The 240363-nt window shown below is 40.0% G+C and overlaps 11 protein-coding genes and 1 long non-coding RNA gene across 15 annotated transcripts; 3 read left to right on the top strand and 9 right to left on the bottom strand.

The window, feature by feature from the left end:
- Nucleotides 1-4251: 4251 nt before the first annotated feature.
- Nucleotides 4252-7046, bottom strand: LOC117305427. Its single transcript, XM_033790297.1, has 2 exons — nt 6698-7046; nt 4252-6431 (listed from the first exon to the last, which is right to left on the bottom strand). The coding sequence occupies exons 1-2, from the start codon at nt 7044-7046 to the stop codon at nt 4252-4254; spliced, it is 2529 nt and encodes an 842-aa protein (XP_033646188.1).
- Nucleotides 7047-13134: 6088 nt separating this feature from the next.
- On the bottom strand, nt 13135-14142 carry LOC117305425 (D(2) dopamine receptor-like). The gene has a single exon (XM_033790293.1). The coding sequence runs from the start codon at nt 14140-14142 to the stop codon at nt 13135-13137; it is 1008 nt and encodes a 335-aa protein (XP_033646184.1).
- Nucleotides 14143-18237: 4095 nt separating this feature from the next.
- Nucleotides 18238-20802, bottom strand: LOC117305424 (NXPE family member 1-like). The gene is made up of 4 exons (XM_033790292.1): nt 20186-20802; nt 19706-19761; nt 18843-19057; nt 18238-18747 (listed from the first exon to the last, which is right to left on the bottom strand). Exons 1-4 carry the CDS (start codon nt 20800-20802, stop codon nt 18238-18240), a joined length of 1398 nt encoding a protein of 465 aa, XP_033646183.1.
- A 5546-nt stretch (nt 20803-26348) lies between these two features.
- LOC117305365 (glutamine amidotransferase-like class 1 domain-containing protein 1) lies at nt 26349-41014 on the top strand. Its single transcript, XM_033790234.1, has 8 exons — nt 26349-26510; nt 32330-32406; nt 32873-32978; nt 35277-35384; nt 36595-36698; nt 38360-38453; nt 38971-39082; nt 39443-41014. The coding sequence occupies exons 1-8, from the start codon at nt 26459-26461 to the stop codon at nt 39465-39467; spliced, it is 678 nt and encodes a 225-aa protein (XP_033646125.1). The 5' UTR covers nt 26349-26458; the 3' UTR covers nt 39468-41014.
- Nucleotides 41015-48695: 7681 nt separating this feature from the next.
- On the bottom strand, nt 48696-52413 carry LOC117304989 (piggyBac transposable element-derived protein 4-like). Its single transcript, XM_033789660.1, has one exon. It carries the CDS (start codon nt 49676-49678, stop codon nt 49034-49036), a length of 645 nt encoding a protein of 214 aa, XP_033645551.1. The 5' UTR covers nt 49679-52413; the 3' UTR covers nt 48696-49033.
- A 616-nt stretch (nt 52414-53029) lies between these two features.
- LOC117304988 lies at nt 53030-55060 on the bottom strand. The gene is made up of 2 exons (XR_004520639.1): nt 53984-55060; nt 53030-53915 (listed from the first exon to the last, which is right to left on the bottom strand). It is a non-coding gene; the product is annotated as an uncharacterized LOC117304988 (long non-coding RNA).
- A 1317-nt stretch (nt 55061-56377) lies between these two features.
- LOC117305327 (RNA cytidine acetyltransferase-like) lies at nt 56378-91379 on the bottom strand. Its single transcript, XM_033790186.1, has 25 exons — nt 91217-91379; nt 89285-89397; nt 87984-88075; nt 87094-87265; nt 86202-86386; nt 84325-84439; nt 83355-83596; nt 81423-81516; nt 80001-80099; nt 79153-79289; nt 77708-77838; nt 76269-76419; nt 75097-75193; nt 68158-68274; nt 66029-66130; nt 65329-65403; nt 64453-64566; nt 62712-62845; nt 62064-62112; nt 61367-61472; nt 60407-60514; nt 59111-59280; nt 58059-58280; nt 57345-57499; nt 56378-56607 (listed from the first exon to the last, which is right to left on the bottom strand). Exons 2-25 carry the CDS (start codon nt 89390-89392, stop codon nt 56490-56492), a joined length of 3093 nt encoding a protein of 1030 aa, XP_033646077.1. The 5' UTR covers nt 89393-89397; nt 91217-91379; the 3' UTR covers nt 56378-56489.
- Nucleotides 91380-91506: 127 nt separating this feature from the next.
- On the top strand, nt 91507-166586 carry LOC117304991. 4 transcript variants are annotated; one of them, XM_033789661.1, is made up of 37 exons: nt 91507-91541; nt 95527-95658; nt 96325-96426; nt 97851-97923; nt 98871-100003; nt 101566-101773; nt 102498-102600; nt 104815-104941; nt 106343-106498; nt 108634-108766; nt 109868-109988; nt 111055-111172; nt 112649-112795; nt 121077-121214; nt 122290-122591; nt 123503-123723; nt 125671-125971; nt 134428-134514; nt 135215-135359; nt 136831-136953; nt 137656-137742; nt 140638-140822; nt 141327-141354; nt 142103-142251; nt 142688-142819; nt 144276-144400; nt 145791-145895; nt 150342-150484; nt 152915-153017; nt 153176-153274; nt 156285-156386; nt 158342-158661; nt 160383-160514; nt 162061-162108; nt 164270-164379; nt 164890-164978; nt 166428-166586. In XM_033789661.1, exons 1-37 carry the CDS (start codon nt 91523-91525, stop codon nt 166543-166545), a joined length of 5964 nt encoding a protein of 1987 aa, XP_033645552.1. In that variant the 5' UTR covers nt 91507-91522; the 3' UTR covers nt 166546-166586. The 4 variants fall into 4 exon arrangements, with proteins under 4 accessions (XP_033645552.1, XP_033645554.1, XP_033645555.1 ...); XM_033789662.1 differs by lacking the exon at nt 91507-91541 and adding an exon at nt 93921-93961; XM_033789663.1 differs by lacking the exon at nt 160383-160514.
- Nucleotides 166432-167777, bottom strand: LOC117304992 (ankyrin repeat, PH and SEC7 domain containing protein secG-like). Its single transcript, XM_033789666.1, has 2 exons — nt 166586-167777; nt 166432-166486 (listed from the first exon to the last, which is right to left on the bottom strand). The coding sequence occupies exons 1-2, from the start codon at nt 167757-167759 to the stop codon at nt 166467-166469; spliced, it is 1194 nt and encodes a 397-aa protein (XP_033645557.1). The 5' UTR covers nt 167760-167777; the 3' UTR covers nt 166432-166466.
- Nucleotides 167778-173742: 5965 nt separating this feature from the next.
- Nucleotides 173743-181010, bottom strand: LOC117305376 (kelch-like protein 18). Its single transcript, XM_033790247.1, has 4 exons — nt 180878-181010; nt 178610-178876; nt 177764-178051; nt 173743-176093 (listed from the first exon to the last, which is right to left on the bottom strand). Exons 1-4 carry the CDS (start codon nt 180884-180886, stop codon nt 174858-174860), a joined length of 1800 nt encoding a protein of 599 aa, XP_033646138.1. The 5' UTR covers nt 180887-181010; the 3' UTR covers nt 173743-174857.
- Nucleotides 181011-181827: 817 nt separating this feature from the next.
- On the top strand, nt 181828-209345 carry LOC117305242 (adenosine deaminase 2-like). The gene is made up of 10 exons (XM_033790072.1): nt 181828-181933; nt 192900-193027; nt 193822-194059; nt 196360-196585; nt 197225-197438; nt 197897-198027; nt 204630-204829; nt 205722-205879; nt 207780-207982; nt 208437-209345. The coding sequence occupies exons 2-10, from the start codon at nt 192950-192952 to the stop codon at nt 208528-208530; spliced, it is 1542 nt and encodes a 513-aa protein (XP_033645963.1). The 5' UTR covers nt 181828-181933; nt 192900-192949; the 3' UTR covers nt 208531-209345.
- Nucleotides 209346-219129: 9784 nt separating this feature from the next.
- Nucleotides 219130-238769, bottom strand: LOC117305241. Its single transcript, XM_033790070.1, has 13 exons — nt 238500-238769; nt 236272-236378; nt 233957-234143; nt 233371-233513; nt 231961-232101; nt 230529-231534; nt 229595-229684; nt 228492-228609; nt 227332-227427; nt 225947-226104; nt 224714-224774; nt 221246-223959; nt 219130-220081 (listed from the first exon to the last, which is right to left on the bottom strand). The coding sequence occupies exons 1-13, from the start codon at nt 238635-238637 to the stop codon at nt 219968-219970; spliced, it is 5073 nt and encodes a 1690-aa protein (XP_033645961.1). The 5' UTR covers nt 238638-238769; the 3' UTR covers nt 219130-219967.
- Nucleotides 238770-240363: the final 1594 nt, after the last annotated feature.

Genomic DNA, 240363 nt, shown 5'->3' with positions numbered 1-240363 from the left:
GCCCTAGGCCTTCTAAGAAAGATGAGTCAGTTTAAAATGAGCATCAAAGTATTTATGCAAACACAACACAAATACAAGTAGGCCCTAGGCCTTCTAAGAAAGATGAGTCAGTTTAAAATGAGCATCAAAGTATTTATGCAAACACAACACAAATACAAGTAGGCCCTAGGCCTTCTAAGAAAGATGAGTCAGTTTAAAATGAGAAACAAAGTATTTATGCAAACACAAAACAAATACAAGTAGGCCCTAGGCCTTCTAAGAAAGATGAGTCAGTTTAAAATGAGCATCAAAGTATTTACGCAAACACAACACAAATACAAGTAGGCCCTAGGTCTTCTAAGAAAGATGAGTCAGTTTAAAATGAGCAACAAAGTATTTATGCAAACACAACACAAATACAAGTAGGCCCTAGGCCTTCTAAGAAAGATGAGTCAGTTTAAAATGAGCATCAAAGTATTTATGCAAACACAACACAAATACAAGTAGGCCCTAGGCCTTCTAAGAAAGATGAGTCAGTTTAAAATGAGAAACAAAGTATTTATGCAAACACAACACAAATACAAGTAGGCCCTAGGCCTTCTAAGAAAGATGAGTCAGTTTAAAATGAGAAACAAAGTATTTATGCAAACACAACACAAATACAAGTAGGCCCTAGGCCTTCTAAGAAAGATGAGTCAGTTTAAAATGAGAAACAAAGTATTTATGCAAACACAACACAAATACAAGTAGGCCCTAGGTCTTCTAAGAAAGATGAGTCAGTTTAAAATGAGCAACAAAGTATTTATGCAAACACAACACAAATACAAGTAGACCCTAGGCCTTCTAAGAAAGATGAGTCAGTTTAAAATGAGCATCAAAGTATTTATGCAAACACAACACAAATACAAGTAGGCCCTAGGCCTTCTAAGAAAGATGAGTCAGTTTAAAATGAGCATCAAAGTATTTATGCAAACACAACACAAATACAAGTAGGCCCTAGGCCTTCTAAGAAAGATGAGTCAGTTTAAAATGAGAATCAAAGTATTTATGCAAACACAACACAAATACAAGTAGGCCCTAGGCCTTCTAAGAAAGATGAGTCAGTTTAAAATGAGCATCAAAGTATTTATGCAAACACAACACAAATACAAGTAGGCCCTAGGCCTTCTAAGAAAGATGAGTCAGTTTAAAATGAGAAACAAAGTATTTATGCAAACACAACACAAATACAAGTAGACCCTAGGCCTTCTAAGAAAGATGAGTCAGTTTAAAATGAGCATCAAAGTATTTATGCAAACACAACACAAATACAAGTAGGCCCTAGGTCTTCTAAGAAAGATGAGTCAGTTTAAAATGAGCAACAAAGTATTTATGCAAACACAACACAAATACAAGTAGGCCCTAGGTCTTCTAAGAAAGATGAGTCAGTTTAAAATGAGCAACAAAGTATTTATGCAAACACAACACAAATACAAGTAGGCCCTAGGCCTTCTAAGAAAGATGAGTCGTTTTAAAATGAGCATCAAAGTATTTATGCAAACACAACACAAATACAAGTAGGCCCTAGGTCTTCTAAGAAAGATGAGTCAGTTTAAAATGAGCATCAAAGTATTTATGCAAACACAACACAAATACAAGTAGGCCCTAGGTCTTCTAAGAAAGATGAGTCAGTTTAAAATGAGCATCAAAGTATTTATGCAAACACAACACAAATACAAGTAGGCCCTAGGTCTTCTTAGAAAGATGAGTCAGTTTAAAATGAGCAACAAAGTATTTATGCAAACACAACACAAATACAAGTAGGCCCTAGGTCTTCTAAGAAAGATGAGTCAGTTTAAAATGAGCAACAAAGTATTTATGCAAACGCAACACAAATACAAGTAGGCCCTAGGTCTTCTAAGAAAGATGAGTCAGTTTAAAATGAGCATCAAAGTATTTATGATAAATTGCTCCAAATAATTTAAAATAAACTTTGTACGAGAAAACAAAAGTCTATACAAATTAATTATCTGAAGTGCGTGTTATCAGTTCCTAAAATGAACACACTAGACCTATCACTGTTAAAAAACTCGCACTAACTTCTACTGCACTAATTCCTAACTTTGAATCATTACAGATCATCAGTAGGTTCAAAAGATTTCTCTTCAAAGGCCTAGACTGCACCAGGGAGCATTAAGACATATTCCCGGGGCACTTAAAGGGTATATGCACTTTTTGCTAAAAAAAAACACAATGTCCACAGATTTATATTAAACTTACACAGTTTGAAGATTATAATAGTAAAAAACTTCCCTTGAAACTTTACTTACTGCGGTGCTGTAGTTTTTGAGAAATGAGTAAAAGTAATAATTTTCGTCTCAGTTTTAGCATGTAAAAACGTATTAACCAGTTATGCTATGGTTTTGGTATAATATCATAACTGGTAAAGGGGATTTTACATGCTAAAATAGTTTTGGTCTCATATAATAATAATAATAATTTTGGGGGCTAATCATTCTTACTCGCAGCTAAGAGCTGAATTGCGAAGGACGCGGCTACAACGTGTTCGAGAAGCAGGCATGCAAGGGCGCATTTAGCTGCCAGCCACATCAACACATTATGACCACGGAGCACAGCCAAGATCGAAAGTGTTTGATTTTTTCCTGAGGGAGGAAAACCGGATTGTCTGGAAAACCCTCGTGGCACAGCAGAGAACCAACGCACAACTCAACTCACATAATTATGGCCCCGACCGGGAATCGAACCGGGGTCACCTTGGTGAGAGGCGAGTGCTTTACGCACAAGCCAACCGTGCCAACTCATGAGACCAAAATTGTTTTGTGACTTGTTTTACTCATTTCTCAAAAACTACACAACCTTAGTACATATTATTTGAAGGGAAGCTTTCCACTATCATTATCTTCAAACCCTGTAAGTTTAATGTAAATCTGTGGACATTTTGAAAAAGTATCCGAATCCTTTAAGTGGGTTCCGGACCCCACGCCGTAAATGATAAGAATCCCGAAGCCCCCCCCCCCCTATTTCAAGTCAAATTGACGCCCATGCCAGGAACACAAAATAAAAGAACAACTTTTGTGAAGTTATATATATTCGAGAACATTTTAAAACAAAATCTTTTCAAAATTCGTTATTAAAAAAACGATACAATTATTCATAGTGAAAGAGCCCGAAAAGTTGAGCGAATGCACTGAAGTGAATGTCGTCTGCGGCAGAATCATTCAGTCTGGTTCCAACCATGGATGAATATCTAATTTATTCTTCCATGTTCCAACATAGTCGCGCGCGTTTAGCTGTTATGAGAGGCAGAAACAAGATGTTAGTTTCATTTATTAAATTGGCCCATTAACATCGGTAGAAAACAACGCATAAATCGCGTACGAGTGACGAGAGGCGAGGGCAAAGCTACCAAAATGTCGTTTTCAAATTTACATTATGAAGGTAAAGGTATTTTTTTTTTTTTTTTTTATTCACGGAGGAATTTTTTATTTACACTTAAGACCACTCCTCATATTACAAACACGCTGAAAATACGTAATATTAACATCAAAGAAATAAACAAAATACAAAGTTAACCTTGAACCAATAGTTTGAAAGAGTCCCATTATTTTTTTTAAAAAATACTTACCTGTAGAGCGAATACTACAATTGCATTGTTCCCTATGCCGGCAGGCAAATAGCTAAGAGTTTTACACACAATAGCGCCCTCAAGAGTCCCATCCCCAACGCCCTGTGACATGCGCAACACGTCGGCGTCCTCTTTTTCGTCAAGCGATACGCGCCTAAGTACTCAAGAACCACTCGTATAGTGGGGTAGGAGGTAAGTATTCGCTCGTAGACCCACCCACACTACTGTGGGGTGGGGGTCTACTTCACTCTACTTACCTGTAGAGCGAATACTACAATTGCATAGACTCGCACCGAGTAGGCGGTGGGTATACGCAGGCTATCGTATGTCTACAGGGGCGTAGGACACGGGGCGTGCCTAAGAACCCCAAGGAGGGCCCTAGACTGCCCGCCGGTAAGCGGGCGCCAAGGGGCCAGAGACGGGCTACGCAACAGAGGGCCGGACCAGGGTTAACAGGTCGGTCCAAGCGCGTGGAACCGCGAGAACGACGCGCGCGGCCCTGGGGGCCCGCGAATCGTGCGCAAGACCTTAGGGGGGTATCGCCATTATGGGGTAAAAACATAATAGGTACACCTCGTTAAATGTCCAATGCACATAGGTAATATATAAATTATTACATGTATAAGAGAGGAAAGTGGACTCACCAGTTAGTGTTTCTGGGAAGCTTGACTGGCCGTCTTCAGCACTTCTCTCCCGGCTCTGCCGTCTGTCTGGAGGACATCCTTCAGGTAGAGGTCGCTGAAGGTGTTAGGACACTTCCAGCAGGCCGCCTTGGTGATATCTGCTAAGGGAACCCCTTTAAAGAAGGCCCAAGAGGCGGATACCCCGCTAACATCATGCGCCCGAACCGTATTCTCGGTCGCCGGCCAGCCGCCCGGCACGGAGCGGATGGCAGTCACGATCCATCGTGAGATGGTGCACTGTGACGCCGGCCGAAAGGGCGGTGTTGTCGTCACAAACAGCTTTTTATGGTCCGTACGAAGTGACTTCGTACGATTCAAGTACCACTTAAGTGCCCGGACGGGGCACCACAGTTTGTCCTTCGCCTCTGATGAAAAGGACTTGATGTCCGGGACAAAAATGTCCGGGGGCGTGAAGGAACTTGACTGGTTCTTTGTTAAAAAGCCGGTCGTGGGGACCAGGCGGACTCCGCCTGGTTCCCATCGGATATGTCCGGTCTCTACCGACAGGGCGTGCAGCTCACTGCGCCGTCGCGAAGTAGCGACGGCCAGGAGAAACGCCAACTTGACTGAGAGCTGTAGGAGTGTGGAGCAATCCATAGGCTCGTAAGGAGGCCCTGCCAAGGTTGACAGAACGTCAAACAGATCCCAAGACGGGACGAGTTTGCGTTCTGGGGGACGGGTGACAAACATCCCCTTGATCAACTGGCTAAGGGCCCCGTTGTCTGAGACGGTGGAACCGTCTGGGAATCCGGGGTGGATCGCGGCGACGGCTGATCTGTAATTTTTGACCGTATCAGTCGTCAGGCCGCTATCTAGGAGATACACCAGGAAGTCCCCCACCTCCCCTACAGAAGTATTGGTAGGATGGAGGGATTCCCGGCCACACCATTTAAAGAAATGGCGTAGTCGGCTGTTGTATACCTTCCTGGTGGAGGCCCGTCGTGACTGGGCTGCGATTGTTGCAGCCCGTTGCGAAAGGCCTGCTGAGCGGAGGGATCGCGTGACAGCACCCAGCACGTCAGGTGAAGATCCCCCGGAGCCGAATGGGCCATCCCCGAACTGGGCTGGTACAGGAGATCCGCTCGCCCTGGTAGGATCACCGGACGGTGGACCAGTAACCTGATGAGTCGTGGGAACCACGGTTGCCGGGGCCAGAACGGGGCTATGAGAAGGACCCGGCAATCCTCTTGCTCGATCTTGGTCAGAACCCGAGAGACGAGCGAGATGGGTGGGAATGCATAAGCCAGTAGGCCGTCCCACTCTACTGATAGAGCGTCGATCTTCCATGCGTTGGGGTCTGGGCCCCTTGCGCAGTAGATCGGCAACTGGTGGTTCGCATGGGAGGCGAACAGGTCCACGTGTGGTCGGTCGATCAAGTGGAAGAGCGACCGAGCCACCTGTGGGAGAAGGGACCACTCCGTGGGGGCAATCCAGCCCCTTGAGAGAGCGTCGGCTGTGACGTTCTCTACGCCCGGAATGTACACTGCTGATAGTGCTGTTCCCGGCTGTGTGCACCAGTGGATGAGGTCCCAGGCCAGTGCACACAGGCGACCCGACCGGGTGCCCCCCTGGTGATTGATGTAGGCCACGACTGTGGCGTTGTCGCATCTCACCAGAACCGCACGGTCCCTGACGTCCGACTGGAAATGCCGTAGTGCGTTGGAGACTGCCAACATTTCCAGGACATTGATGTGGGCCGATCGGTGTTCGGAACCCCACACGCCTGCGATTTGACGCGGGTGGAGGGTTGCCCCCCAGCCGAGGAGTGACGCGTCGGTCGTGACGGTCACCGACGGCGGGGGCGGACGAAAGGCCCGGCCCTGCGAGATGTTCGCATCGGCTAGCCACCAGCGAAGGTGGGGGACTAGCCAGGGCGTTGTCGGCACCAGGTGGTGGATTTGGTGACGGATGGGCCTGTAAAAGGAGAGCAGGTGAAGTTGGATGGGCCTCATCCTCAACCTGCAGAAGTCCACCAAATCCACCATGCTGGCCATAAGGCCCAACAGTCTGAGCCAGGCCAGCGCTGGGGCCACCACTGCTGGGAGGAAGAGAGAAACGCACTGCCGAAGGTTCAGTAGGCGTTCCTCCGAAGGGCGGGCCAATCCCCTGCGCAGGTCGAGAGACGCACCCAGAAAGGTGGGAACCTGCGAGGGGATAAGGTGGGATTTCTCGGTATTGATTATAAATCCGAGGTCGGAGGTCAGGCGCCAGGTATATTGGAGCGCTGCCTCCGTCTCCTCCCGAGAAGGGCCCACGACCAGCCAGTCGTCCAGATATATAAATATCATGATGCCCCGCCTCCGCAGTGCCGCCCCGATTGTCTTTGCAATGCGGGTGAACACCCGCGGTGCGGTGGAGAGTCCGAATGGGAGCACCACAAATTCGTACAGGGTATCGTTGTATAGGAAACGTAGGAATTTGTGGTGCTCCGGCCTGACTGGGACGTGTAGGTATGCGTCCTTCAGGTCGATACTCGCCGCCCATGCGGGTGGCACTATGGAACTCAGTATAGTCCTGAGCGTCTCCATACGGAAACGCTTCGGACGGATGAACTTGTTGAGGGGTTTTAAGTTCAAAATCGGGCGCCACACGCCAGCCTCCTTCTTGGGAGTCAAGAAGAAGGTTGACATGAAGCCCGTCTGAGTCCCAGAACGGGGGACGATACGCACCGCCCCCTTGAGGAGGAGGGCGTTTATTTCCCCCTCGAGGGAGCGGCGCTTTGCCAAGTCGGACGGCACGGGTGTCGGCCGGCTGAGCATGTCCGACGGGGGGGTCCTCGTAAACTCGAGCGCGTAACCGCGGCCGATTGTTTCGAGGACCCACCGGTCGGAGGTCACTTGCCCCCAGGACCCCAGAAAGTTCCGGAGGCGGCCCCCCACGGGTCCGTCGGTGGGAGGCCGCGCGGAGTTTGTCAAGTCACTTGCGCCACGCCCCGGTATAACGGGGGGCGGGCGCTCGGAAACCACGACCCGACTGGGTGCGTGGTTGGCCAGGTTGAGTCTGTGGGTAACGTGCGCCCGCTGTGTTATCGGCGCGGCCACGAAAACTGCCACGGGTCGACTTTTGTTGGCGGCGGCGGGGGATGACGAATGAAGGTTGTTTCTTCGCCTTGTTACCCACGGCTTTAGGCGGGGCGTTGGGCTTTTTCAGATTGATTTTGTCCGTGGCTTTGAGGCGCTTCGCTTCAGCCTCCATGGACGTCTGAAACTGCCCAGAAAATAAGTCGACGCCGGTGAGTGGTAGATCGTCGAGGCGTTTACGCGCCCCGGCTGATGGTAGGAAAAGTGCATCTAGCACATTGGCGCGGCGTGACGTCGTCGCCAGGGTCGTGATCTTAGTGAACTGGTCGAGGATGGAACAAAGACCGTTGTCCAAACAATGAAGGGCCGCAATCATCATGTCCGCCGGCACCATGTTTTCCTCGTCGCACCCCTGCTCCAGATATTCTGTTAGGAGCAGGAGAAAGGATGTTGTGCGCATACCCATGCGTGCCGAAGAATCCATTTTCCGGGCGACGTCCTCCAATTTGCCGCGGATCTTGTCCGCAAACGGAAGCTTGGAAGATGATGATCCCCTGTCCGCGATCAGCTTGTCGGAGGCTGAGTCTGGCAGAACGGGAGTGGCGAAATATTTCTGAAAATCCGCTGGAGGGAAACGGTAATACGGCTCCGTACGTTTGGAGTACGGGGTCCATTTTTTTGTTCCCATTACCCCATCCATCCTGTCGCTGCACACCCGATCCAAGGGCATCACCGGGAAGGGTTTAGCTGCGCCCGTTGCGGGGCCCGCCCTCTTTTTGAACGATTGGCGTTCGTCGGAGGGGGGTTCCGGCTCACAGGGGAGATTCATAACTCTTATCATATCTCTCTGAACCAAGCGTAGCTCGGTCTCGGAGACTGACAATCGTTGAATGGAGGTGACCAACTCGTCCTCCTCATTGGCCGAGTCGGCCGAGTCGGAGGGACGAGATGTCATCGAAGAACGGGATTCCGAACCGGCATCATCACGGCGCCCATGGTCGGATTCAAAGGCCGCCGACGGGTGCAGGCTGATGCATGGCGGGCCTCCCTGAGGGGGTCCCCATTGGGTGGTAGCCAGCCGCCCCTGAACGTATGGGTTAGCGGGCGGTTGTGGCAAACCCGGGGGGGAATCCGGCGCACGGCTAGCCGTGTGGGGGAGTCCCCGTTGGCCCGGCGCAAGCCACCCATGGCCGTGCTGACTGTGGGGCACCGGTTCGGTGGCCAAGTCAGAGGGGCCTTGTCCACCACCCTCGCGACGACCCGTAATTGAGGCCGCGAGGGTGTGAAAAGCTTCCAAAAATTCCTCCCTCGAGATCGGGTCCCCGCCCTTGTGACGTTTGTCACGGTGGGGGCGACCAGAGGTGGAGCCGCTCGAGCTGGGGCTACGAGGGCGGGCTTTCTTGCCCTTTTTGGAGGGGCGTCCCCGAGCAGACTCCGTTGTAGTGTCGGAGGTCGGCTGCGGGGCGGGAATACCCGAGCAGCGGGTAAACCCTGAAGTAGAGGGCGACCCTTCGGAACGTAGCGTTCCGACGGGGCCCCAAGGGGTCTGTACCCCGTTGCCAATCTCTTTGGCGACCGCCATTGCCCCAAGCCCGATAGCGCAGGCTGCCTGGTCAGGGCGGCGGTATAAAAGGCCATCCCTGGGCACCGCGGTACTTGCGTGTGCACTGTGGGGGGCCGGGTGCACTGAGCCGTGGAGAGGTAATTTCTCCGGCTGTGCATGCCCTGTACCCAGCCCTGGGTGCACCGAGCCGTGGAGGGGTACCCCCTCCGGCTGTGCGTGCCCCGCTGGCTGGCCTGGGATCGATGGGGCGGGCCCCGTAGTGGAGTCCCGCTTACCAACTCGTCCCTTTTTGGGTGTCGCCCCGGTACTGAGCGATTTTTTGGCCTTACCGGGGCGTTTCCCCTTCTGTCGGGCGGATCCCGGCGGAGACGGCGAGACCGTAAGGTCCCCCGTTCGGCCGGTTACAGATCCGTCAGCCCCGGCAGCCGGCTGTGGCTGAGGGGGCTGACTGGGAGATTGCTTTGGCGGCGACGTAATGTCACCGCCGCAATCCCCCGAGGACTCGGGCTGTCTCGGAGGGATGTAGGTCCCACCTTCAACGACAAACCCTGTCCTCCCCGATTTCTTATAACTCATAATTAACTCACTTCAAGAAATTCACACAACTCTACAAGAAATTCTCTTACAGACTATCCTTTATTTTCTATCGGATATCTGTCTAAATTACACTCTTATAAGCTAAAAGGGGCAAAGAATCTACCTCAATACGGACAATTCACGTACTCACGTCCGCTGTCTTTGCCGGCTAAGAGAAAAAGAGGACGCCGACGTGTTGCGCATGTCACAGGGCGTTGGGGATGGGACTCTTGAGGGCGCTATTGTGTGTAAAACTCTTAGCTATTTGCCTGCCGGCATAGGGAACAATGCAATTGTAGTATTCGCTCTACAGGTAAGTAGAGTGAAGTAGACCTTGCGAACCATTTTGCCCAGAATTTCGGCACACAAAAGGAACAAATAAGGGCTTAAGCCGTCACCTTGCCGGCAACCCCGCTCAATTTGAAAAGATTCTGACAAGAAACCATTTCTCAATACAGAGGCTTTTGCACCATTGTACAACACTTGGAACCAATTTTGTATTGAAGGGCCAAAATTAAACAGCTCAAGAATCTGGAGAATAAAGTCATGGGAGACCGAATCAAAGGCTTTCTCAAAATCAACTAAAAGAAACATACCACGATTGTTGTTGTTGTCTGTGTAGTTAAGCAAATCATACATTAAACGAATGTTTTCCCCTATATAGCGACCTTGCAAAAAAACTTTTTGTTGTTCATGTATAATAGAACGAAGGCATGTTTTAATTCTCTCTGCTATACAAGAAGAGGCCAGTTTGTACGTAATATTTAATAGGGAAATGGGTCTCCAGTTCTTCAAGAATTGACGGGGTTTATCCCCTTTTGGTAATAGGGTGAAAATCACACATTGCTGGGTGACTGAAAAACTTCCTGTTTCGTAGCCAAAATTCAGAGACCGCAATAGAAACCATGCCAAATCTCAGAAAAAGAATTTAAAAATTTCAAAGCTAAAACCATCTGACCCCGGAGACTTTCCGTTTTTACTCCTTTTCAGGGCGTTCAAAATTTCTTGATATGACAACGGACCCTCCAAACGATCCCGAGTCAAGTTAGAAAGAACTGCAGAATCATATATGCTAAACAAATGTTGCAAATTAGCCCTGTCGTTTGTATCAGAGGAAGAGTACAGTTTTTTGTAAAAAAAAAGCCTAGCTTCATTAAGGATACTACACGAGCTCGTCAGCACACTATTATTATCTGTAACAACACGACTAATGCTTCTATTTACACAATTACGTTTCTCCATATTAAGGAAATACTTGGAAGGCTTTTTCCCTTGTTCCATCCACCTAGTTTTTGACCGTATTAAAACGCCTTCCATTTTTTTCTTACGAAGGTTAACGAGATCAGCCTGCTTTTATTTTAACATTTCGTTTGATGCAACCTCTCCCTTGGCAACTTTCTCGGATAGAACTGTAATTTCTTTTTCAAGGTTTGATTCAGCCTTACGTGAATTTTTGTTCTTCCAGGCGGCATAGGAAATGGTCTTAGTTCTAATCTCCATCAGTAACATTTCAAGAAAAAGTTGATCATTAATAATAAAATTAACATCCTTAGGATGAATGTCACTCAGATTTGAACGTTGATAGGGCGAGGCGGCATACTGATCGACAATCTCTCTAATGGTGGTTTTAACCTGGTCAACATAAATCGCATCCATAAGAAGAGAATTATTAAATTTCCAATAACCAACACCTCTTTCTACCTGATTAAAATCGAGTTGCAAATCAACCATTGAATGATCAGTGCGATAACCCGGTTTAATATCGAAAGAGGCTAGTTTAGTGTTCAACTCTGAAGAAATTAAAAAGAAATCGAGCCTGGACTGTTTTAATGGAGAGTTTTGCCTCCAAGTGTATTTCTTAGACTCTGGATTTTGAATGCGCCAGGGATCAATGAGATTTAATTGGTAACACAAATCCAACACTCTCTGCCTAGCCAACGGGTTGTTAATGTTGACATAATTAAAACAATCAATTCTGACATCCAATACCAAATTCCAATCTCCGCAGATAATTGTGTGTGGATTATCGTAATCAGTAATAATACCATTCACAGTTTCATAAAAATTACGATCATCTTTGTTAGGACCATATAAATTAATTAAAGTAATATTACAACCATAAATATCCAAGCCGAGCGCCACAAAATTGCCGTTCGGGTCAGTTTTGCATGAAAGAACTTCGTCTCGGTAAAATTATCAAGAACCAGGCTTTGGCGAGTTTATACCACTAGTTAAAAACCTCTCACCACACATTGATTCCCTAGTCACATTAAGGGATATGAATGTCTGTAATAATGACGTCATTAGTTCTGCAGCCGATTTCACAAAACGCTATGATTAATCTTATCTCGAGTTAGGACGAGTGACCATCCTAACTTGGGATGGGTTCAATGCACCCTACTTCTATGGATACGCGAATTTAACTCGTCCTTAGTCCTAAGATTAAACTTAAGTCAGGAAGAGTTAGGTGACATCGACGGCAGGTGAATCAAGAAGTAAAAGAGCTAATGTTGCACTTAGGCTGATGCCACCCGATATCTGGTCAATATTACTCAATTCCTAACTGTTTTACTGTAAACGCGAAAATCGCAAAACCAATTTCCTTCTGTGAGAGAAAATAGTAAAAGTAGAAAACAGAGACTGACGGTGGATGACCACGAGTTATGGAGGATAGTCGCCATTGTTGGCCTTGCCGCCTATAATGAAGTTGAAACTTATTAGCCTCCGCCCTCGGGTGAATACCGTACAAATAATTGGATGCGGAGTCCGTTGTCGCAGAACATTAAATCACGAGTAGCCTTTCCAAGGCTCTTGACGCAAGCACCGGCCCACTCTGAATTCAAAAACTACATAGATACTCTACTGCACGGTACATAACAGTACTGATACCATGGGGTCGAAGCATGGGTTTTATGAGGTTTCAACCTCAAAAACCTCGAAAAACCAAGCTTCAACCCCACGGTATCAAGTACTGTATATGTACCGTGCAGTACAGTATCTATGCGGTTCGTTAATTCAGAGCGTGGAGGTGCTTGCGTTAAGAGCATGTTACAAATCTATTCAAACATTGTGTTGATTTTGTTGAAAACAAAACAACTAATTATGGTATTTTGCCAAAGTCGTGAATTTGGTTAATACATATGTTCATACGATGGAGTGTTTTACCAATTTCGGCCGTCCATGCCAACCAAGGCGGTTTGTTTATCAACAAAGGAAAGGGATGAATGTGTAGGAATGCAAACACTGGACCTGGAAAATAATCAGCAAGAATCATTTATTATGGTTTCCAACAAAATCGCGCACGATGAGTCTGTCATTATTAGAGGAAGAAACAAGATGTAAGATAGTATACAAATATTGACTGCTTCGAGTGTCATAGTAAAACTAGTCACTCTCGGTGATCCCCGGAACAGCCTATCGATAGGCTGCTCCGGGGATCACCGAGAGTGACTAGTTTTACTATGTATGCCTCGTATGACTTTAGTGTCCAGTGCCTTTCAGTAAGTTTTCACACAGAAACCAAACACCATCCAATTTGGCAGAGTCAGACAAATACCCGGTACCTTACAACGTTAACTGTGCGTGAGAATATATCATACATGAACTTGCACATTATTTAAAATATTGTATAACTAAAAAGGTATAATCCATATAAGATAAGGAAAGGTGTCATTAACATGGAATTGCTTAGCAGATCTTGCGTAGCATATCCCGGCAGTCTTTCCTGAATCGTTTGTTTGCAATTCCGTAAATGATTGGATTAAGAAGGTTGTTAGAGTAAAGTAATAAAAGGAGATCATCCAATATTCGCACAACAACGGGGTTGATATTCAGACCACCCTCAATAGCAAAACTAACAACAATCGATATCCAATATGGAAGCCAGGTCAACAGAAAAACTACACTTGTTATGAACAGCATTTTTGTTGTCTTGCGTTGTAGGAGTACAGCGTTGGCCCTCTGTTGGTTTTCTCTTGCCCTCCGTGCATTTGTGCCACTACCGGGGAGTCGACCCCCTGTAGACGTATCACCTCGCTGTGTCAACGTTGTCCGTGTTTTTTCATAGGGGGATGTACCATGAAGAACTGGTGCCCCACTCATCTTCATTCTGACGTGTTTATCACTGCTTGAACTGGGTTGACCAGCCCGATTAGATGAAAACACCGACTCGACAGTTTGGGACACTGTCGAAGTAAGCTTTGTCGACAAATTACTTTCGAGCTCTAAACCATGTTCATCTTGAGCGGTCGACACCGTTCCAACTTTGACGTGTTTCTTTATTGCTCTGTAAACTAAGCTGTAACAAACGGCAATCATCACAAGTACGGTAACGATCAAAAGCACATGAAATGCAAGTACAATCGTGTTTAAAGATGGAATGTTAGAGTCCGGGAAACCCCCAATAAACTGAGGGATATTGATAAACACCGAGAACAGAAGCGATGCCCATATCGCTATCTTACCCCGTATGTGGGTAAAGAAACGCCGATGTGGACGGCAGACGCAATCGTAGCGATCCGCTGCAATCACTCCGGTAACCATAATCGAGGTACCAATGGCTGTGGTTTCAAACGGCTCCAAAAAGTCAAAAATGATTGTGCCATTGTGATCACTACGTGCAAACAACAGAGCTTCTTTGACAATGTTAACAATCATATACAAGCACACCATAAGATCAGCCCATGCCAATGCCATAATCAGAACATGGGTGCTTGTCTTGTGGGACTTGGTCCAATAAACACGGAGTATGAAGCAGTTACCAGGCGTTCCGAATATAAACACAACAATGTATAAAATCAGCCGAAATGGATATCTGACAATTTCAGATGTTTCCACGGCTGGTTGGGAGCTGCTGCTGGAAATTTCCGCAAAAGCTAACATCGAAAAGTTTGCCATTATAGATTAAAAACTCGTTTTCGCTTGCTAGTAGTCTACCGCTGCACACCTCGCAAATCAAGCCAAGATGTACGTATAGTGTCGTCTTAGTTCGCCGTCATCTTTCACTCTGCAAACAACTTCATTATTTAAAGCCATAGGGGCTCGTTACAGTGCGGAAGTCGTACGAATTATGTGCGTTACGTTATCAACTACTTAGCTTTGAAGATTTAACTTTGCCCTCGGAATATGGCCAATGACGTACACCAGACAAAACATGTATCAGTTACTTATATAGCACCATCCTTTAGACATTATGAAAACGTCAATGTGGTATTAAGAATACAGATTTCTGTTGTATGACTTCGGAACTGGTATGGATGGTTTGGCTGTTAACAATGACAAATTGTACTTTTGGATAAATAATCGTACGCACTACTCCGGTGCTTTTGAACATTTACTACCCAAAACAAAAAGTATTTACTTAGTAAGTTTTTGTGATACTCCACAATGATTGCCTTCAGTTATGCTGAATATTTGTTTGCCTTAAAGCCACCTTAAAATAGAAAAAAAATTCAAACAATAGAGTATATGTTTCTGAACAATAAAATAATTTTGTGAGTAATTGTTTTTAACGATTTATATGTTTTTAAAAAAAAGTTGTGTGGGGGTGACTCCGCCTGCCCCTTTTGTGACGTCGATCGAGGCAGACTTTGCCTCGATCGAACATCGAACACACGTACGTGCAAGTACATTCAAGTCCTAGTCGTGAGTTTGTACAAAAAAATGTCTTGCATTTGTCGACCAGGTGTAGGGCCTATTGCTGCTGGATGCAGCAAAACAACTAAAGATGGGGTCAGTTTGTAAGTCTTTTCCAGCGCTGTGCAGCAAACACTTCGAGCCGTCGTGCTTCGAGAATCCGGAATACACTACACATTTTGACATGAAGAGAAAAGTTCTTTTCTAAAACATGATGCCATCCCAACAATTTTTCCAGCTAGTGGGGAAGTCGAAGAAGGTACCTGAAAGACGTAACGAACCTAAAGGAGCATTTGCCTCACGTAAAAAAAAAACAGGTATTGTTTCAACTTTGAGGGCATGTTTTTAGCTTGCGCCAAGCGTCACTATCTTGTGATGGCACTGCATGCGATTCATCGCGCCTCGATTGACGTCACGAACAGCGCCCTCTCGGGTCGGGCTTATTTTCAAATTTGTAAATAACATGGAAACTAATTTTGTTAAACCTTAGTTAATTGTTCATTCATATTCCACTCATCAAACACAGTATTTTAGTGACAAAAGTTTTAATTTGACAAAATACCACTTCCAGGTGACTTTAAGAACGATCGAATATGTGTAGTGTTTTGAGCAGGACTCTTAGAGGAGCATATACAAGTCGGGTTGCTTTGTCTGCTTAAAATATAAAGATTTACTTTTGGAAGAATAATCCTAAGCACAACCCCGGTGTTAGGGACTTATCGGCTTACCGTTACGTAATTTAGTGAAGTGAAATCATAGACAATAATATTGTTAGAAGATTGTTCATCAAAATATCACGTTATAAGCGAAAAATATTTTTAACAAAATTGGTCAAAGGTCAGCGTATACGCCTTTCAATACGCCTTTCAAATCTTGTTTGATTCTTTGTTGCGTTTGAGAATCGTCAAATTTTCGGATAACCGACATTTAGGAAAGTTTGGGAATTTTCGGATCGTAACAGACCGATCAACTCAACAACTTGTGCACCATGGGATAAAACAACTTTTAGCGATGACCCCTGGGGCCGTATTCACGAAACAACTTTTAGCATACCCATTCTACAAAATGATGACCCCTGGGGCCGTATTCACGAAACAACTTTTAGCATACCCATTCTACAAAATGATGACCCCTGGGGCCGTATTCACGAAACAACTTTTAGCATACCCATTCTACAAAATGATGACCCCTGGGGCCGTATTCACGAAACAACTTTTAGCATACCCATTCTACAAAATGATGACCCCTGGGGCCGTATTCACGAAACAACTTTTAGCATACCCATTCTACAAAATGATGACCCCTAGGGCCGTATTCACGAAACAACTTTTAGCATACCCATTCTACAAAATGATGACCCCTGGGGCCGTATTCACGAAACTACTTAACTCCCAAAATAATAAGCACCCCACTTAAATTCCCAACTTGGACGAATCTTAGTTCACCCTACATTATCATTTTCAAGGTCGCTATACTTACGCACGAATCGCGCCTACCTAGTGGCATGGGGGCCGAGCGAAGCGCGACATCTCGCTATTCCATCCTAAACTGCTCACAAAAAGTAAGGAAACTTTTTTCAATCCAGTATATTTGTTATTATTTAATACTCTCTTTGTATATGGTATGTATCATTGCAAAGCTGAACTGTTCCTCTTCAAAATGATACCACAATTGCAATGTTTAGATGTTGCTGGACTTGACCACGTTAATGAGAATGAGACACAAATCAAATGTGCCAAAATTAGCAATTCTGTTTTACCGTTTGGAACAATCAAATTGACACTGTAATTCAAACAAGCAAGACAACTTACAAATCTTAATCCACTTTATTGAGACAAGAAGTTTGGTATAGAGCAAGACAACTTACTGATCTTAATACACTTTATTGATACAAGAAGTTCAGTAACGAAGTTCCGGCTGGTGGGCGGATAACTAATTTGCCTGGTGGGCGGATTACTTATTTGCCTGGGCGGATTGCTAGATTGCCCAGGCAAGTAACTACTTTACGAGACACCTTTGGTTTTTAACCAATCGATTGTTTTGATCCTATAGACGATGTGACCTATGTTTACATTCAAACCGCCCTCTGTTGAAAAAAACACTGTAACGTCATGTTTCGCCGGGCAAAAAGAGTCGTATAGTCAGTCATAGTAAGATTGCATACACTTTCTAGCTGGCTGCCAAAACACAAAGGTTTTGCCCGGCGGTATGCGCGCGAGTCATGTTATGATTTTCGTGTGACGTAAGAGGTCACATCGTCTATAAGAAATGTAGATATGGACAATAAAACTAATCTGTGGACATTTTATTTCAAAAAGTGGACGCATTTTTTTAGATATCGCAAAATCCGGAGCGGGATGTCTACACATGAAGAATAATCCCAAATTGCATTTTATAAACAATCTGAGAAACATTTCTGACTGTAGTGTTGGTCAGAATCCACGTTTTGGGGATAACAATTGGTACCTTTTTTAACAACCGCATTACTTCGAGGTGAAATGATAAAAAAATACTTTATTCTACCGAAAGCTGCTTTATAGCTGTACAACTATAAGCCGAGTATTTTTGTATGACCCATAATTGGTTTCACCAAACGTTTTACACATTCCCCAGGGACACGCTGCCTTTGATTGGGCGATTTGGGCTATTGAACATTATGATTTAAGACTAAATAATGATTTCAGTTTCAAGTCAGAACATGATTGCAATAAGGAGTTATGACCATTTAAGGTTTTCATTGTTTCAGCTCATTCAACGAGCCAGTGACAGAGAGATTGATTTTTGTTTAAACACAAATTATTTCAAAACTTTGAAATTTAAGTTTGATTTTGTTTTTGTTTTTTTCTAAAAACTTCAACATTATTTGAAAACATGGCTGAAAATTACAAAAATGACTGCAAGTATATATAACATCTCACTTGGGCTTGCACATACCCAAAACAACTCAACTCAAAGACTGCAACTGAAGGATTCGGGTACTTTTTCAAAAAGTCCACAGATTTACATTAAACTTACAGGGTGTATAGTTTTTGAGAAATGAGTAAAACAAGTCACAAAATAATTTTCGTCTCGCCAATAAACCACAACAATCACTCTTATAACCCAAAGCGCCCAATCCAAAAATAATGTCACTTCATTATATTAATTATTAATTTGTCATTTTTGATTGCCCACTGTTGCTAAGTTATCGCAAACGTACCCTAGAAACATGTTCAGTTCCTGTACTATAACTGCGTGAGGCATATGCACGGAATTCTTTGCCGGGTGTGCCAGGTTCATGTCCCACAAGGGTAGGTAGAAAGCACCTGTACCCTTAAAACCATCCCTTAATGTATTTCCAATCATTTCTTTTGAAAGAAAATCCGAGAACAACAAATGAGATGAGATATGTGGATAGTGCCGAGGGTGTGGTCCCTTAATCACAATTAAAATATTAGGGCAGCGTTTGCGTAAGCGAAGTACAGCATTCCTTATCAATGCAGTCCGTTCTATGAAACTCTCGCTTGTCCACACTGTGAAGTGTGCCCAGGGGCTGAGCACAATGATGTACGTCTGGCAGTCGAGGGTGGTTAGTTTGTCAAGAACATCAACCTCGTACTTCATGTCCTTGCGACCATAGATGTCGCTCCCAACTCGTTCCGGATGGAAATAGTATAAGCTACGGTAAGGTTAAGGGAACGGTATATCTTTTGCACAGGCTTCAAATGTCCTCGTCCTCGTCCATTTGAACTTAATGCCTTGGGTTTATCTGCTTTCAATACACTGTTAAAATCCTTATACCATTGGCCTATGGTTGAGTCGCCATGTAAAATGACTTTCTTGTCGCGTAGACATTTGTGCAGCATGTCCTTTGGAAAGTCCGGTATTCTGCAGAGCATTGAGTGCCATTTGCCATTCAACCAATAACCCTGGACAGCTGGTATGTCTTGGTCGGGCAGACATCGCGGTAAGTCGTTCAGAGGAGGGAGAAATCCAGCTACATGTACATAGAAGAAAATTGAAAAACAAAGAATAAAATCAGTTTTATGTAAAGAAGCAGGTTTTTCGACAACGTAAACTTTTGTTTCTCTCTGAACGAAATTTGACAAATGTTGCTGTTTCAAAAAGAGAATCAGACAAAACCTTTGGGATATGCTGCGGTACAACAAATTAGTAAATGGAGGACAATGTTTGTCGATATCCCCGCAATAGTTCATTCTTATTTTCTAATGTGCTATCATTTATCAATGGTTGATTTTTGCTTTATTTTCAGGACTACCATAATGAAAGGACTGATTTTGTAGCATGTACTTCGGATTTAACAGCGAATCTCCATGACCATGAAGACCATGTGTGAACATACTATGCGATGCATATGCGATATGCATGCGATGTCAAAGGTGATATGGACATGGGCTCAATTTACGATTGAAGCAATTTAGTTCCCCAAGAAACGCATCGGCGAACACGGGTTGCCAGACTAATCTGCCCATTTGGTTGTGCTGCATCTGGAGACAACATGGCTTCCAGTAACCACGTGACCGTACAAGCCTATAATCGCCTTTTAACTGTTCATCTTTGATACTATGCTGCCTCATGCCGTTATAACTTAATTGCAAACGATCAACAAACCATGTATGCTTACCGTCGATTTGTATTTTCTTGTTCTTCTCTATGCTCACCGGTTGCATAAAATTCGGGCTGTGGGTAAAATCAATCAATCGTTAAATTTATAAGGCATGATCTAACATGATCAAACAGTCGTTGCTCATAGCGCCCGTACAGTAGGCCTTTAAAAAAAAGTAAAAAGAAGACTAGCATATCATAAGATCAGATAGTCGTCTTAAGTTCTTGATTTAGTTTAAGATTTCCCTTCAAAAGACACTTTGAAATGGTCCATTGTACCCATGGAGGAAATGGCTAGGCAGGAAGGGGGAACGCCAGTAACCCAGGTTGTTTAAGTAGTGTTTTCAGAACTAAAATAAAAATGCTTTTAATCAGAGTGCCAAGACATGATAATTCTTACCAGTTCTTTCGGGTTATAACCTTGATTGTTTTGTTTTGATTACCATGTGGAAATTTTCCGTACAAGCTAAACAAAATGATAAACTGTTCAATCACATACCCTTTGAATAGATACTCTACGCCTTTTGTCAACTCGGCCAGCTTTTGGTTGCATTTATCCCAGTCGGTATTGTAAGATGTGAAATCATCACAGGACAAACCTTTCGGTTTCTGGCAAACAAGAATTGTCTTCCCAAGTGCATGGTGTGCTGGATATTGACACAGTCCAGTCCATGGCCCGCCACTCCTCAAAAAGCAAGTTGTCCTTTCTGCTTTCTTGCCTTTATGGTTGAAGTATCCATTCCACTGTACTCTTTCCTTTGCAGGCCAGATCACATTTCTGAAGCAGTCAACAGCCTCACTGGGATGCACAAGAATGAGTTTGAATTCAGCTTGACCAGCCCACGCTGCCAGCAATGTGACTTCATATGTACCGTTATTGTAGTCAGCAACATAACCAGCTGTACTAGCTCGCGGATTATTTGAGTTTAGAGTGGCGTACCAGAAATCCCCGCCTATAACCCGGTCCCTCCCTTCGGAATCTCTCGTCTGAATCCGATACTTGATGATATCTCCGACTTGAATGTGTCCTCTAGGTGGTATCAGTTGGACGTTAGTCTTGGTGTGGCTGGTGATACCCGTGGAGGATGGGCCGGTTGTGTTCTTTCTTTCAATCATACTCACATTAGAAGGCGATTGTTTCAACTGAAACGGGACAGCACGGATGGCAGGAGTTTTAACAAACTCAACTCTGTCTTTCAACAACTAGTAAAGGGACAGGAATGTGGAGTAAGTTGTGGCTAGGCCAATAGTGAAGAGTTTGTAGGAAGAACATGTATAAAAAGTGCAGTATATTTTCTCTTTAGGCTGAAAGTTTTCACAACAATTATGTACATTTCGTTCAGGAGACAACTTCTAATGGCAAGTCACTTTCAAACACTCCTGTAGAGCACAACACACACCACTTTTAAAAATGGCGTGGTGTGGCCCTATTGTGGCCTATACAAGCAAATACTTAGACCTACGCCCACACGTACGAGGTTTTTGCTCACACGTACGAGGTTTTTGCTTTTACGTGCGAGGTTTTGCCCATACGTGGGAGGTTTTACTCACACGTGCGAGGTTATGCTCACACGTACGAGGTTTCTAGTCACACGTGCAAGGTTTTTGCCCACACGTACGAGGTTTTTGCTTATACGCGTACGAGGTTTTACTCACACGTGCAAGGTTTTGCTCACGCGTGCGAGGTTTTGCTCACACGTAGGAGGTTTCTGCTCACACGTGCGAGGTTTTTGCCCACACGTACGAAGTGTTTGCTTATACACGTACGAGGTTTTACGCACACGTGCAAGGTTCTGCTCACACGATACGAGGTTTTGCCCAAACGTACAAGGTTTTTGCTCACACGAGGTTTCCCTCACACGATACGAGGTTTTTGCTCACACGATACAAGGTTTTTGCTCACACGATACAAGATTTTTGCTCACACGTACGAGGTTTTACTCAGACACACGTACGAGGTTTTGCTCACACGTGCGAGGTTTTACTCACACGTGCGAGGTTTTGCTCACATGTGCAAGGTTTTTGCTCACACGTGCAAGGTTTTTGCGCACACGTACGAGGAAACAGATTATAAGTGTTCTTCACCATACAACACTATTGATTATGCGTGATGAAATGTCTCAACAGCACAGAGGATTCGGAGTGAACCATTCGGGGTTCAATTTGTAAACGCGCAAATATTACCATTACTCAAGATCAAGTGTATCAGCCGAAACCATATAACTGTAAGGAATATTTTTTAGAGGAGGAAGATAAAAAAAGAAGACACTAGAAAAGTGTGAATACCGCATAATAGCCGGGCTGGGATTTGTTCAAACAAAACAAAACAAACATATCAACACAACAACACACAAAACCAGCTCTGTTTTGCACACACTCCATGTGCGTTTAAAAAATAATATATGTACCGGTATTCTTCAACGTTTAGTGAAATGAAAAGAAGTGCCGAAAGGGTTGATACAAAATGACACAAAGACTTTACATAGACATTTATTACGCTGTCACCATCTTGGCCATTTTCCCTTTTTCCAATAACAGTCATGAATGCTAACATTCATTGCGCATGGCACCAGACTATTATTTCGTCCAGCCTCAGTTTGGTTACAATGAGTTGGAATGGAGTAAAATCAAGATGAGCACACCGTGATAAAGGTCTATAGCAAGAGAGGATCTCGATTGCTTTGTATGGATATTGATGGAGAGCCTGCATGAACGAGAAGAGTTGAGTGAGGGGACCGCTGCATGGGGCTATAGCTCAGGAGATAGAGGGCCAGCACATTATTTCAGGAGGTCGCAACTAGTCGAAACGTTGAGACCAATTCAGAAATGACTCCGCGGCAGTACAGTTAATTACGATTCTATAAGCTAAAGTAGTAGTACAAGTCTATTTTCTATGCCATCCGCCCTGGTAATATAGTTAAAAGCAGGACAGTTCTTTTCAGAACTGAGAAGTCTCCCGAACCCCCGATTATCTACTTCGCGGTAGTAGAATTAAGCAAGATAGTTCTCTAAGAACAAACTCTACCTGGCAAGTAGATACACACATGGCGTTACCCCAAACCAAATATACATGTACATTGATACCTCACCATAAGCAATGCCTCAAAAACCCTATATGGATATATTTTTGTTAGCTGTGAACTCATTGAAAATGTAGTAATAAGGGACACTGAAAATATATGAACGGATTTTCAACATCTCACATCAGGTAAAAAATAAATAAAATTTTAGTTAGCTTTGTGTTCGCATTGTAAAGAAGCTTCTACCCGACGTCAGTGCCGTGCACTGACTGACGTCCTACCAGGGGTAAGGTGAAGACGAGGTGGGCGTGAAACAGGTTGAAAGTTGTGCTTAGAAAACAAGTGCAAGTAAAAGCAACGCTAGTTGGAACTAAAATGTATAATGGGTGTACATGTGTGACCTAAAGACGGTCTCCACGGTCTCTGATGAATACACGGAAACTGACTTACCATTGTGATCACCGTTAAGGTAACACATAAACCAAACAACACTGCTAAAACAGTATGTCGAGATGGATATTTTGCTGCCATCCTGCTACAGTTCGTGATGTGTTCAATGGTTCATCTATATACAGACGGTACTTAAATCTCCTTGTACAATAAGAATGTCATTTTGACTGCGTTTTCACAAAACATGTCCTTCTCGTGGTAACAAAAAAATTGTCATTCTGAAGACCGTATAGAAGACTCCTCTCTGCGTTTGACGTCACATGCTTGGTTGTTCATACAAAAAGACTGGAGACAATATTATGGGTGCGTTCATTCATGGAGCAATGGTTCATTTAGCTTCTCTGGGACTGTCCCGCGGTGCTCACTCGGGTGAGCCCCTGACAAGAGCTAAACGAACGACCACTCACCGCTCTCGTGTTGACGTGTTTACTTGGGGGCCAGCCCCCAAGTGACCCACTCCACAAGCAGGGCACTGGGGGCTGACCTGGGTGAGCCCCTGGAATGACGTCAAAAGCTATCCGAACACACCGGGGCAGACCGGGTATGACCCGTGGAAGCTAAACGAACGCACCCAATATTGTGTAATGCGCGATTGCACCACGGTCATAAGGTTGCTTAAAAGCAACAAATAAGTCAGGCGTGACCGGTGCGTGCACCAAGCACCATGCAAGCCCTGGGCGCGCACCCTGGGCCACGCCAGTCGTATTCCAGAAACCATCCTGTGTGATTGTGTGTCTCCTTAGAGCTCCCCAAACCCCCGGGCTTCCAGAGCGGTGCGACTCACCTATCCGGTAAATATCCGAATGTTGCTACATGTATAAGATATATAGCGCCATTCACAACATTGGCGACGAGAATAAATTGTTGCGTGCAAAAGAAAGAAAATCTTCTAGAAATTTACTAAAATTAATAAACTCCTTGTCCAAATTTGACGAGGAAAAATTCTTGTTTTGCTTTGTGAAGGGCATGGCATACCTTCAATTCAGCTCCTATTAGTTCCAAAGCTTAGAAGTCCTAAGCTTTGGAACTAACTGCGCAGTGTCAACTTCGGTCAAGCGGGTGTGATGAACCCTTTACGGCATGGGTCCGGGCCCCCTGAAAGGCCCGCCGAGAAAACTAATTTTGCATTCTAATGCATTGTAATTATAGATGCTCTGTGATGTAGTCTTAGGCCAATAGGATGCATAGCGAATGAAACAACATACAGCCGTTAAAATGTGTAAGCAAACTTGTTTGGTTAGCAGCATCTTTAGGTGCGGATCTATGACACAAGTTTGAGGGTGAAAATCTGTCTAAAGCCGTGTTCGCACTGGACATAGTATTTTGAGTATAAACTAAGCCAATCCGCTGGGTAACATTCCGCTGGGTTAACTTTCCCACCGTCCGCACTTGGATTTATTTGACTCGGCTAAACTTACCGAGACCGTGGTAACCGAGATGGCCCCTTCATAACATTGAATAGCTCGATAATCACGAAATCTTATTCTTCCATAACAAAACGTGTCAGCTTCTTCGGGTCTCGTACGGATGGGAGATTTAACCGAGTCGTCGCGTCCGCATTGGACTTTCTGGCTCGGTTTAAAAACTGACCTGGTCATCAATCTTCCTGGGCACCTTTGGCTCGGTATTTCTTCCTCCATGGTTAAACTACCCATTCGGGTAAGGTAACTTACCTGGGAGGAAAACTTCCTGGGCTGTTCGCATTGAACTTAAAATGGGTAAGTTACCCATTGGCTCGGTTAGTTTACCAAAATTAAGTCCATTGCGAACAGGGCTAAAGTCTAGAGTGAGGACGCGAGTGTGAAACCTACGGCATAAGACACAGGAGTTAACGAAAGCGCGGGAACGTTTGTGTCCACCACCCTTTAAAATTGGGGTGGGGACACATCCCTTCCACTCTTTCAATTGGGGGAGGTGCAAATCAATTTACGATGGAGCATTCGTGTGAAAAGCCTTACGTCGTGTGGGGTCCGGGCCCGCTGAAGGGCCCGAGCAAAAGTTTGCATTTTAGGTGCTCTGTGGTGCAGTTTTTGGCAAATTTTGGGGGGGCATTTGGGACACCCTCAAACAATGTGTCATATCCCTTGCCCCCAAGATTAGTGTCCATTTGCGGGACACAGGGTTTGGTCTTACACACAGTGCAATTCTTGGGCGTACGCTATAATGGAAAGACAAAAAAAAAAAAAAAAACCTTATCTCAACTTACTTTGTCTTAATTATTAACCACTCTACAACAAATTGGTTTCTGTTGTCACCAAGAACTATCAACTGGAATAACACAAATAATTCAATTACTTTTTCAGAAAATTGCAAAATTAAAATACAGTTCTTCTACCGAAGTGTGAGGAAGAAACACACGGTATTTAAAAACAATTCAAGAGTCCAAGGTTTAAGAAAAGGTAATTCCTAGACAGGAATCTTTAAAAAATTGCGGCCGGGGACCAACCCCGTGTTCCAAGCGTGTACATCCGGGGAGAGAAGATTGCGGGGGAACAAGTACCGTGTTCCAAGCGTGTACATCCGGGGAGAAGATTGCGGGGGAGGGGGGGGGGGGACCAAGTACCGTGTTCCAAGCGTGTACATCCGGGGAGAAGATTGCGGGGGGGGGGGGACCAAGTACCGTGTTCCAAGCGTGTACATCCGGAGAGAAGATTGCGGGGGGGGGGGACCAAGTACCGTGTTCCAAGTGTGTGCATCCGGGGAGAAGATTGCGGGGGACAAGTTGATGAACAAAAACTACAACTAATTGTTGTGTTGTTAAGTATTTTTTTGTGATAGATTTGTTGTAAACTATATTTTCAGGAACTTTTATTGTTGTCATGTTCTTTTTTGTCTGGTAAGATCGGATCATTTTCGCTGTTTGCAATTATCCGCAGTAGGTAATAAATTGGTCTCTGTAGTGTTATTTTTTCTGTGTGGTTTCTTTGTATGTACTGCTTGCCTGAAAATAAATAAATAAATGAATAAGATAAGACAGTTTTTTTTCGTCAATGAACCAAGGCATAGAGCAATGGAAATTTAAGTTTTCTGATGCCAACAGTTATACAACCTTATGCAGCAGACGACGCAACGAGGCTTTCTGTGTACACACGCCGCTGCGCAATAACCTTTGACCTACACACGACACATGACATGCACCCGGCCCGAAACAGCAATCGAACAAACACAGCCAGCAGCTAGCTAAGACGAGGATGCTCAAACGCATGCTGTTGGCCACCAGGGTGTGATACGACATATCATATTCACAGGTAAATAAGTGGTATTAAAGACAACACACACGTGTGCTCAGCAGTAGAAGAGGAATGGCGTCATCAGCTAAAGCGAGTTGTCTTCTTGTAATCAGCGCAAAGGAAGGTTTGTTGTATTTATTCTCAAAAAGGACGTAGTCGTAGGCCTGCATGTTCCGCCCCAACTTGATAATCGTCCCAGGCCAGTGGGGGTGTCCCAAACGGGTACCGGTCACTTCCATGACTTCGGCACCTTGCGAACTCGGCACCTGCAAACTCGGCACTTGTACAAATACAAACTCGGCACCCAGTTGAAAAAGTTCGATTTTCACACTGCGTACCGTGCGCGTAGGCCTCATTTTTATGTATTAAGTTCAGTCCCACCATGAATATACATAGTCCCATAAAAAGTTTGATCATGTTATATAGTTATTACATAGAGTAAGGACAGACTCTATGGTTATTAGTAATAACATATATCCTCCGCTTACCAGTTTTCACGCTATTATGCCTTTTTCTTTGAATTGGGAAAAAAAGAATGATGCCATATATATCAACCAATGCCCTAATGGAAAAACGTCACGAAAAGTGTGAATTTTTAACCAGAAAAAAAACTGGGAGTTCACGGAAAACGGTCGGGCGTTGTCGGCGAGTTGTTGGCTTTTAGTAGGACCCCCCTAATTACCTTCTTTTGTTAGTATGAAGTATGCAAACATAGATTAAAACTTGATGGACATTGAAATGTTCACACTACACACCGATCTTCGCTGACTTCAACTGGCCCCATTTGTTTTGAGTTTTTCCTGTTTTCACGGCAAACAAGAAAGCATGGTTTCCCGGTGAAGCCATACATGGAAGAAACATCTACAGTGACTACAACCAAGTGGTCTTTGAGACTCTGTGTATGACTTTATAGCCAGCAGTTATCTTCGTTTTATTCAAAATATTGTTTAATGAAATTTTAAAATTACCATGGTAATTTGCAAAAAATTACAAAATAAATAATTTAATAAAAGTGTGAATAATCATTGGCTTTCAAATCTGATTTTTATTTAATTTTTGACCCCTTTTTTTTCTCTTGAAATTTATAATAAAGTGATAAACAAACAGTGATAATTGATTCAACAAGCTGATCGTTTAAATTTTTTATATTAATAATAATATTGATCTGCGGGTTAAGAAAAAAATCTCCAAAAATATTAGAAAATGATATATGGCACATGGCTTCTCTGTATTTTTTTTCCAGAATGCTCAGCAAAATATTCAGTCACATGATTTGATCATCATGAATTGTGTATTGAAATAGTGTTTGATGAAACTTTTTCGGTGGGCAAATATTTTTATATGGCCCCAACATTATGACATATTTTTGTACCTTGTAGAAATGCCTAAAATACCAACCTTTTTGCATATTTACAAGTGCAAATATCCAGTGGAGCCTTACGTGTTTCTAAGTTTTGGTCAAGGGAGAGGAGACTCTTTGCTTGGCAAATAAAACCACAAATTTTGTATCTAGGGACTGTTAACATAGAGGTAAAAGATTTGCCGCGATTTTAGGGACACCTCGAAAACAGGACCTCCTACGATAATTATAAGGCTACAAATATTATTGGAATATATGTTGGGTGCTATAGGTCAATCTGCGCGATCAACCGATCGCGCTGCGCTATCGACCGATCATGCTGCGCTATTGAACTATCTATTGGTCGCGCAACAATCGGTGGATCGCGCAACAATCGGTCGATTGCGCAACAATCCGTCGATCGAGCAACATTCGGCAAAGAACATGCGCGATCAACCGATCGTAGGGGATTGGCTCTGCGCGATCGGCCGAATGTGCAGGAATGGTTTTGCGCGATCGGCCGATTGTGCAGGAATGGTTTTGCGCGATCGGCCAATTGTGCAGGAATGGTTTTGCGCGATCGGCCGATGTTCAGGGGCCGAATTCACAAAGGTGTAAGATTGATCTTAACTGCAAATCAATCGTAGTTGCTAACTAAAACTAAAGTGACGTCACAATATAAATCACTATGGTGATACTGAAAATTTGTCTTGCAATGAATTTTATTGCTTTGAGAAATCGCCCACAGGAATGGTTTACCTTCACGATCGGTCGAACGCGCGAAGAATCCGATGTCTTGTGGAACTGTGTTGTGGGCCTTAAAGGCAGTGGACACTATTGGTAATTACTCAAAATAATTATTAGCAGAAACCTTTCTTGAGCACGAGTAATGGGGAGAGGTTGGTAGTACAAAACATTGTGAGAAACGGCTCCCTCTGAAGTGACGTAGTTTTCGAGAAAGAAGTAATTTTCCACGAATTTGATTTCGAGACCTCAGATTTAGAACTTGAGGTCTCGAAATCAACCATCTAAACGCACACAACTTCGTGTGACAAGGGTGTTTTTTTTTTTCATTATTATCTCGCAACTTCGATGACCACTTCAGCTCAAATTTTCACAGGTTAGTTATTTTATGCATATGTTGAGATACACCAACTGTGAAGGCTAGTCTTTGACATTTACCAATAGTGTCCACTGCCTTTAATCTCGATTGCCTCCCTAACTCTGCATTGGTGCCAGAACTTGACTGGAGCGATGAGCTGGGCTTGTTTCCATTTGATAAGATGATCTTGTTCGTGTGAGTGTTTGATGATTACTTATTTGTTTAGGTGTCCCAGTCTGCTGTGTGCTTGATGTTCCTTGATTCTGGTAGATATGTTGCGGCCGGTCTCCCCGATGTAGACTTTACCGCAATCGCAGGGAATGCAGTAAATGCCGGGCTTGCCTTGGGTGTCTTGTTTGTCCTTGTGTAGCTTTGACTTATTTTTGGAAATAATTTGTTGGTTGTGAACGGTCGATAGTGTAGCAGGGGACACCAAGAATATTTGAACAGAAATTCAACTTCTCAAAGCAGGTGAAACATAACTTAAAAATTGTTGTCGAATTCTTGTTCGCTGTAAAGAAGCTTTGTACCCAGGTTGTCAAGGTGCAGTGGCGCTGACTGACGCCTACCAGGGCTATTAAGCGCCCTTAATAACGCACGTATGGCACTCAGCAAAAGAACAATTGCAGGGTTCTCCACTTGACTATAGGACTTGTACTAAAGTGTATTAATTCAAAAATGTTTCCTTGACCAGAAGTCTTTTTACACCCAAAAAAGTAGAAAAACTATTATATTCGTTTTAGTAGGGAGAAACTCTGGAATAGATGCCTCTAGACCATTCAACCCCATGGTCTGAACATTCAAGCAAGAAGGAAACAACTAATAAACCTTTTAGTTTGACATCTCCTTTTTCCCCACAGCTTTTTAGCCTGAGCCTCATTCACTAATTAGTTACTTTTTTCCCCCACCTCCCCACCCTTGGTATCGTCATTTGTGTTTCCATCTTCTTATGGTAAGCCATTCCCTTCACTTCAACCCCCCCCCCCCTTGTCTCCCTATTCATTGTTTAACCCTCCTTGCTTTTTTCTGTATGCTTTCTAATCCCATTCATGTATTTCCACTTCACTGCTTATGTTTCACTTAGTTACCTGTTCATGTTTGTTGTGTTGTCATTTAGCCTGAGAGAAAGACTCTGCTAGGGTCAATGGTCAGGCCATTAAAAACTATTTTTTGCATTTATACCCTTGGGCCGTTTGGTTGGTAAGTTGTTTGCAACAGCTAATTCTATTTTCTCAACAACTATTCTACAGTTTATATTCGGATGGGCATAAAAAAGGATGACCCCCAGTCACAGCGTGCAACCATTTTTTAATGCAGTGGTAACATTATTATTCCTCTTCTCAAAGTTTTGTTGTCATCTTCAAACATTAGGACGGAGTATGCATTGTTAAAAGCAGACGAACATTCAAATGAGACACAATTCTTCACTGTTCCCTCAAACCTGCGGGTGTTTATCACACAGCGCTAAAAATCATCCAACGCTGAGAACGATCAAGGTGATGTATATCACTTCTCATGTTACCTGACCCCTGAGCCGTATAGCACACTGTCTTTGTCGGTGTTGGTTCTCGACCAATAAAACTTCACAATTTGTTAGGCCGAACAAAAGAATAGTTGTGTTTCCTATTACCGGTACACTGTGGCAGGAGAATAGGGTAGGTAGGTAGGCAATAACTTTTGTTTTTGCTTAAAGTTTTTATGGCTCTGAAAATTAGGGTAGGCTAATGTTCTGATATTTTTTTTATTTTGCGCACGCAATTGAAAAACTGACCGTGTCAAATTTGTTATGTAAATATCAATAGTCCCTACATGCAGTACTGTCTATTCACTGATTTGTGAATACATGTATCTGACTTAATTAACACCAGTTGAAATTGGATGGTTTGAGTACAAATACAAACACAAGAACATGTAACCATTCTTTCAAGAACAAATAACAACATGTTTTTATTGCAGTTTTTATGTAAAAGTAAATGAATAAATATAAATATGTGAGGTTTGTGGAGACGCCATGCTAGATCCTTGCAGCAATGCGAAGACTCCCCCTGTCCCCAGCTGTGCCGCCATGATGCTGCAGCGAAAAACACTATTTATTTTTACATGCGGTGCCGTGACACACACAGTACACGGCATGCACAAACACACGCCGCACGTACACACATAGTACATGTTTGGTTTAGATGTACATGTTTATGTATATGTACATACTCATGTACAGCACATGCATGCAACGAAAGGAGTTGAGAAGTCTCGATCGATTGCGTCTCGGTGGGGCACCATGCTTGTGTTGACCCTTGTCAAACATTTTCAAAAACACTTTCCTCATTTATATTAATGTATTCTTAAGTCATAAAAACAAAATTGCAAAAAATAACTTTTCAGAAATTGCAATGCTTGACCCCCAACTTTATCTGCAAATAAACGGAGTGACAAATTTCTGAAAACACCCCTGCACTCCTTTTTCGACGAGCCCAAGTACGTCACAGAACCGCGCTAAAAAAGTAATCACGCAAGTTCAAAATTCCAATGCGCAATGTTGGAAATGTGCACATTCTCGCAGGTAAAATGTTTTAATTTGCGTAGGCACGTCTTCAATTTGCGCAAGTGTTGCAAGCACATTTCTAGAATATATAAACACAACAACTGAATTTGTCGAGAAGGTCCTGGTGCGTGTGGTGTGTGTGTGTGGACGGACGAAATCATAACGATCCGAAGGACGGGAGGACACGCGGCGTGCCGGTGGGTACGTACGATTGAAGTGACCAAGGTACGAAATGACAAAGGTTCGAAGTGTCTGACAATCTTGTTTGGATGAATAAAAAATATAGGAAAAAACATAGAAACGTACCAGGACGATGTGCACAAAAATGAGGTTTAGGGTCGGCACCATAATATTTTATTTTTATACGTTTTTTTTAAATAAAAAGATACAGGGTCGGCGTGATTTTCTAGGGACGGTCGGGTAACCGGAAACACAAAAATTATTTTGTTCAGCCTTACTGAAATATAACATACAATTGTTGCACGCTGTGACGGGGTCCATGGGGTTTGGTACACCTGAGGGGGAAATGGAACCCGAGTCGAAGCCGAGGGTGCCATTTTACCTCGAGGGTGTACAAAACCCATTGGACCCCAGTCACAGCGTGCAACAATTGTTTTGTTATAACTTTGTATAATTGTTATTCCTTTTCATGAAGTTCTGTTGTCATCTTCTTTCAAACGTTTTTACGACGGACTATTTGCCCTCTTCATTGTTTAATAAGCAGACAAACAAGAAACAATTCCCTCGAACCCGCGGTTGTTTGGTACACAGCGCTGGAAATCGACCAACCCTGGGAACGATCAAGGTGATGTACACCGGTGTACATCACTTTTCAGGTTACCCGGCCCGTTGAGCCATGTAACCTTTTGTTTTTGTTTCAGTCACATGATTTGTTCTCGACCAACCAAACTTCACAACTTGTACAGAGGTATAACAATGTTTGTTGTTTGTATGTTGCAGGAGTTCCAGCACAGTCTTTCATACATGCTTTCACGTTATGTCATTCAGCATTCAGTGTGCAGTTGGCATCACCAGATGTAAGTCATTGCATTGTTATCTTCTCTGAGCAGCACTGCCTTAAAGGCAGTGGACATAAATTGGTGTATTTACTCAAAAAAGTTGTCAGCATAAAAACTTTCTTGGTGCAAGGAATGGAGCGCTGTTGATAGTATGAAACATTAATGTGAGAAACCACTCCCTCTGAAGTAAAGTAGTTTTTGAGAAAGAAGTAATTTTCCATAAATTTGATTTCAAAGATGGCAGACTTTGTTGTGGCGTGTCATGGCCTAGCGATTAAGAACACTGGACTCAAGCATTTCTCTAAAACTAAAGCACCTCAGTAAGTAATATTTAAGGGAATTTTAAGGGAATCTTTCTACTATTATTATCTTCAAACTGTGTAAGTTTAATGTAAATCTGTGGACATTGTGTTTTGTGTTGGAAAACAAATTCATAGACCCTTTAACCAGAGATTTGTGTTTAAATGTTTGTCATATTTTGCAGAGAAAGCCAATTGACTTCATTGAACAAGATGAGAGCAGCAAACGATGGTTAAATGAATTTAAGAGTAAGCCGTTCTCAACACCTGTCAAGTTGGATACAATTGATGGTAAGTAAAACAGTGTAAACCTGCAGGCCTTTAGAATACCATGTTCACCAAATTATGAATACATAGTGTACACTGTATGTAATAATGGTGTGGATTATTCATAGTGAACTGAAATTAGTTTAGGATATAATTTCACGTTTTAATATAAGTCGGTTATAATTCACCTAAGAATAAATTTTCAATTTATGTTTAAAGGTAAAATATACCCTTTGGTTTTTGTTTGTATCCTATAAGTGTACTAGAACATGTATAATACAATCAAACTAGAATGTGAAAATTTCATTGCAAAGAAGTGGTCATGTTTTCAAGATTCCGCAGAAAATCTTGAGCCAATCAGGGCTCGAATTTCACGCTGGACCACAGGCCCGAGGCCAGTGATTTTAGCTTCGGTCCAGTAAACTTTATGCCGGACAAGTCCGGCGGTCTTGTGTTTTTTTTGTATACATACTAATATAGTTACTATTACAAATAATTATATGAAATATATTATCTTTCATTAAAAAATGTATTTCAATCTCATTTAGAATAAAAGTTTTTGTTTTACTTGTCGTCAAATCAGTGTTCTGAGCACGCCTGCGGAACGTCAATCCGTCCTTTTTTCACGTGCATCTGGCTGCATACAAGTTTTCCATTCAGTTTACTTAGCCCACACCTTGTACATCTAGTCTCAAACCATTTATATTTATGCACCCGGGGAGTGAGCGAGTGGAGACGAGGGAGTGATGTGTTGGTACCCGGCGCGGCGGCACACCTTAGTACAGCGATGTTTGTTTACCACTGATTATGTGTAAAGTCTGATACCTTACAAAGGAGTGTTGAATTTGCATTAAGAAGGTCTAGTTGCAATACCACACATCCCTGTGTTGCATGGATTAAAAGTAAGGTCTTGTTGCCAAACGTCTTGCTAAGTATGGCTACCAACGCTGATGAGCTTCTGACTACTGCTGTCAAATTTTTGGTCAATCTTTTTATGACGATCTTTTTATGAATGCTGCACGTTGCAGTGTTTTGTTGGTGATTTGCCTGTCAAATTGGAATTTTTTTGTTGATGCGGCGAGAATGACGTGAAGTAGGTATATGGAACTTTATTGATTGGGTTTCACAGCAAAAAAAAAGCCTCCTAAGGGATGAAAAAGGCCTGCTGTTCTATCGTGTTAACTTTTTTTTTTTCCTAATAAAATGTTGGTCTTGTAAAAAATCTTCCGGTCCAGTAAAAATTCTGAGCAACAAGCCCTGCGGTCTTGTGGATTTTTTCCCCAAATTCGAGCCCTGCCAATATGTTAGCAGGAAGAGAATTCCCATATATAGACTACACAATCTACGCATCTCAGATTCAAATTTTGGGGCATAAAAATGTGATTCTGTTAGCATCCACACTACCTCAAAGTATATTGTTTCTCAAAATGCCTTATACTATTAATAGCTTGTGTAGGCTTCTAATCTATACATGTTTTTACTGTCCTACATGTACATGGGTTTACATTATGTGTGCACTAATCACTAACGTCCATCGATATATCGAAAATACTCAAATACTCAATATTCTTTTACATCGATAATGCTGATTTGTAATTTTTTAATCAGGCATGCAACTCTTTCTTCGGAAAAAAACCACAAAAAATAATTTTCTCTTTGAACGTGTATGACTGGTTCTTCCCACATCCCCTTAGACAAAGATATATCGTATCAGAAAACACTGAGGCTTTACAAGACCTCTTCTCTGTCTTTAAAACAAAAGGTGTAATTAATGAAAACTGGTTCTTGACTGACTTTGACCTGAATGATATTGTCTGGGTACAGCAACTCGTTACTCAGCTCTACTACTCATTGACTGTCCTGGTGCTCTGTATGATCTAGCTCATAATCAGGATCTGATTGATATTGTTTATTTTATTGTTATAGCAACTCTTACTCAGCTCTACTACTCATTGACTGTCCTGGTGCTCTGTATGAATCAGGATCTGATTGATATTGTTTATTTTATTGTTATAGCAACTCGTAACTCGGCTCTTCTACTCATTGACTGTCCTGGTGCTCTGTATGATCTAGCTCATAATCAGGATCTGATTGATATTGTTTATTTTATTGTTATAGCAACTCGTTACTCAGCTCTTCTACTCATTGATTGTCCTGGTGCTCTGTATGATCTATCTCATAATCAGGATCTGATTGATATTGTTTATTTTATTGTTATAGCAACTCGTTACTCAGCTCTACTACTCATCGACTGTCCTGGTGCTCTGTATGATCTATCTCATAATCAGGATCTGATTGATATTGTTTATTTTATTGTTATAGCAACTCGTTACTCAGCTCTTCTACTCATTGACTGTCCTGGTGCTCTGTATGATCTATCTCATAATCAGGATCTGGCTCAGATACTGCAGCATTTCAAATCACAAACAAGTAAGTTCAGACAACCGCAAAGCAAACAACTATAATGTAACAGATCTAGTAGTAAGACATCTGCTCTAGCACTGCAGAGGTGTTTGGTTTGAATCCCACCTGATGTTTTGAGTCCTGTGGATTGTATGTGTCTTGGGTATGTATAGAACCCCTTTGGCAGAAGGCTAGGAGCATGTTAAGGCCTAATTTCATAGAGATGTTTACATACTAAGGTAGCTACATGTAAGTACCGCAACACTATGCTTACTAAGCTTGGGCGATATCGATTTATTTTATTCCCGATATATCGCCGACAATATATCGCGATATTCGATATAATCGCGATTAGTTAAATTTGACATCATCAGTCTTCAGTTGTATAAGAGACAGTCACAGCATAAGAGATGTGTTCTAATGACCTATTCTTCTGGTTTTACTCCAAACCTATGGGGTGCATGATGTCTCAGCTAGAAAATACATCCCGATATTGCGATATTTAATCGATATCGCGATATATCTCGATATATCGATATTTCAATAAAAACCAAATCGATCCGATATCGAAATCGTTTCCAAGTTAGTATCGCGATATTCGATAATATCGTGATTTCGCCCAAGCTTAATGCTTACCTGATGAAAGTGACCAGCCAAAATACCATGTGAGTGTACAAGTTGTGCCTGGTGTCCTGCTAAGCAGGGAATTGTTAAGCTAACATTTTTTGGCCTTACTCGCTGTGAATGAAGATTTTTGTTTGTAATTTTATTTACCTTTAGAAGTTTCAGCTTCTATAGTCGTGAAGAGTGACGTTCTCCGGAGAGTCACTTAAATACCAGTACTGGTAAAATGGTTGTTGGCTAAAATAATGAGTGATCATTGATAGTACACCTTCCCTTTAAGTTGTGAGGTACAGTAGGCCAATCAATTTCCATTGCCCAGCGGTCCAGGGAGGGGGGAGGGGGGAGGGGTGGTTATTCCAGCCCTATTGGCACCTGCCTCTGTATACATATTAACATCTGCATGGGAGACTTTTGAATGCTAGGTGGCAGCAGACTTACATGTACCAGGTAAATTTCCATTGTTTAGGTGGTTCTGAGCGTGCGCACTTAACCAATAACCATGGATTTTACCTGGTAAGTCTGCTGCCACCAAGCATCCTAAAAGCCTTCTATTCAAACCCTATTGGTATCTGCATGATTGGGTGACACTTTTGTCTGATTTGTGTTCCTGCAGAGCCTGTGTGTGCAATTGGTATGGGTGTGGCTGCCTTATGTTGTGACAAAGATGTGAAGACTCCTGGAGCTAAGTGGGCGTATAGTGGCTATAGTTTGACTGCGGTAAGTTCAATGGGAGACTCTTGAACGCTAGCTGGCGGCAGACTTATCAGGGCCCAATTTCATAGAGCTGCTAAGCACACAAATTTGCTTAGCATGACATTTTTTGCCTTGATAAAAACAGGATTACCAACCAAATTTCCACGTGAATTTCAGGATAAGCAAACAACAGCTGAATACATGTACAATAACAAGCAATATGCAACAATAGGAAATTTGGTTGGTAATCGTGCTTTTATCAAGAAAGACATTTAATGCTAAGCAAATTTTTGTGCGAAGCAGCTCTGGTCTGCTTACATATTTATGAGCTGGCACACAATTCCTGGAAATAATGGATTTACAATGTACCTTATATAAGTCTGTGAGATATCTGTGAGATAGCATCCTGAAGCCCCATTGCCTTCTCAAAGATATACTACAAATAGCAATGCAAGCTCTACTGCAGGTGTTATACACACAAAGTTGCAGAATATCCAAACAAAGTGCTCAGCTTGTTCAATAGACCATGTAGGCCATTTGCCAGTCTGCAGATACATTCATTTGTCAAGTGACTACCATACAAATATAACATGGTTTGTTTGAGGGTGACTAGTCGATATTAGCTCCCCAAGGTATTTGAAGTTGCCAAACTATTCCCCGAGACAAAGCCGAGGGAACTAGTTCGTCAACTTCCAATACCGAGGGGAGCTCATATCAACTACACCCGACTAAACCATGTTATATTTGTTTTACCATACTTCATACATATTCAGTTGTTTGGAGCAAGGGAAAATGACGACTGTGAAATAAAATGCACCATGATACGTTTGTTTATGTGTTGTATATTGATAAAGAGATGTTTGTGCGCGTGTAGAAAACAGTACCACTATCGTAAAGCGCATGACGAGTAGAATAGCGCACGGGCTGACTGATCGCACAATGGTAAATGCGCTATTCTACTTGTCATGCGTATTTATCATGTGCGTGAATACTCACGTGCGCCCTTGGTAAATTGCAAAGATAGCACCAGGCATGTGATAATGAATGGACCACTACCAGTAAGAAGTCGACTCTCGGTCATGAATATGTATGAGTAAAGTAATAGGATTCATCCTGCAGTCATTTAGTACACAACATTTAAAGGACACTGGACACTATTGGTAATTGTCAATTGACCAGTCTTTTCATCTTGGTGTATCTCAATATATGCATAAAATAAAAAACCTGTGAAAATTTGAGCTCAAATGGTCGTTGAAGTTGCGAGAAAATAACGAAAGAAAAAACACCCTTGTGTGCTTGCAGATGCTTGATTTCGAGACTTCAAAATCTAATTCTGAGGTCTCGAAATCAAATTCGTGGAAAATTACTCCTTTTTTGAAAACTACGTTACTTCAGAAGGAGCTGTTTCTCACAATGTTTTACACTATCAACAGTCTCCAATACTCGTTACTGAGTAAGGTTTTATGCTAATTGTTATTTTGAGTAATTTACCAATAGTGTCCAGTGCCTTTAAAGTGTTTTCCAGAGAAGTCATGTTATAGTGCAGAGTAACTGCAGTATAAATTAACTATCTATTTTCAGACAAAGTTGCTGTTTTATGTGAGCAATAACAATCATGCTGACACTTGCTACAAGTGAATGACATTTTATGTTTTGTATTACGATTTGTTTTCTTTTGTTATTAGCCTTCAGTGTATGAGCTTGCTCGATCACCTACCTTCTCTAATTTACCAATAATATTGGAGGACTATATCAAGGACAATGGCGCTACATACAGTGGTAAGTCTCAACTGAGTGCACCCCACTAAATAGGGGGAAAAAAATTATAGTAATAATATTGAAGTCTTATATAGCGCACGTATCTACCAAACATGGCGCTTAGTATATACATTTACACAGAGAGAGGGGTTATTGAAAATTATGCAATTCTGAGGCCCAATTATGTAGCACCTTATAAGGGTTTACAATGTCCTACGGCGCATTTAGCAGCCAAAGCCAGGAACACCGGGGCGAACCCCTTCTCTTTTCGATAAGTGCTGATGGTTTTTTAACGTGCATTACACAACAGATGGGACCAATAACGGCTTTACGTCCCATCCGAAGGACGAAGCAATGGTTACATGTAAGTGTCTTGCTTAAGGACACAAGTGTCACGGCTGGGGATTCACGGCTGGGGATTCGAACCCACACTGCTAATCAGAAACGCCAGAGTTTGAAATGGTGCATTTGCTCGGCCACGACACTGCCACACTGGCCGAGTTATTTAATATTTGTGTTTGACCTTTGTCTTATACAGCTAGTGTAGTGGATGCAGTGCATGTTGTAGTGGATCGACATTTGATAACAGGCCAGAATGAGATGTCAACATTAACAGCTGTGCAGAATCTGATCCTACTGTGTAATGCCAAGTAAGGCTGTGTATTCATTCTTTAATCCAATGGGTTCAGTGTAACCAAAATGCGAAAAGAATGGCTAATAAAGTCAAGCCTTGCTCTTTAGCTTTTTGTTAAAGACACTGGACACCTTTGGTAACTGTCAAAGACCAGTCTTCTCACTTGAACATGTATCTCAACATGTATCTCGTCAATGCATTGTCATTTTGACGCGCTGTCAATGGCAGAAGTTTTTCAAAACCTTGAGGTTGGGGCCAGATTTTTGAATTGTTAATTACGGTAATTATATTTGATGCTCTTAACAACTGGACCATGACACCACACAGTACCATAATACAGTAGACTGATGCTTGTTTGTTTCTCTTTGTTACACAGACAGGGTAAGGCAGGAGTGAAGTAGACATTAATGAGATGACAACTCATCACATGTTCAACTCATCCAACCAATCAGAGAACACTCTCCTTCAACAAAGGTCAAAGGTCAGGTAAACTCCTTAAAAAAATCATCTCTTGACAGCTATCTTGAGGCCTATGGGTTACTGTGCAAGGCAAGTTGGATAGTTCATTGGTTTCATGACCAGAAAGATATAATAATAGTCACTTGCAAAAAAAACACGAAAAAGCTTTTTCATGCTAGGAAGAGAGAGTTTGAGAGTTAATCAATAAATACTTTTTACATTGTTACATATTGTACATATGAGAAAAATATTGTATACTGCTTGTGCAAGGAATCTATAAAATGGCCTAATCCATCAGAGTATTTTGCCAACTCAATTACCAAAATCTCTGCGTTTCAGTCCATGAATATCAAAATGAAGTATCAAAGATAGACCAATATGGAAAACTGTAAGGTAATCTGTATACAATCCCGGCCAAAATGCTTGGGCCACCCATTCCTAAGGTTACATAAAGCCGTTCCCTTTTCACTTCCCACTGACAATAATCATTTCCCCTGTCCCCTCGCTCTTGTTGACTGGGGCGCAGAAGACTGTGCAATCAGAACATTGAAAGGGGGCAGGGGAGCCAAGGAGATATGGCTGGGATTGTAGACTAAAAGCTTCCCCTTTGACCAAGTTGAGTGAGACTGAAACTTGGGCAAATGCCTGGGATGGATTTTAGGTCACCTAGGTTCTTGGTAAACAATGCTATCAAACTGAAATTGTGTTTTGGGTTTTTTTTTTTTTTTTTCAATGATGAGCTGATACAGCTTTTCAGCGGTTCCTGAGCACAGGATTACCTTTTAAAAAAATTGCTTTCAGCCACTTTAGTTTAAAAAGTAAATAACAGTAAGAATGTATTTTTTTATTAAGCTAAGACTAGATCTTGAGACAAAACAGGTCACTGTTCACATCTGGCCAACATACATGTAAAGGAAACATCAAGTTATGAAACATGTTACATAGTGGTTGGGGAAGAGAGAAAGTAGGTAATGTTTTACCTAATTCCTGAAGTTGGTCATTACCTTACATAGGACTACAGTTCATTCGCCGTTGTTTTTGAGATGAGTGCATTATTGCAATTATTTAAAGGCACAGGGTTGGGACAGATATCACTAGAGATCCCAAATTGGGTGTTGAAAGATAAAGCTGTGAGTTGGTAGAATGGTAAATTTTGCTTTCATTTTAAGCTAGTGCAGATTGCAGAGAGTTTGGGTATTTGTAAGAAACCTTCATCCACTTTGTGTCAATCTGTGCAACATTGCATTACTTCTTAGAGTGTAGTGGCATAGAGTGCTCAGTTATGGCCTGAAATCCTACTCTAACAGAGTCAGGATCAGAGGCGCAGTTTGATGGATCAATGAATTCAGTAGCCGTTATTGGATGGATCATCCCTTCAGCTTGGAAAGCTGCAAGCCTATTATGCGAGAGAGAATGCTGGGATGATAAAAATAATAACTTAATTTATAATTGTAGGCAGCGCTGTTCAAAGACGCATGACAATATATGTACAAAAGGAGTAAACCATTAACAATTACATTACACATTAGAACAATACAGGGAGAGGATTATTACCAACATCTATGAAGTAGCAATTAAAATGCCATTGCAATGTTAAACAATTCTGAAAACAACCAAGAAAATCAGAAAAAGAGACAATCAAAAGTAAAAGCTCTAAAGTGAGGCAAGGCACTGGCATTTGACTGTAATTTGCTTGTCACAAATGTATTGAGAGGCATACAAATTAGTTTCCCTTACCAAGATGTCAATGAGTTTATCAGTAACTGAGACAGTCAATAGGGTCTGCATTAGGACTCACTTGAATATTCATACTTGGCTGGCCTGTAGTTCTTTGAATAGTGGTGGCACTCTTGACTCCATGTTCTTTTGGATGGAGCATCAGGGGTATTGTGCAAAACAGGTTGTCAAAGTACCCTTTGTGTCTCTTGCTTTGTAAGTCAGCAGACAGTCGAGCAACTACATCTGGGACGACACTGAGAATGACTGGAGGCTGGTCTCCCCCTGCCCCCTGGTTGAAGTCAAACCGGTATTAAAACTTAGCCATGTATTTTAAACTTGACATGATTTGGTTAATACAAATAATGAACTGTAAAAACCTAATACCTGTGTGGTCATGCAATGATTTCAAGAATACCCGCTGTAAAAATCTTTTTGATTTTCCTGCCAGTGGTCGCAGAATTTCATGTAGGGTGCCATCGATTGCCGTACTGCGCGGGGAAATGTAACAATTGCCCCCTCATTGCAAACCATTCTTTACTGCTTGGCCAGGAATTAAATGATTTACAAATAGTACCAAAGTAAAGTTATGAACGAATAAATATCTTGCGTCACAGCTGCTCTGTCCATGATAAAAAGGGCAGAAAGGATACTTACGTTGGGTATTGGTGAAGCCATATCAGAGCCATCAAAACTCTGTTGATGGGTTGGTTTGCGTGTCTTCTGCCTCTTCCCTGGTTGGTAATTAAGGGTTCCAAATCTCTGGAAATAGCCAGCAAAGACTGAGGGGTTTCTCCAGTCAGTTGATATAGTCTTGCTGGGCCTCTCACTAGATCACTGAACAGATCTCTTGGATTAGGTTGATCACCTCCAACCCATCAGGGAACAGAAGAGTGTGAACACTACACCTGTACATTACAGATCTCTTGGATTAGGTTGATCACCTCCAACCCATCAGGGAACAGAAGATTGTGAACACTACACCTGTACATTGTAAACTAATAATGTTGGTGTCAAGAGGAGCCACGATACACCATCTTGATTGAAGTCGCATTCTTTTGTTAGTGAGCACGTTGCTGCCTTGTGTTTTGGAGTAATAATTGTCGGCTACCTGCCTGCTTTACAGGTAGCAGACATTACCAGATATTCCTGTAGGCCTCCATGAATATGTATAGCGTTTAACAAAGAGCGTCTTAAATAATAACAAAACAAAATTGTGACATACTAAGAAGAAAACAAAATTGCAGATTTTTTCATACACTAGTCAATTCTTATGATGCAATATGAACACAATAAATTAAACCACCTTCAAATACTTAATTATGGTCTTCCCATGCTGTGCTATGTCACTTCTGCATCTTGACTGCTTGTGGGAAGTTTGTGAACATCAAACACAGTCATAGCGTCCAAAATCTCTGTTTGTGGGAAACGCTCTTTGATGTTCTCCACCAGTGTTTTGATAAATGAATCGTGAACCTGGAAATTAAGCCATACAACATTTCGATTAAATTCAATTCATTAACATTTATTTCCACATGAATAATCACTTTAGAGAAACAAAACAATTGTTACAAGAAAACTCCACGAAGTGGAGCTATTACACAAGAAGCTGAAGCTTATAAATGCCTTAAACACACAAAACAAATATATTTAACAAAACAGTATTGAACAAGGAAGACAAAATAGAAAGGACAACACAAAGCAATGACACAGAAACAAACAAAAGAAACATTCAGAAAAAAATGTGAATCAGATTTTCAGAGATATTGTTAGAGATGTAAGAAAGGGTCCATGTCTATACATTGGTATCACATCACTTATCGCGTATCACGTATCGCATCACTTATCGCGTATCACGTATCGCATCACTTATCGCGTATCACGTATCGCATCACTTATCGTGTATCACGTATCGCATCACTTATCGCGTATCACGTATCGCATCACTTATCGTGTATCACGTATCGCATCACTTATCGCGTATCACGTATCGCATCACTTATCGCGTATCACGTATCGCATCACTTATCGTGTATCACGTATCGCATCACTTATCGCGTATCACGTATCGCATCACTTATCGTGTATCACGTATCGCATCACTTATCGTGTATCATGTATCGCATCACTTATCGCGTATCACGTATCGCATCACTTATCGTGTATCACGTATCGCATCACTTATCGTGTATCACGTATCGCATCACTTATCGCGTATCACGTATCGCATCACTTATCGCATATCACGTATCGCATCACTTATCGCATATCACGTATCGCATCACTTATCGCATATCACGTATCGCATCACGTATCGCATCACTTATCGTGTATCACGTATCGCATCACTTATCGTGTATCACGTATCGCATCACTTATCGCGTATCACGTATCGCATCACTTATCGCATATCACGTATCGCATCACTTATCGTGTATCACGTATCGCATCACTTATCGCGTATCACGTATCGCATCACTTATCGCGTATCACGTATCGCATCACTTATCGCGTATCACATATCACTTATCGCGTATCACGTAAAGCGTATCACTTATCGCGTATCACGTATCGCGTATCACTTTTCGCGTATCACGTATCGCATCACTTATCACGTATCGCATCACTTATCGCGTGTCACGTTATCATCACTTATCGCGTATCACGTATCGCATCACTTATCGCGTATCACGTATCGCATCACTTATCGCGTATCACGTATCGCATCACTTATCGCATATCACGTATCGCATCACTTATCGCGTATCACGTATTGCATCACTTATCGCGTATCACGTATCGCATCACTTATCGCGTGATCAATGTTCAAATTTGAACACCCCACCCCGAAAAGAAAATTTCAAAAAATAACAATAGAATAGGGAAAATCAAAATAATAAGTAGATGTATGTATTTAGTATGCAATCAATTAATACTATAATCATTCTTTAAACAAATGGCCCAAAAGTTTGGATGTGACAAACCAGAAATGTGCCCACATGTTTGAACATCAAGTTACTTCTACACCTTCTCTAACAGCACACCATTCCCAATGTCCACCTGGATAACAGAAGCATTGTGACAATGTGAGCATTGGACTTCTTGCCTGTCAGGTTGCGTCTGATCACTTCCTCTTTCCTGAAGAGTGCAACAAAAACGTTTCTAGCCAATTTTGTTGCAGTGTTGCTGGCTTTGAACTCACATTCAATTCATGCTTGTATCGCAAGTGTATGTCCACACGCTTGAATGATTTGCTGTAGCAAGTACCGCAAGTGTATGTCCACACGCTTGAATGAGTTGCCGTAGCAAGTACCGCAAATGTATGTCCACACGCTTGAATGAGTTGCCGTAGCAAGTACCGCAAGTGTATGTCCACACGCATGAATGAGTTGCCGTAGCAAGTACCGCAAGTGTATGTCCACACGCTTGAATGATTTGCCGTAGCAAGTACCGCAAGTGTATGTCCACACGCTTGAATGATTTGCCGTAGCAAGTACCGCAAGTGTATGTCCACACGCATGAATGATTTGCCGTAGCAAGTACCGCAAGTGTATGTCCACACGCATGAATGAGTTGCCGTAGCAAGTACCGCAAGTGTATGTCCACACGCTTGAATGATTTGCCGTAGCAAGTACCGCAAGTGTATGTCCACACGCTTGAATGATTTGCCGTAGCAAGTACCGCAAGTGTATGTCCACACGCATGAATGATTTGCCGTAGCAAGTACCGCAAGTGTATGTCAACACGCATGAATGAGTTGCCGTAGCAAGTACCGAAAGTGTATGTCCACACGCATGAATGAGTTGCCGTAGCAAGTACCGCAAGTGTATGTCCACACGCATGAATGAGTTGCCGTAGCAAGTACCGCAAGTGTATGTCCACACGCATGAATGAGTTGCCGTAGCAAGTACCGCAAGTGTATGTCCACACGCATGAATGAGTTGCCGTAGCAAGTACCGCAAATGTATGTCCACACGCTTGAATGAGTTGCCGTAGCAAGTACCGCAAGTGTATGTCCACACGCATGAATGAGTTGCCGTAGCAAGTACCGCAAGTGTATGTCCACACGCTTGAATGATTTGCCGTAGCAAGTACCGCAAGTGTATGTCCACACGCTTGAATGATTTGCCGTAGCAAGTACCGCAAGTGTATGTCCACACGCTTGAATGATTTGCCGTAGCAAGTACCGCAAGTGTATGTCCACACGCATGAATGATTTGCCGTAGCAAGTACCGCAAGTGTATGTCCACACGTATGAATGAGTTGCCGTAGCAAGTACCGCAAGTGTATGTCCACACGCATGAATGAGTTGCCGTAGCAAGTACCGCAAGTGTATGTCCACACGCATGAATGAGTTGCCGTAGCAAGTACCGCAAGTGTATGTCCACACGCATGAATGAGTTGCCGTAGCAAGTACCGCAAGTGTATGTCCACACGCATGAATGAGTTGCCGTAGCAAGTACCGCAAGTGTATGTCCACACGCATGAATGAGTTGCCGTAGCAAGTACCGCAAGTGTATGTCCACACGCTTGAATGAGTTGCCGTAGCAAGTACCGCAAGTGTATGTCCACACGCTTGAATGAGTTGCCGTAGCAAGTACCGCAAGCTGATATCGGTTACCCGTCCTCTTATCAACATTTTCTTGTGGTTGACAACATACAAATGCTTGATGTCTTTACCTACAGACCTACTGTACAAGTAAGACAGGGTTCTCCTGCAGGTGCTAAAGCAGTGGCTGCCACTCGGGTATTGACTGTAGCCCCAACACAAGAAGATAAAAACTCCATCAACTGCCTGGTTAATGGAGGCGAGAGAGCAGTTGCTCAAGTTATGCGCAGTTACAAATGTAGCTGGCCGCCGTCTGAGTTGCTTTGTTATCTCATCTTTTGCTCTGAGCTTACTTCTAAGCTTTAGGTTGATAACAATCTGTTCGTCTAGAGTTTCCTGGAGAGCATCATTCCTTTCTTCCTATGTGAGGTTCCCATGTGTCACGCAACTTGTCTTTGCCATCTAAATCTAATAATGTGTTTATTTGGTACCCATAAACTGCCGACAATGGCATGTCAGTTCTGCTTATTTCCGTTGATGTTGAAGGACCTGGAGCTTCTTTGATAGGAAACTGTTCCCTTAACAACTCATCCTTCATCATTTCCTGAGCGTCCCTGTCAGCAATCTTCTTTTGTGCAGTCTTCGTTCTCTGCTTCATGGCTTTTGGAGCCTTTGATGTTGTGGTATTCTGAAAGGATAATCCAAAATTATGAAGTCATAAATTTGGCATGCACAACATCTATGATTAACTTTTGTCCGAGTCTCCAAAGAGGCACATGTTGTCAGAGTTTTGTTCTGTGCAAAGGTATAGCACAAAGTGGTAAAAAAAATAATTTTCTGTATGCAATGTTTGTGTTTATTACTTTATTTCCCCATGAATGGTTACATTGGTCCTCTTTAAATCAGACAGGAGATTGTGTTGTGTTTTGTTTAGTTCATCTTCGTTTTCAGTGTTTATTCTATAAACTGTCTTCAAAGGTTCTCCCTTCTGAGAGCTGATATCGGTTACTCCTCCTCTTATCCTCAGTTTGTTGTGGTCGACAACAAACAAACGCTTGATGTTTTTACCTACAAGTAAGACAGAACTCTCCAGGAGCTTCTGCAGAAACAGTCAAGAACTTGGAGCAGGAAGGTTCTTCTTCTCAGCTTTGATTTTCTTCATGAGTTTCCTCTGTTGCGCATCAATACTTGCAGATCTATCATCTTCCGTAATATGCCGACCACTGCTGTCAGATGGTAGCGATGAAATAACATTGTTTGGTTTAGTTGGTGTTTTGGTAGCACCCATTTCTTTGTTTGTGTGATACATGTTAAAGTATGCATGATTATCTGCAGGAACATAAACATGGAGAAGAGCTCACTGCATGTTTTCTACTTTGGCAGTAGACTATCACCCTCTCGGTGTTAACACCCTTTTCAGAGATTTTCACACACAACCAACCTAACACATCTTTAGATTGTGTACTTTTGGTTTTTACAGTACTGCTGGCTGTGGCAGTCATCGCAATCGATGGTGTATCCATTTGAAGGTGACTCCGTAGTTGTCCTATGTTTCCATATAACTTTCAGAATGCTGCTGTTGTCCCTGCAGATTACCCCCTGTCAAATACCAATTAGAAAACCTGCAAGTTACTGATACATTCACTGACAGTAAATGGGGGTTAGTTAAAGACGGCCTCCCTTACTGATACATTGACCATCAGTAAACGGTTATATATCAAGTGCTTCATAATGTAGGTAGTGGGGAGAGCGGGGTAAGTTGAGCAAAGTTTGGGTAAACTTAACATGATAGTAAATACATGTATATTGTAGTGAATATATCTGTCTTATAGACAGTTCGAGGGTCATGAACCTTGAGCCTTGATCTGGTACGTATATGACGGGATGTCAATCTCCATACCGAGGTTAATCCATTCAGAAAACTCATCTGCTGCCAAATCTGGTTGTTGACAACATACAAATGCTTGATGTCTTTACCTACTGTACAAGTAAGACAGGGTTCTCCTGCAGGTGCTAAAGCAGTGGCTGCCACTCGGGTATTGACTGTAGCCCCTGGGGCCGATTTCACGAAACTTTACGCAACTGCGTAAGTCCACTTGCGCAACGTTTATGGCGTAAGTTGCCTAGTGTTGGCTGCAGTCTGCAAACAGGTTGGGTTACTTTTGCAAACCTTGACACCAAACCTGCAACTGCTGTATCTTCTTCATCTTGCATTGTCTTCGTTCTGCATTTTCATTGTAGTATAGAGCTGCAAGTAAATTCCATAAATAAAAAATCATAATAAATAAAAATAACAAACTATTGCTGAAAAAGAACTGGCCTAATTTTGTAACCTTCACCACAACAAAGTCCCCCTGAATGATGTCCGATTTATCTGATTCATCATTGATTCCTATATCAGATTCTGAACTGGAGGAAGAGCTGGCTGGGTCAACAGGCTCTTTTTCTTGTCTTTTTTTGAATAGCGCCCTCTAGAGGATGATGTCAATCTCTGCAAAACATAGTCGTCTGCAGGCTGACGTGAGTGCTATGTCCATCGACGAAGAGAATAACAGGGAGATGAATTAATCTTGACTTTATTGTTGGAAGGAACTGATTTGCGACCCATTCATAACACACTTTTGAATCTATCCAACCATTTGAACTTCTTCCAAAGAAGGCGCCCTCAGGTGCTCCTGCCACTGGGTTTTAGTTAAACCTAACCCCTGGAAAAATCATCATTGGTGGTAGATAAAAGCCTGCTGCGTTGGCACATGCCATGAGTTTTGTACCACTTTCTGGTTTTGTGCAACACGTTATAATTTTTATTTTATTTTTATATTTTATTATTGGTTTATTAAAAATTCAAACATCGCAACCCGAGGGCTGAATTGAGTTTAAAAGATACACAACAAGAAAAAACAATATAAAAACATTAAAATAGGAAGTGTTTACAGCAAAATTGTTTTAAAAGATTATGTACAATAATTATTGACAAAAAACTACAACTTGGATTCCAGCTCCACAAAAAACAAGAAGTTAAAAATTCGACTGTTGAGAAGGGTGGTTAGGGAAGGAACTGGGCTGTTTTTGTACCGGTTCGTTCTACACCTGATTGGGCAAAGTTTGTTAGTATTTCTAAGATTATTGTTTCTGTTGGGTGCGAGCAAATGTCTATAGTTGTTAGAACTTAAAAGTGATTTACCAAATTTAGAAAACAGTTGGACAAGTTGGTCCGATAAATTGACACCGCCCATCGGTTGGTTATAATCTTTTACACCTGGAGCTACAATGTATTGGAACATTGACTCTCTCAAATGACCCAGTGGCTTGATTTTTGGCCTTTCTTTGGACAGTGTCATTGCCACATGCAGAGTGAATCATGGACAGCATGGTAACCTCCCTCGTGTCCTTCCACTTCACAAAGAGTAGCTCCCTGTCCCTTATCCATTGAATGGTACCACGTGTTGCATTTCTCGGGATACCATTCTCCTTGGTCTTTGGGAAGCCCCTGCAGTTTTCCCGCACTGTCCCACATGCTAGGGTGAGCCCATTATCTGTGACACGCTCACTCTTGCCAGCATGTATAAAAAAGTCACACGTGTAACCAGTTTTGGAATCACAAATGACAAAGAGTTTGTATCCCCATTTTGTGGGTTTGTCCTTTATATACTGTTTGATGCCGATGCGGGCTTTGGAAGCAACTATAGGCTCATCAATGGAAATGTTGATGTTAGGGGCATAAAAAGCTTTGCATGCTAGACAATGTTCGTTGTAGAGTGGTTTAGTTTTGAAAAGCCGGTCACAGTTGGGGCTATTGATGGTCTTTAGTCGCTGGTTGGCTTCATCTTCATCGGGATCGCTTAGACGGAGGTTCCAAAGTATTGGCATAAACCTGTACCGGGACATGATGCGTTTTGGCAAAAGGCTGCCCAAAAAATCCCTCTTCCGACCAGTATTCTTGCAATGTCATGAATGTGGGAAACCGTCACCAAGCCCATGAAAATGATAACTGCAATGAAGCGGTACAGCTCTTGCACAGTAGTTTCCTTCCAGTTGTATTTTTTACCGGCGTCCTTCATTTTCTGTTTAAGGAGTTCATTCTCAGTCCTTAGGTTTTGCAGTTCAGCTTTTATCTGAACCAGTTCACTTTGATCAGCCTCATTGCTTTGGAGTCTTTCTGTCGCTTTTTTGTGTAGTCTTTCAAGTACTCATTACGAGAAATTACTCACCCAAGTTATGTGAGCAGATAACCCTGAGGCAACAACACCAACTTCTAATGGCCGACTGCATCTTGAACATAATGATCGTGCCTCCAGTACCAAATCGCGCAACCTTGTTTCTGTGATGACATAGAGGGCTGTGGTCTCCGATCCTGCTGGATCCATGGTAAGACGATGGAGTCCTGAATGTGAGAATTTTACGTAGTGTGTGTCCTCACTCTCTGAAGTTTCTTCCTCATCCGAGTGGCCTTGACCATGGACTTCCTCGCCTTGAGATACAACATCAAGTCCATCACAGCTTTTTCTACAAGTAAAAAAAAAAAATAAATGGAAGACTGAATTAGCACAATTTGAACAGGGAAGATGTTTCTTTTTTATAATTTCAGAGAAGTTAGAGTTAAATAAATACAGCATACATAATAAATAAGATAAAATACAGCACAATAATTGGAATCAAGAAAGTCACATATTGTCCTTAATCGAATCCTAAAAGAACGTACAGCGACATCAAAGCAGCTCAACTCCTCATTAACAAGAACACAATTTAAAGTACACTTTTAAAAAACATACTGATATGTGAACATTTTATCCAAACTGCTCCTCTCAATCTCATTATATTTACAAGAACAAAAATAATTCCTGACCCTTTTCAACAAGATATAACTGGCTCCCACATATCATCATCTTCTAGGGTGATGTCACTGTCAAGCTCCTCGGGGTAAACAAACTGACCTGATATCTTGTAGTTGACACTAATACTGTCATGTGGGGAAAATCTTATACATAATATAAAAAATTGCTCAAGCTCAGCACAGTTCCAATTTGTAGCTGGCCGCCGTCTGAGTTGCTTTATTATCTCATCTTTCGCTCTGAGTTTACTTCTTAGCTCTGACTCCTAGCCAAGAAGACTGATATAGGGGTCGTCACCGCACATCCATCTCCAAATTCTTCTAGCAGCTCGATGCCACGATCGAAGCTCCTAAGAGTCGTCCAGGAAACGTTCGTAGTCCTCGGCACAAAACCCAATCTCACAGGCCAGATGCTGCCATCTGTTGCTGCAGTCGCAGCAAAGTGCCTTCTGGTTTCTTCGCACAGACTAGGTGCAGAACACGCAGGGATACTCCATGATGTCTTGAATCTTGAATCTTGAAACGGGAAACACAGTTGATACAACTGATTGGTTGTGCTGTCTTGTTAGACTTTTATACAGGTAGCAAGCTTATAGTGGACTGACAAAGAAATCAAACATACTAAAAGCCGGCGACGTTTTTATTTTTACTTTATTATTAATACTGTTATTAGATATTCAACAATATATTTTTTTCTCCTTAATAAACTCCACTCAAAACTTTTTTTTTTTAAGAAACTCAAATAAAAGTGTGAGCTGAGTAAATTATAAAAGTATTGACAATACGAGGGGTTGACTACATGTACTTGTCACATAGGGTTGAAAATTAAGCACACCAAAATTTGTACATCAGTAAGTTTGAAAGATTCTAAGATAAATTGTGTAGAACTCACCGGCTGTGTTGTGAATACATACACTCTGGTCCTTGACGGATTCCCATGCTGGTCTATGATATTCTGTAGTTTGAAGTTATCTTTCTGTATGATCTGTTGAAAGATTCCAATTCCGTCTATCTTAAAGTCTCAAGAAGGCTTCACTGTCCACATAGGCCCAAAGTCGTGTAACCCTTGGCCTATAACGGCCTGAACTGGTTCTTCTAGCGCCTCCTTAGCTAATAAACTAGGTTATGGTTCAATAAACTAAATAATAATAAGAAGAAGAATTGTAATGCGCACCTACACGTATCCACCCTGCTGGGTGTTCAAAACTACAATGGCAAATATTACCGCGCTGCTGCATTCTTGCAGCCAACGCCCAGTCATGTGACCTGAGTGCGCTGTTAGCATTATGTCCCTCCACCGAACAAACTGAATTCAACTTGACTCGATTACTGATACTGATTTTCTGTATTATTACTGGTTAGAAACTTTTGGGCGACCACACAAACGCAAATGTAGTTGTTCACACTATGCCAAGATGGGTAATGCAAGCAAAACTAAATAACAAAAATACTAGTGTTACAGAAGCGCGATAAGGCCTGGCTTTGAAGGGGGGGGGCACCTTCCATACACAATCTTGTCTTAAAAGCACTTTGTTGTAGAAGACCATGAAACTTCAAGAGATGTGCAAATTTACTAGGATTCTGAAAATCATGTTCATGTATATTTATGTGGATATATTGACCTGGTTTGTCTCAATGTAGTCAATGTAGTTATTTCACTTCCAGCTTTGTTGGTATACATGTATTAATTAATTTGATATCACACCCAAGCAGATTCTTGCCATTTGATTGGAGGGTTGTCTGTCACGTGATAGCAAGTAAAAGTACCATTGCACGCTGAGTCACTCACCGTGCTTTTTCGTTCCATCCGAAAAGTACCATTGCACGCTGCCAGCGTGCAATGGTACTTTTCGGATGGAACGAAAAAGCTGAGTAAAAACATCACTGCATACGCGTAACGGTAATAATGGCCTCCTGTAATAATGTATTGGGCCTAACAAGTGTAACTAATTCTATTTTTTGTGCATAAAAAAGTTTGTACGCTACGAGCTTGTAATGGTGCTTTGGGAATACATAAAAATAGATCATACATGTTCATGGCCTTACCACTGAAAGAGTTAAGCAGAAAACAAAGAACTACCAGAAACAAAAATGAAGAGGGGATGCCAACAGTGCAAAAGTTGTCCAATGTTTAGGCGATGGGACTGAAAATAAAAGGACCCACACGAGACTAGGACTTGAGTCAATTCTGTGTCACTGTGCGGTCCACAACATACAGGACATGATTGGAGCACTCAGCGCGAGTGTCTGTCCTGTGTGCTTCTGTCCCGAAATCGAAAGCACCCTATTGACTAATATGGGGACCGCCAACATACTACATGTAACATAGGGCCAGATAGCTCTGTTGGTAGAGCGCAGCTACTCTAATCTGGAGGCCGTTTGTTCAAGTCCCACTCCAGTAATTTTTTTATTGTTTAAACCAAAACATGTTTAATATTTGTACAGTTATTTAATTAACAAGTTTTTTCCCCTAAAAAAGTAATGTAAAATATCGTGGGGGTTTTCCATGTAAAAGTGTATTCCATTAACTTGGATTGTTTATAATGATTTAAAGAATAAATAAACAACTACAAGAACGAATTGTGTATCCTCAGTTTCTTTATTAAGATTGGAATTGAGTCCATAAATCCATGGATTATTTAAGTTATTCCCTGGAGGGTAGTTGATGTGAAGGACAACAATTGAATGGCATCAAATAAACTTGAAGGAACGTTACAGAATTGGGAAGAAATAAAAATTGATAGCAAAACCAATTCTGTAATGTTCCTTTAAACTTCAAATGTTCAGCTTCTTGCTTGTATTCATCAGAATGTTTTAACTGGCCCATGTAGATACCAGTACTGGAATTATGCCCCTGGCCTTGGTGCCCCTCTACGCTAAAAGTTTCCCATAGACTGAACAAATTTGAAATGGAAGTGCCCTTTGCAAAATGAAAATGAAAACCATTGCTACTTTAAAACCATTGATTGCGAAGATGTTGCCCTCTGCCAAAATTTGCCCTTATGCGTATCCTGATGGGCATGATTGGCACCCAAGGGTTCTGGGTGAAATCTTGAGTCCAAGTAACACCAGCAACCATCATGGCGCACTAATTTGAAGCATACACCTAGGCATGAGTCCAAGTAACACCAGCAACCCTCATGGTGCACTAATTTGAAGCATACACCTAGACATGAGTCCAAGTAACATCAGCAACCATCATGGCGCACTGATTTGAAGCATATAACTATACACCTAGGCATGAGTCCAAGTAACACCAGCAACCCTCATGGCGCACTGATTTGAAGCATACACCTAGACATGAGTCCAAGCAACACCAGCAACCCTCATGGCGCACTGATTTGAAGCATACAACTATACACCTAGACATGAGTCCAAGCAACACCAGCAACCCTCATGGCGCACTGATTTGAAGCATACAACTATACACCTAGACATGAGTCCAAGTAACACCAGCAACCATCATGGCGCACTGATTTGAAGCATACAACTATACACCTAGACATGAGTCCAAGCAACACCAGCAACCCTCATGGCGCACTGATTTGAAGCATACACCTAGACATGAGTCCAAGCAACACCAGCAACCCTCATGGCGCACTGATTTGAAGCATACAACTATACACCTAGACATGAGTCCAAGCAACACCAGCAACCCTCATGGCGCACTGATTTGAAGCATACAACTATACACCTAGACATGAGTCCAAGTAACACCAGCAACCATCATGGCGCACTGATTTGAAGCATACAACTATACACCTAGGCATTAGTCCCTTTTCGATACCTCGGCTTTGGATTCCGCTTCAGGCCGTCTGAAGCCCTGAGCACAGATACACAAAGCATGCTCAAAATGTCAAAACGGTCGCGGGGCCAATCTAGCCTGAACCAATCTGGAGCCATGGTTTCGAAAAGGGCCATAGTTACATGTAAACTAAAGCATGGTGTCCATCTTGGCGGCTTCAATAAATCATTAATCAATCAATCAATCAATCAATCAATCAATCTACGAAGCGCCAAAATCAAATTTTCTCCGAGGCACAGACATGGCAAGTGAATAGTTAGTAAGCCTGCTGGAACAGGTGAGCATAAAGGAGCGTCTAGAATGGTGGTGTACATGTAAGTGCTTAATATATTGTTAAACTGTACTCGATTTCCTAAGATACATGCGGTACATCTTTAAAAAAGCACTTGTGAATATCAATTATCGGCCAAATGCCTGCACACAGCCATTATATTTGGCCATGTTTGGAAACATACTATTATACAGTATAGAAAGGTTTGCGGTAACACCATGTAATGACTAGATCTAATTAGTTGGGGAGGTTCTGAAAAGAACCGTTGGTTTCAACTCGACGTTTCGATCAGTATGCTCTGATCGTCTTCTGCGCTGATCGAAACGCCGAGTTTAAACCAACGGTTCTTTTCAGAATCTCCCCAACTCATTAGATCTAGTCATCACATGGTGTTACCGCAAACCTTTCTATATCGTATTTCCACAATGCAAAGTTTCAAATCCTACTTATACAGTAGATACTACATGTATGTCACTTGTATCAACCAATATAAAAGGCATTGCTCATCTACCATTTGCCAAAAATCACGTGATATAATAACTTGGCATGTGCACACAGCTGAGCATAAAGTACAATAAAGCTTGGCGTCCCTGGGTTTTATATCTATGGCTAAGACAAACAAGGTAACCAGCCAAAATTATGTTTGTCCAACATTCCTTTAACTGGTTCTCTGTCAATACTGTTCAAGTAAATTATCAAGCATCATTTTCTGCTAAGAAGTTCCTCTCCAAACATTCTATGATGAGCCAACAAGGTCTGAATAGCGTCAGGAAAAAATGACATAAAAATTGAGGGAGTTTCTTGCGCCAGTAACCTCAGGACTAGGGCATTACGGGAGTCAAACTGAATCTACACCAGTGAGTCGGGAAACAAGATTATGATAAATCATAATTTATGAGTTATGATTATTTCCATGAAACAAATAAAAAGGGCTGTTTATAGATGTAAGTTAACTTAAAGACTAGAGCCATATCACACGAGGTAATTTTTACATGCAATTTGAAGCAAATAAAATAATACTAATAATAACCACAAGTAGTTCTTATATAGCGCATTCCACCATAACAACCTCAATACATTTTACATTTACTAGTTGCAAAAGATTTGTCAGTCATGTGAGCCATTTTCCTCGCAAGAAATTTATGCAAGCTAAAACAATTGGCTTTTTGCTTTGAGGGATATTCTGGAACCAGATGCTTGTAATTTGCCTTTATGTGACATGGCCTAACACCACATTCTCTTTTCATAAACAAGCTTTTCTAAATAAGACTTGAATATTTGCATGATAAAAAAAACCAATAACAAAATTTCGTTTGCAGTAGTCACCTTCTAGTGTCACGGTAAATTTCTTTTGTTAAAGACACTGGACACTATTGGTACATGTAATTGTTAAAAAAACAGTCTTCTCACTTGCTGTATCTCAACATATGCATAAAATAACAAACCTGTGAAAATTTGAGACCAATTAATCATCCAAGTTGAGAGATAATAATGGAAAAAAAAACACCCTAATCACACGAAAAAGATGTGTGCTTCAAATGCTTGATTTCAGGACCTCAAAATCTAATACTGAGGTCTCAAAATCAAATTTGTGGAGAATTACTTCTTTCTCGAAAACTACGTCACTTCAAAGGGAGCCGTCGTTCACAATGTTTTCTACTATCAACCTCTCCCCATTACTCATTACCAAGTAAGGTTTTATGCTAAAAATTATTTTGAGTTTCACCTATAGTGTCCACTGCCTTTAAGCTTTTATAATTAGAACGCAATCTTGATCATACATGTACTCAAATTATTCTTTGGCAGACTTTGCAAGTTTCATTTTCTTCTTTTTCTTGTTCCCTTTTGGTGAATCTGTTTCTTGTAATTCCATCTTGGGCTTCCTCTTCATGGAGACGTCTTTTTCCGCACTGAAAAAAAAAGAATGACATTCAAGTCAAATAAAAAGTTACACAGTGGTGAAAATGACATATAGTTTCTGAGTCTTTGCGGTGAGATGAAAATCTTTAATGGAGTTTTCCCTTTACTGATCATAACTGCAAAAGGGGATGGTCAAGACATTGTCAATCGTAAAGAGACCGCCAGGAAAAGTTTCTCGCAAGAGAACTGTAAATCCCTATGCCAAATATCAACATGTTTGTTGTCTTTACTTCACAAAGTCAGGGTTTCTTTTTAACAACAATATTCTAAAAATAAAAATTTGGTGTTTCAAAATTTAAACCCGTGGGTCAAACTGGTTTTAAAGGAACATGTTGCCTTGGATCAGTCGATTTGGTCTTTGAAAAACGTTTGTAACCGTTTGTTATAAAATGCATATGGTTAGAAAGATGTTTTAAAAGTAGAATACAATTATCCACACACATTTGCCTCGAAATTGCGTGGTTTTAACACGGTTGGCCATTTATGGGAGTCAAAATTTTACTCCCATAAATGGCCGGCCGTGTTTGTCGACGAGGTAAAAGGAAAACCACGCAATTTTGAGTGATACTTGTGTGGATCATTATATTCTACTTTTAAAAGAAATTTCTAATCATATAACAAACGGTTACAATACTTTTCAAAGACCAACTCGTCTGATCCAAGGCACTGTGTTCTTTTAACCAACCATGTCTGAGGGTAAAATCACACACTAAATGAACAAGCTTACCTTTGTATGCTAACCATACTCTTTTTCTTGCCGGATTTCAATGCCTGATTCCATTCAGCTTCTTGTCCTTTGATTGAATATTGACTTAAATCCATCAGTTTCAGTCGCTCTAATTCCTTCTTCTGCTTGCTCTGTATTTCACTCGCTGCCTCTTCCTGAAATCAAACAAATTGTATGATAACTGATAGCATTTATCATTTTATAATTTGTTGGTAGCCAGTATTTTCAGAGACCATGGTGGTACAAACAGCTTGTACCATAGCGGCTGCAAACAGTTGCAAGGTTTGACCAACTTCCATTCACACATTTTTATTAATAATATTAATAAAGGGTTGGAGGCACTGGACACGTTTAGTATTGTCAAAGACCAGTATTCTCACTTGGTGTATCCAAACATATGCATAAAATAACAAACCTGTGCAAATTTGGGCTCAATTGGTCATCTAATTTGCAAGAGAATAACGAAAGAAAAAAACACCCTCGTTGCGTTACTTTGTGTGCTTTCAGATGCATAATAAAAGGCTTCAGCGGAAGTCTTTTATTATTTGAGTGAGAAATTTCCTCTTTCTAAAAAACTATGTTACTTCCGAGGGAGCCGTTTCTCACAATGTTCTATGTATACTATCAACAGCTCTCCATTGTTTGTTATACCAAGTAACTTTTTTACTAACAATTATTTTGAGTATTGACCAATAGTGTTTAAGAGAAACATACCAGATCCTGTTTCATTGTTTGCCTGGTTGGTTCCATGATAACCTCCTTCTCAGGTACAACCATCTGGCTCTCCACCTGTCTCTCTTGTATCTCAGTGAATTCTTGAACCACTTTCCGGATGATTCGATTAAACAGAGCAAGAATCTGGGTAGCCGGTAAGTCTAAATCCTTCACCAGGGAATCTACTGATTTATGCTGCAGACCTAGACCAACAAGGATCGCCTTAAAATAAAAGGAAACAAACAATTGTGTCACTATAATATTGTACTTATATTGTTCAGTTAAAAGACACTGGACATTATTGGTAATTGTCAAAGACCAATCTTCCTCACTTGGTGTATCTCAACATATGAATAAAATAACAAACCTGTGAAAATTTGAGCTCAGTCCGTCATCAAAGATAATACTGAAAGAAAAGACACCCTTGTCTCATGGAGTTGTGTGCTTTCAGATGCTTGATTTCGAATTCTAAATCCGAGGTCTTGATATGAAATTCGATGAAAATTACTTCTTTCTCAAAAACTACGTCACTTTCAGAAAGAGCCCTTTCTCACAATGTTTTATACTATCGAGCTCTCCCCATTACTCGTTTCCAAGTAAGGTTTTATGCTAATAATTATTTTGAGTAATTACCAATAGTATCTACTGCCTTTAAAGAGAAGGTATAAGTTTGGCTATCACTATTCAAATAATGCCAGTAAACAGCAGCCTACAGCAGCTTTCGATAGCATAAAGCTTTTTGAGAGACACTTCACTTCAAAATAATGTGGTTATGCTAAAAGCAGTGGTATTGACAAGTTTACAGCTTGTTCACTTGTGGAAATGTTGGTAACTGTGAACAGAATTGCCCTAACAATGGCTACATACAGTTTTATGCCAGAAGTTGTTTACAAATCATTGTACATTTTTTTAAAGTCAAAATAACATCACAAGAAATAACTTGGTGAAAGGTTGAAACTGCGTCTCTTTGCAGTCCAATAATTAGGACAATAGACTGACATTGGACTGAGTAACCCTAGAGGTACATATGAAGGAAATAATGTTGAACTTACTAACTGCACAGCAGATAGATGTGACTGTAAGCGATTCAATGTATGTAACCTAGCAACAGCAGGTACTAGATCCATAATGAGATGATAGTCAGCCATGTTACGTGAATAGAGCTCCAGACGCTGTAGATCATACTTAGTACAGTATAACTCTAACTCACTAACTTGCAGCGCTGCCAACAAGTCACAGACAAAATACAGGATTAACAATCATCAAAGAATTATTACTTCCAAACAGGCTGACTTGTTATGTTCAAGTCATTAAAGGCAGTGCACACTATTGGTAATTGTCAAAGACTAGCCTTCGTAGTTGGTGTACAATGTATCTCAACATATGCATAAAATAACAAACCTGTGAAAATTTGAGCTCAATCGGTCACTGAACTTGCGAGATAATAATTAAAGGAAAAAACACCCTTGTCGCACGAAATTGTGTGCGTTTAGATGGTTGATTTCGAGACCTCAAGTTCTAAATCCGAGGTCTCAAAATCAAATTCGTTGAAAATTACTTCTTTCTCAAAAACTATGGCACTTCAGTTCTACACCATCAACCTCTCCCCATTACTCATATTCAAGAAAGGTTTTATGCTAATAAATATTTTGAGTAATTACCAATAGTGTACACTGCCTTTAACAATCCTCCATAGAATTATTTCCACATAAAATACTGAAAAATAGCTTTTAAAAATAAAAATAGTTTGCTTCTTACAGCTCACATATCCAACACTCAGTGACACTCAAGGCATGTATTAGGGACTTCTTTTTTATTATGAAACCTACTCCTTTTACATTGAACAATGTAATGGTTTACAATCCTGCCAATCAAACCAGGAACACTGGAGCCAACCCCTTTTCTTATTAAGTGTACTGGGTACTTTTACGTGCGTTAAACAACACACTGGACCAACAGCTTTCTGTCCCATCCCAAGGATGAAGCATCATGGCTAAGTGTCTTGCGAAAGGACACAAGTGACTTGATTGGGACTTGAACCCACACTCTTCTGATCAGAAACACCAGAGTCTGAATCCGGTGCTCTAAACCTCTGGGCCATGACACGCCACAAGACCAGCCAAATAATTTAAAGACCAGGCGAATCATTATTTAGGGAATAACAGTTTTGGGAGCCTGTGTGGTAAAGACCAGCTTGGTGGCTGTTAACAACGGCCAGCCACCAATCAAGGCCATTCCACACAGTGAAGACCGGCTCCCCACACTGTTATTGCTATTAATAAAAACCTTTTAACGAAAAGAAAAAAAAAAGGAATTTCTTTTCAAAATATTGTAGTTGTTATTCTTACGCTGTGTTTGTGGCTTGTATTCCTTGTGGTGAAGTATACTCAAAGCCATGGAGGGTTTGAAGCTGTGGAACTGGTACGAACAAAGTGATACAAAACGTCTTCTAAAATCTGAAATAAGAACAAACACAACTTAATTACCTCTGAGTGTTTTCAAACTGTGTACATATATGTATTGTGGATTAAGGATACAGTGACAATAACTGGATACAACACAGTTCAACCCCCTCATTTTGAAAACACACAAAAAATGAGTCCACTAAAATCTAGTCTCACTGACTCATAAAATCAAGGACATTAGCGGCTTTGAGCACCATGTACAAAAAGCATGGCATTAGCATGATGATTTTAGATGCCTATTTTCCTATTAGATATAGTTTATTTTTGCTTGGGCCTCTCTTGTAAAAAATTAAAAACAAAATGAAATATTTGTTTATATTAAGGAGGGGCTGGGTCAGAGGTGAGGGTGTGGTTAATATGGTCAGAGGTTAGGGTGGGGTTAACAAGGTCAGAGGTTAGGGTGGGGTTAACAAGGTCAGAGGTTAGGGTGGGGTTAATAAGGTCAGAGGTTTGGATGGAGTCAATAAGGTCACAGGTTAGGGTGGGATTAATAAGGTAAGAGGTTAGGGTGGGATTAATTAGGTCAGAGTGGGGTTAATAAGGTCAGAGGTTAAGGTAGGGTTAACAAGGTCAGAGGTTAGGGTGGGGTTAATAAGGTCGGAGTGGGGGTAATAGGGTCGGGGGTTAGGATGTGGTTAATATGGTCAGAGGTTAGGGTTGGATTAATTAGGTCAGTGCGTTAATAAGGTCAGAGGTTAGGGTGGGGTTAATAAGGTCAGAGTGGGGTTAATAAGGTCAGAGGTTAAGGTAGGGTTAACAAGGTCAGAGGTTAGGGTGGGGTTAATAAGGTCAGAGTGGGAGTAATAGGGTCAGAGGTTAGGACGGGGTTAATAAGGTACTTACCTTTCCAGAAAGCCATGAGCCATGAATCAGTACCAGATTGCTGCTGAGTCATTTCTTCATTGATTACTTTCATCATAATGCAGGAATGTTCACCAGTCAGGTCATTCTACAACAGACAATATCATACAGTGGGGATATCAATGCAAAACACACTCACATTAACCTTATTACTACATGTACATGTAAGTAAACATTTACAAACAATTGTCAAGGTACAATCAGTCATGAGTTTCACCACACATAGACATGATAGATAATGAGCTACATGAACCACTGATAAAGCTAACTACCAAAAGATGTAGTGATTAACAATGAGTGACAGCTTGTATGGACAATAAATTAACATGACCAGTATGTGTAGAGTAAAGAAAAGTAAAGCACAGAGCCTCAGAGCTGTGTGTTAAAAGCAGCCCCCATGCTCACTGAGGGGTATGTTAATACAGAAAGATGAGTTGTCAGCAAAGATATGGCTATCTACATGTACATGTACAATGTACATGCATGATACAGTATTGGTCTTTGGAAACAAAACATGAATATTGTAATTCTTGAGCGGAAGGGCTACACTATGTATGCTTTAATAGAAATGACTGGCTATTTATTCACTTTTTTTTTCTATTGACAAAACGATTTTGAAAGTACGTGAGGGGAAAATGAAAATATAACGTTTCAAATAGTGGTTCATTAAAGTATTTACCGGAGTCTGTCTGAGGTAGACAGGGACAAATCCACCTTTCTTCCAGAATCTAAAAAAAAAAACACAAGATGAATTCATTTGTAGCATAGAAACATATAGAAAAAGTATACCAACAAAGTTGTGGACCACTCATATACATTCAAGAGCAAAGCACAAATGATCATGCAAAATGAGTAATCTTTCGACCCAGGTAGTTTTGCACTCATATTAAAAGAGCATAATATATGCTTTAATACTGTTAACATTGATACAGTACCACCTTTGGTTCAAAAGTTGTGAAAGTAGAACTATCAAGAAGTGTATGTCATAAGCCGTGTTCCCATTTGACTTTTTCTTCCGTTGCCACGTGGAAAGTTACTGTGACAGGCTTTGATGTAATTCTATCATGCGTTCCCACCAGTACTAATTTTCCACGATGTTTGCATAGCAGTTCAGCGTGGTCGCTGTAAGTTTACAGCCAGAGCTAGCCTATGGACTTTTTAGCGACCCCTGATAAGTAACTGTTAGTTTTACTGCCGTTTAAAACCTTTTTATCGCACGGCCAAAACTCTGCCGGTTTTAAATGGCAGTTTAAGAACTCGTCGCTACCCGTTTATTCCCTTATTAATGATGCTTACATTTCCTGTACCATCCTGTAATTGTTATTACCTGAGTAGATCTGAAGTCAAACCGAAGGACACACCAAGGTAATCCAGTTTCTCTGCTTGTCTTTCACTCAGCTTAGACAGTAACGGAGGTAGATTCTTCTTTGGTGCAATCACTTCTTCTATTAAATCCATCTCCTAAAAGTATCGGACAAGAATTCCAGTCTTAAACACTTATCATCAATAACTACTATAACTAGACATAGAGAATTTGTGAACAAACTCAAAGGTGTTCGGTTTCTGGGAGTAAAAGCCTGGATTAAAAAACAAATATTACAACTTACTTTGTTCTCCAGATTTGTAATAAATGATTCAAATTGCAAAAACTGTCAAAACAACATGATTATGTCATCTAGTAAAAGTGTATTTTTGGTGACGTCACCGGTAATATTTTTGTTGAAACAGGCCTTTGCCTTTGCAAAGGATGTATATTTCAACCTAAAAGGTTTAAACAGGTCAAAAGGTCAACCAAAGTTCACCAACATCCATTTCTGTAAAGTACGTAAAGCCCTTTCATATGATGTATAGATTGTCAAAATAGCTTATGTAGTTTAGGAAATATGAACTTAGGAAATATTGACGACTGTAGAAGACACTGTATACATGTATGTTTTAACCGCCTTGAACGAAGACTATTCTTCATGAAGCTTTTTCGCGCTCTATGGATGATCACTGGAGCGTGACTCTGCTGCACCGCTAATACACTACACATTGTGTGTATTCTATGCACATACCACTGGGGATTTATGTTGTTCTTTAGACGTGAATTTTGAAATTTTCAACCTCTCTTTTGAGCCGGAAGACAAAATCAAAATGGAGTCATGTCTGTGAGGCATTTACGCAGTTTTCAATGAGGATTCCGATGATGTTTCGATTGTAAGAATCCCTCATGTAGATCAAAAGTTATGATTTTTTGAATATTCATAACTCAATAATTGATGACGTCATCGTGACGTAACTCAAACGATTTCTTCTCCTAATAAATCGCTAACTATGTGTTAAGTTTCAAGTTCATACGAGTTTTGAAACAGTGTTTTTGTTAGGGGACAAGGGACGTAGAGAAGAAAAAGAAGTATCAATAAAAATAAAAAAACAAACAAAAATAAGAGGTGTTCCGGGCTGTTGGCCCGAACATGGGTGATGAGTGTTACAAAGTGCTTGTTGTTCCAAAACCAGAAATGCTTCATTTGCATTATGGGATACATTAATGTTCGCTACACGTTAAGAGCACCGGACTCAAGCTCTGGTGTTTCTGATTAGCTGAGTGTGGGTTCGAGTCCTGGTTTTGACAATTGTGTACTTAAAAGCAAGACACCTAACCATGATGCTTCATCCTTCGGATGGGACGTAAAGCCGTTGGTCCCATGTGTTGTGTACCACGTAAAAGAACCAGGTGCACTTATCGAAAAGAGAAAGGGTTCGCCCCAGTATTCCTGGTCTGATCAGCTGCAAATTGCGCCACAGCACCTTGTAAACCATTACATGGTGCCATGTAAAAGGAGTACATGTACATGTAGGTTGCAAAAGTAGTTCCACATACCTTGCAGGAAAATACTGTATGTTAAAGAGCCTTGAGCGTCACTGAGTAAGGGATATGCGCGTTATAAGAAGCCACTATTATTATTTAACACCTGTAAACTAGACAAATCTTTCCTTGATAAAAAATACTTTCAACCACAAGAATCATACTTTCTATAACTGTTACAAAGTTCAAAGCTCACAAAACTGTCAATGAAACCCCATACCTCATTCTCCACAGTATTAAGTGATCTTGCTGATGTAGACTGTTCACCCAAATTAGGAAACTGACCTTGGTAGTAACGCTGAAGGAGAGTCATGGATCTAGACCCATATCCCATCTACAGACACAGAAGCATATATAATCAACAAAAAGTTAATACATACAAATATTTTGAAATCAAGGTTTGCAGCATTTGGCAACAAAAAAAAACAGACACATACATGTAGCACTTAAAACACATTAGGGGGACATTTTAACATGTACATCAATCAGTTGCAGTTTTTCCAATGGATGTAATATATTTTCAGGACCTGTATCCACCAAAAAAGTTTTCAAACAAGTAAATGGACTTAATGCAAGCTAAACCTAAAATTATTTGGGCTTTTATAAGAAACCTAACAATTTCAACAAAACACATGATACATTCACACTTCAAAAAGTCAAACTTAACAAGTGAATGATGCAGAAGAGAGACAGCTACACCCAATCACACTTTATGTTACATTTCTACGGGTAGCGTACTTCTGCCATTACATGCTTCATTCAATTTGTTGGCAGGACAAGACCTAAATTAACTGAATTTAATAATTTGTATTGCTTCTTAGCCTTAAATGTTGATGTGTTTCTTTAGGATTCACAGAAACCCTAAAATAATGGATGGAAAATAAAGGTACTTTCTATGGCTACTTTTAAGTGTACATTTTGGGGGTAATGAAACAATGCAAACTATTCCCATTGACATGTAAGCTGCAACTCCATTCCCACAAATTGTGTCCATAGAAAAAACTGATATTTGGATGCCAAAGTTGTCCCCTTGCGTTTGTTGTCATTATTAATATTGTAAGAGAATACACATTATACATGTATGATAAATACTTACCCCTTGATAGTCAGGGTGTGTGGCTATTCTTACAACACGTGCCCCAGATAAACTAGGAAAATCACTGTCTTGAAACTACAAATAAAAAACAAATCTAATATAAAGATTCAAGTAAGACATTGAGATAGTAATATAGTAACTCTGGTCTTTGCTGTTTTTTAAATATATTTGTTTATCGAACATTGCCCAACTCACAAGGCTGGATGGTAACTTCAATGTGAGGATACAACTTAAACATGATGTTAAAATGTGTCTACAACATCTGCATACAGTAAATAACGACACCTCAGAGTAAACAACAAATCCTCAGTGAGTTTATTCGCTCTGATTGTCAAGTACCTCGGAGTCGCAGAGTTTACGCGCTTTGATTGGTCAAAGACTGGTCACATGGTGTGAACAAAGACCAGCTCTGTCGACTAGCAAATGAATGTCCCCAAAACAAGCATATAGGGCCAATGATTTTCCGCAGTCGGGGGAAAGAGACAGAGTTCGCATAACTCGCCCTTTGAACATGTTGAAACGGAAAAAGGGATTTCAGTTTTAGAAAAAAAATGAAAAAAAAATGGAGAATTTGTTTAAATTTTTGTCATGTTCTTCAAGCCAAACCTATTTAAACTGCATTCTTTATTAAGCTTCTTCTTGTTAAACTAAAAAAGCATCAGAAATCCGACCATAAAAAGATTGATAAGAGTAATGATACCTGTTGAGAGATAGTCCATGGGATGAGATCACCTGAAGCTCTCTTGCCTCTTGATAAACTACTCATAATACTCTGTTTAGATATCTGTCCCTCCAGACACACCTAGATAACAACCAATCAACAATACAGGCATGAGAATGGGTCATGATAAAAAACAGGAACATTTTGCAGTTATTGCAAATGTTAACATCCCAAAACTTGTGTGCGCATGCAACACTTGTGTGCGCACGCAACACAAGTGCGCAGCACAAAGTCCTTTACGGCCGGGGTCCAAAACCTGCCTAAGGGCCCTGGAAGCTCTGGGTACTTTAGGAGCTCTGTGGTGGTCTTTGATGCATCAATATCATTCAAGGATCTTAGGGAAAACAATTTACACCTTCATTAAAGGCACTGGACACTGTTGGTAATTACTCAAAATGATTTATAGCATAAAAACACCCTTGATACGATCAATGAAGAGCTGTTGATAGTATAAGTTATTGTGTCAAACAGCTCCCTCTGAAGAAACATAGGTTTTTAGAAAGAAGTAATTTCTCACTAAAATATTTGAATCAAATTCGAGACCTCAGCTGAGCTCTTGAATTAAAACATCTAAAAGCGAACCACTTGTGCAACAAGGTTTTTTTCCCCATTATTCTCTCGCAACATTCGACGACCAACTAAATTCAAATTTTCACAGATTTGTTATGTACATGTATGCATGTTGAGATACACCAAGTGAGAAAACACTGGTCTTTCGCAATTACCAATAGTGTCCAGTGCCTTTAACCAATACATAAAAACATGCAAAAGGTATCATTGTTGTCTTGGCATATGTAAGTATAAAGCATGTACACGTAAGACTAGCACCTACATGTATAAAGCATGTAAGACTAGCACCTACATGTATAAAGCATGTAAGACTAGCACCTACATGTATAAAGCATGTAAGACTAGCACCTACATGTATAAAGCATGTAAGACTAGCACCTACATGTATAAAGCATGTAAGACTAGCACCTACATGTATAAAGCATGTAAGACTAGCACCTACATGTATAAAGCATGTAAGACTAGCACCTACATGTATAAAGCATGTAAGACTAGCACCTACATGTATAAAGCATGTAAGACTAGCACCTACATGTATAAAGCATGTAAGACTAGCACCTACATGTATAAAGCATGTAAGACTAGCACCTACATGTATAAAGCATGTAAGACTAGCACCTACATGTATAAAGCATGTAAGACTAGCACCTACATGTATAAAGCATGTAAGACTAGCACCTACATGTATAAAGCATGTAAGACTAGCACCTACATGTATAAAGCATGTAAGACTAGCACCTACATGTATAAAGCATGTAAGACTAGCACCTACATGTATAAAGCATTTAAGACTAGCACCTACATGTATAAAGCATGTAAGACTAGCACCTACATGTATAAAGCATGTAAGACTAGCACCTACATGTATAAAGCATGTAAGACTAGCACCTACATGTATAAAGCATGTAAGACTAGCACCTACATGTATAAAGCATTTAAGACTAGCACCTACATGTATAAAGCATGTAAGACTAGCACCTACATGTATAAAGCATGTAAGACTAGCACCTACATGTATAAAGCATGTAAGACTAGCACCTACATGTATACACACATTTTGGGGACCTTGAATCATGTGCATTAATACCCCAGTCACAATTAATAGCTTGCGATGGGGTTGCAAGTAGTTATCAATGGATTTCTAGGCATTTCAGTAGGGCCCCAGGGGACTTCTTGCGGCTGCCGGGTCATCTTTGGGAATCGGGCGAGCTTCAAGTTACTGTTAATTTGAACTTAAAACCTAGGCCAAATTTCATAGAGCTGCTAAGCACACAAAATTTCTTCCTTGATAAAAACAAAGATTACGAAGCAAGTTTCCATTTGTTGCATATTACTTGTTACTGGTATTCAGCTGTTGTTTGCTTATTCTGAAAATCACGTGGAAATTTGGCTGGTGATCTTGTTTTTTATCACGGAAGAAATACCATGCTAAGCAAATTTTTGTGCTTAGCAGCTCTATGAAATTGGGCCATGGTGTGGCAGTTTGCATAAATGACAAAGTAAAATGTTATTTGTATTTATGTTTAAGAGTGACCTACCTGTAGTACACACAGTATTTCTGGCAGAGTATTCTGTGACTGATCAACAGGTCCCAATAGACAGAAGATATGATGAGCAGGAGCATCTGATAATAACTGCAGATCATTGGGAGTGTTCTACAAACACAAACAAACAGTCATTATCTTCAATTATTAATATAATTATTATTATTATTATTATTATTAAGTATCACTGATGGTAACCCCATTAGTGTCAAAACACTGTTCTCCCTGGAGGCCCTGTAGAAAAAGCAATACACAGAACAATTGAGAAACAAACATGGAAGAACAAATCCCATAAAAGCAACAACAGCACTCTACACCACCAGGAAAAAACGCAGAGAAAACAAAATTGAACCCAAGTCTCGACACTCATGGGGTGACAGGTCTTTTTCTTCAGCCGCGCCACGCATCTGGAACTCTCTACCACTTAATCTTCGATCTTGTCTTCGTACCGAAAAATTCAAGTCTCTTCTCAAAACTGATCTTATGTCACAGGTTTTCAATGACTAATTTTGTTGTGTCTGTTTTTCTTTGTGTTGTGTTTTGTTTTTGTTTTGTTTTTGGTTTCACTGCGCCTTGAACACCCAGCAGGGTTGATATGTGCGCATTACAAGTCTCATTATTATTATTATTATTATTTCATTTTATCACAGCATGCAAAAGAAAGATCTCATTTTCCTTTGTGCCGGTAACTCCTCGAGCCGGGCTACGTCCCGTAGCCTTAGATCTCAAGGGTCTTTCTCAGGATCCTCGCTGTTCCCAAAAGCGCTGCCTTCTGTAACAGATCTCTACCCTCACATTTGTCCCTATTTCATCTAGATGTTTCCCCAGTGCTTTGGGAATGGTGCCAAGTGCTCCAACCACCACGGGGACTACTTTTACCTTTACCTGCCAAATCTTACGAAGTTCCCTGGCCAGGTCCTGGTACTTCTCGATCTTTTCCATCTCCTTCGAAGCTACCCTTATATCACCTGGCACAGCTATGTCAATGAGATAACACATCTTCTTCGTCTTATCTAATAGCACAACATCCGGACGCCTATGTTGTATAACATGATCGGTCTGAATGTTAAAGTCCCATAGGATCTTGACCTGGTCGTTCTCTACAACTTTCTCCGGAACATGGTCGTACCATTTCGCAAGCACTTTGACACCATACTTCTTACACAGATCCCAGTGAATCACCTTGGCCAGCTTGTCATGTCTTCCTTTGTACTCCGTCTGGGCCATCTTACTGCATTCGCTAACAATATGAAATACAGTCTCCTCTGCTTTATTGCACATTCTACACATAGGAGAGACGTTTGCTGTCTCTATCCTTGCCTTCATTACATTTGTCCTTAGAGACTGGTCTTGCGCCGCAGTAATCAAGCCCTCTGTTTCCTTCTTTAGTTCTCCACTCTTTAACCAATTCCATGACTTGCTGCTGGCCACTTCCTCAGTACACCTCAAGAACCGGCCATGAAGTGGTTTGTTCCTCCAATCTTGATGTCTTTCCTCCTTCCTTTCCCTCTTGTACTCTTTCGGCCCAACTTCGTCTGCCCTCGTGTACCTTTGTGCAACTTTCAACAAGCTCTCCTCGGTCCTCCTGACATGACAATGCAAGCTTCTGCGCTCGATGTTAACACTGTCCGCCACGCTAAGCAACCCCCTTCCACCCTCTGACCTCGGAAGATAGAGTCTACTAACATTTGACCGCGGGTGTAGCATGCCATGCATGGTCATTAGTTTTCTTGTCCTCCTGTCAGTGACATCTAGATCTTCCTTAGTCCACTCGACAATACCCGCACTGTACCTCATCAAAGACACGGCCCATGTGTTAATCGCCTTAATCATGTTCCCCCCATTTAGTTTAGACTTCAAACATTTCTTTACACGCCTGATGTATTCTGCCTTCAGCCTTACCTTTGATTCCTTGTGAAGGACATGGTCCGATTCAAGTACACCAAGATACCGATAACTCTCCTCCTCACCCAAAGCCCTCAACTGTGCACCATCTGGCAGAGCAATGCCATCGGAATGTACCATCTTCCCCCTCTTCATGGTCATTGAAGCACATTTCTCCAGACCGAACTGCATCCCAATGTCATCACTGAAAATCCTGACGGTCTGCACCAAAGAGTCGATCTCGGCCTCATTCTTCGCAAACAACTTCAAATCGTCCACAAAAAGCAGATGGTTGATCTTACATCCGTCCTTCTTCATTACATAACCTGCACACACCTTCCTTAGAATCATCGACAGGGGCATCAGTGCAAGAACAAACAGCAGCGGAGACAGAGAGTCACCTTGGAAAATACCTCTTCTTATGCATACCTTGCCCAGATTATCATCGTTGGCTGTCAGATTTGTTCGCCACGTCTTCATGCTCTCACCTAAAAGACGTTTTACTGCATCAGCCACTCCAACCATATCCAGACATTCCATTATCCATGTGTGCGATACCATGTCATACGCCTTCTTGTAGTCAATCCACGCCATTGCCAAATTAGTCTTTCTGCTCCTGCAGTCCTTCAGTACAGCCTTATCGATGATAAGTTGATCCTTCGTACCTCTGGACCGCTTCTTACAGCCTTTCTGCTCCTCCGGAAACAACTGCTGGTCATCCATATGGCGATATAGGTCTTCTGCAATCATACTGGTCAAGAGTTTATACATCACAGGTAAGCACGTGATTGGTCTATAATTACTGGCAATGTTACCTTTCTTGACATCCTTCATGATCAGCACTGTTTATTATTATTATTTCATTTTATCACAGCATGCAAAAGAAAGATCTCATTTTCCTTTGTGCCGGTAACTCCTCGAGCCGGGCTACGTCCCGTAGCCTTAGATCTCAAGGGTCTTTCTCAGGATCCTCGCTGTTCCCAAAAGCGCTGCCTTCTGTAATAGATCTACCCTCACATTTGTCCCTATTTCATCTAGATGTTTCCCCAGTGCTTTGGGAATGGTGCCAAGTGCTCCAACCACCACGGGGACTACTTTTACCTTTACCTGCCAAATCTTACGAAGTTCCCTGGCCAGGTCCTGGTACTTCTCGATCTTTTCCATCTCCTTCGAAGCTACCCTTATATCACCTGGCACCGCTATGTCAATGAGATGATACATCTTCTTCGACTTATCTAATAGCACAACATCCGGACGCCTATGTTGTATAACATGATCGGTCTGAATGTTAAAGTCCCATAGGATCTTGACCTGGTCGTTCTCTACAACTTTCTCCGGAACATGGTCGTACCATTTCGCAAGCACTTTGACACCATACTTCTTACACAGATCCCAGTGAATTACCTTGGCCAGCTTGTCATGTCTTCCTTTGTACTCCGTCTGGGCCATCTTACTGCATTCGCTAATAATATGAAATACAGTCTCCTCTGCTTTATTGCACATTCTACTCATTAGAGAGACGTTTGCTTTCTCTATCCTTGCCTTCATTACATTTGTCCTTAGAGACTGGTCTTGCGCCGCAGTAATCAAGCCCTCTGTTTCCTTCTTTAGTTCTCCACTCTTTAACCAATTCCATGACTTGCTGCTGGCCACTTCCTCAGTACACCTCAAGAACCGGCCATGAAGTGGTTTGTTCCTCCAATCTTGATGTCTTTCCTCCTTCCTTTCCCTCTTGTACTCTTTCGGCCCAACTTCGTCTGCCCTCGTGTACCTTTGTGCAACTTTCAACAAGCTCTCCTCGGTCCTCCTGACATGACAATGCAAGCTTCTGCGCTCGATGTTAACACTGTCCGCCACGCTAAGCAACCCCCTTCCACCCTCTGACCTCGGAAGATAGAGTCTACTAACATTTGACCGCGGGTGTAGCATGCCATGCATGGTCATTAGTTTTCTTGTCCTCCTGTCAGTGACATCTAGATCTTCCTTAGTCCACTCGACAATACCCGCACTGTACCTCATCAAAGACACGGCCCATGTGTTAATCGCCTTAATCATGTTCCCCCCGTTTAGTTTAGACTTCAAACATTTCTTTACACGCCTGATGTATTCTGCCTTCAGCCTTACCTTTGATTCCTTGTGAAGGACATGGTCCGATTCAAGTACACCAAGATACCGATAACTCTCCTCCTCACCCAAAGCCCTCAACTGTGCACCATCTGGCAGAGCAATGCCATCGGAATGTACCCTCTTCCCCCTCTTCATGGTCATTGAAGCACATTTCTCCAGACCAAACTGCATCCCAATGTCATCACTGAAAATCCTGACGGTCTGCACCAAAGAGTCGATCTCGGCCTCATTCTTCGCAAACAACTTCAAATCGTCCATAAAAAGCAGATGGTTGATCTTACATCCGTCCTTCTTCATTACATAACCTGCACTCACCTTCCTTAGAATCATCGACAGGGGCATCATCGCAAGAACAAACAGCAGCGGAGACAGAGAGTCACCTTGGAAAATACCTCTTCTTATGCATACCTTGCCCAGATTATCATCGTTGGCTGTCAGATTTGTTCGCCACGTCTTCATGCTCTCACCTAAAAGACGTTTTACTGCATCAGCCACTCCAACCATATCCAGACATTCCATTATCCATGTGTGCGATACCATGTCATACGCCTTCTTGTAGTCAATCCACGCCATTGCCAAATTAGTCTTTCTGCTCCTACAGTCCTTCAGTACAGCCTTATCGATGATAAGTTGATCCTTCGTACCTCTGGACCGCTTCTTACAGCCTTTCTGCTCCTCTGGAAACAACTGCTGGTCATCCATATGGCGATATAGGTCTTCTGCAATCATACTGGTCAAGAGTTTATACATCACAGGTAAGCACGTGATTGGTCTATAATTACTGGCAATGTTACCTTTCTTGACATCCTTCATGATCAGCACTGTTTTTTCCTCAGTCATCCAAGATGGGACCTTACCCTGTACTAGACACTTGCAATTGTAGGGCCATTCGCTCATGCAAACTACGGAAGTTCTTCAACCAGTACCCATGCACATAGTCCATACCCGGGGCTTTCCAATTTGGCACCTTCTTTATCTGTCTCTTAACCTTGTCCACGTCAATCTGGAACCCTTCTTGCTGTTGTACCCCTCTCAATTCATCTTTCACATCTGTTAGCCATTCCGCTTGTCGGTTGTGTTTTACTGGTTTGTCCCAAATACCACCCCAGAAAGTTTTTGCCTCTGTTGGTCTCGGAACCGCTTGCGTGCTGTCAGCCTTCCCATCCAATTCCTTAAACAACTGACGCTGATTGGTGTTAAATAATCTATTCTGGTGAAATTGTCTAACCCTGTCGTCATACCTCTTCACTTTTGCAGCCTTAGCCTTAACCCTTTGCTTAATCTCCTCTATTACAACACTCACACCCTTACGTTTGACGTTGTACTTTGTCATAACTGTATTCCTTAAGTCTGAACTATTCAATAAACCCTTATTCATTTGTTCTATTCTACTAAGATCTCTTCGCAAATCTTTAATTTGACCCTCCAGCCGACGTTTCCACCATGGTGTACTGTTCCCTTGTTGAGACACCTCTACCCCTAACTTTTCCCCTACTACAACTGCCCCTGCAAAAATAAGACGGTTAGTTTCCGATAAATTATCCGTACTTACCGACCCAAGGACTTTACTTATTATTATTATTATTATTATTATTATTATTATTATTATTATTATTATTATTATTATTATTATTATTATTATTATTATTATTATTATTATTATTATTATTATTATTTCATTTTATCACAGCATGCAAAAGAAAGATCTCATTTTCCTTTGTGCCAGTAACTCCTCGAGCCGGGCTACGTCCCGTAGCCTTAGATCTCAAGGGCCTTTCTCAGGATCCTCGCTGTTCCCAAAGGCGCTGCCTTCTGTAATAGATCTACCCTCACATTTGTCCCTATTTCATCTAGATGTTTCCCCAGTGCTTTGGGAATGGTGCCAAGTGCTCCAACCACCACGGGGACTACTTTTACCTCTTATTATTATTATTATTATTATTATTATTATTATTATTATTATTATTATTATTATTATTTACAAGAAATAACCAATTAGAAGCACAAAAAACAAATCAATGACTCTGTAAACGCCAGTACATAAAAATGAATGAAGTCAAGGTGGGTTCATTGTGCCATCGCTCAGGCAAACCGTTTCACAATGAGAACCCTTCATGAGAAAGGCTTGTATTTTGCCTTCACTTTAGGCACACACAACCTATTACTCTTTGCATTTCAGATGGAACAATTATACCTTGTAGCCGTAGGGAAAAATAAGTCTTGTTGATATATGGGTCAATTACCATTGATGGCATTGTGAACTAATTTGATTTCAAAACTACAACATCAGAAGGGGTTAAAAAAATAATTGTAGCCCACACCTTGAAGTGGCCTTCAGGGCATCTGGCGACTTGCATTACAAAAATAATTTTAAAAAATTAAAAAATTCATGCATGATCTTAAACGCTGGGACATCTGACATTTAAGATAGAAAAGTGAAAAATTTTGCGATGCATGTGGGACTCGCGTCAACAGCCACTAGGAACTTCTTATTAATAACTTCACCGCCGTGAAGTAAATTCTTAGTTGGTCTTTACATTTGGACTATCTTGGTTAACAAGTGATTGTCAGGAGACATATTATATATTTGGTATGCGGTAACACCACAAGTGTATCTACTTGCCAGGTAGAGTTTAATCGTAGAAAACCTGTCTTTCTTTATTCTACTACTGCGGAGTAGATTTGTCGGATGTTCGGGAGACTTCTCAGTTCTGCAGAGAGAACTGTCCTGCTTCTAAACTACTACCCGGGCGGAAGGTATATAAAATTGATTGGGACTACTACTTTAGCTTATAGGATCGTAATTAACTGCACTACCGCTGAGTCAGTTCTTGAATTGGTCTCAACATTTCGACTAGCTTGTTTTAGTCATCAAACAGTGAGACATTGTGGCATTTATAAGAGTTTTTATTTGATAATTACCTTGTAATGTGCAGCCACATAGATAGCCATCAGACGCTGTAGAAATAACTCTGATGCTTTATGATAACTAAACAGTGTATCTCGATTGATGTAATATGTGTACTGCATTCAGGAATAACACTGACTTCAATTTTAAAATATCAACAAATAATCCTAACAACAGATAAATGTTTGGGGATTTAGGTGCAGAGTTAGTGACTTGTTTTACTCATTTCTCAAAAACTACAGCACCTCAGCTAGTAATATTTTAAGGTAAGCTTTCTACTATCATCATCTTCCAACGGTGTTAGCTTAACGTAAATCTGTGGACATTGTGTTTTGTGTCCTACAAAAAAAAACAAGACCCTTTAAGTTTCCTTTGACCAAATGTTGTTTAGCTGTGTTCGCATTGGACTTAAAATGGTTAACTTACCGCTGCAAACTGTTAACTTACCGATATTAAGTCCAAGTGCCAACAGCCGGAAACTTACCGGGGTGGTTAGTTACCGGGACCCTGGGGTGGTAAGTTACCGCAACGGCACTGTTAACTTAACAGGTCGATTCGGGTGGTAAGTTACCGCAACGGCACTGTTAACTTAACAGGTCAATTCGAGCTGCGGTAATGCACCAGTCCAGTAACTTAGGAATACTGTCATGTGACTTCTTTCTAAAAGGTCCACTGATGTTCACACCAGTTCGCGTGCAATACACACTGCTCCAAAAATATAGGTTATAAATGCGCAGCTGTGTTTCTACTGGGTAAGCAACGCGCGGAGCCCAATACCGTGCCAGAGCCCAAGCCGAGGTTAGAAAAAGGCCCCTGGTAAATTACCGGACACTATTGGTGTATCTCAACATAAACATAAACATAAAGCAGCAAACCTGTGAAAATTTGAGCTCAACTGGTCGTTGAAGTTGCGAGATAATAATGAAAGAAGAAAAAAACACCCTTCTCACACGAAGTTGTGTGCGTTTTTGTCACTTCAGAGGGAGCCATTTCTCACAATGTTTTATACCATCAACCTCTCCCCATAACTCACCAAGAAAGGTTTCATGCTAATAATTATTTTGAGTAATTACCAATAGTGTCCACTGCCTTTAATTTACCGGGCCGGTAAGTTAACTTACTGGCCCGGGAAGTTACCAGACCCAAACGTCCAATGCGAACGCGGCTTTTGATATACAAAGGATATAAGTCACAGTCTTGAGGCAGAGGGCATCCTGATGATATACGAGGCACATTAGTTACATCTAGACATAGTAACCCATTCAACCATTGCTCTAGCTCATCTCCTACTGAATAACGTATCGATTCATCTAGGCTAACTTCATGCAGCACACGACCTACAAAGATAACAATAATAATAATATATTAGTTACATCTAGACATAGTAACCCATTCAACCATTGCTCTAGCTCATCTCCTACTAAATAACGTATCGATTCATCTAGGCTGACATCATGCAGTACACGACCTACAAAGATACATTTTGTACAAAATTACAAATACAACCACAGAGGTGTGAACGTGGATCTTTCCAACTAATACAAACACAGAGGTGTGAACATGGATCTTTCCAACTAATACAACCACAGAGGTGTGAACGTGGATCTTTCCAACTAATACAACCACAGAGGTGTGAACATGGATCTTTCCAACTAATACAACCACAGAGGTGTGAACATGGATCTTTCCAACTAATACAACCACAGAGGTGTGAACATGGATCTTTCCAACTAATACAACCACAGAGGTGTGAACATGGATCTTTCCAACTAATCGAGCTGGTTGGCATTCAACATTTTCTGCAAACTTTCAATTAGTTAAAATACCTCCCATGAGTGGTTGTTTTGTTTCCAACAAATTCAACAACATGTTGGAATACTTTTACATAACCACATTACTTCCAAGTTAAATGATTCTCAAAAAGTTGTTATACTATCGAAAGCCGCTGTACTCTCTAACTTAATAATTTTTGATTGCCATAAATATCAAGAGTGATTACAAAACGTATACCTTCCTTTATCATATCATAGTTTAAACATTGTGTATCTTCCAGCCGTTTCCACCTTTTGTCCTGTAATGTATTGTGATGTCTATCTGTCCACTTTTATTTTGTACCATTCTTTTCTTCAATACACTCTACCAACATGTACAATAGACCGTATTGAATATGATGTCACCGTTCAAATATTTGCCCTACAAGATGGCATCTGCGAGCGTGTGCGTGTGTGTGTGCGTGCTTGTGGCGTAGAAATCAAACCGGGAGTGCTGCATGCTTCTTTGTTGTACGCGTGTAGACGCGCATACGGTTTGACCTACAAGATGGCGACTTTCATAGCAGCAAAGGGGTTATTCAATAAGGTCAATAAGCTCATCCTTCACTGGCAGGGCAATTGATTTAATAATACTAGCCATCATCTCTGAGCCTCAAACTACCCAAAATAACTCAAGCAGGGTCCGACAACTACGTTTCAAGACCAGCAGAATTAAGAATTTCTTTCTGCCTAGTGCAATGTTTTTATCACAAAAATAAATATTGTTGATCTTAATTTTTAATCTTATTTCATACTGTCCCAGACCAATGGATTGAAATCCTAAGTGAAGGTTTCTGAGCTTCCAGAATGTTACCTGCAGCTGAGGATCCAGCATCTGTGTGACTGTTTCCACTGTTTGTCTTTCCACTAGCGCCAAATGTTGCATTCTGCTGACGGAGTTGCTGAATCAGCTTAAGTGAAAGAGACCGTCCTGTTCCCTCGTACCTGGAGTAAAACAAAGCCATAAACTGGTTAAACGTTCCCCAAAGAAAATCACTTTTAATTAGTTTATAACTGGTTGGCTCAGGGCTAATGTGTTGGTTGTCAATTGTGTGAGAATGCCGTGTAGTGGGGCATGTCAGTAGGCTGAGGGATTTGCAGTGGAGGAGGGTGGTAGGACAGTTCATTTAAGAACTGAAAAGTCTCCTGATTTCCATTCTACTCCCCGGTGGTTGAATATCAAGCCAGACAACATCTCAAAAGAACATAATCTGTACCTGGCAAGTAATTACAAACATGGTGATACTGCAAACCAAATATATTATAAGTTATCACACAAGCGCGAGTGGAATACGGAAAAATATAGCGCTTCTGCGTTCGGCCTCGTTGGATATGGGACGCAGAAGCGCTATATTTTTTCGTATTTCACGACCGCGCGTGTGATAACGAATTTATCTTCCAGTCTCACTTGCAACCATAGATATAGAATAGAATAACTAGATCGGCCGCGCGTACATACGCGGGTTCTGGCATGGGGGCTGCCATTGCCTATCTCCCGTGTACATTTTCTGTGCGTTGCCGTCAGCACGTGACTTTTTGCCGTCAGCATGTGACATTTAGCGCGTCAAAGGCCTATCTCCCGTGTTCATTTTTGCGCGTCGCCTTTCGAACGTAAAATTTTTACCGTGTCCATGGCGAACAATTTTATTTTCTACACAGGTAATGGCGCATATGTACGCGCGGCCAATCTACTTATTTAATTCTATATCTATGCTTGCAACGTGCAAAATTTAAAACTTCAGAGCGTTATTTCACGCGCACAAAGTTTAGAATGTAATTTTTGCACTGTCCGTATACGGAGCATGACAAAATGACATTTCACAATACGCACTGTGTAATAAAAACAGAGAAAGTAGGATATAAAACAGAGGTCGTAGCATATATATTTTTATCCCCCTAGAAGTTCGATCATCTGATTGGTGGATTAGCGCGTACTGGAAGATAAATTGATATACATCTACCTCAGCAAAGCCTCAACTCCCATGTATTAAAAGACCCTTCCCATGAAATAAGATAGTTGCACATAGAGCCTGCGCACTAACAATTTGGTTGGCAAACTGAGGGAGCATCGCACTGCTTTGTGCACGGCTAATGGCTGCGTGAAGCAGTCGCAATTGTGCGTCTGCTTAGTGCACAACTCTGACATTTGCCAGCCAACAGGGTCTGTTTGCATGCATGAATGCAATTAGCATAATTCATGGGAAGGGTCCATTCCTGAGATGCTAACAGAGCAGAAATACATCAAATTTGCATGATTACCCATTAACAGTTGATGACATGAAGACGAGATACGGTCCAAGGAGCTCCTTAACCAGGGGAAGAGGAATCGCTGCTGCTTCATCAATTACTAAGAGCTCAGCTTGACCAAGCTTAGCTGCATCACCTGGATGGATGTACTATAAATAATACGCATTATATCACTACTAGATAAAGAGTAAAGGTTTAGATGCTGTTTCATCAATTACTAAGAGCTCAGCTTGACCAAGCTTAGCTGCATCACCTGGATGGATGTACTATAAATAATACGCATTATATCACTACTAGATAAAGAGTAAAGGTTTAGATGCTGCTTCATCAATTACTAAGAGCTCAGCTTGACCAAGCTTAGCTGCATCACCTGGATGGATGTACTATAAATAATACGCATTATATCACTACTAGATAAAGAGTAAAGGTTTAGATGCTGCTTCATCAATAACTAAGAGCTCAGCTTGACCTAGCTTAGCTGCATCACCTGGATGGATGTACTATAAATAATACGCATTATATCACTACTAGATAAAGAGTAAAGGTTGATATTCAAACTGAAACGAAATTAATAAACATGGCATTAAGAATGCAACTGAGAACATACATGTACATGTACAACATCCCTAGCAGAAATGCAGTCCCCTACCTTTTTGTTTGATTTTTTTTAATCAACATGATCAATGGGTTTTCCCGGTTTGTGATAGCTTGATGGTAACAAGTAAACACATACAGGGCCCAAATGGAAACCCAAATTTGTTTCACCCTGGGTAAATAAAGGAAATAAATAAAATAACTAAATAAATAAATAAATAAATAAATAACAGTAATGGAGTTTTGAATCCCATGTTGGTACTGACCTGTATTGTCTGTCTATGCTCTCTGTATATGTTGACTCTGATGACTGCTTTATTAAACTCCGGATTGGTAGACTGAACTAACTCATAATCTAGATGCTCCTATACACCATATGACACAAATAAAATGTATTATAACACCCCTTACAAATATTCTGCTTTTCCATTGGTTTAGAGCGCGTCACATGATACATTGTCTGAGTTTGCACTATGTCCGTGTGATAGTGCATGGTTTGCCATGTGATAGTAAGACGACTATCACACTGCGTGCAGTACCCAGACGTCTTTACCCACCTTGAACCCAATCAGTTGTGCATCTGTGTATCTGAAACGTGCATACGAACAGTACATGTACGAGGACGATTAATAGTCTGTTGGGATGTTATAAAACGAATATTGACTGCTTAACTTGTGCTATGACTAAAAGTCCGACTCCCTCGGTGATCCCTAGACCATTCCATTTTCCATCGGCTGAGCCTCCGGGAAATAGAACACCTAGGGAGTCGTAGTTTTAACCATAGCACCTGAAGCAATCAATATTGGTATATTTTAGCCCTACATGTACATGTAAATGTTTATCTTGCTGATTTTCAGACATCAGTGTCTTTTTAAAAGGTATGTTTACATTTTGTAATGACTCTGAAATTAATGCCAATAAAAACTTACTTGGTACTAAGTACAGCAGTGTGTAAGCAGTTCAAACAGGGTAAATTATTTGTCATTTTGCAAATCCTGTGGAAATTGAATGGAGGACGAAACAGCGCATTGCGACACTTCGGGACGATCGGATGGCATCAGGCCATTTAGAAAAAACAATTTATACCTATGGTTTATATGAATGATTAGCTTGGAGCACGGTAACTCGCAGCACTGGCTGTATACTCCCTAGGGAGCTGAGGTGGTTTAAGGAATGTAGGCCTAGTGTTTTCATTTTCACTACCTTATGGAGACCGAGGACAAAACAAAAAAGGGAAAATAAAAGGACTCCATAGGGAAATTCTACAGACCGGGGTGCTCCACAAGAAGTTTTGTGTACAAAGTCTATGGGAAGATCTACAGTACAGTGGACAATGGAAAGAACAAAAGATGTCTCCACAGGGATGCAAATAATGTAAGAAGCGCTGTGATAAAATGCTATATACAAATCTATTATTATTATTATTATTATTATTATTAACAACCGCTCTGTTTTAAAATATGATTGCAAATTATTTGAATGTTGCCAGCACTGGCAGTAAATAGACAGGGCCATGAGCGTGCTTTTATAAATAAACCGCATGTCAGTGTGTAGGTGTTGTTGCTGATCACTTCAAACCAAGGATAATTCATATCATTCACTTTTCCATTGTTAATACATCTAAGATGGTGGTCAATGACGCATATTACAACCCATCTACATGTATTAGATATAAGTTCCACACATACCTGATAGTCCAGAGCATCAAAGCCTTTGAAGATGAACTCAAAAAGTGTTCTCAAGTTCTCAGGACTTGGTGCAGTCACAAAAATATTGGAATACCTGTCAATATCAACAAGAACCATTCCATTATTTATCTTCAAACATGTATGAAATGTAAAAGACTAAAGGCCCGGTTCCACTGCAGCGATAACGAGAACGATAACAATAACAATGCAAAGAGAAGGCATTCTATTGGTTGAATTGCTCCGAACAGAATACGCCCATGCTTATTCAACCAATCGAGGGCGTGTATTGATAATCGTTCTGTTCTCGATATCTGGGCCTGTTTGACCAGGCCTTTTAGCCCACTTCATACTTTCTGCGAATGCAACGCAAGCTGTTGCGTCACACAGTTGTTTTTTTGCTGCGAATGTTTTGGAGGAGTTGAGCACATTTCTTTTCGATGCAAATTATTCATTGCAAATTCGTGATGTCAAAATTCATATCTTGTTCGGGTTGAATCCCATCCAGGCATCTGTGTCATTGAGCAAGACACTTTAACCATAATTGCTTTTCATCAACTAGCCCTATATAGGACTCTTTCTCTGTACACAGGAACAGAGTCCTAACTATTGAGGCCCGTTTCTGGGGCGGAAAAATTTCACAGCTTCATAACTTAAATCTTACCTGCAACAAGCCACTAATTTCAACAGATTCACATTCTATGGCGGCATACATTTTTCTGCGGTGGGTTTTGGTCCTCATATTTTCCTCGCAAATCCGTCATTTTTGTGAAATAATGCAGCTTCCAACGTAAAAAAAATCCTGTTTTGATCGTTTTCTCACAGTGTTGTCTGTTGTCGTGCGTACGCGTATACATTCGCGTGCATGAGCATGATGCAAGCTTAGACGCATGAATTCTTGGAACAGAGTCAACAACACAATTCAAAATTTGCGCGTCGTGCGTCTTGCGTACACACGGCAGACTGTGAGAGTACAAACAAAAATGGGAATTCCTTAACGTTGGGAGCTGCATTATTTCATGAAAATTACGGATTTGTGAAGAATATATGACGATCAAAACCCACCGCAGAAAAACATATGCTGCCATGGAATGTGAATCTGTTGAAATTAGTGGTTTCTTGCAGGTAAGATTTGAGTTATGAAGCTTCAAAAATTTTCCGCCCCAGAAATGTACCCTGATGTCCAGGACGTCACTGTAGTACAAAACGAAATTGTAAGGCCATCAAGTAGATAGGTACATCCAATAGGTATTACTTGTGTGCTTGATAACATACATGTAATTACGCGTTATAACTCGTCTGTGTTGTATCTTTTCTGTTGTATCTTTTCAGTAGTTTCTTTCTTTTGTTTTCCCGATGTTCCCTCTTCCTTCTGTTGATTTGTTTCTGTTTTCTTCTTTTCAGGCGCTTTGAGCACCTTATTAGGTGGATACATACGCAATATAAATGTTCCTTATTATTATTATTTATTATCTTTCTAGGATGTTGAGAAAGTTTCAGGATTTACATTGGCCACAGATTGAATATGCATTGGTTTATTGAAGCTCTGAATATGGACAATGTTTTTCTTCATTCAAATAATGGCACAAATGACTAATGAAAGGCACTGTACACGTTTGGTAATTGACAAAGAACAGTATCCTCAATTGGTGTATCCAAACATATGCATAAAATAAATAAGCTGTGAAAATTTTGCCTCAGATGGTCATCGCATTTGTAAGGGAATAATGATTGAAAAACACCCTTGTTGCACACATTTGTGTGCTTTAAGATGGCTTATCAATGCTTCATATTTGAGAGAGCCATGTTACTTCGGAGCGAGCCATTTTCACTATCAACAGCTCTTCATTGCTTTTTACAAAGTAAGTTTCTTTGCTAACAATTATTTTAAGTAACTACTTGAGGTGTCCAGAGCCTTTGAATGGCAATACTTACCCAAATGCTACAGCTGTTGCCATGGCAATACCAAGGGCAGCTGACTTTCCTCTGCCTCTGGCTGCAGTCATGCATAAAGTACTGCGTAGAGTCTTCTCTGATATCGCTTCAACAAACTTTAAGACTGCCTTGGCTTGATCAACTGTCTTGGTACAGTTCACTAATGATCCCACAGGTTGTGTGTCTTGGAGGCTTGCTTTAAGATCTTTAAGTTCAGCATCACTTGGACTCAGACTGTCCTCCTGAAATTGTTATATATCATGCGAAAATGTAAAACATGAAATATTATACAAATAATGAATGTTTAAGGGTGCCATGGTGTAAATATTTTCATGAGTTTTCAACAAGGCGGGCCTATTAGTTTCCTTTTTTAACCCAAACAACCAGTGTGTTAGCAGTGTATATTTGGAACTTACCCTTACCCAAGTCCTGTGAACAAAATCTAAAGGCGGAGCGTAGTTGGCTTGTTTTAATAAACAGTGAATAATAAGTACATTCTGCACTGCTGCGTACTGTGAGAAACGTGGGCGCCATAATGTAGTATCTGCTGTGCAGTAATGGTACGTCTATTTGCGGTCACGTGATGGACAATCCTCCCAATCAAATGACGAGGATCTGCTTGGGTGTTACATGTATATAAACCAACCTACATGTACTTACAGTAAACTACACAGAAGGATTTTCCTGGTAAGTAAAACAAATTCATCCATAAAAGTTCAGGATTTCAAATAATCTGTAAAAAAAGTACTTATGATGTGTTTGATGAATCATTCAACAGGTTTAGACCTTTATCATGGTACAGCCATTTTGAATTTCTCCAATTGATATCAATGTTACCAAACCGAGGCTGGAAAAACAAAATAGTCTGGTTCCTGTTTGCAAAATGATTTTTGCATTCTTAATTGTTATTCGATACCAGGAACATGACCAAGACGGAGGCAGCATGAAAAAGTCTTATAGTTTGACTTACCATTGTTTTTGGAGGTACTGGTTTGATGGCTAGGATGTGTGATGATAGAGGTAGAATACTCAGCTTGTCATCTATGACCATACAACGCTTACATGTAGCTAGAGACAGCAAAAACCTGCAGCGATATCATCAAATGTACATGGAACTTTAACACATTAACTTCCTGGGGTCCATTTCACAGAGAGTTAAGACTAGTCTTATCTCAAGTGAGGACAATTTACTCCTTAATGGCACTGGACACTATTGGTAACTGTCAAAGACCAGTCTTTACACTTGGTGTATCTCAAACGATGCATAAAAAAAACCAGTGAAAATTTGAACTGAGGTCTCAAATTCAATTCAATTAATTTAGTGAGTAATTACTTCTTTCTCAAAAACTACGTTACTTCAGACCATGTCAGAGGGAGCCGTTTCTCACAATGGTTTATACTATCAACAGCTCTTGATTGCTTGTATACCAAGAATGTTTTTATGCTAATAATTATTTTGGTTAATTACCAATAGTGTCCAGTGCCTTAACATCTCCTTTTTAACATCTCCTAGGACTAGTCCCAAGTTAGGACTAGTCCTAACTTTTTGTGAAATTGACCCCTGATGACCAAGCGAGTTCATTGCTCAAAATATCATGACTCAACCTGAACTCCACTCTGGATCTTCTGAGAACAGATATATGTATTTTTCAAGAAGAGATCTCAAGTGTATACTTGGTTTACGGTAACACCATGTGTGTATCTACTTGCCAGGTAGAGTTTGTTCTTAGAGAACTGTCTTGCTTTATATTTGGTTTGCGTTAACACCATGTGTGTATCTACTTGCCAGGTAGAGTTTGTTCGTAACAACTGTCTTGCTTTATATTTGGTTTGCGGTAACACCATGTGTGTATCTACTTGCCAGGTAGAGTTTGTTCTTAGACAACTGTCTTTCTTTATTCTACTACCGTGGACTAGATTTATCGGATGTTCGGAAGACTTCTCAGTTCTGAAAAGAATTGTCCTGCTGTTTAACTACTACCCAGGTGGAAGGTATACAAAATTGGCTTGAAAGGATCGTAATTAACTGCACTAACGCAGAGTCAGTTCTTGAATTGGTCTCAAAGTTTTGACTAGCTTGCTCTAGTCATCGTCAGGAGACTGAAGAGATAATTGAGAGAAGTGTGAGCTTATTTATAGGGGTTCAGAAGATCTCAAGTGGTTGGTACCTACATTGTACCAACTACGTACCCAGTTTTTTATCTCCTATTATTACATGATCACAAACTCCACAAATAACGTCAAACATCGTCTTGTATCAATTAGGCTTTATTCAAGGACATAGACTGGAGTCTTGATAAGGATTTTCAAATTGTCCCTTTGGTGCGCCCGTTTGATAGCAAGCCTATATCACTCTGTGTGGTACAAGGCCACAGCATGTGATGTGTTACATGTAACACATAGGACAATTTATTTTACCTATAGAAAATGGCACAAAAGGAACTGGAATTCTTGCTCAAAACCTCCCTTTCACCAAAGATTGTTGTACAACCTCCAAAACCAGATATTCATGTTGTTATCATTGGACTGGACACTATTGGTAATTACTGAAAATAATTGTTAGCATAAAAACTTACTTGGTAACAAACATTGGGGAGCTGATGATAGTTAAAACATAGTTTTTGAGAAAGAGGTAATTTCTCACTCAAATAATGGTGTGTTTTTTTTCTTCATTATTCTCTTTCAAATTCAATGACCAATTGAGCCCAATTTTCACAGGTTTGTTATTTTATGCATATGTTGGGATACTACAGTGAGAATACCAGTCTTTGAAAATTACCAAACACATCCAGTGCCTTTAATTGAGCTTTCTTGTATGCCTTCCTCAGTGTTGGGTTCTTCATTTACCTTTCATTAAATCTGCCCACAACATCTTGATGCGCCTCAGTGCGATAGCGAGAATGTACATCCATGGATAGTGTATACAGCTGCTTCAGAGATGACATACTACGTAGAAGAATTACTACAATCCCACCCCCCTCTACTGTCTCAATGGTACGGGCCAACAGGTTAGGGGTCATAGCTTCAAAATCCTACATGAAAAGAACACAATTATTTTTATTATACATTGTAAGAAACGTCTACAGAGAGCATTGACTTGGTTTAAGTCTCCAAATGGAGGTAATGTTGGCCCTTTTAGCATCCAAGTTGACTCATTTTTTGGTAATGTTACACCGAATGAGGAATGAAGGGGAATAGTGATAGCCTATTCTTGCCCGAGGCTTAGATCAATAACAATAGTAATTATAATAGAAGACATTTATATGGCTCACAATGCAGTAGACTCGATGTGCGACACACAAGATAAGGTAATGAAAATATATGCAGGATATCAGTACTGTATGATATACTAAAAGCAGTTGTTAGAAAGGAAAAATTCAACCAGTTTGAGTCTTTAAAAGTCCCTGGAAAATCTGAAGAGATGGTGAAAGTGGCAATGGAGGCTACAACCAAAAGCAATTGAGGACAAAACCAGGGGCATCAAAGGCCAAGACCAGGGCCAGCAGAGACCAAGGGCAATGTAGGCCAAGAACAAGGGCAATGTACGCTAGGACCAAGGGCAATGTAATGTAGGCCAAGAACAAGGGCCACTTATTCGCTATTTTCCAAAGCCGGTCTTTATACCACCGTTAACACTCCCACACGTGACCGGGTTTTGACCAATCAGAGACTTGAAACCGTCCAAGGTATTTATTAATAAATCTTACAGCCCATCATCAAGGTTTAAACATTATATTACCTGTAGTACACACATGCCATATGTGTTTCCTAGGATCTTATGGGTCTCTGAGTAGTAACAGTATCTGATGTTAGTAGCGGCAATGAATAATTCAAACGGGTCATCTTCATTTACATCTATGGTACCACTCTTCAGTTTCTTCTGTAGATTCTTCATGCGCTTCTTACGATGGCTGTATCAAAGGGAAGGTATACATTTGGTAATCACTCAACATGCTCAATGGAACTATTTAGCCTCAGTCATGTAAAAACATATTAACCAGTTATGGTATTTTACGGTTAAATACAAAAATAAATTTCGACTCACTGCGACGAAAATTATTTTGTGACTTGTTTTACTCATTTCTTAAAAACTACAGCACCTCAGCAAGTGATATTTTAAGGGATGCTTTCTACGTACATGTACATGTACCATCATTATCTTCACACACACCAAGTAAGAATGTACATCTGTGGACATTAGGCCTATGTTTTATCTTCCAGTACGCGCAAATCCACCTAGAACTACTAGGGGGATAAAAACAATATACTACTTCCTCTGTTTTATGTCCTACTTCCTCTGTTTTTATTACACAGTGTGTATTGTGATTGTCAATGGGTCACGCTCCATGTAGAGACAGTGCAAAAATTACGCTCTAAACTTTGTTCGCTTTGTCGCAAAATAATGTTCTGAAATTTGAAACTTTGCGCGTTGACGTACATGAAACTGGAAGATAAATTTGTTATAACATGCGCGCTCGTGGAATGTGAACAAATATAGCGCGTCTGCTTCCATGGGATGCAGAAGCGCTATATTTTTTCGTATCCAACTCGCGCTTGTGTGATAACTTATGTTGTGTTACAACTACATGTAGTACCCTATTGTTTAACAGCAGTGATCGTTGTACTTACCTACTGAAGCCTAGTTCTTTCTTGTAGCACCAGAGAACTGAGGGTCTCGCCTTCACCACAGCTTTGGATAACATGTGATGAAGGATCACAACCTTAATTAAATTAAACACAATTCATTGTTACATCAACCATCCAATCATGGCATTCCTAAAGGCAATGGACACTATTGGTTATTACTCAAAATAATTGTTATCATAACAACTTACTTGGTAGGAAGCGATGGAGAGCTATTGATAGTATAAAATATTGTGAGAAACGGCTCCCTCTGAAGTACCGTAGTGTTTGATAACAAGGTAATTTCTGACTTTAGCATTAAAAGACTTCAGGCCTGAAGCCTTTTTAGGCATCTGAAAGCACACAAATTTGTCCAACAAGGGTGTTTTTCTTTCATTGTTCTCTGGCAATTTCGACGACCAAATGAGACAACATTTTCACAGATTTGTTATTTTACGTGTATGCATGTTGAGATACACAATACTGGTCTTTGACAATTACCAATAAAAGTGTACTATGTCACATTTTCGATTAAATTGATTCAATATATGTACAAGAGGTGATGTATTTTTGTACAAATAAACTGTACAAGTTAATATTTTTTCCAAAAAGTAAATAAAACATGTAATAAGATAATGTTCTGGTCATTAACAATAAATGATGGGATTAATGCGTTAATGTGGTTCCAGTAACCGAGTCATATCTTTCCCATTACCTGCATGGGGTCCAGGTTAGTACAAACAAAAGTATTTTCAACACTCTACGCGACATATTGACCAATCTTAAACGAAGTGTATGTATATATGTATATACATAGTCAGTGCAAAAAAGTCGTATCAACAATAATCATGGTAATTATGGCATTAACCTCATTTTAAAGATAATTGTAGATGCATCTTGTTATCTTAATAGTAATTTCTTCATAATGTACTTGTAAACTTGTCTCAAACTACAAGTGATGGATTAAAACATTCCCTAAAAGTGGTTTACAAATACCAACCAAAAGTTTCGACTTCTCTTTACACTAAGTGCACTGGGTTCCTTTATGTGTGTTACACATTACATGGTCCACTGGCTTTACGTCCCAAACGAACGACAAATCAATCATGGTCGAGTGTCTTGATTATTTAACTAGGACACAAGAGTCACGACCAGGACTTGAACCCACACTCTGCTGATCAGAAACACCAGAGATTGAATCCAGTGCGCTTGATCGCTCTAGAATGACACGCCTCAAATGTCAATATCATTGTTATTTTTTTCACTTTGATACACAAAGCACAATGGGACTAGAGACCTACACCTACCTGGTCCTTGCCATGGTCTCCAACAACAACAAACATCGATCGATGGCCAAGAGTTACTCCATTCTCTATCAGCACACGGATGCGATTGTCAATCTTTTTACGAACCATTCTTACTGAAATGAAAGTTCACAAGAATAAGTGCATTTCTCTTTAACAGAAGGATATATTATAGGTCTTATCTAGTCCTAGAACTATTGAGGTTTGTTCCGCTATTGTCTCTCTTACGGCTCTTTGCTGCATTTGCAAAAAGTGTACTGACTGGTACCCTGTGCGAGCTGCACTGTTCCCTGCTGGAGGGGCTTGTTTGGTACACAAATCACGGATCGCCGCTCTACACATCCTTGTGCATAATTGTTGTAACAGTAAAATGGTGTGGTTGGGATCTGAATTTTGCAGTAAAAATTTATAACTTTTTAACAATTTTGAGTTTGCAGAGCGATTTTTCTGGACCCACCTCAAGCTCAATGAGAGTTCAAAGAACACACAGAGCCTAATTTTGGCAATATTTGATTTTAAAAAAAGATTTGAATGCAAATAGAAATGGCAAAACTATGGTCCTACTATAACGTGAAAACCGACAACACACAAACCCACCCTCTATTGTAAGCGCTAATTATCCGTCTTGCCGGTATGGCGGTCTTAGATGTCCGGCGTGCTAAAAGTTCCAGATAACCAAATACGATAGTATTGCGTCATGCCATACCTGCGCACAGCAAGCGAAAGTAGTCGATTTTAGTGCTGTGCTTAGTCGACTGTTTTGCACGAGCTCGCAGCTGTCATGGCGGCGTCCACAAGTAATTCGTGTGGTGAACGAGTGGAGCGTCTACGACAGTATTGCGAAAAAAATAATCACACAAAAGTATTTGAGGAGCAGAGCGAAGAGGGTTTTGGGTTGCCAGTTGAAAGGCATCTCGTACGATAACGAAAGAGGTCTAGAACATTTATTCGCGGTGGTAGCAGCATGCAGCAGAGACTCCTGCCTGCACAGCATGCTACGTTATCTTTGAAAGCTTAGCACGCCAGACATCTGAGACTGTGACTACTGCATGCCGAAATGCCCGGTGATGTCAGTGTCACCCGGATCTTTTAGCACGCCGGACACCTGAGACTTTTCGTGAAGTTTTTCTATAGTATTACATTTTTGTCTGTAATTGTTTATTACAAAGCACACACAGTTCTAAAAGGCATTTTTAATGGTTTATTAAATTATTTGCCAGTGTTGAGGTATTTGAAAGTGAAACTTGTTGTTGGCGTGTTGTCGGCACTTTGGCCTTGCAAGTTGTCGGCGTAGTTGCGATAACGTAACCCTCCTCCCGACGGCCAGAAGGGAGGAGGGTTATGTGTCGCAACAATTGTCGGCGTTGTCGGCTTGTTGTCGACTTTTGAAGGACCCTTAAATCATCATGGTAAGCAGGACAACGAACCTCATAACTTAATTCTACTCCAGAACAAGGACAGGAGTACTAGGGGATAACTTTCCGTATGGCGCCACCACTTTTTCACTAATTTTTACAAAAAGGGATATATCAATCAGGTAAATTAGATACTATATTATTTTATTTCGAATGAAAAAGTGGTGGCGCCATACGGAAACTTTTCCGTACTAGGTACTAAGCAGGGCCATGAAAATTGAAATTGGGCCCAGCAGCCCAGATTCAGATTTTATTTTTTAAAAGAGGATAACTTTCCGACAACGCTTTTTCACTCATTTTACAAAAAAGGGATATAAAATAATTGTACCAATGGCATATCTCATTGAGGTAAATTAGACTATATTATTTCATATCGAATGAAAGAGTGGTGGCGCCATAGCATAAGCCCATCATCATTAGGAAAAAATAATTTTTTTATAAAAATAAAATAATAATGATGTTTTTAAAAACATTCATTTCAAAACAAAGCACAGCACTTCCGCACTCGACAACAACTCACTATCCAGGTGATCCGTCGGTGTGTACGAGTGTGAGTGGTGATACCAGTGATCTAATGAGACTCGACTGATGAGTGAGCGATAGACTCAGACTGAGACAGAGACTGAGCAGTGAGTTACAACACCATGAACACGTGTGAAGAGTTACAGCGCGCATCCATCTTGTTTAAGTTGTGCACTAATTGGCCAATTGAGGGCGCACTCACGAAAACATAAAATCCACTGCGCCACCTTCAGTTGAAACTTGTCCATGCAGAGCGCGTTGTGATAAAAAAAATAGGCAAGAGCAAAACAAAAACGCTACCTCCATGGTCGGAGTGTCAGTCGGTATGTATTTATCATGTTTATAAAAGCAGCTCTTATATTTGTATTGGAATCCTTTGTATTTGGAAAAGTTTCCGTATGGCGCGACCACTTTTTCATTCGATATGAAATAATATAGTATCTAATTTACCTCAATGAGATAGGCCTATCCCTTTTTGTAAAAAAAAGAGTGAACAAGTAGTGTTGAAGTGGCGCCATATATCATACGGATAGTTATCTAAATTATAATTCTAATGGCGTGCCAATTCGTATCGTACTCGTACTATTTTCTGTCCTTACTCTATTACTAGTATTAGTATTGTACAAATAATGAATGTTTATGAGTGCAATGGTGCGAATATGTTCATGAGTTGAAAGATGGAATGTTTTAATCAACAAACTTCTATTCAACGAGGCAGAGCCCAGTTGAATGGAACTGTAACGTACTGCCAGGGTCCTTGTTTGCTCTGTAGCCAAACGCAGACAGAAAACAAACGAACTCAAATTCCGTTCAATATGAAACACACTGATTTATTTAATACTTCGAGAAGTACAACTTATTCCATGCTCACTCACTGAACTCAACATTTGGTCTGTCCACTCATCTTAATCATACACAATACATTGTATCGAAAAGGCGCCAAAACAACGCATCCGGTCCGCGCACCTGGATAATCTCTTATAATTATGTTATACAATGTTATACATCATCGATAGTTCGTCCAATCACAGAACAGTTCACCAAAAGTTCAAGCCAGCTGCCGTGGGAGCGTTGTCCTCCAAGATCCGGCGGGGCCACTCCAACGCACCGGCGGGGCGCACAGTTTCAGTTCGTTACAGAACATTTCATCTTTCAACAAATGAACATATTGCACTATTGCACGAATGGAAAACATTCATTATTTGTTTTATACAACATCCAAGTAGATCTTTGTCATTTGGATTATTTGTATACTAGCTACGCAGCCCCAGGAGGTTAACTACTTCTAGAAACTAGGGGTCTAATATTTTGGGCCTCCTTTACGCTATACGTTTTTAAAATCGGCGTTGATAGATAAAAGTTTTCAACCGTTGGCCAACAATAACTGCAGTTTCCTTTGTATGTACCATGTCATGATCAATGGAGGTGTTGTACCACACAACCAGAACTTTCCCCCACACTCGATATACATTCATCATGATGCTTGCATTGCTTTTTGATGATAACAAAATGCAATTTTCTGCTCAGTACTCACTGTTGTTAACATGGTTAACCATGTTAATCGACCCTCAAAATGTTTTCAACCCCCAACTCTGATTCCTGTTTACCACGAGACTGTGCAAACTTCACCGATGACAGAAGCTCTGCAGTTTACTTTTGGTCTGAATCATGCTGAAATCATTTCTGTCGTAGCCGTAGGTTTTGCTCAAACATTTATAAAATGATTAATTTGGGGTATAAATCACTACAGTCTGACAGTGCAATAATAATATATGCCAACAAATTAATGAGTCAAAAGAAGCATCCAATCCAATCCAACCTCAAAGGTCAAAACCAAATTGTGCTAGATTGAGTGTCATTATCTTTCAGTCACTAGATAGATTACGTGATGTGGTTGCTGTTTGGGATTCTATGGTGTTCCATTCAATAATGGAAACAAATAAAAAATATTTGAAAAGGGAAAATGAAAAAAAAAAATGTTTTGATCAACTGCATCTGGACTGTAATAAATTCTGATAATGTACAGGTAGTATTTATAAGTCTAAATTAAAGAGAAAGTATAACAGATTGGTTTCTTATTTCCTGAAACCAAACATGGCTGGTCTGTACTGGAGAAAAACAGAATGTTGTTAATTGTTATGAAGAGTTTGTGCTGCGGAGGGGGTCCAAACTGCTTTTAGGGCCACTGATTTTCCGTTTCAGAAAAGTGCAAATTCCGTTTGGCAAAAACATGAATTCCGTTTCAGGCACAACAAATTCCGTTTCATGTTTTTTTAATTAGATAAAAGGTTGTTTAATACCCAGGGACACACTTATAAAAATCAATTTGAGATAAGTTGCACTGTTGACTTCGTAAAATGTTCATTTGAACTGACAAAAGTTCAAAAAAATACTTTTTTTATAATTGTGGATTATTTTGTATACTGCTGTTCTAAAAAGGTTGCACTGTGACTGCAGTATCAATGCACATGATATGATAGACTTGATTCCAAGTCTAAAACTGCAGTTGATTCTCTGCATCAGCCACATTGTAGGCTAATGACAGGAGTGTATCCACAAGAGGGCGCTGTTTCAGCATGATCAAAGACTTGGGAACAAGTCTATGGACGTGACCATTCTCCATCCACAAACAAAATGTCAGCCATTTTGTTTTCGCTTTGGCGACAGAATGTTGACAGTTTACGGTTTTATTTTAGACCTTTCCGAGATGAAAAAACATTGTATGTGTTCTTATAGATCATAGGTAAGCTAGTTTGTGTATTATTGTTGGTAAAAGAGAGGGAGAAAATGCAATTTGGGTGAACAAAAAATGTTTGAAACGTGCCGCGAATAATGCCCTTCGCTTAACCATGTTAACAACGTGTGTACATCATGTGTGTAAACATTGAGGATGGTGTGAAGTAGAACAGAATGATCCACGGTTACGATCTCGTACTTTTTAATGGTCTGATTTCTGATGCCTTTGTAGTTTAACAAAAATAATCTTATTAAAGAATGCAATTTCAATAGTTTTGGCGTCAAGAAAAAAAAAAAAATCAAATTTTCTGAAATCCCGTTTTCCGTTTCAAAGGGCGGATTCCGCGAATTCCGTCCGTTTTCCGCGATCGCGGAAAATCAGTGGCCCTACGCTTTAAATTACAAAAACTCTTTGGCTCTTTGTCAACAACTCTAGCTGATGTCTTCCCATATTGATGGTTGATAGAGGGCAATAAGGCAGTCTCTCTGTGGGTCTCTGGATGTGGTCTGAGTGTTTTACTTTTATTTTCCAATCATCTCATCATCTTGGCCTTTAGGACGATGAGTTCAGCGTCCGTCACAATCATTATAGATGTAGCCTAAAGATGAGACTGGGCAACCTGAGTGGATTGGCATGATAGGGGAGCGCCAGGAGGAGCAATCCGGTGCAGAGAAACTGGCAACTGGGTTGTTAAGCAGCCCGGTCTCGCTGTAGGACAGCTTATTATGTCCTAGTCCCATATCTACCTTCTATCTTGGCCTATAAAGTTGTTTGACATGTTTGATGAGTTCAGCGTCTGTCACAATCATTGATGTACATAGCTTTGAGAGCAGACTGAGCAATCTGAGTGAAAAGCTGAACGCCAGGAGGAGCACTCCAGTGCGAAAGTCTCCCAGGTGGGACCTGGGATGTTGAAAGCAGCCCGGTCTTGCTTTAGGACATCCTTATTTGATGAGTTCAGCTTCTGTCACAAGAATTGATGAGGCCTTGAGAGCTACCTGAGTGGATAGCGAAACACCAACCTGAGTGAATAGCTGAACACCAACCTGAGTGGATAGCAGAACACCAACCTGAGTGGATAGCGGAACACCAACCTGAGTGGATAGCGGAACACCAACCTGAGTGGATAGCGGAACTCCAACCTGAGTGGATAGCTGAACACCAACCTGAGTGGATAGCGGAACACCAACCTGAGTGGATAGCTGAACACCAACCTGAGTGGATAGCGGAACACCAACCTGAGTGGATAGCGGAACACCAACCTGAGTGGATAGCGGAACACCAACCTGAGTGGATAGCGGAACACCAACCTGAGTGGATAGTGGAACACAAACCTGAGTGCATAGCGGAACACCAACCTGAGTGGATAGTGGAACACCAACCTGAGTGGATAGCGGAACTCCAACCTGAGTGGATAGTGGAACACCAACCTGAGTGGATAGCGGAACACCAGAAGGAGTAATCCAGTGCGAAAGTCTCCTAGGTGGCAACTAGGGTGTTTGAAAGCTGAAGGGTTTGAAGATAGAACATCGTAAATTAACCACACATTTATGTTTTGCTTGGTACCATAGGCACAATGAGCGACGCACTGCATTGGAATGAGCTACCTGCTCAGATTGATTCCATTATAGCGGATGTTTGGGCAAAACTTGAGGTAGACAAGCAGCTTCAGCAAGCTCAAGAACAAATTGATGAAATAAACAGTAAGTACTGAGGGATTGCAGGGCTCTAATTGTACACTGGACTGTAGGCCCGAGGCCAGTGGCTTCAGTGTTGGACCAGTAAACTTAGATCCAGACAAGTCCGGTGGTCTTAAACTTTTCATTGTACCTCATCGTGTAATATTTTGAAAAGAAACAAATGTTCAAATGTTGCCCTTGAGTCTTAAAAGTACCTTAAAAATGTCTTTGTCTTTAAAAATGGCCTCCTACAAACTCACACGCACAATGTCGCACTCGGCATTATTCAGGTTCTATTTCTATGGAAAATGCACATTTTGTTGTACCATTGTACAATACTTTATTACATTCTGATATTGTGCAACACAGCTGATGATTGGGATTGAGATTGTTAGTTTACAAGTTGAGAACTTTAATTTGTTGTTTTACCCATAAACACTGATGTTAGTTGGCACCGTATGTAGTACTTTCCCAAGTTCTTTGAAAAAATCATCCTATGTCCTAGAGAAATATTACGCAAGTGGGATTCGAACCCACAATCTTTACAATTCTAGAGCAGTGTCTTACCAACTAGACTACCGAGATTGCTCGGTAGGTAGAGGCAGTTAAATCCTATATTTTATTTGAATATTAACAATATTTTCTTGATATTTTGTTTGTATTATAATTGACTGTTGATACTGATTGCAGATGGCCACAGTAAAATTGGTGAGATATTTGATAGTGTGGAGCAAGGACTAATTGACCTGGACACAGAGCTTCATCCTGTTGATAGTAATGGACAACCAACAAGTAAGATGTGGAGATTGCAACTTGGCAAACCATTTATGTAAAGCGTGTTTTTTTTTCTTTTTTTTGGGGGGGGGGGTCTCCTGAATATGAAGAAAGCTTTTTTGACCATGTTCTTAAACCAGACAACATACTTCAGGCCTGTGAAACCTCTGTGCACATGGCGGTCGCTAGCGACCACCAAAAACCATGTCAAATTGGACTTTTATCAACAGTCATAACTTAAAAACTACAACCCCCAAATTTATCGCTCTCATTCAATTGTTTAGAGCGATTGTTGAGCTTTCGTTTGGTGTGATGTTCAACAGGGGGTGCTATTGAAAATGCAGATAAAAACACGGTTGAATTTTTTTTTTTTGCTTTCTGAAAAATTAATCTGTGCACCAAAGGGTTAAGTGGATATCAGAGTTTTGTTAACCGGTGTACATTACCTGTGTACATTACCTTGATCGTTCCAATCGTTGGTCCATTTCCAGTGCTTTGTTGGAAACAGCCCCAAAATGGAGGGACAATGTAAATTTTTATTATTTTTTTTTTTTTTTAACGACTGTTTGTCTGCTTATCAAACTATACCTACTCCTCCATAGTAGTATTTGAAGATGACAACAGAAACCTGCACTGAGGAATAATAATGTTACCAAGATATAACAAAACAATTGTTGCTTGCTATGATGGGGTCCATGGGTTTTGTACACCCTTGGGTGCCATTTTCCGCCATGGATCCCATCACTGCGTGCGACAATTGTGTAATGTGTGTACTTATAGAATATATATATATAATGAATGTTTATGAGTGCAATGGTGCGAATATGTTCATGAGTTGAAAGATGGAATGTTCTATTCAGCGAGGCGGAGCCGAGTTGAATGGAACATTCCAGCTTTCAACTAGTGAACATATTCGCACCATTGCACGAATTTAAAACATTCATTATTTGTTATATATAATATCCAAGTAGATCTTTGTCATTTTGATTGAAAGATACAACTTTCAAAACAAAGAAAGCGTAGGCCTACAATTTTTAATTGTGAAATTACACCCGTTTCTCTTTGGGTCGGCCTGTTGGATTCAACAGTCACAATGTGCGTTCTGTACAGCTATTTTGAGACGCGCAGAAGCCGAATGCTACTAATATGCCATGCAGTAACACTGCTGCCTTACCAAAGACGCGCAGGCAGTGATGTTTTTACTCAGCTTTTTCGTTCCATCCAAAAAGTACCATTGCACGCTGCCAGCGTGCAATGGTACTTTTCGGATGGTGAGTGACTCAGCGTGCAATGGTACTTTTATTTGCTAACACGTGACGGACAATCCTCCAATCAAATGGCAAGGATCTGCTTGGGTGTTATATAATAGACACTTTTTCAATAGTGATTTGCAATTAGCTTCAACAATCTGGATAACCCCAAATTTGTATGTCTTGTTTCAGGTTTTTATGCTGACATTAAATCTTCTTTGGCGAATGTTCAGACCGAGTTTAATGAGCTACAACAGACAATTGAGTATGTTAGAATTTTGTTTGTTGTTAGTTGTGGTGTTAAAAATAAAAATGACAAAATAATTAATATTATACATGTACATGTTATAACTAATTCTAATATAGTGAATACTACAATAATCGTATCAACATGATCAATGCGCTTTACATTAGTGCCCTGGTCACTCAACCAATAACATTCATGTAACCTTTCTCAGCTCCCTGGGGAATATATATGTACATCCCTGAGCTACTGTGGCGCTCCAAAGGCTTGATCATACACAATATCAACCTCTACCCTCACAGGTACCAATTTATACCCCTGGGAGAAGAGAAGCAATTAAAGTATTTTGCTCAAGGACACAAGTGCTATGACTGGGACCCGAACCCATATTCCAAGTGCTATGACTGGGACCCGAACCCACATTACAAGTGCTATGACTGGGACCCGAACCCACATTCCTAGTGCTATGACTGGGACCCGAACCCACATTCCAAGTGCTATGACTGGGACCCGAACCCACATTCCAAGTGCTATGACTGGGACCCGAACCCACATTCCAAGTGCTATGACTGGGACCCGAACCCACATTCCAAGTGCTATGACTGGGACCCGAACCCACATTCCAAGTGCTATGACTGGGACCCAAACCCACATTCCAAGTGCTATGACTGAGACCCGAACCCACATTCCAAGTGCTATGACTGGGACCTGAACCCACATTCCAAGTGCTATGACTGGGACCCGAACCCACATTCCAAGTGCTATGACTGGGACCCGAACCCACATTCCAAGTGCTATGACTGGGACCCAAACCCACATTCCGATGACTTGATTTTTACCATAACACCCTGTACTTGGGCTTGAATTGTTGCATTATTTGCGTAGAGTTTTCGAATGTACATGACATGTTTACCTTGAATTGTGTTTGTTTAATTATTTACCTTGAATTGTGTTTGTTTAATTGACAGCGAGTTTGAAGCCTCACAGGATAATGTTGAGCCAAAGGAAGATTTTGTTTTTGTGTACAGTGATGAATCCATGTCGCCATCACCGCTTGCTGACCATCAAGATGACTCAATGGATACAACACTACCAAACATTACTGCTGAATCAACTACAGCTAGTGTTAGTCCATCCCATCAGATTGAACTTCATATGGAAGTTGATTCTCAACCAGATACTGATGGGAAGAATGAATCACTTGGCAATGATTCCACACCGCATTGTGAACCATCTATTACTGCAGCTCACTGTACTCAAACCAACGCTCAGTCATCCATTGCTGCAGCTCACTGTACTCAAACCAACGCTCAGGCACTAAGTGAGTCTGTTTCAGCAGGAAGTCCTAAATCTCAACTGAAACTGTCCGACAATGCTGCACTAAGTACTAGTTCTACCTGTGACGTATCACCTGAGACTTTGTCTAGTACATCTGACCTTTGTGAGCCTCTAGCGAAAACTTCCAGTCAGTCTTCATCTGCAGGCACTACTGTAACTCCAACCAATACGTTGAGTGAATTGCCATTGAACAGTAGTACAGATACACTGAGTAAGGCAACAAGAAAGTCTAAAACTCGAGCTAATGTATCAAATGAGTCTACTTCAAGAAATAGTACTAATGATCCAGTACCAACTCTCACTGCTGAGTTTGCTTCCGGCATCACCACCAGAGGTCTTGCCAAGAATATGAGCGAGTCTTCTAGAAAGATTGCTAGTGAGTCTCCCACCACTAGTAACGCTCCTAAGTCTACCAACACTTCTGGTAAAGTTGTCAGTGATACTGCATCAACCAGGAAGACTAGAATGTCCAGTAAGGTGTCGACGGACACTGCGTCAAGCACTGCTGATAACGATTCAGTCAGAGCATCAGTAACTACAAGAAGTCGTTATAAGGAGACATGTGTACCTGCCTCCAAGCCTACTTCAAGTATTATAAGTCAGCCTCCTACCTCCAAGCCTACTTCAAGTAATATAAGTCAGCCTCCTACCTTCAAGCCTACTTCAAGTAATATAAGTCAGCCTCCTACCTTCAAGCCTACTTCAAGTAATATAAGTCAGCCTATGGTTAAGTTGACTTTAAATGAACCACAAATACTCAAAGGTAAAGCCAGTCAAAACATTCAAGTAGAAATTATCAAGTATTGTTTGAAGCTTTGCATGGTGTGGAGAAATAGGAACCATGCGTAAGTCTCTTTGAGTGTTGGCTCTTAGAAGAGCCGATTTGTATTCCTCAAAGTACTTGCCCGTTGTTAACTTATAAAGGATTTGGGTACTTTTTGTAATACAAAACACAATGTCCACAGATTTACAATAAACTTACACCGTTTAAAGATGATGATATCAATATTAACCACAAGGGAAACCGACTGGGTAAATTTGTAAATGATTTTTGGGTTGAACAAAGAATTGACTAGAGTGGGATTCGAACCAACGACCTCCGGATTAATGTGCCGGATTAAAGATGATGATAGTAGAAAGCGTACCTGAAAATATTAGATGCTGTGGTGCTGTAGTTTTTGAAAAATGAATAAAACAATGTCATGAAAATATGTTTTAACATGCTCAAATAATTTCCGTCTCATGATCAGTGAGACGAAAATTTTTTTCATGACATTGTTTTACTCATTTCTCAAAAACTACAGCACCTCAGCAAGTAATATTTTCAGGGAAGCTTTCAACTATCATTATCTTCAAACTGTGTAAGTTTAGTGTGAATCTGTGGACATTGTGTTTTTTGTCCTACAAAAAGTACATAGGCCTTTTAAAGGGTGGCTGCAGTGTTTTTTTTTATTCATTTAAACGATTAAACATGACTTTTTAAACCTGAAATATTTTTATTTTTTATTTTTTCAAATGCGCGAGTATTTTAAAAATGGTTTTCAAGAGATTAGGGGAACCCACCCCGCCCCTAAAAGGGAACCTTCATTTGCATAAACGTGACGTCATGTCGGTAACCTGAGCCGTCGGGCCCCCTGGCTGTGTGCATAGAGACGTGTGCACTGTGTGGCCTGGTACCTAGGCGCGTGTAGTTAGGGACCAGACTCCTTTTGCTGACGATATGTTTGAACTCCCGACGTGACGTCGATGGTATGGGGCGGTAACAATTCACAAAAGGGGGGGGTGGCATGACTTATTCGCTTATTACGCAAGTCAGATACATGTATATATGTTGGGAATACCCAAACACATTTTATTGATGTTCAATACATATAAGAAATAAATGACAGCAAAATTAACTGTTTTATTTGAATTGACTGCAGCATTCCTTTGAGGCTCAAACATGTCAATCTCCTACTCATTTATCTGAATTTGTTGACCATTATTCCCCTACTCAGACTTTACGATCATCTCAACAGTCGTTGCTATCAACTACTAAAGCTTCTTCCATTTTTTACGGCCACAGTTTTTTTTCTTATGCCGCACTGTTTCTTTGGAATAACTCTTCTTGTGCATATTCGCCAAGCTAATTCTTTACAATGTTTTAAGTCTCTGTTGAAAACTCATTTGCTTTAAGCGTTTTTTTTTGTGATCTCCTTATTTGTAATGTGTATCTTTCTCTCGTTAAATTTAGTATTGGTCTCTATAAGCGCTAAGAGGCTTTTTGCATTATTAGGCGCTTTACAAATGTCTTATTATTATTATTATGTTGTTGTTGTTTTGCAGGAGCAGTTGATCTCATCAAGTCATCCACCAAACCTTCACCGGTAGTGAATACAGAGAAATCAATAACTCCTGTAGCTCATAAAGAGACTGCAGTATGTGATGAACTGGATGTGATTGATCTTTGTGATGGTGAAGATCTACCTCCAATGGAAGATGACGAGGATGATGTCATTGAAACCTTGCCGACAAAGACTCACAAACTCCCAAGGTATGATGCCTTGACTTTGATGACTTAACCACCAGAACTTGAAATCGATGCTCTTTAACCACTAGGCCATCACACCCTACAATATCAATTTTAATGCAGTACAAATTTTGATGGCAAAAATTCGCAACAAATACTTTATATCAGTTGAAATATGCTCAAGTCCTGTGAAAGAGTCACAGCAAAAATAAGGCTATGAACCAGGCTTAAAGACACTAGACACTACTGGTAATTGTCAAAGACCAGTCTTCTCACTTGGTGTATCTCAACATTTTAATGCATACAAAAATTGCAAACCTGTGAAAATTTGAACTCAATACGTCATCAAAGTTGCAAAACAATAATGGCAGGAAAAACACCCTTGTCACATGAAGTTGTGTGCTTTCAGATGCTTGATTTCGGGACTTCATAAGAAATATAATTTTGATGAGGTCTCAAAATCAAGTTTGTGGAAAATGTCTTCTTTCTACATGTATGCTTCTTCGGATGGAGCTGTTTCTCACAATGTTTTATACTATCAACAGTTCCCCGTTACTCGTTACCAAGTAAGGTTTAATGCTAATAATTATGTTGAGTAATTACCAACAGTGTCCAGTGTCTTTAAGACCTCGCCGCTACTCTTTGATTCCCTTTAGTAATGTTACGTGTCTGGAGAGTCAAAACCTGCACGACATCAATATTGTGTCTCATGTTTGTTACAGAACAACTTTCTTTTTTCATACTATAGTTTGGAAAAGCTGGGTCCAGGAATCAAAGTACTCGCCCAACAGAAGAGTAACACATGGAAGGAAGCAACAATAATTAGCGTCATCAAAGGCAACAATGAGCAGGTACACACTTTACCTCAGGTTGTTATAAGTTATCACACAAGCGCCAGTGGAATTTGGAAAAGTATAGTGCTTCTGCGTCCCATCATGCCCATATCCAATGAAGCCGATAGCGCTTGTGTGTCCTATATCCAACGTTGTACGGGGACACACGCGCTATATTTTTCCGTATTCCACAAGCGCGCATCTTATAATACTTTTATTTTCAAGTCTCACGTTGCAACGCGCAAATATTTAATTTTCAGAATGTTATTTTGCGACGAACAGCATGCACACACACATAGTTGAAAATGTAACTTTTGCACTGTCCGTATACGGAGCGTGACGCATTGACACTCGCAATACGCAGAGTGCAATATAAACTCTGGGAGTAGCAGAGATACCAACATACACGATTTGGGCGTAGCAAATACGATTTCGAGCCGTGACTACGACGCTACGATAATACTCAATAAAACACGCCAAACAACCGCCCAATATAATTGTATTAAATCGTACAATACATGCAAACAACGAATGAACTATAAAGTGGAAATAAAAATTAAGAAAAATATCAAAATAATTGTAACAGAAAAGAAAAAACACTTTTAATTTTAGAACGCAGTGTTGAATAATAGCGGCGAATTCACTCGAATAATATACGTGTCTCGACGTAATGATTGTTGCGTGCCCTCTCCCCCGCTGTCTGGCCGGTGAGTATTTTTACGCTAGTGCATTGCTGCAAGATCGTACCCATTGATCTCTATTACACCATGGGGAATAGTGCACACGTGCGTGGGGAATGAGGTTGTGTGTGTGAGCTAACGTGTCACACAGTAACCTCATTCCTCATGTATCTACTATTATTGTGCCCGCGCTATCTGTACATGTTCTTCATCGAAGCTTGGCACAAAAAGTAAGAAATAATGGCGACAGAAAAGGAGACCTTCTGAACAAAAATACCTTCAACTGAGTGGCCTGTGAGATCTAAGCTAGACAGTTTCCATGTTTTCTTACTAGTAATGTAGCGCCGATGTCCAGACAATGCCCAAAATACGGACACGTATTTTTTGCCCAAAATCCGGACACGTTTTTTTTTTTTTTTTTTTTTTTTTTTTTTTTCTCTCTCCCAATAGCTTGTTGTTGCATTTCTGACCATTAAAACAAAAACATTTAAGTAAGGCCACCCTCTGTTATGTTTTTTTTTTTTTTGAAACAAAGTCAGAAGATGAGGGATTTCTTTTTTTTTTTTTTCCAGATTTTTTTTTCACTGGCCATTATAAACATTTGTAGCTGTTCTGGTGGTGCATACAGAGGTAATTGTTATTTCACGACAATGCCTGAAAATGAGCTAATTAGCATTGTAGAGAGTAATAGAAAGATCGGTTTAGGGAGCCCAAGCCACGCTCCCCCTTAACTTTTGGGAGATGCTACTCTTTTTTAAAGTTCAATGTTGGCATCTCTGGAGTAGGTTATAGCTTTTTATACCACCCTCCAGTTCAAGCATCTGCCTGGTTGATTAGCGCATACTGGAATAATAGGTCCGTATATTGGGCACAAATCCTAGGTGTTATAGATCAAGGCGCCTGGCACATGCTTTGGTCTGAATTGAAAGTATACAAGTATGTACTGTCAACTCTCGTTGTTACGAGGTCTGCTGGTCTAGCCTTAATATCCAAAGCTCGTAATATCAGATCGTGGTAATATCAATGCACAATGCACAATAACAAAGTGGCAGCACTTATACACAGCTAACTCTGCTGCAATACAGATAACTGCGTTGTGTTTGCATGTACGGCACAAACAAGCGCAAAATTGGGCTACTAACATAATGCAACAAAAATTATTGAGTTATTTCTTTTGAAAGTCCATTTATAAAATAATTTTAAATTTTTATTAATTATTAATCGAAAAAAATTCTGAGATTTTAACTTGTGTTCTTGTTTTAGCAAAGTTCTGATGCAAATCTTTGGTTGTAGCAGATAATAATAGAAGAAAAAAAACCGTGTCACACGAAGTTGTGTGCTTTTTTAGATACTTGATTTCGAGACCTCAAAATCTAATTCTGAGGTCTTAAAATCAAATTCAAATGTTTTAGTGAAAAATTACTCCTTTCTCGAAAACTACAACAGCTCTTCATGGTTTGTTACTAAGTAAAGTTTTATGCTAACAATTATTTTGAGTAATAACCAGCATAGATACTACAGATTAACTTGTTTGTGTTGTTTTTTTTATCAGAAAAAATACAGAATATCTTTTGATAGGAAGATTAAAAGTTTAGTGAGTAGCAAGCATCTTGCAGTGCATACGTACCCATGTGGATACCCAGCACCATCTCTAGTTCATATAGGCAGTCGGATTGTCGGTAAGTCAAGTCAACACTATTCACACTGAATTTATACTTTCAGTTTTCTAACGTTTCTTACTCAATTTTTTATACCGGTCCATTATAATAACAAAAGTAGCTTCTAGTATAAACCGCTCATGCCTGTCACTCAGTGACACTCAAGGCGCGCAAATTTTCAGTATTTTCCTGCAGAGTATGAGGGCAGTGTTTTAGTCGTCAAGACTGTTCTTGATCTCAAGGCCGATTTTTGTGGTTTTGGTCTCCCCACGCAATGGTCTCGGACGACCTGGTCTTGGTGTAGGTCCTCCCCATCTTGTCTTGGCTTAATTTTAGGCTTGAGACCAATCAAACAAACACCTTGATTAGAAGCAAAATGTCTCGTACCTGGAAAATCATTTTTCTTGACGAAATATTCCAGGAATGCGTGCGACGTTCCATTTATGGCGGTATTCCTCCGTTTCTTCAAAGATTGCACTCAACACACTGCGTGTAAATTACTGCATACATAGGCCAACACAGTGCTTTACAATGCATGCATTCATGTTGGATGGAAACCCTGTGACCGTTTGTAACTAGACTTGTGTGTGTACTGTGTACATGGTTGGTTGGTAGGGCACCATCCTATTTTGCAAAGGGCACTTCCATTGGAAAATGTAAGTGTCAATGTTCATTTTGAAGAGCACCAAGGCCATTACCATTGGCAATTGAGGTCTTGGCCTCCCTGGCCTGCGTGTAATTTAAAGCTTGTTAATCAACGCTTTGTTTCAATGTTGATGCAAAAGTGACAAATAGAATCCTAATACAAATGATGTGTTTTTGATCATTGAGCCGTTGAATATTGCCAAATATTCATCTTCAAACCTGAGAGAAAGAACTTAATAGGATTTTCCTGTTTTTAACTCCTCGTCAAAATCCTACTGAGCTATCTAGTCAATTTTTCTTTGTTCAACCCCAAATCATTTTCCAAATTTACCCAGTTTCCATCGTGGTTTATATTGTTTAGATTTACTGCTGTAACACTTCTCAGATTCAGGGGCATAAAAACTGATATGTTTTTACATAACATTCCTAACAACATTACTTGAAGTGAACTGATTTTGAAAATATTAATTTTGGTTTTTACCCATACACCGATGTGTGTTAGCACTGTGTACTCAGTACTTTCCTGAGTCCGGTTCCGAGCTGTGATTCTCAAAACTTCCCGAGTTTTGATTCTCAAAATGTTTTATACCATCAATAGAGGCTTTACTTTTAACCAAGTAAGTTTTTATTACTGAGAATACAGTGCTGACACACATCGGTGTACAGTGTATGTGGGTTAAAAAAAACAAAATGAATATTCTTTATCCCTATTGCAAATTTAACATCTATTAAGTTGTTATTATTAGTTTTATTATTTGATGTTTAATTTGTTGACAGCTGAGTGCATGAACCCATTACATGGGAGTTATATGTGTGCAGGGATTGTTGCTGAGTTACCGCTGTGTTTCAACAAAGGTCGTTATCTTGTCTTCTTTGATGATGGCTGTGTGCAGTATATGTCACTCAAGAAAGTTCATTTAGTCTATGAAGTCAGTAAGTATGTTTCCTACATGTCATTCAAGAAAGTTCATTTAGTCTATGAAGTCAGTAAGTATGTTTCCTACATGTCACTCAAGAAAGTTCATTTAGTCTATGAAGTCAGTAAGTATGTTTCCTACATGTCACTCAAGAAAGTTCATTTAGTCTATGAAGTCAGTAAGTATGTTTCCTACATGTCACTCAAGAAAGTTCATTTAGTCTATGAAGTCAGTAAGTATGTTTCCTACATGTCACTCAAGAAAGTTCATTTAGTCTATGAAGTCAGTAAGTATGTTTCCTACATGTCACTCAAGAAAGTTCATTTAGTCTATGAAGTCAGTAAGTATGTTTCCTACATGTATATTAGAATAGTATGCCTACATGTTTGTAGTTCTGTTCAACATATTTCTTAAGTTTGTTTTCCTTTTACTATAATCTTATTTGCAATTAAATGTACATGTATTGTTGTTGTTATTGATGAAATGGCCGAATAAATAATACTAATAATAATAATAGAAGAGGTAGTGGTTAAAAAGCAGGACAGTTCTTTTCAGAATTGAGAAGTCTCCCGATTCGCAAAAATCTACTCTGCGGTAGTAGAATATAAAGCAAGACAGTTTTCTTAGAACAAACTCTACCTGGCAAGTAGACACACATGGTGTTACCGCAAACTAAAATAAGAGTAGAGCCATAAGGTTTTATCGCGATTCAGAAACGCAATGCTTTGTGGGAAGGAATATGGGGCGGTTTCTATGCAGCTTCTACGACTCGCGCACGCAACGCCTATTCCTTTGTGTGGGTTCAACAGAGCCCTCTCTTGATATTTTGCTATTCACGATAAACCTTATTATGCAGCACACAATGCTGTTAAGTTTCCTCTCCAAGGTACGAGCCAATTTTCCTTGACCAATTACAACTGTCTTCAGTGAATAGACACTGATGCCTCGGCGATAACCATAAACTGTTTTTGCTTTACGATCGCACTTTCAGCTGTGATACCATTGCGCAACCAAACGGCCTACGCTTGCAGGCGCATGGAATAGTACAGAAATGGCATGCAATAGTACAGAAAGGGGGGAACGAAAATGCTAAATACTACTAAAATGCAGACATTTTTTATTATTTGTTTTTTATAAGAGCAGTTGTGTACAATAGCCAAGTAGGCCATTAAACTGGTACACTTCTGCGTCTTGAACACTCAGCGGGGGGTGGATATGTGCGCATTGGAAGTCATTATTTATTGTTATTATTATCATCACACTGCTTAATGACATGGCCATAACATGTTATGAATAACTAATGATGCATGACCTCCAATCCTCCAATCAAATTACAAGAATCTATTTGGGTTATGTCAACCAAAATATTGAGCAACTCTACTCATGATTGAACTGAGGGTTTATCCATTCTACTAACTGGGTTATATACAAGTAGGCTAAGATTGATCCATATAGTTGTATATAAGAACTAGACGGCACACTGGTGATGCTGCTTGCACAAATGCAACAGGATGGCAAGGAGACACGAGCGCCATTTTGTAAGAACACTGTACGTGCGTTGAATATGAAGTACAAGGTTGTGTTTGTGTTTTGTTAACGCTATGCGATGCAGTTTTGTCAACTTACAAAATGGCCGCACACCGGGCGCCCTCTAGATCTTATTGTAATGTAACTCCCGATTTTTTAGCCAAAAGGGCAATAAAAAGTTTTGTTTTTTTATGCCTTATGGGAATGCTCCATTAACCATGTTAACGAATCAGGCTAAAAAATGCACATCCTTTTCATCTGGCAACTTACACCTATTATCTCCATATTATTTCTTTTGCAAACATTAGACTGTTAACTGACCAGGTCAAAGTAATTGCTCATCCATTAAGTTTAATGACCCAAGTAATTCAATGTAAACACACTCGCTCACTGAAAAGGATGAATACTTTTTGAGTTTTTGCTTTTTTGTAAAGCCTGGTTCATCATATTTCCGAATGCGAAGCAAATTTGGGTGATGCAACAATCGGTACGCGCTCAACTTCCTTTTGTGATGCAATGAAATTCGCTTCGCACGAAGGATTCGCAAGAAGTATGAACCAGGCTTTATGCGTATTCACTACACTAAGGCAGTGGCTGATGGCTGATATTGATGTTTGCATGTAGGTTATAATGTATGGGAAGATGTGCCAGAGCGCTACACAGAGTTCATTAAGGAGTATTTAGAAAAGTATCCAGAGAGGCCGATGGTAAGATTGCATCGAGGTCAGTGTATCAAGACAGAAGCCAAAGGTGTATGGTAAGTCATGTTAAACTCCTCATATGGAAATAAACCACTTGTCTCTCATAATGTCAATTTTTGTTGGACTTGCTATGGATTAAATTTTCATATGACAACCAAAAAGTCTGAAAATAATTCATGCATGGGTGAGCACTGCTCACTGAAGAATAAGAAGCCGACATCTTGGATTGAATTTGGTAAGCTTCGAAGGACTTACATGTACCTCTCACAAATTGTATGGCTACTTCCTGCGCAACCTTATTTTCATACCCTTTACAATACTGAGCAGTGCTCACCCAATCATTAATTATTTTCTAACTTTTTTGTGTCATATAAAAGCTGAGCCAATACAGAATCATATATTTTTTATTCGACGGCCATTTCAAAAGTGTGTATTTTTCACAGACACCCTGTATAGTATGTCACAGTTGGTGCGCCTATCTAGTAAAACCAAGACATATCTTGTGACGCGCTATAAACCAATCACAGCACAGAACCTATACGTATGAGGTGTTATAAAACCAATTGTTTGACTCCCATACAAAGGTGCCGACCATATGTTCCACTGTTCGAATTCCCTGAGGCAAATTTATGTGATTTTTTAATCACTGCTCACTAGTTACAACACACTGTCTGTTTTTTTGTTCACAAAAAAATTCTTAAAGGAAGTGGACACTATTGGTAATTACTCAGAATAATTGTTAGCTTAAAACCTTACTTGGTAACGAGTAATGGGGAGCTGTTGATAGTATAACACATTTTGAGAAACGGCTCCCTCTGAAGTAATGTAGTTTTCAAGAAAGGGTAACTTTCCACAAATTTGTTTTTGAGACTTTAGAGTTAGATTTTGAGGTCTCGAAATCAATCATCTGAAAGCACACAACATCGTGTGACAAGGGTGTTTTTTCTTTCATTATTATCTCGCAACTCTGCTGACAAATTGAGCTCAAATTTTCACAGGTTTGTTCATGCATATGTTAAGATACACCAAGTGAAAAGACTGGTCTTTGACAATTACCAAAAGTGTCCATTGTCTTTAAAGGAAAAGGAGCACTTCCAAACAATTAATTTTGAGCGATTGTGATGGTTGAATAATCCAACTGTCTAATGTGTGTATAGGTGGCGTGCTAAGGTACAGGAGGTAGATGGATCTCTGGTTAATATGCATTTTCCAAGCTCTGATCGCCTTGAATGGATATATAGAGGCTCACCAAGAATGGAACCTCTCCATAGAGAACTGGTAAGTTATCCCAGATCCAACCTACTCCCCATCGGTGTACGATCTCCTTTTCTAGAATGCCTTGCTCGATCGTAATCCCTTGGAAGTGTGACTTGAAAGTATCAAAATATGGATATTTAAACTAGTTCTGTCGTTGAACAATTCTGTGCTAGAGACTACATGTACGTAAAATGCGCTGTCAAAAGACACATCAATATGTCTATCTGTGTATGCAGCAGTTTAGGGTGACCACATAAAATCATTTGAAATGTTCTTCAGGAAATACGTGCAGTTTTACACGAGCGTACAAAGTGCCCGACAAGCGCCTAACAAGTGCTAGAAAGTTTTTACATGCATGCACGCAAAGCAGTCATTCTGGTCAGCCAGTGGTTTTGAGTGTTTCCCTCTTGGGGTTTAGTGATGAGAGTTTGGTATGTCTAAAGCGGGCCTCAGGTCGACCCACGATTTTCTAGGGCCCGCAACAAACCGTCAGCAACGCGCAGACAAAATATACAACTGAGAAATCGTGCGCCTGCGATTGGTTCCCGACCCTCGGGATCACATCGATAATTTGAAATTGGTTTACTCTTGCGACTGTTAATTTTTTCGAGCGGCGACTGTTTCAGATTGTCATAAAAGCATCGCAGTTACACTCAGGTCATAAATAATTGCCGACTGAAAAGTTCCCGATGGTCTTAGCTCAGGCGCAGTGTGATCCTGCAAAGTCAGTCACCAACTGTTTTTTTTTCTTTTCGCAAGGTCGACCTGAGGGCGGCTTAATGTCACATGGGTGCCTGTCTGATTTAACCTTGCGATACCCCACCGCTGTTAAATACTACCTGCTTGCCATTGGTTGCTGCAGTGTACAGTACATTGGGAAAACATGTATACTTCAATTGCAATGACCTATGAGATTCCACCATGCATGTTTTAGACTTGTCCATTCATATGTACTGAAGCACTGATGCCCCACTTCTTTTAGCTTAAAAAGAAACTTTTTAAGCAGTATTTTCTGCTTAACAGTGTGATGAAATTTGGCCGAGATGAGAAGATAGGCTGACTATTTGACTTGTTTTGAATGTTATAGGAGACGGCTAAATACTTGAGGGAGTCAGGGCGTCTAATTGCTGGTAGCAGTGTGTCTAAGAAACGAGGAGGTCCATGCGTAGAGTACCAGAGGGTCAATTCAGACTTCTTAGTCTCAGGTAAGCACAGATTCTAATTGCTGGTAGCAGTGTGTCTAAGAAACGAGGAGGTCCATGCGTAGAGTACCAGAGGGTCAATTCAAACTTCTTAGTCTCAGGTAAGCACAGATTCTTATTGCTGGTAGTAGTGTGTCTAAGAAATGAGGAGGTCCATGCATAGAGTACCAGAGGGTCAATCCAGACTTCTTAGTCTCAGGTAAGCACAGATTTCATTTCAGGATATTAGTCGGGAGTGTCGTGGCCGAGCGGTTAAGAGCACCGAATTCAAACTCTGGTGTTTCTGATCAGCAGAGTGTGGGTTCGATTCCCCAGCCGTGACACTTGTGTCCTTAAGCAAGACACATAACCATTGCTTCGTCCTTCGGATGGGACGTAAAGCTGTTGGTCCCATGTGTTGTGTAAAACGCATGTAAAAGAACCCAGTGCACTTTTCGAAAAGAGAAGGGGTTCGCCCCGGTGTTCCTGGCTGGATTGGCAGCATATTGCGCCACAGCACCTTGTAAACCATTACATGGCGCTTAAGGATTAGCCTAAGGTCTTATATCTCAAAAATTCACCCCACTCCTTGCAGTAATAATACCTGGCGCTTTGTATCCTTTGGCAAAAGGCGCGTTATAAATACGGTTATTATTAGTCTTTTGTGACCGGGCTAGCTTCAAGGTTCCTTAAAGCTGATTTGCAATCAGTATTTAAAGAACCTTACAGTGTATGTGCTACATTGTATGTATATAAGAAAGGGTTCATTACCGTTATTTTATATTGTTTGTGTACATATTTCTGTTTTGCAGTAGGTCAACCAGCCACTCTGCACCCCACTCTGAGTGGATTGGTCTATTGTACAGCGAAAGCCCTCTGAAAATGCCCTTAATGAAAATGATGTCCAGTTACACTAATGGCAATGTCGCTTTATTTCACTAATACGTTATGTTTCCTTACTACTCTATCTACACAAAAGCAACTCATAATTACTAAACTATACTACATGTATACTACAAAGGCATTATAAGCGCTCTATAAAGCGCTCTTTTAAAACACAAAAATGTATCACAGTGCTTAACACACAAAGAAAAATATCAAAAACAAAAACGAAACCTACAACAAGTTCAAGAGTGTACATTTGGTTTGCGGTAACACCATGTGTGTATCTACTTGCCGGGTAGAGTTGTTCTTAGGGAACTGTCTTGCTTTATTCTACTGCCGTGGAGTAGATAATCAGAGGTTCGGGAGACTTCTCAATTCTGAAAAGAACTGTCCTGCTTGTTAATTATTACCAGTGCGGATGGTATAGAAAATACACTGGACTACTACTTTAGCTTATAGGATCGTAATTAACTGTACTGCTGCGGAGTCATATAAATAGGTTTTGAGAGCTTTTCTGAAGGGTGTTAATGAAGATGAATGGCGTATAATGTAGGGAAATCGTTTCTATAAAACAAAGGAATAACTAAAGGGGTAAACGTTTTTTTTATTTTCCAGAAAAAGAAATTCTTGCCATGCTTGAGGGGAAGATCACTGTCCCTAAAGGAATCATAGCTCAAAAGCTTCATCAATCCAAAGTCGCTGTTCCAACCAGGACAATAGACAGAATGCCTGTTGTACAATGGGCCATTGCTTCAATCAGGGGTAAGTCATTATTTCTTATAAGTTTGGACATCATTTCTACTTCACATTTCTATAATATGTCTGTGGTGAATGAGAGTTAGTTATAAAATCCCAAGTCACGCCAGTGTTGCCATATCAGGAGGTGAATTTTTCCAGGGGCATTTCGGCAAGTAGGAAGGGCATCGTTGGCCCTGGCTGCTGTGCATGTCTGCTGTGAACTTTGAGGCTGGACATAACGGGTACCAAGAACCCGATCAAAATTGATGTTGGGTACACGAAAGAAAATGACACGTAAATGCACAGCCCTACATGAGTGGGATATAAGCCTGTGACCTTTGTATTGCTAGAGCTGATTAGACCGCCGAGTTAGCCCGATGGCTAGAGGCTGTTACAGTAATAGATTTAAGCCTGTGACCTTTGTATTGCTAGAGCTGATTCGACCGCCGAGTTAGCCCGATGGCTAGAGGCTGTTACAGTAATAGATTTAAGCCTGTGACCTTTGTATTGCTAGAGCTGATTAGACCGCCGAGTTAGCCCGATGGCTAGAGGCTGTTACAGTAATAGATTTAAGCCTGTGACCTTTGTATTGCTAGAGCTGATTAGACCGCCGAGTTAGACCTTTGTATTGCTAGAGCTGATTAGACCGCCGAGTTAGCCCGATGGCTAGAGGCTGTTACAGAAATAGATTTAAGCCTGTGACCTTTGTATTGCTAGAGCTGATTAGACCGCCGAGTTAGCCCGATGGCTAGAGGCTGTTACAGTAATAGATTTAAGCCTGTGACCTTTGTATTGCTAGAGCTGATTAGACCGCCGAGTTAGACCTTTGTATTGCTAGAGCTGATTAGACCGCCGAGTTAGCCCGATGGCTAGAGGCTGTTACAGTAATAGATTTAAGCCTGTGACCTTTGTATTGCTAGAGCTGATTAGACCGCCGAGTTAGCCTGATGGCTAGAGGCTGTTACAGTAATAGATTTAAGCCTGTGACCTTTGTATTGCTAGAGCTGATTAGACCACCGAGTTAGCCCGATGGCTAGAGGCTGTTACAGTAATAGATTTAAGCCTGTGACCTTTGTATTGCTAGAGCTGATTAGACCACCGAGTTAGCCCGATGGCTAGAGGCTGTTACAGTAATAGATTTAAGCCTGTGACCTTTGTATTGCTAGAGCTGATTAGACCGCCGAGTTAGCTCGATGGCTAGAGGCTGTTACAGTAATAGATTTAAGCCTGTGACCTTTGTATTGCTAGAGCTGATTAGACCACCGAGTTAGCCCGATGGCTAGAGGCTGTTACAGTAATAGATTTAAGCCTGTGACCTTTGTATTGCTAGAGCTGATTAGACCGCCGAGTTAGCTCGATGGCTAGAGGCTGTTACAGTAATAGATTTAAGCCTGTGACCTTTGTATTGCTAGAGCTGATTAGACCGCCGAGTTAGCCCGATGGCTAGAGGCTGTTACAGTAATAGATTTAAGCCTGTGACCTTTGTATTGCTAGAGCTGATTAGACCGCCGAGTTAGCCCGATGGCTAGAGGCTGTTACAGTAATAGATTTAATCCTGTGACCTTTGTATTGCTAGAGCTGATTAGACCGCCGAGTTAGACCTTTGTATTGCTAGAGCTGATTAGACCGCCGAGTTAGCCCGATGGCTAGAGGCTGTTACAGTAATAGATTTAAGCCTGTGACCTTTGTATTGCTAGAGCTGATTAGACCACCGAGTTAGCCCGATGGCTAGAGGCTGTTACAGTAATAGATTTAAGCCTGTGACCTTTGTATTGCTAGAGCTGATTAGACCGCCGAGTTAGCTCGATGGCTAGAGGCTGTTACAGTAATAGATTTAAGCCTGTGACCTTTGTATTGCTAGAGCTGATTAGACCACCGAGTTAGCCCGATGGCTAGAGGCTGTTACAGTAATAGATTTAAGCCTGTGACCTTTGTATTGCTAGAGCTGATTAGACCGCCGAGTTAGCTCGATGGCTAGAGGCTGTTACAGTAATAGATTTAAGCCTGTGACCTTTGTATTGCTAGAGCTGATTAGACCGCCGAGTTAGCCCGATGGCTAGAGGCTGTTACAGTAATAGATTTAAGCCTGTGACCTTTGTATTGCTAGAGCTGATTAGACCGCCGAGTTAGCCCGATGGCTAGAGGCTGTTACAGTAATAGATTTAATCCTGTGACCTTTGTATTGCTAGAGCTGATTAGACCGCCGAGTTAGACCTTTGTATTGCTAGAGCTGATTAGACCGCCGAGTTAGCCCGATGGCTAGAGGCTGTTACAGTAATAGATTTAAGCCTGTGACCTTTGTATTGCTAGAGCTGATTAGACCGCCGAGTTAGCCCGATGGCTAGAGGCTGTTACAGTAATAGATTTAAGCCTGTGACCTTTGTATTGCTAGAGCTGATTAGACCGCCGAGTTAGACCTTTGTATTGCTAGAGCTGATTAGACCGCCGAGTTAGCCCGATGGCTAGAGGCTGTTACAGAAATAGATTTAAGCCTGTGACCTTTGTATTGCTAGAGCTGATTAGACCGCCGAGTTAGCCCGATGGCTAGAGGCTGTTACAGTAATAGATTTAAGCCTGTGACCTTTGTATTGCTAGAGCTGATTAGACCGCCGAGTTAGCCCGATGGCTAGAGGCTGTTACAGTAATAGATTTAAGCCTGTGACCTTTGTATTGCTAGAGCTGATTAGACCGCCGAGTTAGCCCGATGGCTATTGGCTGTTACAGTAATAGATTTAAGCCTGGACCTTTGTATTGCTAGAGCTGATTAGACCGCCGAGTTAGACCTTTGTATTGCTAGAGCTGATTAGACCGCCGAGTTAGCCCAATGGCTAGAGGCTGTTACAGTAATAGATTTAAGCCTGTGACCTTTGTATTGCTAGAGCTGATTAGACCGCCGAGTTAGCCCGATGGCTAGAGGCTGTTACAGTAATAGATTTAAGCCTGTGACCTTTGTATTGCTAGAGCTGATTAGACCGCCGAGTTAGACCTTTGTATTGCTAGAGCTGATTAGACCGCCGAGTTAGCCCGATGGCTAGAGGCTGTTACAGTAATAGATTTAAGCCTGTGACCTTTGTATTGCTAGAGCTGATTAGACCACCGAGTTAGCCCGATGGCTAGAGGCTGTTACAGTAATAGATTTAAGCCTGTGACCTTTTTATTGCTAGAGCTGATTAGACCGCCGAGTTGGACCTTTGTATTGCTAGAGCTGATTAGACCGCCGAGTTAGCCCGATGGCTAGAGGCTGTTACAGTAATAGATTTAAGCCTGTGACCTTTGTATTGCTAGAGCTGATTAGACCGCCGAGTTAGCCCGATGGCTAGAGGCTGTTACAGTAATAGATTTAAGCCTGTGACCTTTGTATTGCTAGAGCTGATTAGACCGCCGAGTTAGCCCGATGGCTAGAGGCTGTTACAGTAATAGATTTAAGCCTGTGACCTTTGTATTGCTAGAGCTGATTAGACCGCCGAGTTAGCCCGATGGCTAGAGGCTGTTACAGTTTAAGCCTGTGACCTTTTTATTGCTAGAGCTGATTAGACCGCCGAGTTAGACCTTTGTATTGCTAGAGCTGATTAGACCGCCGAGTTAGCCCGATGGCTAGAGGCTGTTACAGTAATAGATTTAAGCCTGTGACCTTTGTATTGCTAGAGCTGATTAGACCGCCGAGTTAGCCCGATGGCTAGAGGCTGTTACAGTTTAAGCCTGTGACCTTTGTATTGCTAGAGCTGATTAGACCGCCGAGTTAGCCCGATGGCTAGAGGCTGTTACAGTAATAGATGTTATTTTTACATCGTGGATCGATTACATCTGTTAGAAAAATATTAACTGCTTAGAGTGCTATGGTTAAAACTACGACTCCTGAGGTGATCCCTGGTATACAAATATTGAGTGGCTCAGAGTGGAATGGGAGGAATATTAGCGCAAGGTAAAATTTGGAGAGTGAAATGGAACAGTCCAAATTTTACAGTGCAATACAGAGATGCCAAGTAGTACGATTTTGTCGTATTTTGTACAATAAAAATAGTAAAATACGATAATACGACCACCCATGGTGAAATACGATATTGTGAAAATTAATACTAACGTTTTTTCCTCTTTTTTTGACAACCAAACTATCTGAATAAAACTTGCCTTTTCATCCACAAAATGTAAAATATTGTATTTACCGTTATTCAGGAAATAAAAACGAATTATTCAACCTTCAAATTTGAGTGCTTGTCGTTTATTTTGACTAACTGGAGCCGAAAGTCCAGCCGTGAAACTATAACAACGAATAATACACACATGCGTCCGTGCTTCATGCTGTGTGCAGTATTTGCCAAGTAGACTTGATTCAAGTCCTGCGAGGTCACTGTCCAATGTTGGTTGGTGGATGCAGCGTTAGGCAATGGAAAAAGGGCTTTGCACAGGACTTGATTAGGACTTGAGTCAAGTCTACTTGCCAAGGGTGGTTTCCAGACACGCTGATTGCATCATTACGGTTGAGATAACATGATACCAGTTATACATTTGACTGTCGCGTACCCAGTCTTGTCACCGTTAAGTACAATGAAAAAGTGAATCGCCAGACAAAGACCATTCCCTGTGTAGTGTGTGTTTGTTACGGCGTGTCTAGCTCGATGTTTGCACGAGTGAGAGTTTAGCGTGGGCAGGATCTTAATGAGTTTTTTTTAAGAATAGGCCTATAGATTCGCAATGGCATCTTCCAAGATCAGGAAACAGTCTTTTAAGAAGGAATACTCTGTGAAGTGGCCATTTATTTTACCTTCAATTAAGGATACTTTTACGGCAAGATGCCAGATTTGCTCTTGTGACATATCCATAGCACATGGTGGAGCAACCGATATTGTCCTGCACATAAGCAGAAAGAAACACCGGGAAGCTGCCGAGGCCGTCCGGTCCACCGCTAATATCACCTCAATGATGAGGCAGCGTACAGATTACTCTGTTACACGAGCAGAAACTTTGATGACCAACTTCTTCATCGAACATAACATCGCATTTGCAGCTGCGGATCATCTGACTGATCTGGTCAAAGTAATGTTTCCCGACAGTAACATTGCCTCAAAGTTTGCTTCTCGGCGCACCAAAACTTCTGCTATCGCCCGAACTCTTGGCCAAGAGGCGAAAGGTATGTTGTATTGTTTAAAAAGCTATTTAGATAACCTTAAGTTATATCTTATTTATTTATTTATTTTATTTAAATGTCTGAATGTATTTAAGCTCTAAATCAAAGGAAAAAAACCTTAATGCTCAATAAATTGAGTAGGCACTTAAAACCAGTCATAAACATTTACTTAATAAAATTATTGCAGACTCATTTTTAGGAACAACTTGTTGATTTACTGACTTATGAATTTCAGGTTTTTTGATGCTCGTTTTCTTTTTCAACAGCAAATATTGTCAAGAAGATCAGAGAAATTCCTTTCTCTATTTCTACTGATGGGAGCAGTGATAGGGGTGCCGATGAGCAGCTTTATCCAGTTATCGTTCGATATTTTGACAATGAAGTACAGCGTGTTGTTAGCGTTCTTCTAGAGATAGCAACATCTAAAGAAAGATCCACTGGCAAAAATATATTCCTCATGCTTGACAAAGTTCTCAAGGAAAATAACATCTCATGGAACAAGGTGTTGTGCTTCTCGGCAGACAACGCTGCTGTAATGACGGGTTCTATTAGTGGTACAGCTGCTTTCATCAGAAAAGCCAATCCAAATGCATACATCATGGGATGCCTCTGCCATCGGCTGCACCTAGCTGCTGAGAAAGGAGCAAAGCAGCTTACCTTTTCTCCTGAAGATCTGCTGATCCCAATATACTACTACCTTGAGAAATCGAGTAAGCGTCATAAGGAATTCAAACAGATTCAAATCATGTGCAGTGTAGAAACGCACACCATTCTGAAACACATATGCACAAGGTGGTTATCAATGGAGAGGGCACTGGGCAGATTATTGGAGCAGTGGGTTCCATTGCAAGTGTCTTTCAAGGGGGAAGCAGAATTAGGAACAAAGAAAAGGAAAGGTAGTGAGTCATGTGGCCCTAGTCAGGCAAAGAGACTGAAAGTGACCAAAAGCTCAGCCAAAAATCCTTCCAGAAGTCTGACCAGCAATACTACAAGCAGCTCAATTAAGAAATCCTCAACTTCAGTGACACATAGCTCAGCCAAAAATCCTTCCAGAAGTCTGACCAGCAATACTACAAGCAGCTCAATTAAGAAATCCTCAATTTCAGCGACACATAGCTCAGCCAAAACTACTTCCAGAAGTCTGACCAGCAATACTTCAAGCAGCTCAATGAAGAAATCCTCAACTTCAGTGACACATAGCTCAGCCAAAACTACTTCCAGAAGTCTGACCAGCAACACTGCAAGCAGCTCAATGAAGAAATCCGCAACTTCAGCGACACATAGCTCAGCCAAAACTACTTCCAGAAGTCTGACCAGCAATACTGCAAGCAGCTCAATGAAGAAATCATCAACTTCAGCGACACATACATGTAGCTCAGCCAAAACTACTTGCAGTAATAAAAGTAATAAGGAAGCAGTGCAAACTATAAGCAAAGCTGGTGAGATATATGCCAAACTGAATAACAAGTACAAAATGTACTGCATCTTTCTCCTGAACACTATTCTGATGTTCAATAGACTTAATGTAGAATTGCAAGAGGAGGCCCCTAAAATACATCTTGTGCATGAGAAATTGCAAAACTTTCTACGAGATGTCATGGTTCGCTTTGTGAAGCCTTGTGTACTAGCAAGTGCCATTAGTCTTGAGCAATGTGAATACAAAGTTGTTGATAACCAGAAATTAGATGATGAACTAATTCTTGGACAGTCAGTGAGGGAGTTTCTGGCATCAGGACAACTTTCTTCAATAGAAGTGGCAGAATTCTTCACTTCCGTGAGAAATTATTATGTGACCGTCTGCAATTATGTGATTCAGACATTTCCCTTGAAGGATGAAGTCCTTCTTAATGCATGTGTGGCAGATCCAAGTAGGAGATTGTCCACGAAGTTTAGCTCAGTAGCCTACTTTGTAAAGAGGTTTCACTATATGGAAGACAAGATGGATGCACTGGGAGAAGAGTTTGGTCAGTTTCAGGTAGATCCACTTGAATCTCTAGTGCTAGACCAAAGAGTTGATACAGTGTGGATGGAGATATCTGGTATCACAGACAAAACAACTGGCAAGGAGAAATACTTGTACCTCTCCAAGATCATGGTAATGATCCTGTCTCTTGCACACAGCAATGCCGAGGATGAACGTCTTTTCAGCCTTGTGAGAAAAAACGCAACAGACTTCAGACCCAACTTATCCACACAGACTCTCTCCGACTTTCTTACTCAAAAAATGTACAGCCAAGCAAAAAAAGTAGTTTGTCATAAAATGACCCTGGACGACCAACTTTTGGTAAAATGCAAGCAGGCAGCCAGAACCTACAATAGGCAATAGACAACAAACTTTTGTTGCACCAGATATGAACAATGTGATTAAAAGACTGTATAATGTAGGGCTTTTTTTTAACTTGAATGTGACCTTAATCAGATGAAAGTTTTGTGCGGGATGGATTTTTGGCGTTGATATTGGCGTAAGTCTTTTTCTTTTTTTTATGTAATTGCCGTTTTCAAAAAATACTATTTTTGTCTTGAAAATACTATTTTTTGTTCTTTGGAGTACTATTTTTTGGAGACAGAGGTTGGCATCTCTGGCAATAATATTCCTTCCATTCCACGAATTAAAGCCACTCAATATTTGTTTTATTTAACTGACATATAGATCCTTGTCATTTGATGTATTTTAAAAGTATAACATGAAAAATCACACAAATTACTGACAACCAAAAATCATATAGCGCCGCATAGAGGCAACAATGCACAAATCGGATCACAACCTTTTGCACAGGTGCTCCTTTGTTTTAGCAGCGGTGCGGCGGCGCTGTACTGCTCAAAAACATTGGGAACATGGATGATCCTAACTGTTGAATGGGAAGCGCTATTCCCCATGGGCGAATAGGTCTTTTTGATCGCCGGTGTGGATGGGAGTAGTAGTGAATGTCACGTGAAGTACATGTAAGTTCAACCAATCAAATGACAAGGATCTGTATGTCAGTTATATAGTGCATTCTATTTTCCCAAAGAGCAGTCGAGGGAAAATGGAACGGTTCTGGGATCACAGAAGGAGTCTGAGTTTTAACAAAAGTGAAAAATGTTGAGAAATAACACAGTGGAACATGTTGTTTTTTGGCTTTTTAAAATTTTTATCTGTGCACCAAAGGGTTAATTTTAGGACTATATTTTTTTCTACAGAGTGGTATAAGACACAGAGTTCTGGCAAAGAGAACTTTGAGAATCTTCCAAATGAAGAGCTGGCAGCAATGCTTGAAGGACTCTATAAGAATGGATATCAACAGCAACCGGATATATACACATCACATACCCTGAAAGGTTAGAAACCATTCAATCATCACTCAATCTAGGTTGTATATTAATTTTGTTCCAAATACTACTTGTAAGGACTTTAGCCAAGGTGAATACTTTACTTTACTTCAAGAATGATGTTTAGAAATGCTATTTAACTTGTGTACAATGTCAGCTTAGTTTAAAGACACTGGACACTACTGGGAATTGTCAAAGACCAGTCTTCTCACTTGGTATACATGTATCTCAACATATGCATAAAATAACAAACCTGTGAAAATTTGACCTTGATTGGTGGTCAGAGCTGCGAGATAACTATGAAAGAAAAAAACACCCTTGTCACACGAAGTTGTGTGCTTTCAGATGCTTGATTTCAAGACCTCAAATTCTAAACTTGAGGTCTTGAAATTCAATTTGTGGAAAATTATTTTTTTCTTGAAAACGGCGCACTTCAGAGGGAGCCGTTTCTCACAATGTATTATACTATCAACCTCTCCCCATTACTCGTTACCAAGTAAGGTTTTATGCTAATAATTATTTTGAGTAATTACCAATTTTTGCCACTGCCTTTAAGGAGCTTCCAATAACATGATTAGTCTTAGTAGTTTGAATGCTTGAAAGAAATACCACCTACCCCAACCCTTCTTAGTGGACAGAGTATTCCAGTAATCTTGGGGCAGGTTTGGGGGCATAACTGATACTGAACAGCAAGCTATAGCTACAGCACAAAGGCACTTTGGTAATTGTCAAAGACCAGTATTCTCACTTGGTGCATCCCAACATAAAAATAACAAGCCTGTGAGAATTTGGATTCATTGGTCATCGAAGATGCAAGAGAATAACGAAAAAACACCCTTGTTGCACAAACTTGTGTGCTTTCAGAAGCCTATAAAAGGCAATCAAGCCTGAAGTCTTTTAGTCAGAAGTTACATCTTTATAAAAAACTTTGTTACTTCAGAGCGAGCCTTTTCTCACAATGTTTTATACTATCAACAGCTCTCCATTACTCATTACCAAGTCAGTTTTTATGCTAAGAATTATTTTGAGTAATTACCAATAGTGTCCAGTGCCTTTAATAATCTTGATACTATTGTCTTTGCAGCTCTTCGCTGTTCACTGAGCACCTTTCTGACCGAACCACCAATCAGCCGCATCATTGATATCAACAAAGCACCTGCGTTTGTGAAAGCAAACCAGGTATTCAATGAAACCATTCGAATCATAGACAAAGTCAAAGAACCTCCTCCCAAGAAACTCCTGATTGGTCAACCAGAGATAAACAAGAGAGATTTGGTCAAGTTGTTAAGATCAGGTCTGGTGTCACTCAGTAACCCGCTGGGTCTACTTAGGCTTGTCTGGATATTCATGCAGATATTTGTGGGAAAAACCAAAGGAAAGATCAAGGTATGTACATTTGTACTAAGACATAAAAATGTTGTAATAAAAGCTTCTTGAGCTAAATTGGTCATTCAAGTTGCGAGAAAATGATGAGAGAAAAAACACCATTGTTGGACAAATTTGTGTGCTTTGAGATAGGAATAAAAGACTTCTGGCTGGAAGTCTTTTATTATTTTAGTGAGAAATTATCCCTCTCTCAAAATCTATGCTGCTTCAGAGGGAGTCATTTCCCACAATGTTTTATACTATCAACAGCTCTCCAATGCTCGTTACCAAGTCAGTTTTTAAGTTAATATTTGTTTTGAGTAATTACCAAACCTTCCCTTTAAATAAGTTATTAATTAAGTTTTTATGGTCATTAATTTTAGGAGTCATTACCAAAGGTATAGGGGGCATCCCTCCGTTAAAGGGGACATGTTTGGGCTGTACACGCTGAGTAGTTAGAATAAATCTTTGCTAATTTTGCTTATTTTGCTGTGTACTTTTAAGAGACTTTGAGAATTGTACTTGACAAAAATTAGACAATGTTGGGAGAGGATAATCTGGTGTTTCTGATCAGCAGAGTGTGGGTTTGAATCCCCAGCCGTAACACTTGTGTCCTTAAGAATGACTCTCGCCCATTGCTTCATCCTTCAGATGGGACGTAAAGCTGTTGGCTCCATGTGTTGTGTAAACGCATGTAAAAGAACCCAGTGCACTTGTCAAAAAGAGAAGGGGTTCGCCCCAACCTTCCCGGCTGGCTTGGCAGCATATTGCGCCACAGCACCTTGCAAAGCTTGCAAAGGATTGGGTCTCATAATTCAAACATCGTCCCACTCACCTTGCAGTAAAAATACCTGGCGCTTTGTATCCATTAGCAAAACGCGCGTTATAAATACAGTTATTATTATTATTTATGATGATTGTTTGTTTGTTAGTCAATTGATCTGGATCTACTGCAGCGGAAGGATGTGATAGCTAAGAAAGCCAAGTCTGGATTACCCTACTTTGAGATTAATTCTGCTGAATTGGGATTAAGTGGTGGTCAAGAACAGAAGATCTACGCTACAGGCAATCGATTCTACTGTCCTTATTACTCCATCAACTTGTATATTACCAAACTCAATCCAGATTGCCAAGATTTCTTGCAGAAACCAAGGTAATCTAACAATTGACACTCTTTTTACTTCGCTCGGCCCCAGCGGCCAGGGTCTAACCAGGACTGCTGGGATGGGCTAATCAGCTTGCACAGATTCTTGTTCAGGAAGTATGTCATGCGTGCAGTGCATAGCAGTGTGAGCGTGATGCATGATGGGACTGTGCATTTTCTGGATAGACCAATGAGCATGCTTGATTTTTTTGCCCATCCCAGCGCCTTGGGTTAAAGCAAGGCGTGGGGCCGAGTGAATCTTTATACAGCAATCCTTCACCAATCTTGAACTCTTGGTGGCAGTGGACACTGCAGTGGTTCCTGGAAAATTTCCGTACAAGTTGAGCGATTTGCAAAGTAAAAGTCCCATAACCTATGAGAGATCAGACAATCGCCATGTAGCCCAACCCTTACACCCATTGCTAGTCAGCGCACTACAAGCCAGGTACCTCCGCATCTGCTGCCACCAAGTGTTCAATATCAGTGAAGGATTGCTGTATATATTTGGTTTGGGGTAACACCATGTGTGTATCTACATGTACATGTACTTGCCAGGTACAGATTACGTTCTTTTGAGAACTTCTCTTGCTCTTTATTCTACTACCATATTTTCTGAATTTGGGAGACTTATCAGTTCTGGAAAGAACTGTCCTGCTTTTTAATTACTAGCTCGGCGGACGGTATACAATCTGATGGGATATACTACTTTAGCTTTAGTGTTTCAAGGGGAATTCTACATACATTAGTAGTAATTACATGCTTCACTATTAGCTTCACTTGAGTTCTAATTTGTCTCAACGTTGCAACTTGCTTGCTTTAGTCGAGTGACTGACACTCCTTTCACGCAAATACCACACTTTTCTTTTTAAAATTAGGATAAGGACTGTGTGTAGATGAGACTAGAGGTGCATTAGTCTGTATTATAACCCCAGAAATGGGTCTTTCGGCTCATGCAATCACCAAAACTGCTGAGAGCACACTGCGGCGTCTTCAATCTGTTGAGAATGCTGCAGCTTGTCTCTTGATTGGAAATACATTAGCATCACATGAAATAATGCATCCACTTCAAAATAATTCATTATCACTTTCAAGGCACTCTAAGGTCCAGCCAAACTCTACATCCAAAACCTATTGACTCCATGTATGCTCCTTGCTCACCGGTCTCGTCAAGCCAGCTACAGGGACAGGGGTTTTCCATTACACAGCACCTAGGCTCTAGAATTCACTCCCTGAACGCCTCAGGGAAACACACAACATATCCCTCCTTCAGAAGCAACTGAAGACACATCTGTTCACACTTGCTTTCCCTACCACTTGAGAAGTCATTCTTTTCCATCTTGACCGACGCTTTTGAATGGTTTTATATCAGATTCAGTGTGCCTTTACAAGTTATAAGGGAATCAGTGTGAGGTAAAGAGGTTGTAAACTAGTGGTTTAAATTCGCCGAGGCTGGTTCTTGACAATTTTAACGAGACGAAGTCGAGGTAAATTATCAAGAACCAGGTCACACACTTTGATTCCCATTCATAAATATCATTTCGGTCAAAAAACATCGACACTTTTTGGTCCAAAAGTAAAAAAAAAAATGCAAAAATTATAACTGTTCAATGATTTCTTCCAACACAAAACCCCTCTAGCTATGAAATGCTAAGGCCCTCTAGTGAAAACTCCTTCTAAAGAGATTGCTGTGCGCGTCGCGCGTATTGCGAGATGTGGCACAACTGTTCCAGTCGTTGCTCTCGACCAATAGGAATGAATAAACTGTCTTATAAGCACAGGTGCAAGCTCGCGTGTCACGCCTATGTTTAAACACTTTTTACTGGTGTTATATCATCCGTTTAAACACCCCCACGTGATTCCCTTTCGAATGGGTAAACTGCCATGGGTATTTATGAATAATTTTTTTCAAAAGTTTTGATTGAAACTACAAGTAATTTGTGTATTTTGTTTGTACAGGACAAGGATTAATTTCAAGCAGGAGTCTGTATGGTTTGATCCCGAGCCTCATAGCTCAGCTTCTATCAGTACAATGATGTATGATATAGCATCAGCAGCTAGGCTAAGTAAACCCTATAGTAATGTTGACATCAGAGCAACGGTATGGACTGACTTTCTAGAAGCTATTGAAGAGTTTACTCAAACACTTAGATTGGGCTATAAAAGTACTTCAGCAACAACTAGCATGACAACATCAACATCAACAACAACAAGTGTTGTAAACAAACATGGAGTGCAACAGCCGAAGATCCAGGTCAATGTAAGTAAATAGAGGTAACCGTGTTGTTGTTTGTGAGACTAAAAATGCTTTAAAGGCAGTGGACACTATTGGTAATTACTCAAAATAGTTATTAGCATAAAAAGTTACTTGGTAACAAGCAATGGAGAGCTGTTGGTAGTATAAAACAATACGAAAAACAGCTCCCTCTGAAGTAACGTTGTATTTGAGAAAGAAGTAATTTTCCACTAAAATAATTGAATTTGATTTCGAGACCTCAGAATTAGATTTTGAGGTCCCGAAATCAAGCATCTAAAACCACACAACTTCAGGGTGTTTTTTCTTCCAGTATTATCCTGTAATTTCAATGACCAATTGAGTTCAAATGTTTACAGGTTTGTTATTTTGTGCATATGTTGAGATACACCAACTGAGAAGACTAGTCTTTGACAATTACCAATAGTGTCCAGTGTCTTTAAAGGCAGTGGACATGTTGTCAGTTGGTCATTGAAGTTGCAAGAGAATAATGAAAGAAAAACAATACCCTTGTTGCACAAATTTGTGTGCTTTCAGATGCCAAAAACTGTTACTTCAGAAACTTCAATGTTTCATACTATCAACAACTGTCCATTGCTTGTTACCAAGTAAGTCTTTATGCTAACAATTATTTTGAGTATTTACAATTTAGTGTTATCATCCTCATGTACAGTCTGTTCTTAGTTGGCCTGCTTTCTCCCTATGGCTCTCCTCCACTTAGATGGATAGTTAAGTTTCATTTTTTACACTCGTGGCCAATGGCCAAATTACAGTAAACATTACACTTTGTACAAAAATAGTTTACATACAAAAATAGATTACATGTACATGTATAAACACTTGGCCCTGTCCGTCGCGTCTCTTTCATTAACTCCAAGCATTTGCATGTCATTCAACACGGAGCTCTGCCACATCTTGTGCGGTCGACCAATGGGTGTTGGCTCGCCCACAGTTACGTTGGTACACCTCTTGACCCAGTTGGCATCCTCCTTTCTCTCCACACGACCAAACCCCCTCAGCCTGTGCCTCCTCAATACGGTGCCAATCCCCTCCACTCGGACTCTCCTCAGCTCCTCACTGGACAGACTGTCATCCAGAGACATCCCAGTGCTTTTAAGCCTCTGTTGATCTACACTAGATTTATTGTCTAAATTTCACAACCTCAAATACCAGACACTCAGACTTTGATTAGAGGGCATTGAAATCTATACCAAGTTGGGTTGAAAAACGTCTAAAGAGCGAGGCCCATTTTCAAAGAGCTGCTTATGAGCTTAAGCCGAAAAACTGTGCTTCAAATATTTTGCTACAAGCAAAATATTTTAGGCAGGATACCAGCCATATATTTTACATGTGACTTTTTATTTTTGCTTGTAACTTGTATTCTGTTTATAGCATAATTTTATTGCATTCATTTCCATCAGTTATACTGCTACCAAGTTATACTGTTAAAAATTCTACAATATCCCATTTGGTATACTTATACCAAATCTACTACATCCTATCAATAAACCTTTATCACTAGACCTTTTTCCCTGTTTCAAATAACAGTATTGAATGCTAACAATCATTGCGCAAACATGGCACCAGACTATTATTACGTCCAGCATCAGTTTGGTTCCAATAAGTTAGAATGGAGTAAAATCAAGATGGCCACACCTTGATAATGGTCTATTATACTCCATCACATCTTCATTACCTTTCAGCCTCAGTTTGGTTCCAATGAGTTGCAATGGAGTAAAATCAAGATGGCCACACCTTGATAATGGTCTATTATACTCCATCACATCTTCATTACCTTTCAGCCTCAGTTTGGTTCCAATGAGTTGAAATGGAGTAAAATCAAGATGGCCACACCTTGATAATGGTCTATTACACTCCATCACATCTTCATTACCTTTCAGCCTCAGTTTGGTTCCAATGAGTTGAAATGGAGTAAAATCAAGATGGCCACACCTTGATAATGGTCTATTACACTCCATCACATCTTCATTACCTTTCAGCCTCAGTTTGGTTCCAATGAGTTGAAATGGAGTAAAATCAAGATGGCCACACCTTGATAATGGTCTATTACACTCCATCACATCTTCATTACCTTTCAGCCTCAGTTTGGTTCCAATGATTTGCAATGGAGTAAAATCAAGATGGCCACACCTTGATAATGGTCTATTACACTCCATCACATCTTCATTACCTTTCAGCCTCAGTTTGGTTCCAATGAGTTGAAATGGAGTAAAATCAAGATGGCCACACCTTGATAATGGTCTATTATACTCCATCACATCTTCATTACCTTCCAGCCTCAGTTTGGTTCCAATGAGTTGCAATGGAGTAAAATCAAGATGGCCACACCTTGATAAAGGTCTATTACACTCCATCACATCTTCATTACCTTCCAGCCTCAGTTTGGTTCCAATGATTTGCAATGGAGTAAAATCAAGATGGCCACACCTTGATAATGGTCTATTACACTCCATCACATCTTCATTACCTTCCAGCCTCAGTTTGGTTCCAATGAGTTGCAATGGAGTAAAATCAAGATGGCCACACCTTGATAAAGGTCTATTATACTCCATCACATCTTCATTACCTTCCAGCCTCAGTTTGGTTCCAATGATTTGCAATGGAGTAAAATCAAGATGGCCACACCTTGATAAAGGTCTATTACACTCCATCACATCTTCATTACCTTCCAGCCTCAGTTTGGTTCCAATGATTTGCAATGGAGTAAAATCAAGATGGCCACACCTTGATAATGGTATATTATACTCCATCACATCTTCATTACCTTCCAGCCTCAGTTTGGTTCCAATGAGTTGCAATGGAGTAAAATCAAGATGGCGACACCTTGATAAAGGTCTATTACACTCCATCACATCTTCATTACCTTCCAGCCTCAGTTTGGTTTCAATGACTTGCAATGGAGTAAAATCAAGATGGCCACACCTTGATAATGGTCTATTATACTCCATCACATCTTCATTACCTTCCAGCCTCAGTTTGGTTCCAATGAGTTGAAATGGAGTAAAATCAAGATGGCCACACCTTGATAATGGTCTATTACACTCCATCACATCTTCATTACCTTTCAGCCTCAGTTTGGTTCCAATGATTTGCAATGGAGTAAAATCAAGATGGCCACACCTTGATAATGGTCTATTACACTCCATCACATCTTCATTACCTTTCAGCCTCAGTTTGGTTCCAATGAGTTGGAATGGAGTAAAATCAAGATGGCCACACCTTGATAATGGTCTATTATACTCCATCACATCTTCATTACCTTCCAGCCTCAGTTTGGTTCCAATGAGTTGCAATGGAGTAAAATCAAGATGGCCACACCTTGATAAAGGTCTATTACACTCCATCACATCTTCATTACCTTCCAGCCTCAGTTTGGTTCCAATGATTTGCAATGGAGTAAAATCAAGATGGCCACACCTTGATAATGGTCTATTACACTCCATCACATCTTCATTACCTTCCAGCCTCAGTTTGGTTCCAATGAGTTGCAATGGAGTAAAATCAAGATGGCCACACCTTGATAATGGTCTATTATACTCCATCACATCTTCATTACCTTTCAGCCTCAGTTTGGTTCCAATGAGTTGCAATGGAGTAAAATCAAGATGGCCACACCTTGATAATGGTCTATTATACTCCATCACATCTTCATTACCTTTCAGCCTCAGTTTGGTTCCAATGAGTTGAAATGGAGTAAAATCAAGATGGCCACACCTTGATAATGGTCTATTACACTCCATCACATCTTCATTACCTTTCAGCCTCAGTTTGGTTCCAATGAGTTGCAATGGAGTAAAATCAAGATGGCGACACCTTGATAATGGTCTATTACACTCCATCACATCTTCATTACCTTCCAGCCTCAGTTTGGTTCCAATGATTTGCAATGGAGTAAAATCAAGATGGCCACACCTTGATAATGGTCTATTACACTCCATCACATCTTCATTACCTTCCAGCCTCAGTTTGGTTCCAATGAGTTGCAATGGAGTAAAATCAAGATGGCCACACCTTGATAAAGGTCTATTATACTCCATCACATCTTCATTACCTTCCAGCCTCAGTTTGGTTCCAATGATTTGCAATGGAGTAAAATCAAGATGGCCACACCTTGATAAAGGTCTATTACACTCCATCACATCTTCATTACCTTCCAGCCTCAGTTTGGTTCCAATGATTTGCAATGGAGTAAAATCAAGATGGCCACACCTTGATAATGGTATATTATACTCCATCACATCTTCATTACCTTCCAGCCTCAGTTTGGTTCCAATGAGTTGCAATGGAGTAAAATCAAGATGGCGACACCTTGATAAAGGTCTATTACACTCCATCACATCTTCATTACCTTCCAGCCTCAGTTTGGTTTCAATGACTTGCAATGGAGTAAAATCAAGATGGCCACACCTTGATAATGGTCTATTATACTCCATCACATCTTCATTACCTTCCAGCCTCAGTTTGGTTCCAATAAGTTAGAATGGAGTAAAATCAAGATGGCCACACCTTGATAAAGGTCTATTATACTCCATCACATCTTCATTACCTTCCAGCCTCAGTTTGGTTCCAATGATTTGCAATGGAGTAAAATCAAGATGGCCACACCTTGATAAAGGTCTATTACACTCCATCACATCTTCATTACCTTCCAGCCTCAGTTTGGTTCCAATGATTTGCAATGGAGTAAAATCAAGATGGCCACACCTTGATAATGGTATATTATACTCCATCACATCTTCATTACCTTCCAGCCTCAGTTTGGTTCCAATGAGTTGCAATGGAGTAAAATCAAGATGGCGACACCTTGATAAAGGTCTATTACACTCCATCACATCTTCATTACCTTCCAGCCTCAGTTTGGTTTCAATGACTTGCAATGGAGTAAAATGGCCACACCTTGATAATGGTCTATTATACTCCATCACATCTTCATTACCTTCCAGCCTCAGTTTGGTTCCAATAAGTTAGAATGGAGTAAAATCAAGATGGCCACACCTTGATAATGGTCTATTATACTCCATCACATCTTCATTACCTTTCAGCCTCAGTTTGGTTCCAATGAGTTGCAATGGAGTAAAATCAAGATGGCCACACCTTGATAAAGGTCTATTACACTCCATCACATCTTCATTACCTTCCAGCCTCAGTTTGGTTCCAATGAGTTGCAATGGAGTAAAATCAAGATGGCGACACCTTGATAATGGTCTATTATACTCCATCACATCTTCATTACCTTCCAGCCTCAGTTTGGTTCCAATGAGTTGAAATGGAGTAAAATCAAGATGGCCACACCTTGATAATGGTCTATTACACTCCATCACATCTTCATTACCTTTCAGCCTCAGTTTGGTTCCAATGAGTTGAAATGGAGTAAAATCAAGATGGCCACACCTTGATAATGGTCTATTACACTCCATCACATCTTCATTACCTTTCAGCCTCAGTTTGGTTCCAATGATTTGCAATGGAGTAAAATCAAGATGGCCACACCTTGATAATGGTCTATTACACTCCATCACATCTTCATTACCTTTCAGCCTCAGTTTGGTTCCAATGATTTGCAATGGAGTAAAATCAAGATGGCCACACCTTGATAATGGTCTATTACACTCCATCACATCTTCATTACCTTTCAGCCTCAGTTTGGTTCCAATGAGTTGGAATGGAGTAAAATCAAGATGGCCACACCTTGATAATGGTCTATTATACTCCATCACATCTTCATTACCTTCCAGCCTCAGTTTGGTTCCAATGAGTTGCAATGGAGTAAAATCAAGATGGCCACACCTTGATAAAGGTCTATTACACTCCATCACATCTTCATTACCTTCCAGCCTCAGTTTGGTTCCAATAAGTTAGAATGGAGTAAAATCAAGATGGCCACACCTTGATAATGGTCTATTATACTCCATCACATCTTCATTACCTTTCAGCCTCAGTTTGGTTCCAATGAGTTGGAATGGAGTAAAATCAAGATGGCCACACCTTGATAATGGTCTATTATACTCCATCACATCTTCATTACCTTCCAGCCTCAGTTTGGTTCCAATGAGTTGCAATGGAGTAAAATCAAGATGGCCACACCTTGATAAAGGTCTATTACACTCCATCACATCTTCATTACCTTCCAGCCTCAGTTTGGTTCCAATGAGTTGCAATGGAGTAAAATCAAGATGGCGACACCTTGATAATGGTCTATTATACTCCATCACATCTTCATTACCTTCCAGCCTCAGTTTGGTTCCAATGAGTTGAAATGGAGTAAAATCAAGATGGCCACACCTTGATAATGGTCTATTACACTCCATCACATCTTCATTACCTTTCAGCCTCAGTTTGGTTCCAATGAGTTGAAATGGAGTAAAATCAAGATGGCCACACCTTGATAATGGTCTATTACACTCCATCACATCTTCATTACCTTTCAGCCTCAGTTTGGTTCCAATGATTTGCAATGGAGTAAAATCAAGATGGCCACACCTTGATAATGGTCTATTACACTCCATCACATCTTCATTACCTTTCAGCCTCAGTTTGGTTCCAATGATTTGCAATGGAGTAAAATCAAGATGGCGACACCTTGATAATGGTCTATTACACTCCATCACATCTTCATTACCTTTCAGCCTCAGTTTGGTTCCAATGAGTTGGAATGGAGTAAAATCAAGATGGCCACACCTTGATAATGGTCTATTATACTCCATCACATCTTCATTACCTTCCAGCCTCAGTTTGGTTCCAATGAGTTGCAATGGAGTAAAATCAAGATGGCCACACCTTGATAAAGGTCTATTACACTCCATCACATCTTCATTACCTTCCAGCCTCAGTTTGGTTCCAATAAGTTAGAATGGAGTAAAATCAAGATGGCCACACCTTGATAATGGTCTATTATACTCCATCACATCTTCATTACCTTTCAGCCTCAGTTTGGTTCCAATGAGTTTCAATGGAGTAAAATCAAGATGGCCACACCTTGATAAAGGTCTATTATACTCCATCACATCTTCATTACCTTCCAGCCTCAGTTTGGTTTGAGTAAAATCAAGATGGCCACACCTTGATAATGGTCTATTATACTCCATCACATCTTCATTACCTTCCAGCCTCAGTTTGGTTCCAATGATTTGCAATGGAGTAAAATCAAGATGGCGACACCTTGATAATGGTCTATTACACTCCATCACATCTTCATTACCTTCCAGCCTCAGTTTGGTTCCAATGAGTTTGAATGGAGTAAAATCAAGATGGCCACACCTTGATAATGGTCTATTATACTCCATCACATCTTCATTACCTTCCAGCCTCAGTTTGGTTCCAATAAGTTAGAATGGAGTAAAATCAAGATGGCCACACCTTGATAATGGTCTATTATACTCCATCACATCTTCATTACCTTTCAGCCTCAGTTTGGTTCCAATGAGTTGCAATGGAGTAAAATCAAGATGGCCACACCTTGATAAAGGTCTATTACACTCCATCACATCTTCATTACCTTCCAGCCTCAGTTTGGTTCCAATGAGTTGCAATGGAGTAAAATCAAGATGGCGACACCTTGATAATGGTCTATTATACTCCATCACATCTTCATTACCTTCCAGCCTCAGTTTGGTTCCAATGATTTGCAATGGAGTAAAATCAAGATGGCCACACCTTGATAATGGTCTATTATACTCCATCACATCTTCATTACCTTCCAGCCTCAGTTTGGTTCCAATAAGTTAGAATGGAGTAAAATCAAGATGGCCACACCTTGATAATGGTCTATTATACTCCATCACATCTTCATTACCTTCCAGCCTCAGTTTGGTTCCAATAAGTTAGAATGGAGTAAAATCAAGATGGCCACACCTTGATAATGGTCTATTATACTCCATCACATCTTCATTACCTTTCAGCCTCAGTTTGGTTCCAATGATTTGCAATGGAGTAAAATCAAGATGGCGACACCTTGATAATGGTCTATTATACTCCATCACATCTTCATTACCTTTCAGCCTCAGTTTGGTTCCAATGATTTGCAATGGAGTAAAATCAAGATGGCGACACCTTGATAATGGTCTATTATACTCCATCACATCTTCATTACCTTTCAGCCTCAGTTTGGTTCCAATGATTTGCAATGGAGTAAAATCAAGATGGCCACACCTTGATAATGGTCTATTATACTCCATCACATCTTCATTACCTTCCAGCCTCAGTTTGGTTCCAATGAGTTGAAATGGAGTAAAATCAAGATGGCGACACCTTGATAATGGTCTATTACACTCCATCACATCTTCATTGTGACCTGGAAGATGTCAGCTGATCTTCCCTGTCTCAGATCACATCTTCATTACCATACACTTTAACAACTGTTATTCTTTTCCCTTCTGTATTCCACCAAATGTGTTTTCTAGTTCTTTTGTGTTTCTTATTAACTGTTTATTGAATTTCTTTAGATAAAACCAGACATTCCTAAAGAAGTTGTGATTGGAAAGAGTACTGTGAGACAGAATCTCTTTCATCAGCCTGCTACAACAAAACAGGTAAATAATAGGCATCTTAAGACTGTCTCATTGCAGTCAATGGTCAGTGCATACAAACTCAGGTATGGCCTTGCCCCTAGATATATCTCAGAATTACTTACTCCCAAAAAGCAACTACTTCTCGAGTTCTTCAATATGGGAATAAAGGGTAGCGACAAGTTCTTAAACTGCTGTTTAAAATCGGCGTAGCCGTGCGATAAAGGCCCAAGCCAAAGACAAGGTACTTTATCATACGGTTGTAACGGCAGTTTGAGTCACTACTCTTCTATTCCCATTCATAATGACTGAGACAGTCTTATATCTTTAAGGATTTGGGTACTTTTTCAAACTGTCCATAGATTTACATTAAACTTACAGGGTTTGAAGATAATGACAGTGGAAAGCTTCCCTTCAAATATTACTTACTGAGGTGCTGTAGTTTTTGAGAAATGAGTTGAAAAAATGTAATGGAAATACGTTTATAAATGATTAAAATAATTTTCGTTTCATGAGACGAAAACTACTTTCATGACATTGTTTTACTCATTTCCCCAAAACTACAGCACCTCAGCACAAAATATTTGGAGGGAAGCTTTCTACTATCATTTTCTTCAAACTGTGTAAGTTTAGTGTAAATCTGTGGATATTGTGTTTTTTGTCCTACAATAGTTACATACACCCTTTAAGAGTGTATCTTTTCTCATTTGGATGGTTTTGATAGACTACATCCCAAGATGACAGTGATGAAGATGTGATTCTTATTGAGGACTCCACTCAACCTGCAAGAGTAAATAAGTCAATGCATCATAGTTTCAGTCCCTCAGCATCACATCGGCTCCTACAACTAAGCAGGACGTATGAAAAAGGTACATTGAGTAACCATTGGTGACACCAAAGATTATATACATGTAGGGCCTTAGATGCGGAACTCGGGCTGGAATGTGAAATCCCACTGGACGCCATTTCGGCAAGTAACTATTTTGATACAACAGTAGACCTGTGCAGATCAGTGCAGACAATGACCATTCCTATCAATGGGAAACAAAGCATTCACTTGCTAAAATGGTGCCCATGCGTATTTCACGTTCCAACAATAGATAAAGCTTCAGTTCCGCATCTTGCGCCTTGCGGCGCTCTATAATCTTTGGTGACACTTGCATTTAGCCAAATAATCTGGATTCAACTATTTCTCTCATGTTACTCTATTGATGAAAGTGTAGACTATTATTATGAATCTACTATTATTATGAATCTACACTCAACTGTAGAGTCTTAACGAATCTACACTTAACTGTCGATTCGTTACAAACTAAAGTAAATAGTTTAACTTCAGCAAAACACAAGTGAAAACATGTTTTGCACATGTTTATTATAAAATAATACTTCCTGTTAAACGGAAGGTACACGTTTTGGTAATTTCTCAAAACAAATATTAACTTAAAAACTGACTTGGTAACTAGCATTGGAGAGCTGTTGATAGTATAAAACATTGTGGGAAACGCCTCCTCTGAAGTAACATAGTTTTTGAAAAAGAGATAATTTCTTACTAAGTCTTTTGTTCCTATCGGAAAGCACACAAATTTGTCCAACAAGGGTGTTTTTTCTCTCATCATTTTCTCCCAACTCCGATGACCAATTGAGCTCAAATTTTCACAGGTTTGTTATTTTATGCATATGAGATATACCAAGTAAGAAGACTAGACTTTGACAATTACCAATACAGTGTACCTTCCTTTAAAGGGTTTGGGTACTTTTTGCAAGACACAAAATACTATGTCCACAGATTGACATTAAACTCACAGTATACAGTTGGAAAATAATGGTGGTAGAAAGCTTCCCTTAAAACATTACTTGCTGAAGTGCTTTAGTTTTTCAGAAACTAGTAAAACAATGTCATGTAAATAATTTTTGTCTTGGGAGAAAAAAATTATTTTAGCATGTACAACATTTTTACCAGGACTAGTTCTAACGCTACTCTCCTGAAAAAAACATCGCTCTGTGATTTTCGCTCTTTTTTTTCTCAAAAACTTGACGACTAATGAAGTTAAAATTTGTGTCATGGCCAAAAACTTGATCTACAAAAGTTATCAAACCCTTTAGCACTTGATTCTACTTCTTCAGTATCAGTTCTTACTTCAAATTACAAAACAGGTTTGTGTTAAGTGTTCAGATCCCCAGCCGTGACACTTAACCATTGCTTCATCTTTCGGATGGGGCCTAAAGCTATGTGTTGTGTGACTGTATATTAACTACATGTATCTGTACCAAAAGAGTAGTACATGTGTACAAATGATTAAAATCTCTTTCGTGATCGCTTGATTTGTTTTCTTTTGGCAGATAAACAACAAACAGCTAAGAAAAGTACATCGCATAGCCATGCTCATAACTTCCCAGGATATCAACACGACAAGAAGCATAGACACAACAGCAGGCATAGTGGATACACTGATCATAGACAAGGTAAATACATGTGGGCAGTTCCAAGTAAACAATGGACATGACACCAACAAATACCCTGCGAGGGTAGAGGTTGATGTTGTGTATGAAAAAGTCTTTTGAATACTCCCCAGGGAGCTGAGTAAAACTAAAAAAGGAATGTTATTGGACCAATGACCAGCTGTCAATTGCACCAAGGTCTTCCTAACTTAGGATTAATCTTATGACTTAGGACCAGTCCAAACCCTGCACTGTAGCATGCAGACCTTAAGATTAATCCTTAGTTACTCGTCCTAACTCGAGATAAGATGAGTCCTAACTCTTTGTGAAATCGACAGCAGGGCACTAATAAAAATCGCATTGAGATGGTTATTGTGAAATGCCCTACATGTATTAAAGAACTTGTGAATATTAATGGGTGTGTTCGATAAGCTTCCCTGTGTCCACCCCGCAGTGCTCACTCGGGTGAGCCCCCTGACAAGAGCTAATCGAACGATCACTCACCCTTTCGTGGTGACGTCATGCACCTGGGGCCAGCCCCAAGTGACCCACTCCACAAGCAGGGCACTTGGGGCTGACCCGGGTGAGCCCCTGGAATGACGCCAAAGCTATTCAAATGCACCGGGGGCAGATCGGGGTCGACCCAGGGAAGCTAATCGAACCGTCCATTGTTTTACATTCATTCTTTGCACAAGGAGTAAATAACAACCTTAATTATCTCTATAGATCTGAATCGATATCAAGCCCACATGGCAAGCAGAGAATTAAACCGAGCAATGGACGACAAAAGAAGATCCATTCAAAGGTTATTTGGTAAGTTTAATGAATAATGAATGTAAACCATAAACCCTTATTCATTAAACCCTTGGAGCAGCCGAGGTGTGTGGGCGGAAGGACCAGCTTTATACTTATTTTAATAACTACAAACTGTGTGGATCAGTGCTGCTGATTTTGTTGAACTACATAACTGTACCCTTAACTGTAGTGATTCCTTGGTGGGTTAACTCAGAGTTTGACAAAATAGTATGAGATTAGTCTATCCGGAACCATTATAATGTAGTGTGAGATTAGTCTATCCGGAACCATTATAATGTAGTGTGAGATTAGTCTATCCAGAACCATTATAATGTAGTGTGAGACTAGTCTATCCGGAACCATTATAATGTAGTGTGAGATTAGTATATCCGGAACCATTATAATGTAGTGTGAGATTAGTCTATCTGGAACCATTATAATGTAGTGTGAGATTAGTCTATCTGGAACCATTATAATGTAGTGTGAGATTAGTCTATCTGGAACCATTATAATGTAGTGTGAGATTAGTCTATCTGGAACCATTATAATGTAGTGTGAGATTAGTCTATCCGGAACCATTATAATGTAGTGTGAGATTAGTATATCCGGAACCATTATAATGTAGTGTGAGATTAGTCTATCTGGAACCATTATAATGTAGTGTGAGATTAGTCTATCTGGAACCATTATAATGTAGTGTGAGATTAGTCTATCTGGAACCATTGTAATGTAGTGTGAGATTAGTCTATCCGGAACCATTATAATGTAGTGTGAGATTAGTCTATCTGGAACCATTATAATGTAGTGTGAGATTAGTCTATCTGGAACCATTATAATGTAGTGTGAGATTAGTCTCTTATAATGTGCACACAAACATCCTTTGAATACATCTTCACAAATGTGTAAGATATTTAGTGTGGGGATCCAGGGAACATCTGTTCAGACCATTCATATGTTCAGACCATTCATCTGTTCAGACCATTCATCTGTTCAGACCATTCATCTGTTCAGACCATTCATCTTTTCAGACCATTCATATGTTCAGACCATTCATATGTTCAGACCATTCATATGTTCAGACCATTCATCTGTTCAGACCATTCATATGTTCAGACCATTCATCTGTTCAGACCATTCATATGTTCAGACCATTCATCTGTTCAGACCATTCATCTGTTCAGACCATTCATCTGTTCAGACCATTCATCTGTTCAGACCATTCATCTGTTCAGACCCTTCATATGTTCAGACCATTCATCTGTTCAGACCATTCATCTGTTCAGACCATTCATCTGTTCAGACCATTCATCTGTTCAGACCATCTGTTCAGACCATTCATCTGTTCAGACCATTCATCTGTTCAGACCATTCATATGTTCAGACCATTCATCTGTTCAGACCATTCATCTGTTCAGACCATTCATCTGTTCAGACCGTTCATCTGTTCAGACCGTTCATCTGTTCAGACCGTTCATCTGTTCAGACCGTTCATCTGTTCAGACCGTTCATCTGTTCAGACCGTTCATCTGTTCAGACCGTTCATCTGTTCAGACCATTCATCTGTTCAGACCATTCATCTGTTCAGACCATTCATCTGTTCAGACCATTCATCTGTTCAGACCGTTCATCTGTTCAGACCGTTCATCTGTTCAGACCGTTCATCTGTTCAGACCGTTCATCTGTTCAGACCGTTCATCTGTTCAGACCGTTCATCTGTTCAGACCGTTCATCTGTTCAGACCGTTCATCTGTTCAGACCGTTCATCTGTTCAGACCATTCATCTGTTCAGACCATTCATCTGTTCAGACCATTCATCTGTTCAGACCATTCATCTGTTCAGACCATTCATCTGTTCAGACCATTCATCTGTTCAGACCATTCATCTGTTCAGACCATTCATCTGTTCAGACCATTCATCTGTTCAGACCATTCATATGTTCAGACCATTCATATGTTCAGACCATTCATATGTTCAGACCATTCATCTGTTCAGACCATTCATCTGTTCAGACCATTCATCTGTTCAGACCATTCATCTGTTCAGACCATTCATCTGTTCAGACCATTCATCTGTTCAGACCATTCATCTGTTCAGACCATTCATCTGTTCAGACCATTAGAACAAGAATTGTGCCATATTAATTTTGGTTTTTACCCATACACCGATGTGTGTTAGCACTGTATACTCAGTACTTTCCCGAGTCCTGTGAAAAAATATCACAGGCATGTTACTGTTAACATGTTAACATCTATTATAAGAATTGTGCCCCTCACAAACACAGTTATTCACCCGTAACACAATCTGCCTTCCGTTCGTATCCAGTGGGTCAAGCATGTAAGTTGTGCTCAGAGGTTATGTTCAGATCCCCAGCCGTGACACTTGTGACACAGCCGTAACACAATCTGCCTTCCGTTCGTATCCAGTGGGTCAAGCGTGTAAATTTTTCCCATGGGTGCTCAGAGTTTATACACATGTACTATGTTTAATAAGCATTCATAAATACCCCAGACAGTTTCGCTACTCCTATTGGTGGAGAGCGCGTCACGTGGGGGTGTTTAAACGGTTGATAATGACCAGCTGGAGCTGTTTATAACCAGCTGGCTTCCGCGTGTCCGGCACGCAAGCTAACGTACGCCAATATTATCATGCGGAATGCAATTCATAGGTATTAGTAAACAGCCGGAACTCGTCGCTACCCTTTTATTCCCTTATTGATATTGGACATAATAGCAAGTGATTATGGCAAACAGAATGACTCCAGAATGATAATGGGATTTACATTTGATGTTATATACATGTGGGATGATTAATATGACTACTGGTAACAAAGATTTATTAACCTGCTCAAGGATAAAACTGATTTAGTTTTCTCAAAGTTTAACTTGTTTTGCTTGATTGATTTGTTTTTCTAGTCCATCATAACTGTAGCTGGACCTGTGTTGCTCCCTATGTGCCTGATGCTAAACGCAAGGAGAAGATTAAATCTCAGAACCCATTGCGTGTACCTGAGATGTATGGATGGGTACGACGATTGGCTAAACAGAAAGGCTCAGGAAGGCGTCATGTTGTTTATCAAGCACCGTGTGGTCGCAGTCTGGTACGTATACACATATACCCCTTGCATACATTAATGCAAAACACTACACTCACAGGTACTTTTCACACACATATAGAACAGCTTTCGTCCAATATCATTCGCCTCCTTTGACCCAAATGAAGGAGCTTTTTAACCCCAGTGAAGGAGCTTTTTGAGTGTGTGACGTTACATGCAAGGGGTCTGTTGTCACAAACTAATTCACTCAATAATTGTTCTGAAATGTTTGCAGTCAGTAATTACTATACAAATAATGAATGTTTATAAGTGCAATAGTAGGATTTGAAACTTTGCGTTGTTGAAATACGAAAAATGCTTGTTGAATGGAACAAAAAAAATGCATGGTGAATGACTCAGCATGCAATGGTACATTCATTTGCTATCTTTGACGGACAATTCTCCAATCAAATGACAAGGGTCTGCTTGGGTGTTTGTATATAAATATTCATATTGCATAAGTAGATGCAATCAAATTTAAAATGATTATTTAGTTTTTTTTCCTTTCAGAGAGACATGGGTGAAGTAGATCGCTACTGTGAGTATGACCAAGTACAATAATACTGATGTTTCATACAGTGTGCACTTTCCTTACACACCTTTTGCTAATTCTGTTTGCTAAAAACAAACAATCGAATGAGATTAACTAATTATAGTCTAGTGCATGTGCATAAGATTTGCGCCACTGTGAACAAGACTTGCATCAAAACATTAATAATAATAATAATAATATCGAAGTCTTATATAGCGCACGTATCTACCAAACAAGGTACTCAAGGCGCTGAGTATATACAAACTTTCAGAAAGATAGGTTATTGCAGTGATGAATTCTGAGACCCAATTATTTAGCACCTTATAAGGGTTTACAAGGTGCTACGGCGCATTAAGCAGCCACAACCAGGAACACCGGGGCGAACCCCTTCTCTTTTCGATAAGTGCACTGAGTTCTTTTACATGCGTTACACAACACATGGGACCAACGGCTTTACGTCCCATCCGAAGGACGAAATTAGTGCACGCAATTAGTGCACGAAATTGTGCATGCATTAGTTCCACGGACAGCTACAAACATGAGTGCTTTCAGAAAAACAGGTTTAACTTCTCTTTGAAGTGATCCGGGTTTTTTGTTTGTTTTTTGGATAAGCAGGAAAGACTGTTTGTTTATATGTACTTCACTAGGGTTTTGAGTGTCAGTTGTTGTTTTGTTTGTGAATTGTAAATCTTGGTCAACTTCATTTTGACTGGCCCTATGCTTACTGGCTCAATATGTCTGTGTTTTTTTGCAGTAACCGAGACCAAGATGACTGACTTGAGTGTAGATCTATTCAGCTTTGATCAATTCGTCATCACAAAATTGTGCAAATATCGTAACAGTCAACGACCATTCCTCAAAATTGCAGACATTTCAGAAGGCGCTGAGCCTGTACCTGTATCGGTAGGTATATTAAATATATATACATGTTTATACTTGTTGATAAATATCCTGAACCTGTGGGAAATGTTAAATGGTAACTTATAAACAAAATAAAAATGGCTGCACAACTTAAAGCCATTATACACTTTCGATACAGAAAAAGAAGAAAAAAGTTCACAGATTTACAAATAATTTACAAGGTTTACAGAAGGTAATGGTGAAAGACTTCTCTTGAAATATTAGTCCATGAAATGCTTTACTTTTGGAGAAAACAGTAAACCAACATCAATTCTCGATAGCGAGAATTAGGGGTTTATTTTAAACACATGTCATGACATGGCGAAACGTGCGGAAACAAGAGTAGGTCTAGTAGTTGTTGAATGTATCTGCCTGTTGTGGATGAGTATGAATAGATTATGCAGTGTTATAATCCTAGTTCATGTTGATTACCATATAGTTGGTGAATGTATATGACCGTGAGCAGCCACCAGCAGTCAAGTATATAGCTCACCGTAAACCTGAGAAAGGATCTAAGATTATCACCGATCCAGGCTTCCTAATCTGCTGTGATTGTACAGATAATTGCAAGGTCAGTTTTAACATATCAATAGATGGATTGCAATTGGCATCATCGGACACCATATTTGATGAATTGTGCACGCGTGAAGAGCTACCATTGGCTGAGAGTCATGCGCAGGGCGTACACGCGTACACTTTTCCATTGTTAGTACATCAAAGATGGCAGTCGATGATGCGTTTTGCAACCCATCTTTATCTTGGTGGAAATGAATCAAGAAACATGATGGTGACATGTGGCGATGATAAATTTTTCAAATCTTACATCTTACACATCATGAGATTGCAAATTTAACTGGGCCCAGTTTCATGGCTCTGCTTACTGCATAGTTCTGCACTAACATGTGCAATCACCATTCTCTGCTTAAAGCGCTATCTGTGTAAGCGAAAACTTCCTTCAAGTATGTACACGCTTATGCAAAAATTCCCTGCTAGCCTGTGAAAATAGACTTGACAGAAGCGCTGAACTCCTGCTTCCGTAAATGCCAATTCCTTGCTTACTGTAAGCAGAGCCAGGATATATATTTGGTTTGTGGTAACTCCATGTGTATGTCTACTTACCAGGTAGATTTTGTTTTTAAGAGAACTGTCTTGCTATATTTTCTATTTCCGTGGAGTAGATTTTTAGGACTTTTGGGAAACTTCTCAATTATGAGAAGAGCTATCCTGCTTTTGTTAAGCTTACATGTATAGGAGCGTTATTAACTTCACTACCACGGAGTGAGTTCTTAATTGGTCTCCAATGTTTGGACTAGCTTGCTCTAGTCATCAGTCTTAAAGTAAGCAGAACCAGGAAATTAACTTCACTACCACGGAGTGAGTTCTTAATTGGTCTCCAATGTTTGGACTAGCTTGCTCTAGTCATCAGTCTTAAAGTAAGCAGAACCAGGAAATTAACTTCACTACCACGGAGTGAGTTCTTAATTGGTCTCCAATGTTTGGACTAGCTTGCTCTAGTCATCAGTCTTAAAGTAAGCAGAACCAGGAAATTAACTTCACTACCACGGAGTGAGTTCTTAATTGGTCTCCAATGTTTGGACTAGCTTGCTCTAGTCATCAGTCTTAAAGTAAGCAGAACCAGGAAATTAACTTCACTACCAGGAGTGAGTTCTTAATTGGTCTCCAATGTTTGGACTAGCTTGCTCTAGTCATCAGTCTTAAAGTAAGCAGAACCAGGAAATTAACTTCACTACCACGGAGTGAGTTCTTAATTGGTCTCCAATGTTTGGACTAGCTTGCTCCAGTCATCAGTCTTAAAGTAAGCAGAACCAGGAAATTAACTTCACTACCACGGAGTGAGTTCTTAATTGGTCTCCAATGTTTGGACTAGCTTGCTCTAGTCATCAGTCTTAAAGTAAGCAGAACCAGGAAATTGGGCCCAGTGGGCTTGTTTTCAGTTTAAATTCTTTACATATTTGTGAAAACTTAATTGTTGGTAATAGCCCAAAATATTTGTCATAATTGTTTAGGACAATCGTAACTGTGCATGCCGAAAACTGTCTGTTGAATCAGCGAAGGCCTTACCTGAAATCAACAAGGATGTTAATGAGATAGGCTATAAATATAGACAACTCCACAATCTAGTATCTACAGGGTAAGTTAACAAATTTTATATAACACCCAAGCAGATCCTTGCCATTTGATTGGAGGATTGTCCGTCACGTGATAGCAAATAAAAGTACCATTGCACGCTGAGTCACTCGCCGTGCTTGTTCGTTCCATCCGAAAAGTACCATTGCACGCTGGCACGCTGCCAGCGTGCAATGGTACTTTTCGGATGGAACGAAAAAGCTGAGTAAAAACATCACTGCGTGCGCGTGTCTTTGGTAACGCAGCAGGTGTTACTGCAAGAAGGCATAGTAAAATTACTAGCATTCGGCTTCTACAGTTGAAATTGTTTGTTTTGAAAGTTGTTTCTTTCAATCAAAATGACAAAGTTCTACTTGGATGTTATATAAAAAAAATAATGAATGTTTTTCATTCGTGCAATGGTGCGAATATGTTCATTCGTTGAAAGCTGGAATGTTCCATTCAACTCGGCTCCGCCTCGTTGAATAGAACATTCCATCTTTCAACTCATGAACATATTCGCACCATTGCACTCATAAACATTCATTATGTGTATTACTATCTTATCATCATACAGTTACATCTTATTAGGTGTTCGGGCAATAAGCCAGAAAACTTCACCAGGTTAATACACATTTGGTTTGCGGTAACACCATGTGTGTGTCTACATGCCAGGTAGAGTTTGTTCTTAGAGAACTGTCTTGCTTTATTCTAGTGCCGCGGAGTAGATTGTTCGCGTGTTCGGGAGACTTCTCAGCTCTGAAAAGAACTGTCCTGCTTATTAACTAATACCTGGGCGGATGGTATAGAATAAAGCAAGACAGTTCTCTAAGAACAAACTCTACCTGGCAAGTGTGTAGACACACGCATGGTGATACCGCAAACCAAATATATATTGATACCTCACTATGCAATGCCTCAAACCCTATTCACAAAGTTAGATATTCATAAGAAGATGTAACTGTTTCGTCACGATGACGTCTTCAGGTTTTGAAATTCATTAAACCAAGTTTTAATATTTGTAAAATCATAACTCCTGAACCCACATCGCTTTCTTTGATTATTTTAATCTTTAAAAAAGAGATTTTTGGTTGTCTCTTTTTAGGATTATACAAAGATAGTATAGGGGTTCAATTTTAATCGTGTGTGTGACATAACGTGAACTCTACTGAGTTAAAAAGTTATGTTTTTTTGGAGTTTTTTTTTACAATGTTGTAGTCTTATGTGTACAAGGGATTGGTCTGTTGGTAACAGACATCTGCTCCACCAGTGCAAATATTGTTGGTTCCAATCACACCCAAGTAATTTGCCTGCTGTGTTTTTGTAATACTCAAACTATCAAACTGGTTTTGGTAACTATTTTGAAGGCACACAGTTTTACCTGAACTCTCAATTGATTTATTGTTTGCATCCAGAATATATGAGTGTAACAGTAAGTGTTCTTGCTCCAAGCAATGTCACAACAAAGTAGTTCAGAATGGTCTTCGTCTGCGCTTACAAGTCTTCAAGACTGAAAAAAGGTAGGATAGCCATTATGGTTTGGATGATATACATGGGACTGTGCCAGCTTGTCACCTTTGTCAAAGAGCAGCCATGTTTACACAAAATAAATAAAGCAGTGTTAGGGTTTTCAGGCATCAGGGGTTAATGTACCCTTTTCATGAAACACGCTAATTACATTTACACATGCGCACAGACCCTGTTAAATGGCAAATGCCATACAGGTATGCACTAAGCAGGTGCACAATCGTGTCTGTGTCACGCAGCCATTAGCCATGTACAAAAGTGCGATGTTCCCTCATTTTTGTCAACCAAAATGTTAGTGCGCACTCGCTATTTGCAATTTGCATATTTCATGAGGGTCCATTGTATTGATTGTTGTTGCTGTGTTGTAGTAGGTATACATGTAATAGCAATATAAGATTGCAAATGAGACATCATAGTGCTCCTGCCTTTGTAATAGCAATATAAGATTGCAAATGAGACATCATAGTGCTCCTGCCTTTATGTTTTGTTTGTAGTAGTCCCACATCTGGCAGGAAATACTGTATGTTACAGCCTCAGGAGCGTCACTGGGTGACGGACATGTGCGCTATATACGCTATATAAGAAGCCACAATTATTATTTTTATTATTGTTTGCTGATTGAAGGAAGATATAGCAAACTGCAAATCTTGCAGGTATTCCATCATTGTAATGTACATAAGTTTGCTTCAGATGATAAGGCAATGTACAATGTACAAGATATTGGAATGTGTGACATACATGCTTGCATGGTGTTTTAGTAACTCTACTCAGTTGATGTTGCAATGGGAGACTTTTGAGACGCTGGTGGCAGCAGACATGTATAATCCCTTTTGCAGCTCTGAGCATGTGCGCACATGCTCAGTATTGCGCAGGTAGGTCTGAGTACGTGCACATGCTCAGTATTGCGCAGGTAGGTCTGAGTACGCGCACATGCTCAGTAATGCGCAGGTAGGTCCGAGTACGCGCACATGCTCAGTATTGCGCAGGTAGGTCCGAGTACGCGCACATGCTCAGTATTGCGCAGGTAGGTCTGAGTACGCGCACATGCTCAGTATTAACCAGGTAGGTCTGAGTACACGCACATGCTCAGTATTGCGCAGGTAGGTCCGAGTACGCGCACATGCTCAGTATTGCGCAGGTAGGTCTGAGTACACGCACATGCTCAGTATTGCGCAGGTAGGTCTGAGTACGCGCACATGCTCAGTATTAACCAGGTAGGTCTGAGTACACGCACATGCTCAGTATTGCGCAGGTAGGTCCGAGTACGTGCACATGCTCAGTATTGCGCAGGTAGGTCTGAGTACACGCACATGCTCAGTATTGCGCAGGTAGGTCCGAGTACGCGCACATGCTCAGTAATGCGCGGGTAGGTCCGAGTACGCGCACATGCTCAGTATTGCGCAGGTAGGTCTGAGTACGCGCACATGCTCAGTATTGCGCAGGTAGGTCTGAGTACGCGCACATGCTCAGTAATGCGCAGGTAGGTCTGAGTACGCGCACTACTGGCCATAACTGTTAAAAGGGACCATCCAAAAGTCTCCCATTGATATTGTATTTTCTAATGGAAATCACTGTTTGATACACACCAAACTAATAATAATAATAATAATAATAATAATAATAATAATAATAAACGAGACTTATAAAGCGCATTTTACAAAATTCAATGCGCTGGTAAGAGAGCTACATACATACTGAACATACATACAAAAATGTTTTATATACCGCCATTTCATCAAGACCACAGCGGTTTGTGATGAAACAGAGAAACAAATAAATAATGAGACAAAATGCAAGTTACACCAAACAGCAAAACAATCATTGTGGGAACAGGTGTGATTTCAGATGCTTCTTGAAAATATGAAGTGAATCAGCAGAGTGCAGAGATGGGGGGGGAGACTATTCCAAGACGCGTATGAGCGAAAAGAGAATAGATGTGTTTTTAATTTACTCTTGAATGTCTGGAGTGTGTTAGTGTTTCGAATATGACACATCTATACTATTAAAAGCGTAACCCGCGCCATCTTGGATTGAAATTAGAAGGTCCAGTGGCATGGCATCCTTGTGGAAATCTACACGGTTGTGTGTGTGGAATTCAACACGTTTGTGTCTTTTCAGACGTCGGGTTGCAAGTCTACAAAACAAAACCCTGACCCAAACTCCCACTTACGAGTCATCTGATTGGAGGAAGTTTGGGCAGCGACCGTGTGTCAACCACTGGTCGATGTTGTTACCAGACTTCCTAGAAATCTTTCTGACAGGTGACTCATTGGACAGTGTTTCGCAGATGGTTCTCCGGATTGGTTCACTCATTGCCCCTCGCCCGCCCACCTGCCATTCGATCCGCCCTTTTTGGTCGGGTTACTTTCGTGTTGTACTAAGCATGGTTCTCCGGATTGGTTCATTCGTTGCCGCGCAGGGTCGAAGAGGCTGGGTGCCAGGACAAAACCGAAGCAAATCTCACGAATTTGCATTGAATGAATGAAGTAACTCACAGATAGATGTTTCGCAGGCGACCATGTGTCAACCACTGGTCGATGTTGTTACCAGACTTCATAGAAATCCTTCTGACAGGTGACTCATTTGTTGAAAATATTAAATTTAAATGGAGAATATTTATAAAAAAGCAGTCACTTCCAAACGGCATGAGAATTATGGACAAGGCGGATGGGATCAAACGGAAGCTTTATAATTTGGAAACATTGGGTAGGGCTATAGGTTGGAAGGAGCCTGAAAGGTGTCTATTAATAAAATTTTGGGGTTGGGGGTGGGGGCTTACACAAATAAAGTAAGCATGTGAAATCGAGCCCAACCTCCTTACATTCTGGTCAGTGTATTGTGAGTGGTGTGTTGTCTAGTTTTGAGACAGGCCACCTGTTGCTTGGTGAAGGAGGTCGCCGTGGGACCACTTTAGGTTGAAAGTGGGTGGCGACCTCGGACTTACAATAAACCTCCATACAGAAATTGCACTATTGATGCAAAACGTATCTTGCTGTTTTTAAACTATGGACACTATTTTTATAGAACAAATTATTTACAAGAAGAGAGTGTATACATTCTGATTCTTTTTGGCAGTAAACTCAAATGAGTACCGGTACATGAATACCGTTTAAGAATACGGTTTGTTCATGGAGGTATAGTGTTGCAGTTTCAGAGTTTATCCCATCACGGAAGTTTGTGAAACTTATACACGTACGTCAAAGGCTGTTTTGAAGCTGTAAAAAAGAACTTTGCATTATTTTGGTCAAAGTTGTGGAGCAAACGACATTAACCCAAAACGAGGTGGGCGCAGCCACTGCAAGTAGTGGCGGACGTGCGCAATAGCTTCATTTTGGGTTAGAATGATGAAGCCATGCATAAATATTAAGACAGGCGTATACATGTAACACCCTCACCTACATTACATTTCGAAATATTTGTGTAAAGGATTTTCATCATCTAGCGGGGTGCCGCGCGAAGCGCGGCATCCCGCTAGTGATAATGAAAACAAATTCTTCACAAACCTAATTCATATACATGTATGAAGACAACTTTGCTCTTCACGTACATTTCATATGGCCTTTTCACTGTTTTATTTGTTACTGGATGTTTATTGTAACAGGCATAATACCTTTCCTACTTAAAGTCTGATTTCTGATCTGTTAGCCATCAGAAAAATCAGCAAAATTGTTATTTAAAGACACTGGACACTTTTAGTAATTGTCAAAGACTACCTTCACAGTTGGTGTATCTCCACATACGTACATGTATGCATAAAATAACAAACCTGTGAAAATTTGAGCTCAATCAGTCGTCGAAGTTGCCAGATAATAACAAAAGAAAAAAACACCCTTGAACACGAAGGTGTGTGCTTTCAGATGCTTGATTCCGAGACCTCAAACTCTAAATCTGAGGTCTCAAAATCAAATTCGAAAAAAATTACTTCTTTCTTGAAAACTACATTACTTCAGAGGGAGCTGTTTCTCACAATGTTTTATACTATTAACCTCTCCCCAATTTTACTCGTTATCAAGTAAGGTTTTATGCTAACAATTATTTTGAGTAAATACCAAAGTGTCCACTGCGTTTAATAGCCTGAAAAGTTGCTTATAGCCTCTACCATGTGTACATGTACATAGGTCAGCCCTCAATCAAATGTTCATGTTTTTTTTCGAGGGCCGCAATTGTCATTTTGGTATCAGACAGGTGAACTTTACATAGCATTTACATTAGGTTCGGCACATGACAAGATCAATGTCTGAAACCAAGGCGCTCCAGAGTTGTTCTGACCAACTACAACAGTCTATCTTTTGACTTCTAGCGCGTCCAGTCGCTTCTAACTATTTCCGACGTCAATTATTTTTTGTACTCAATTCAGAATTTGGTTGGGCGCGGCTCTGGAGCGCCTGTCTGAACTGGGTGTTAATTGATTATGTTTTTGTATCAATTGCTGCTTACAGAGGATGGGGTTTACGGTGCTTAGATGACATACCACAAGGAGCCTTTGTCTGTATTTATGCTGGCCAACTATGGGGTGCTGAAGAAGCAAACATTAGAGGCCAGAAATATGGAGATGAGTACTTTGCAGAGCTGGATCATATTGGTGGGTACTTTTATCTAGGGTGCGTTCCATTAGCTTCTCTGGGTCAACCCCGGTCCCGGTCTGCCCCTGGTACCAATGAATAGCTTTGACGTAATTCCAGGGGCTCACCCGGGAACGGGGCACTTGGGGCTGGCCCGAGGTGTATGTTGTCACCACGAGAGGGCGAGTGTTATTGTTCGATTAGCTCTTGTGCAGGGCTCACCCGAATGAGCACCGCGGGGTCGGCCTGGGGAAGCTAATCCAATGCATCCATAGCGCTTAACACACCCGAGGGGCATCTCAAAGCGCTTCCAACTTTGTTACCTCTGGTCACTGGGCTTTAATTCATTCCTTTAAGGGAAGGTACATGTTTGGTAATTACTCAAAACAAATTAAAAACTGACTTAGTAAGAAGCATTGGAGAGCTGTTGATAGTACAAAACATTAAGAGAAACGGCTCCCTCTGAAGTAACGTAGTTTTTGAGAAAGAGGTAATTTGTCACTAAAATAATAAAAGACTTCTAGCTAGAAGTCTTTTATTCCTATTATCTGAAAGCACACAAATTCGTCTAAAAAGGGTGTTTTTTCTCTCATCAATTTTTCGCAACTTCGACAACCAATTGAGCTCAAATTTTCACAGGCTTGTTATTTTATGCTTATGTTGGGATACACCAAGTGAGAAGACTGGTCTTTGACAATAACCAAACGTGTACCTTCCCTTCTCATAGTTCCCTTAGACAGGCAACAAATATGCGCTACTCAGCTAAGTCAACCACTAGAGCCATCTCTGCCCTCACAGTTGCCCATTTACCCCCTGAGTGGAGAGAAGCAATTAAAGTGTCTTGCTCAAGGACACAAGTGTTATGACCGGGACCCAAACCCACACCCTGATGACTTATCCACCAGAACTTGAATTTTGTTCTCTTAACCACTCGGCAATGACACCCCATATGGTTTTATAAAGCGCTTTATCACAGCCCGAAGGGCTTTGTGGGCTTCTCAAAGCCCTGACAACATTATTACCTCTGGTTAGCCCTATATAGGACTCTTTCTCTGTACACAGGAACAGAGTCCTAACTATTGAGGCACGTTTCTGGGGCGGAAAAATTCCACAGCTTCATAACTTAAATCTTACCTGCAACAAGCCACTAACTTCAACAGATTCACATTCCATGTCGGCATATATTTTTCTGTGGTGGGTTTTGGTCCTCATATATTCCTCACAAATCCGTCATTTTCGTGAAATAATGCAGCTTCCAACGTAAAAGAATTCCTCAAATTGTTAACGACGTGTGTGCTTGCGTGTGTGCGTTTGTGTTCGTGTTTGTGCGCGCGAGCGCCCATTGTACACACCGCAAAACGCGCAAATTGTTTTTTAAATGAAGTGAACGTGACGCTTGAGCTTACGGTGTCCTCAAAGAGCAGTCAAAATGGCTGACAGATGTCTGAACTGTGATGCAGTGTTTGAAAAGAAAGATAAGGGATACAGACGATATTCAGTCACTTTTACCGAGGCCTGTTGGCATTATGCCAAACACGTTTCTTGCCATCATCAGGGAGGTGATCACCTTACGCTGGTGTGACTTCAACGTATATTGAACTCCATGGTCCTTCATTATATCTTCGATATTATAATATAAGGCCTTGTACGTGCTACTTGTGAAGATCAGAAACGCAAATTGTTGCACTTCCCGGTCACTGTATTTTTACTGCACAGCGTTAAATGTAAACTAACGCAAGACACGCGCGTCTTGCGTCTAACACGCAAATGTATGCATACACGCTGAAAACAACTGTGAGCATACGATCAAAACGGGAATTCTTTAACGTTGGAAGCTGCATTATTTCACGAAAATGACGGATTTGTGAGGAATATATGAGGACCAAAACCCACCGCAGAAAAATGTATGCCGCCATAGAATGTGAATCTGTTGAAACTAGTGGCTTGTTGCAGGTAAGATTTGAGTTATGCAGCTTTGAAAATTTTCCGCCCCAGAAATGTACCCTGATGTCCAGGACGTCACTGTAGTACAAAACGAAAGTGTAAGGCCGCCAGGGCTATACCTCTGGTCAATGGGTCATTTAATTTATTCCTTAAACCATCTCAGCTCCCTTGGAGTATACAGCCTGTGCAATAAAAATGCGCTACTTCATTTACTAAGCTAAATCAATCACAAGAACCATCTGTGCCCTCACAGTTACCCATTTACCCCTGGGTGAGTGTAGTTAAGTGTGTTGCTCAGGGACACAATTGTCATGACCAGGATTCAAACCCACACCCTGAAGACTTAGCCACCAGGAGCCAATTCTATACGCTTGCTTATTATGGACAACAATTGGCTTAGGCACGAAAAATAGCTTGCTTATTACTGGCAAAAATTTCGTGCCATAACCACTCGACAATGACACAAATAAAGTATGACATGTTGTTAATGTTGATTGTACCTGCAGAGATTGTCGAGAATAGCAAAGAGGGATACGAGAGCGATGTAATGGAAGATGAAGGGATATCAAAGGATTCTAGCTCATCAGCCTCAAGCAGCTCAGAGCAATGGTAAGTCAACATCATGTCCACTCTTTGCAAAAGGAATTACATGGAGATAACAGGTGTGATTTGCAAAACAAAAAGGTTGTTTTATTTTGAAGGATTTGGGTACTTTTTGTAACACAAAAAGGTTCTGATGATGATAGTTTTTGTTGTTGTATTTGCAGCCTATCATCTGACGATGAATATCATGTAGGTTCTGATGATAGTGATATATCATCTGTTGCTGTAGATGTGGAGAACCATTCTGATGATAGTGTTGTTATGTAAGTATACATGTAGCATCTAGAGGCTACTCTCTATACATGTAGCATCTAGAGGCTACTCTCTATACATGTAGCATCTAGAGGCTACTCTCTATACATGTAGCATCTAGAGGCTACTCTCTATACATGTAGCATATAGAGGCTACTCTCTATACATGTAGCATCTAGAGGCTACTCTCTATACATGTAGCATCTAGAGGCTACTCTCTATACATGTAGCATCTAGAGGCTACTCTCTATACATGTAGCATCTAGAGGCTACTCTCTATACATGTAGCATCTAGAGGCTACTCTCTATACATGTAGCATCTAGAGGCTACTCTCTATACATGTAGCATCTAGAGGCTACTCTCTATACATGTAGCATCTAGAGGCTTCTCTCTATACATGTAGCATATAGAGGCTACTCTCTATACATGTAGCATCTAGAGGCTACTCTCTATACATGTAGCATCTAGAGGCTACTCTCTATACATGTAGCATCTAGAGGCTACTCTCTATACATGTAGCATCTAGAGGCTACTCTCTATACATGTAGCATCTAGAGGCTACTCTCTATACATGTAGCATCTAGAGGCTACTCTCTATACATGTAGCATCTAGAGGCTACTCTCTATACATGTAGCATCTAGAGGCTACTCTCTATACATGTAGCATCTAGAGGCTACTCTCTATACATGTAGCATCTAGAGGCTACTCTCTATACATGTAGCATCTAGAGGCTACTCTCTATACATGTAGCATCTAGAGGCTACTCTCTATACATGTAGCATCTAGAGGCTACTCTCTATACATGTAGCATCTAGAGGCTACTCTCTATACATGTAGCATCTAGAGGCTACTCTCTATACATGTAGCATCTAGAGGCTACTCTCTATACATGTAGCATCTAGAGGCTACTCTCTATACATGTAGCATCTAGAGGCTACTCTCTATACATGTAGCATCTAGAGGCTACTCTCTATACATGTAGCATCTAGAGGCTACTCTCTATACATGTAGCATCTAGAGGCTACTCTCTATACATGTAGCATCTAGAGGCTACTCTCTATACATGTAGCATCTAGAGGCTACTCTCTATACATGTAGCATCTAGAGGCTACTCTCTATACATGTAGCATCTAGAGGCTACTCTCTATACATGTAGCATCTAGAGGCTACTCTCTATACATGTAGCATCTAGAGGCTACTCTCTATACATGTAGCATCTAGAGGCTACTCTCTATACATGTAGCATCTAGAGGCTACTCTCTATACATGTAGCATCTAGAGGCTACTCTCTATACATGTAGCATCTAGAGGCTACTCTCTATACATGTAGCATCTAGAGGCTACTCTCTATACATGTAGCATCTAGAGGCTACTCTCTATACATGTAGCATCTAGAGGCTACTCTCTATACATGTAGCATCTAGAGGCTACTCTCTATACATGTAGCATCTAGAGGCTACTCTCTATACATGTAGCACCTAGAGGCTACTCTCTATACATGTAGCACCTAGAGGCTACTCTCTATACATGTAGCATCTAGAGGCTACTCTCTATACATGTAGCATCTAGAGGCTACTCTCTATACATGTAGCATCTAGAGGCTACTCTCTATACATGTAGCATCTAGAGGCTACTCTCTATACATGTAGCATCTAGAGGCTACTCTCTATACATGTAGCATCTAGAGGCTACTCTCTATACATGTAGCATCTAGAGGCTACTCTCTATACATGTAGCATCTAGAGGCTACTCTCTATACATGTAGCATCTAGAGGCTACTCTCTATACATGTAGCATCTAGAGGCTACTCTCTATACATGTAGCATCTAGAGGCTACTCTCTATACATGTAGCATCTAGAGGCTACTCTCTATACATGTAGCATCTAGAGGCTACTCTCTATACATGTAGCATCTAGAGGCTACTCTCTATACATGTAGCATCTAGAGGCTACTCTCTATACATGTAGCATCTAGAGGCTACTCTCTATACATGTAGCACCTAGAGGCTACTCTCTATACATGTAGCACCTAGAGGCTACTCTCTATACATGTAGCATCTAGAGGCTACTCTCTATACATGTAGCATCTAGAGGCTACTCTCTATACATGTAGCATCTAGAGGCTACTCTCTATACATGTAGCATCTAGAGGCTACTCTCATATTTCCACAATCTGCAAATGGCCTGTTGTACCATGCCCAATTTCATGGCTCTGCTTACCGCCAAATTCTGTGCTTCAATCAAGATTCCCCGCTTACGTGCAAGTGCCAAACCCTTCTAAGCGTAGAATGCCTAGTATTGTTGAGTACACACGCGCAGAAGCCAAAATTCACCGCTAACTCGTGAAATAAGCTTGCCATAAGCACATAAGTCCCTGCTTCCTTCCATAAGCAGAGCCATGAAATTGGGCCCAGATTGCAAGTTAGTCAGGATTACATAATTGACAATTTGTGATGTGGTCAACCAATTAGTCCTGTTAAGCCCGGTTCATACTTTCTGCAAAAGCTTCATGCAAAAGGGAGCGCGTGCCGATTATTACGATACTAAAATTCTCTTTACTAAAATTCTCTTTAATGTATCCAAATTGGTGTGAAACTTTTCAAACATCCTTTTCTCATTCTTTTCTAATACCCTAAATATTCTGCTCTTTATTGACTTGTACTTGTGGTTTGATCGTATCTTAATACTTGAAGTTAATACGAAGTTAAAATTGATGTAAGGTTTTCATGAGCCTGTTATCTCTAGCACATCCTTGCTCTTTGTATAGACAATCCATCTACATGTATCACTACCTGTTCACAGAAACACTGATTCTACAATATAGGGAGGTTTCGCACGCGTACGGATACTAATAATTATTTTGAGTAATTACCAATAGTCTCCACTGCCTTTAAGTTCATCATTTCTTTATCTGCACCACATGATGTGTCTGTTTTCAATAAAAAATAACACAAGTTGTGTTTAATAACGTGACAACTTTCCTGTTTATTCCTCATGGTAATGGTTGCCATAACACTAGGGTCAAAGGTCAAAGTGGTGATAGCACAGCTACTAAGATGGTGTTTCGTAGACAGCAGCAATCTGAGCAAGGAACTGGTAGCGTGGTTGAGGGAAGTTGTTGGTAAGATTCAATGTACATGTATGTTGGTGTCCTGTTCACCTCCAAAAACCTCATGCTAAAAATAATAATAATATCAAAGTCTCATAGCGCACGTATCTACCAAACAAGGTACTAACAATAAACAAACTTTCAGAAAGATGAATTATGAGACCCAATTATGTAGCACCTTATAAGGGTTTACAAGGTGCTACGGCGCATACAGCAGCCACAGCCAGGAACACCGGGGCAAACCCCTTCTCTTTTTGTTAAGTGCACTGGGTTCTTTTACATAGACATACTGATGTTGGTGTTACAGTCTGTCCCTGTGCTTGTATTTTTTGTGGGTTTTCTTAAAGGCACTTGAAACATTTGGTTATTGTAAAAGAGAAACATTTGGTTATTGTAAAAGACTTGTCTCCTCACTTGGTGTACATGTATCTCAACATACACGTATGCGTGAGATAACAAACCTGTGAACATTTTTAAGCCAATTGGTTGTCAAAGTTTTGAGAGAATAATGGAAGAAGAAACAACCTTGTCACACAAGTTGTGTACTTTCAGATGCTTGAGTTTGTAACCTCAGCTGAGGTCTCGCATTCAATTCGAGAAATATATTTCAGATGCAGTCGTTTGTCACAATGTTTTATACACTCAACAGCTCTCCATTGCTTGTTACCAAGTAAGTTTTTATGCTAACAATTGTTTTGAATAATGACCAATTGTTAATACAAATACTGTTACTGTTAATTCTATGTTTACACAGCATGCTCTTCATAACCCATTCTCTACCTAAAACTTTAAATGGCGCAACAATGCTGCACAATAACCCTAGTATTTAATTTTGGATTTACCCATACACCAATGTGTGTTAGCACTGTATACTCAGTACTTTCCCAAGCCCTGTGAAGAAATATCACAGGAATGTGATTTTTTTTTTTCACGGGACTCGGGAAAGTACCGAGTATACAGTGTCGTTCTATACGTGATAGCCACACCAGGCATTTGTACAGTAGCTGACAGATGCAGATGCAGATGCAGATGTGCTAACACACATCGGTGTATGGGTAAACACCAAAATTAATATTCTTTATCCCGATGCAAATTTAACATCTCTTAAATCCTAGTATTATTTTGTTAATAATGAGCTTTATATTGACATTGAAATGGCACGGTACTTGGTACAGCATACAATGCATACACTTCAAAACATAGCTCCATACACTTTCAAGAAAAACACTTGATTTTAAAGCGCCTTAAGCATAACTGAGTGACGGGTTTGAGTGCTAAAATGTTTATTAAGAAGTTTATCTTATTATTATCCTTAATCTGCACTGCAGGTTAATACCATATTACATGTACATGTATTTAGTATTGTGGTTTTGTTCGTTCTGACAATACCTTCACTAAAGTATGCATTGAAGGTACTCCCTACATGTACATGTACCTTCTCCATTATAAGTCTATGTCATCATTAAATTACATCATCTATATTATAAAAGCGCGTAAATTGCATGGGCGCCGCCATTGTTGTTTGGCAAGTGGTGCCCGCACACTCCTGGGGTAAATTTCGGAGTACCCGTGGGTTGGAACATGTGTTGTTTGTGACGTCACAGTCAAAGCGCGAGCGTGTAGTAACTTTGGGGTTAAGGGCAGGCATCCTTTGGGATGTCACAGCGCGAGCGTCCAGTAACTTTGCGCGTACATACAGTAAAGAACAATGCATTGGGGGGGGGGGGGGGGGGCATGACGATAGGACAAAGACTGGTGGGGGTTATCAGAGCACGTTGTGGGGACAGGGAGATGGAAGGGGCATGTAGTGTGGTAGGTCTGTTGGAAGAGGGCGGGGGAACGGCAAAAAATACCAGTTTAAATGGCTGTTTAAGACCCAGTTGCCTACTCTTTTTATTCCCTTATTAAATGGCAATACTGAGGTTACATGAAATTTAAATGTTTGTTTGCTGTCGTCATGCTTACAGGTCAGTAGAGTTTCCTGAGAAAGCTTCGTCTCAGAGTAAAGTTGAAGCGTGGGTAAATAGTACTCTACCAGACCCAGTAGATACACCCGCAGAGGAGAGTGGAAGGGCAACAGGTAAATCAGATGCTCTGGTTGGCTCCTATGGACAGAGAAGTGGACTCATTGACTACAGTACAGATAGATCAGCAAAGAACTCGACCAGCAGTCAAGAAAGCAAACCTGTTGCTAGAAAAAGTTCAGGAGCTAAGAAAGAACAGAGTGCTGTCAAGAGAGGAATGAAAAAAGAAAACTACAGAGAAGGAGCTGATGAATCCAGTAGGGGTAATTATAATAATAATGATTGTAACTACAGAGAAGGAGCTGATGAATCCAGTAGGGGTAATTATAATAATAATGATTGTAACTACAGAGAAGGAGCTGATGAATCCAGAAGGGGTAATTATAATAATAATGATTGTAACTACAGAGAAGGAGCTGATGAATCCAGTAGGGGTAATTATAATAATAATGATTGTAACTACAGAGAAGGAGCTGATGAATCCAGTAGGGGTAATTATAATAATAATGATTGTAACTGGTTTGTATGGACCTTTATCACGCTGTCACCATCTTGGTCATGTTCCCTGTTTCCAATAACAGTAATGAATGCTAACATTCATTGCTCATGGCACCAGACTTATTGTTTCGTCCAGCCTCAGTTTGGTTACAATGAGTTGGAATGGAGTAAAATCAAGATGGCCACACCGTGATAAAGGTCTATGGTGCATTTTACAGTGTCTGTACCGAAGTGCTTTACATTATTGCCCAGTGTCTGTACCGAAGTGCTTTACATTATTGCCCAGTGTCTGTACCGAAGTGCTTTACATTATTGCCCAGTGTCTGTACCGAAGTGCTTTACATTATTGCCCAGTGTCTGTACCGAAGTGCTTTACATTATTGCCCAGTGTCTGTACCGAAGTGCTTTACATTATTGCCCAGTGTCTGTACCGAAGTGCTTTACATTATTGCCCAGTGTCTGTACCGAAGTGCTTTACATTGTTGCCCAGTGACTGTACCGAAGTGCTTTACATTATTGCCCAGTGTCTGTACCGAAGTGCTTTACATTATTGCCCAGTGTCTGTACCGAAGTGCTTTACATTATTGCCCAGTGTCTGTACCGAAGTGCTTTACATTATTGCCCAGTGTCTGTACCGAAGTGCTTTACATTATTGCCCAGTGTCTGTACCGAAGTGCTTTACATTATTGCCCAGTGTCTGTACCGAAGTGCTTTACATTATTGCCCAGGTCATTCGTTTACTTGCTTTGTTTTACTTTAGTGTGTCCCTTTTTACTGCATTGGGTTCGCGTTGATAAGGGCAGTATTTCAGCGGGTGGTGTATCCAATGTTTTTAAAGTTCTGACTGGAACGATTGATGAGGCATTAATGGTGATTGCTGGAAGGTTGCGCCAACTATTTATGCTCTGCACTGAAAATGACATCTTCCTTGGCTTAGATTTGTAGCGGGGCTTCCTTATTTTGAGCCTGTGTCCCCTTGCATAGCCTCAAATCCATGCATGGGGCTTCCTTATTTTGAGCCTGTGTCCCCTTGCATAGCCTCAAATCCATGCATGGGGCTTCCTTATTTTGAGCCTGTGTCCCCTTGAAGAAGTCGAACAAGATCAGGCTGATAACATTCCTGTAATCTTTCTCAGCTCTCCTGAGAGTGTAAAGAAATAAATTTATTGTTATCAAACACTGTAAAATTACAGTTCTTATTCTCTTTTCGATAAGCATGATAAGTGCATTGGGTTATTTTATGCGTTACACAACACATGGGACCAATGGCTTTAGTCCCATCCGAAGGACGACGCAATGGTTAAGTGTCTCGCTTAAGGACACAAGTATCACGGCTGGGGATTCGAACCCACACTCTGCTGATCAGAAACACCAGAGTTTCTGTATGTTGAAGTGCCTTGAGCGTCACTGAGTGACGGATGCACGCGATACACATTAGAAGCCACTATTATTATTTTTATTATTATTATTATTATATGATTTCTAGATTCATCTACATCTTCAATGATTAACTATGGCTACAACACAAGTCCTGGTAAGGTGCTTGACCATAACCAGCTTGAAGCTTTCAAAAGACGCTCCCTTACTGGCAGACTACACATGCGCAAAAAATCTAAAGGTCAGTATTTACCCTAAATATAAAGCCATAAATGACAGGTCTTTGGGTCACACCAGGTCATGGTGTTACCGCAAACCTTTCCATATCGTATTTCCACCATGCAAAGTTTCCAATCATACAGGTCTTTATTAGTTATGTATAAATACCCCAAACCTTTGTTGTTGAGAGTATAATACCTTAGAGTGGCCTGTCATGGCCTAGCGTTTAAGAGCAACGGGTTCAAGCTCTGGAGTTTGGTAAGCAGAAAGTGGGTTCGAATCCTAATCGTAACACTTGTGCCCTTAAAGCCAGACACTTGATTATAATAATAATGATAATAATAATTTGAGATATATTAAGTGACATATCTGTCTAAAATGGCACCCAAGGCGCACAAGAAAAAACTAGAAACAGTAATTAGCGAAATAATGATGGAAAGTAAGTATGGAAATGACAGCCTTAATCCCTGGATTCCTTCATGAGGTATGTTTTCAGATGCTTGTGGAACAATTCTGTAGTTTTGCTAGATCTGGCGTACATGTATGTGGGAAGTGCATTCCACAAACGTGGGGCTGCTGCAGAGAAAGACCTGTCACCCCAAGACCTCGTTCTAGTTTCCTGGAGCTGCTGGATTCCCATGATTTCTTGGTCAAGTTGGGAGGTAGTGCTTTCTGCTCTACCAGCCAGGCTTCTGATGGATGATACCTAAGCCTACATCCATATGAACTGTAAAGGGGGTAACCCTGTTTCAGTTCCAGGAGTAGGCAGCAATGGTCTCTGGAATAATAGTTGATTGTAGACCACACCTTAGATGTGGCCTTAAGGCCTTGTATGTCTGGCGACTTGCATACAAAAAAAGTTTAAACAAATACTTTATTTGGTAATAGAGCATTCTCAGTAGCTGCACCAATTTGCTGGAACAAGCTCCCTCTTCACATCCGTGACTCGTCCTCGACCAGCTAACATTGCTAAAAGCACATCTTTTCAGACAATGTTAAAGCACTTTGAAATGCCTGTGGAAAGCGCTATATACATGTGTAAATGTTGTTATTATTATTATGATGTTATTGTTATTGTTATTTGCATTGCATCGATGCCAAAACAAAAATTAAAAAACGCTTCCTGATCAATAAGCTCCAATTGCGAAATTAGACTATTTGTTTCTCATCGAATATGAAATTTTAGACAGAAATATTTCAAGGGATGTTTTCTCCTATCATCATCATTAGACCGTGTAAGTTTTATGTAAATCTGTGATCTTCATGATTTTCGTTTCTTACCAATTCTGTGACGTTCCTTTAAATGTGAAATCAGAAAGCAAATTTGAAAGGAAGGAAGTTTTTTAGTTGCTCTTCACTGTTCACATCAAGAGAGGGCGCTGTAACCAGGCACTATTTTATAAGACTAGTGCCGGTAGGGCATTATTTGCCGCAAAATCTGCATGCGATCACTAGACTATACATGTAGTTCATCCCACGTGACCGAGTTTCAGCCAACCAGAATACAGAACAAGTAAGATGTGTGTTATAATCCTAACTAGTATTTGTTTTCTTTGATATTCCTACAGATGGCAATGAAGAAGGTACCGCAGTCTCACCTATTGTACAAGATAAGAGTGAGTAATGTGGTTAAGGGTATAACACAGTGCTGTCTGAGTATGAGTCCCTTGTCCTAATCTGAGTCCAAGTCTTAAGCTGGCCTCAGGTCTACCTTCCGTCAACAAAAAACAGTCGGCGACAGACTTTTCAGGATCACAATGCGCCTGAGCTAAGACCATCAGGAACTTTTCAGTCAGCGATTATTTATGACCTGAGCGTAACTGCGATGATTTTAAGACAATCTGAAACAATTTCAACTTGTACGACGTGATTCCGACGGTCAGGAACAATCGCAGGCGCAAGATTTGTTGTGTCCTGAGCATATTTTGTCTGCACATTGCCGCCAGTTTGTTGTGGGTGAAAGAAAATCGTAGGTCGACCCATGGCCGGCTTTAGTTCTACCCACCCAGTCACTAACGACCAGGGCCCAATTTCATTGCTCTGCACAAAATTGGTGCTTACGGAAGCAGGAAATTCTGTGCTCTGTCACTTCACTAAAGTTTTAGGTTACCTAATAATAATAACTAGTTCTTACTTTGCGCATTTCACAATAACGTCTCAATGTGCTTTACATTAATGCATTAGCAACCATTTATTTTCAAATGGACTTGTGATGGGATGGGATTTCTACATTTTGAATCGGAAATCTGTTTGTGTTAACCCACAACCTCAAAAAAATAAACTAATAGCAAAACCAAAAATAAAAGGGGTGGATATGTTGGGTTTTTTAGGTTTTTTTTTATAACTTAGATAAAATGTATACAAATAAGAAGATAAAACCATACGGAACACCCCAGATTGCAGAGTAGGGCTGTAAAACCAAAGATAAATTAATTACAACAGGCTTTGCACTCTGAAGCTTCCCCGCTCGCTTTGCACTCTGAAGCTTCCCCGCTCGCTTTGCACTCTGAAGCTTCCCCGCTCGCTTTGCACTCTGAAGCTTCCCCGCTCGCTTTGCACTCTGAAGCTTCCCCGCTCGCTTTGCACTCTGAAGCTTCCCCGCTCGCTTTGCACTCTGAAGCTTCCCCGCTCGCTTTGCACTCTGAAGCTTCCCCGCTCGCTTTGCACTCTGAAGCTTCCCCGCTCGCTTTGCACTCTGAAGCTTCCCCGCTCGCTTTGAACTCTGAAGCTTCCCCGCTCGCTTTGCACTCTGAAGCTTCCCCGCTCGCTTTGAACTCTGAAGCTTCCCCGCTCGCTTTGCACTCTGAAGCTTCCCCGCTCGCTTTGCACTCTGAAGCTTCCCCACTCGCTTTGCACTCTGAAGCTTCCCCGCTCGCTTTGCACTCTGAAGCTTCCCCGCTCGCTTTGCACTCTGAAGCTTCCCCGCTCGCTTTGCACTCTGAAGCTTCCCCGCTCGCTTTGCACTCTGAAGCTTCCCCGCTCGCTTTGCACTCTGAAGCTTCCCCGCTCGCTTTGAACTCTGAAGCTTCCCCGCTCGCTTTGCACTCTGAAGCTTCCCCGCTCGCTTTGCACTCTGAAGCTTCCCCGCTCGCTTTGCACTCTGAAGCTTCCCCGCTCGCTTTGCACTCTGAAGCTTCCCCGCTCGCTTTGCACTCTGAAGCTTCCCCGCTCGCTTTGCACTCTGAAGCTTCCCCGCTCGCTTTGCACTCTGAAGCTTCCCCGCTCGCTTTGCACTCTGAAGCTTCCCCGCTCGCTTTGCACTCTGAAGCTTCCCCGCTCGCTTTGCACTCTGAAGCTTCCCCGCTCGCTTTGCACTCTGAAGCTTCCCCGCTCGCTTTGCACTCTGAAGCTTCCCCGCTCGCTTTGCACTCTGAAGCTTCCCCGCTCGCTTTGCACTCTGAAGCTTCCCCGCTCGCTTTGCACTCTGAAGCTTCCCCGCTCGCTTTGCACTCTGAAGCTTCCCCGCTCGCTTTGCACTCTGAAGCTTCCCCGCTCGCTTTGAACTCTGAAGCTTCCCCGCTCGCTTTGCACTCTGAAGCTTCCCACCTCGCTTTGCACTCATAATTCAGGGCTGGATTTCACACAGAGTTGGGACTAGTCTTATCTCAAGTTAGGACTAGTAGTACTAGCCTTAAGTTTTTTTGTATCTCCTAGCACTAGTCCTAAGATAGGACTAGTTTCTAACTCTTTGTGAAATGGGCCCCAGGTTTGTTTTTTCAACAGCCTACAGTATGACATCCCTGACTTTAACCTGTTGATATGGTTTTTAAATACTAGGTAAGGAGATTGAGAGACCTTTGAATATTCGTACAAGGTCATTCTTTGCGGAGTCTTCAGGCCATGTGATGGATGCTAAGTTCATTGGTAATCTAGGTAGATACCTCAATGTAAGTTCATTGGTAATCTAGGTAGATACCTCAATGTAAGTTCATTGGTAATCTAGGTAGATACCTCAATGTAAGTTCATTGGTAATCTAGGTAGATACCTCAATGTAAGTTCATTGGTAATCTAGGTAGATACCTCAATGTAAGTTCATTGGTAATCTAGGTAGATACCTCAATGTAAGTTCATTGGTAATCTAGGTAGATACCTCAATGTAAGTTCATTGGTAATCTAGGTAGATACCTCAATGTAAGTTCATTGGTAATCTAGGTAGATACCTCAATGTAAGTTCATTGGTAATCTAGGTAGATACCTCAATGTAAGTTCATTGGTAATCTTGGTAGATACCTCAATGTAAGTTCATTGGTAATCTAGGTAGATACCTCAATGTAAGTTCATTGGTAATCTAGGTAGATACCTCAATGTAAGTTCATAATAATTTTGGTAGACTGTTTTTAGCACAGGTTTGTATGATGTTTGTAATAATGTGTTATTGTATTGTTTCTCGTTACAGCATAGCTGCAATCCTAACGTGTTTGTACAGAGTGTATTTGTGGACTCTCATGATCTTCGCTTCCCATGGGTTGCATTCTTTGCAAAAAAGTAAAGTATATCTGCATATGTTTGATTCATTATTGAAGTGATGTTGTTTGATCACAGAGCAAGGACCAATACAAACAAACCACATTCTATAGGATTTCCTGCTCAATTGTATCAAAAATCAATTCAGTTTAACACCCGGCTCAATCAGTTTTCATTCAACAGTCAAAACAATGTCACTACCTCGCTATATTTTTGTGTATTCCAAGAGGGAGAGTGTGATAATGAATTTATCTTCCAGCCTCATTTAGTCAATGAGGTTACATGTAGGTCATGTTTTTGCTTTTGGTTTTGCATGCCCAAAGTTTAGAATGTAATTTTCTTTGCACTGACCATAGCAGAGGGTGACGCATTGACACTCACAATATAAAAAACACTAGTGCAATACAAAAACTGGGAGTAGGTTATCGTCTGATATCACACTCTGGTTTCATGCATCTGATTGGAGGATTAGTGCGTACTGGAAGATAAAGATTTAAACCAGACCTTTTGTTGCTAGGGATTGACCACTCAGATTCGAGGACTCAAGTATGCTTGAAGAAAAAAAATGTATTACTAGTTATCAAGAACATGTGCATATGTTCATTATGAGTTCATTTTCATTGTATTTTTCAACCAATTGTAATAACCTTTTTGCAAAGTCAATAACTACTGCACATACAAACATACGTACAATCCAAACATTCATGAATATTCACTGCTGGTACCCATGCCAAAAATGACTAGTGGTTCTGGTAAGTGAAGCTAGACTTGTGAACAAGTCGTTCAATGTCTGTCGCGGTGATATCGTTCTGACTCTATTCCGAATTTCCTTGCGATTCCTTGCGGAGACTGCTGGCAGTGATCTCGCGAGAGCACCGCCACAACTCGACTATGTCACTGCAGCAGACTATTAACGACTTGTCCACAAGTCTAGTTTGAAACCAAAGTACATACATGTAAGCACAGATTAAACATTAAACCATGACCAGCTGGAGATTTGTATTAGAGTTTGCTTTGGTATACACTTTGAATCTATTAACAAACTGAGACAAATAACCATTTGGTGAGAAAATACTTCATTTCAAGAAAAATTTGACTGTGTACTTCGTTGTACAGGGCCCAAATTCATGGCTCTGCTTATACCGCCGAATTCTGCGCTTAGGATCACATTCCCTGATTACGTACAAGTGCCGAATTTCTGCGCTAGCCTTGTAAGTGTAGAATGCCTGGTAACGTTGAGTACGCACATGCAGAAGCCAAAATTCACCGTTAATCTGTGAAATACATGTACGCTTTCCGTTGGCACAGAATTCCCTGCTCCCGTAAGCGCCGATTCTGTGCTTTTGTAAGCAGAGCCGTGAAATTGGGCCCTGATCACATAACACTGATACTTGCTCATATGTACTGACAGCTTTGTGTGCAATATCCATTTCAGTTTACTGTTGTAACTTCATGTATCATTTCTTACAGATATGTGCGAGCTGGATCTGAGCTGACATGGGATTATAATTATGATGTTGGTAGTGTACCTGGTAAATCCTTGATATGTCTATGTGGTTCAGCAGAGTGTAGAGGGAGGTTGCTGTGAGTAAACACAACCTCAATCCCAGGGGATGTTGGTAGTGTACCTGGTAAATCCTTGATATGTCTATGTGGTTCAGCAGAGTGTAGAGGGAGGTTGCTGTGAGTAAACACAACCTCAATCCCAGGGGATGTTGGTAGTGTACCTGGTAAATCCTTGATATGTCTATGTGGTTCAGCAGAGTGTAGAGGGAGGTTGCTGTGAGTAAACACAACCTCAATCCCAGGGGATGTTGGTAGTGTACCTGGTAAATCCTTGATATGTCTATGTGGTTCAGCAGAGTGTAGAGGGAGGTTGCTGTGAGTAAACACAACCTCAATCCCAGGGGATGTTGGTAGTGTACCTGGTAAATCCTTGATATGTCTATGTGGTTCAGCAGAGTGTAGAGGGAGGTTGCTGTGAGTAAACACAACCTCAATCCCAGGGGATGTTGGTAGTGTACCTGGTAAATCCTTGATATGTCTATGTGGTTCAGCAGAGTGTAGAGGGAGGTTGCTGTGAGTAAACACAACCTCAATCCCAGGGGATGTTGGTAGTGTACCTGGTAAATCCTTGATATGTCTATGTGGTTCAGCAGAGTGTAGAGGGAGGTTGCTGTGAGTAAACACAACCTCAATCCCAGGGGATGTTGGTAGTGTACCTGGTAAATCCTTGATATGTCTATGTGGTTCAGCAGAGTGTAGAGGGAGGTTGCTGTGAGTAAACACAACCTCAATCCCAGGGGATGTTGGTAGTGTACCTGGTAAATCCTTGATATGTCTATGTGGTTCAGCAGAGTGTAGAGGGAGGTTGCTGTGAGTAAACACAACCTCAATCCCAGGGGATGTTGGTAGTGTACCTGGTAAATCCTTGATATGTCTATGTGGTTCAGCAGAGTGTAGAGGGAGGTTGCTGTGAGTAAACACAACCTCAATCCCAGGGGATGTTGGTAGTGTACCTGGTAAATCCTTGATATGTCTATGTGGTTCAGCAGAGTGTAGAGGGAGGTTGCTGTGAGTAAACACAACCTCAATCCCAGGGGATGTTGGTAGTGTACCTGGTAAATCCTTGATATGTCTATGTGGTTCAGCAAAATGTAGAGGGAGGTTGCTGTGAGTAAACACAACCTCAATCCCAGGGGATGTTGGTAGTGTACCTGGTAAATCCTTGATATGTCTATGTGGTTCAGCAGAGTGTGTAGAGGGAGGTTGCTGTTTAGTTTGTTTAAAATAGATGATCATGTGTTTGAGAAGATGGAATAAAATGGTTACATTTTTTTATTATTGCCTCACAACTACCTTTCCAAGATAAATAATTGGTAGTCTTTGTGTTGTTTTGAATTCAAATGCTGTACAATTAATGCTCAAAGATGAAGCAAATAATGTTGTTATACATACCTCTTAACAAATTGTGAAGTTTGATTGGTCGAGAACCAATCACGTGCCGTGCAACAAATACGCATGTATCATGGCTAAAGATGCCCGGGTAACATGAAAAGTGATGTACACCGGTGTACATCACCTTGACTTGACTGTTCCCACCGTTGGTCGATTTCCAGCGCTGTATGAAACACGCGCGGGTTCGAGGGAACTGTCAGGAATTGTTTCTTGTTCGTCTGCTAATTAAACAATGAATACTCCGTTGTAAATGTTTAAGATTACAACAGAACTTCGAGAAGAGGAATATTAATGTTACCAAGGTATATTTGACAGTTTTCATGCTACAGGTTTGTTTTATACATGTACAACAGGCACTATGATTAACCTGTTACTTGTTAAGGGAAGGTACATTTGTTATCACTATTTAAATTAATGGCAACAACAATTTTTAGTAGAAGCCTTCAGCAGCTTTCAGTTGTATACAATTTGGAGAATTGTTTTACTTCGAAGTAACACGGTTAAGGAAAAAGATATATAAGTTGTATGCTCCGAATTGGGAAAATAAGGAATTAAGGCCCGGTCCCACTGCAGCGATAACGATAACGATAACGATATCGATAATGATGCCAAGAGAACGCATTCCATTGGTTGAATGAGTGTGTGCGTATTCTGCGTGGAGCAATTGGACCAATATAGTGCGTTTTCTTTGCGTATTGATCGTTATCGTTTTGGTTATCGTTTTGGTTATCGCTGCAGTGGGACCGGGCCTTTATGATGATCTAGGAACTTATATGTAGTTATGCTTTGATGTTACTGTAAGGTGACAAACTTGCCTTAGAAAAGTTCTTATATTGTACAATTCAACCTTAAAGGAACATTACATGGTTGTTTTTTGCTAACAAAACAGTTGCTGGCAGTGTAAGCATTTAATGTAATCCATCATATACATAAACTGTCAAATCTGTAGAAGTTTAGTCATCTGGGTCACAAGAAAAAAAGTGAGAAACTGATGACACATTTTGCATGACATACGGTAGATTAAAAAATAATGAACAAAACGCTCACTAAGTAAATCTGTAAGCTCAGAAGAGTTCTTTTACCAATTCTGTAATGTTCCTTAAAATGTTGCGACTGCATTGAAAGACACTTTCATTGCTGGCATGGCAGTTCAAGGGTTACACTACCATTGCATACAGGAATGTGTTGCATGACTCTTTTCAAAGTAAGAATGGGTCTCCATTATGTCATCCTCAAGTCTTTTGCAATTTTGCCATCAGACTTCTTTCTTGATTTGTTGATATTATTCTTGCATTATCAACTAATCTTAAAATGTTGTTATTGGACCAGTTTTGTTATTGTATAAACCACAACTTTTGTTTGTTTTAGGTTGTAAAAGATTAGCATGGTGACTGCTACATTGTATGGTTGTAAACATGTTTATACAGTAGGCAATTCAATGTTTTGTAATTTTGTAATGCTTTAAAAAAAAAAAAAACTCCAGGCAAAGGTTTGGTTGTGATAGGTCTATTAAAAGGAATATTAACCCAGATGAGTTTAATCACTTTCATTTAAACTATTTCTGTGGCGTCACTCTATAGATGAAAGGGTAGATTATTTTTTTTAAGGTTTTTTTTTCTTTCATTATTATCTCGCAACTTCGACGACCAATTGAGCTCAAATTTTCACAGATTTGTTATTTTATGCATATGTTGAGATATACCAAGTGAGAAGACTGGTCTCTGACAATTACCAATAGTGTCCAGTGTCTTTACTAACTTTCATTTAAACTATTTGTGTGGCGTCACTCTATAGATGAAAGGGTAGATTATTTTTACGAATTTACACTTTAACTGTCTATTCGATCTGAACTAAAGTAAATAGTAAAAGACTTGAAAATTACTGCCTTTTCAAATAGAAAAATAACATGATGTGCAACAAAACAAATCAAAAACATGCTACTTTCAATTTACAAAAATGTTTTCCAGTTAAACAATTTCACATTAGTAACACAATTTATTGTTAACTGGGCAAACTGACAAAGTACTCAATAATGTTGCAATCACTATAAAGTATGCCTCTCTTGACATCCCGCACAACTAGACCGGTCTGAGATCTATCAGCAGTATGCTCCATGTTCCTTGAACTCGCCTGGATAGCACCTATAGTTTATTATTATTATTATTATTATTATTATTATTATTTATATTATATTTTGCAAAATAGGTTTGAAATGTGACCAATCAATTGACAAAGTACGCGAAATGAGACAGACTAAAAAGTATTATTCAATTAATTGAAACTGTAATATTCAATGGGGAAAATAGTTTAAGTCAGAGAATAAGACTCTTGACATGCCTGAAGTGTGGATTCCTGACTACAATGTGGGTACTCGTCTTCCACTCGTACATTCTATCCACGAATCAACACTTTTTCCTCTATTCCTATAGACCAACCCGACGCGCACCGGGCGCACAAGTGTTGAGCACCGCACGGTGAGTTAGGGGTCAAAGACGCAGAATCTGCATACATGTAATAGTCGCTAAAATGCATAATATCAGCACGGTACGTATTTTGTCAGAATTTCAGTATTTTACTTTCAACTTAATTTTAAAAATTTATCAAGAATGTACTACGTTGTTATATCATGCAGCCACATCAAGGAAAATTCATAGATTGTCGAGGAAGACATTCAATTCCCATAAAAAGTGAAAAGGAAATTGATTTTCTCTTGTCTTTGTGCACAAAACTAGGCACAAAGACACCCCAGCAGTGGCGCATGGCGGTGCCCAGCACTTGCGCGCCTGGATCGGTCTATTAACTTTCTTTTGTTTCTGATCATGCAGGTGCTTGAAAGATAAACAAATAAAGGTGGGGTCAGAGTGCTCTGTTATTTTAGAAAGAGAGATAGTCATAAAAAATGAAAGACAATGTTTCAAAGGAAAGAGGCTTTGGTCAAGGGTCAAATATGTTCCAAACAAGATGACATAATCATCTTTTATATTTTTATTGTCTACATTTTCAAAAGGTTACAGTTTTATCACACAATGCAACTAGCCCTAATGTTCTCTGTTTGTCCATGGTTTGTCGGAGTTAGTATATTGATATTAAAGGGACACATTGCCTTGGATCGGGCGAGTTGGGTCTATGAAAAGCGTTTGTAACCGTTTGTTATAAAATGCAAATGGTTTGAAAGATGTTAATTGTAGAATATAATGATCCACACAAGCATACCTGGAAATTGTGTGTTTTTTTTTTTACTTTGCGAACTAACACAGTCGACCATTTTATGGAGTCAAAAACTTGACTCTACAAAATGGTGTGCCGTGTTAGTTCACCATGACAAGGAAAGTCTGCAATTTCGAGGCATATTTGTGTGGATCATTATATTCTACTTTTAAAACATCTTTCCAACCATGCATTTTATAACCTTTTTCAAACGCTTTTCATAGACCAACGGCCGGATCCACGGGGAAACGTGTCCATTTGAACAGCACAAGTTACATGACACTATTTTACTTAAAAGGAGGGAAAATAAATGTTTGGTTATCACTCTTAAAACTAATGACAATAAAAACTTACTACATTAGAAATACAGCAGCTTTCGATGGTATCAAGCATTTTGAAAATCAATATTCACTCTGAATGAATGGTGTGGTTATAGAAAAATAAATGAGTTTTTATCCCTCAAAATTTGAATCTGAGAAGAACTACCAATTGTAAAGTCAGTTAAAGATATAGTAGTGATAGTAAAGATCGTGTATTCCAACTACGAATTTGGAAAGGTTTGCGGTAACACCATGTAATGACTATCTATAAATGAGTTGGGGGTGGTTCTGAAAAGAACCGTTGGTTTCAACACTTTCAGAACCACCCCCAACTCATTTAGAGAACGTCATTACATGGTGTTACCGCAAACCTTAGCATAACGTATTTCCACGGATTGTTTTCCTGCATGGACATAATTGCTCTTACAAAATAGCTATCACAAAAGCGCGTCCATCTTTGAAATGAAATGTTTGTATACGTATAGGATTTACAATAAAACGGTTCAAAAACCAAAGATATACTTTCACTTCAAAAATACATTGAAACACATAAATATGCCACTTTCAAATCTACATTAACCTGACATGGTTAAAGCACTGGACACTATTGGTACTTATCAAAGACAAGTCTTCTCACTTTGTGTAGTTTAACACAAGCATAAAATAACAAACCTGTGAAAATTTAAGCTCAATTGGTCGTCGAAGTTGCGAGATAATAATGACTGAAAAATTACCCTTGTCACACGAAGTTGTGTGCTTTCAGATGCTTGATTTCGGGACCTCAAATTCTAAAGCTGAGGTCTCGAAATCAAATTCGTGGAAAACTACTTCTTTCTCGAAAACTACGTTACTTCAGGAGCCGTTTCTCACTATCGTTTTATACTATCAACCTCTCCCCATTACTCATTACCAAATGAGGTATTATGCTAATAATTTTTTAGAGCAATTACCAACAGTGTCCACTGACTTTAAAGAGTACCTCATTTATTTGTTTGTTTTAAACGATTGGTAATTTTCAAAGACCAGTATCTGCACTACATGTGACCTAACATGAAATAACAAACCTATGAAAGTCAAAAGCTCAATTAGTTATCAGAGTCAAGAGAAAACAGTGAAAAGAAACATTAGCCTAGGTGTTTTCACTTTTCACAAACATCAGGTTTTGGCGGGACACGCACGATAAAGAACAATCGCATTACTCTTTTCCTAAAAAATATAGCACTTTACGCAAATCTTTTTTAATGTCCAAATCTGTGAACTTTCATGTTTTCAATCTTACCAATGTTTTACACACACTTAAACTTACAGTCACTTTTTAAATGTTTCATAATTGTGAGGAAGTGCATGGAATATGCAAACACAATTCTATACAAACAAATCCAACAAAAGTACAACCAAAGTGAAATTATTTTTTGATGGTAGAATTTGAACTTTCTATAATGTCCAATATCTTCAGTGAGAGATAACTAAACTATCCAACTCAAGTTTTCTTGAAATGTAACTTGACACACTACATCATTTGTGGCTGACACAAAAGGCAGGCCACTTCTAGGTGTGGGCTACAATCAACTATTTTTCCAGGGGCAACTGCCACCTGGGGCTGAAACAGGTATCATCCATCAGAAGCCTGGCTGGTATGAGCAGAAAGCACTACCTCCCCACCGTTACGAAGCAATCATGGTTAAGTGCCACAAGTTTCACGACCCAGGGACTCAAACCCAAACTCTGCTGATCATACACCAGAGCTTGAATCTGGTGCTCTTAACTGACACGCCACAAACAATACTGCACATGTAAGGCTGTGGCTGCAAGTGCGAACTTAGAGAGTTGACTGTTTCAGCCATATTCAATGTTCACGCTATAGTTCAACACAACCTGAGAATCTGTCTCAACTCTTAAGACTTCAAAGACCTGCTTGAACGAAAATGTCAAGTCGTGAACTTTCCTTAATTTCATTTAAAATTTGCTCGGTCATTAAGGAAATCATTTCATATATGACTGTAAATTATTTTAATTGTGTAAAAAAATAATCGGTCTCCTGACGATGACTAGAGCAAGCGAGTCGAAACGTTGAGACCAATTTCAGAACTGACTCCGCGGCAGTACAGTTAATTACGATCCTATAAGCTAAAGTAGTAGTCCAGTCTAATTTCTATACCATCCGCCCTGGTAATAGTTAAAAAGCAGGACAGTTCTTTTCAGAACTGAGAAGTCTCCCGAACCTCCGATTATCTACTCCTCGGCAGTAGAATAAAGCAAGACAGTTCCCTAAGAACAACTCTACCTGGCAAGTAGATACACACATGGTGTTACCGCAAACCAAATATACAAAAAAATAATCATTTTGAATACCCTTATCCAGCGCTTTTCTGAAAAAGCTCTGTTATGAATCACTCATGTTACAATGTAGATGGGAGCTCCAATTTGTATAGCCGCTTTGTTGCAGCGGGGAGGTATAACAAAGCATGACATGACAGCAAAGCATTGTCATTTTGATGCGCCGTCAACAGCAGAAGTGTTTTTAGTTCCTTCAGAACCTTGAGGCTGGGCCTCATTTTTTAGTCGATAATTACAAAAAATATGAAGTATACCCATATCAAAATTACATTTAAATGGTGAACAAACGCATTATAAACAAGATAATTAATAGCATTTCCGTTAAAAACATTCCGCTCAAGTAGCTGTTTAAGTATAAATAAGAAAGAGACTAGAGATTGTAACAATAGTTAACATGATCAGTGAAAACTCAGAAGATTGGCAAGTGTACAACATTAGATTTAATTAAAAACCATTTTCGCTCCCATTGATGCCAAATGGCAACACAAACTCCCCATGCAAAACACTTTAGACATGATAGAGCGATGTTCATGCATCACGATTGAAAGCGCATGACAAGAAGAATAGCGCCCGGGCTGACCGGTCGCACATGGTTAATGCACTTGACAAGTAAAATAGCTCCCGGGCGCTATTCCACTTGTCATGCGCATGTACCATGTGCATGGTTACTCGCGTGCACGCTTGGTAACTATCAAAAATAGCACCTGTCACATGATGATGAATGGACCAGTAAGAAATCGACTCTCGATCATGAAATGAGGTATAGTAAAAAACTTATATCACACAGCCCATATCACACCCTGCGTATTGTGCCTACATGTATGTCACTTTTAAAAGCCGTAACACAAAAAGGTAAAAGTTACAAGAGGTAAATGTTAATTCAAAGGTTGCGCTTTCGCGTCCAATGATGATCGTCACCTGTGTGAAAGTTTGCTTGAAGATCAAAGCACCCAATAATTAATGATAATGATCATGGTTTTGCGATTTATGTAAAACCATGATTTTGGCATACTGTAATGAGATTTTACCTACAATTAAATGTAATGTTACTCTATTGATGTTGAGGTTATCTCTTGGGTTATCTCTGGAATACCCTTGCTGTTGCACAGGACTGTACATCTTGCAGAGGTATATCAAATGCAATATCAGCCCAACAATTGGACACCTCTTCAAAGTCATACAGATCAAATTGGGAGCTAAGCTGCATTGGTATATTAAGACCCATTTCATGTACACCACACCACATACCACATAAATACAATCTACCACCAGGACGGTAACTCACTGCAGAACAGAATCTTAACAGAGATGGCAAAGGTACTCTCTTGGTCCATGTGTTACTCTCTGGTCTGAAAGACTCTACATTAACAGTTGGTACCTCCGAACTACTCTGGGCTAAGAAGCCTCCAATCAACCAGATTTCAGAAGCGTTTGTTGTACAAGCGACTTGTAACCGTGGTGTTGGCATAGGTGGAAGGGTAGCGACCCAAGTATCAGTTTGAGTGTGGTAACTCATGGTACGACTTCCAGAAAACAAGTAGATCATGTTGTGGTAAGCAGCCGCACTGAAATCTATAACATTACGAGGCATTGAACTTGCAAACTGCCATTCATCTCTAGCTGGATCATACCATTCAACACTTCTTAATATCTCCCAATCATTCAATCCTCCTAATGCAAATATGTTTCCATTAATAGCAATAAGAGAGAAACTAGATCGTCCTTGTAACATGGGGGAAATTTCAACCCACTTTGCTTGTACATGATTATAGCGAAACACACTCTTCTCACGATAGTCATCTGTAGCCAGATACAGGTCATTGGTGTCTGTCACGGCTAGCTTGGCTCCAAATGTACGACACACTGGTGGCAAGTCAATAAAAAAGCTTGCTTTGGAGGGTGGATGGTAGCAGCATAAAGTGTGCTCTCTATTTGAACGTCCCATCAATAGTAAGACATTCTGAGCAGTCATACCTAAACGTTGTTCTGGTCTTTGTTTGACTTCAGTCAAATCTTGTTGGTGTTTGACTTCTTCCTTCATCTTCTTAATAACATCTTTAAGAATACACTTCATTTCTTGTGTTGTATTCACATCCATCAATCCTTGCAATGTCCCACAAGGAATCTGCTTTAAGCGGATGCTCTGTAGTAAGGTTGGCAAATGCACTGATCTTGAGACAGAATCCCAGTGTACCCATTTCAGAACCATTTTGAGTACAACATCTTCTGATGGGGCATTGAGTTTATTACTCTGTACTAAGTCCTGCATAACATCCAGACTGGATTCAACTAAATGAGGCTCCATAATCACATCCTGTTTTAAAACAAACAACATTCACAGTTAATCAAAGGTACAGATTTAATTATCTCAACTGTGGCATGGCGAGAAACTTTTCATTGAAGACAATTCATACTTTAAATGAAGAACAATTTCAAATTTGGGTTAGCATCAATTTAGCAAACCTGTGAAGTGGTGGCATAATGTACATTGGGTGCGTTCGTTTAGCTTCACTGGGTCTACCCCGCCGTGCTCACTCGGGTGACCCCCTGACAAGAGCTAAACGAACGACCACTCAGCTCTCTCGTAGTTACGTCGTTTACCTGGGGCCAGCCCCCAAGTGACCCACTCCACAAGCAGGGCACTGGGGGCTGACCTGGGTGAGCCCCTGGAATGATGTCAAAAGCTATTCGAACGCACTGGGGCAGACCGGGGAGGACCCAGGGAAGCTAAACGAACGCACCCACAGTTGGCAACTAAACAATCGACAATGTTTCACGAATGTCAATAGTGCATTTGAGTGTAAATAAACAAAACCAACTAGAATTTTTGTTTTTCACACACCCCATGGTATTTGGTTATTGTTATTCTCACTAACATTTGAGCTCAATTGGTCGTCCTAGTTGCGAGATACATATGAGAGAAAAAAACTCCCTTGTCACACGAAGTTATGTGCTTTCAGATGCTTGATTTGGTGACCTCAAAATCTAATTCTGAGGTCTCGAAATCAAATTTTTGGAAAATTACTTCTTTCTCAAAAACTACTGTACGCCACTTCAGAGGAAGCCGTTTCTAACAATGTTTTATACTATCAACCTCTCCCCTTTACTTGTTACGAAGTAAGTTTTTATGCTAATAATTATTTTGGGTCATTAACAATAGTGTCTACTGCCTTAAAAATGTCTAGTGGTTATTGTTATTGTTTAGCTACAGTACTTATTTATCATTATTTCAAGTTAAAATCCTACCATAATTAAACCCAAGGCTCAAAACTTGGCTTAGACTTGTCCAAGGCTCTTTAGGCAAGTACACCACTTTGAATTCACTGCATGTCTAATGATTAACTGCATTCAAGTCATAGAATGCAGCACTGGAATAACAATACTGGCACAGTACTGCTGAGCCCAAATGCATAGTTTACAAGGTGCTGTAGCACAATATGCTGCTTATCAATCCATGAGCATCCAGGAGAACCCCTTCTCTCTTTGATTAGTGCACTGGGTTCTTTTGCATGCATTACATAACACATGCGATACATGACCCATCCCGTTGATGATAGGAAGTGTCATGGCTGAGTGGTTGAGAGCACCGAAGTAAAACTCTGGTGTTTCTGATCAGCAGAGTGTGGGTTCGTGACACTTGTGTCCTTGAGCAAGAACACTCACATGTAACCATTGCCTTGTCCTTCAAATAAGCTGTAAAGCCGCAGGTCCCATGTGTTATGTCACGCATGTAAAAGAACCCAGTGCACTTATCGAAAAGAGAAGGGGTTTGCCCCGGTGTTCCTGGCTGTGGCTACTGTATTGTAGCACCTTGTAAACCCTTATAAGCTGCTAAATATTGGGTGTCAGAGTTCATCACTGCAATAACCTAGTTATCTGAAAATTTGTATATACTCAGCGCCTTGAGTACACCTTGTTTGGTAGATAAGTGCGCTAGATAAGACTTTGATGTTATATTAGAGGGTTATAATCCTGTAATCTTACCTGGATATGGTAATTGAGGTAATCCCATGCTGCTTCTTTCAGGCTTGCACAGCAATATATACAAGCCAACTGATACATATCAACACAGTTGATAACATGAAGGTTTTTCTCCATGTATTCAGCACAGAAGTGAATAACAGGAGCAACTTGTAGGAGATTGGCGGCAGCAAACACACTCTGTACGCAGTCATTATTTAGACTCAAGGCTCCTGTATACGCAAACTCCAATATCAGCCTCAATGAAGTAGGCTCCATATCTTGAAGTGTAATAATATCACATCGTGATTCCTACAATAGAAAAGAAGATGTTAGTGATTGTAATGTGATGACATTAACATGCAGTTTGAACTACAGACAACAACCATGGAGAAAGATGAAAGGTCAATGCTTCACTGGCTCCCTATCTCTCAACAAATTATCTTCAAGCTAGTGCTTATTGTCCCAAGACTCCCCAATGTATCTCAGAAAACTTCAAGTTTTACACTCCCTCAAGGAATCTTCTATCCAGTTCCATGCTTCTCCTCAATGAACCCAAGTCTCAACACTCCTGCCATTGATTTTAATAAACTCTTCCTAAACTTATAAGGATTTAAAATGTTAGGACTGAGGACGAGTTAGTTCCATATCCATAGGCGTTATGATGCATTAAACCCATTCAGATAGAATTTAACTCACAGCGTTTTGTGAAATCGGCTGCAGGGGTGACAGGTTAGTTTTTTTTTCCAGCTGCGTCATGCATCTGGAGCTCTCTATCACTTTTTATTAGATCTCGTCTTTGGACCACAAAATTTAAAATCTATTCTCAAAACTTATCTTATATGTCACTGTATTAATATGATAACATACCTGCATGCTACCGGTGAACATTGCCTTGAAGTATGGACTACATGCTGCAAGTATATTACGATGACAGGCAAACTTCTGCTGACCAACTTGTAGTGTTATATCAGTCAGGAGTCTCTCCACTCTCAATTGACTCAACTCAGCCAGCAGCATATTCCCATGACTAGAGTCTGAATAGCGGATAACATCAGTGTCTTTGCTTGAACGTAGTCCATTTAAACTGTCTTCACTCTTAAAATCAAACTTTGTTTCTGTTACTGCTGCCATCATCTGAAAGTTTATGACAAAAGGAAAAATTAGGATTTTTTCGGAATCGTCCGTATTTTTTACCAAGTGAGGGCGCTTTCAAACGTATTTGTATTACTTCTGAGGGTATAATCATTCATACCAGGGGCCGATTTCACAAAGCAATAAAGTTCATCGCAAGACAAATTTTAGGTATCACCATAGTGATTTGTATTGTGACATCACACTTTACTTAGCAACTAAGATTGATTTGCAGTTACGATCAATCTTTAGATCTTTGTGAAATCAGCCCCAGACCAAAAACACCTATCAAAGACTGGACCACATTACCACCCAGACATCCTATCCACCACGGACAATAAGACTTTTAAAGGGGCCATTACAACCCACATCTAAAAGACTATGGCACAACAAAAGTGACAGAACGCCAATTAAAACTGTGCAGGATGGATCATGTATACCCCTGTTAGTGTTAGTGATAAAAAATACTATTGAGAGTGCCCTCCACGCGATCAAAAATAAAACGCAAATGATGTTTCATTCATGGAGGCAGAATGGGGCTCTTGAAGTTTTGACCCGATTAAATTGTTGTGGACTATATTATTGCATTGTCTATGGAACAACCAGACTCTCACTCATGAACATTTCTTTGTTTTAACATTTTGAAAACAACAAAATAGGCCTACCCAACAAAATTCAATAAACTCAAATAAATAAATAAAATAGGTCTACATTCTCAACTATAGTTGCGATAACGTAACCCTCCTCCCGACGGCCGCCAGGCCGGAGGGTTACGAGATTGTTTCGAGCGGAAACGGGTTGATCTGGTCCAACACGTACAATTTTGACAGCTACTGAGCTAGTCACCAGATTTGCCCCATTTTTACCACTTTCAAAAATCATGACACAAATTCTGAGGGTACGAACTGAATCCACAATGTCTAATGCAGCCTGCCATAATACTCAAAACAAAACACCATCATTGAGGAAATATTTCGAAGAAAAATGGACAAAAACATTGCGGATTAATTAAGTTCGTACCCTCAGAATTTGTGTCATGATTTTTGAAAGTGGTAAAAATGGGGCAAATCTGGTGACTAGCTGTCAACATTGTACGTGTTGGACTACTCCTAGAACTATTTCGGTTTCGTCCGGCTATCGTCGGACGAAAACGAAATAGTTCTAGGAGTAGTGTTGGACCAGATGAACCGTTTCCGCTACAATCTCGTAACCGCTACAATCTCGTAACCCTCCGGCCTGGCGGCCGTCGGGAGGACGGTCCTACTAAAAACCGACAACTCGCCGACAACGCCGACAACAAGTCCAGAGCGCCGACAACTCGCCGCCAACAAGTTTTAATTACCTCAAAAATGGCCAATAACCCATAGATGTATTAGAACTATATGTGTTCTGTAATATAAACATAAAGTTAATGGAAAAACTTCACAAAAAGTGTGAATTTTTAACCAGAAAAAAACTTCACATGCACGAAAAGTGCGGACGCCATCTTGGCTTAAAAACCGTGTTTGGACCAGACCATTATGATACGGGTAGATTTAGCACTTGTCAACAACAGAGGGCGGGCTTCATGTGAAGACCTTCACTGCAGTGTGCACAGTGCATGACGCTCGCCCTCTATTGCTAAGTCTGACTCACCCGCATCATAATGGACTGGTCCGAACACGATTTTAAGCCAAGATGGCGTCCGACCGTTTTCCGTGAACGTTGTTTTTTTTCTGGTTAAAAATTCACACTTTTCGTGAAGTTTTTCCATTAAATTTATGTTTATATTACAGAACACATATAGTTCTAATACATCTATGGTATATTGGCAATTTTCGAGGTAATTAAAACTTGTTGGCGGCGAGTTGTCGGCGCTCTGGACTTGTTGTCGGCGTTGTCGGCGAGTTGTCGGCTTTAGGACCCCGGGAGGAGGGTTACGTTATCGCAACTATGAACTATCTCAACTACAACATCTGACATGGGTTTTCTTCTGCCTAAATTTCCCCCACTAAATTCACTTACTCTTTTCATTATTCTTGTGAAGAAAAGATAAAGTTGCTCTGGTGACTCGACAGAGTAGTACTACTAGTAGAGGCGACGACGACGAACTGACTGAAATACATGTAAAACACAATTCGTCCGGTAGCCATTTTGTTTTCCGGTGCGTCGATGGCTGTTTCATATTTTATGGAAAGACGCCTCTGCACGAGTAATTCATAAAACAGCCGTCTGTACATATAGTACATCGTGTGGAGGAAACTAGTACAGTCATCTTAATTTTAAGAATGCCTTCACGGTAAAGTAAATGTACCCCTCATGTTGGATAAAAAATTCAATTTTATTAAATAATCTGATAGACCATACCTCTGGGCACACTCAATTTTGGAGGAAGCTAAATCGGTTCACTAATTAGTACCTAATTAGCCGTTTGAAGACACGCCTTTGTCTACTATACGTTAACCGTATAGCACCTGCACAGTCATCTTAATTTTAAGAATGCCTTCACGGTAAAGTAAATGTACCCCTCATGTTGGATAAAAAGTGGACTTTTATTACATAATCTGATAGACCATACCTCTGGGCACACTTATTTTTGGAGGAAGCTAAATCGGTTCACTAATTAGTACCTAATTAGCCAGTTGAAGACACGCCTTTTTCTACTATACGTTAACCATGTAGCACCTACACAGTCATCTTAATTTTAAGAATGCCTTCACGGTAAAGTAAATGTACCCCTGATGTTGGATAAAAAGTGGATTTTTATTACATAATCTGATAGACCATACCTCTGGGAACACTTAATTTTGGAGGAAGCTAAATTGGTTCACTAATTAGTACCTAATTATCCGTTTGAAGACACGCATTTTTCTATCGCGTTAACCGATGGCTCTTGTATACAGTAATCTTTAACAGCGGGTACAGTTCTCCCGCTTTGGCCAACGGAGGACGCTATTTTCCACATCAAACAAATTACTTCACGATTTCCTTTGTCGCGCGGGTTTGTTATGGTTTGACCTCACTCTTTAACATTTTTGGCTCGGAGTGTTTTGGGGAAAAAACATTATACCATGTTTTAAGGTAAGAGACCCATATGGGTCATTCCGTGTCAAATCAACCAGTTTTCAGAAAAGTTCCCAGGTGACCCCCTCAGATTTTGATGAAACTTCATCAGAATGATTGAATGTGGCTCAAATGAACACATACAAAAAAGCTAAGTCATACTCCATGTCGTTTGCGAGATATGACCCATTGAAATTTGGTCGAGGCGGCCATTTTGTGCTCGCGCGGGACGCGAAAAGTGATTTTTTTGATAATTTCCGACTTTGAAAGCTCATAATTTAATTATTGTACCAGGTAGAGAGCTCAAATTTGGTATTCCATCTTACTTCTTGCCAAATTTCATGAATCTGCACTCAATTTAGATGTATCTCCTTTAATTTTCTAGTTATGGTCACCTAAAACAGGCACTTTAATCAGCCAAAAATGTTTTTTGTGATTTTTGGGGTCACCCTGTGCCCACATGAGGGGTCAAATAAATCCTATATTCCCTAGGTATTATCTATGGGTGCATGTTTATACCCATAAGCAATTATAAGCTCACCAATGCAATAATTTAGAAATAGCATGGGCCCAAAGTTGGTTCCAGCCAGAAAAAGGTCAAAAAGACCCCGCCCGTCTTGACCCCGGTTGACCCCGCGATCAATTGAAATGTTTTTTGAAATTGATACCAGTTAAACATATATATTATATCTACTTATACACCAATTTTCAGCTTTGGCACTCAACTCCTTCATGGTGTGGTGGCAATTTGAATGTTATATGTTTTTGGCACATTTTAATGTAATATCATACAGTGTACATGTACATGTACATTCATGTACACATACAATACATGGTAATATAAGTTTGAAGCTTGTGTAACTTATTTTTTCTGGCTAGCAAAAAGTAACATCAACGCATTGGCATCTGTGGTGTCTGCGTGATACACAAGTACATATTTTGTTTGAGAAATGAGTGTTTGCATGTGATACACATTAGAGAAGTATTGTTCTAAAAAAGTAGTGTATGGAAAGTAATACCAGCGTTTAATATGCAAATGAGGTGACCATGTGATTGGAAAGTTTAACCAGCATAAACATAGCATGGAGGAAACAAAGGGGACTGGGGTTGGGTTAAAACCAGAGAAGAATATGACAGATAGTTAGTGTTAAGTACTGGCAGATTTAATTTGTATTGTGTGGTTTGATCCATGTTTCAAGTGAAACTACACACGGTACACTGGGGTATGGTTCCATACTGGGGTATGGTTCCAATATTTTGTGTGTTATGGGAGAATTTTGCAGCACTTCGTGGTACCTGCCTTAAATTATTTATTGCAGTTAAAAACATGCATCATCAACCCATTTCTAAAAACTATAACACAAATAAACTTACTTTTTTGCTAGCCAGAAAAAAATAAGTTACACAAGCTTCAAACATATTTTACCATGTATTGTACATGTGTACATGAATGTACATGTACATGTATACTGTATGATATTACATTAAAATGTGCCAAAAACATATAATATTCAAATTGCCACCACACCATGAAGGAGTTGAGTGCCAAAGCTGAAAATTGGTGTATAAGTAGATATAATATATATGTTTAACTGGTATCAATTTCAAAAAACATTTCAATTGATCGCGGGGTCAACCGGGGTCAAGACGGGCGGGGTCTTTTTGACCTTTTTCTGGCTGGAACCAACTTTGGGCCCATGCTATTTCTAAATTATTGCATTGGTGAGCTTATAATTGCTTATGGGTATAAACATGCACCCATAGATAATACCTAGGGAATATAGGATTTATTTGACCCCTCATGTGGGCACAGGGTGACCCCAAAAATCACAAAAAACATTTTCGGCTGATTAAAGTGCCTACTTTGGGTGACCATAACTAGAAAATTAAAGGAAATACATTTAAATTGAGTGCAGATTCATGAAATTTGGCAAAAAGTAAGATGGAATACTGAATTTGAGCTCTCTACCTGGTACAAAAACTAAATTATGAGCTTTCAAAGTCGGAAATTATCACAAAAATCACTTTTCGCGTCTCGCGCGAGCACAAAATGGCCGCCTTGGCCAAATTTCAAACGGTCATATCTCGAAAACGACATGGAATATGACTTAGCTTTTTTGTATGTGTTCATTTTTGCAACATCCAATCATTCTGATGAAGTTTCATCAAAATCTGAGAGGGTCACCTGGGGACCACTGGTTGATTTGACACGGAATGACCCCTATATGATTTTCTTCTGTTTCCTATGGACTGCACAATATTAGGAAAAGTTTCCGCATGGCGCCACCACTTTTTCATTCGATATGAAATAATATAGTATCTAATTTACCTCATTGATTTTTGTAAAAATGAGTGAAAAAGTGGTGGCGCCATACGGAAAGTTACCCCAATATTATTTCAAATAATGTAACAACTCTGAGCATTCTCTAGCCGCATATTAAACTTTTGACTGCACCCAATGTGCATGTACACTTTGTGTTGTGTAAAAGATGAACTTTTATTCCATAATCTGATAGATCAAACCTCTTGGCAGGTACATGTACGTGTACGTGTACAAAGCTCAGCCCAGTTAATATAATGCGAATAATAATTTCACGAATTCGTTGTTTACGTTAATATATGCAGTTCTAAGTACACGCGTATAAGGTATGGGCAAACACAAAGCCAATACTGAATAGTTACATCTTATTGGTAATTAATAAAAACACAATTTTCATTTTGATTTAATTCGTTTAAGTACGAAATTATGAAATCTTCCATGATTAAATTACTTGGGCTGAGCTAATTAGCCAGAGTCGGGCGCTAATCTGATCCAGCCAAGGGTGTGTGGAACAGATTATATGAAATAAAAATAATAATATTTTCATATTTTCAAATTTATATGGAACTCTTGGCTTTGTATTTGCCCATACATTAAGCGTGTCGCTGTTGCCTTTAGGCAAGTAGCAGTCTCTGACGTAGTTGGTGTTGGGCCCATATTTGCTCACTTCAGTCTGGTGCTCATTCATAAACCAGTCCCTGCCCTAACAGGTACCCACTTTACCCCTTGGCGGAGAGAAGCTCAAGTGACTTTCTCAGGGACACATAGTTTCATGACCGGGGTTCGGGCCACATCCCACTGGCTTAACGCCCAGAACTTGAGTCGGATGCTTTTTATATCCGCTCGGCCACGACATCCCATTAAAAACCATTATGGTTGTCGATTAAAATATTAATAGTGCCTACTTAGATTTCACGACATAGCTGAGCCCAAAATATTGATTGGAAAGAAAAGCGCTTGTCAATTTTAATTCTTCAATTCAACTCACTTTATTTACAACATCTTCCAAAATAAACCACCAAAAAAAGATTCAGATGAAAACTAATTTCACGCAAACAATGAGTAATTTCTTTTTTTTTACATTCAAAGCAAATTGAAATATGATTGTACCTTTCATTAATTTGTTTGTATTTTTTTTTGCGTTTTCATTGTTAATAAAACAAAATTTAAAACTCCAAAATACAAAGCAAATAGTTATTTACAAAGGTCACATACTGAAAGACAAAAAGAAAAACGAACGCCGGGGTCAGTCCCGCATGACAACAAATCCATCTCGAAGATCTCCAACATGTAACTTAGATCTTGTTAGTTTGTTTAGCCTCTTAATGCATTCTCTCAATCAACAACAAATTTAAAGTAAATCAGGTATGTCCGGGACCTGCAAGGCGAAAATAAAGAGAAACCCAAACATCATCTTCTATTACTGTTTAATTTATGAAACCTGTTGCCATGATACACCCCTCATAACTAACATAAAAAGTACAAAGAAAGTTCTTCATAGCTATACATTTTTATTCTTCCTGATATTTCTTGTTGAAATTTTAGAAGAGTATCGAACACTACGATGATTTTGAAAATCCAATGCAATTTGTTTTTTTCAAATAAAAGACCCTATCGAGTACATTAGTATATAGCTGCCGAAAAACTTTCACTTCAGCTCATTCCAAAAACAAGTGCAGTAACCTTTCGGGTTTCCATTGCTGCGCAGTGGAAGAACTTTGTTTTCTTCTTTTTTCTTACTATTTTAAATAGTTGTTGAAAGAAACAAGATTTTGAACTCGTTTGAATTGCCAATACTGCAATTATGCGTGCTCCTGAAGACACAAATGGAGCTTCATAATAGGCACTAGTGTTGAATATTAAGCAAAGTGAGTAAACGTCTCTTGACATTTTCTTAAGGTTTTAATCTTACTGATTTTTTTTGTGTAGTTACAGTTTAACTGTTCCAACTCCTTTTCACTATGAGATGACACCAATCATTCTAAGCGTTCATGTCGTCCATTATTTTATATTAACAGGCGGCACCACATTTCATTTTAAATTTAAAGAACAATCTTCAGTGCTTTAGATTTAAAAAAGTTATTTTTCAATACATAAGCCATAGAAAATAATGTCTAGAACAAAATGAGGCATTAATAATGCCTCGCTATCACCGACAATTAAACATGTTTTGCATAACTAGGCTACTAATTTATAATTCAGTTTCACCAATACTTAAGCCTGAAGAATTTGTTAGTACAACAGTTGCCATTATTTCGCTTGCTAAAATAAAAAGATGTAGAGCGAGTGTATACACCCTTGAGGAACACCTCTTAACAGTATTATAATAACAGAGGGTGAAGCATTGCCATTATGAATCACACTACTAATGTTATAATAACAGAGGGTGAAGCATTGCCATTATGAATCACACTACTAATGTTATAATAACAGAGGGTGAAGCATTGCCATTATGAATCACACTACTAATGTTGAATACCTCCTCAGTCCAACTAAACGCAAACTTAGTTTAAGAATGTCCATTCTAATATTTATGAAACGCTCTTTCGAAATCCTTAAATTAATGATCCCTTGAAAAATGTCCTCTTTCGATTACACGTTTACTATCTAGAACCAAACAAACCCTTTCAACTGGTTTGGTAACAATAAATTAAAATGGCAACACTCTTTTATTTTATAAGCGATAGCTTAAGCACATAATTTTGAAGTCAACAGTTAACAACAAAATTGGCCTCCAAGGTTAAGGAGTTACGTTAGTGACTCCACATTAAGATAAAATTAAGAATCATACAAAACATAGTATCACCTTTGCTCTAACCTGGGTCGCAAACTATATATAGACCGAACATGCGGTTGAGACCAATTAAAATTTAGGTTTAACGTGTTACTACCGGGCCTAATATAAATTTATATATATATATATACGTTTTTGAAGAGGCAAGGTTCTTCTGTTGTCATTATTCATTTAAAATTCAAATCAAAATGTAGTTTGTTGTTGAACAAACGCATGAAGCATTGTGTAACAGCCAATCTGACTCATCGCCCTGAGGCCGCGATTCCGTAGTCGTTTTTGATGCGGGGCCTGATGTACTGCAGCCAATCCAGTCGATTTTTTCAAATTTCGTTAGGATATTGATAATGCCGACTCAATTAAATAAATTCAGGTTTATTTGATGTTTCATACCCCTAATATAATGGACGTAAATCAAGTAAGTAATAAAGTAAAAGTTGATAAAGGTTGCGCGCAAGTAGCAAACAAATGAAAGAAAGAAGGTAACTATGAGTACGGTTAACGTATGGTAGAAAAAGGCGTGTCTTCAAACGGATTATTAGGTACTAATTAGTGAACCGATTTAGCTTCCTCCAAAATTAAGTGTGCCCAGAGGTATGGTCTATCAGATTATGTAATAAAAATCCACTTTTTATCCAACATGAGGGGTACATTTACTTTACCGTGAAGACAGTCTTAAAATTAAAGATGACTGTGCAGATGCTATACGGTTAACGTATAGTAGAAAAAGGCGTGTCTTCAACTGGCTAATTAGGTACTAATTAGTGAACCGATTTAGCTTCCTCCAAAATTAAGTGTGCCCAGAGGTATGGTCTATCAGATTATGTAATAAAAGTCCACTTTTTATCCAACATGAGGGGTACATTTACTTTACCGTGAAGGCATTCTTAAAATTAAGATGACTAGCAGGTGCTATACGGTTAATGTATAGTAGACAAAGGCGTGTCTTCAAACGGCTAATTAGGTACTAATTAGTAAACCGATTTAGCTTCCTCCAAAATTAAGTGTGCCCAGAGGTATGGTCTATTAGATTATGTAATAAAAATCCATTTTTTATCCAACATGAGGGGTACATTTACCTTACCGTGAAGGCATTCTTAAAATTAAGATGACTACAGGTGCTATACGGTTAACGTATAGTAGACAAAGGCGTGTCTTCAAACGGCTAATTAGGTACTAATTAGTGAACCGATTTAGCTTCCTCCAAAATTAAGTGTGCCCAGAGGTATGGTCTATCAGATTATGTAATAAAAATCCACTTTTTATCCAACATGAGGGGTACATTTACTTTACCGTGAAGACAGTCTTAAAATTAAGATGACTGTGCAGATGCTATACGGTTAACGTATAGTAGAAAAAGGCGTGTCTTCAACTGGCTAATTAGGTACTAATTAGTGAACAGATTTAGCTTCCTCCAAATTTAAGTGTGCCCAGAGGTATGGTCTATTAGATTATGTAATAAAAATCCACTTTTTATCCAACATGAGGGGTACATTTACTTTACCGTGAAGACAGTTTTAAAATTAAGATGACTGTGCAGATGCTATACGGTTAACGTATAGTAGAAAAAGGCGTGTCTTTAACTGGCTAATTAGGTACTTATTAATGAACCGATTTAGCTTCCTCCAAAATTAAGTGTGCCCAGAGGTATGGTCTATCAGATTATGTAATAAAAATCCACTTTTTATCCAACATGAGGGGTACATTTACTTTACCGTGAAGGCATTCTTAAAATTAAGATGACTGTGCAGATGCTATACGGTTAACGTATAGTAGACAAAGGCGTGTCTTCAAACGGCTAATTAGGTACTAATTAGTAAACCGATTTAGCTTCCTCCAAAATTAAGTGTGCCCAGAGGTATGGTCTATTAGATTATGTAATAAAAATCCATTTTTTATCCAACATGAGGGGTACATTTACTTTACCGTGAAGGCATTCTTAAAATTAAGATGACTACAGGTGCTATACGGTTAACGTATAGTAGACAAAGGCGTGTCTTCAAACGGCTAATTAGGTACTAATTAGTGAACCGATTTAGCTTCCTCCAAAATTAAGTGTGCCCAGAGGTATGGTCTATCAGATTATGTAATAAAAATCCACTTTTTATCCAACATGAGGGGTACATTTACTTTACCGTGAAGACAGTCTTAAAATTAAGATGACTGTGCAGGTGCTATACGGTTAACGTATAGTAGACAAAGGCATGTCTTCAAACGGCTAATTAGGTACTAATTAGTGAACCGATTTAGCTTCCTCCAAAATTAAGTGTGCCCACAGGTATGGTCTATCAGATTATGTAATAAAAATCCACTTTTTATCCAACATGAGGGGTACATTTACTTTACCGTGAAGGCATTCTTAAAATTAAGATGACTGTGCAGGTGCTATACGGTTAACGTATAGTAGAAAAAGGCGTGTCTTCAACTGGCTAATTAAGTACTAATTAGTGAACCGATTTAGCTTCCTCCAAAATTATGTGTGCCTAGAAGTATGTTCTATTAGATAATGGAATAAAATTCCACTTTTTCGGTATCATGAAGGGTACATTTACTTTACCGTGAATGCATTCTTGAAATTATATTACTGTACAGGTGCTATACGGTTAACGTATGGTGAAAAATGGCGTGTTTTCAAGCGGCTAATTAGGTACTAATTAGTGAGCCGATTTAGCTCAACTCGGTCCCAAGTCAACTCGGTCCCAGTCAACTCGGTCCCAAATCAACTCGGTCCCAGTCAACTCGGTCCCAAGTCAACTCGGTCCCAGTCAACTCGGTCCCAAGTCAACTCGGTCCCAAGTCAACTCGGTCCCAGTCAACTCGGTCCCAAGTCAACTCGGTCCCAGTCAACTCGGTCCCAGTCAACTCGATCCCAAGTCAACTCGGTCCCAGTCAACTCGGTCCCAGTCAACTCGGTCCCAGTCAACTCGGTCCCAAGTCAACTCGGTCCCAGTCAACTCGGTCCCAAGTCAACTCGGTCCCAAGTCAACTCGGTCCCAAGTCAACTCGGTCCCAGTCAACTCGGTCCCAAGTCAACTCGGTCCCAAGTCAACTCGGTCCCAGTCAACTCGGTCCCAAATCAACTCGGTCCCAGTCAACTCGGTCCCAAGTCAACTCGGTCCCAAGTCAACTCGGTCCCCAGTCAACTCGGTCCCAAGTCAACTCGGTCCCAAGTCAACTCTGTCCCAGTCAACTCGGTCCCAAGTCAACTCGGTCCCAAGTCAACTCGGTCCCAGTCAACTCGGTCCCAAATCAACTCGGTCCCAGTCAACTCGGTCCCAAGTCAACTCGGTCCCAGTCAACTCGGTCCCAAATCAACTCGGTCCCAAGTCAACTCGGTCCCAAGTCAACTCGGTCCCAGTCAACTCGGTCCCAGTCAACTCGGTCCCAGTCAACTCGGTCCCAAGTCAACTCGGTCCCAGTCAACTCGGTCCCAGTCAACTCGGTCCCAGTCAACTCGGTCCCAAGTCAACTCGGTCCCAGTCAACTCGGTCCCAAATCAACTCGGTCCCAGTCAACTCGGTCCCAGTCAACTCGGTCCCAAGTCAACTCGGTCCCAGTCAACTCGGTCCCAAGTCAACTCGGTCCCAAGTCAACTCAGTCCCTAAGAAGTATGTTTTCTTTGAATTGGAAAAAAATAACTAATGTTTTGTGACTTTGTACATGAAACGGGATAAGTGTGCACATGTTTGGGGTACAATATTCGATGCCTCCAATAGCGACCCATTTGTTTCTATATTCAACATTTTGAAAATTACCGATTGTGTTGGCCAAAAAAAAATGTCTTCAAAAATGTCTTTCAACCAGAGTATTGTTTTCTGTGTGGCTCTCAACAATTCATTAACTGACAAACATTAATAATTGAATCCTCTTTGATTTCTTTTCAAGTAACTTACATTTAAAATTGAATAATATAAAAACAGTTCTATAAAAAATTTCAAGTTAACGGATCACCAAGTTAACTTAAGAATAATAAATATCCAAAATCTACTAATTCGTAATAATAATAATAATAAACAAGACTTATAAAGCGCATTTAACAAGATACAATTAAAAAACTATTAGAAAATTAATGTTTGGTCGAAAATAAATCACAAAATATATTATTGTTCAAATAACTTGGGTTAATTTTGGTCCCTCCCCGCCCTCCCTCCCGCGCGTGCAAGCTTCCCTGTCTTGGGACCGAGTTGACTCGGGACCGAGTTGACTTGGGACCGAGTTGACTGGGACCAAGTTGACATGGGACCGAGTTGACCGGTACCCGGTTAGGGTTAGGGTTAGGTTTAGGGTTAGGGTTAGGCTGTTGGGGTTATACCTTCCACAAGCACATAACTTCATACGGAATTTTTTCTGAAAATGTTTTAACTATATTTTTTTACCATAATTATTGTAGCCTTAATTATTTTCCGAACAACATCTGGGGGCGACTTTGCTAGGGGGCGACATTGGCTGGGAGCGACATTGTCAGGGGGGCGACTTTGCTAGGGGGCGACATTGTTTGGGGGCGACATTGCCAGGGGGCGACTTTGTTTCAACCCGGGGCGAGCCGGGTAGGGGGCGACTTTGCAGGGGGCGACTTTGTTGGTGGCGGGCTTGTCAGGTGGCGAGATGACCAGCAGTCGTAGCAGTACATGTAGGTATCAGTATTAGTAGGCCAGCAAAAGTGTGAAATTACATCATGGGCTCGGGAAGACGATGAGGGTGGATGCTCAGCTTGATTTTGAATTTTAAGGTCAGTTGGAGGTAAAAAGGTCAAAAATCAATATTTTCAAAATTCGTGTTACATTTAATCACATTTGGTAGATCTGTCCATAAAATGTATTTTAACTTTATGTTAAAGCCATTATACATTTTCGGTAAACAGTATAAATTGGCCAAGTCCCACACTTCGTGTATCACAATAAAACTACCAACTTATGTCATTAACGTATAAACTTTGATGTTGTACACAATGTATAGCAAAACAAAGTGTAAATGTGCGATTATCTTGAACAGGGTACATTTTTAGTACACCAATTGTTTTTGCACTCCACATCCTCATTGGTGCATACATGTATATTGGTATTAAACAACTGTTTTTGAAAGGTAAATATACCCAGGCAGTTTTTGAGGTCAACATTTCAAACAAGGCAAAAAAAATCATTTCTGAAACTTTCACAAAATTTGACCCCAAGAGATAGATCTATCCATAAAATGTATTTTTAAGTTAATGTTGATATGACAAACGTATGTAACTGCCGGATGAACTTTTTTTTTTTGAAAGGTAAATGTACCCAGGCAGTTTTTGAGAGAAAAAAAATCAAAAACCACTTCATGTAAGGTCACTTTTTGCCAAATTTTTCCCCAGGCGTTCCATTTAGCTTTCCGGGTCAACCCAGATCTGCCCCCGGTACGTTTGAGTAGCTTTGACATCATTCCAGTGGCTCACCTGGGTCAGCCCCCAAGTGCCCTGCTTATGGAATGGGTCACTTGGGGCTGGCTCGAGGTGCAAGACATTACCACGAGAGGGCGAGTGATTGTTTGATAAACTTTAGTCAGATGCTCACCCAATTACCACTTGTATCTTTTCTTTAATTCTGCACTTGGCTCTTTTCAATTAGTTGTTTAGACTTGAAAAAATGTTGTGCTGGAGCAAACTGGTCACCAGAAAGAGCTGCCTCAAACTTCTTATTTTTGACATCCATAAGAATCTCATTGACTTTTAACTCCTGATCATTGAGCTTGATTGTGCCACCAGTTGCTTGCAGAAAACTCTTCCTATTTTCAATATATGTCTGCAGAATTAAGTATAATTGTTGTTCAACCCCAAAATTGGTTAAACCCCTTACTTACATTAAATAGCCAATGGATGTCTTGTGTTATTTTGTTTCCTGCAGTGTGATCTGATTTGTATGCTGTAGGCCTACTGTGTGGTGCTTTCTACAACATGGATGTTATGGAGTGGATGATAGTAGCTGTATTACTCATTGTAAATTTTACACAAGTGACCCAAGAACCACTTCAGGTGATTAAGTTTTCTCTCTGAACTTTTTTCATTCAACTGCTTTCATCACACATCATCAAAAGCTTTGATACCTTTTGTAGATCATGTTTTTATCCTTGACCTGAATCCCTGCTCATTGCGAATGAATATGTGATCTGTAGAAGTTTAAGCTTCATATTTTTAAAAAGTTGTCAAGTTTTTGAGAATTTTTTGTAATTGAAGCTTTCTTCCAACATTATCTTGAAACCGTATAATAAATCTTTGAACATTGTGTTTTTGTGTACAAAAGCTTTCTTAATGTTACAATGTCCTCTACCATTCAATCCAGTTCCTTCCCTTTGTAAAGAACATTGTTCACAAACAAAAATAAATTTGATTAGGCGTACAGTTTGATGAAGGGCAATTAGGGCTGTTAAAGGGAAGCCTGTTGTGCATGGTTTTATACAGAATGGATTTTGCATTGTAAGAAATTGTGATCAATCAAGAGTTAAATGAACCTGAAGGTCCTCATACTGTGTCCAGTAATAACTATGTTGTCAAACTGACTGATTAGCCTAACCAAAAACCATCGAGCACAGGGAGATTGACATTGGGTGCATTCGATTTAGCTTTCCGGGTCAACCCAGATCTGCCCCCGGTACGTTTGAGTAGCTTTGACATCATTCCAGTGGCTCACCTGGGTCAGCCCCCAAGTGCCCTGCTTATGGAATGGGTCACTTGGGGCTGGCTCGAGGTGCAAGACATTACCACGAGAGGGCTAACTTTAGTCAGATGCTCACCCAATTACCACTTGTATCTTTTCTTTAATTCTGCAGACATATTTTGAAAATAGGAAGAGTTTTCTGCAAGCAGAAGCAAAGCGAAGAACTGGTGGCACAATCAAGCTCAATGATCAGGAGTTAAAAGTCAACAAGATTCTTATGGATGTCAAAAATAAGGAGTTTGAGGCAGCTCTTTCTGGTGACCAGTTTGCTCCAGCACAGCATTTTTTCAAGGCGAAACAACTAATTGAAAAGAGCCAAGTGTATAAACTGATTAAAAAAATGCCAAAAGGTATAGTATAAATTCAAATTGGTTGACTTCTAAGAAACAGCTCGCTTATAAAAAATTAATAGTCAACCACAATGTAATAGAAAAAGTACAATTTTCTTGGGATACATAATTGTTACTTTTAAAATATTTGTTGATTATTAAGATTGAATGAGTGGACTTTGAGTCATATTTGTGCCCTTTATTTATCAATTATGAGTTTTACAACATTTCAACAATGTTGAAAAATTTACTTCACTGTGAGGTCGTTTAGGCATAGTACTAGAGTCGCTTTAAAGCAGTTTGAACTCATTTTCAGTTTTAACTTTGTGTGTCTGAGCGCGCTTAAAAGTTGAACAAATCAAGTTAAAGCCATCTTAGTTCAATCGGTCGCTGAGGGTGGTTGAATGCTGAACCACTTTGGTTTTATCTTGTAGCAAAGTGTGTGGACAGAAAAAACAACCACCATCTAGTTTTAAGTCCATACAGGTGACCAGTGACCTAGCGAGGACATGTTGTGTAACACACCATAAATGTGAAAGCAAGCATCTTGTAGCGGATGTTGTTGTGTTGGGGCATGGTGCTGAGTGACCATAGAAACCATATATTGGGTTTACATTGTTACTTTGAACTGTCTAAAAACAAGGTACTTTTTTTTATGACTGTCCCCTGCTGCTCGTAAGGTTAAAAAAAACTGTTATGCTGTCTGAACATGGCCTGTTTATAAAAACAATTGCATTTTTGCAAATAAGCCTCCTCGCAACTGGTTATTGTGGATGCTATCATTGTTTTTATAAGTAGGGCCACTGATTTTCCGTTTCAGAAAAGTGCAAATTCCGTTTGGCAAAAACATGAATTCCGTTTCAGGCACAAAAAATTCCGTTTCATGTTTTTTTAATTAGATAAAAGGTTGTTTAATACCCAGGGACACACTTATAAAAATCAATTTGAGATAAGTTGCACTGTTGACTTCGTAAAATGTTCATTTGAACTGACAAAAGTTCAAAAAAATACTTTTTTTATAATTGTGGATTATTTTGTATACTGCTGTTCTAAAAAGGTTGCACTGTGACTGCAGTATCAATGCACATGATGTGATAGACTTGATTCCAAGTCTAAAACTGCAGTTGATTCTCTGCATCAGCCACATTGTAGGCTAATGACAGGAGTGTATCCACAAGAGGGCGCTGTTTCAGCATGATCAAAGACTTGGGAACAAGTCTATGGACGTGACCATTCTCCATCCACAAACAAAATGTCAGCCATTTTGTTTTCGCTTTGGCGACAGAATGTTGACAGTTTACGGTTTTATTTTAGACCTTTCCGAGATGAAAAAACATTGTATGTGTTCTTATAGATCATAGGTAAGCTAGTTTGTGTATTATTGTTGGTAAAAGAGAGGGAGAAAATGCAATTTGGGTGAACAAAAAATGTTTGAAACGTGCCGCGAATAATGCCCTTTGCTTAACCATGTTAACAACGTGTGTACATCATGTGTGTAAACATTGAGGATGGTGTGAAGTAGAACAGAATGATCCACGGTTACGATCTCGTACTTTTTAATGGTCTGATTTCTGATGCCTTTTTAGTTTAACAAAAAGAATCTTAATAAAGAATGCAATTTCAATAGTTTTGGCGTCAAGAAAAAAAAAAAAAATCAAATTTTCTGAAATCCCGTTTTCCGTTTCAAAGGGCGGATTCCGCGAATTCCGTCCGTTTTCCGCGATCGCGGAAAATCAGTGGCCCTATATAAGTGACAGCTAGCCTGTTTTAAGTTAATTTGTTTGGTATTTGCCGCTAGTTGCTTCCTTTCTAGTCATTGACGGAATAAGTACAACATACTAGCTTGTGGGACTGACCGGCCGAGCGGATAAGAGCACCAAACTCAAGCTCTGGTGCTTCTGTTCAGCAGAGTGTGGGTTCAAATCCCGGTCGTGACACTTGTTTCCTTGAGCAAGACACTTAACTATAATTGCTTCTCTCCACCCAGGGGTAAATGGGTACCTGTGAGGGCAGAGATGGTTATTGTGATTGATTTAGCCGAGTAGCGCATATTAATGTTGCACAGGCTGCATACTCCCCACCAGGGAGCTGAGATGGTTTAAGGAATGACCTAAGGCCCAGTGACCAGGGGTATGTGAAGCGCTTTGGGACGCCCTCCGTTGTGAAAAGTGCTATATAAAAACGGGTTATTATTATTACTATTACTATTATTACTATGTTAAAATAATGGCTATACAACCACAATTTCTCCCAAAGCTTCCTCTTTTAATTTCCTGTGGATTTCCTATTGTTCTTTAATGAAAGTTCTCATTTCTGTTTAGGTGGTGCTTTACACTTACATTCTATCTCACTCACAACCATCGACTGGGTGATAAAGAACATCACATACATGAGTAATCTTTATTACTGCGTCTCATCAGATCAAGCCCAGTCTTTGCGATTTGAATTCTTCTGTATACCACCAAAAGTTGCAAAACCATCATGCAGTATGTGGCAGAATGTCTCAGCTGCCCGAGTGTCTTTTGGGGAGAAAAACTTTGATGAATGGTTAGTGAGTTGCCTCTACATTCACTGTTGAAATGTTCACCATTATGGAAAGCCCCATTCAAGAAAGAAACTAAAGACACATCCTTTTTGTCTGGCAATTTACACCTGTTATTTCCATGTAATTACTTTTTCAAACAGAAAACTTCTAATGGATCCAGTAGGACTGCTGGCTGCCCGAGGAAGATTAACTGCTCATCCATTAAGTTTAATGACAATGTAAACACCAATTGAAAAGGATCTCTGAGTTTTTGTGGCCAAACTTGGAAAGCCTTTAACAGCTTTCCAATAATGACTTACATATTTAACATTATTACCAGATGGTCACTTTAAATCATTTGTGAGTACATTCCTTACTTTAATTCTTGATCCAGAATAACGGAAAAGAGCAAGATTTGGTATTGCAAGGCCAAAAGACAACTCTTTAGATGTGATCTTAAATTTGTATCCCGTTGGGAATCCCCGTTCTTCCGACTGACCTTAACCAGGATATTTCTCGATGCCTAGAGGTTCCTGGTAGAATCCAGGTGGCATTTTGTATGGGGCTGAAACATTATTGTGCACATTTTATTTATGATCAGTCGATTTTCAATACATTCAGGCACATGACTACTATGCAATCTTATTATTATCACCATGCAGGCTTTTTACCAAGATGACAATGTGGACCGATGAAGATCCCCTGAAAGTTTATCCAAATTCAACTGCAGCATGGACAAAATTTCAGTCTTGCTTCTTTTCAATAAACGACCTGACGAAAGATGCAAATGTTTTTGAGATGTACTTATGGCAAGCCTTGTGTGAATTTATGGAAGACAATGTGCAGTACATGGAGATGAGAAGTTTGATTCAACAGGTAAGTGTCAACACTGATTTTTTTTTCAAACACTCGCTGGACGAGTCAACCAAAATTGTGCTAAAAGAGGCCACAGGATACACCTTGAAACATTATTAACTGCAATAGAATCAAAGTTCAATAAAAATGTTTTTAAAAAACAGCCCCCAGATCCATCTGTACCCAAGCCGTAAAAATGTGCACGTTCCTCAATCGATCTTATCAGGGTCTGAATTTCAGACTTACAAATGGTCCATATAATAAAGAAGATGTCATATTTAATATAAATGGAAAGTCCTCCCTGATCAAAATCCAACAGCTACCAGGAACTGAACTCAAAAAAATTATTGCAATGCAATACAATATCTTGTAATTATGTTTTAGATTGCACGTTACTGTGTATTTCGCCATAGTTTGTTGTTGTTGCATTATGAAGATTGAAGTTAACTGATGTGTTTACTCTTTACTTGCCTTGTTAGTTAACTACAACACATGGGACCTTATATCCGATTGAATACACGATGCAGCTGTTTGCCAAAACTGTGGATCGATTTGTTGCTACTTATCCTGGCAACTTCTCTGGAGCTAAGCTTATTTCATCTCCACAAAGGTATGAATTATTGACAACTTTTTTAATTGGAATATATGCAGGAACACCTTTGGACTTATTCTGGGTTTGTCCCGCGTCTCCATCTTCTTCTTCCCTAGAACTATTATAAGCAGCACAACTCAAGATTTAAACTGAGTTGAACTTTTAAACTCATCACACAGTTTAACCTCGATATGAAGACTGCACAGTTTTCTTGATGTCATGATGACGTCATCATGTGCTGAGTTAAAAGGCTTTAAAAGTTAAAAAACTTGAATTTGAATTTGAAAGCTACATGTATGTTGCTCATAATTGGCATGTGATAGATAAAGACTGGGGAAACATTTGAAAAGTTAATGCAAAAAATCATAATTGACTTTTACCTTTTGGTAGATTTTCTAGCTAACAATTTGAAAAAAATTCTGGTTAATATCTGCAGCATACATATTTCAAGATTTTTCATGTTCGAAATTTAAATGAACATTGAATCTCATCAAACAATTGAACCTCATCATCAAGAGGACAAAAACTGGATGATGTTTTTGTGCCGTCAACAGGTATCAAATTGCACTTAATCAAATTTTAATATTTTTTGTAAAAATTTATCTACACATTGGACATTTCGTTTATAAGAGTTCAACAAACTACATACTACAACCCCTCCTCTTTTGTTACAACCCTCCCCATACTACAACCCCTCCCCTTATATTACAACCCTCCCCATACTACAACCCCTCCCCTTATATTACAACCCTCCCCATACTACAACCCCTCCCCTTTTATTACAACCCTCATACTACAACCCTTCCTCTTTATTACAACCCTCCCCATATACTTCAACTACTCCCCTTTTATTACAACCCTCCCCATACTACAACCCCTCCCCTTTTATTACAACCCTCCCCACACTTCAACCCCTCCCCTTTTATTACAGCCCTCCCCATACTACAACCCTTCCTCTTTATTACAACCCTCCCATACTTCAACCCCTCCCCTTTTATTACAACCCTCCCCATACTACAACCCTTCCTCTTTATTACAACCCTCCCCATATACTTCAACCACTCCCCTTTTATTACAACCCTCCCATACTACAACCCCTCCCCTTTTATTACAACCCTCATACTACAACCCTTCCTCTTTATTACAACCCTCCCCATATACTTCAACCACTCCCCTTTTATTACAACCCTCCCCATATACTTCAACTACTCCCCTTTTATTACAACCCTCCCCATACTACAACCCTCCCCTTTTATTACAACCCCCCACACTTCAACCCCTCCCCTTTTATTACAACCCTCCCCATACTACAACCCTTCCTCTTTATTACAACCCTCCCCATATACTTCAACTACTCCCCTTTTATTACAACCCTCCCCATAGTACAACCCCTCCCCTTTTATTACCACCCTCCCCATACTTCAACCCCTCCCTTTATTACAACCCTCCCCATACTTCAACCCCTCCCCTTTTATTACAACCCTCCCCATACTACAACCCTTCCTCTTTATTACAACCCTCCCCATATACTTCAACTACTCCCCTTTTATTACAACCCTCCACATACCACAACTCCTCCCCTTTTATTACGACCCTCCCCATATACTTCAACTACTCCCCTTTTATTACAACCCTCCCCTTTATTACAACCCTCCCATACTTCAACTACTCCCCTTTTATTACAACCCTCCCCTTTATTACAACCCTCCCATACTTCAACTACTCCCCTTTTATTACAACCCTCCCCATACTACAACCCGTCCCCTTTATTACAACCCTCCACATACTACAACCCCTCCCCTTTTATTACAACCCTCCCCATACTACAACCCGTCCCCTTTTATTACCATCCTCCCCATACTTCAACCCCTCCCCTTTATAACAACCCTCCCTATACTTCAACTTCTCCCCTTTTATTACAACCCTCTCCATACTACAACCCCTCCCCTTTTATTACCATCCTCCCCATACTACAACCCCTCCCCTTTATTACAACCCTCCCCATATACTTCAACTACTCCCCTTTTATTACAACCCTCCCCATACTACAACCCCTCCCCTATATCACAACCCTCTCCATACTACAACTCCTTCCCTTTGATTACAACCCTCCCCATACTACAACCCCTCCCCTTTTATTACAACCGTTCCCATACTACAACCCCTCCCCTTTATTACAACCCTCCCCATACTACAACCACTCCCCTTTATTACAACCCTCCCCATACTACAACCCCTCCCCTTTATTACAACCCTCCCCATGCTACAACCCCTCCCCTTCTATTACAACCCTCCCCATGCTACAACCCCTCCCCTTTATTACAACCCTCCCCGCACTACAACCTCTCCCCTTTTATTACAACCCTCCCCATACTACAATCCCACCCCTTTTATTACGACCCTCCCCATACTACAACCCTTCCTCTTTATAACAACCCTCCCCATATACTTCAACCACTCCCCTTTTATTACAACCCTCCCCTTTATTACAACCCTCCCATACTTCAACTACTCCCCTTTTATTACAACCCTCCCCTTACTACAACCGTCCCCTTTATTACAACCCTCCCCATACTACAACCCCTCCCCTTTATTACAACCCTCACCACACTTCAACTACTCCACTTTTATTACAACCCTCCCCATAGTACAACCCCTCCCCTTTTATTACCATCCTCCCCATACTACAACCCCTCCCCTTTAATTACCATCCTCCCCATACTACAACACCTCCCCTTTATTACAACCCTCCCCATAGTACAACCCCTCCCCTTTTATTACCATCCTCCCCATACTACAACCCCTCCCCTTTTATTACCATCCTCCCCATACTACAACCCCTCCCCATATACTTCAACCACTCCCCTTTTATTACAACCCCTCCCCTTTTATTACCATCCTCCCCATACTACAACCCCTCCCCTTTATTACAACTCTCCCCATATACTTCAACTACTCCCCTTTATTACAACCCTCCCCATACTACAACCCCTCCCCTTTTATTACAACCCTCCCCATACTACAACCCATCCACTTTTATTACCATCCTCCCCATACTTCAACCCCTCCCCTTTATTACAACCCTCCCCATACTACAACCCTCCCCTTTTATTACAACCCTCCCCATGCTACAACCCCTCCCCTTTTATTACAACCCTCCCCATGCTACAACCCCTCCCCTTTATAACAACCCTCCCCATACTTCAACCCCTCCCATTTATTACAACCCTCCACATACCACAATCCTCCCCTTTTATTACGACCCTCCCCATACTTTAACCCCTCCCCTTTTATTACAACCCTCCCCATGCTACAACCCCTCCCCTTTATAACAACCCTCCCCATACTTCAACCCCTCCCATTTATTACAACCCTCCACATACCACAATCCTCCCCTTTTATTACGACCCTCCCCATACTTCAACTACTCCCCTTTTATTACAACCCTCCCCATACTACAGCCCCTCCCCTTTATTACAACCCTCCCCACACTTCAACTACACCACTTTTATTACAACCCTCCCCATAGTACAACCCCTCCCCTTTTATTACCATCCTCCCGATACTTCAACCCCTCCCCTTTATTAAAACCCTCCCCATACTTCAACTACTCCCCTTTTATTACAACCCTCCCCATACTACAACTCCTCCCCTTTTATTACCATCCTCCCCATACTACAACTCCTCCCCTTTTATTACAACCCTCCTCATACTACAACCCCTCCCATTTATTACAACCCTCCCCATACTACAACTCCTCCCCTTTTATTACCATCCTCCCCATACTACAACTCCTCCCCTTTTATTACGACCCTCCCCATACTTCAACTACTCCCCTTTTATTACAACCCTCCCCATACTACAACCCCTCCCCTTTTATTACAACCCTCCCCATACTACAACCCCTCCCCTTTATTACAACCCTCCCCACACTTCAACTACTCCACTTTTATTACAACCCTCCCCATAGTACAACCCGTCCCCTTTTATTACCATCCTCCCCATACTAAAACCCCTCCCCTTTATTACAACCCTCCCCATATTTCAACTCCTCCCCTTTTATACTACCCTCCCTATACCACAACTCCTCCCCTTTTATTTTAATGTGATTCAATATTTTGTACTCTTCTCACACACAACTTTTTTGTTTTTAGTTTATCTTCAACTCTCAAAAGTGCTAATCTGATTTACTGTATGAATGCTTATCTGTTTCAATGTATGAAAAAAACAAAAAACAATTACCGGTACACATTTTGCATGACATCAATACGAAAACAACAATTTTAAAAACCGCTCACTGAGCGATAAACTCCAACAAGAAATTAGATTCTTTATTTCTTATCAAATATGACGCTCAAAGGCAGTTGACACTATTGGTAATTACTCAAAATAATTATTAGCACAAAACCTCACTTGGTAACAAGTTAATGGGGAGAGGTTGATAGTTAAAAACATGGTGAGAAACGGCTCTCTCTGAAAATTTAGAATTTAAGGTCAAGCTATCAAGCATCTGAAAGCACACAACATCGTGTGGCCAGGGTGTTTTTACTTTCATTACTATCTCGCAACTTCGACGACCAATTGAGTTTAAGTTTTCACAGGTTTGATATTTTATGCATATGTTGAGATACACCAAGTGAGAAGACTGGTCTTTGACAAATACCAAAAGTGTCCACTGCAAAATTTTGATGATTTGCTTTGCAATTTTAAAAAGTGCATCGCAAATTTTGCGATCCAATTTGCGATGCATATTTTGCAACATTTATGCTTGATACAAAAATATACATTTTTTATTTTAACCCATTCACATTTACTAAATTTTCCGCAATCAATACGATGCTAATTGATAAGAAATCGACGCCGACGACTAACGTTTTCTTTCGTGATGTTGAATACTTTTACACAGTGCTGGTAGTAGAGCAAAAATTGACCAATGAAAACATTTGTTATGTGCTATATGGAAATTCAATAGCCAATAGAAACACGTGTCTCTGAGACTGTGGCTTTTCACCCCCTCAGGCATTGGACGAACCAGACTACGTGTACATGTAATATGTGTACATGTACATGGTTGTTTTGACCAAAGATTATATAGCGCCGCAAGACGCAAGATGTGGAACTCGGGCTGGAATGTGAAATCCCACTGGACGCCATTTCGGCAAGTAACTATTTTAATACAACAATAGACCTGTGCAGATCAGTGCAGACAATGACCATTCCTATCAATGGGAAACAAAACATTCACTTGCTGAAATGGCACCCATGCGTATTTCACGTTCCAACAATAGATAAAGCTTCAGTTCCGCATCTTGTGCCTTGCGGCGCTCTAGAATCTTTGGTTTTGACATACAGTCACCAATCACACACGTGTGTGGATTTGTTTGTTCTGAGCGACGGTGACTTAGGTTTTTATAACTAAAGTGATGTTCTATACTTGGAAAGTAAGAACAAACTGTTGTTTATTTTTGTTAAGAAATCTGCAAGGTATATAAAATCATTTAAACTGTTGCTGGTTTTCGACAAAGGAGCTGGAGAAATGCAAGAACTTTGATCTATTTTTTAGTCGTGTGAAGATACATCGCTTCACTACCTGCTAGTGCTTTGCACAAAATAATACTTTTGCGGCGATCGGTGTACGTAACCCTCCCTCTCCAACTGAATATCATCGGTTCAAAACAATATACATGTAGTTCATGTTGTTCCCTTTATTATAAAATTGGTTTTAAAGTTGTCTCCCAATTTTGCACACATTTATTATCCTTTCAGTTTCAAAGTTTCAAACTTGTGTCTGCCAAATTGTGTCCTCGTTGACTTTTATTTATTTTTTGTAATTTTTTTTCGTTAAATTGTCCAAACATAAAGTACATGAATGGAGGTAGAAATAGTATTTTACCATTTCAATTCAATTTTAAGACCCCCCCCTTCTCAGTTATAAATTAACCCGATGCAAAGTTTATTAAACATTGAAGGCTGATTTTGGTGTGTTTGTTTTATATTGTTAAACCAAGTCTAGACATTGACAATTGTTGGATAAATAAACAACAATTCAATGGTTATTGCGCCGTCCTTAACCAGTTGACACTGGGTGTCCTGTTAGCACACAGATTCGTGCTGGGAGATGTCACATCTTTTTTTTTTCTCCTTTTTTTCACAATGAAACCAATTAAAGTAACAGCTAGGCTACACCCTTAAATTGACAGCATTTTACTTAAATTTCGCACTAAGACCTTTAACCCGTTGCACAAATTTATGTATCTGCAATTTAAGCATTTTTTTAATTTGCTATGAACAAATTAATGGACTGCTATGCAAAATTTTGAGTTTGAATTTTGAGTTTGCTTTACAAAAATTATGCAAAAATTTTGGACGAAATCGTTCCCTGTAGTGTCTGTGTCATTACAAAACATATATGTACCATGTTTGTGACTTGTGAGCCTCTATATAGTATGAATTCTTTATATCTGTATATCATCCAAAACATACATAAGTCACAACTTTGATTTTGTACATGCAATGTACAAATAAGTTTTAACACGCAGATGATAGTATTCTAGATGTGTCAATTGGAAACTAATGAGAACAAATGTAATGTGCATATATTTTGTCTTTCATCTTGATAGAGAAATACCTCGTGAAACTGTGAAGGCGAGTATTAACTTAGCTCTGAAGCTACGTGATTCATTTCCAGATCATTTTGCTGGCTTTGATCTTGTGGGTGAGGAAGACACTGGGTATCCACTTTTTTACTACATCAATGAGTTGCTCATACCATCTCAAACCAATCGCAGTCTTCCGTATTTTTTCCATGCAGGAGAAACAGGTGAGGAATTTAAATTGGAAACAATTTGCAGAGCTAATTCTTGTGGTTCTGTTTGCCCCCAGTGTAGCATTTAATTTGTTTTTATCATTCTTTTTATTGTTCAATATTTTAAAGGGAAGGTACACATTTGGTAATTACTCAAAACAATATTAACTTAAAAAATGACTTGGTGATGAGCATTGGAGAGTTGTTGATAGTATGTGGTAAACGACTCCCTCTGAAGTAACGTAGTTTTAATTTCTCACTAAAATATTAAAAGACTTCTAGCTAGAAGTCTTTTATTCCTATCTGAAGGCACACAAATTAGTCCAACAAGGGTGTTTCTTCTTTCATAATTTTTCTCGCAACTTCAATGACCAATTGAGCCCAAATTTTCACAGGCTTGTTATTTTATGCTTATGTTGGGATACACCGAGTGAGAACACTGGTCTTTGACAATTACCAATAGTGTACATTGCCTTTAAATCTATTCTTACCTTTTGTGGTACCATGAATTGTTTTGTTTTCCCAATAATGTTGAATAAGATTTGGTCAGAACTGTGTTTGGCATGTCGATGGTCATTCTCCCATATCTATGTGCAAAGTGTCTGCATTGGACTAACTATATAGGATCCCCATGTATCCACTGAATTTCCCATGGGAAGCTACAAATAGTATACAGAAAAGTTCAAATGATATTTTCTCTAAAAAAATGTCTTTGCTTTTAAGAAAACATAAAAAAACTGTCTCAATTACTGTCTCAATTACGAAAACTTAGATAAGCACAAACAGAGAGTGCTAACCCACATATATTGAATTGTTTATCTGTCTGTCTGAACTAACAGTTGTTGTAACATCTCATCTCTTCAAATATTTCAATTGAGAATCAATTTATTGAGTTGTTTTATAACAGATTGGGAAGGAACAGCCATTGATGATAATCTTATTGATGCACTTCTGCTGAACACCTCTCGAATTGGTCATGGATATGCAATTACCAAACATCCAGTTGCTATGGAGATGGCAAAGTCAAAAGGAATTGCTTTGGAGATCAACCCAATATCAAATCAGGTCAGAGGTCAATTGTAAAACAAAAATGATCATACTTTATTTCTCGTTCTTTTCTATCCCCACTATTTTTGCCAAGTCTGTATTCTTGGCTACACATAATATCGAAGTCTCAATAGCGCACATATCTACCAAACAAGGTACATGTACTCGGGGAGCTGAGTATATACAAACTGTCAGAAAGATAAGTTATTACAGTGATGAATTCTGAGACCCAATTATGTAGCACCTTATAAGGGTTTACAAGGTGCTACGGCGCATACAGCAGCCACAGCCAGGAACACCGAGGCAAACCCCCTTCTCTTTTCGATAAGTGCACTGGGTTCTTTTACATGCGTTACACAACACATGAGACCAATGGCTTTACGTCCCATCCGAAGGACGCAGCAATGGTTAAATGTCTTGCTTAAGGACACAAGTGTCACCGCTGGGGATAAAAACCCTGTTTTTCTTCAGCTTAAAGACTAAACTTGAAGGCGATTTCAAACTAGCTGAATGTGCTCACTTACCTCTTAGCTTGCGCTGGGTGTTTTGGATGTTGAAACAAAAAACAATTTAAAAAGATATTTCAATTTGAATTTGTCAGCTTCCTTCTAACAATTCTAAAATTCCAACCGATGTCATTAGCTGGCAGCGTTGTGGGTGGAGCAGACTTATAAAGCAATGGTTGAAATGTTCACACCCCTGCTGCGCCCATGAGATCATTCCAAAATGGCCATGCTCAGTACACAGCAAGAACAGTTGTTTTGAGGAATTTGACTCAAGGCAAAGGTTATAAATCAAGGGTGATTTTAGACTCGAGGCTGGTCTAAGCGTGTGTCGAGAGAGAAAAAAAGGCGGGTTTTGGACGCAAGGCTGGCTTCAAACTCAGACTGGTATTGGACTTGGAGTTCCATTACTTTGACTCAAATCTGCTCGTGGTCGGGAAAAGAGATGCAATATGCCTATGAATTAGTTTTTCTTTCAATACCTTGCCTATGGCCTCTATTTGCATTTGAACAACGGACCTTGTTTGTTTCAACCACACATGTCAGGGTTATATATATAGTCTTATTCAAGTCTGCGATGGTGGTTTTATCAAACTGAATTATAGCTCCCTCTTCTGGATCAATCTTCCGGGTAGCGTTTCATGTGACCAACGATAAAGTCTCAGACTTGAAACAACAGGCTAGTACCTTAAGAAGCTCATCTGGTTTGTTTTTCTTTTTAAGGGGGCGGGGGAGGAGTTTATATTCTTTGGTCGCTGAGTTTGTTTACCCCCGTAATCGGTCTAGTCCATGACAGAACAACTCAGTCAGTTTTTAACCTCCTAATCCTATATTATTTAATATATATACATTAAGTTGATTCCTTTTTCTGCGTAAACCCCTTTTCGTGGTAATGGCGCGCACGCAGAACCATCTGTCCTTGACAAATAACACAAAACGCATAAAGAAAACTGTTGATTTGAAAGTTCCCTGCACAAGCATATTGTGTACAGCAATATGCTTTTTTAGGGGCTGTTTATTTGGTAAATGTGTTCGTCTGTCCTTTGTCTTCGTGAGCCTTATGCAGTGTTAGTCTTCCAATACAGGTTAGGGTTCGAAAGGCAAGGCTTTACCCAATCCTAAGTTTTGCCCGTCTGACTTGCTATTAATTTTGGCCACTGTTTTTAACTGTCACTGTTTAAACACCTTGATTTATTATGAGAGCAATTCCGAAATAAAAGGGTTTTTTAATTAAATTGAATTGAATTGAAGTTCACAGAGCCAGTCTTTACATGTATATCACATGACCAGTCTTTGACCAATCAGGAGTATGTAAACTTTGTGAGGTACTTCTACTGGGTCGTAAACAAAACCATGATAGGATGAGGATAAAATGAAGATTCCTTCTTTCATAATTTGTCATTTTGTTTTTGCAGGTGCTTCATTTAGTTGGAGATCTTCGTAATCATCCAGCAGCAACTCTTGTCTCTCAGGGCTTTCCACTTGTGATAAGCTCCGATGATTTTCCAATCTTGTGCTCTGATCCGTTGTCTTTTGACTTCTATGAAATGTTCATGGGGCTTGCTGGTGCAAAAGCAGATCTTGCAACATTAAAACAGCTGGCACAAGACTCAATCAGGTAAAAGATTTCAGGCTAACATTGCAACATCAACTCTATCACTTATAACAAATTATAACATTCTTCAACATTTAAAGACCACAAATACTTAATGGTTAACAATGCAAAAACTGATCTTCCCATGCAAAGTTTATGATAAATTTTTAAACAATACAAGACAGAAATCATTCTTTTAAACTATTAGCAGTAATGACTTAAAACTTTAAATCCTAAAACAAAAAGCAAACAAAACCTATAAAAGAAGCCATACAGAGATCTAAATTCATTCTCTGTTTCAACATTTGACTTCCTAAATAAAGAGTTGTAATTCTTTAAAACATCTATTGAATAGATGTTTATCTAATTTTAAAACATCTAATTTATCATCTATTTATCATTAAACATCTAATTTTAAACATCTAATTTATCTAATTTTAAAACATCTATTGAATGTATTCTTCCTCTGCTGATTCAGATACAGTGTTATGACAAGTGATGAGAAACACAAGGCTTTGGCACTGTGGGATAAGAAATGGCAGGCGTTTTTGGATGAAGTGCTAATGATTTGAAGATGAGCCACGTTATACTACAATGATTACAGCCATACATGCCAAAGAATGTAGAATGGCACCAATTGAATCACTTAAAACTCAAGCTGTGTTTATCACTTCCTCGATTTGGACTCTACCTCGGTCTAACCCTCGGAGCAGCTGCAGACAAAAAATACATGCTTGACCCACTGGATACGAACGGAAGGCAGATTGTGTTACGGCTGTGTCACAAGTGTCACGGCTGGGGATCTGAACATAACCTCTGAGCACCCATGGGAAAAACTTACATGCTTGACCCACTGGATACGAACGGAAGGCAGATTGTGTTACGGGTGAATAACTGTGTTTGTGAGGGGCACAATTCTTGTTCTAATGGTCTGAACAGATGAATAGATGTTCCCTGGACCCCCACACTAAAGATTGAAGCATCCTGAAAATTGACATTTTGGTTCACTGCTAATAGGCTGATTTCAATGGATAACTTTGTGTGCACACAGTAGGATTTTTGTGGGTCCATTTTAATGGGTCCATAATTAATCTGCCATCTCACACTATTTTGTCAATCTCTTGAGTTACCCACCAAGAAATCACTACAGTATTTGAAGAATGATACAAAGGTTAGCGGAATTGATTCACACGTTTTATAGTTATTAAGATAAGTATGAAGCTAGTCCTTCCGCCCACACCCCTCAGCTTCTCTAAAGGTTAATGCTTTAATGTTGTCTGTACACTTTTGTTGAACCCTTCCAATGTATGTTGTTAGCATAGAGCTATATATACATGCATTGACTAGAGCGCTAACTTGCTCTGCGTTTTGAAGCCACCCTGGGCGCAGACATGTTTGATGTGTTGCGTAACTACGGAACGATTTTAATTTTAAGAGAACATTGCTGCGATTTTTTTACATTCGGCATCTTCGCTTACGTTTACGCAACTACCCATTCGTGTACGTCTGCGCTACGAAAACTGTAAGTTTGACTTGATTGACGTACTAAAAAGGTATAGGCGCCTTTTAACCATGACGCACATGACACAGTTTGTGCGATCATCAGCTGATTGTGCGTTCACATTTGCTGCATTTTTTGGTTCGATGACACACAGAAAAGAACAAACGCACTATCATGCAAATAGCCGTACAATTACCAAAAATTTCAAGCTTTTGTATTGGTTTGTACATAAACATGGATGTGCCCACACGGCTTCAAAACCTTGGTGCGTGTATAATGGGTGTTAGCGCTCTAGTCAATATATATAGCTCTGTGGTTGTTAGCAATACCAGTGGTAACATAAAGTGTGGTACTAGTTATCCATTACATTGTCTTTCATTTAAACCATGAGCTCAACCTTGGGTCGTGATGTTCAGGTTGCATCTAGGTGCTTTTAAGTAATAACTTTTTTTTTGAGTGATTATTTGAGTGAATGAAAGTGTAGATGACGATGTCTTAAATCAGCCGTTTAAAACCGGCCTAGGTCATGTCCATTAAAAAAACCTTACCTGCAAAGTCCTTTATGACATTCCCACAAATTTATAGGTTTGAAGCAGCTGTTTAATATGGAGTCACAGTACTCTTTTTATTTTATTTTTATTCAAAAGTATTATAATGGAAAACAATCTGTAAAACCGATGTGTTAGCACTGTATACTCAGTACTTTCCCGAGTCCTGTGAAAAAAATCACATACATATTTACTCGGGTTGGATTCGAACCCACGACCCACAAGTACTGAGTACACAGTGCTTCACACATCAGTGTATATGGGTAAAACCAAAAATGTATATTCTTTATCCACGATGCAAATTTAACATCTATGTTTTGTAGGTCGAAATGTTCACTTTGTCTTCCATCCTCGGGCTCCATTTTGCCAAGGATCAATATGCATACAACATTTGTTCAACTGTTGTGTGAACATTGTGTGTGATGTACACTCGCCTGCTAATAGATCTTATGTTGACTACTGGCTGGGAAAATGCAGAAGGGTATGCAACTGTTTATTTCAGACATTGTATAATTAACCACAAGAGAATCTAACTTGGTTAATTTGACTACAAAAATGGCCACCCGTGTAGGTTGCAAAGTAAAAGGAAATTACGTGCTATTTCGAGGCATATATTTGTGTGGATCATTAACATGTATTCCACTTTAAAAACAAATTACGTGCTATTTCGAGGCATATATTTGTGTGGATCATTAACATGTGTTCCACTTTAAAAACATCTTTCTATAACCATATTGCATTTCATAACAAATGGTTACCAAATACCAACCCTTTTCATAAACTTACACGTTCTTTGAGAAATTTAAGTGCTATTATTTAAGTGCTATTTCAGCGGCCAGACTTGTCACCAGAACTCGCACTCAGGAATCTATCACACCCATTCTTAAGGATCTACATTTGCTACCATTACGGGCTAGAATTGATTTTAAAGTTTTGGTTCTGACTTATCAATGTATCCATGGTGTACATTTCAATTTGAAATTTGGGGTTACCCTATAGTGACCGGTTCAGCATTGTTTTTTCTTTCAATTCCTTTTGTGGCCCTACATACTTTGTGATGGGCATTATTGCTCGTCTAATACAGTTTGATAGGCATATGTGATCAGTCAGCATTTTATTGCTGTAAAATGATGATTTTGAAGTTGGTAGCGAATCCAGCTCTGTGTTCTCAGTGTATTTGAGGCAGTTTGCTTGACATTTTGAGGCCTTACATACAATTTAATGAGGAATATTATGTGAATGATATTTCAAGTGCTATAATGTACATGAAAGCCATATACATGTAATAGTTTTTTTTTCCAGCTCCTCTAAATTTTGACCTGAATTAGAACTTTCCATGAAGATTATTGTACATGTATTGTTTTTGAACTAAAAATAGATCTTGTATTCACAGATTTGTGATGTACTTTTCATGGTAAAGTATATTGGATTTAGCCATGAGTCATATTTTTAGGTACAGGACATTGCCATGATTATGTGTTTCTCTATAGGTGAATTGTAGATGATTATGGTTTATGGTATTAAGCCAGATACTTTTATTTAGGTTCATGATAACATGATCAAGCAAATATTGGCTCAGTGAGTAATTTGTGGCATACATAGTACTTATCTTATATTATGTTTCCTATGCATTTTTTGTAACAGAAATATTTAAGGTCTCTACTTTTACATGTAGTCTAGTTGCTGGTTTTGTGTTTTCAAACTATTTGTACTTGATTAGGGTTTTTTCATATATTTGTACCACCTTTTGGAGTGATATTTGTGTGTCTGACACTCCCACCTGGCGTACTGCTAACTATGGGACTCCTTTTCAGGAATGTTTTGTGTTTTATTCCCTACTCACTTGTGCTTCCCTGCATGTAAGTACTGTTAGTGACAGGCAGATTCCATTCTATCAAGTGTAGACACCATTTCAAAGCCATTCCTAGCCAGAGATATGGTTTAAGGATGTTGAAGTTGGTTGTTATATCAACTCTTGTTCTACCATGCTTTCTGCCTGGGGATGTATTAAGTGATTGGAGTTTGTTTGTCATGATTACCAACCACCTCCATTTGTACCTCATTGTGAAACTGTTTTTCTTGCCTCAAATCCAATTGTTTTACATTAGAGTAGAGATTGCCTTAAGCTACCTCCATGTATTTTGTTAATGATGAATGTAATATTATACTTCATGACTTTTTCATGCAGTTTTTATACTACTTTTATACAAAGTGTTGTGTATTTGAGTTTATAAATACCTCAGACAGTTTCCCTTTTCCTATTGACCCCTTGCACGCGCATCACACGCGGCGACCAATGCCACGCTCACCATGTTGGTGGGCAGTTAGGTTTACGTGTAATCACGCCGCGTTGCCAAAAATGCACAGTGAAATTGCCCACCAGTATGGCGCATTCAAGATTTTTCTGATGATGACGTCAGGTGAAATGGGTCAATTGGTGGAGATCCTGTTACTAGGGGATGTTTAAACCTTTGTTTATAACCGGTTGTGAGCGGAGACTCCGCGCTAGTCTTGATGCAAGATGCTTCTTCTTACGGGCGATGCAGGCGCTGTCGATGAGTTGGCCGCGCTGTGTGTGACGAATATGCACCAAGACTATACGCGCATACGCACGAACGGAACCGGAAAACACACGCGGACAGACATCGTAAATGTAACATGTATACTGAACATACCATGTAGGTGGAAACATACAGCCTTCGGCTCGGGCCTTTATATCACACGGCACTTCGACCATGCCTGTTTTAAACGAACTTGAAAGAACTACATATTCCCTTATTCATAAATACCCAAGACAGTTTTGCTGTTCCTAGTGGAGAGCGCTTGACGTGGGGGCATTTAAACAGCCGATAAAGACCAGCTGGAGTTGTTTAAGAACAGCTGGCTTCCGCGTGTCAGGCGCACAAGCTCATGTACGCCAATTTTATCACGTGCAACTCATTCAAATCTGTTATCTTCTCCATTTTGGGATAAATAAATAAAAGCTACACACATGTATAAGAAGAAACTATAATTAAATAGTCAACTTGCAGGTACAACCATGTGTAAATCTCTTAGGGTGAGTGTTGGCTCTGAAAAGAGCCGGGTTAGGTCTCGACGTTTGGAACAGTATACATGTACTCTGCTGGTCTTCAGGAGTATACTGTTCATAACGGAGTTTCTTCTTATTTCTTCACACCATGCAAAGCTTCAAACAATACTTAAATAAATAGCTATTATTAACCTAGCACACCAAACAGATTTTTTTACAAAGTTTTTGAAAGAATTGTAACCTTAAATTTTTATATTGTCAATGTGTCTATAATTGTAATTTTTTGAGTTTTTTAACTAAAGGGCATTTATAAATGGGAATCAAAGAGTAGTTAAAAAACCTTGCAGGGTCGTGGCTATGGGATAAAGGCCCTTGCACTCTATTTGACCTCCATGTATTACATTGTAACAACCTTGTCATTATTTAGGGAATAACAGTGCGAGCACCTGGTCTTCACTGCGTGGTAATGACCGGGTTGGTGGCTGGCGCTGTTAACAGACCGAGCCGGAGGCGAGGTTCGTTAACAGTGCCAGCCACCAACCAAGGTCATTACCACGCAGTGAAGACCGGGTACGAACACTGTTATTCCCATTTATAAATACCTTTTTCAGCGAAATAAACGGCTAAAATTGTCCAAATGTTCAGGGGCCATATTTGAGTTTTTGATGGTTCCCATCTCTTTCGTGCGTTAATCACATTACAGTAATCTTTGAGACCAGTGACTCTTTTAATTAATGATCTGTTCAGCGCCTTCACTGGGGTCAAAGGAGGCAAATGATTGGACGATAGCTGTTCCTTGTGCATTAAATCGCGCGCATGAGCTCGGCGTCAGTTTATACGCGCGCACATGTTACACGCGCGTACTCAAAATTGATACATTTTCAGCGCGCGTACGCGTAAGTGCGCAAAGTTGCAATGAAACTAACAGGGATATAAATAAGCGTGCGATACAGTGCAACGCGCAAGGTTTACACAATGTATGCTGATTTAGTGGCCACTTATTCGCTATTTTCCAAAGCCGGTCTTTATACCACCGTTAACACTCTCACATGTGACCGGGATTTGACCAATCAGAGACTTGAATCCGTCAAAGGTATTTATTAATTTAGAATAAAAGTTGTTCAGTCTTTTAGTTATTTTTAGTTGGTATTGTTTTAGTGCTATGTACAAGCCCCAAGAGAGATTTTTATAATTGCCAGTAAAATAAAACAAATCAACTGTTTTCCCAATAATATTGAAGTTTTTGGAATAAAAAGAATGTTAAAAGTTTGTTTTATAATGTTGAACATTGTGCCCTTGTGACTTTATAAAAATCTTAAGACTAAATTTTTATGATTTTGAACCAACTTTGAACATGAAGGAAGGAAGGGAATTTGAACAACAACACAACAGACATGCATCCATTGTTAAAAACAAAACAAAACTATGTCACTGGTTCAAGATGAATGAAAACAATGAAAAACCTTAGATGGTCATAAACTCCATATTATTGCAGTGACGTACTGACTTGAAACTTAATCCAATATTGCTCTAACATGTAGATTTATATGAAAAGATAAAACTCACAGAATAATAATAATCATATAATAAGTGCTTGAGGGCGTTTCAAAGTGCTTCCAACATTATTACCCCTGGTCCTTAAACCATCTCAGCTCCCTGGTGGGGAGTATGCAGCCTGTGCAACATGAATATGCGCTACACGGCTAAATAAATCACAAGCACTAATCACTGGTACCAGTTGAATGAGCAAAAACAATGAAATTAATGGTCATAACCTCTTATTGCAACGATGTACTGGCTTGAAACTTGCTCCAATATTGCCCTAGGGGTTGGTAAAGTCATGTGCGTCACGGCGAGGGAACCAATACAATAATTATTCTACTCTTTTTCTAATTAAATTTTCTGACAACTACACTCAAGAACTCTTTTCAATTTTTGATAGGTCAGCCATTTAGAATTGTTGCTAATTACCCTGGAAAACATCCCCCCCCCCCAAAAAAAACCCAAAAAACAAGTGCGTTAGATCTCCCAAACCGACTCACTAGCTAGCTGCCAATTTCTGTGAGGCTTTTCTCCTCGTTCAAAGCCAAATAGTTCCAACTTTAATTTTACAGACCTATTTGAACGAAAATGGTTAGTTGTGATATTTGCTGAATTTCATTAGAAATGATTACAATCAATAAGGAATTCAAATCATATGACTAAAAAAAAAACAATCGCTTCGAATACCCTCATCATGCACTTTTTAGAAAGTTTCGCGAAAAGCTCTGTTACATAATCACTCGTGCTACGTCATAGTTGGGAGCTCCAATTTGTATAGCCGCTTTGTTGCGGCGTGGAGGTATAACAAAGAAAACTCCCAAGCTTGCTGTCAAAGCAATGTCCCTTTGACAAATGCCGTCAACGGTAGAAGTGTTTTTCAAAACCTTTAGGTTGGGAACTGATTTTTTAATTAAGTGTATATAGTGTACAAATACAAAAATAACATTTGAATGGTAAATCAACAAGATTAAATAGCATTCCAGTATTACTGTTAAGAAACAAATTCACTTAAAAATAGCTGTTTAAAGCCTAAAATTATCAAATCTCCTCAAAAGATAAAGTGCACCAGGTTGCGATACGTTGTTGTAATTACACAAACAATTGCTTTAAAGCCATTATACACTTTCGGAACAGAAAAAAAAAAAAAAAAATCACAGATTTATAAATTACTTACACATGTACAATGTACAGGGTTTACAGAAGGTAATGGTAAAAAGACTTCTCTTGAAATATTATTCCATGAAACGCTTTACTTTTTGAGAAAACATTAAAATAATTACAAATTCTCGCCATAGAGAATTACAGATTATAGTAAACACATGTCAGACACCGCGAAACTTGCAGAAACAGGGGTGGGTTTTTGCGATGACCGATTGACCCTAAATTTTCACAGGTTTGTTATTTTATATAGAAGTTGTGATACACAAAGTGTGGGCCTTGGACATTATACTGTTTACCGAAAGTGTCCAATGGCTTTCATGCTGCTATTCAAAATATTTTTTTTTTAAATTCAAAATTATGTGGTTGGGGTCTGATTTGTTTATCGAGGACTAAAAAAAGTGCAGAACCATCAACATTACAATTAAATGACAAACAACCAATGATAAACCAGTTAAAGGCTGTGGACACTATTGGTAATTGTCAAAGACTAGCTTTCACAGTTGGTGTAACTCAACATGTATGCATAAAATAATGAACCTGTGAAAATTTGAGCTCAATCGGTCATCGAACTTGTGAGATACATGTATGAATGAAAGAAAAAACACCCTTGTCACACGAGGGTGTGTGCGTTTAGATGGTTGATTTCGAGACCTCAAGTATTAAATCTGAGGTCTCAAAATCAAATTCGTGGAAAATTACTTCTTTCTCGAAAACTATGGCACTTCAGAGGGTGCCGTTTCTCACAATGTTTTATACCATCAACCTCTCCCTATTACTGTCGCCAAAAAAGGTTTTATGCTAATAATTATTTTGAGTAATTCTTTTAGGGTATTTTGACCGGGGGGGGGGGCCTTCAATCAAATACATATAGAATCATGCTCAGTTTTGTTTAATATTATTTACGTTTTATTGAAATATGAATCTCATCATCAGACACACAGAATGTCAATTTGCATCTCCTCATTGTATTTTGATGAACAAGTTTTGTCCCCTTTCTTCAGATAACCGTTTCATGCACAATCAATCAACACCACAAAATACAAGTTAATATACACAGGAAAATATAAGAAATCTTTCATATAAAAAGATTGAATGTACCAACATTAGGTTCTACTAATAGAACACCACTGAAAAAGGGCTTGTTCTTACACTGTATCAAAAGATGTTATTGCAAAAGTGGATTTTCAGCGTAATCTTTAAACAATGACCTCATATTACAATTGATGTACATGTATTGTTACTGTCCGCATGGGTGTTTGAGGTAGTACTTCAAGGATATGAAAAGCATTCAACATGTTTTGCTTTTCCCGAAAAAAGGGAAAAATGGCTTAAAGCAAGTTTAGATATAATTAATTTATTGCTTCTCCAGACAACAATATCATCTAACACAAATACATAATTGGATGGGGGCATATTCAAACAAGTTGTAGTTAAAACTATTTAGTTGCCTCTACTTTAAACTGTTGATGACCAAGCCTGTTGAATGCGAATAAGTCATATTCACCTACATTTATTCCATACTGCACTTCAAATACACATGACACAAAACCATACTTGGGATACCAGCTAGAGGCTTGATCATTAAAACAAAGACAAACTTGGGATACCAGCTACAGAGGGTTTATTAGCGCACAAAGACAAACTTGGGTTACCAGCTAAAGGCTTCAATAGCGCACAAAGACAAACTTGGGATACCAGCTAGGGGTTCATTAGCGCACAAAGACAAACTTGGGATACCAGCTAGAGAGGCCTCAATAGTGCACAAAGACAAACTTGGGATACCAGCTAGAGGCTTCATTAGCGCACAAAAATCAACTTGGGGTACCAGCTAGAGAGGGTTCATTAGCGCACAAAGACAAACTTGGGATACCACCTAGAGTGGGTTCTTTAAAACAAAAACAAACTTTGGTTACCAGCTAAATGCTTCATAAGCGCACAAAGACAAACTTGGGATACCAGCTAGAGAGGGTTCATTTAGCGCACAAAAACAATACCAGCTAGAGAGGGTTCTTTAAAACAAAAACAAACTGCGGTTACCAGCTAAAGGCTTCATTAGCGCACAAATACAAACTTGGGATACCAGCTAGAGAGGCCTCACCGGTGCACAAAGACAAACTTGGGATACCAGCTAGAGAGGCTTCATTAAAACAACAGCCAACTTGGGTTACCAGCTAAAGGCTTCAATAGTGTGTACGCTTCACATCTAAAAACGTGCAAGTGTGTACATGTACATGTATCTGTCAATGTTTATTGACTTAATAATAAACCGGACACTGACAAATCTAAAGTCAAGACTTTCGCTCTGATCGAGATCTTGATAAACAACCATTAAAAAACAACACTTTAACCAGCCAATAAAGGATGATCTCAATATTTCAACTATTACCTTTTAATGGCCAAATAGACATACCGGTGAATAACCATTTTACTCTCAAAATTAGCATTTAGTAATATAACTCGAGTCAAAAATGCACCCGGCTGCGCGCCTTTTTCAGCCGAGAGCCAAAAACGGCTTATCCATATAATGACCCCTTGACGCCAGTGACGTTTTTCCCCTAGTTGGATTTGAACACAGTTCTCCAGCTTTGGCAAACTGAGGGCGCTATTTTCCACATCAAATAGCCGCCACTGACGTCACGATTCCTTTGTCGCGCGGGTTTGTTTGACCCCACCTTTTTCAGAAATTTGGCTTGGAGCGTTCTGGAGAAAAACCCATTTTTACCATGTTTTAACCCGAGGTAAGAGACTCATTATATTTTATGTTTCCTATGGACTCCAGCTATTAGAAAACTGTTATATCTATACATTTGAGATCATCCTTTATTGGCTGTTTAAACGTTTGAGATCAATGAAAGTTTGAGAATATCCACTGATCCAAAACCATTGCACCTTTGACAGGTTCGTTGCAAACTTGACATGCATTTGGTGGACTTCAGTTACAATATTGTTTCCTTCCTAGCACGAATGAATCAAGAGGATTGATATGTACATGAACCAAATACTGTAAAAGTCATTCAATACTGATCTAATAAACTAGTGGTCTCTAAACAATCACATGGACACAAACTCTGCTTTAAAGACAGTGGACACTATGGCAATTGTCAAAGACCAGTCTTCTCACTTGGTGTATCTCAACATATGCATAAAATAACAAACCTGTGAAAATTTGAGCTTGAGTGGTCGTCGGAGATGCGAGATAACTATGAAAGGAAAAAACACCCTTGTCACACCAAGTTGTGTGCGTTCAGATGCTTGATTTCGGGACCTCAAATTCTAAACTTGAGGTCTCGAAATCATATTCGTGGAAAATCTTTTCTTTCTCGAAAAATACGTCACTTCAGAGGGAGCTGTTTCTCACAATGTTTTATACTATCAACCTCTCCCCATTACTCGTTACCAAATGAGGTTTTATGCTGATAATCATTTTGAGTAATTACCAATAGTGTCCACTGCCTTTAACTTCTACTGAAATAATGTAATGCTATCTAGACATTTACAATTAAAATTTACTAGTACTATTAATTCAAACGATACATGGCAAAATACAAATAAATGTATTCGATGAAGATAAAAATAATTATGTGATTAAAGTATCATACCTGGAAGCTTTCCGTTGAGAAGTGAACATTCTTTTAATTTAAATTATAAATGACAATCAAAATTCAAAATTCATGGTTCAAGCAGTTATGAGTTACAGGTATAATAGAAGTCTCCGGGCAATGACACTCTACTATTGACCGTTAGTCAATGTCACTGTTTCGTTGAACACTGGCACTGTGCAGCTGAGCAATGATGCTGTGTAATTTAGCAATGACACTGTGTGTTTACTGAAGTGAAAATGTTTCTTTTCATACAATATTTGTATTTGTAGCAAGTTTTTCAAAAGGGTCAAAGCACATGAATGAGAGTGCACTATTTCCCATAAACATTTTAAAACTTGGAGGATGTGTTGATGACCTCAAAAATATGTATATATGAACTAAAAGTCTACTACATTAAATTTACATGTAGTCCTCCAATATCAAATGTAAAAAACCTCACAGCACCTTCAAACTCTTTGTACTTAAAAAGACTCATTTTAAGGGAAACTGTCAAAGTGCACCTGGAAATTATTAGACAGAATAAACAAACCCTAATTCTACTTAAAATGAAATAGTAGGCCGTCTATGATGCAGACAGTGCATACAAAATCCCAATGGCAAATCAATATGACTTTGTAGAAATGCTCACTTATATCCTGACATATGAGACGAGCGAGAAAGAAGAGCTGGATCATGGGGTAATGGTGCTCCAACACTACTAGATGGTTGACTGCTTAATACTGCATTCCCAATACCATGCTGTCAAAACAAACACCAAAACAACATTTTAGATCCAAATTAATTAAAAACAGGCACTGCAATAAAAAAAAACATCTTCTGATAGTGATAGCGCCCTCGTTTTTGAATTGAATTGAATTGAATTATAACACACCTTTTTCTGTAATTTGGTTGGCTGAAACACAGTCACGTGGGATGAACTAATACAGGTTAGTGATCGCGCGCTCGTGTTTTGCGGGAACTAGTTCGCTCTAGTTCCCGAGCGGGCACTAGTCTTTGAAAATAGTGCCCGGTTACAGCGCCCACTCTTGGCTTCAACTGTGAACAGCAAGTACAAAACTTCCATTCTTTTCCAGATTTCTGTTCTTATTTCACATTTTGTGAATGACCACAAGAGGCACCTATTTTCAGGGTAATAGACGTACAATAGTTACCTCATTGCCAGTCAACATGTGTTTTCTATGCTAAACCAATGAACAAACAGGTTACTTCCAGAAGCTGTGCTATCAGAAAGTTGGTCCAAATTGAACCCAAACTATAATGTTTAACCATACATTGATAGCCTTTATGAGGTATGGTGGACACTATATATGAGAGTGCACTGTTTGATTTGAGTGTACATGTATACAGACAAATTAACCCAAACCAACTAGTGCAGCAGTGATGCGTGCACCATAACTCAAACAGGCTTATGGGACATCATTCATTGTGGTTTTGAAGATGCCAGCCTGCAATATGATATCAGGTCATACACCATGCTGATAACTGGTTACATAGACATAGGAGAATAATCATAAGATAACAATAGTAATAGCTAATGGGGATTCAGAACAATCACATAACAATAGTACAACACCCCTATTGTTCACAACTTGAGAATAAAGGGCCAGTCACACTGCAGCAATAATGAAAACGATGACGCTCATGACGCAAAGGGAATGCATTCTATTGGTTGAATTGCTCCATGCAGAATCTGACACGCTAATTCAACCAATACAATGCGTTCTCTTTGCGTCATGATCGCTATTGTTTTCGTTATCACTGAAGTGTGACTTGGCATTAATACATTTTATCCATGAAGGATCAAATGCTTGGGCTGTGGCATTTAGTCACAAAACCTGAAAGGAGAGTTGTGTTTGTTTTTGGAGGAAGTCTAATATCACCATGCAGTGCATTATTACATACCTGTGCATAAAAAGCCATATCCGGATGAGTACGAGTTGGTGGTGGTGGTGTTTGATACAGTGCTCCAGCACCCAATCCGGCAGCTCTCTCATGCATGTGTTGCTGATACTGCTGTCTAGCTAGCTGATCTGCCTCCTGCATATACTGTGGATAGAAAGGGCGACTAGGCCTCTGCATCTGCATCTGCATTCTAAATGCAGACTGCCTTGAGTAGGGATCATGAGGAGTGAATGCAGAGCTGGATTGATTGGAAGTCATTTGCCTACTTGGTAACATCAATCGAGAGGCTGCTGGATAACCATAAGAAGCAGCAGCTGCTTGGCTTGCATGCATACGTAGATGATCAGTGTACAAGGAGGAGGTATGGCCTTGATTGAAACCGGCTGGTAGATAACCTTTATTCAGTTCTGTCATACTCTGAGCTTGGTTCGCTCTTTCAAGATCCATGTATTCTTTCATGTTTCTTGGCTCATTTGAAAGCATGGATAGAGAGTTAGTCCTGGAAGGTAACATTGTATCTGCAGTTCTAGGCTTGCCCAAGTAAGCTCCAACATTATCATACCCGGTCTGATTGACTGGTACAGACTGCACAGAGGATGTATGAGGGTACAATGGAGAAGATGCTACTTTTTGTTGCTTAGCAACCTCCCGCAATGATTTATCTGGCTGTCTTGCTATGGATTGTGAAGGATTAGTTGTCGCCACATTTATTGGATTATGATATAACTTCACATTACCTGGCTGAGACTGGGTATTAGCTGTAGTCATATATGTTTTGACACAATTTGTTTGAGATGGCAAATTCTGTTTACTATATGCAAATGAGTGAGAAGACCCATAGTCAGTCTGCTGTTTGAGTGGCTGACTCTGACCATGGGAACCATGGGACCCATGGTACCCAACATTATCATGGGGGACAAGTTTAGGTTGCATCGGATGTTTAGAAGTAAACTGTTGCTCCTGACTGGCCATATTATCCCTACTTTTGTTTTCCATATACATTGGAGAAGTACTTGGTAATTTAGGATGGTTGGTGATGTCTCCTGAATGTTGGTATCCTGATGCATGTGACTGTTTATGAAGAAGAGACTCCAGTATATTGCCACTTAATGAGGAGTGTAACGGTTGATTAGGAGCTGATGGTGCTAGCTTCATTTGATGGGAATATAGCGGATTAGATTTAGGTAGTGTATGAGGACTTGACTGATGTGTCTTATCATAAGTAGCGGAGGTCATTTTATCTTCGCTGCCCAATGGATGCCAAAGCTTCTGAGATGGATCATGGCACATAGGTTCTGCTGCATTGTTAGGCTTGTATTCTGCAATAACACTCGACTGTTGAAAGGCATTGCTTCTTATATTGGCAACTTGTTCATGATGAGTAGCTTGCATTGTGTAGTTTGAGGAAGGCAATAAAGGTTGTACTGCTGGAACACGTATTGAAGGCTCATGTTTGACATGTCTGTCTGGCAACACTGTGAGTGGTGCAGGCAGCTCAGGTGCACTCATGGGCTGGCTTCTCTTAGACTTAATACTACTTCCTGAGTAACTGAATTGCTTGGAATGCTTATCATCTGAATCTTGATTAAGACTGGAAGGTCCATACAGATTTCCCTGAGGTAGAACATGATTCAAACCACTGTTTACTGAAACAGTGTTTTGCTGATGAAAAGACATATCACTATGTTTTGGAGTCTCATTCATAGCTGGCGTCAGTGGGTTTAAAACATCTGGACGATTTAAACTTAAATCTATCATTGGTTGTACACCCTGAGCCATTGGTTGAGTTCGTTGATATTGATCACGTGATGGAGGTGTCAATAGTTGTTTAGTTTTTACAGACTGAGTATCAGGTACATAGGGACTGACATTCTGAATGGGTTTGACACGATTGACCTTAGAAATGGCACTCGGTCCTTGTGATTGTGTGTTCAAGTACTGTCCAGGTGTCTCTTTCCTTTCTACTTCAGTTGCACTACTGCCTGAACCCTGTGTGTGACTATCTACTGGTTCTTGTGTCCTAGATGAAGGTGTTAGATCTTTCTTTGTGTCTTCAGTGTCCACTGGTTGCAATACATCCTGTGTTGGGACTCCAGGAGCGAATGCTATAACACCCACTGGTTTGCAAGCCCATATATCTCTGTGTTGACCTAGTCTTGAAGTAGACAGTTGGTTAGGTGTGGCACTCTCTCCATCTGAAGTGTGTTCATCCATGTCATTATCACTATTACCATCCTCTGATTTGGATGAACATGCCTCATATGCTTTGTTGTCATTACTATCAAATGAATGATGATCAGAGATACTAAGAGGAGATGAAGTCTTCGAGTCAATGTCTGGATGGTCAGATGCTTCTTCTTTGGGTTCATCTTTAAGTATTTCCTCTTGGTCATCACTACTCTTTATCTCCTTAGTGTCAGGCTGCAAACCCTCCTCTTCATCACTCATCATTTCTGAACTATTGTTACTTTCTAAGATACTGGATTCACTTCCGCTTAGTCCCCTCAGTCTAGCGTACACCCTATCCTCTAGTTCTTCTAATCTTGTGTTTGCATTTCTTGCTGATTGTCGTTGTGGTGGGCGATGATATTGCTCTAATGTTGGAGTTTCATCCTCACTGTCTTCATCTTCATTGTCAACTTCTTGTTTCAGAAATACCTGCTCCAGGTTGTACTCCAAACAAGATTTCAGATTCTCAGCCATCAGAGTGTATTCTAGATCAAGAAATATATCAATCAATTAATATACTAACCTGTCAAACTTGTCATCATAATTAGCTTAAACTTTGTTATGTATTGTATTTTGTAATAAAGTGAATGTTCAGTAAAAGAGGCTAAAACAGGTACCAGGCATGCAACTGCCCGTTGAAAAAAAAGAGGAAAATCTTAAAAGGCACAACCCAGGTGAGGTTCGAGGCAGCCGGAAAGCCACGGGACACGAGACCCACAATGGTACCCTAGAAAATGTTGAGGTTTATTATGCTCTAAGGTGCATTGTTAGCATATACTAGGCTTATTTTACATTACTGTAGTTGTTTCCAGGCATATATTAGGCGTCTTTTTTTTTTTTTTCACTTATAATTTGTTTTATTTACGCGGAATTCCGTGGAAACAAGGAAGAGTTGCATGCCTGAGGTACATGTACATATTGTGTTGCCAATACTTCCAACTTGCAGGGGACCCAAAATTGTGGCTGATTGTCCATCAGGCGAGTGAAAAAAATTGTAAGAGAAAACCATGTCAGTTTTTTATTGCATGTAATTCAACACTTGTTGAATTGCACGCACAGACACAGCAGACATTACAATGACACGAGTCAGCAATAGTTACTCTAGTGTCTTCATGTTGCATGAAGACAACATTTTAAGACCAGGGTGAAAGCTTTACTTGTCAGACCTTAAATTATGAGATTATGAGGTATAGTTATACATGATACTCTACATGATACATAATGCAGGAGAATAATTACCGTTTCCAGGGCCATTATATTCCAAGCAGTTTGTAAACAGCTGGTTCATATCTCGTTCAAACTGTCACAAAAATAAAACAATATGCAGAATGCAGATATGAGGATGATGTACTGTAGATCAGTTTCAATACAGTTTGATGTAATATTATTTACAGCTAGGAGAGTAAATATCAAATATTGTACAATGGACGCAATCCAATGTTCCCATGACTTCAATTTATTTAAACCTAACCTTAACCCTAACCCTAACCCAAACAAAGGTTATTTTTGAACTGCTTTTAAATTCAGGAAACACATCAAAAAAATTGTTTACCAGCACGCAAATTGCTTTATAGCAGAACAAATAGCAAAAGGGTATTTCATAAATGTTAAGGAAGATTTGACAGCAAGTGTGTGCTCTGAATGGATTACATGTTTATTACTTAACTCATTGACTCAAAAGAACTTTTGGTACGTGTAGGTTAGTGTGCCTTTTCCTTTGGTAAGCAGAGACTAAGACTTATGGAAACTCTGTAAGCAGAAAGTTGTGATATACATTGGGTGCTTCAAGCCGTGGTAATCTGAGGACAACTATTTTAGTCAATGTATTATTGACTACATGTCGCTGCTAATTTAGCACAAGGTTAGTTTTAATTGTCTTTAAGTGCAGCCCCTTCTCATCACTAGCAGTATTACAATTACCACATTGTAAGGTAATATACATGCAGCCAGCAAACAAGCAAAGCAAACTTTGAGTAACTATACTTGACTCAATATTTCAATCTTTTCAGGATAACAGGTACCAAGACTTTGTTACATCTTTGGTTCATATATTCTCTATACACTTTCTTTCCAATTACGCGCAAACCTTTTACCTATTTGCATAAAATATTTGACTATGCTTGTGCCTGTGATATTTATTCACATGACTCGGGGGAAAGTACTGAGTATACAGTGCTTACACACTTCGATGTATGGGTAAAAACCTAAAATTTATGTTCTTTATCCCTAAAGCAAATTTAACTTCTCTTATTATCGTTGCGCGGTACCCGCTGCCAAAACATTGGATTCAACTACCTCGAGCTACCGGGCAATCTCGGTAGTCTAGTTGGTAAGACACTGCTCTAGAATTACAAGGGTCATGGGTTTGAATCTCACCCGAGTAATATGCTTGTGATATTTTTTCACAGGGCTTGGGAAAGTAATAGGTATACAGTGCTAACACACATCTATCATGACTATTCTTGAACAAACCTCCTCTTTTGTCTTGTAGTCTTTCTTGTTGAGTTTCTTCTGAATGAGAGTTAGACACATTGGTTTGATGATGATCTGATAATAAGCAGGAGCATATGCCTCATCGACTGGATCACTGAAGGGCCAGGAATCCTCATGACCGTTGACTGCATCAAACACTAAAAACATCATCAAGAAATGTTAGTAACCTTCATATGTGACCCGTTACGTGAAAATGAGTCAGATGTCGCCCAATGCATTATTAAGTAATGGACAGTTTAATGTGGGAAAAAAAATAAAAAAATAAATCACGCTAAGACATATACCAAATTACTGCTGTTGGTGTGTTCTTTCCAGCCATGCATATAACTCAATCCTTGAAATTGTCAACATCTGACTCATTTTCACGTAGCGAGTCACATATTGTTACACTCTACCCACTAAGCCCACTTGGTAATATAAATATAAATGTAGTAGGTTATAAAACAGTTGAATGCCATGTGGCTGCTGTATGCGCCGTAGCACCTTGTAAACCCTTATAAGGTGCTAAATAATTGGGTTTGGAATTCATCACTTCAAGAACCGATCTTTCTGAAAGTTTGTATATATACTCAGCACCTGAGTACCTTGTTTGGTAGATACGCGCGCTATATAGACTTAGAAACATGTATTATTCTTATTATTGTTATGTCCAAGATCACCGATGGTACATTTGACATGGTATTTTGGTTGATAACCTAATTCTGGTAAGCAGGATTTTGTTCTCCTTAGCTACCTTCTGTACAAGCAACTTTATGAAATTGGGCACATGTGTGTTACTTAAAGAAACACGTTGCATTGGATCGAACGAGTTGGTCTTTGAAAAGCATTTGAAACCGTTGCCATGAAATGCATATGGAGAGATAGATATTTTAAAAGTAGATTATAATGATTCACACAACTAACACGATCGGCCATTTTATAGAGTCTCCACAAAATGGCCGACCGTGGAATTTCGAGGCATGCTTGTGTAGATCATTATATTCTACTTTTAAATTATCTATCTAACCATTTGCATTTCATAACAAACGGTTTCATTGCTTTTCAAAGACCAACTCGACCGATCCGAGGCAACGTGTTCCTTTAAACTTCCTGACCAAAAGTTGCACAGCGGAAATTAACCCTTAAGAAATTTTCATACAAAATGGAATAAATATGTTTTGCTGTTTTCAGATTCAGCAGTGAATGCATGCATGGTGTGCACATCAAGATCAAAGCTGCTTAAAATGCACTGGGTTGCAGCTTAGCAGAAATTGATAAAGTAGTCTGGTTTGTCCATCCAGTTCACAAAACAACAGTTATTATAGATTGACCAGATACAAAAAACAAGTGACAAATTACAGCAGCTAAACACAAGTTGTCCTTACCTTGCTGTAGTTTCACATCAATACTGTCAGACATTTTCTTTGTCTTCTTGGCTTTTCCTTTACACTTCTTAGTCTGTGGTTTATCAGGACAACTCGCTAGAAACATAAACGGAAATTAAAAACTTACAATGATGTGTAGAACAAAGGACACCTTAAAGGCACTGGACACTGGGTACAGTGGCAAAATCACACAGAAAACTTTTACTAAAGCTTTTTAAATAAAAATTCTGACCAACAATCCGCACGCTGTGATTGGCGTTTGACGGCTGTTGGAAATTCAATATTCACGATCTTCTTGACTTGACTTCAATGCAGTACATATTCAGGAACAGAGTAAAGAATTGCTGCACGTTGTGCATTACGCCTGCAGATTGTGCACAATGCACTGTCTTGGAGGAATTCTAATAACATGGACAACTTTTGTCGACAGAGGGCGTTGCGGGGCAAAGTTCATTGAATTATTCATCAATGACCGATTGTTGATTCACTGTAAAGATTTTGTTGCAAACTGAGTTCAAAACATGTCCAAAACAACTGATCCTCAAACCACAAATTCATTAAAACGGTTGTTGATGGAAAAGGGATAATTTAGGGCATAAATTGAGAGATAAAAATCAACCAAAAATGCAATTCTAAGGACTTGACTCCCCCCCTCCCCCCTTTTTTTTTTTACGTTTCTTAGTTATGTATATCAATACATGCGGCTAGTAAAAGAAAACAGCGGGCTAACGTGAATTCCGGTTAACTCGCCCGGCGGCCAATTGAACAAATAAGTCAAGGGAAACCCCTAAATGTATGTCCTTTTATTTTCAATACTTTGTTCAAACCCAAAAATCATTTTAAAATTTACCCAGTCAATTTCCCCTGTGGTTTATATTGATATCTGAAACAAAAATCCCCTTGAGGTGATCCCCTGGCTGCCGCTTCCCAGGTTGTATCGTTATTTACATGTCAGCTAAGGGTTGTATGGCTTCTGACTGGCACCCGGAACAAAGATATTGACAAAATAGGGAGACCGCCAACATAGGGCTTCAAAGCTCAGTTGGAAGAGCACCGGCACGTTAATCCAGAGGTCTATGGTTCAAATCCTACCTTGGTCAGTTCTTTGTTCAACCCCAATTATGTTTAATACAATACAGTGTGTAACTGTAGATACCTACCTGAGTTTGTAGACTGTTCTTGAAGTTTGTTGCGCAGTTTCATCTTTTCTCGTTTATCTTCTTCAGCTTGTAGCCTCATGGAAGTTTGTTCTGCCTCTTCAATGGACTTCATTCTCTCCTGTAAAAAATAAGCAAAGAACACTTAATCATCTAGTGTAGTAGTTGGCCAATCCATTAGCACAACAACCTCAATATGCTCTTAAAGACACTGGACACCTTTGGTAATTGTCAAAGATCAGTCTTCTCACTTGGTGTATCTCAACATATGCACAAAATAACAAACCTGTACAAATTTGAACTCAATTAGTGGTCGAACTTGCGAATTGATATTACTCAAAATAATTATTAGCATAAAACCTTACTTGGTAACAAGTAATGGGGAGAGGTTGGTAGTATAAAACATTGTGAGGAACGGCTCCCTCTGAAGTGGAGTAGTTTTCGAGAAAGAAGTAATTTTCCACGAATTTGATTTCGAGACCTCAAGTTTAGAATTTGTGGTCCCGAAATCAAGCATCTGAAAGCACACAACTTCGTGTGACAAGGGTGTTTTTTTTCTTTCATAGTTATCTCGCAACTCTGACGACCAATCAAGCTAAAATTTTCACAGGTTTTTAATGTTATGCATATGTTGAGATACACCAAGTGAGAAGACTGGTCTTTGACAATTACCAATAGTGTCCACTGGCTTTAAACACCCTTGTCACACGAAGTTGTGTGCTTTCAGATGCTTAATTTCGAGACTTCAATATCAAATTCTGAGGTCTCGAAATGAAGTTCAAATATTTTAGTGGAAAATTACTTCTTTCTCAAAAACTATGTTACTTCAGAGTGAGCCGCTTCTCACAATGTTTGATACTATCAGCTCTTTATTGATTGTTAACAGTGATTACCAACAGTGTCCACTGCCTTTAACAGGACATGCATTGTGACGTTTTTTATTCTCGTTCTCGAAACCTGTGTGACCTGGCCTTAACAGCTGTCCAAATCAGTTTGTACAAATTTCTCCAATCTGTTCCTAAGGACATGAGTAACATAATATGAGTGTTATAGATTACATGGGGGGAGTGTAATTAGTTTGAGAAACCAAAGAATAGATGACTTACATCTTCTTCTCGTTTGAGCTGCATGATGACAACACGTGAAGATGCTCTGCGTGGTTCCAACTCTTGAAGTTTCTTTCGAAGAGCTTTCTCCTGCATCAAACAATAAATCAATATAATCCTTGCATTAAGGGAGCAATGTATGAACAATAAACAACCACAATATAAATGCGTGTGAATGTGCCTTTTTTCTCAGCAATTTTTTCAAAATGAGGTTTGGATGAATCAGCAACAATAATAACATACGATTCAGCACAGGATGTTTCACACAAAAAAAAGTTATACATGTTATACAGTGAACTTTCAATGTGCGTTTCACCCAATTTTAATATTTATTTTCGTCACATAAATATCTAGGATTATAATTTCTTGAGAATGTCGTGTGCAATGCAAGCTTGGTTTCTCAGTCCATGAACATAATTTGCATTGCAAGGCATCACATTCATTTCAAAAACTGTCAACCACTGTAATGATCCAACATGCATATGACCAGGGCTGTAGCTAGAACAATTTTAGTGAGTGGCAATAAAAAATAAAAATTGAAGTCCAACGACAACAAGCGTCTCAACCAAATTATTCATGTTTAATTATGGGGCCATTATTCATGCTGCAGTGCATGATTCGGGCACGATGCCAGGCTTCCAAACTGTTCAAGTTTTGGGGCCATGCAATAATAAGTTGAATGGCCTTTTGACTTGGTTCTTTCTCTGTGACATTTTTTCGCTGGGCAGCACAATGTATTTTGCTCAGAGTGCTGGGAAAAATTGTGAGTCCTGGCCTGCCCAGCACCGCCCACCGTGGCCACAACTCTGCATATGACACCAAGACTAATGATCCTTTCTACTTTGGCCCAAACAATAACCACATCTAAAAGACCTAAAATGCAATGCATTATTGTTCAGATTCAGATACACTATTCAAAGTCAACACTATTTACCTTGGCTGCAAACAAGCTTTGTATTTCAGGCAGGAAGTCATTGGCAAGAGTCTTGTATAATTCCTTCTCACATTTGAGTTTACTTTTCTTGAAGAAGTCTGTAAGTTGTTGCCAATCCTCTTGAGAATGACAGACTAAATGCCATCGTGGAGACTCCAACTCATCTTCACTATCGCTATCAGTTGACTCTATGGTACTCAATACAGACGATATATCATCTTCACTACTCATCGGTTTCACTTCTTCTTGAGTACTGACACTCACTGGAAGCTTCTTTTGTTTTCGTTCTTTCTTTGCATTTGCTTGCTGTCCATCCTCTGACTTATTGTTGTTGCTCTTGCCTTTAGTGTGGGTTCCCTTACGCTGGTCAGTTTTACTTGCAGACTGGGAATCCTTTTTGTTTGATTTTTGCTGGTTTAACGTCGCCTTGATGTCTTTATGTGATGTTTTGCTCTTTGCGACTTTCTTTAATGGTTGGTCTTCATCGTCACTTTTATCACTCTCACTAATGATTGCTTTGGATTTAATCACTTTACGCTTCCTTGTTTTGGAGGCACTGTTTTGCAGGCTTTTGTCTTTGCTGTCTTTATTCCCTGACTTAGTAGATGTGGAACTAGCTTCTTTTACGGTCTTATTCTTGCTCTTAATAACACCCTTCCCGTTTGATTTACCATCTTCCAGGCACCTTTTCTTTGATTGCGTCTTTTGTTTGGGAATATTAACACTACTTTCCTTTTTCTTTCTACTGACTGCCTTTTGGGGGGATTCTTTTCTCCTAGTTTCATTGCTGGATTTATCATTTGTTTTGGATTTACCCTGACGAACCCCTGTATCAACTTGTTTCTTACTTTTAGTAACTTTTGACAGTTTGTTAGTGGTTCTTGATTTAACGGGACTAGAAGCAGTCCTTTTGACTGGCTCTTTCTTGAGACCCTTCTTCTTGTTATTGGATTGAGTGTCAAGCTGTTGTTTGTTGTTGATTGACTCACTGTTGCTCTCTTCATCACTGTCAAGTCACAAGAAAAACAAGAAGATTGTAAGTGCATTTGTACAAACGGTACAACAAAAACTTGTACGCTCGCACCTGCCACAACAACCCTGCTGAGAAGTCGTCTTTGTTTGATCGGCCATGCTCTTCGGAGACCTGATGTGCCTCTCGCTACCTTCTTAAATCCACAAAACTAGCCATCTGAACCCTTTTGACAGGGTGGAAGCCTCCGCTGCACCTACACATCACAGCTAATTGGCCTACAACACTATCAGCCTACAACACGATCAAGCTGTTCTTTGTACTTTTTATGATAATGATTGTAGAAAGCTTCAAACCGTGTAAGTTTACTGTAAATCTGTGGACATTTTGAAACAGTACCCGAAACCTTAAAAAGAATCCTACTGCTATTTGTACATTTGACAAGTCATTTCTAGACTTTACCTTGTTTTAGATACTTTCTTCTTCTTCTTCTTGCCCTTGCATTTCTTTCCTCGTTCTTTCTGCTTCTGTTTCTTGCGCATGTCTTTCATTTTCTTCACGGCCCTTAAACGTTCCCTTCTCCTTTTTCGTTTTTCTTTTAGCCTTTAAAAAAATAATAATAATAGTGTACTAGTTTTTCAAGTAAAGTTTACCGTTTGTTGTTGAACAATAACTTTTATCTTCCAGTAAGCGCTAATCAGATCCTCAGTATAAAACTTCTTCTTTTTTAATTACACAGTGCATAATGTAAGTGTCAATGCGTCACGCTCCATATACAGACAGTGCCAAATCACATTCCAAACTTTGTGTGCGTGCCTCGTCGTGAAATAGCATTCTGAAATTTTGAACTTTGCGCGTTGCACGTGAGACTGGAAGATAAATTTGTTATAACATGTGCGCTTGTGGAATATGAAAAAATATAGTGCGTCTGCATCCCATATCCAATGGGGCCGACGCAGAAGCGCCATATTTTTTCGTATTCCACTTGCGCTTGTGTGATAACTTATTAAGTTAAAATATGGTAATACGGGTGACGTAATTTCTCCAATAATCAATGACCACAGAAACTTACTTTGTAAAGATATTATCAAGCATCATTAGAAATTACACCCTTTGAAGTAATTTAGTTTTAGCGAAAGAGGTTTCTTTTTATCAACAACTCTGAATCTGGGAAAGGCTTTTAAGCAGGAAGCTTTTTTTTCATACAGCTTTTAAAGCACACAATTCTAAAGGCGTCTTTTCCTTCTAATTTTTTTTCGGTGACCAATTTATCCCAAATTTGCACAGGTTTGTTATTTTATGCACACTATGTATATTGGGATACATACCAAGTGGAGATACTGGTCTTTGACAATTACCAAGGTGTAACCTGCCTGTAATTATGGACTATAATTATGATTTATCTGCCTCTAGTAACTGGGAAAATTAATCAATCAAAGATTTAATAGATGTTAAATTTGCATCGGGGATAAAGAATATTAATATTTTTTTGTTTTACCCATACACCGATGTGTGTTAGCACTGTATACTCAGTACTTTCCCGAGTTCTGTGAAAAAAAACATCACAGGCATGTTACTCGGGTAGGATTCGAACCCACGACCCTTGCAATTCTAGAGCAGTGTCTTACCAACTAGACTACTGAGGTTGCCCGGTAGCTAGAGGCAGTTCGAATCTCGGGCAACCTCGGTAGTCTAGTTGGTAAGACACTACTCTAGAATTGCAAGGGTCGTGGGGTCGAATCCCAGCTGAGTAACATGACTGTGATATTTTTTCACAGGACTCGGGAAAGTACTGAGTATACAGTGCTAACACACATCGGTGTATGGGTAAAAATAAAAAAATAAAGAAAAAAGGTAACAATCAAAGACTACTTTTGTTTGCGTTTGACATCTCTTTCCTCCTGTGTAGGCTCACGATCTTCTTTGTAAAGTCGAGTTCCATAGAAGTACCAGTATGTAGCGCCTGATCGATCTGTTCCTAGTGGTTCTACACGTAGGTTATCACCTTCATAGTCCTATCAAAACACAAATAACAACGGCTTAGCACATATTACCACATGTCCACCAAGTACAACACACATTTAACAACAGCTTAGCACACTGATTCAGCAAAATACTTTCAATTGGGTCTAACAAAGTGTGGATAGAAATTACTAACATGTTGGTCGTTGGGTTTGGTAGACAATATTCTTCTAATTTGAAAAACTTTAATCTACTAACTACATTTCATGTTGTTTCTTTTCTGCCCTTCATTGCACACGTGTAAACACAAATGGTACTAACAGTTTTCATCCTTTTCCTTCATTTTGTTTTTAAACGAAGACTGAAAACATCAAACGAGTTCTTTCTATACATCTGGACACTATGTTTGCCATTAGGTGGGAAGTGCACTTTAACTAAAAAATTAACTTGTTCAAATAATAACAATATTTTGAAACAATGTTTTGTTTTGAATTACCTTAAGCACAGAGACATCATTAGCATCTAGTCTATAATCACACAATGCGTGTAATATCTCTACTTTAGTTAGAGTCGGAAGCACCTTGAAGGTCACATCTTCACTGTTTAATGGATTCACTCGATTCTCTCCCAACTCCCAGCGTTTCTTCATTACACAACGCAGCCATTTCAAGTAGTTCTCAGACCTAATATCAATAAAGGAAAAATCAAACTTTACTCAAAAATAAGGGTGTTATCATATATTATAAAAATGTGTAACACGTTAAAATTTAATGTTAGTGAGTTTATAGCCCTATATAGGACTCTTCCTCTGTACACAGATACAGAGTCCTAACTATTAAGGCCCGTTTCTGGGGCGGAAAATTGTCAAAGCTTCATAACTCAAATCTTACCTGCAACAAGCCACTAATTTCAACAGAATCACATTCTATGGCGGCATACATTTTTCTGCGGTGGGTTTTGGTCCTCATATATTCCTCACAAATCCGTCAATTTCGTGAAATAATGCAGCTCCCAACGTTAAAAATTTCCGTATACATTCGCGTGCAAGACGCATGATGCAAGACGCATGAATTCTTGGTCACCATTATCTTGACTGCACAGCGTAAACGCGCAATATTTGTGCATCGTGCGTCTCGCGTACACACAGCAGACTGTGAGAGTACGAACATTTTTTTTAATTTCTTAACGTTCGAAGCTGCATTATTTCATGAAAATTACGGATTTGTGAAGAATATATGACGATCAAAACCCACCGGAGAAAAACATTTGCTGCCATGGAGTGTGAATCTGTTGAAATTAGTGGCTTGTTGCAGGTAAGATTTGAGTTATGAAGCTGTAAAAAATTTCCGCCCCAGAAATGTACCCTGATGTCCAGGAGGTCACTGTAGTACAATACGAAAGTGTAAGGCCGCCAGGGCTAGTGAGTTTACTGCAATAACATGAAAACATTTCTAATGAGTAACAGTATGTATGTTGGTTCAGAGCTGGCAAGGTTGAAGTCCACCAAGCAGATCAACAAAAGTGTTCATGTTTATGAGGCCATTGCTGAAGTGCATGCTTCAGGCAAGATGCCAGGGTTCCAAACGGTTTGTGATATGGGGCCATGCAATATTATACACACACAGTGTATTGATTGGCAATAAGGGAACTAGTGTACCATCTATTCCCCCAAAGTTCTTTGACTGACCAAAAGAGCGACCTATAGGCCCCTCTTCTGGTCAATTCCAGGCCTGAGGGGGAATAGAGGTATATTAGTGACCGAATTATGCCAGTCAATACAGTATGTGTTTTTAACTAGTTGTTTAATCCCAACGAGGCCTGGTTCTTGATAATTTTACCGAGACGAAGTCGAGGTAAATTATCAAGAACCAGGCCTCGGTCAAAAACAGCATAACTTTTTGGTCAAAAAGTAAAATAAAAGCAAAAATTATAATTGTTAAATGATTTCTTTCAACACAACACCCCTCCAGCTATGAAATGGTGAAGCCCTCCGCCGCCCTCGGGTTAACAACTCCTTATAAGGGAATGCTGTGCGCGTCGCGCGTATCGCGTGATGTGGCACAACTGTTTCAGCTGTTGCTCTCGACCGTTAGGAATGAAGAAACTGTCCTATAAGAACAGGTGCAAGTTCGCGTGTCACGCCCATGAATTAACACTTTTTACCGGTCATAAACAAAGGTTTATACACACCCACGTGACGCGCTCTCCACCAATAGGAATAGCGAAACTGTCTGAGGTATTTATGAATGTGAAATAAGAACAGAAATCTGGAAAAGAAAGGAAGTTTTGTAGTTGGTGTTCACGGTTCAAGTCAAGAGAGGGCGCTGTAACCGGGCACTATTTTCAAAGACTAGTGCCCGCTCGGGAACTAGTTCCCACACAACACGCGCGCGATCACTGTATCAGTACATCCGACGTGACTGTTTCAGCCAACCAGAATACAGAACAAGCAAGAGGTGTGTTATAATGTGTTATGGTCTTTTGAGTGTGTTCCATCTTTGTGATATTATATACCCCCTGATCATTAGGTGCTGTGTCTTGGATCAATGCACAGTGGACAATATTGTTATTATTCTAGTGGAAATCTGTGCTGGGCAACACAGTGTATTTTCCTCGGAGTGCTGGGCAAAAATTTTAAGTTTTCGGCAGGCCAGCTCAGCACCTCCCATCGTGGCTACAACACTGGTAAATCATACATTACAAAAAATTTAATGTGAGTTCACTGCACTAATATCATGAATACATTTCTATGACTATGAGTATTAGTGTGTAGATGTATGTTGGTTCAAATACGCTGGTGTTCAAACTTACGAAATATCCTTGCGTCCATGTATTCCACATAGTAGTTGCACAACAAGATTGATAATGAAATCACTCTGTTCAACTCCTGCATCCAGAAATAATGCTTCTTCCAACTCCTGGATTAGAGAAAGTCAAACAAAAGTTTTTCAAAATCAAATTCCTTGATAGTTGATTTGTGGCATTATTAAGAGCCAAGATAACTTTTGGTAGTTACCCTAGAAGTTAAAGGCAGTGGACACAATTGGAAACTAATAAAAATAATTATAATCATAAAACCTTACTTGGTAATGAGTAATGGGGAGCTGTTGATGGTATTAAAACATTGTGAGAAACAGCTCCCTCTGAAGTAGCTTAGTTTAGAGTTTAGAAAGAAGTAATTTTCAACGAATTTGATTTCGAGACCTCAGAGTTAGAATTTGAGGTCTCGAAATCAAGCATCTGAAAGCACACAACTTCGTGTGACAAGGGTGTTTTTCCTGTCATTATTATCTCGAAACTTCAATGACCGATTGAGCTCAAATTTTCACAGGTTGGTTATTTTATGCATATATTGAGATACACCAAGTGAGAAGACTGATCTTTGACAATTACCAAAGGTGTCCAGTGTCTTTAAGGCCAAGTACGTAAATAAATTACCAGTTGATCATTTTCCAAAAAGAGGAGGATCAGGGCTTGATCAGAGTTGCTACATGTACATTCTTATTTCACGCATTTGTACACATGCTCAGTCATATTGTCAAATGGCACATGATTACCATGTGTGAATGCGCTTTGTTTTCTAGTATAATGATTAGTGTCACTGTCAGCGTTGTAGGCCCCCTACTCATTTTTGGGAAAACAAATTTTTGTAGCTGTTGGTGTGGGGTGAAAAGAGATGGTATTTCAGTGGATGGTAACTGCTAGTTGCAATAAAGTTCAACGTTTATTTTTGGGTCACCAAGCGCTGAACCGCAAGCCTATTGGATTGACGAACTGCCGAGCCTTGGCCGAGTTGGACTAAACCATTCTGTAAAAGGAGTGTTACAAGGCAGTGCGTGCGTGCTATATGAGTGAAACAGTGGGCATTGTAAACGGACAGCGCACATCCACTGCCGCAATGCCTTATATAATAAACCAACTCTTTTACAGGATGGTTTAGTCCAACTCGGCTGCGGTTCGGCAGTTCGTTAATCCAATAGGCTGGTACCTGCGGTTCAGCACTTGGTGACCCAAAAATAAAGCGTTGACACTATAACGGGAAGTCATAAAAGAGCGATGCGACATATCAACCCTGGGACATTTGTGACTGTTTCGCTCCGGTATCTGGTAAGTTTTTGTCTTTTTTTTCCAAAATATTTTCTCAATGGTGTTTAGGATGTTATTCATTAGACATTGAGGATTTAAGTTCGTGTTCCTAGAATTTGGATTTGACATTGAGGATTAAGTTTGTGTTCCTAGAATTTGGGTCATGATTTTCGAAAAGTGGTAAAAATGGAGCAAATCGTGTTTGACCATTTCGCCCTGTACAATTCAAATTTGGCTCGCAACCCTCCGGCTCCGCCATCAGGAGGGTTACGTTATCGCAACTCTAGGTAACTGCGTGTTGATATAACGGGGGATACAAGCGTCAGAAAGTTGAGTGGGTCTACCACTAAATAAAAATAAGTGGTCCCATCAAAAGTGACAAAAAATCAGCTTCTTAAACAGGTAAAACTACAAACACAATTAGGCCTACAAATAAATATTGAAAATGTCGTTCAGTATTCTTCTGCCACCATATTTTCCACTTATTTTTAACAAAAGAAAATGGAAATATCATTTTTTTAGTAAATTATATTTAATAATTTTATTTTATACCAACAAAAATGGTACTGGTGGCAGGATATAAAAAGTGTTAAAAAAATACATGAACAAACAAAAGATCAGTTTAAATTGTATTTGCATTGTGGTTGTGATTGTGTTAATTTAAAAGATTTTAACAGAACAGTGCATACAGTGTACACCGCATGCATAATTTTTACACTACAGTACAAACAACCAGCAGACAGAGCACCGGCGTCCCATCCAGTCAGGTCAGGGCAAACGGTAAAAATAAAAAGGGGGGGGGGGGGCCCATCACTGATGCCATGGCATCAGTTCAGTATCAATACTCAAATTGATAAATTTAACAAACTAAAACAACAAGCAAATCCTTGTTGTATTTATTATGAACTAAAATGTTATCTAAAAGTTACGTAAATAAACCGATTTATTTTTACCTCGATCTCAAAATCAGGAAGTGAAAATGTGCTCCTGAACAACGAACAGAAGTGTGCGATGGCTGGAACCTTCCAACATGAACGAATGTCTTCAATAAACACATCCGAAATGCCCTCCTTCTTCGATGCAGTTGCCATTATCTAATGATTGTTAGGTATTGAAATACAAGTACTCATTCCAATCATGATAAATTCAGTCATGTAGCAACAATGAGAACCTACGAAAAACACATGAAGATAAGAGGAAAGACTGCTGATTGTGAGCGTGAGGATAAAACGACGGGAAGTGATGAAGTGCTCATAATATAGCGCCCTCACCGACACCCGACGACAGTATTAGCGCGCCGCGCAGCCGGCGACTATGGCGTGCCGCTTAAAATTTTAATACGAAATCAAAGTATTACGGGCGCCGTTTATGACTAAATTACGAAAACCAAAATATAATCATTATATATTAAAACCAGTGGAATATGGGTCGCCGTTTGTGACTTTTTATTATTATTACAAAACAAAAATTATATAGAAATAAGAACAAAACTACAAGAATAGAACGAAACGCAAAATAGTAGAACTCAACAAGCAAAAATAAACTGAACAAAACACAAATATAAAGGACAAAACAAAAACATATTGAACGAAATATAAAATATATAGAACAAATTGTTAACTGCGACCATTAGGCCTAAGGGTCACAGATATTTTGTAGAACGAAAAAAGGTGAAATAAATACGAAAAAAGAGAAAACTACCATACCAATATATAGAACGAAGCGCGCTTACAACAAATAAGTTTCACCTTTCTACTCTCATTCTGATTGGCTGAGCATAACATAGCAACTTTCTTTAGCGCCTTTTCTAATGGCCATGACCATAGACTTGAAATCCAAGAGATAGAACTCCCTAGTGTAGTAGTTGGGCAAAGGGCAGCCGCACCCTTGTCAGTGTTCTAGTGCTGGGCAAAGGGCAGCCGCACCCTTGTCAGTGTTCTAGTGCTGAACAGGCTTTGACAATAGCTGAAGTAGATGTACGTAGAGGTCCATCGTGAGTTTGTCCGCTACTCGACTCGTACATACAGAGCATAGAGCTGGACGGTCACTCGTAGTGTTTCTACCACCATGCTCGTAGTAAGATGGGCCGGTTTATTGGCTGGAGACTCTGTCCCCAAACATTAATTTTTTTATGGCAAACTGTGTACAAACTTCTTCTGATACTGCCCTCTTTGAATCCTCCTCCTTCAGAGCCCATGTTAATTTCACATTATGTGGGATCGAATATCCGGCAGATAGAATTCCATGTGCACCGTCAGCGGCGGCCAACCTTAAGGCCGGTTTATTGTCGGTCGCGCGATGGTCGCACGACGAAAGTCTTGCGCGCAATCCTAAGACTGAGGCCTAAAAACCGTGTCTTTTTATGATTGCGCGTCAAGATTTTCGACGCCCGACCATCGTGCGACCGACTATAACTCGGTCTTTAGACGGAATTTTAAACTTCGACAGGACAAAACCCAACCGGGAGGCTGACCCAACGGATGATTTATAGAACAAAACTTACCGAATAGACTTCCACTTTGAATTACATAAGAGGGACATTGTCATCATGGCATAGATGATGTATATAAATCGCATGGCACTAATATGAACATCGTTGGACTTTTTGATGTGACACTGCTTCACTAGATAAAGTGACTTTGGTTGCTAGCGGCAAATTTCATTGACGTACGAAATCACAGCTGTACCGCACACATGCGATTAATTGGTTTCCGCTTTCACGTCAACTGCGATTGGTTTACTCCACAAATTACAGCCCAAAAAGCAATGTTATTGGCCCCTCTTGCTTGGACACCAATGGTTTGTTTTCACTCTCAA

This window comes from Asterias rubens, chromosome 22 (assembly GCF_902459465.1).
Source record: "Asterias rubens chromosome 22, eAstRub1.3, whole genome shotgun sequence".
NCBI lineage: Eukaryota > Metazoa > Echinodermata > Asteroidea > Forcipulatida > Asteriidae > Asterias > Asterias rubens.
The sequence above is the reverse complement of the archived record's forward strand: the minus strand, read 5'-3'. Positions and strand labels throughout refer to the sequence as shown.

Excerpts from the sequence above, each read along its gene's own strand:
- LOC117305427 (XM_033790297.1), bottom strand. The coding sequence starts at position 7,046 with ATGCTCAGCCGGCCGACACCCGTGCCGTCCGACTTGGCAAAGCGCCGC. Across the intron at positions 6,432-6,697 it reads GGAGCACCACAAATTCCTAC|GTTCCCACCTTTCTGGGTGC; the intron begins GTTTCCTATACA and ends ATCCCCTCGCAG.
- LOC117305425 (XM_033790293.1), bottom strand. The coding sequence starts at position 14,142 with ATGGCATTGGCATGGGCTGATCTTATGGTGTGCTTGTATATGATTGTT.
- LOC117305424 (XM_033790292.1), bottom strand. The coding sequence starts at position 20,802 with ATGATTGAAAGAAAGAACACAACCGGCCCATCCTCCACGGGTATCACC. Across the intron at positions 19,058-19,705 it reads CAAGAAAATACAAATCGACG|CTGGATTTCTCCCTCCTCTG; the intron begins GTAAGCATACAT and ends ATGTACATGTAG. Across the intron at positions 18,748-18,842 it reads GGTATAAGGATTTTAACAGT|TACCGTAGCTTATACTATTT; the intron begins GTATTGAAAGCA and ends TTCCCTTAACCT.
- LOC117305365 (XM_033790234.1), top strand. The coding sequence starts at position 26,459 with ATGGCGTCATCAGCTAAAGCGAGTTGTCTTCTTGTAATCAGCGCAAAG. Across the intron at positions 26,511-32,329 it reads TGTAATCAGCGCAAAGGAAG|GAGTTCCAGCACAGTCTTTC; the intron begins GTTTGTTGTATT and ends TGTATGTTGCAG. Across the intron at positions 36,699-38,359 it reads GTGGCTATAGTTTGACTGCG|CCTTCAGTGTATGAGCTTGC; the intron begins GTAAGTTCAATG and ends TTTTGTTATTAG.
- LOC117304989 (XM_033789660.1), bottom strand. The coding sequence starts at position 49,678 with ATGTCCCGGTACAGGTTTATGCCAATACTTTGGAACCTCCGTCTAAGC.
- LOC117305327 (XM_033790186.1), bottom strand. The coding sequence starts at position 89,392 with ATGGTTCGTAAAAAGATTGACAATCGCATCCGTGTGCTGATAGAGAAT. Across the intron at positions 79,290-80,000 it reads AGCATAGACAGACAATACAG|TACATCCATCCAGGTGATGC; the intron begins GTCAGTACCAAC and ends TATTATTTATAG. Across the intron at positions 61,473-62,063 it reads TCTACCTCAGACAGACTCCG|AATGACCTGACTGGTGAACA; the intron begins GTAAATACTTTA and ends TGTCTGTTGTAG.
- LOC117304991 (XM_033789661.1), top strand. Across the intron at positions 111,173-112,648 it reads TTCAGACTTCTTAGTCTCAG|AAAAAGAAATTCTTGCCATG; the intron begins GTAAGCACAGAT and ends TTTATTTTCCAG. Across the intron at positions 153,018-153,175 it reads TCAAGCAGCTCAGAGCAATG|CCTATCATCTGACGATGAAT; the intron begins GTAAGTCAACAT and ends TTGTATTTGCAG.
- LOC117304992 (XM_033789666.1), bottom strand. The coding sequence starts at position 167,759 with ATGATCATCTATTTTAAACAAACTAAACAGCAACCTCCCTCTACACAC. Across the intron at positions 166,487-166,585 it reads ACATATCAAGGATTTACCAG|GTACACTACCAACATCATAA; the intron begins GTACACTACCAA and ends AGGATTTACCAG.
- LOC117305376 (XM_033790247.1), bottom strand. Across the intron at positions 178,052-178,609 it reads TGTTCACCGGTAGCATGCAG|GAATCACGATGTGATATTAT; the intron begins GTATGTTATCAT and ends TTTCTATTGTAG. Across the intron at positions 176,094-177,763 it reads ACCTCAATTACCATATCCAG|GATGTGATTATGGAGCCTCA; the intron begins GTAAGATTACAG and ends GTTTTAAAACAG.
- LOC117305242 (XM_033790072.1), top strand. The coding sequence starts at position 192,950 with ATGGATGTTATGGAGTGGATGATAGTAGCTGTATTACTCATTGTAAAT. Across the intron at positions 204,830-205,721 it reads TTTCCATGCAGGAGAAACAG|ATTGGGAAGGAACAGCCATT; the intron begins GTGAGGAATTTA and ends GTTTTATAACAG. Across the intron at positions 207,983-208,436 it reads CTGGCACAAGACTCAATCAG|ATACAGTGTTATGACAAGTG; the intron begins GTAAAAGATTTC and ends CTGCTGATTCAG.
- LOC117305241 (XM_033790070.1), bottom strand. The coding sequence starts at position 238,637 with ATGGCAACTGCATCGAAGAAGGAGGGCATTTCGGATGTGTTTATTGAA. Across the intron at positions 232,102-233,370 it reads GATGTCAAACGCAAACAAAA|GCTAAAAGAAAAACGAAAAA; the intron begins GTAGTCTTTGAT and ends ATTTTTTTAAAG. Across the intron at positions 229,685-230,528 it reads AAAGCTTGTTTGCAGCCAAG|GAGAAAGCTCTTCGAAAGAA; the intron begins GTAAATAGTGTT and ends TGTTTGATGCAG.